Below are 288,358 nucleotides of genomic sequence, written 5' to 3' on the forward strand. Positions count from 1 at the left end.
TTGGTTGTTATTATAGGTGTGCTCTATATCTCAGCAATGTGTCATTCTAGGACAGGTTTCAAGCTGGTCAAGTGCCTCTATGCACTTCATTAGTTTAGTTATTCTCTGTATTGTCTTCATCTCACATGTCATTACACTGAGTTTCAGCAAACCTTAAGCTTGATGCAGACTACTGCTTAACAATTATCCACCTCACATCATAACCGATTAAGGTGCCTCTTCATATTAATATTATGTCATTGTTAATATTATCCTCTTTGTCTTATATAACAGCAATAGCATAATATTTTATCAGTGTGTACCACTATACTACTCCTGAGCCAATTTGTTAGTTAGGATCATCTTATTCAGCAAACAGATAATTTAGAATTCATCCAATCTGCGGTCACATTTGTTCTCTCTGTTGCATGGCGGACCAGGCAGTTCTATTATAATATATTTTATTTTATTTTGTATCCATCAAGGGCTTCAGATGACCTGCAGAATCATCCTTTTCCCAGGGTGGAGACAGTTACCTTTTCACACACTGTCCTTGGCTGAACAGTGACACAGCCTTAATATACCTTATTTATTTTATTAAAATATTTTCGTGTGAATTATTTGCTTTATATTCATTTTATACATGCTGGGCATGGTCATCATGCCAACTGTGTTTCATTGTTAATCTCACTTTACAGGTTGTTATCCTTGCTATTATTAATTTCAAATACTCTAAAGATCATTTCTACTGTAATTTTCCCTTTGTTTATCTTTATTTCGTACTTTTTATATTTATATCTACTCAGTGGGGTCTGTTTTCAACCCTTTTAAACTACTTCAAACTACTTTGATCTCTAGTTTTCACCTAATAAGGGATTATTATGTTCTTCCTGAATGGGTGATGGTTTACTAAAAGGATTGTGGGAACTGCACAGTGTCTCGTCTTCTGGTTTTACTAAACTGGCAGTTGGATTCTGTTCTCCCGACTGTTTATATTTTGTTTTCTTAAATCTCTCAGTTTACAGACACTGTTTTTGTCCGGCGTCTGGACTTTTCTTTTCTCACCACTGCTCGTCAGCAGGAGTGAGTTTTAATTTCACTTGCTTGATTACCCATCTTATTTATGTATTTACTTATTTTTGTTTAAGTAATATATACACAATACAGCTGCTATCACCTTCGCTGGTATTAGAGACGAGAGTGGTTGCTCACACGCCCTTCTACTTTCGGACTATTTCCAAAAGCGGTGTGAACTTTACGAGACGGAACTCGACCGTTCTCTCAACTCACCAGCACGTCAGTGAACAGCAGTAAAAGAAAAACACAGTAGGAGCAGCTCAGTCTCTTATCGGACCGTGAAAATTCAGCTTGCTCCGTTAGTTACAACAATACACACGCATACATTCACATTCACACTTATTCGCGCGATCGGAACCCTTATAATAAAGGGGAGCTGCCAGTCTTTCTGTAGACGAGCTACTTATTCCCTTGACCCAGCTGGGGGAGCTACCCAGAGCTCCAAACCTAACCCACAAGAGTGGGGAGCTTCCAGTCGACGAGCTCCAAGCTACCAGCCGACGAGCTACTTTAAACCCACAGAAGTGGGGAGCTTCCAGTCGCGACGAGCTACTTTCGCTATTTTAAATTCCCTGAATTTAAAATACGTTTTTACGCAAGATTGTGTCAGTGTGTCTGTATCTACCTGGTCAGTGTCGCCGGGTCTGGTCCACCTCGATCGGGCCCCACCACCGTGGGTCGCTTTCTAAGAACGTTGGCCAAGACTCGAATTTAACGCCCTTGGTCTTTGACCACACACCTAGTGTGTGGGCTGTCGACAGACGAACAACGTGGACTGGTCACGGAGATGGGACACGATGGAGGCGCTCCGGCTCCGAAGGACCAAGAAATGTTGGGGGAAAACTCTGTAAAAGACCCAGGAGAAATAAAGACACAATGAGACAAAGTTACTTTCTTTATCAAACGTGTACACGGGTGAGCTGCTAAGGACAACTCACACCATGCACAGTGGCTTGGTAATTTTTATAGGCACAGAGCACAGAGACAGTGAGAACAGGATAACAAATAATAAACAGATAAAATAAAACAACTCCATATATGGTGCTAGTCTCGTCAGCAGAGAGCTAGGGAAGATAAAACAATCTAAAACAATATGTCCCAGAAACAAGATGTGTTTGCTGGGAAAGTCTAAAAAGATAATTCTAAACTAATCTAACCATAGGGAGAGGGCAGACAAAAGGCATCTTTGTACATTTAAAAGAAGGTAAAGAAACATAGAATCATTTTTCCTGTAACAACATGTAAGAATAAAAACCTCCAGCTGTGTTATGTTCTTACCTTGGATTGATGATTTCAGATCTGCCAGCTGCCAGCTAGAGTAAAAATGAACACAGGGAGGCTCTCAAGCAACACACACACACACACACGCTGCCCAAACCACTGTCACTCACAGCTGTGGCAAAATGGGGAAGTGGAAGGGGCGTGGCTGTTTGGGATGGCAGATTGTGGTCGTGTCCAAATTCATGGGCTGCATCCTCCTGAGGACCCGGCCTTCACGGTCTACGTGGGCCGGGTCCTCAGAAGGTCGGGTAGGCCGGAAGTAAACGGCCTAGCCTTCAGATTAGCGTCACCGCTGTCTCGGTGGAGTTTAATAAACTTGGCCGTCTGCTCCTTGCTATCTAAAATATAATAGGACATTGGCTTAAATTCTCGACTGTCTCATACTTATGTTTAATCAGTTTTCTGTTTGACGTTTAGTCAGCTGTGTGAAAACCAAGGAGGAACCCACCCGGGGGATTAATAAAGTTTTATTTTATCTAATCTAATAACTAATCTCAGCCAAACCGATTTACTCACGAACAAACAAAACACTGAAAAAAGCCCAACAATAACATTTTTAGGTTGTCTAAGTGACTTATATATTACGTTTAACCCGAGTAGCGAAAGTCCGCGGTGATCTGAAAATGATGTGCCGGGAGTTGTGCCGTTCTCGGCCGCATCAGTAACCCTCGAGCTCCCGGCTTGCTATCGAGCTGGTGGGTAGCAGACGCCTCCGAAAACGTCGAAGCACTTTGGCAAATATGCGATATCTTGATGAAACGAGCAGATATTTGATGTTTACACAGCTACTTTCTCGCCTGAAAATATGTTAAAAGTTTATTTTGTGACCCAGAAAGATTAGTATGAGTAATTTTAAAACTTAGTAGCGGCCGCCATTGTTGGAAACTGGAGTTTGGCTGGGCCGCGCTATGAATTCTGGGATATGGTGGGCCATGAAGGACACACCCGACCCATCCTTCAAATTCGGGGAAAAGGAGGACGCATCTGTCGGCCGCATTCGGAGGAGTCTATGAATTTGGACAGCCTTCGGCGCGTTGCTGTGACGTAATTGGTCTACAAATGCGGCCTCAGGAGGATGTAGCCCATGAATTTGGACACGACATATATGCCGTGGCTGACGAGCTGCAACACACCTCAGCTGTGGCTCATGAGGCAGACCTGGAACACAGGAAGGGGAGAAAAAAAAGAGGGAGAGGCACTAGAGGTCAGCGACCGTAACACGGTATTCCTATTTTTTTCAGTTCTAATAATCAAGACAAAGACAACTCAGAGACAATGTTTATCTTGAATTACACTTCATGAAAATGCAGTTTCAAGCCCTATTGTTGTAATTGTGAAAGCATACAATACAATAGTCTAACTAACCTGTTGTTATCAAAGAAAAGTGTTCTCAAGTTCATCTCCCTGTTGGAGCTCAGTCTGGGTGGAGTTCTTTTTTTCTCCTCGTCTTTCTTCATGTTGTGCATTTTCTATGGTTTCGGTTCGTATCTTAAATGCCCCATGGGGATAGAAAAAAGTCTTTTTGACTTTGAAAATAGGGAAACCAACATGAGGAAATGAGACCTAGTTTAATTTTCCCAGTGAGATAATATCAAACAAATCACAAACTTTGTAATCAGTACAATCGGAGTCGAGCATTTCTGATTTGTTGCTTTTTTGTGAAAGGAGCCCCAGTATAAAGTGTTGTGGAGGAAGAGTTTAGGTAGGACGTCTACATTGTGTTTATCGTTGAAGAAGATAACATCACAGGAATTACTTATCATGAACCTAAGGATAGGATGCACAAAACTAAGAGTCAGGATTTTGAATGAATTAAAACTCTCTGAGTCTTTGGTAAATTAAGAAACCAGAGTGGAAGCTGTTGCCTCTCCTCCTCCTCGCCCTGTAGTTTGAGGCTTCTGAGACTTAGGCTACATCCACACGTACAGTGGGGCAAAAAAGTATTTAGTCAGCCACCGATTGTGCAAGTTCCCCCACCTAAAATGATGACAGAGGTCAGTAATTTGCACCAGAGGTACACTTCAACTGTGAGAGACAGAATGTGAAAAAAAAATCCATGAATCCACATGGTAGGATTTGTAAAGAATTTATTCGTAAATTAGGGTGGAAAATAAGTATTTGGTCACCTCAAACAAGGAAAATCTCTGGCTCTCACAGACCTGTAACGTCTTCTGTAAGAAGCTTTTCTGTCCCCCACTCGTTACCTGTATGAATGGCACCTGTTTGAACTCATCATCTGTATAAAAGACACCTGTCCACAGCCTCAAACAGTCAGACTCCAAACTCCGCCATGGCCAAGACCAAAGAGCTTTCGAAGGACACCAGGAAAAGTATTGTAGACCTGCACCAGACTGGGAAGAGTGAATCTACAATAGGCAAGCAGCTTGGTGTGAAAAAATCAACTGTGGGAGCAATCATCAGAAAATGGAAGACATACAAGACCACTGATAATCTCCCTCGATCTGGGGCTCCACGCAAGATCTCATCCCGTGGGGTCAAAATGATCATGAGAACGGTGAGCAAAGATCCCAGAACCACACGGGGGGACCTGGTGAATGACCTGCAGAGAGCTGGGACCAAAGTAACAAAGGTCACCATCAGTAACACACTACAACGGCAGGGAATCACATCCCGCAGTGCCAGACGTGTTCCGCTGCTGAAGCCAGTGCATGTCCAGGCCCGTCTGAAGTTTGCCAGAGAGCACATGGATGATACAGCAGAGGATTGGGAGAATGTCATGTGGTCAGATGAAACCAAAGTAGAACTTTATGGTATAAACTCAACTCGTCGTGTTTGGAGGAAGAAGAATACTGAGTTGCATCCCAAGAACACCATACCTACTGTGAAGCATGGGGGTGGAAACATCATGCTATGGGGCTGTTTTTCTGCCAAGGGGACAGTACGACTGATCCGTGTTAAGGACAGAATGAATGGGGCCATGTATCGTGAGATTTTGAGCCAAAACCTCCTTCCATCAGTGAGAACTTTGAAGATGAAACGAGGCTGGGTCTTCCAACATGACAATGATCCAAAACACACCGCCCGGGCAACAAAGGAGTGGCTCCGTAAGAAGCATTTGAAAGTCCTGGAGTGGCCTAGCCAGTCTCCAGACCTCAACCCCATAGAAAATCTGTGGCGGGAGTTGAAAGTCCGTGTTGCTCGGCGACAGCCCCAAAACATCACTGCTCTCGAGAAGATCTGCATGGAGGAATGGGCCAAAATACCAGCTACTGTGTGTGCAAACCTGGTAAAGACCTATAGTAAACGTTTGACCTCTGTTATTGCCAACAAAGGTTATGTTACAAAGTATTGAGTTGTATTTTTGTTATTGACCAAATACTTATTTTCCAGCCTGATTTACGAATAAATTCTTTACAAATCCTACCATGTGGATTCATGGATTTTTTTTTCACATTCTGTCTCTCACAGTTGAAGTGTACCTCTGGTGCAAATTACTGACCTCTGTCATCATTTTAGGTGGGGGAACTTGCACAATCGGTGGCTGACTAAATACTTTTTTGCCCCACTATACACGGGTATTTTTGATAACGGAGATTTTCCGTTTTCGTTTTAAAAAATAATCCCGTCCACACGTAAACGCAGAAATGAAGGAAAATGCTGCTAGGAACATGCCAAAGCAACAGGTGGCAATATATTCCTAACCGTGTTGGCCAATCAGAAGTCTAGAAGCCTCGTGGGAAATAGTAAACAAGGATGGGGCATAGAAGCAGAACTGAGTCGTATGTGTGGAGGGACAGTAACTGTGTGTGTATATATGTAAGCATTTAAACACTGCAGAGAGTACAATTAACAGTAATAGTATTGTAGAAATTCATTTCACCGAAACAATAACGTGGCGCACAGTGTGACGTCAAAAAAGGCGCACACCTTTGACGCTGCGTTTTCTCAGTTTTCTCAGTTTTTCTCGTCCACACGTAAATGCAAAAACGGAGTTTTCAAAAATATCCACCCTGGCCAGAGTTTTTAAAAATCTCAGTTTTCAGTGACCGAAAACAGCGTTTACGTGTGGGCGAAAGGTGCAAACGCATAGAAAAATCTGCGTTTTCAAAAATACCCGGGTACGTGTGGACGTAGCCTTAGTAGGACTCCTGTGTGATGATTGATTTTAACTAAAGTATAAACCTAGATAATGTGTAACCAGGTTTCCGTAAGGCAAGATAAATCAGTATGTTGATCAGTTATTAAATCATATGATATCAGGAACTTAGAAGAAAGTGACCTAATGTTTAATAATCTATATTTAACTGATCTACTGTTTGGTGTATTTCAGGATGATATTTGTAACTCTTCCCTTTAATTATTATTATCATTTTCTTTTTACAATTTCATTACTATACTTAGTTTGTTTTTTGTCAGTCTTTTGGGTTTTAGGGAGATGACAGGAGGAGGGAAGCTGCAGAGAGGCACGTGAGACTGCACCTCTGCTTCCTGGTCCCAACTTTGAATAGTCACATTGTGGGAGGTTAATAATTTCTAAAATGAGAGCTGCACCATTCAATGTATAGCATAGGTGTTATCTTTCCTAACAAGACCAGGACTTCCCTGTCTGTCAGTTATCTTAAAAGACCTCATTGGGTCGTTTTTTTGTTTTCTCTTGGAAATAGTCTACATAGCTAGAATGATGAGGATGTACACATCCGGGACAGGGAGGAACGCTGGTTTGAACACGGAGTCAAGGAAGCCATTTACGTGAAAGGGGAAAGTCCATCTCTGAATCGAGGAGTGGACCTAAGGGTACATCTTTCGCCATCTTACAATGCTGTGATTGCAGCCATTCCCCAACTCTCTGTGAATGGTACTCATGGCCATTGATCAATGGTCTTTGATCAGTGGTTGTTGATCAATGTTCATGAGACTTTGCACAAATATTTTGAAGGAACTGACCTCCCAGTCCATTGTTCCTTCACTGGGCTGGTTTCAGTCATTATGCAAATGTACTGTTTATAAGATTGGGGAAACCTGCAGTCAGCTGAGACTGAAGAAGTCACTTGGATGAATGATGAAACGTTTCTCCCACTGAAAACGTTACATCCAGATGAACAGAATCAACTTTTGGAGATTTGAAAAAACATGTTGTTGTAAGGTTTTGAGCTAAATGTGGAAAAATGTTGCTGTTAATTTCAACATGTTTCACTTTACAAAAGGCACCCCATACACAATCCTTCAAAAAATATTAGACTCCACGATATTATTTATTAATAATCTTGCTTTTATAAGGCTTTTCAAATGATCCAGTTGTGCAGCAGTGTTTTTAAAATATCTTCAGGGTAATTTGGGAAAAAAATTAATAAATAACAAATAACAGGTGTAAATAACATTATTTTTCTTATGAAAAATAAAACACTCCATGAATACAGATACATTTTCAGCAGATTATTTTAAATGAGTGGGGGCTATGTTTTGTTTGGTTGGGTTGACTCTCTCCTGTTGTGTCTGGCGAGCAACTCAGAGCACCATCATACCAGTATAAATATTTCAAAAGGATGCCAGTCACGGTGGATAATAAAACAGGCCTTGGGACCCTGGTGGTGGTCTTGTTGTCTTGTTTGCTTTGAATAACAAATGGCCAATGAAGGTGCTGTGGTTGTTGTTATTATCATAAATCCAGGTGTTTGCACGGAGCCTCATGTACACCTGGTCTCCTGCAGCCAGCTGCAGAGTCATGCCATTGGTGGCTGTCTCATGGCGATTTCCAGCAGCATGGTTGTACACTGTCACCATCTGCTCTCCATTCTTCATCAGACGCAGCCCCATTGGTCTAGATGATATATTATGACCAGAGAAGCTGAAGTAATAAACTCCTCTGACCGGAGCAGTGAAAATACCTGGAGATGATGGACACAGTTACAACTTATAAGGCATTAAGAAGAGCAGTGGTAGTGAAATGCAGTACAAATACTGCAAAACTAACAAATAAACCCATGTGTACAAATACATATAATTATGGTAAGTTTACCCGTTGCAGGGTTGAAAGAGCCTGAGTTAAAGTAGACATTCCTGTAGAGCAGTGTGATCTCTGTATTGAATGGTCCAATATTTCCAACATTACTGATGGATGCACCAAATGCCACTCGACTGCCTTGTGGTGTAGCGTGAAAATAAGACATTATTAAAATGGAAAACATGGAATTAATGAAATAGCTGTGCAGTATGATCTTACCTTGGATCTCTGACCTCAGATTCGCCAACTTTTTCTCAAACTGCTTCTCAGTGTCCTTCAGCTTGGCCTCCAGTTCTTTTAACATTAAAGCAAGTTGGATGTAGTTTTTCTCATTCCCTGCTGAACAAGCTGCATTGATGACAGGACTCTCAGTTGGATTGGCTTCTCCTGCTTGGCCGTCCAGCTGACTTACCTCAGCCACACACAGGTAGAACAGGGAGACGGTTAACACAGTCAGTAAGGTCTTCATCATTTCACTCGTTCTGTTTCTCGGGATATGCTGTCAGTGCCTCTCCCTACAAGGCATTATATAGCATACACTAAAAGGAAGTAACCTTGTTTATTTTCTGAAAACAAAAAAACACATCATCATCTTTGTCATATCTTTTACTGTGTTGTATCAAAGGTTATTTTTTATTAGGCTTTTACAAGTAAACAACAGGCTTTCCTTACACAAGTTCGCAATCAGGATGTGCATATCAGCAAATCACTAAGCTTACTGACAAGCTAGACAACATTTAATTGTTTTTCTTAAATCATTATAACAGATGTTGGTGTCACTTACATTTACAGCCATATAGACACCACCACATAGTATTAACACATTGTAATGTTTGGAAACTGGCCTTTTATGTACAGTGTTAAAACTTTATGCCACAGCTGCTCTATTAACAGTTTTGGTTATTACAGAAATTGTTTTTATGTTTCTGTAAAGATTAATCCACCAGTGTGCACAAGCTCTTTAATCAAAATGACTTTTTTTAGTATTAAAATATATTCTTGTTTGCCATGCATGAATTTCCAATTTTATTATTTTACAAAAAAAAGCAGCAAATTCAGCATCCTAATGAAAAATAATAATTTTCTTCACTGTTTTCAGTGAAGAAAATTATTATTTTTGCTTTTTGCTTGATTGAATTCTGACTCTGAGACGTCCAGTGGGCTTAAATATGGGTAGAAAAACATGCATTCAATCATTTTTAGGTTTGTATGGGAGTTATAAAATAGTTGCTTTCTTATTGTAATGACAGGTGGTCTATATCTGTTAATACTGTATGTATTACTGTTTATTTACAGTATCACACACATTAATGAGTGCATCTGAGGCGAACAGGGGCTCAGCTCCTTTTTAAAGACATTGGAAATCTTATTACATGAAATGGATGAACTTCTCTCCCTACTGAACCACAGCCAACCTGTGCTGTGTTTTGTGTCATGACTAATAAGGACGTACTTCAGAATATGAACAGCAGGCAAACGTGAACAAGTCATGAGTAATGTTGAAGAATATAATACACTGAGGGTCTTTTTCGTAAAGTATCAAACAGTTTCCACGTGATTGGTCTGCCAAATGAAAGATGTGAAAGGACAGCGAGATAAAACAGTGATACCGAAATGTTTTCATGACGGCATCAACAAATAGTAAAACATGACCTGTGCAGATCAGATTATTGATTAACTGCCTCATGTCCCACTGAGTAGTTAATTTTTATTTTCCTTTTTGCCTGACTGCTTGCAGAAGTCTGATTGTGTACAAGTGTGGATGAGTCACTCTGGTCTTGGAGGGAACAGTGAAGAAAAGGCCTCACATTTCCAGGGACTGAAATAGACTAAATGCTCTGTGTCTCTCACACTGAGTACTGAGTGGGAGGACATAGCAGACACAGAGGTGCTCTCAGCTCCCCCACATTCATCCAGCACGTCTTATCTCCATTTTCGGTCCATTTCATATTGCCAGTGATGCATGAATGTTTCAGCTAATCACGGTGACTTCAGTGCTGAATATTTATTTCTTTTAAATCTATATCAATAAATATTTACAGATGCGTCAAATGAGGCTTTAGACTCTTACAGTTTGAAACGAGGATGTGAAGGTGAATACTGAAGCTGTGTCCAGTATGTCCACAAGAGGGCAGCCCTGTATAGCCGAGAAAGAGCTGAGAAACCCTAGAAAAGTCAGTTCAAATAAAACGTTTCATGTAGGTATTCTTATGCTTAACACTGCAGAAGTTACAAAGGAGTGATTACAGCTCAGCAAGGGATGAAAGTAAGATGGAGACTTCAGTTTATCACAGAATCATTTGAAAAGGTTTGAAAGTTAAATGGCGTGCACTGACAAATCTGTTGTTCAAAAGTGTCTGTTGTTGGGGCTCATTTCTGCAGGAAAACAAAACGAGACGGCAAAGAGAGCTGAGGTTCAGAGGCTGTCGGATCGGTGCGCAGACAACAACCTGGACCTTAATATCACCAAGACAAAAGAGCTGGTAGTCGACTTCAAAAGGAGGAAGTCTGAGCTGCAGCCTGCCAGAATCAACGGGGAGTGTGTGGAAAGGGTGTCCAGCTTCAAGTTCCTGGATGTGCACATAGACACAGACCTCCAATGGAGCACCTCGGCGGTTTTCAAGAAGGCCCAACAGTGTCTCCATTTTCTGAGACTCCTCAGAAAAATGGACCTGAAGAAGGAGCTGCTGATTGTCTTCTACCTTTACTCCATTGAAAGTGTGCTGACATACTGCATCTGTGCGTGGTTCTCCAGCTGCACCACGGCACACATAAAGAGACTTCAGAGGGTTATCAATATAGCCCAGAAGGTCACTGGACATCCTCTTCCCTCCCTGAAGGACCTGTACAGCAGTTGCTGTCTCAAGAGGGCACACAGCATCCTACAGGACTGTACACACACAGGACACCGGGCGTTTAAGCTGCTGCCATCTGGCAGGAGATTCAGGCTGCTCAGGTCGCGGACAAACAGACTCAAGGACAGCTTTTACAACAGGACAATAGACCTAATCAATGCTGACCTGATTGGCTACCTCCCTGGACTTTTTAATAACAATTACAACAACAACAATAATAATAACAATGTGCAATAAAAACATGCACTCATTCTTTTTATTTTTTTATTAAGTTAAGTAACTGTGTTGTGTTGTGTTGTGTTGTGTTGTGTTGTGCATAGTGCAGACACAGGACAGTTTCCAATTTCGTTGTACTATTGTACTTGGTATGACTGTAATGACAATAAAGAGTTATTGCTTATCTCTTAAGGACTCCATGTTATTTTTCAAAAGAAAAAAAAGACTTCCTCAGTTTAATGTCTTGTACTGAGAGAAACAGACTCTGTACTTAAGCTGAGATCCCACCATGAGTACACTTTGCATGGCATCCTGTGAGACATCTCCTTCTCTAGCATCTATTGAGATATCGTGATCACCACTCTATGAGTAATGGCGATCCTCCTTTGAGCAGAATTTAAAACAAAAACAAAGCCAGAAGTTAATTTTAGTTTTTTAGTACTGAAATACCTCAAAATGATATATTTGACTATTTTTTGTCATTGCTGTGATTCAGAAGTAATATTTAACTCTAAATTTTAAATCTATGATGTTCAGTGCCTATTTTAAACAAGGCTAAAGTCAATTAATGAGGTCTGTGAGTGCAGACATTACACCAACCTGTTATTCAAAGTTTCTGTTTGCAAGAGGCAGCCAATGAGAGGACAGCTGGCCTAATGGGGATGTTTTGAATCCAGAGAAGCTCAAAAAGCTATTCTGCATTTCAGTCTATAAATTCAATATGCTTTGTTTATTAGTTTTGACAGATTGTTATACTGAATAAAAATATTAATAATAATGTAATAGCATTATTCTACAGGGGTCCTTCAGGGCTCTTTACTTGGTCCACTACTATTTACATTAGTAACTTTAGATCTGTGACATCTTGTCTGATAAGTTTACAGCAAAGCTATCTCATTGTTGCTGGAAACTTGCCACAGGCAAACAGTCAAAGCAAAAGCCATTCTCTGTGCATTTTTTTACTTTGATAACTTCATACACACTTATCTTGGCTCAGGATCCTTCAAAAAATATTATATTAGAGGATATTATTTGAATTTATAAGCCTTTTCAAACTATCCAGATATACAGCGATGCTTTATGAATAAATAACATAACGTAGTAAATAAAATTAGGGACTGCATAAAAAATGAAACACTCCATGAATACAGATACATCTTAAGCAGATCCTTTCAAATAGGGCAGTTTATTCTCTTCTGTTGTGTCTAGCGGGTGACTCAGAGCAGCATTATACCAGTCTAAATATTTTAAAAGGACAGCAGTCATGGCAGCTAATAAAGCAAGCCTCTGGACCCTGATTGTATTCTTACAGACCTGTTTTGCTTTAGCGTGTGCAACGGCATGTGCAGAAGCAAGTTTCCTTACCTGTTTCTTCCTTTTAATTCATTCTCCCCCAGAAGGGAGGAACAATTTAGTCAGTTCTGTTAGTTTGTCTGTCCTGCAGTCTAACGTCCACAGTTTTCAGCATATCATGTTCAAATTTTGTGTGATGGTAGACACCAATAACAGCCTGACCTCATTTACTTTTAGTGAAATGTGGGTCCAGGTCACACCAAATGTACCCACAGTTTTTTATGGATCATCTTCAAACTTCACCAAAATATACTAGACCTTGGGGGGGGCATGAGTACCTAGGTTGGCTAAGCATTTGACATTGATCTTCATTGTTAGCCCCCAAAAGTCAAAGTTAATCTTGAAAAACAACAAACCATATCAAATATAATATCTCAAATGAAAGGACATAAAGAGAGCTGTAAAACACACTTTATTTTTTCAATATGACGCAGTATGACGTCACAATGATGCCATAAAATTTAGCAAAATCACAAACTCCATGAAAACATCGTAAAATTTCAGGTTTTTCCAGATTATAGAAGCCAAGGATTATAGCCAATCATAGGGGTAAAGATAAAGCATTACATACTAAAACTGTGTATTTTTTAAGGTCATAGGTCAAAGGTCAGGTGTTGTTATGAAAATAGGCTGATATCAGCATGTTGTAATAAAACATTAAAAGTTATATCACCCTTGCCCTGTGGGAGGAGTTGTGCTCTCTGAGTGCTGTTGTTGCTGATGCTTTTGTGTGTTTTATGTTTCCCTTTGCACATACACTATATTGCTCTCTGTAAATAAAGTATGTGTAAAGTTAAAACAAAGCACCTTTGCATTCTTTGACAGCAGGTTAAGTCATTTGCATGTGACTGATAATCGTAATCCATTTAGTGGGTCTGCTTGCTCTGGAATCGTTGCCTCACCGCCTGCGGAAGTCTGATTGTGTACAAGCGTGGATGAGTCACTCTGGTCTTGGAGGGAACAGTGAAGAAAAGGCCTCACATTTCTGGGGACTGAAATAGACTAAATGCTCTGTGTCTGCCTCTCGCACTGCACACTGAGTGGGAGGACATAGCAGACGCAGAGGTGCTCTCAGCTCCCCCACATTCATCCAGCACACCTTATCTCCATTTTCAGCCCCTGAAGGCATCCTCATATGTGGCAGCTTCCGGATGACTGATGCACGTGTCTATTGGTTAGTGTGTGTGTGTGTGTGTGTGTGTGTGTGTGTGTGATATGTTTTATGTTGTTTTTCTTGTTTTCTTGATGAGAGTATGATGATGAGTATTTTTCATTACTTCAACCTCTTCAGCTTTGATAAGCAGACATTAACGGGATTTTTGTTTTGTTTTTTGTCGGTGTTTGTCGGTGTTTTTTTTTTTTTTTACATGGACCTTGCAGTTCCACAAGAGGGCAGTCACATACAGTTAACTGCAAAAGAGAAGGCAGTGATAGAGAAGCCTCGCATATATTGTATTGCAGTGTAGATACTTGTTCTTGTGACTGTTACGACTATAAAACACATCTAGCAGCACTCTAAACACTCTGTCTACCGTTTGGGATCCATAAATTCCATCCTTCCTTATACTTAGGACACCATGGCTATGAGACCCAAATGCTGTGGAATATGACTGGTCAAAATGTTTTAACCTGAAGCCAAAAATGTCAACCTCGTGGTGGCCCTGAAACAAAAATCAGAGTAAAGTTAGTCATTCTCCAAAGTCAGTAGGATTCATGACCTTAAACAGTCTCAGTCCAACAAATAGATGTTGATGTTTTTCAGAAATTTCCCAGATACAGGACAAAAATAGCACATGTTGTATGTTATACAGCTCAGAAGAAGAATGACCCTCCTTTATGGCTTGCCTACAAGCAGAAGCAGCTTTGAACGCCCAGTCTTTTTGCAGCACTGTAATGTGTGAGACCCCCTATTTAATCTGACAAGCCAATCACAACTTCTGAACTGCATGAGACCAGAATTATCATTGTACATAAATTTAGCACATTTCACTGTCCCTAGCCACATTTTAAAGCTATGATGAGAGGGCAGGGAGGTCTGCATAGTGTCAGGCTGAATATGGTAATTAGGATGTGTGGGTGCCTGGCTGTGACTGATGTGGCTCAGGTACAGCTCAGAATATGGTTCCTTACATGGTGAAGTCTTGGCTCAAGTCCTCACCATGTAAGAAAACAAGACGACTATCACCTAAACTGAAGATTGTCTGCTTCTCCATCCTCTATAAGCCAGACCCGTGTTTATTTGTAGCATCTCCTGCAGGCTTTGTGTTTAAATGAGTGAGCTGCCATTTCTTTTGAATAGTTTTCTCTTGTTTATCCTGACTAAAGAGGCAAGTTGTTGTATTTTGGTCTGTTTATTTTGATTAAGTAATCTCGGTTTGGATTTCTGGAGAAGTATAAAGAAAGTCATAAAAAGTTGCACTGTGGATCTAAGTAAAACACCTGATAGTGATAAAGGAGGAAATGGGGTACTGCATGAGGAAGTCAGGACTGGCACAGAAGTGCCTGCGGGGGGAGCAGGGCATCAAGAGAGTGGTGAGGTGTGCAGTAGGAAAGACAGGTGGGTTCAAGTTGGAGTAAGTTGAGGAATCAGCTCTGATCCCTTTCTTGTTTGGAGTGGTGATGGACTGTTTAACAGAGGAGGTCAGGCAGGAGTCTCTTTAGACGTCATTTGCAGATGACATTGTGATGTGAAGAGAGCCTGGAGAGGTGGAGGTATGCTCTGGAGAGAAGAGGAATGAAAGTCAATAGAAGCGAGAGAGAATACTTGTGAGTGAATGAGGGAGAGCCTCTACTTCTCTCATTCTAACAATAGCAATGCAAAGAGTAGAGGGTCAACCATCAAAAGCAGCGAAGGGAGTGCAGGCAGGGTGGAGACGAAGTGTCGGGTTAACATAAGATAGCAGCAAGAGTGAAAGAGAAGGTTTAAAAATGGTAGCGAGACTCGCTGCGATGCATGGTTTGGAGACGATGGCCCTGACAAAACACAAGAGCTGGAGAGAGATGGCGCTGGAGAGAGCAGAGTGGAAGATGTTAAGGTTTTTGTTTTTCGAGCAGGATGGTCAGAATTAGAAATAAATGTGTCAGAAGGACACTTCAGGCTGAGCCATTTAGACAGGAAGTTAGAGCAGCTTGGACATGTGCAGAGGCGGGACATAAGATGCAGAATATGGAGCTGCCAGGCAGGAGGAAAAGAGGAAGACCACTGAAGGAGGACATGTCGAGGGTTGGTATGACAGAAGAGGATGCTCGAGCGCTACGGAGGCAAATGATCTGCTGTGGCAAACCCTAATGAGAACAACCAAAAAAAAAAAGACAGATTTTTTCCGGCCTTGGCTCTCCACCACATTAATTTATACTCCTGTATTTGTGAAACTGATGAATAATAAATACAAGACCTATTCACTTTATCAATTTGCTCTTTTGGCTGCTTGGGGATTTGGGGAAGATGGATGTGTTTCATGTTGTTCCTCAGCCCTCCTACAGGGGCCTAACGAGGTTTATTAAATGAGGGGTGTCTAATCTAAAAAAAGAGTTTTCAGGAGAAAAAAAAGTGAATTTTAAAAACAAAAAATCAGGTTACATGAAAACATCTCTAATAATAATAAAATACATGAATTCAAGGTTTTTCAAGTCATATAAAAAAAGAGAGAAGTCTAGCAAGTAATCTAATGATAGAGTCCTGAATAATAAATACGGTTTTGTATGGTTTTGCTTAACAGATATCCAGTGTTGGGAGTGACGGAATACATGTACCGCCGTTACGTGATTAAAATACAAAATATGAGTAACTGTATTCCGTTAAAAGGTGGTATTCAGAATACAGTTACTTTGCTGAAGTAAAGGGATTACATGGCGGTCTTCTCCTGTTTCATATGTTAGGCTATGCCATCTCTATTTTTGGTAATTCCACGCTGGTGGAAACCCAAACAAAACACGCATTAAGAGGCTCAAATGCCTGTGTCTCAATCTCGCCTCTCATAATGACGTGAAGAATTTATTTTTTAAAAATGATTTAATATGAAGGCTATAGGCAGAGTGTTACAGGCATAGCCCTAAAGAATGTAGCCTCATGGGCAGTGTAGTCCATGCTGCAGAGAGAATGGACTGCCATAACCGTTATGTGTCTGTGAGCGAGGGAGGGAGAAAAAGTGGAAAAGTACGAGCTGTCAACGAGCAGAAACGGGAGCTGGAAGCATGTAAATATAATAATAACCACTGCAGCCAAAAAGAGTGCCTGACGAGCCCAGTTGTAAGTAACCTATTAAGACTCGACTGTACACTGTGTTCGTGTTTTCCCCCGAAACAATAAGTTTCGCTGGAGCAGCCTTTCAACGCCTCTCTCTGTCTCTCACTAGCAAACTTGACCCAGACAACAAAGTAAAGCTAGTTTTCGGCTACGAGCCCGACACAGAACCGACGCATTAGCCAGAGGTCACTTTACTACGGTTCGGAGCCGCGGACCTGTTTTATATACGCGCCGAATACTTTTCTATACGAGATGACTGCAAAAAGTGCAGCCTTACCTAATGTCCACCTACTGTTACTCATTTTATATTAAGATTTAAAAATCTAGTTGGTATTATGGCGAGTAACCTTCAGTAATAGTAATAAATCACACAGCAATAGTACATTCATGTAGTTGTAAAAAAGCATGATAATATATTAAGTAATCCAAAGTATTCAGAATACATTACTCTCATTGAGTAACGTGACGGAATATGTTACAAAATACATTTTGGGGCATGTATTCTGTAATCTGTAGTGGAATACATTTTAAAAGTAACCTTCCCAACACTGCAGATATCTCTGTGGCCACAACTGGGAAATTACATTTTATTGGCCTCGTGTGCTTCCTTCCTATGTTACTCTATTATATTAGAAAATCATGGCGTGTTCAAATGCAGTGCGGCACAAATAATGGCAGTAAGCTTGGTGTCTTTCCAAGCTTCAATAATTCTTGAATATTAGCTGATATCATTAGAAACCATAAGCGTGGGTCATAAAAAACATTACATTTGTATCTGTAAAAAATACTGAGTGCCTTTAGTGGTGCAGATAGTTCTCGAAACATGATAGCCATGCTTTTTTGGGTTTGGCATCCCCTGAATGTACCTTTGGACACTTCTAGAGCTAACTCATTATCACCTTACCAACATTGCACTAGTAACAATAGCAGGGTCCATTACTCTTACCTTCATGTGAAGTTGCCTCTTGATAAGACAGTGTAATATGTGTGTTCACCATGATCAAACTCATACCTGTCTGTCATCCTTTGCTTTGAAGGACTTTAAGTACCGGAGTAGACTAGGTGGGCCAGGTCTTGTTCGCGGCTGCAGCTTGAATTGGCTGTACATGTAACAGATGTATCAGGAAGATATTTCTGACGGGCAGACAGAAATATCCCCGTGGCTTTGTTCGGCTCGCCTCACAGACTAGCGGGTTTCTCTCACCGCGGCCAAGAGCTCAAACAAAAGCTGTCTTTGTCCTTTAATTTGTCGGTCAGTCTAAGAATAAAGTTGACATCACAGGCATGGCTCAGAGTTATGTTTCTGACCCCCTCTCCCCTCTTGTCTCCTCTTGATACTGTTTGTGTGCTTGTCTGATCTTCCAAGCACACATGTTCTTGTTTGATAGGCAACATCTATGGAAATTGTGTCAGGGTATTAGTCTCTATCGCAACGTTAGCCTTTGGCATGCCAAAAACTCTTCAGCAAACAAATACGGATATCTTCTGTTGTCCCGCATGAGCGCCATTGCAATGTACTTACATGGAGATGTAAGTACACCATACGCCTAAATATATTGAAAGAGATTTGCGAGCAAAAGAAAGCATCCAATCGGCCTGTGTGACACAAGTCTGATCTAAACATGTATCTGAAGGCAGCCTGCAGTGAGATCCCTGTGCCCAGGCAAAGAGGGGGGCCGAGGCTGGATCGCTGCTCCAGTTCCATCCAGCAGAGGCAGGGGGCAGGAACCCGGGTGCACTTCTCGAGCCTCAACAGCTGTCCTGCAGGAGCTCTTGAAGACCACAGACCTCAAGAGCAGCGCACCTTAGAGGATCTTCTTCATGTACAAAATCATTTGTTCCAGGCATCTCCCCAACCTTGTGCCAGCATGGTCTACAGGTAGGATTCTGTTCTTTAGAAGGTGCATGAAAAAAAATCCCCCTCTGTACTGTTCGTGCTGCATGTGAGAAATTTTAAGCAAGTTTCATGCATCAAATTTGGATTATGTTCATTCTGCATTAAGGTGCAGCTTAAGTAAGCGTGACTTGACTGTCACCAACCAGCGGCCTGTTTTTCGCTTCACTTCAATGTGTATGATCGCTAAAACACTGGAAGTGAGGATTAAAGTTTAATTCTTCTCAGCGGGGTCTCTGCCTGCTAAATACTTCTCATCACTTTGTGGTAATAAGACTCTCACATAGCCCAGCGACTTTTAGCTCTAATTCCTGCTCCTTAAGTAGACCTAATATTTTAGTTACATGAGGCTACAATCAGAAAAACCGCTGTGCCCTCAGTGAATCCGCAAGTTGCAGTAGCATGAAAAGATTGAAAAATAATGCGAATAAGAAATGAAGAAAGCCTGACATTTGAGCTGATTGTTTTTAATAATCAGTTATATCATTAAATGGAGCAACATTTTTTTAGAATGTATGTCTTGTTTCTGAAATGTTTTGGGGGGTTTTTAATGGTTTTTTGTAAGCTCGCCAAATACAAAGCCAAAATACAAATTTGATTAGTATAAAAAGGAAGAGGCTGTGAGAGGGAGCAGATCTTTTTGTGCACAGAGAGGACATTACTCTGTGAGATTTAGATTTAAAAGTGTATTCATGTACCACGGTAACAGGAAAATATTTGCCTCCTCTGGAAAGATTTAGGTGAATGAACGCATGAGACTCTGGAAATCTGTAAAATTAAAAATAAATTCTGTACATTTTATTTATGCAGAAACGTGGTGGCCTCTTCCCTCTTCTCTTCTGCTGGTTGTAGCTTGTATTTTCAGATTAGAGACTCTAGAGCGGGGGTGTCAAACTCAATTGCACAGGGGGCCAAAACTCAAGGCACACTTTAGGTCGTGGGCCAAACAAGATAAACATTTATTGAACACACTAAAACAATGTTTTTTAAACATAAATATGAATAAAAATAGACAGGAATATTATTCCAGATTAAATAAACTTAAAAATAATCAACTTTAACTTTAACCACGGATGAAGATGGCCAGCTGTGCAATGTCCATCATATCTACACTTTCATCCACAGCAAGAGAGTGTGCAATAAAGTTCTTGCTTCTTTCACACAACTGTGTTCTTAAATCAGTGGCCATCTCACAAACCCGATCAGCAATCGTATTTCTCCTCAGGCTCATATTTGCCAAACTCTGCATTTTGTCTGGACACAAGACGTCGCACACCTTCATCATGCAGCTCTTCAGAGTGGTAACGGGCTGATTTGGCTATCTCCTCTGCTACAATAAAACTTGCTTTCACACCAGCTTCACTTTGTGATTTTGCTCTGGTGAAAAACATCTGCTGAAATGTCAGATTCTTCTTTAGCTCTTCTACTTTCTGTAGTTTCTGCTCTGCGTTTAGGTTTTTCAGCTTATCCTGATGTTTTGTCTGTAGTGCCGTCTTAAATTAAATTCCTTAATTACAGCCGCATTAGCTCCACTAATAAGACACCCCGTGTGTCTTATTTACCAATATCTGTAAACATATATTCAGTCACCCACTGGCGCTGAAAGGCTCTGCTTTCAGAATCAACTTTTCTCTCCACCATTGTGAGCGGCTAGCTTCGCCATAACAGAAGTTTGACTTGATTGACACGGGAATGTTCCCAGTTAGCCTAGCGTTCAGCAAGGAGGCTGCAGCGCTGCATTATGGGATCTGTTGTTTGTATATTATTAGCACCTCATATCGCCGGGCCATGCATAACAATAATAATAAATCTATATAAAATGATCTCGCGGCCCGGATATAAATGTACGCCGAGCCGGATGTGGCCCGCGGGCCTTGACTTTGACACATGTGCTCTAGAGGTTTTTTATTTTCTCAGCCAAAGCAAAGAAATTCGATATGTAGCTGTCAAACTGTGCAGTGTTGAGCATTTCATTAGGTATACCTTGCTAGTACTGGGTTGGACCCTTTTTTGCCTTCAGAGCTGCCTTAATTCTTCGAACTATTGATTCAGCAAAGTGTTAGAAATATTCTTCAGAGATGTCGAGCTATATTGATATGATAGCAAAACACAGTTGGTGCAGATTTGTCAGCTGCACATCCATGATGTAAATCTCCTGTTGTACCACATCCCAAAGGTCCATCCATCCGTCTTCTTCTGCTTATCTGGGGCTGGATCGTCGGGGCAGCAGGCTAAGCAGAAAAGCCCAGACCTCCCTCTCCCCAGCCACCTCCTCTAGCTTGTCCGGGGGAACACCAAGGCTTTCCCAGTGCACCCAAGAGATATAATCTCTCCAGCATGTGTCGTGTAATCTCTCTCCGGGGCCTCCTCCCGGTGGAACATGCCAGGTACACCTCACCCAGGAGGCATCCATATCAGATGCCTGAACCACCTCAGCTGGTTCCTTTCAATGTGGAGGAGCAGCAGCTCTACTCTGAGTCCCTCCCGGATGGCCAAAATTCTCACCCTTAAGAGGAAGCTAATTTCCGCCGCTTGTATACGCGATCTCATTCTTTTGGTCACTACCCACAGCTTGTGACCATGGGTGAGGGTAAGGACGTAGATCGACCAGTAAATCGAGAGCTTCGCTTTTACTCTCAGCTCTCTCTTCACCACAATGGACCCCGTACATCGTTCTCGTCACTGCAGCCGTAGCACCAATCCGATCTCACACTCCCTTTTCCCATCACTCGTGAACAAGAGCCCGAGATCCCAAAGGTGCTCTAATTAATTGAGATCTGGTGACTGTGATGGCCACTTGACTGCAGTGAATTCAATGAGATTTTCAGGAAACCTCACCATTGCATTACCAGTAGCCTAAATAACAAAGCAGCTTTTAATGCTGTTTATGCCAAATTCTAACCCTACCATCTGAATGTTTCGGCAGAGATCGAATCTCATCGGACCATGCGATGATTTACCAGTATACATACTATTGTCCAATTTCGGTGAGTCTGTGTGATTTGTAGCCTGAGTTTCCTGTTATTAGTCACCTGGTGTGATCTTCTACTGCTGTAGCCCATCTGCTTTAAGTTTGGATTGGTTGTGCTTTCAGAGATTTTGCAGACCTTGGTTGTAATGAGTGGTTGTTTGAATTATTACTGGCTTTCTATCAGCTCAAAGCAGTCTGGTCTTTGCCTCTTACTTCTGGCATCAACAGGGCATTTTTCCCTCACTGAATGTTTTCTTTTTTCAGACCATTCTCTGTAAACCCTAGAGACGAATCCCAGTAAATCACCAGTTTGTGAGACCATCAGCAACCACGCTACATTCATAGTCTCTTAAATCACCTTTCTCCGCCATTCTGATGCTCAGTTTGAACTCCATCATTTCATCTTGACCATGTCTACAGGCTTAAATGCACTGAGTTGCTGCCCCATGATTGTCTGCTTAGATATTCTCTCTAAAGAGCAGTCGAACAAGGGTACCTAATGAAGTGGCCAGTGAAGGTAGATCCTTCTGCTTGTGGGCAAATACCACGCTAATTAGTAAGCTTTTGAGGTTTTAGTAGGTGGACTTTTTTCACAGACAGACCCAAGCTAGGTGTTTCCTTTATTTCCGCTCTGGTCTCAGGCTCTAACTCCAGCATCAATGTGCATACTTGAGCTTGGTCTTCTAATCTAAAACTTGCCACGAAACTCTTCATTTAGCTCCAAACCTTTCTTGTCCTGACCTCATTTCTAATAACACACAGGCAAATGAAAGTTGGTTCTACATTGCACAAAAGTCCATAACTCAATTAAAATGGTGTATTTTTAATATTTTACTGCAAACAAACAATTTAAATCTGTTAATATCCTTAGTGGGGTTTTAGCATTTCCTTTGCAGTGCCTCAAATACTGGCAGAGCTAAGCACAAATCCACTAAACAGTGTATGAGGGTGAATAGCCTACAGGTAGCTTCCTCTTTTTTAGTCATTAGTCACTGAGGTTGCACATGGTGTTTTTCATAAAACCACTGTTCCTATGAGGCCATCCATATTCAAAAGGTAAAGAATTCATCACAGGAGAACTATTTTCCAGAACATTTTTAATGTGAAACAAGAGAAACCTATAGGGGTTGATGGGTATGGCTGTCTGATAAACTAATGACCTCCATCTCTCAAACACCAACACACATGCACACAAATGGTGACACTATAGCCCAAAGCCAGATCCTTGTTTACAAAAGCCTTTGGTCTTTGAAATGCAGGTGCAGGCTTAGATTTTGGCAGGCACCAGAGCAAGACATGCTACATGTGAGAAATGGCAAATTCTCAGAAAAGATCAACTGTTCAGCAGGTCACTGAATTTTTAACTTCAGAGAGCCTTGAGAAGCCACTTAAAGTTATTCTTCGGCGCGCGAAGCCATTCATGCATTTATGAAATTCCAGTGTTTCAAGGACAATATCAGTTCTGCTTAGCGTTTATTAAAGGGTTAGAGTCAGGGTCAGGGTCCGTTGATTGGCGGACAGAGGCGGTTTCTCACAGCTTAAATACAGTTTTGTGTTTTTCCCGAAGTCGCAAAAGTATGACGTCAAAACATTCTGATTGGTCACTTGCAATGTTGATCCTGGAACAACATGTACTACTTACTATTACTTACTATTTCTAATGTGAGAAATAAGAAGAAAGAAAGGACACTAGAAGCCTATTTCTAGATTTATGGATCTTCCAGTAAAGCAAATGTTGTTGTACCAATTTTAAGATAACAACCGACATTTTGACTTGTGGATTGCAAAAAATCCTGCTTTTTCAGTGGCTAAAACAAGCTTGCATTCATTTTTAACATCAGAATTAAAAAATGCTGATTGTCAGGAAATGTCATGAAAGTTTCCAGAGCCACTCTTATGTTTTCACTTCCAGCAGATCCCTTTATTTTCTCCCAGGGCTTTTCCAGACTAAAAATAGTCATTAGTCATCCACTTGCCAGCTCATTTAGGATAAGCTGTTACCCTGGAAAAATGTTGTTTCATAAAAACTCCCGTGTCTGCTTACATTCTGCAGGTACGCAAACCTTTCATCTATATTGAATCTACTATGAACCCTTGAGTGCTCCAGCATTAAAACAAATGCACCTGCATTTCCTCCCTGTTATTATTCAGTATTCGACAATGCGGACGTATGCTCGCTTGGTATGCAAATAAGGTCATGAGGCATCTGTGGGGGCTGACATAATAAAGTTGTCAGCATTCATCCACGTCACCATATAAAGAGTGGATCCAAATGGAGATGAAGCTGTGGCAGAAGCTGGCCAACCAGTGGTAATGACGATATTAATTAAAGATGTCACAATGCTAAGAGTTAAATAATGCTGATTGTATAGCAATGACTGTAATGGCAGTAATGACGATGAGGCGATCATATGAGCGACGGGGGTTTGATTCTGCAGGCGACGGATGGTTGTAGTCATAAGCATGACCTTGCCTTTTGCAGCCACTCGTGTCCGATTCAGACTGAAGCTTCCTCATCAGTATTTCATGCATGCTTGCTGGCCTGCAGTGGAATTTATGGGGCTTAATAGCTGTGACCATTATCTCTACACAGAGTAGTACCACCCTATTAGGGCAGATTAAACAACCAATGCTCCCTCTGAGGTGTTGTGCGCACAATGCATCATAATGACTTGCACTCTGTAGCCTGCAGCACAGGGAAAGGGACTCTGGACTTGGACTGAGGAAGAGCACTGTTTAAAGGGGCTATTTGGAGGGAAGAGATGAGGGGAGAGGAGGAGAAAAAGAGAGGGAAAATATGTAAGCAAAAAGAGGAATGAGCGAAAAAATACTACCTAGGGAAAGATGTAATTGAGCAGAGAGAGGTGGTACTGCTGCAGCGATGACATCACTGATTCCTTGGAAAGGTTTTCCCCTCGTTCTGCCTCATTTCCTCAACAGGAGGTTACGGCTGATAAGGACGGTTATCAGACACTTAGTAGCCTTTTGAACTGGAGAATAAAATGCCAGACACAAAAATCTATCAATCAGAGTGTTTACAGGGCTATAATTAATAATGAGAATCTAATGCGCTCGAGGATTTTTCTCTGTATGGCAGCTATAGCAAGGGAGAAAATGACTTTTAAATGCACGACGTTGCAGAGAGACGGGCGGACAGATGTTCCACGCTGCTGGAAATCCAGGGTTATGTTACTGTAAAGGGATTCAGCCTCCTCAGTGCAGCGTTACGGTTGCTCGCCTCAACACGAGAACTCATTTTATAGGGGTTTGCATCTTAGCAACAACGTTTTAGAGCTCTTATTATAGGTTCTTACCAGAGCAATTAGAGACGAGCAGTTTGCCTCAGGGTAACGGCGTTATCGACCGCTGGGGATTCCAGCCGAGACTGTAACAGTTCTAGTTGACGCTTTTGACTGACACACTTTTTAAATGGGCTCAACGGGGAGGAAACTGGAGCCCGGAGGTGCCGGTGACATTAGAGGGATGCTTGTGACTTAGTAACCTCTCCAGAGCACCGAGGAAAAACACGATCAAGCCAACGCCAAGTTCGCTGGCAGGCAAAGAGGCCGTGGAAGATGCAGAAGTAGCAGCACACCAGAGCTGATGCCGCCGTTTCTCAAGGGTTGCCTGGTTTAAAGGCGATCTCTGTCAGTTTAACACTTCATTATCAGTTCACTTGTCATAGGGAAGCAAGATTTGTGTAATGCTTTCTGAGGCTCCACAGCCTGTAAGAAATAGACTCGATGATGTCTTTAGAGTTATCCCCTTGGACTCTGAGAATAACTCGAGGCAGGAATTTGAGAAATGCATGTCAGAGTTGCACCTATAATAATAACTTTTCTATACATTAAAGAAGTGTACGTATCCATATGATTCAGTATTACATTCATCTATGCATACATAATTCTTTGCACACATTTGGTAGGAACTACAGTAAAAATATATACAGTAATTAAAGCGATTAAGGAAAAGATTGCCCATAGAAAGTTTTCAGCAACTGCGTGAAATAAACTACTGATTCAACCCACATGATGGGCTTAGGAAGGTTCCACAGTTTAGGAGTTACAGCCTCAGAAGTGTGGTCACCGCGTGAAAAGAGTTCAAAGACCCTGATTAGATGATCAGAGAGGCTGAGTGCTAGAATAAGGTCTCAGCAGGTCCTGTGTGTAAGCAGGGAGACTGGCCATTGCAGAAATTCCAAGTCCTACATTTTTGTTTTAATTCTTAACCCACATCAGTGTATTGCTCGTGTTTTGGTGTAGAGGCTTTTTAACATTGTAGGAGTTTGAAACTCCAGCCCTGCTGGTATTTGTTTTCTTATAATTCTATTAACTTAAAAAGACAGAGTAAAAATCTTACAACTGCAGTCTTCAGCGTTCCCGTGAACCGCACATCAAACACATTTCTGCACACTGAATAATACAGAACAAAATATACTTTTCTCAGATTGCATAAAAATCTCACATCCCACACTCAGAAAATCCACCTCCCAAATGCTCCCACTGACCCATTAACTGCTCTGGACAATAAACACGAGATCCCACAGATTTTTACACGTGTCTGTTCTTAACAACTCTAATCACAAAGAACTAAATAAGGCAGTTCTGGCCTCAGGGTTTAGGGATGTTCAATGAACCGTGAAGTCCTGCATTGTTACATTAGTGCTCAGCGAGGGAAGAAAGTAAGATGCTGCACCGCTTGAACACATGGTGTATGCTTCATTTGACTCTTACAAGACTCTCAAGCATAGCTCGAAATTTGTGATATGCTTGTAGATCGTAGAGTGGAAGTGAGTGCGTATGTATGCAAGCGGGGCAATCACTGCAACGGCAAACATAAGACAGCGAGGGAAGCAAGTGAAATGTTTTACTAGACATGCACAGTTAAGCAAAGCATGCCTGTTGTATCTATCATTCACCCTAAAGTGGATTTTCTTCAACTAATTAAAGTCGCAGCAACTCAGTCTTCTTGATTCCCATTCAGAATCTACCTCTCTCTCTCTCTCCCTCTCTCTCTCCGATTGTGTGGCGCCATAGTGAAAAACACTGCAGTTCTGAGCCAGTCAGTGAGAGCCAGGAGCCTATACACACAGTCTCTCTTCCTCATTCAGTTACTGGCTCACTCTCTCTACTCTAATCACGCGCTGCTCCTCGCCTCCTCACTGCATCTGTCCTCTTCTCCCTGAAGTGAGAAACCATGCATCCTCCTTTCTCCTCCTCCTCCTCCTCCTCTCTGCTCGTCCATTGCTGTTCCAGGGTCCCTTTATCACACAGAGTCCACTTGCTGCAAAGCCGGGGACCATAAAAGCTCTGCTACTTGCTCGAGGACTTTGGAGACGGGACAAGGCTGTTTGCCAGGTCTGAGGACATCTGTGGGAAATGCCGCTTCAGCTGGGATGCAGATCTTTCTGGGACCCCCGCTCAGCACGTAACAGCGCTTGATCGCTCTCAAAGTTCCAGGAGAAGGAGCATCAATCAAGACTCTCATCCAGCTCCGTCCTTGTTTCTCACAGAGCGCCGGCAACTCGCTGCGTGTAAGAGCACTTGTGTAAATGAAGATTTGGTTCACGTGTGGAAGCAAATGCCAGAAATGCTTGTGCATGTGCAGCATTAATTCGCGAGCATTTGCGTTTCTGTGAAAGCATGACCTTATTTTTAAGATGTGTGACAGGAGTGAGACACTGTCTGTGAGCGTGTGTGTGTGTGTGTGTGTGCGTGCGGGTGAGCATGCGTGTGTGTGTGTGTGTTGCTGAGCACCCGATGTGGTGGTGCAGTGTTACTCTCCTCACACCAGGTGTTTGACTAGAAGGCTTAGCTGTGATTGGAGAGCAAGGTGGACTCCAGAGACACCCACAAGTCCTGGTCGCCTGACAAAACCTTGAGCACACTAACAAAAACATAAATTAAAGAATTAAAAAAATGAAGGGTTAAAGGCTGAGTAACCAGAAAAGAAGAGCCAAAAGTTGAGGTGGAATGGAAGATATAGACAGAGAGATGAGGGAACAGCGCAGAGAGAAAGAGATAAATGTGACAGAAATGTAAGAAAAAAACTTGTGCTCATTCTTTGCCTCGCCATGACAAAGCAGCTCAGACATGTGAGGAGGAGGCGTTACTGAAGAACTGAAACTGAAGAAAGCAGCACAAGGAGAAATTACAAAGAGGTCTCACAGGTTTTTTTGTCAGATCAGTCTTTTTTCTGGTTTTAGCAGTATATTTTTTTTCTCCTTTAGTCAAGTGCTCATCTTAAACAGACAGCTCTACAAGCAACTCATTCATGTCCTTCTCCCTCCATCTCCATCCTCTCCCATCTTTTCAGGTGGAGCCAGACCAGCTCAGGATCTCAGCGCCTCACACACACACACACACACTGACCGGGACCGCCGCTGATATGCCTGAGCTTCACGTAGCATAACTTTGAGAAAATTCTCTGAAAAGAGATGGAATAAAGCCGTGCATCACTTCCTACTGCCATCTCCATATGAGAATCAGCGGCCGGAATTGGCACGGACCTTTGATTTTCAACTTCACATAAGCTTAGTTCTGCAGACTAGAAATAAAAAAGACTCTTAAGCACTTTAAGGACTAAAACAGAGCAGCTCTAGCGGCCTTTGCCTCGAGCCATGCAGGTGTCCTTTGCATGTACAGATCACGGGCTCAAGGCCCCTCGAAATGGCGAGCACAGCAAGCAGAACGCAACGAGCCCCAACACAGCCAGCCAGGCACGTGCCCGGTTCCGCACAGTGGCCCTAATAGCTCGCAGCCTGGGGTCCTTCACCCACCGCTACCACCACAACCTCAAGGAGTCGACGGCAAAGCTCACCGGCATGAAGTACCGGTACGTAAACTTGAGGAGATGAAGGCTGTGTGGAGAGAAGAGAGTGAGGAAGAAAGAGGAGCTCTGCTTATAGTTAGTTTACTCCTCTCCCCTCTTTTCCCAGTTTCCCAGTGTGTGGTGTGAAAAGCTCTCATAATTTTCACTGTGAGGAAAAAGAAACGAATTTGAAAGAAAACACAAGATAATAAGGTGGAAAAAAGAGAAGAAGGGAAAAAATGAAGATATGTGAGCGGTGACAGGTGATGAGTGGGATGTTGTGTGTGTGTGTCAAGAAAGAAAGACAGAAAAGTACAGACATGGGTTTTTTTTTCCAAGTATGCAAATTTATTGGCATCCTTAATTCCACAGTTATTAGCGCAGCAATCTACGATCTAGGACAGTTTATGCTGTTGGCTTTGCTTTGAGCTCCAGACGTGAACATGTGAATTTAAGTGGCTGCAAGTGTAATTTGAAAAGAGTGAGAGAGAAGACGGTTTAATGTAGCAGTCACTGATAAAAACGCTTTAAGATTAGGACCTTTAGTCAGACTTGAACGTTATATTAAAAGCATATTTATAACGTTGATTTTAAACGCTGACCAGATTTGACCTCTTTCTGGCACAGTTCAAATGCTGACGTTCATTACTGGTGCCCATATAGGGGACACATTCTGAAGAATTATTACTTATCATATATGATACGACCAAAAACTATGCACAGAAAACCCTGCTGACACAAAGACATCACCATACTAATATAATGAAAATTAGATGATTTGTAAAAACATAACCAGCATGCAAATCATCACACCGGTGATCTCGGCGCAGAGAAATCCTAATAGTAGAACTGTTATGAAGTTGCAGGCACTTGTGCACAAGAATTTATGCTGAAAAAAAAGAAACACAACAGGATACGTCACGATAAATTGGAGTATGAGGCCTCTAGTATAAAAAGAAGACAAAGAAGCAGTATTGATAGTGGTGGGAGAAGCAAAAGCCAAACTAATGTGCATGAAAATATTCTAAAATAGGTGTCTGGCATTATGGTAAAGTGCACTCAGTATAGTCAGATAAACAGACTATTCAGTGCATCTAAATCACATCCAGTTTTTGTAATTAAAGTCTGGCTTTAATACTTTGTCAATGCCACGCGGAGCTCTCAATAAGTGGCCGCAACCTTACAGTACATTCTGGAAAGTGTGACAGTAGCTGAGCAGTGACGGGCGGTAGAGCTCTCCATGTGCGTCTGTGTGGGAGTTGTAACAAGGCTGGGCCAAGTAAACAATGCGCTCTTATCTCAGCGAGTGGGCTCTTAACCCAGACCACGGGAGCACAATCGTAGCTTTCACCTCACACCGTTAACTCGCTGGAGAGGGTGACATCACCGTTCGCAGTGTCGAGATCAAGAGAGACGGAGAGGATGGTGAAAGACAAGAAAGAATGGAAAAACAAAAAGACGCAGAATGAAGAAGAATTAGGAGGCTGAATGAAAAAGCAAATTAGGGCACGCAGGTCAGTTCAGACAAAAAGAGGGAATTAGCAGATTCTGGGCAGATTGGCTGCTGAGCAGCTAACTGTGATAAGTGTCTGCTTGTCATACAATCTCATCTCGTTTCCATAACAACATCGTAATGGCCATTTTCAATCTGCTCTCGGTGCTAAACAAGTCTTCATTGTGAGAACTGGGTTCCCCGTTTACATCATTTTTATTTATTTATTTAATCCCCCCCTATTATGCGGGTAAATTGATTTTGAAATTGTGCCGCACTTTTCAAAGTTCTCAAAATCTGATTATCACTGTAGCTTTTTGTGAAAACAGCTGGAGTGCTTTCATAGTGAAGCTTGCTCCAAGCCCTCAGCAAATCCCCTGTTTTCACCACAGAGAAACAAATATTGGATGAAAACTCTTATCAGTCACGTCCCCTCTTTGCTCCCTGTTTGTCTGATATTTTCTGCTCCTCCATCTTTCAGGCTGCCTTTCTCCTTCCAAACATTCGACCCAAAGCTGTTCAGTTAGAAACTCGTATTGCTTCGGACGCCATCTGACAGGGAATCTCTTTCTCTTGAAGTGAAGCCAAGTCCAAGTACTAAATCTGTGTACAACAAATTCTTTGAAGTTTTTCTCTGTGTGATAACAAATCACACTGAGACTTTGTGCGATTGTGGGTGTATGCGTTCACGCATTGCATTATATATCCTTGAGTGTATGGGCATTTGATGCCATTGAGGCTCCACACTGGGAACATCTGAAGGCGTATAGCAAGTGAAAGCAGGAGAAGTAGTGCACAGAGCAAGCAGGCATAAACTAATAATACCACCACCCCCAGCATTTTAGTTGTTATGGTAATCCAAATATAGTGGAGTTCTAATTGTAGGGTCCCTGGTTGCAACCTTTCAGTGCTGCCTAATCTCTTCCTCCTCTTAAAATAATACGCAAAGCCACAAAAAGCGTATAAAACTGGCCCAAAATTTGGGGATGTAACAAAATGTGACGTCAGCTTCACAAGTTGTGCACATTATATCTGGTCGCTGGTAGGGAGCCCCTGGTTGCTGGGATTGTAGTACATAACGGTCATTAGGCAGCGAGGCCTTTTGACAGTTCAGGAGGTTTGGGGAAGGTTCCGCTTGGTTGGTTCGGAGCTGCGCTGCAGATGGGCATGCAAAAAAAAAAAACCCTTCTGTTGGTTTCTTTGGATGCAAGCTTATCAGCGGGCAGCAGAGAGAGAGGCCTCCTGTGCTGTGCATACATCTGCATGTTGACAGCGTGAGTAATGCACGAGGCAGCCGTACAAAAGAAGGTTTTTTTGTTGTTTTTTTCTTGTGCACACAGAATAGCCAGAAAATGTGGTTCATACTGGTCATTTTAAGGTACTCTCGCTTTGTTTTGTTGCACTCTCACATGAGGGGATGAAAAATTTGGAAGAAAACTGTAAGAGAGTTTCCTCCCATTTGTCCAAGTGCTGCAAACTGAGTGATTCTGATTCTTTCCGTCTAGTGTGCCTCGAGCCTTTTGAGGCCCTCGATTCAATAAGCCGACAGGCGATCAGACCTTACAGAAAAAACAAATAGGGTTAAATTAGGTTTGTTAAAAAGGACCATTTCTCCAGGGGCACCTTAATCATTAACATCTAAGGAGTATGGACGTCGTTTGTTCAGGTCGTATCAGGGTGAAGCTTAAAAATCTGTGATGGCTCATATTTTATTTTGTAGTCACAGAGCCAGCAGGGGCTGTCTTGTTGCCATATTTCAATCTGCTCAGTCAAGGACTATGGACTATGGACTCCCACAGTCCATAGACATGCAGGTTAGGTTAACTGGCAGTTCTCAACTGGCCACAGATAATAGGTCAATTGAGTGTTTTAAGTTTATAGAATAAAGTGCTGTGAATGCACTGTTAATATGTAATTTGTAGTAAAGAGGTTTGAATGGTCGGTAAAACTAGAAAAGCAGTATATTAATGTGAGTACAAGATCTCGAGTGCTTGGAAGGAGGGAACTGGACTCATCCAAGAGGCTTCTTCAGTTCTCAAACAACTGAAGTAGAGCGCAAGGTTTCTGCCCCTAGTAGAACCATCCCTTTGGAGGTGTTCCTCCTATTAATCACGTGAGTCATCACGTGACCCAAAGTGTGAAAAAAGGCGTTTGTCATTAACAGCATGGGGGCCGATACATAGCCTCACCCCACTATCATGAGAGCTATTGAGGTCACGTGTGTGAATCTGAGGCTGACTGCATGTATGCCTGATTTAGACTTCTGTGTGACGCTCCGTAGAGTCTACGTAATCGACATAAGTGCCTGACGTTGTCGCCGGCATTTGTGCAGGTATATGGGATATAGCAAATATCAAAAATTAAAACTCATATTGGCATATCAATACTTAATTTCTTTCTTTTTTAATTTGTCAGAAGGTTCAACAAACATTCGTTTAAAAAAACAAAACAGAATTTAATTCACAGTTCAGGCTTTAAAGGTTAATTACCCTGTGGTCGTGCCCTGATGTGTTGCATGCTGTGCTAGCCAACAGAGCCCAATAAACTTTTTTCCCTCCTGCTCTTTGTTATGATCAGTTTTTGTCAAAGACAAATATATTTTTCCCTCACATTTTTCCACTTCTTTGTACGTTCCTTCACATCCATCTAGAAATTTGCTAACATTTCTGAGCCCTTATAGTGATGCTATGATTGTTATTTCCTATACAGAGATAATGATCGTTATTTTCTGATTGATATATTCGAAAACTACAGTGGAAAAAGTAGCCAGATATGCACAGGATTCTTTCTTTCTCGAGTTTTGACACTCACTGCTGGAGCCCATTGCGAACTAAATCTTTACCTTGTTCCTAACCACATCAACACTTGAAAGAAAACACATATCCACAACAAAATGACTGAAATTTTTACAAAACTTAACAACAACAATGTATTCACAAATAATATCTCTATGCAACATTTCCTGCATTTTTACCACAAGTTGTTGGAGCATAAAGTGCAGTTTTCTGTCATTACGGATCCACAAAATACCCTTGCTTGCTTTGTTACCTCCTCCTGTGTGCATACGACCGTGAACCTTGATGATCTGTGTGTGATGTGCGCAGGTGCATTTGCGCCTTGCATGCCTTCACACACGTCTGCACTCACGCAGCCGATCGTGCTGCTTTTGCACTTGGCAGTTTGTTTTCACTCTCCGACTTGTTCTTTTTCGCTACAAATCAAAAGTCTTCATCGACCTTCAGCGAAAACAAACACTTCATGTTGCAACACCACTTACTCCAGTGCTTGTCTCAACCGTTTTGCAATGATGTGTAGATTTAATAATGTGAGCCAGGGTGTTGCACAACAAGAGCCCTGTAGCATGGAGCTCCACTCTGCCCAAAGACCAAACAAGCCCCCGAGGATAAGTACCACACAATCTCTCAGTTAAAAAAGCTAGGGAGTTTGCAGGGACTCGCTGCATTTTAATTAAAGGTCACAGCCGAGATGGCTTTCTGTAAGCACAGTGATTTTATTAAAGTGTTGCCTTGCAATGAAAACAATATTATCCTTTTCTCCTTAATAGCCTCTGTAATCACAAAGGGGAAGCAAAAACAGAAAGAAAGCACTGCTGCATGTGTCTAAATGCAGCACGTGCACACTGCAGCAATGCTCGCTGGCAGAGCCGAGCACATCTTCACTCTCGCCCAAAAAAACCCACCTATTAATCTCACAAAATGCTTTGAGATCAAAATATTTACACGTCTACGTTCAAATTTAAGCAAAGAAAAGAAAGCTTGCATGCAGCATGTGCTGTATTGAAACCACAGCCAGCCAGGTTTTTCTAGTTATCATGCTAGTTATCATATAATTCCCATGTTGCCTAACTCTCTAAAATCCACACCATACTGAATCAACCACTTCAGATCTGCCCACATGTTTTTCAATACAGGGTCAACAGCTTCAGTCATGTGCCCCTTCCTAAAATAGCTACTTTGTGTGAGATCCTCTACCCATCAGTCACTTGAGAGGCGTTTAAATTAACGAATAACAATCAAATGTAACAATGCAGGCTTCTAAAATCCCGTTTGTGTGAGTCTGATTGCAAGGCACGGAAAACGGAAAGAACCAACGCAATGTCGACACTGTCGGCCCTGTGGAAAAAACGAAGCAGGAAGTCGTGTCCAGACTCTGGCCTCTTTATTACGCACACAATCGCAAACTCACACACGAGCACACACACCACACAAGCCCCTGTAGGGAGCTGGCTGTCATTTCCCATTTCCCATTCTGTGTCATATAGAATGCGTTATCTGTAGAGGGCGTTTGATCTGCTTAGACTCGGGGCTTGGACTTGCAACTGCAAGCTCGAGTCTGTTGCTCGTGTCTCTTTTTGTCTCCTCGTAGCTCCCCGTCTCCTTATCTTCATTCATCACCTTCATCAGCGTTTTTTTTTTTCTTCCATGCAACTCTGCTGCATTTTTTTCCCTCCACACTTAATCTATTCACTTTTCGCCCCAAGCAAAAAGTGCATGATTTTATTTCCCTTGTTGTCCCGTTCACACAGAGTGTGGTTTTGATATATCCAGCATATGACCCGACTTTCTCCCCTGTGCAGAATTTTACAGATGGCACAGAAAGCAGTGGAAGCCGTGGAAATGGGTGTTGTCTAATCCCCATCAAGGTTGGCTCGCGTGGGCTTGCTTATTCTGCATTAATCCCCTGCCAGTGAGGAAGTTTATCCATTTACCCAAAACCTTGACAGTGTTTGTTGACAGTTATTGATTTGAACAATCCAATGTTGTTAAGAAAAAATGTATGTGACTTGAGAACCAAATGAGTGTTTCACTCTTCTACAGTAGGAGGCCATTCCTCAAAATGCTTCAGCTCAATAAAAAGCATAATATATCACACATTTGTTGATATATTTTTTCTTTGGCTAGAGATCTACTAAGAATAGAAAGGGCTACATACAGTAGGAGCTCACCGGATGCTCATAAGTGGTGACAGGTTTGTGTTGAGGGGGCGTCATCATATGACTCATTTGTCATTTTACTTCAAGGCTTCTTTTGGGGACCAATCAAGCATGAGGGGCCACTCTCGCTGCCTCGCAAATTTGTTTATGTGCAACTTGTGTTCAGACAAGCTGCTCTCTCTTTTACATGTTTATGTTACCATCTACTAGATTATATGTAAAATACAAAGCTGTATATTGTCTATTTTTAGTTTGCAAAGGCCATGCTGTAAATCTCCTGAGTCATTAGGCTCTTTGGAAGGTGCTGGCATCTACATCTGAGGCATGGACAGTTCTATTTCTGCTCTGTAGCAGGTTGTGTGGTTAATAAACCGTGTTTTCCAGCGCGCTGCTGCTGCTGCTGCTGCTTCCTGACGTCTTGACCACAACACTGCTAACTAGAAAGCAGTAGCAAGGCAGCTTCTCCAGCTGATGAACATCAGTTTTTATTTTCTTTTGTTTGTTTGTTTGTTTGTTTGTGGGGGTTTTTTACCTTCTGATTAAGGCGGACTGTGTGAATTCGAAGTAGCACGCAAATGTTTCACATTGAGCTGCTGGAGGAACTCCAGATATGAAGTTAGCGTTTTGTTCAAGGACAGCCAGCTTTATTTGGGAATGGAATGTGCCTGCCAGCTTGTTTATAGTGGGGAGAGTATGCACGAATGATTCACTGCAAACATGAAAACATCATAAACGAAGATCCAAGGCAGATGCAGCCACAATTTGAAGCAGGTCCAAGCATTAGGTTGACACTTTAGCCAGAATTAATGGCAATAAACGCACCAATGCACATTCCTTAACATCAAGTGAGGTTTGTCCTCGATTGCCCCCCCCCCCCCCCCCCCCCTTCCCCAGGCCGACCAAACACACACAGAGTGAGTTAGTAACACACTTCTAAGCCACAGTCCAGCCCTTCCCCCACACTTTCGTGGATCATAGATCCCACTCCATAATACATCAGAGAGATGGAGGATCCAATATGCAAACTCCTCCACCATGTGAGAAATAAGAATGCATCCCACGATTTGTGACAGCAGTGAGATCTGTCTCCTGTCAAGCAGTTATGGCACATAAATTACTCAATACATCACTGAATTCACATATCGTCTTGTATACATGTAAACACTTTCATTTATATGTTTTACCCTTTGATCTTGGCAGCCGGGTCGAACTACTGACTCGATGACTGATGCTTCGCCATGCTGGACACCTAATTGAATTGGCTAAGGGCGCAGTTAGACAGCGCAGGCTCGAATTAGCCCGCCTTCATCTAGACAGGCACAGGCCATTAGTTGTCAGGCACAAGAAAACGACTGCTGGCATTTTTTACAGCCTCATTTGTTGTAATGAGTAAATGCCTGCAAAACAAGAACAGAAGGCACAATCCCCAGACCATAATTGGAGGTACTTTCTGTTCCTATTTTCACTTTTTCCCCCATCTCAGAATAAAGTGGTTTTGTGTATGTGCCCTTGATAATTCTGTCAAAAGACAATGACTCAATTTCACGACCTTCATGTAATTTCCCTTTGCAGGGTTTTCAATCCCCTTGTCACAGTTTTCTTTCACCAGCAGTGTACATCCATCACAGTGTGCAGAGACACCTGTGGCGTCTGGGGCGGAGAACATTCTGCTCTTGCAGTCGTCGTCTGCGTTAAGCAATTAAATGCTCGCACCACATGAGTTCCCCTCACAGTTGGACTTGAAATGGTGCAGATTATAAAACTAAATGTGAAGTGCTGAGTTGAGACTCTGAGTGAAGTGTGGTAAGAAGCCTGATGTCTTAGTTTATCTTCCATGCTGATAATGAGAGTTGAAAGTGCCTTATTACAGTGCTAGAAATCAGCTGGATGTAATAGAACTGTTATCGAGGAGAAACTTTATTAGATACACCTTGGTAGTTTTGTGTTGAACCGGCTTTTGCCTTCAGAATTGTCTTAATTCTTTGTGGTATACTGTAGATGGAACAAGGTGCTGGAAACAATCCTCGGACATTTTGGTCCATGTTGACATGATAGCGTCACACAGTTTCTGCAGATTTGTCAGCTGGACATCCATGACGTGAATCCCCAGTTCTACTAAAACTTAAAGGTGCCTTTTTGGATTAAGGCCATCTGAGCACAGTAAACTCCTTGTCAAGTTTTTAAAAAGCAGTCTGAGATAATGTGGTGTCTGAGATAATGAACCAACCATCAAAAGATGGGTACACTGTGGTCATAAAGAGATGGATATGGTTAGCAACAATGCTCAGGGAGGCTGTTTATACTAAGGGGTCCAAAGTGTGCCAAGAAAATGTCCCCAACACACCAGGTGGTACACACCAGCAGCCTGAACAGCTGATAGAAAGCAGGATGGATCCATGCTTTCATGTTGTTTACAGCAAATACCATCTGAATGACACATCGGAAATTGAGACTCATCAGACCGGGCACTGTTTTTCTAATCTTCTGTTGTCTAGTTTTGATGAGCCCATGAAAACTCTCACCTCCGTTTCCTGTTCAGAGCTGACAGAAGTGAGTCAGCTAAGAACCTCTGCTGCTGTAGCTCATCTGTTCAATGTGTCATGCATTCAGAGGTACCTACCCTTGCATACATATCAGTTCAAATGCGTTTGGCCATTGTCCTAAGACCTGATCATTGATGCATTTTCAGCTGGAGAACTTCTGCTTATTGGGTATTTTCTCTCTTTCAGACCATTCTCTGTAAACTCTAGAGATGGTTGTGTGCGAAAATCTCAACAGATCAGAACTAAGTCACGAACAAGTGCCTTAAATCAGATTTCTGCTCAGTTTGAACTTCAGCAGGTTGTATTGACTATGCCTAAATGCGCCGCCATGACTGGCTGATAAGATAATATCAATAATTATCAGATGAGAAGGTGAACTTAAGGAAGTGGCTGGTGAGCGTATTACTGGGTCACATACAACTGTACAAGGTTCATAGGTGCTAGATTACTTAAGACAAAAGAAGGGTCACATTAGGCCGCTTTAGGGAATGCAGATATGTCAGCCTCACTGTTTTAAAGCGAACAAAGACGCCTCCACTTCTAGAAAATAAAAGAAAAGTAAAAGGCCGGAGGTCTTAGAGGACTAAGGTGCCCCCTGAAATCTTGCAAAAGAAGACACTGTGTTTCAAATTAGAGGGGAGATGCAAAGGGCAACACTTGTCAAAAAGTGTCACAGTGAAAACAATATTTTTTTTATTTATCAGTGAAATACATTTCACGGTCCTTGAGGGCCTCCCTGTTCCTTCAGAGAACTGAAGCTCTGTATTGAGTAAATAAATCAACTGTCCTCCGACTGTAATCTCTCAATTATGATTCATGATCACCTGAGATAAAGGTGATTATCAGTTTAGGCGAATCTCCTCTTGATCCAGCATAACACACCACACCCTGCATTCTCAAATTCCTGCTCTATACTCTAAGTGCCCTAATTGCTGCATGTTATTTCATTTCAGCCTCTCGCCATGATTTGGAAGCCACACTGATTCTGTCCTTGTTTATGCAGAAATTTTTGGTTCATGAACTACAGGGGCACAGTCGACTGATGACATTTTAAGTCTAAATAAATAGTTTTCTTAATCGTGTTATTTCTTCATAGGAACCTGGGGAAATCTGGGCTGCGTGTCTCCTGTCTGGGGCTCGGTGAGTACAACTAATTAGCATTAGTAAATAATAAAAATCATACGAATCAAAGTGTCAAGTCGCCGCCTCCGTGTGCCTCGGCGTGTAGAGAGAGAACATAAGAGCTAAGCTGAAGGGGACAGGTATTTTTTCTTTCTTTTTATTTAATTCATTCATATAGTTTCACCCGTTTCTAAACCTCATGCATCTTTTATATGTACGGAAAGTCACGAGAGACAACAGAAAGCTGTTTGCAGAGCATTTTTCCTGTTAATATTTAATCAATAGCACTGGTTTCAGCAAACAAGTTGCTCAATTATCACATATATCCAACACACACCACAGGGTAAATACTCTCATTATGACTCATCTTGATAGGACTGTGTTCGTGCGTTAATGCCTATTGTGTGTGGGACAAGTTCCTTGAAAGGGGGACAAAGCGAAGGAGCGGTGCTGCCCAGGCCCAGCAGACAAACTGTAAATGATTACGTTAATCATAGTGATTTTTTACTTGTAGATTAAGCCACACCACAGCGAGCAGGAGGGAGGAGTAGTGAAGAGAATGAACATTCATCAGCTAAAGGGAATTCGTTTCCCTTCTTTATATCGGCAAGCCTGAGCTACACAGCAGTGCCCTTGAGCAAAACATTGATTCCTCCCTGCACCAGTTTTCTGCAGAGGAAAGGAACCAAAATAATATAATTTCACTGTGAGGATGAAAACACGTCATTTTAGCTTTTTTATTAGGATCAGTGGAAGTTTTGGAAATATAGTTATTCACTCTCTGGAGGGTTAGACGCTGAATCTAAGGGGCCTGTTATCTTAGTTTAGCACAACCACTGGCTTCATATAAGAGCTGAGCTTAGCCAGCTTGTGTTGTATTCAAAGACATACAACTGAGATGTTTTGGGGTTTTTTGCTTATTTGTTTGTTTTAAACTCGCTAGGAAAGTTATGGCTGATGTCATAGATCAGTTGGGAGGTAATGCCATTTTCTCATAGACTTCTATACAATTGGACACACTTTTTCAGCAACTAGGGGTTTTGGCTGCTGTTTGGCTGTTAGATTAACTGTAGGTCTAAGTATTGACGTCGCTGTCCTGTACCAGAGTACATCCATCTTTTATATAGGCTCTGTGAGTACAACAGGAAACAAGGAGAATATTTAAAGTATACAGAGCATTTCAGGTCTGGGCACAGTCCCCTTTTAGATGTTCTTTCCAGTGTTTGTGCAAAGCTACATTGACCAATAGCTGGTGACACCTTCACTATACTGTAAAGACACGGGTGATAATAACCCTCTCCTCAAACTCTTGGCAACAAAATGTTTTTCCTTAATGTGTTGGATACAGGCGGTCAGACTGGGCTAATCACATTTTTATGCAGCAATGTAATGCATTACCGTGCTAAATATAGTAGTCACACTGCAGTTATAATTATGTTGTTAGTTTACAATGGCTCTTCAATTATCTGCACAAATGGTGAATAGAAAGAAAAATAATTTTTCTTCCAGCACTACAATCAGCTGACTTTTTTCGTGTACAGGGAGGAGGACAAAGGGGAACTTCTGAGAAGTGATGATATGAACATTATTATTTTTTATTTCAGAAAAGGACAAGAGGATGATGATTAAAATGCAAACTGCATTCAGGATAGAAACAACTCCATTATTATTGCTAATGCTTAATGAAGTCAGCTAATGCTAATGGTACTGCGGTTGTGTCTTTTTGCAGAGGTATTTGCCTACAAAGAGGGATGAATGGTTAACAACTGGGGTGGAATAGGGAAGGGAATGATAGCAGAGCTCACCAGGAATCGAAGAACTGCAAAAAAAAACCATTAAAGATTAAAAAAAAAATCACTTCACTTCACCTCTTTCAATGTTAGAACTTCACTCCTGTCTGTGGCTAGCTGACAGAGCAACGCGCTAATCTACACAGACAGCATGCTAATGCAAAGCTAGCGAAGAACCATGCGTAGTATAAAAGATAGACGTAGCTACCGTGATGTCACTGCTGAGTCCAAAAACTGTACGGAAAATGTTTACAAAGGTCAAGACAGAAAGCTGTTTCGCATCAGCGTCTGAAGGACCAGAAGTCATTTTGCAACAAGATCTATTGCCATCTGGTGGCCTTCAGATAGCATGCAGGTTTAAGGTATTTCTAAACCGGCCTTAATTCAACCAGAAGCTATGTCTATGTTTTATATTTTATATTTTGTGTTAAATACTACAAGAAAGATATATAAATAAAATAAAAAAGTTTGTCGGATTCTAGTCCAAAGTTAACACTGTTACCTGGTAAGGCTACATGAAGTACGAAATACTGTAATAAATTACTTTTTCTGGTAGTAATTAAGTATGTAATGCGTTAAAAAAGGAAAAAGAAACAACAAATCATGCGTAATACATTACTTTCTTGAGTAAAGACCACTGGTTACAGATTCAGCTGCATTATTTCTTACATTACATTCATTTATTTTATCACCTTTCCTCTATAGAAAGGAGCACTGGTAATTTATTATTTGTCTCAATACAGAGTGTCTGAATAACTTAGTTTTGCAGCTGTGTTTTTAAAACTAACCTGCACGTAACAATTTAATTGATTTTTTTCTTCTTTTTGGTCCGTGCCAGTTTTAAAAAAAATCAGGCTGAGCCAACACCAGCCTGGTGTTATACTTCTGACGCATTTGGCTACAGATTTTACACCAGCTTTTCAATTATTTCTTATTAGTGGGCGATAGTGACAAGCTTTATGTGACAGGAGCAGGCAAGAGAAAACTGAGACAACAGATAAATTCTAACAATAGCTGTCTTCATCCTATACTAAAGAAGGACAGAGACTCTAAGGGTGTCTGTCTACAGTATAGACAAGACTACTGCACATCAGTGCAGTCCACAGATGTTTAATAGATTGCATACTAGATTTCACAAGCAGGGTGTGGATTATTCAGTTTTCATTGGTATAAAAGAAGCCTTTGTTCCCACTTCAGGAATCTGCTTCAGGTCAGCAAAACCAAGAATTTTATGCTTAAATAAAGTTTGGGGAATTGTTCTCAGTTCATCAGCCTTAATACAACATCTGCTATATATTAATAAATGTTTATGTTAAATGCTGTAAAAAAAAAGTATTTGCCCCCATTTTGATTTGTCACACTTAAATGTTTCAGATAATCAAAATCATCATTTATTCCAAAGATTGATGGTTTCATTTATTAAGGGGAAAATAGCTATCCAAATCCACCTGGCCCAGTGGGAAAAACTGATTACCACCCAAACCTAATAACTGGTTGTGTCACTCTTGGCAGCAAGAACTGCAGTCAAGCATTTGTGATTACTGACAATGAGTCTTTCTCATTTCTGTGGAGGAACTGTGAAAGACTGTGGAGCAGAATTGTTTTAATTCAGCCTCACTGGAGGGTTTTCAAGCATGAACAGATTGTTCAAGGTCATGCCAAAGCATCTCACTCCGTCCTCTGACGTCCTCTGTCTGGAAATGGGACACTTCAAAACCTTCATAATCTTATTTCTTAGACATTCAGAGGTGGACTTGCGTGTGTGATTACTGCTCAACCCAAGCAAGCTTGAGCTTCCAGACACAAAGTGATGGCCGGACATTCTCCTTCAGGATTTTCTGGTAGAGGAGGACAGAATTTATTCTGTTTCTGTTTCCATCATTTAATGCAAGTTGTCCAGCTCCTGAAGAAGCAAAGAAGCCCCAGACTGTCAAACTATGACCAACATATTTGACTGTTGGCAGGATTTGTTTTGTATGAAATGATGTATAAATTTTATGCATATGTAATGGGGATTTAACCTTTCAAAAATGTTCAGTTTTTATCTCATCAGTCCACAGATTATTTTCCTAAAAGTCTTAGGTGTCATCAAGTTGTTTTCACAAATGTGAGATGAGCCTTTGTGTCTTTTTTGATTAGCAGCAGTTTTCTCTTACTGCTGATCAAAAAAGGAGGACATTTCTGCACAGTCCCTCTCTTGTTTGAGACAAGTGAGGCCTGCAGTTCTTTTTGTTCCTTTTTGACCTCCTGGATGAGTCGGTCTGGCCTCTGCTGGGAAGGTTCACCACTGTTCCAGATTTTCTACATTTGAGGATAATGGCTCTCGCTGTGGTTCACTGAGTCCCAAAGCCTTGGAAATGTCATAGTAACCCTTTCCAGACCAATAGATGTCAGTGAAGTGTTTATCGACTGTTTTTTGACGTGTTGTTTTTTGAGACTTTTTGCTGACTTCACTTTGTCAGTCAGGTTCTATTTAAGTGATTTCTTGATCCAACAGGTGCCACAGTAATCAGCTCTGTGATACGGCAAGTGAAAATGAACTCAGCTTTTGAAAAACATGTGGTTAATCAAAGTTATTTCATGCTTTAACAAAGGTGGGGACATTTATTTTTTACACTTTGCCCTTAAATAAATGAAATCATAACTTAATAGCTCAGTAGGTAGAGTGGTGGCCCCATGATCGGAAGGTCGGGGGTTCAACTCCACTGAACGGCTACCCTGAGGTACCCCTGAGCAAGGTACCGTCCCTACACACTGCTCCCCGGGCGTTGCATTGGTGGCTGCCCACTGCTTCACTGGGTGAATGGGTTAAATGCAGAGGAACTATTTCCCTATGGGGACTAACACATACACATTACATTACATTAATTGCATTTTGTATTTATCATTATATTTGTTTAATGATCTGAAACATTTCAGTGTGAAAATTACAGTGTGAAAACAAGAAACGTGCAAATACTTTTTCATGGCACTGTAAGACAGAAAGGGCAGGCTTTGGTCAATCTAAAGATACAAATACTTGAATACGTGGCTTCTACTTATTAACTTGTTGCATTACATCGGTTACCTTGCTTATGTTAAGTGGAAAAAATCATGCTTAGATCAGGCTGTGGTATGACTCATTTCATTTACAAGTTTGAAAGCAACTATGTGCGCGCAATATCATAATGAGCACACAGGTAGTTCAGTACAAAATACTTTTGTTTTTTTACAGTGTAAATCATCTATTAAAGTGTGCGTGTTTTTGTGTGCTTGCGTGGTGTGCTTTTAACATGCCCTGTGTGCACCAACCTTTTGCAGAAACTAATCAGAAAAAGAAATATCCAGACAAATAATCACACATGAGTCCAAGTTGACTTTTCCTGTGAAAGTTTTTACTCTATGCTTCAGGAGATATGCAGGTTTGCAGTGGATGGATGGATAGATAGGTCTGCCGTTTAATGCAAACACACACAGGAACTCCCCCCAAACCCTACAACACCTCAAGGATCCCACCTAAAAACACAGTGCATTACACGACAATGCTTGTCGCTCTCCTTTAAACTGTTTTTAAACTGCAAATCTGTACACATGGCATAATGGAGTCATTTCTCTTTTAATCTGTAGTGACATTTGTCTGTGACGGCCTTAGGGCAGAAAGCATTTTGTCATGTCTCCATGCCAAAAATGTCAAATTATTAATTAGAAGACACTATGAGTGACTTTTACATGCAAAAGGTCGTCTATGTTGTTGTTTGTTACAAATATTTTACGATGACTTTCCCCCCACAGGAACATGGGTAACATTTGGAGGTCAGATCTCTGACGAGGTAAGACTTCATGTCAGATCCATCAATCAGCTGACACACTTCCTTTTCTCAGATTAGACATATAACTTGATCATTTTTCTATTAAACATTATATCCGTTCCCAATCTGCAGCATTTTCCTTTTTAAAGAATACAGAAAAAGATATTTGGGGTATTTAGAGTAGTTAAATCAGTAGCATCAGAGTAGCTTCGGCTACATTGTTTATTTACTCCTTAAATATGCAGTATTATTCATGCTCTATTTTAGACTCAGCTAGACCCAAATACAACAAGTAAGACCAAAAAACAATTTGTGGCCCCAATGGGAGTAATTTAGTGTAACTGGATATAAAATGGTGTGGGTGTGAGACCACAGTTATCATTCTGGTATCAATTTCCCAATATCACGGCAAGCTGCTACAGTAAGTCCCTCGTGGCTCTACCAAAGCCAAGTAATCAGATCCTATTTCTCTCACAGGATAAGCAAAAGACCTCTCCCAGTGTCCTGCTCTGGCCTTAGATGGGAGAAAATACTGAAGTGGGGACATCTTATCATTGCTTATAAAACACAAGGGCTAAGAGAGGCACAAACAAAACAAAATAAGAGCTTGGTACAGGCAGAGGAGGTCCTCACGACTAAACTGGCCTTTCAAACATCATCCTCTGAATAAAGAGCAAGAAGTAGGTCAAAAAGTGTGGGAAATACACTGCGCAGTAAACAGCTTTAATCAACAAGCAGACTGTACAGTTTCCTGGAGGATGTGCATTTCAACAGTAAACAGACGTACACTCCTTTCTTCAGGGAATTTCCCGCCTTTTTAAAGTGTAATTTGGTTATTATTTATAGAAGTGCCTTATGCCACACTGAGCTTCATGAGGAAACTTTTCTTGCCTGTGTCAGGTGGCAGAGCAGCTGATGACTATCGCCTACGAGAGCGGGGTCAACCTCTTCGACACAGCCGAGGTCTACTCTGGGGGGAAGTGAGTGATGTCTCCCATTTGTAATCACACTACTACTTTTGGTCCTGTTAGCTTTTTTCTTCCACAGGACAAAAGATGTTAACAAGGTTTAGGCCCTGACCAGGAATAATGCACCTGAGGAAGCCAAAAATGAAAGGTAGCTGTGACTCTAAAGTGATTTACATAATCTTATTCAACACTGGAGGCTCCGCATTATGTTCACAGCTCAATTTACCTCGCCTGGGCATCGTCTGTGTGAATAATGCGGAGCACAGTGGAGTTTTACGGGGATGAATATTCATTTTAAAGGTCGCTGGTGAAATTCAGGCGCACAGTACAGGAGGCATTTACCCATTATCTTGGGCTCCTTCTGATTTTTAATCAGGCATTCATGGTGCAGATTTGTGGCAGATAACACACTTACAATGCTGCAAGAGAACTGGAAGTCTGGGATCTAATCATATTATCTCTTGTGTTTTTCTTTACAGAGCAGAGATAATCCTGGGAAACATCATCAAGAAAAAGTGCTGGAGGTAAAGTGTTGTGTCTCAACAAAGCGAAAAGAATCCAAGAATGTGTTTTTGATTGCATATGCACTGTATCGCTGAACATACAGCATGCCAAAACGCAAACATCTCACAAACAGGTGTGTGTATATTAAGCACATGCCATTTAAAATTCACAGGCTTTAAATTGCTGCTATATGAGCATTCGCTCTTGTGAAAGGGTTTTCCACAAGATTTCGGAGCTTCGTTCCAGGGATTTTCAACCATTCAAGAGCATCAGAGTTAACAGGCACTGACATGGGTGATAACACCTGATTCACAGCTGGCACTTCAGTTTATCACAAAGGTCCCTCCACGTGGGAAACTGTCCTTGCATATGGAGCACTTACTTTTTGAAATATAAAAGAATTAAACAAAACTGTTGGCACCTAAAGCAGTCCCCATGCATCCTCATGGACTATAGCTTCAAGATGAGTCATTTCACCATCACTTGTCATTTTGAATCCAGATTTTACTGCGAAATTCCACGCTCATCGGCTACCGATTTGTCAGTCACAAGCTGGTAGCTAATGAGTGCCAAAATTTAGAGAATAAACTTGATGCAACCGAGACCATAAAGTCAGCGGCAGCGTTACAGAGGTCCTGGCAGAGCTCCGTTTTCCCGTAGACTTTCTACTGAGGTTTTGCAGACACAGCTTGTTGGCCATTTTGGACTTTTATGCTGAGAGTGCAGGATTAAATGACTAAGGCCCCAGTCACATAGGCCTAGAAGCCTTGAGACTGGTGAGTAACCATCTGGCAACCACCTGTCATGTGGGAAAAATTTGAATTCCCCAATTGGTTGCAAAAGGAAGCTGATGGCAGCTGGTGGGAAAATGACTGCTAAAGCCCCAGTCACACAGGTCTAGGGACCAGTCAATGGCCCCAATTTTTCCCTTGTGTCCCACCTCCCTGTAATTGCCTTGGTCACTAACAGCTGCAGTCATCTACAGTTTGGATGGAAGTGACGGCCAAATACTGTCTAGCTAGTCTCTCAGCATAAAAGAGTGACACAAACAGGAAAAGTTTCATTTTTTGACACATGTTGGCTGCAGCTCTGGGCAACAATTTTTACTAAGAAGGCAAACCTTCTCCATTTCTGGAGGATTTGTTCTACCACTTGGCTAGTAATTAGCGAGATGTTTTCATAGATAAACATGAAAACATAAGCATCCTTACTGCTACTGTAAATGTCCTGATATTATCCCAGTATAAGCATGTTTTGAGGTTTAGCATTTAATACCTAAATCTGCTAAAATATACCGATGAGCAAGTGTTGTTAACTTTGTAGGAACCTATAGTTGCAAACCAAAATAGTGCAAAAAGATTAGGTAGAAAGTAATTGTTATTATTTTCTTCCTTATTCCTTCAGTTGAATTGCAGCCCCTCAGTTCTATCCTGGGACCCTTGTTGTAAATGATTTCAAACATGCTTTTAGTGGAGGTAGGCATGGTTAGCGAACCACATGAAGCAGCCTAATAATTCTGGTGTACAAAATGCACAAAATGTTTGTGTTTATCTGTTTTCAAGCTTTGTGTATTGGTGACATTAGTTAGTTCAATGTTGAGAACATGCATCCATGCCTCCCACGTTAAGTGGAAAATTTTCAAGCAACATTAATTCACTTGATATATTATATAAATCAATTCATTAAATGAAAGTGTAAACTTGACAAATTTGCTCATGTCAAATCAAAACAGATGCTGGTGAGCGTGAACTGTAGGTCCACCACAGAAAACATATATTCCGCTCTGCTGCATGCACTGCCGAGAGAAAACCCAGTTATGCGCGTCACCCCTTTTAACTGCTCACGCCAGCTCTCTGCCCGACCTCACCTCAGCTGTGGACCTGTTTAAATTATTGATCATTCAAGCATGGCGGGTGGGTTATAGTGAGGGAGCTGTCTTGCTAGAATTCAAAGAAAAAAAGAGTCACCCTGTGGTCATTATACTCTATGACTTACTCGATGTTTGAAGTGCAGTGTAGGATGGAAGGCAGCTGACATAAATATAGTTGATTGCACTGATTTGTACACATAGGCAGATTTCATCATGCTCACATGCAGGTATGGTCATATACATATCATCTTTTTGAGAACACCTTTTTTTAATGGTCTTTTGATGCGTCTGACGGTCTTCCTGCAGGAGATCCAGTCTGGTGATCACCACAAAGCTGTACTGGGGAGGAAAGTAAGTATGTGTTCATACATATTTATCCATGTGTCCAGCAGGTGGGTTTTCTTTCTCAGACAGTCAGGCCATCTCACATACACGAGCCTATTCTTTAAAACGTTGCCTCCAGCTGCAGCGAGCGTGACACAGATGACACAGAGCGCAAGGACACAGATGTGGAGGACAAAATGACAGCATGTCTCAACCCCTTTTCCTTACTCTTCTAGCCACCCTCAGCTTTCTTGCCAAACTGCCCAAAGTCATAGCTGCTTCTGCTGTCACGCTAAAATATTCTCAGTCTGCATTAGTAGCCATCTGTATCTAAAAGTCTTCTGGCCATGGGTACATCCACGTACTGTTTGACTATTCTTACACGGCTAAGAACACTAGAGCCAAGCCTCAATTGTGTAAATTTAATTAAAACTCATCCTCTCTGAATTCTGTCAAGGTATTTCAAATCTCTCCAACACAGATGGATTTAAAGAACAACTGCTTAACCCCCAGCTGAGTGAGCTACGAGACTGTCTCACAGCTCGCTTGTCAAACATCAGTTCACCCCAGGATGCCTGGATATTTGCAAGATTCATATTTCCTCTCTATGGCGTTTCTTCAGTCTTTTGCACAAAAAGTAACAATAACATGGAGGAAGGATGGCATGCATTGTGTTTGAAGTGCGTTTATATCCCATAAGCACTCTGGAAAAACCATAGGAAACAGGGAGGAAGAAAACGAAAGTGTGAAATGAAGCAAGGCGAGAAGTAAGGCAAGTCGCGGGCATCTGAACAAAAACAAACACGCTGGAGCAGAAACAGACGAGAGGAACAAAGTGGAAAAGGAAAATGCAGGGGTGGGGAAAATCTTTAAGTGCCTGAGTAAACACAAGTGAGCCTACAGACAAGTCATTGGAAAGCAGTTAGCGCCACTGTTACCAGTGTCATTTCCAAATGAACCAGCAGCTGTTTTTAGCAAAACAACTCCCAGAAATGATGTGTGGGCTACACTACACACTTAGCAATGCATGTCTGACAATTTATCAACCAGCTGAACATAGTGACCCATTTAATATCTATATTCCTAAACTGGGGCAGCACGGTGGTGTGGTAGTTAGTGCCACTGCACTCACAGCAAGACGGTCTTCTGTGTATAGTGTGTGCATCTTCTCTCCATGTGTGCGTGGGATCTCTCCAGGCACTCTGGCTTCCTCTCACAGTCCAAAGACAAGCATGTTAGCTTCATTGGTGACTCTAAACTGGCAGTCTCTATGGGTTAGCCCTGCAATAGCTTAGCAACCTGTCCAAGGAGTAATTCGCCAACCAAACTATGACAGCTGGGATAGGCAAAAGCCCAACGGCTACTCTGAATAAGATATGTGGAGGAAGATGGATGGATCCTTAAAAATTCCAAACAATAAGTAAAAATACACAGTAAGAATATAAAGTTGAGTTTAAGCAAATGTAAAAATGCTACAGTTGTCTTAAGGGAACATGTACATATGCATCAAAAGTGCAGATTGTCTCCTTTCAGAATTGTACTAATTCTAAAATACTGATACATCCACGTGAAAGGAGCTTTATGTTATCCCGACTCACTGCAAAACTTGCAGAGCAATAGGTGGCTGCAGTGTCATAACACTGTATCACACAGTGTTATGATGCAGTCTAAAGTTGAAAATGGAATAAGTGTTGCATAAACTACAAGTACTGCTATATAAATATAATACTGAGTAGTGCTGCAGTCAAAGAAAATCATAGACTGAAATCAGACAAACGAGGGAAAAACTCTGCATGCTATCTCTAAATTACTTTGTGCGCTGATTGCAATTTACCTGCTGGCCTTATTGGTCTAAACAAGTCCTAAATAGGCACAGAAAAATCAGGCATTTGCTTCTGTGCTCAGTGAGAAGCCATGAGAAAAATCAGAGGTGATCAGGGCAGACACTGCAAACAAACTGCAAAGTTTGTTCTGGAGCTGCTTCAATTCGCGAGAGCTGTGAAGTAATGAAGAGTATGCGCTGACACCCCTGACATGTACTTCTTTCCCTCCTGTTGCAGAGCGGAGACAGAGAGAGGCCTCAACAGAAAACACATCATTGAAGGTAACAAGTCAATTTCCTTCCCTCTGCTTTGTCCTTCACATCACCCCACCAGTCGGAGCCCCGCTGCACTCCTCTAATCTCCCTCTTTTATCTCTTTTCTTCATCCCTCTTTGTTCCAGCCTCCGTCGCTTCTCGCCTTTTTGATATGAACACAGCTGAATTTGAAAGCCGTACTAACCAGTGGTGCATTAGGCACTCGCAGATGTATCGTCTTCTTGTAATACCTCCACAGGTGTCTGTCTAGGAAACTGTTGCATCATTTAATAGTGCTGTCCAGACTGTCTCCCCTGTCAGCCCCTTTAAAAAGAGCTAGGGCCTTGATGAGACTCATAACAATAAACTTTAGCTCTCATACTCTTGGCTCGATCCACCCCGCTTCCCAAACAATTTGCCATCCGATTCACAGCGCAATGCACCTCCTGCAGTGACTCAGCTCTCTGCCACATTATTAACATTCACTGCAGCTGCAGAAACTCTCCCCCAAACGAGAAACGGGGAATGCGCTAAGAAAGGGTTGGAAGAGAAGGACAGAGAGTACAAAAGAGAAAATGGGGTGAAAGCCAACATCAGAGAGGGGAAGCATAAGCGGTATTAGCAAAGATGAATCCATTTGGCTGTCCATGTAATTGTAAGAGAAAGGTGCAGCATCCCTGCCATAAGTGGAGAGGAACATTTCATCAAAGTCTAATAAACTGACTGAGCGAAACATCTGCTGCCATCATCTTCCTCACTACAGGCTGCCACAGCAGGCCTGCCATTTGACTGGACTGAAGTGATGTTCAGGGGTGTATATGATAGGGTGTAAAAACCTAATGATCAGCGAAAGAGAGAGCCGCAGAACATTTTCTTGCATCAATGTGACGATGCAAGAAAAATCAAGGTCTCTTTAGAGTCATCCTCACAGGAAAAAGACAGCTTCAGCATTTTATAAGGCTCTTTCACAGAAAACACAATTGAAGGCATTCTTCTATCCCAGATGCCAATACAGTAGCTTTGTTGTTCCACATCTTTTTTCCCGATCCAAAAATAGACTCCTTTCACAGCCAGTGAACTCCTGCTAATCCACGAGACAGCAGAAACCTCTCGTGATGACGGTGCAGGCTCAGATTAGGATCCGTGTAATGGGTGTTTCTGGGATTGTGGGAGTGCAAACGACAGAAGAAGGAATAAGTGACTGTGATGGTAGGAGGGAGAGTATAACTCTCAGCTGGGATTAGTGGGTGATGATGAAGCCTGTGGTACTAATCTGCCACGCACACACGCGCTTACTCAAAAGCGCGAGAGTGTCTTTTGCCTCGACTCCCTGTTACTCTCCTGTCGTCTTGTGCGACAGTCTCTTGTGTGCGCTTTTCTTCTTTCATCTGGTCTTCTGTGTGTGTGCGTGAGTGGAGGCCGATCTGCTCGCAATACTTTGTTGCCGTCACTTATCCTCTCCTCAGCATACAGTGTTACTCCTCTAACAAATACTGAGTGCGACCTTTCCTCTGATCCCTCGTCTTTCTGATCAGGCTCTAGGCTTTGAATTGTTTGGTTCCTCCACCAGCTGCCAGCAGCATTTATTTATGTAACAATAAGAAAGGATTGCACAGGTGTTTTTTTTTTTTATCTAAGAGAAGGTGCCTGCGAGCTTGGTTTGACAGTGATTAACTCTGAAAATAGTTCTGAACCTTATAAATTACAATTTTGAATCAAAACTGATTCCTGTTTGTGCAGTGGAAATGGTGGCAGGTGCATAAAACTTACAGCTGAGTAGTTGTGACAGTAATTAAATTAGAAAATATGTATTGATTACAGCTATTCCTGTGAAGTGAGCAATGTGTTCTATACATCTTTTATATGCATGTTTGATTTTTAGAAATCAGAGTAAAGTGCTAAGTAAAGCTATCAAACTTTGTGAGTGAACAGCATTGGCATCTTCATTCACTGTCACGCTGAAAATATAGCCACTGCCAATCAGATGCCAGATGATATTGCACTGTGGATAAAAATCACAGTGCTGTCAGTTTTGGTAAGTTTTACAAAATGAAGTGAAATGAATTCCCAAACCATGACTGAGCTTCTAGCGTGTTTTACAGATGCCTGTAAACACTCACTGTTACACCTCTATCCTGATGTCCTCCATACAAAGTGATGATGGTTTGAACAGAAAGTTTGGATACACTCTGGATTTACTCCATAAGACCTGTTGCTACTGATTTTCAGATATATCATAGCCTTTTCTCCCCATTTCCCATCTTGGCAGCCACTCTTCCACTGAGTCTATTTCTGACCGGACATGACTTTCAGATACTGTTCATCTGCTGTACAGTTTAATACATAATACAGTTTTATGTCTGTGAAACTGTTATCTTTGGCATTTTTTTCTAGATTAAACTAAAGGAATTGGAATGTGTATTCATAATATGTATTTTTGCAGTAGGCTGCTAGAACCAAAGTGCCAGAAGATATAGTTTAAAATAATTCATGTGTTACATGTAGACACCATACTAATTCATCTTTTGAGTTAGGTCCCCCTTTTAATGCCTGTCAGCTAGTCTGCGTTAGTTCCATGTTTGTGTGTTCATGTCTTTTGTTTGGATCTTTAATCTTTTCTTGTTTTGGGTTCTGGTTGGACTTTGTCATTCTTTGGGTTCTGGATTCTGCTTAGACTTATTTCTGACTACCTGTGTCCTGCATTTGGACCCACATCTCTTAATTACCAGCCTGTTAAGCCCTGAAGTATAACGAATCAGCATTTTCATTTATAAAAATTTTCTTTCAAACATCATCTTTTCTTATTTTATTAAAACAAAAGGGCAACAAAAACATCCAAAGGTTTAACTATGTGAATCTTGACACTACAATGTGCCACTAAGATTATTGATATAAATTATGGCTTATTCCAATCATCTGTTTAGCACTCATGCTCACACTGTCAATATTTACTGGAACATACAGAGTACTACCATAGCTAATTATTATATTACTGCAACTGGAGCTGACTTCTGCTGCAGCAAGTCAGGATGACGGCCATGACGAAAGCAAATTAACAAAACTAAAAACGAAAACTGAGCCGTGTCCTTTGTCTTTAAATGGCCACAAAGCCTCCTCGAGCTGGATCAAAGCTGCAGCAGGCCAGATGCAGCTGGAAGGCTCTGAGTCACATGTGGCCAACTGTCACTTTGTCATGTTTACGAACATGTTGAGCTCAAACCCCCCAGGAGCCACTTCACTTTATTATTATTGTTTTTGTCTTTTACCTGACATAACTGTGACTTTTGAATGCATTTGAATATCCCTTGTTCTTTTGAAGCTGGCACCCCTACCAGCTAAGCATGTCGCTGTCGCGGTGTTGGCTAAAAAGTGAAACTAAAAAATGATCTCTCTTTTCTGCAGATGTAGGTCACACTCTATGTATCCTTGCACATGCCCATTTATTTCACCATTATAAGAAGGACACCCAGGACTCATGGTTCCTATTAACTGTCTTCTTTTATTAGAACCCAAACCTCTCTCTCTAAACCTGGCTTATGTCTTCTCACTCTAGGTTTAAAGGGCTCCCTCCAGAGGATGCAACTCGAGTATGTGGATGTGGTCTTTGCCAACCGGACAGACACCAATACCCCCATGGAGGGTAAGTGATTGCCAACCCAGACTTCATGGGGCTGTTGGGGGGGAGTTGAGCCAGCGACAATACATGTTGTTCTGTAACATGAGAGGGTGAGAAATTCTGATGAAGCCGCTGCCCGTACTGGACCGGCGGCCTTTGGCTTTGACCAAAAGGGGGGTTTGTTTTTGCGGTCAGGTTTATGTGTTTTTCCTCTGACATATCCCCGAACATATTACAAGTAATATGACAATCTTTCCTCGTCTCTCTTCCCTCTATTTTAGTCCACCAGTCTCCCTCTATTTCTCTTCTGTCTCAGCGGGATCGCTAGCTTCCACAGGGTCTCCAAACTGCACCCGCTCCCAGCCCTCCCTGCTCTTCAGAAGCAGGATTATCCGGCCCCTATGGGGGAAGCTGGTGTATTTTTGGGTTGGTCTCACTAGATACAAGCCCTACTGAGTGCTATTTTTCTTTAACGCTCTTGCGCTTCCTTTCCCACACATCTACCTTATGTTACCACCATTTATTTCTTTTAGACACTTCCAGTTTCTTACTCTATTATCTCTCCCTTGCCATGTGGGCATCACAGATACTTGAGCCCCTTTTCTGTCTTTCCACACAAACTCTCAAACCACAGGTAGTATTTGAGTGAAAGGATGGAGGCGCACTGATCTCACTGAAATATTTTCCATTCTTTCCTCTTTACCCCCCTCCTCCTTCCCCCTTCGCTTCCACCCGTGGGAGCCAACAGACTGTGGGAGGCCTGTCTGTCATAGCGATCGTTCCAGGGTCCTTGCTGTCACTGGTACCAGTGGCTGGTGACTAGCAGGCAGACCCAGCAGCCTTCTCTATCAAACCTTTTAGTCTTTTGCCCCCTGCAGATGAAGTCTCTTCAGCTCATGTCAAGAACTGTGATCTGATTGAGAGTCTGACAAGATGATAGGAAGTGAACAGAGAGAGAGACGTCAGCTGAAAAATATATCCTGACAAATGTAAAGCAGGCAGGCTTTTATCACCTCTGCAGCACATTTGGCCCATTAGTCAGCGTGAGAAATTGGTCTTGTTTGCTTCATAATTTAATACAAAGGAGCATGGCTACTAGGGCTGCCACGATTAGTCGACTAGTCACGATTACGTCGACTATCAAAATCGTCGACGACTAATTTAATAGTCGACGCGTCGTTTGAAGCTTTGTAAGATCCCAAAAGACGCAGGAATGAGTAGCAGGATTTAAGAGTGTAATAACGGACTGAAACAGAAGATGGCAGCACTGCATGTACAAGGATGCCAGCTGCCGTTAAACCCCGAAGAAGAAGCTGTGTCCCAGAATTCATAGCGCGGCCCTGCTCAGTTTCCAACAATGGCGGCAGCTAGTTAGTTTTAATGTTACTCTTATTATTCTTTCTGGGTCACAAAATACACGTTTAACATATTTTTAGGCGAGAATGTAGCTGTGGAAACCTGAAATATCTGCTCAGTTTATCAAGACACCGCATATTTTCAAAAGCGCCCCGACGTTTTCGGAGACGTCTGTTACCCACTAGCTCGATAGCTAGCCGGGGGCAAGGTCACTAGAGCTGTGAGAACACCGGACTCCCGGCAAATCGTTTTCAAACCCACCGCCGTCTTTCGCTACTCAGGTTAAACATGATATATGAGTCACTTAGATAACTTAAAAATGTTATTGTTTGGCTTTTTTAGTATTTTATTTGTTCCTGAGTAAATCGGTTTGGCTGAGATTAAAGTTATAGTTTTTACACAGCTGAATAAACGTCAAGCAGACAGCTGATTATCAGAAGTGTGAGATGCTCCAGAATTTACTCCGGTGTCCTGTTATATTTTAGATAGCAAGGAGTTTATTAAACTTCACCGAAACAATCTGCAAATTTCATTAAAATTTAATAAACTATCATCTTTTCTTTATTTTTAGTTAGCACATACCTTAAACACTTAAAGCTGTAAGCTAATGCTAGTTATATAAGAGCAGATGCTGCTGGTGCAATAAGCTGTACGTTTTACGTCCAATGGATCTGATTAGTCGACTAATCGCAAAAATAATCGGTGACTAGTCGACTATCAAAATAATCGTTTGTGGCAGCCCTAATGGCTACCCTTCTAAATCATTGTTAGGGTATCAGTCATCCTTAAAAACTTGAGAGTGAGGGAGCGAGGATGAACCTCGTGCATGAAGGGACTGTTTAGCAGATCTCCCCGTGACTGACACTCCAACATCATGCTGCTAAAGCCTTAACTGCGTTAACAGCAAAAACACCAAACAGCAAAACAGCACTGTAGTTTCAAATATGCCACTGAACAGGTGAATCTGCATCCATCTGCGTTTGCATTTGTTTTTGTGACTTTAACTGCTTCCGACTTTGTGTGAGACAGCTTGCGTCCCCGTGGGGACCAAAAAAGTGATGTCATGGCTGCAGAGTCTGCCTTTGTTATAATCATTGCTTTTCTTCTTCCATCGAGTCATGCTTTTCTGCACCCGTGTCATCTCCCTGCTTGTTCTTTTGTCTTTTTCTTTCTTTCTTTTTGGCTCGTATCCAGTCCAACAGCAGGGACAGACCAAGTGCGTGCTGCAAATATACAACTTCTTCCTTCACGGAAGACTCTGTCTCCCCTTTCTCTGACTGCTCTTTACTAGAGCAGCTGTCAAAGTGATGAGACGCTATGTGAGTTTTTCTCCAGCTGAATATGACAAGAAGGTTCTCGAAGGAGGGGCGTGTGTGCCACAGTCAATTCATTGAATGAATAGGTACAAGGGTAGCTCGCAGAATAACTCGCCCAAATCCAGCCGCAACATTGGTACCCAGTCACTCAGAATCACATTTGATTTGAGAGAGGAGTGAAGCCATTCAATAAGCTGAATATGAAAATACCCCAGACCAATTGAATAAAGAACAGAATGCAGAGGCAGACAGACAGAGGAGCGAAGAAGACATGGCATCAGTAAAATGATTTTATATCAGTCCTTCCAGCCGAGTTTTATTCTCTAGCAAATGAAATGAAACCGCCACAGCACACTGAACATGAACCCCTTAGCTAGCAATGCAAAGTGCCAGGACATCACCTCTCTCTCCTCACCTGTTCATTACAGAAGAAGAGCATGGAAAATGATCTCACCTACTCAGCATTGCTAAACGTATCTTTATTATTTCTTTCCCCACGCTTTTTTTCCACAGTCGTATAACTTAGAACGGGTCTCATCTGTCACTGACAATCTCCTGTGATGTGACATATTTCCATAAATGAGCAATATTTTTAGTTGTATTCTACGTCCCCGCTGTTAGACGCCTCACTATAAAGAAACTCTCTGAAATGACATCCTCAGAGATACCTGCCCAGACAAATATGGATATCAGTGGGAGTTGGAGGCTTTCTTACACCCTCTGTGCTGCACTGTGATACCTGCCGGCTGAAGCTGGCCAATGTTCCAGACCTTGGGGTGTGTTGCTGACTAACTCTGGCTAGCAGCCAAGCAGTTTTTAAGTTTGATATGTTTCTGTACTAATGAGAGTGCTTTGAGATGCGTTACTTGGATTTTGTTAGCTTTGCGCAGAGCCTGTTTCTATATCCCTTTTCCTCTGTTCTTTGCGTGCTAGGCTAATTGGCTTCTGCATATTTGTGCAAATGCAATCTCGGCATCTAAATTGTACACTGATGTCATACATTCATTTTTTCACGTGTGCGCTCTTCATTGCGTGTTTTTGCCCACAGCTTGACCCACATCACCCTCCGGGAAAACACTGCGGTGTGTTTTTTTTTTTTTTTTGTGAGTGGGGTGTCAATGGTGTTTGCAGCACATCTCACCTGAGCACAGGATCAGTGTGGCATCTGCTGTTGGAGCTGATGACTCATCGAGCCCTTGTGGCAAGAAACTTTATGTTAAGACTTGAACGTTTCAATGAATCAAGGTGTCATCTTTTTTTTTCCCCTCCCGGCATTGAGATGGATTATACGTGTATTTGCAAACTGTTATTAACTGTGTGTGCCTCTGAGGTTGCTACATGGTTCGCAGCATTTTTTTTTTCCTTCTATCTTTACATCCCTCCAAATCCCTCCCTCCCTTCCTCCCTCCATCCCCTTTGGAGCAGATGTACTGTTATTCCTCTACCCTCCCACCTGCTTCACCCACATGCACACTTGCTCTCTGTCTCTCACAAAGCTACATTTCGGTCTAGAGAGAGAAAACTACTGATGAAAAGGAATCGCTCTTTTTTTAATCACACTCTGCGCTCTCATCTCCTCACCCTCATATCCAGCCTTTCTGCTTCACATTTTGCATGCAGCATTGTACTAAGGTGGCAGATGGTTTATTAATTCCTTTACAGACTGAAAATAATCTCATGAATTACTTGATCACACTGCCTTTGGTTTCTTTAGTAATTAGAAAGTTTGCGTGTAGCATTTAACGCACACACATTCAGAATAATAGCTGTTTCTCTTCATGCGTTAGATATCCTTTGAGAAAGTACTTCGCAGGGGTTTTTATTAAAAACTATTTAACTCTTCCACTTTTTCAAAAAACGCTACTTTCCTGCCACATCCTGAGGCACAAATACACAAACCACTGAAGGCCGCTGCTGCTGACTTCAGCCCCTTCAGTATTTTTGCTGTGGTTTCCTCCACGGCACAGGCAGCTGAGTCTTTTAACCCTGCAGCCTTTGGCCTCATTAAGTAGTGTGACCCCAGCAAACAATATCTGCTCACACATGGGTTTAAAAGAAGAGGCTGGACACTTCAAGGATCCACTTATCTTTTTCATTGTCCTGCAGTTTTACCAAAGTTTTAAAGCTCTTGGAATCTTCTTTGAACCTGCAAGTCTTCTCATAATTGTGTTATTACCTGATGAGAGAAAAAAACTGAATTTAGTATTGCTGTAATATAATTTCTATGTTATAATGTGAAAATAATGCAAGTTAAGCTGTTGAGACAACCTCTCAAATTTCTAGCATGACTCCATTCACTGTTCAGTTATTGATGATGCACATATCTGCTCTTTAATGTTTGCAGAGATAGTCAGAGCAATGACACATGTGATCAACCAGGGGATGGCCATGTACTGGGGGACATCACGGTGGTCTGCCATGGAGATCATGGTGAGTGACAGGAAAAGGTATTTACCTTTCCAGGACAGAGTATTTATTTTAAAAATGAATAGGCGTAATAGGTTGTTATGCACTCACTGGTCACTTCGATAGTTACACCTTGCTGGGTTAAAACCCCTTTTGTCTTCAAACCTGCCTTCATGGGTGGAATCCAGTGGTTATTTGAGTTACTGTTGACTTCTTTGAAGTAGTCTGACTAGTCCTCTGAGCTCTGGCATCAATAAGGCATTTTTCACACAGAGATCTGCTGCTCACTGGATGCTTTCTCTTTTTGACCTACTCTGTAAAACGTACAGATGGCTGTGTGGGAAAAATCCCAGTAGATTAGAAGTTTCTGAAAAACTCCACCATGCCATGCTCAAAGAAAGTTAAATCACCTCTCTTCTTTATTGTGATGCTCAGTTTGAACTTCAGCTGGTAAGCTAAACAGATCTATATGCTTAATATATTACATTGCTGCCATGTGATTTGGCCGATCAGATATTTGGAGTTAAACAGGTGTATCTAATGAATTGGCCAGTGAGAGTACATCAGGTTCTTTTTAATCCTTGTTATGATTTTTTACCATGAATACAATGAAAAAATCAGACAGAGACATGCAGTGCTCTCTATAAACTTTACTTGCATCACTTTTATGTTTTATATATTTTAGAATATTTTTTTTATTTAAATTTGATTTCATTAATTAATTTATTTACTTGTTTCAATTTCAATGTCCAGTTTAGTTTTGTTTCAGTTCATTTCCAGAGTGGTTTGATTTGTATTGCGTTAAAAATCCGTAGTGTTATCTTGTGGTAACCTCAGTTTTCTTAATCATTAAAAAATGTAAAGAGTGTTTTATCAGGGGCAAAAATTTCCCATTCAAAATAGATATTACAATTTAAATGAATCACTCATTGAAGGTAGTTTTTAAATTAGCTGAAGTCTAAATAAAGAGATGTACCATTTACAATGACTAAAACTATGAAAATATCCTTTATATTTAAAAAAAGAAAATCTTTTAGATAGTTTTGTGAGTACATAACATTGTTTCAGCTATTATCGTTTATAATTTATTTCTGCTAACTTCACACTTTAGTTGTAGCTTTTTGTTTAGTTTTACTGCAGTAACCCTGGTTAGGATGTGCTTGGCTAAAAAGAAAAAATATATAGTGTTGAAACTGACTGACCACTGACTCTGATGATCAGCCTCACATGTGATGTTTTGCATTGTATAAACAAATGTGAACAGAGTTCAGTGACTAAAGTGTCTAAATTTTGTTGTTGTTGCTGAAGCTGTCAGCGCTGTGAAAGATGTGCAGTTTCCTTGTGCTATACAAAGAACAGCGGAGCGATAAAAGTCATTAAATACAAAGAGTCAGTCTTACACATTACCTTATCACTTTCTGCCATCCTCATCATTCTGTCCGCTCCACATTTAGGAAGCGTATTCTGTGGCCAGGCAGTTCAATCTCATCCCACCAGTGTGTGAACAGGCAGAGTATCATTTCTTCCAGAGGGAAAAAGTGGAAACTCATCTTCCAGAGCTCTACCATAAGATAGGTAGGTCTTAAGGAAATTTTTCTGAATATCAAATTTGCCTAATTTGCTTGTTGCTTAATTGTGACTGTGATCTTGCAGGTGTGGGTGTGGTCTCTTGGTCACCTTTGGCCTGCGGGATCATCACAGGAAAGTACGAGAATGGTATCCCAGAATCCTCCAGGGCCTCGATGAAGGTACAGGTTAAATTTGACCTCTGTGGTGCTACATATTTGAACTGATATTGGGGACAATGTCAGTTCAAACTAAACAAACTAAAAGTAGATATGATCATTTCCATTTCACAGTGAGACAGTGTATTTGAGACAGGCCATGTTTAGCTTATCAAAACTAAATAACAGCCAGAATTCTCACAGATGGGAGAATTAAAGATGAAATGAGCCCAAGATTCTCAATTACTCTGAGAACAAAGTTGTCAGGTGGCATCGATGAGAAGTGAAATTCACTTTGTCTATTTAAAGTGGATTATTTAATGGATGCAAACTGCATTTCGTTGCCCTGTACCTGTGCATGTGCAATGACAATAAAGTTGAATTCTATTATTCTATTCTAATTCTAGTCTAAAGATAGATCATTTGCTGCCATCCAGTTCTTTATAGCATTAATGCGGTCCTTAAGGATAATAATTTGGTTACACTCTGGTGTTTAAATGGCATGTACAGGTAGCTATCATCTGCATAACAGACTTCAGAATCACTCAGGATGTTTCCAAGTGGAAGTATATACAAGGCAAAAAAGATAGGCCCCAGGAGTGAACCTTGGGTAGACCGCAAGATAAAGTAGCAAAAGACTGCACAGCACTCAAAGGAGGATACCAGAGGGGAGGTGGGAAGGGGTGCACGTTAGGTTGAGAAAAGAAAAGTGCAGAAGCACCTTATGGTCTCCATAGCAATCAGGATGTTTTTAATTTTTTAATGTTATTTTTTAATTATTATTAATTAATATATTTTGTATTTATGATTAATGAACTTTTTTTAATAGAGTGAATGTTTTATTTGTTTAATGTTTATTTGTGTGTGGGAGCAGTCAACCACATAATGTACGAAATTCCTGCAGGATTAATAAAGTTTCATTAATTGAGGACACAAAATTAGCGGAAGCAACTGAGAGAGACAGAAAGGGAACAAATCCAGACCTGATCTAGAGATGTTAAGTGAAGTTATACATCAGGATACTATGATCAGCTGTGTCAAAGGCAACAGAAAAATCCAGCAATACAAGAACTGAATAATCATCTGCCTATCTTTGCATGTAAATCTAACACATCTGCTTTCACTGCTCCTGTAGCCATACCAGTGGTTGAGAGAGAAAATCGTGAGTGAGGAAGGGAGAAAACAGCAAGCCAAACTAAAAGAGCTGGCTCATATTGCGGAGAAGCTTGGATGCACTTTGCCACAGCTAGCCATAGGTAACAGATAGCGTCTATTTGTCAAAGCAAATATATGTCTTTGGAAGTTCTTTCTCCTTTGATACCTCATTGCAAGTCTGAGATTTCTCCTTTCTCTGATCTTCAGCCTGGTGCCTGAGGAACGAGGGAGTGAGCTCAGTGCTTCTGGGGTCCTCCAGTCCAAGCCAGCTCACAGAGAACCTGGGAGCCATTCAGGTACAACATCATGTCAGTGTAATCTCTTCATTAGCTGGTCTTGAGGCACTGCGTTATCATGAAGTACTTTTCCTATGTCATGTTCATTTTAGGTGATTCCAAAGATGACAGCAGGCATCGCCTCAGAGTTGGATCATATACTAGGCAACCGTCCACATAGTAAAAGAGACTACCACCATTAGGATGGACATGTTTTAGTGAACTATGCTCCCAAAGCTTATCAAAGCTCACTTTTCACAGCCATGGCACCACAGGGTGTGCCCAAGATGCTTGCGTGTGCGTATGACTATGTATGTGTGTGCGTGTGTGTGTGTTTGTGTGACTATGTAATGTGTTATGCTTTGCTCCTTCAACCAGTACTCATTAGCGTAAAGTGAGCTACTTGACAAAGCATGCATGCTACAGCTAAAGTAGCCAGCCACTGGAGTAAACAAAACAAAGACAAAGGATCCAGTGAGATAATTGCTAGTGTGAAAACTTCTTCCACTCTTACAAACATTGCAGGAGGTGCTGAACCACAAATTCAGAAGAAGCAAAACATTATTTAATTTCAACATACTGTTTGTTGAAATTACTCTCAGTGTAGGTGAAACAAAAACTTAGAGGAATATGCTACCCCATAAGCATCGCATAAAGCTCAGTAAGTACACCAACTGCAAAGCAAAAGAGGATATGTATCAAAATGTGTGCATTACAGAAGTCAAATGTACTAGATGTGTTTTGGAGTGCAAAAAAAATTGGGCCTGGTGTCAGCAAACTGGATGAACAGTCGTGGTTGCAGCTGGAGCTGGTCCGTCATCATGATAAACTGTTTCAGTACTGAATGAACTGAAATTCTGCTCACAGCATTTTTCGCTAATACCATGAGAGCTAATTCTAACAAAAACATGTTTCAAAACATCTGTACAGACTGTTATATATAAATATATATCCTTAATAAGCAGCTATGTCAGAATGAGATTTCTGCCTCTTTATATTTTTTTTTATTTTTTATTTTGGTCAGTTTCACTTATGCAAAAGCACCTCAGAGGGTACTTTCCTACTGCGTCCCTTTGACCCCTTTCAGTTTGTTCTCTGCTGGACTTCCTGTCAGTAGTGATCATGTCCGATTTGTTCAACTTTGTTTTTGTTGTGACTAAAACATTTGTCTATTCTAAGGGGGTGCTTGTGAATTGAACAAACGAAAAGCCATGTAGCTAGTGAAGAGAAAAAATAAATAAAATGAAAAAATGACACCATATGGACCCCTGCAGTAACTGCACCTGGAACTTGCTGAATTTTTGCCCAACTTCTCCCAGATGCCAGCTTTATGTAATGGGATTATCTTTGTTATGTTTGTTCAGACATGTACTTTGGTGTTGTTCATCAGATACATGAAAATAAAAAAAGTTAATCATTCTGATGTGATACGTTTTAAATGTATATAATTATTTTTCTATTGATGTTATGGATGCCTTAGGTTTTTTTGAACAAATGTGAATACATCAAATATTGTTCCCTTACTTAGAATATAAACTGCAATTTAAACAAAATATTCTCATGCTTCTGCTGTTTTGTTTGTTTTGTTTTAGTTATTTATGTATTTATTTGCCCTTAGCGTAAATTTAGATTTTCTCGCTTTATATTAAAATAATGATAATATTTTCCCTCTAGAAATTGCATGAGCTTTAATTTACTCATTCATTTACAGTATTTTATTTCTTTTATTTTATTTGTCATGCTAATGCGATTTTCCTGTTTCCAGAGGAGGGAAGCCATTCTTCGATTCTGTGTGTGTTTGTGTGCGATTACGCGGAAACAACATGTGTGTGTGTGTGTGTGTATATATATATATATATATATATATATATATATATATATATATATATATATATATATATATAATTTATTTATTAATCCCTCGGGTGGGTTCCTCTGGGAAATTCGGTTTCCAAAAAAGCACAGCACGGACAGAGTTATAGAATATTATATATATATAAATACAAAGACATATATAGATAAATTATACAAAGGGGATAAATAGGAATAAAATAAAAATAAAAATACAAGTGAATTGCACATTTCAAGTACGGAGTCTATTGCACCGTTGATTATTAACAAAAAGTATTGCACAAAAGGTAATTGCACAGTGAAGTGAAGAGGCACTACAGCTTAGTTGTTCCCCCCTCCTTTGTCCTCCTGTCTCCCCTCCCTCTCCCCTCCAGAGAGGAGTTAAACAGTCTGATGGCGTGTGGGACAAAGGAGTTTTTAAGTCTGTTGGTTCTTGTCTTTGGGAGAAGCAACCTGTCACTGAACAGACTCTTCTGGTTGTTTATGGCCGTGTGCAGAGGATGCCCAGCATTGTCCATAATGTCCAGCAGTTTCTTTAGTGTGCTTTTCTCTACCACTGTCACCAGAGTGTCCAGCTTCATGCCGACCACAGAGCTAGCCTTCCTGATCAGTTTTTCCAGCCTGGATGAGTCCTTCTTTCTATATATATATATACATAGAGAGAGAGAGAGAGAGATATATCTATATGTGTATATGTATGTGTGTGTGTGAGAGAGAGAGACCGTTTACGTGAAGCCCTTTATTTCGGTTAATCACACTCCACTTGAATGCAGCAGTAATTATTTTTGCGTGACTGTGCTGCCATGGTAACAAAGGCGGGCTGTTCCGGGTTAATTATCCAATGAACTTTTCCTGGTTCGTAGCTGGACGTTTGATTGGCTCCAGAAGACGTCCTGAAATCATCTACTCCACTGACGCTTGAAGCCCGCGGTTTACAAAAGACATTGTTGCATTGAGCGAAATAATATCACGTTAATAAAATGTACTTTTAACCGAGGCTGACTTGCTTAGATGCTGACGTCGACTCCGGGTATAGCCTAAAACGTCGGTAATTTAACACAAATCAGAACTGACCGTGCAGCAGTGAAATTGTTAGCAGCGCTAACAATTTCATTGCTAACTTGCAGTAGCAAGTTAGCAAATGGCTAGTTAGCCACAGTGCGCAGTGCAGGTAACGTTACCTTGTCAACTGGCATTAACTCAAACAGCCGTGCCTAACAACTAGGAAACGAGCTGAGGTGAGTCTTGAATGCTGCAGTATCTGAGCAGCATAGATATTATCAATAAATCATGTCCTGTTGCATAAACTGCAAAGTTAGCCTATGATATTAAGCTGTAATTGCTACAACCACTAATTCTCTGTCATTTATACTTGAGTCAGCTATTCTCAACGCGAGCTACAAAACAGCAACAATGTCGCTGTCAACTGAGAATCGTTTTGCGGCTTCGGGAAGTGTCGTTGTTAAAGGACAAACTATTTGTGTGGTTCCCGACTTCTCGTCTGGTCACCTGGAAGATGACTTTGACCTGAACAGGTCTTACCCGTGTACTCGCAGACCTCTGTACAAGGAGAGGCTTTTAGCCTTTCAGCGTCGTTATGATCCGGCTTCCCTGACAGGTAAATTTCAGCAGTGTTGATTACAACCAACAGAAATGCTGCGCTAATAAATTCATCTCAAGTCAGTTTTGATATGACGCCCCCACCCCCATCACTGACGGTTTTGATTGGCTTGTGTTCTTAAACTAAGGGGAATAAATTGTATTTAAATCAGCTTATAACACCACTTTTTCCTACAGGTGATCATTTTGACATTGGATCTTCTGTGGCCACAAAAAACCGCCAGATGTGTAGTTTGCTTCCATCTTCTCAAGCTGGTTCCTTGCCACACTTGTCTACTATGTCAGAGAGAGAGGAGATGCTCTTCAGTCAGCTAATGTCTGGTGACTTTGGCCTGCCGGGGTATCCCTCTGCCTTCAACCCAAACAAAGTCATTCTAACTGTCAACCATAAAACTAAAAAGGTACTGTGTTGTTGACTTAATGTGGAGGGAGGTTGCTTTGCAGCACAGGATAACCAGCATTTCAACTGTATGAATTGCTTACTTTATTAATTATTTATTTATTTTAATTTCAGGTTTTGTCAGCAAATGAACAAGCCTGCAAGCTGTTTGAGTGCGCAACTGAAGAGCTCATTGGAAAAAAGCTGCCCTCCCTCTTAAAGAAAACCAGTCAGGTCCTGGAAGAAGCACTGGAAGAGGATTTTCCACTAGTTGATGGGACTGTTGCAGCAGCGTCTGGAAAAGTGGTATGAAATTACTTAAAACAGCATGAGCCATTGAGTCAGATTTCTTTAATCTACACCATAGATTTATTCATTTCATTTGTTTTGGGTTTTTTTTTTTTCTTTGTTTGTTTGTGTTTTGGCAGGTGGATGCCCTGACTTTATCTGGAGAAATGCCAGTGTCTGTGTACACCTACAGACAATCACAGAATGAAGAGCACCTCCTTCTCGTGATGGAAAATGTAGAAAGGATGTCTTCCTTTTTGTCCTTCTCAAGAGATGTAAGTACACCCTTATTTAGCATTCTTTTACAAATGTAAAGTAATGCCTAGCCATAGACGTGTACATTTGTCACTTTCAGGGCAGAATCCTAACCTGTGATTTGGCATTTGCCCATCTCCATGGATACCATCATCCCGAGGAGTTAAAAGGAGTTTTTGTGAAGGAGCTAATCCCCTCTTTACAAATCCCCCTCCGCAGTCATGCACTGCCCAAAGTAAGCACACTTTTCAACTGTTCTGCTCAGCTAAGGAAAACTCGGGATTTTAACCTCTGCTTCCGAGACCCTTTTTATCAATGTGCTGCTCTGACATTTTGGCAGAATGGATAAGAAGAAAATTATATCCCTTTTTAAATATTTCTGTAGTACAATTTTTTTTCTATCTGCTTTCAGATGCTGAGGGTTCAGCGAGTGTGTGGTAGAAGCAGAGAAGGTGCAGCAGTCCCGCTGTGTGTTAAACTTCAAGGGGCGGTGCAGTGTGGGAAACCCCAACACCAGCTTAATGGGACTGGCTACATATACCTCAATGACAGCCTTGAAATGTCATCCTCATCAGGTAGTTGGCTTAAATTGTAGGACAAAGCTATGACCAATAGATTAAAAACACACTCACTGTTGTGCACCCAGTGGGTGTGTGGGTTATGCACCCACACACTGTGTTGTGCTGTACACTCCAATTAACATTTAAACTTCTTGCAGTCCAATAGAGGTGTAGGTTTTACATTTTGGGGCTTTTCCTGGACAATTTAAAGTTGGAAATGTACTAATATGGCCCTTACAGATCAGATGTGGTGCTTGCATTGACAGCTTTCAGGCAGCTTTAATGTTAGTGGCCTTTTTCATGCCGTGTCTGTGTCCACTATAGTGAACACCTGTTGTTTAGTATCCTCAAGTCTGATGTTTGTGTTTTAAGGCAATAAATTCACTAATACCCCCCCACCCCATGTCATCTGCTTTTATATATCACTTATGCTTTCTTTAACTAATTGTGCACTTTGAACGTACGCTTGGACTTTCACAGACGTCAATGTGGACAGCACTGTCAGCCCAGCCCTAGAATACTCTGGAACAGTTTGGGTGTTTGCTCCTGTCAGCGGTCTCCTTCTGCTCCACACTGATGGTTCTATCATCAGCATCCACAGCCACCTGGCCCTCAGTCTGTTTGGCTACAGCAAGGACGAGCTGCTGGGGAAGGTCAGCCAATGTAACCACTGAACGTGGATGTTTGGACTGAGGACCATCCAATCCTCATAGATATTGCTGTTTTGTTATCTATAGAACATCACTTTCCTGATGCCCGGTTTCTATGGGTGGATGTCGGACTCGGACAGAAAGACCAGATCCTTCTCTGATTCTCATGCAAAGGCCTCTAAAAGTCCTGCAGCATCCAGGATATCAGGAAAATATGGTGAGTGTTGGAATATGTAAGGTACTTATTTTTACCTGTCATGCAGTATTATTTGTTTGCACTGTGCATCACTTAATAGTTTCTTATTTCAATTTTAGACCCATCCTCACTAGTGGCAGGAGACATGGCCATGGTGCACCGAGCAGCTCTGGAAAGGACTTCAGCAGGGAGAGGCAGGATCTTCACTGGCACCAGCATGATGCTGGATAAACAGGGCAGCGCTCTGTCTGCCCTCTCCCCTCCTGCAGTCACCTCAACACGTGTGGTTACGTAAGTACGCGGGCACATTAAAATCGTCCAGCTCACAGGCTCCGTGATTTTAATGTGTATCAATGATTTTATCTGGTAAGTCATATCCGAGGCTTTTAGTAGCCTTGGATATGATGGTGATTAATTCTGACAGGAGGTTTTATGCCAGCAGATATTCAAATTCACTGTAGACTTTAAACAGAGTGGGTTTGTGTACTCTGAAATGCTGGACAGACAAAAGCTGCTGTTGCGACAATCAGGTGCCTTAAAGCCGCAGGCTGCATGTATATTTAATGTGCTTTGCAGTAAATCTGGAAGCACTCCAACTCACTGGTCAAGCCTGATGGTCTCACTGTGTCTCCAACTACTCAATAGACACTGAAACACTAATTACATTTTCCCCAGTTAGATCAGCTGTGACTGCTCATCGTTTCTGTCCTTTCTGCTGTTATTGTTTTCCCCCCTAAAACTTGTATCTGAATTGGACTCGTAAAGCTTTTGTGACTGGAATGTTTTCCCCAAATTTCACAGTCATGATTGATTCATGAATGATTGTGATGCTGGAATATCTCAGTGTGGGTTAAGTGTGTTAAAAGGCCTCTCGTTTGCCATCTGTTGGACAAATAATGTCACAGCATGCCTGGTATTTAAAAAATAAATTTAAAAAAAGTAGAGATTTCTAATATAGTGCCTCTTATTTAGAATTTGAAGAAATAGTAATGCATCGTTAAGTTGTTCCAACTGAATATTATTGTTTACCAACCTTTTATACAAAATATGTATTTCAGTACTGAGCTTTTATTTAAGCTAAGCATTTACAATTTACAGCATGCAGATAGAAACTTGCATAAGTCCTAAATCTTCAGCCTGTGGGGGAAATAAACAGGCAAAGACTTATTCACTCACTAAAAATGTAACTGCAGAGACAAATTAGCTGGGAGTTAAGGCATTCGTTCTTGTATATGCTATTACCAGTGCTTGTAAGGTGAAGTGCTTTGTGTTTTACACTTGCACCAACCCCAAAAAACAAGACATCCACAGCATAGATTGCAGTTTTGCATATACATTTTTGATTTCCTAGGAGAGACTTCAGATACGTTTTCAGTAAATATTTTGCCACTGGAGTTTGCCTGTAGCTTTCTTGTGTTGGCATGGAAAGAAAAGAATTGGATTGAAACAGCCCGTCTTTCCTCAGGGCCAATAACACTGCAGAGCTGATGGAAGAAGCAGCTCAGGTAGCACCATGCTGTAGTCAGATAGACAGTGTGGATACTACTCAGGCACTCCTCAAGACATTTACCTGGGTGGAACTTCCAGATGACGACGCCTGCCGCTCTGTTCCCACTGAACCATCGCACCAAAAGAGAGAACAGCAGCCGGGCAGTGAAGTTCAGAAAAAAGATGAACCCGCCCCTGAGAATATCCCAGGTGTGACGTAGCTCTGCTGATGTTTTCTTTACATAAATGGAGCTCCGCTATAAATACAATGTACAATGAATGTTTTTCTTGTTCTGTAGACTGTCCTGCTGGGAATGAACATGCTGTTGATAAGATTAACGACAAACCTCCTGATGTAGGAAAAGATCCCCGTTCATCTGCCTCTGTGCTTGAGGAATCTAGCTTTGAAGTAATCTCAATGGAGAGCCGGTGAGGAGAGATATTTTTCAGTTATGTGGGTAAGATGAGGCCCTGAAAGCCTCTGACGTGCCTGGTTGAAACTTCAAAGAATCTAAAGATGCTAATGAGAATGTCAGCGCTCGCAGTTACGTATATCATACTTTAAAATATTGCACAATGGCAGGAAGAAACAGACGAGTTTCAGCCTGTAGCTTAGAAATGCTGTCTCATTCATATTTTTGGCGTCTTTAGTGGGTCGGCACCTTTTTCAATTGTATAAGCCTTTTCAATTGAGTATGCTTCCTTTTTGTTTAGTTAGACTTCAAAGAAAACTGGAAACATTCATTTCACATATCATTTGCTATACTAACACCTGGATGTGTTTCTCTGTGTTTTTAATACAGTATTTGATTCCACTGTCAAACTTTTATTCATTTCTTTCCTTATTTCAGCTTTAGACGTTTCCTTCCTTTATGAATATATTTTTCATGTATTCATGTAACAATGTTTTGGTTTTTCTAATTTAATTTCCTAGGTCTTCTTCTGGCTTCTGTGAACACGGTGGTTCTGATCCAGCCCAAGCAGTGGACTCAGCCAGTATCTTTCTGGACCTAAACAGCAATGGTGATCTAGTTAGCCGGGCCCTAGCGGAGCTAGACCTGGGCGGTAATGTAGAGCTGCTCAGTGGTGGAGGAGGCAACAATGACGCCCCACACTCTGTGGCATCATGCGATACAGCTGAGCTCCTGCGGACTCCCTCCCCATGCATGGTGCTGTCTGACCAGGAAGTGGAGCCCAGTGAGCCTGGGGACGTTGCTGCTGTGGAGGCCAGAAACAAATCACCTGAAAAACTTGAAAAGCATAAGGATGAGCAGGTTCACTGGGAAGCTGTCTCTGCAATTCATCAAGGAAAGGGCCAAGAGGGCTGTGAACAAGTGAATACTGGGATTCAGTCACTAGCAGATATGCCTGCCACATCTACTCCCAAGAAACAGAAGGTGTATGGACACAACCAGTCCTCAGAAACCACATGTATAGTGGAGGGGCAATTTGAAGGAAGTGGATACCACAGAGACGGCACAAGAATAGGTTGGTGTTAAACTGTTTACTGTACTTTAGATTCCTCCTAAAAATCAAATGCAAAGCAACAAGTATTTTTCTCTGCTTGTGTGCAGATGTGCTGTGTGATGTGTGCGGGACAAACCTCCCAGACGGAAGCTCCATTTTCTGCATGTGGATGTGCAGACTCAGCCAGCAGGGGGCGATGTCACAAACGGATCAATCACTGCACGACCAAACAGCAGGCAGTCTAGGAGAGGTCAGTGGCTGTAATGATCTTAAGTCTAGGTCAATAAAGCATGGATTTTATCTTATTTATATTTTAATGTAAACTTCATTAGAGGCGGTTGTGTTTGTAACTTGGTGATCATTTACTCGTTTCTTCATGAAGAGGATTGGTGAGGCCAGTCAGGGGGAAGCATTGCGCTCCACCATGGACCTCGAGCAGTCTAAAGCCTGTGATGGACAGTTTGAAGAAGAGTACAAGCCGATCAAAGCTGTTGGTAAAGGAGCCTTTGGATTTGTCTGGAAGGCAGAAAGGCGCTGCGATGGGCAAGAAGTAAGAAAAATATTTGGTGGGGGGGGGGGGTTGTTGTTTGTATATGTAGTTTTTTTTGTTTTGTTTTTTGCAGAAGATGACTTTATGACCTACTTTAAAAACCTACAGGTGATTGTGAAGTTCATCAGCAAGGCCAGAATAGTGAGCGACTGCTGGGTAGACGACCCAATGTTAGGGCGAGTGAGCCAGGAGATCGCCATACTGACCCGAGTGACGCACCATAACATCGTTAAGGTCGCCGTGCGGTTTGCATCACATGACCCTGTCGCAAAAGTTTCCAAAATAATGTGTTTTAATCATGAACTGTGTTGCTTCACATCATACACCTGTGTTGGTGTCACTAGGTGCTGGAGGTGTTTGAGAATGGGAGTTACTTTCAGATGGTGATGGAGAAACACGGAGATGGTTTGGACCTTTTTGAGTTTATAGACATGCAGCCGAGGCTCGATGAGCCCCTTGCCAGCTACATATTCAGACAGGTATACGCACAGCCAGAAAAATACAACCGTGTCAGGCGAGTGGGCTCATAAATGTGACATGAAGTATTGATTTGTTCTTTGTTAAAATGCAGCGTCTGTCTCTTCGCAGATTGTGGCAGCTGTCTTCTATCTGAGGACCAAGAACATCCTTCACAGGGACATAAAAGATGAGAACATCATAATTGACACATGTTTTCACATTCGACTGATAGACTTCGGCTCTGCTGCTATAATGACTCCTGGGAAGCTCTTTTATCATTTCTGTGGCACCCTTGAGTACTGCTCCCCAGAGGTGCTACAGGGAAATCCGTGAGTATACACTATCTGTTAATTCTTTTTCCTCTTTTTTTTTTTTTTAATGTATTTTATTAAATAGCATCCTTCTGTTTAAAGAAGTCACTTAAATTATTGAATCTGAATGCAGAGTCTAGTTAAGAGTTATTTTTACAGTCCTAGATTACATTTATGACCCATTGAACTCATGAATTGAGCTCTAGAGTATACAATTTTGAGAATATGCCATCAGCACTGAATTAACTTGCTAATAATTGTAGGCTTCTCTCATAAGTGGGCTTCTTTTTGTAGCTATGAGGGTCCAGAGCTGGAGATGTGGTCTCTGGGGGTTTTGCTCTATACGTTGCTTTTCAGCGAGAATCCCTTCTGTGACGTGGGTGAGATCCTGGATGCCAAACTAAATCCCCCGTATCATCTCTCTCCAGGTACACAGCAGCTGGTTGTGATTTCACAAAATATGATCCTTTGAGTTTATAGAGACAATTTTGTCCAGTCAGATTCTGAAGTTTTTCTGTGTATTCTCTCAGAGCTGGATGATGTATTACACGGGCTGCTTGACCCTAACCCAACTCACAGAATGGACTTAGACCAGCTGCTGCTGCAGTCCTGGATCAGTCAGCCCATTTCTCTATCAGAGTACACCTGGGCAGAGGTGGTTCCTGAAAATCTGAGCTGCTGTGAGTACTCTTAAATGGTACTGTTGGACTAGTAGATGTCAGACTTTTTCTGATATTCCACACCTCAGGAGGTGGAAACAGTTTATCCCGTACACCTCTTAATACTCATCACTCTGCAACAATAAAATAAGTGCATAAGCATCAGGCCACTTTGATATTTTTTTTCCCCTTGAAATGTAATACAAATTCAACTTAGTTTAACTTCATATTTTTCCTTTTCCACCTGCACCACAGTTTGAGAACCTCGTTGACAATCATTAGCTATGTTTTAATGTACTGGGGCCTCTGATCTTTTTATCAGGTTTACCGCAGCACCAAGAATCCAGTCCTAAGGCGTACATCGGGCAGAGCTCATTTTCAGGCGGTGGGGATGACACTCTGCCTGAGGATGACGAGGAGGAAGATGAGGACGAGAGGTTGGAGATCGCAGCCCTGAAATCGGAGCTGCATAAGTACCTCGTTGAGGATTAAAGACTCTGCTTAAACAAAGTGAAGCCTTCATGCGAACTGTCAAATCAACTTTTTTTTTATCTGGAGTCACTGAACAAAGATATAAATGTTGAAGAAAAATGAAGTGTGTCTCAGTGATGGGACGCTGCTGTCGGGACTAAATATGAGACAAACAGACTTCTGACTTAATCATGGGTCGGTCACACTGTGCTTGTTTCTGTGTTCAGGATGTAATGTTTTATTTATCTTTTTGCAGTTTGAGGAAAAATTAAAGCAGCAAAAAAAAAAAATTGTGACAGTTTAAAGTATCACCCAGCTTTACTACAAAAACACACAACTATAAGCTGTTACCTCAGAGAAATCACACAAACTCATTAAAGTTAAAGAAACTCTTGATCCGGCTTTTTTTTTTTTTTTTTTTTTTAAATAATGGGCAATTTATATTCATAGTTTTATTCTTGTATATTTTAATTAAAAGTGTAAGAATATCTGATATTTATCTATTTATTTTTATACATCAATAAATGTATTGCCACAAGCATGTTCTCTTCAGTCAGGTAACTGCTACTTAAATTTATATCCAAAACACTAAATGACTGCAGTACTTGTTGGGGACACATTTATTAGGTTCCCAGCTGGTGTTAAAGCTGCCAGATTAACAGCTGCTGTTATTTACAGGCTGCCACTTCCTTCACAGACTTTCACGTTATTTCAAAGTAGAGAGGAGGGTGGTACTGCAAATATTTCATCATGAGTACCTTACACTAGCTACAGACTGTCAGCTATCCCAATAAAGTTGAAGATTTATTTTCACTGTGAAGTGAAGATAGGACTTCCTGAAAAGTCCTTATAATAACACTGAACCATTTAAAAAGCCCAGACTTTACTTTTTTATGTATCCTGATTGCATTCACCATGCTGATTCTCATCTGAAAACATGTTTTGGAATTAAAAATGATTAACTCATGACGTTGATAACATGAATTGAGCACTATATCGTTACTCAGGGCAGGAAAGCACTGCCAAAAAGTGCCCGAAAGTCTCTATTTAGACTGTTGACTCTATGATTGTTGAAATACAATCTGTCAAATATGTCAATCACGAATTGTGTCAAGCAACTTTGAGGCACAATGCACAAGCTGCAATTAGATCCTGGTAAAGTGACGTTTGAAGGTGTCATTGAGTTTAAAAACATGTTTCCAAAAAGCACTGAATTTATTAGTACAGTCACGCAGAGCCATAAGGATAAAACAAGTAATTTCTTTATTTTATATATAAACCCTAATGACTGCGGTCTATAAACAGATAGAAACAAAGATATTAGACGCTTAAAAAACCCCATCGAGAATCACTTTTTGGCACAACACAGGCAATTTAATTAAGAAAATGTCTGTCTTATAAGATTTCTAAATCATGATCACACCATCATATTTGACTAGCCGAATATATACCAAAGACTGTAGAAAAAACTGTTTTCTACAGTCTTTGATATACATACACACGTAGCGGAACCTTTGTACTCTTTAAGTTGGAAGACGGAAATATTTCGATAACGGAGAAGCATGGGGACCCGTGTTGCTGTGAATCAGGTGAAGTATAAATACAAACTATTACGATTTAGTATCTTTTTCCTCGAAGTAGAAATAATTAGAGGTGCAACACTTTTAACTGAATGGACCCATCAGTAAAAAAAAAAAAAAGGAAAGAAAAGAAAAGACTGACATTTATAACCTTCACGTCTGCTAACTTGAGCTAATGATAACGGTGGAGTTTGTTAGCATATTTTCTGCCCCCTCTACCGCTGCTGTCTGTGAGGGTTTTAAAGGCGTGTATTTTTCCACAGGTACTACGGTTGGCTGTGAGAAATGCCACCATATCTACACTGTGTCCGCGTCAGTTTGGGAGATACTACCCCCAGTCCAGATGGTATTGTTCCTTCACCAACCAGGCAACGCAGCACAGTCAAGACTTGAATCCTCCGAGTGGGATCCCGGTCACTGAGCTGTCCCTGCGCTCTTTCATTGATATGGGCTTCACAGAGAGTCAGGCAGAGCAGATATACGAGTCTCTGGCCAATGTCAGAAAAGGAGATTCTGCCAAACACATCCTACCAACCCTCACAGCTCTGTTTGTCTTGGGTCTCAACCCGTCGAGTGTGAAGAAGTGCCTGGAGAAATGTCCTGAACTTTACACCATCAAAGAGGCACAGCTGCAGCAGCGCATAAGCAACCTGCGGAAAATAGGCTTAGTTGAAGGTAAGGTGTTGCCTTTGCGCAGTTTATTTCTACATTAGATCAGGCATAAAATTACTGAAAATATATGAAACCCGCATTTTACTCTATTTCTCCGTAGGCAGTCTTCAGAGGGTGGTGGCCCATTACCCCAGGATCCTGACTGTGCCTTCGAAAAGAGTAAAAAATGTGGTGATGTTTCTCAAAGAGAAGTGCCTGTTTACTTCCCAGCAGGTCACAGACATCATCAGAGATTGTCCAGCAGTGGTGCTGGAGAACTTGGATCAGCTGGAGTACAAGTTTCAGGTGAGCAAGTGAATTGCGTTTGCTGCTTTTTGTTAGGTTTTGGTTTGGATTGTCAAACAGACCTGTCCAAACAGACCTTATACTTGGGTTCTGTGTATTCAAATGTGTAACAAACAACGGTTACCATATTATTACATAAAAGATGCAAATGTGAATTCCTAGATGTTTTGAATAAGTTATCAAAGATGATGAGCACAGTGGGCTCAGTAGCTCCATTCCAGTAATAATAGACTGAATGTTATTTGTATATAAATATATATTTTTTTTTTCAGATCTGCATTTTATAATCCTGTGAGCACTTCTGCAGGTCTCTTTGTACAGTGCAGAGTGGGACAGTGTGCATCTGCATTGCACTTTCCCATATGAAAGCATACCGTCCTTAAGATCAGCTCAGAGTTTCGGAATAGGAGTATCTCCTGTGTCCACACTTTTATATGTTGTCCACTTAAAGCTGTTGTCAAACTGTGTACTAACTGTGTTGACCGGCACATTTTACCTCCTCTCTCCACAGTACGTCTACTTCAGAATGGGTGTCAAACAGGCGGAGATGGTGAAGTGCCGACTGTTTCGTTACAGTCTGGATGAGATCCGCTGTCGACACACTTTCTTGGAGCGACGGGGCCTCTATGAAACCCCGGACAAGAAAGGACAGACGACGATCATCAACCCCAATCTGGACAGCGTCCTTAATGTTGATCAGGACACCTTCCTTGCGCACGTCGCCCAGACATCAGCGGAGGAGTACGACGTGTTTAAAAGACTGGCAGCCAGGGAGTGGCAGGAAGGGGAGCTGCAGCAAGGCAGGACCGAACCTGATAGTGACGATGAAGATGAAGAGGATGATGACGACGATGACGATGATAGAGAAGCAAAAAGTGGATATGGGAAAAGGAGAAAGAAGTGACTGCTTGTTGAACCAGTCTTTGTTTTTTGCTTTTTAGGGAAGTTCCCTAGATTATTATCTAAACCACCCATGGGAACACAGTGAGAGCCTTTTGCTGGGGTTTATGTTAGTGGTTTCATCATGTAAGACGTGAGGACGTTGGTGTGAGACTGTGGGTCAGGTCTAACTTTGGGTGAGGAAAAATGTGTCACTAATATTTTTGACTTTCCTTCATTGATGGCATAAATTAAATGAATTTCAGAAGCTTGACTTGTGAGTCCTATTGAAAACAGGAGATGACTGCCAATCCCTTTAAGTGAGTTTTCGAATAAAGTCAAATAAATTCTTGAAAACCAATCCGATTTACTGGGCAGAAAACGCTATAAAAGCTACGGTGTGGGGAGCTCCACCTCGTTACTACGTGACAGCTGAGTGTTTGTAGCTCTCTGCAGCCCCTATACTATCTCTCTGAGTCAACAAAGGGTACATTCAGAAAGAGCCGTCCAGTGAGATGAGTGCTGCAGAGCACCGTTTTATTTATTTGAGCATTAACGGATGCACGCCACAGGCAGTTTTTTCCATTTTTGAGCCTCAGGTAAGATCACTCACCTTTTGTTCAATCGATAATTTGTCAATAAATATGTTTATGTAGTCATTTCTGGGTTTTGTTTTGCTCTTTTTGTTTAGTGTATACAAATTTTGGTTGGGAACGTGGTTATCACGGTTGTGGTGTTCAGCTTAGTTATTTATTTTTTGCTGAGTGAAATCATGATGTTGCACCTGATTTGTGAGATTGTACATGAAGAGAAGTTGATGTTCAGGGTCCATTGTTGAATATTCGTTCATATTCGAATTCTGCCAACAAGCTTCTGGCCGCTCATTTTAATTGTTAAGTAGACTAAAACAATTAGACTGGACTGTAAAATAAAAATGGCATGTTTAAAAAGCTGGAGCATTAAAGTGTTAGACATTACTGTTTTTTTTGTTTGTTTTTGTTTTTCCAGCCTGCAGCCCAACAAGGTTATCACTGTATCAAACACACACAGAGATATTATTCATGTAGAGATCACATTTGCTCTTTGCTGCTTGTGTGAAAATTTGCACGTTGCAGCTTTTATGCAAATGCATAAATATAGACTCGAACCATATTTGCATGTAGTTACAGTTGATTTATACAGTTTCTTACCTGCTCATCCAGTTCAAATTCGCTGGGTGGATTAGAGTGGAGGTGTATCCCACCTGTATTAAATGTAGTGCGCTGTGGACATTGATTTATGGTGTTTTTCTTTCACAGGACTTGGCTGGAGAAAGTAGGGACTGTGATCATAAAACACCCCTGTGTCGCCATCTGCACTTCCTCCGTGACTCACAGGTACAATGACATCACCGATACCAATTTCAAACATCACGCAGGAGTGGGTGGAGGTCCTGGAGAAATGGCACCTGGATTTGTTTTTGATCCCCACAATAGTCATCACTCTTGCCACCTTGCTGGCCAGCCCTGTTCTCCTGGTAAGCATTTTCCTATCCCGTGCCCTCCGCCAGGAGACGCGTTACCTGCTACTGGCCAACATCCTGGTGGCCGACCTGTTTTTGGTCCTCCTCAACTTGGCCACGTTGATTTGTAACGCCTTGAGAGCACCGATGCAATGGTTGGGTTGTGAGCTGGTCACAACTCTCACTGTCACCAGCTACTGCTGTGCCATTTACACGGTCACTCTCATGGTGGTCGACACCTATGCTGCTGTTCGCTGGCCTCTCCGTTACCGTGACGTTATTCCACCTTCCCGTACCTACTGCATACTGGTGGGGGTGTGGGTGTTAGCAGCCATATACCCTTTCACAGTGATGATCAAGACGCAGGTAGCGAGTGGGAACTTCCATGAAAAGCTACCCGTGTGTCTGGTCCTCATCTCCCTTGGATTCATTCAAGCCAGGAACATGACTGGGATCTACATCTACTTCTTCGTAGCTGCACTCATGTGTTCACTGCTCATTTCTTACTGCTACATTCGCCTCTACATGATAACGAGGACACAGGGAATCTGGCATAACCGCTTCTCCAGGGCCAGGGTCACCCTGCTGGCCCACGGGGTTCTGCTCCTGCTCTACTTTGCCCCCGGCTTCCTTTTTACCATAGAGCTCGTTCTAATAGACAGGAAAGACATACCTCAGGATGTTCGCGTGTGGGTCTCCACAGTCAATATGTGTGTTTTTATGTTGCTGCCCAGGGTATTTGCTCCTTACCTGTATGGGATCAGGTACAGAGAGATCTCAGACACAGTAATGCTGCTGCTGCTGCACCAGCACAGGAGACTCAGCCAGGCCACAGCTGCGTAAAGAAAGACCTGCTGTGTTTTTGAACAACTTCTAAAGGGTCAGAGTTTTATCTACATGATCTGTAAAAATGCCAAGAATCAAACTGTCATAGAGAAACGCTGCATTTTATTTTATAGTTTAGTCTGTAGGAGTTAGATTTCACCGAATCCAGAACTTAGACTCTGTGTTCCAGCTACATTAATAATGCAATATCGCCAATGTTTTATTTGTATAAAGCACTTGGATTTCTTTCTACTTTCTCTGTTTGTGTCAGGGGTTGAGAACTGTGTTGCTGCTCTGTGGATCTCGGTCAGAAGATGCTGAACTTCCCTGCTTTCATATTTATGTAACACACGATCCCGGGCCTCGGTTTTATGACTAAAGTAATAAAGCACTAAACTGTATTAGTTTTTTTAAAGCCTTGTTTGTCTAAAGCTGGATATCTACAATGATCCGACATGGCGAGAAGGGTGATGGATAGTGGTGAGTCGAGCATCCTGGCAGCAGGCGGCTGTAACCAGTTCAGCAACTTAACAGCAGAGGGACACATTCGTCCCTTCGTCTTGTAAAGCACAACAGGATAGTAGATGTGTTCTTTCCTCATGGCCTGGATCCCTGCACTCTAAACAACCTCACACTGCCTTTCTACATAAGCCTCTGGACCACCTCTACCCCAAAGAACACTCTACTCTACTTAATCTTATTTGCCCATTTACATGGAACTGATTACACAGTGCTAAGTACAAATCTCTAATGACCTGATTTCCACAGAAATCATTGCCATTCAACGTGGTCTGATAAGACTACATTGCTTTTCATCCTGATGAACTCACACAAAAAGTCCCTGAGGGGAGGGGGAGGGGGTTACCCAAGCTATTGTATTGCTGCCTTATTTAAAGTGTTGAAAATAACTGGTTGACTTATAATTTGTCAAACATAATTGGCATGACACAACATAGAAACGGCAATCAGATTTGGACAAAGTCACTTTTATTTATACTCAACCAGATAAAATATCTCACTGAATTTAAGAATCTCGTTCTCACGAGAAAGCTGAGCAATAGGGTGTTAGAAATTACAACAAATTCAGCAATTCAATTAAAAATATTTGTACTAGAGAAAAGAGCTGGACTGATTTTAATGTAGAACACGGTACAATAACTTCGTCCTTCCTCAACTACATTTACACCAGCTGTGCCAAAATCACCACTAAATATATCCAGTGTCTCTTTAAAGCTTTCAGCCTCTAAATAATATATATATTATATTTGCAGGATACTGTGTGTATCAATATAAATAAGGTTACTATACATAAAAAACACATGACACCATCCAACAAGTGCTTCATCCTGTAGATGCTCCTGTTTATTTGTGGGGAATAACACCTATTTCTAGTCTTTTGACCATGGGAGGGAGACTTGTAAGTGTGAAAGGTACTGATGATAGTACTACTACACTATAGTGTAGAATACCGATATCACTGTATGCCTTTACAACCTTATCTTTTTTGATGTTTTTATTTGAATCTGTGTAAAGTATTTGCATATGTTTGGATAAAGTGTGCTTCAGGGGAACAGTAGCTCGCTTTTTGTGTAAATAGTAGGCACATGGTTCATATGGATTTGCACCAATGATAGCACACTTGGTTCTTCAAGGAAACCGGCTGGAAGCTCTGGGAAATATTTTGCAGCAGGCAAAAGGAAGTTGTGACATTCTTAATTCCGGCCAAGCTCCTCCTTCCTCACCTAAAAAAAAAGTCTGTTATGCTGCTTTTCGTGTTTTTTCACGTGTTCATGTTGTTTATACGGTTTTTCTGCATGTCCTTTATGGGTATCACTGTGCATTATATAACTGTGTAAATCCGCTTTCATATAGGTGTGTTTTACATAGCAAACATTTATTTAATGACGTTAGCGTCCTACACACTCGCGCGCCCTCTACATGTCCGTATAAACAGCGCTTAAAAACTGCTGTTATTTCCGTGTTTTTTTCGATCGCCATCACGTCTTGACAGCAACTTTTTTTCCTCGGTAAAAGTTTGTTTGCAAACAAAGGGAGGCCACGTGGAGGACTCGAAGCATTTGGTAATTGTAGTTTTCTCCTTCTTCAACGCCCAATAACAAACAATAATCCGAACTACACAACCCATAATGCTCCGCGGCAGAGGGATGGCTATTTTTTTCCCTGGCAAATATATAAGGGTCTGTGTTTACAGTTAGCTAGTTAGAAAGTCTTTGTTTTTGTCATCGTCGCGATTCAACATGTCCCGGCTGGATATCAGCCTGCTTTATTTTTTATAACCATTCGACCATAACTACTCGGAAATACATAGTCAAACTTTTTTTAGGATACAGATTTACTGTTCTACAAATTTGTTTACCCACTGGAGAGAGAGGAGGAAGCTTCATCTGGAACTTTCTGCATAAGGTATTAATTTCTACATTTTACTAAGTAAACATTTGTGGTTGTTAACTTTAGACTTATTTCTATTGTTATTACTTGATTTATTTTTGCTTGAGTCTGTTGTGCTATATAGAGTAAAATAACAGCCCAACATAAAAAATAAAAAAAAAATTAAGTAGGTAACGGTGGGCACGAGGCAAGTTTCTTTTGTCTTACTAATCGAAGCACATAAAGTATTTTCTACCTGTTTAGCTATTTAACCGCACACCTAAATATACAAGTAGATATATTTCTTACCGAGTTGAACCTTATTAATATTAAATTAACATAAAATAAACACATAATTCAGCATCTGTTACTATTTTAAATATCAAAAAACAAACTGAGTATTGTTGCAGCCATTTTTCTATGTAAATTTAGCTTAATTTCAGTACTAACAAACGATGTATGAGTGCATATTGTAAAAACTGTGGTGTTGTTGTTGTTGTTTTTTAATATCTGCATCGTATTATGCATCTTATTATGTATTGATCACAAAGGATATCTGCGTCAGATACCTCTGGCTAAACCTGTCCTTTAATCTGGATGACGAGGTGCTGCCGCAGCTGCCTGTGGGGAACAAGCTAACGCACGTGAATGGGTTGAGTTGTTGTTAAAAATAGCCAGAGATAAATTACCTCACCGGAGCAAAAGCCAGGCATGCTCCCGGCTTTTAAAAATACAGCACGGCAATAGATTTAAAATAAAAATAAATCCTTTCTTGATCAGATATTCTCAAGAACTTTATGAACTTTATTTATACCTTGACCTAAAGATGCCGTCTACCTTTCAGTGTGTAACAAAACATAATTACTGGGACTCACTTGGTTGCTTTGTCTTTTCTTCTCAAAGAGGTTACTGCCAAAAATAATTTTAAAAAAGAAACTAGTATCCTTGACTTTGCACTTGTTCAAAGAAAAGCATCCCTGCCCCCACGCCTTCAAACCTGACTGACGTGTAGACCGTTCCAACCGTTGCTCAGCCTCTTTCCCGCCTGTGTCTCTTTGTTTCCCATCTTCCGTGTCATGCACTCCGCGCTCCAGGGCACAACTGCTTCGCAGACAAGGTGCAATACTGATTTGCGTTCTGCTGACATTGACTTCCTTGGAAATTCTTTTCTTAAAGTGTGACGTAAGACTTTGTTTTTGCCCCACTGGCTTAAGAACTGTGCTTGTGAGGGACTTGCGTGATCTCCCCTACTTCCAAACACATGCTTTGTGGTTTTACTCTGTGAGGGCTTTGTTTGTTTGGTGACTGATCTCAGTTCATACTGTAGTAATCTAATTGGGCTTCTTGTTATATATTCACCACCCTTTTTCGAGTATCCCCTGCTGCGATTTCCTAAAGAATAACATGATAATAATAATATTTTTACATTACTTGCTCTCCATCCTCAGATATCTTTTAAAGTATAAAACAGACCTATATTGAAGGTGGCAGCCATGGTATTGATGCTGGGCAGGAGGTTGAACAGGGAGGACTCTGGGATCAGAGACTCGCCAGCTGTCAAACGCAAGGTGCAGTCAAAGAAAAGATACACAAATAACTAACATTTGTTCCCAAATCTTTTGTGGCATCTTATCAAACCACACGTCTTTTTGTCTCCCAAGGTGTTTGAGGTTGAATCTAAAAATATAGCCAACCAGGATGTTCTGGACTTCTGCTCCGGATCCTCACACTCAGAGGGCATTCTGCAGGTGTTCAATGAGTTTCGCGACTGCCGCCTTTTCACCGACGTGGTCATCAGTGTGCAGGGCCGTGAGTTTCCCTGCCACCGCGCTGTGCTATCTGCCTGCTCTTCCTACTTCAGAGCCATGTTCTGCAATGATCACCGCGAGAGCCGTGAGATGCTTGTTGAAATTAACGGCATCCTAGCCGAGGCGATGGACTCATTTCTCAACTACGTTTACACCGGCCGTGCCAAAATCACCACTGAAAATGTCCAGTTTCTCTTTGAAACCGCCAGCCTTTTCCAGATCACCACACTCCGTGATGCCTGCGCTAAGTTCCTAGAGGATCAGCTGGACCCGTGCAACTGTCTGGGCATCCAGCGCTTTGCAGAGGCGCATTCTCTGAAGCAGCTGGCCAGCCGCTGTCACAGTTACGCCTTGGCCAACTTCTCAGAGGTGGCTCTGCACGAGGAGTTCCTCGACCTGCGTAAAGAAGAGTTGGAAGAGTACATTAACAGTGATGAACTTTCTGTCTGTAAGGAAGAGTTTGTGTTTGAGGCAGTGATGCGCTGGGTGTACCACAGCGTGGAGGCCAGGAAGCCCATTCTGAAGGCTCTCCTCCACCATGTCCGCCTGCCCCTTCTGCACCCCAGCTACTTTGTTCAGACCGTGGAGGGAGACCAGCTCATCCAAACTGCCCCAGAGTGCTACCACCTTCTCCACGAGGCCAGGCGTTACCACGTGCTCGGAAATGAAATGATGTCACCCAGAACTCGTCCACGAAGGTAACTAAAATGTTGATTCCCAGGTATGAGGAAGGTGACTTGTGTGTGTGACAGTTGCATGAGTGATAAATGAACTGTCTTTTCTGCCAGCCTTTTTGAATTATGTTTCAAACAACGATGAAAGATGTCACCGTGATAGAAAACACATCTTTTTAAGCAGTTAGCCAATCTTTTATCCCACATTGCATAACTAGATTTTACGATATGCACGTGAACTCAGTGCTCCTGCCCGTGTTGTTGTGTGTGTTTCAGTGTGAAAAACACAGGGAGTGCTAGTGTGTTGAAAAGACAAGTGTGTCACTGAGTCAGCTGGGTTTTGTAGTCCTATTTTAAAATGGAAATGATAATGAGGGAGGCCGAGCATGTTCCTGTACAGACTTGATGTAAAGGAAAGAAAAAATTATGTGATGCAAGACATGGTAATCATGAAATGTTGAGTCTTGTTGTCGTATCACCAGTCTAACTCACCTCACCAGTGTGTTTGGGTTCTCTTTGTCCTCACCTGTTAACTTTGTACCTATTTACCAAGCAGCCCGTATGCCGTATGTGTTTACTTTTGTACACCTGCATGTTAAAGTCTCTGATAAAGGGCAAAAGCAGGTGCTGACTAAAAAAGCAGGCCATATGGTAGACTGTACTGTCTCCTTTGTTGTTAGACCTGCCTAAAAAAAAAAGAGGGAGCAATTGTAGTTGTCGGTTATAAGGCGTTGTGTATTTCAAGTGTATTGTTAGTTGTTAGACGCATCTGGACTTCTCCTCCCCCGGGAAGCCTCCAGAAAGAAACTGATCACATCCACACAGCTTAGACACAAAGCTAAAGTGCTCCGGGGCCAGACTTTCTCTTAGTACTTGAACCAGCCCTGGAACTGTGCATTTTTCTGACAACGTGTAAACAAGCCATGAAAGAAACTGCAAATACGCCTACTTCTCAACACGGTACAGCCCAATATCTGACATATGAATGGTAGAATGGTAGAACAAGAAAAGAGGCTGTAGTTAATTAGCTCTCCCATAGGAAATGTAGTCATGTCCAGGGCATGTGTTAAACAGCCAAAGAGGAAAGCTTTGTGATCATGGAAATTCAGCTTAAGCTTAGCCTCGAGTGTGTTTTTGTTGTGCCCGAGATTGATGCATTCATTGTAAGCTGAACTTTGCCTTGAAGATAAATGAAGGTAAATCCTGTTGAAACCTTTTATGTCCCTGCCCTCCAGGTGTTGACATGTGTGTTTATATATATATTCATACCCTTTTAATTAGACACCATGTCTGCAATGTTCATTCCTCCTTGCTGGCCTTTTTATTTAAACTTCTTTTTTTGTTTGTTTTTATCATTTCTGCACTTTCATTTGTACTTAATCTGTCATTTCTATGGCTCTCCCCCTCCCTCTGCTCTTTATTTTAAAGGTCCACTGGGTACTCAGAGGTGATTGTGGTGGTGGGTGGCTGTGAGCGGGTAGGGGGCTTCAACCTGCCCTACAACGAATGCTACGATCCAGTCACAGGAGAATGGAAATCACTGGCAAAACTGCCCGAGTTCACCAAGTCAGAGTACGCCGTCTGCGCACTTCGCAACGACATCCTGGTGTCAGGTAAGATCCAGCCCACATGCTACACTTTATTTGCATGGCTTTATCGAAGCCTAAACACAGACAAATTTTAAATACCATCTATCCAAGTTTAAGTTACTGCTTTCTTGACCTGAAACTACTCAGGAACTAATTGTTGAATGTGTTGTTTTCTCTTTTTTATTACTTTTCAATGTATTATTTTTGCTAGTGGACATTTAGAATTCAGGTAAGTAATATTTTAGTGCTGGGTACACATCAGATACAGTCGGTTTGTGCTTGACTTGCCATCTAATCTCTCAGCGGAGAGGCAGGAAAGGCCACGGTGACTGTTTGCCCTGTGTTATTTTTAAGGCCTCAGCCCATTCGAGTTGAAGGAAAATATGAGCGCAACATCTGGAGGCACTCTGCAGGCTCAGTGCTATGAGACACCCTCACTGGCTGTTTCTGTCCTTCTTTCTCTTCCTACTGACCACTTCCCAAGGTCACCAAATTGACACTAACTCTCCAGGTTTCTCTGAATCTTCTTCATATAAGGATGAAAAAGTCTGTTTCCATAGTTTTTTCTGCAAGAAGCTTTACAGTAAATGTTAATCTGAGGTATAGCCTTCATGGGCGCTTGGCAAGACTGCTGCATTTTTCAAACTGCTGCCAAGTGTGTTGCAAGTCTCCTTTGGTGAAAATACATCCTACATTAAATAAGATGTTTTTCTCATTTATTTTAACTGGTGAGGTCAGAGTAAAGGTATTTGCCAATGTCAAAACATTACTTTACATTTATGCTGTGTGCTAGACTTATATCTGTATAGTTTACTTGAGAGCCTGGAGGTTAACATGTTTTTTTCTTTTTTGTGTTTTTTTTTCTTCCTAAGAAAAAGTATTAACAAGAGCTCTGATGTGCCTGCTAGGCCTTCTCATGCTCAAACATGCTTTATATGAGCTGCACTGCAGTAATGGATAAAAACATTGCTAGAGAAGAGGGGGAAATATAGAAAGAAAGACACAGAGAGAGAAAAAAAGAAAGCTCTCCCCTTTAGCAAAGAGTGCAGTGCTGTCCCACGCCAAGTCCTCACGTGTGTGCTATCACTCAGCCTCCAAACAGCATGAAAACGTCAACATAGCCCTCCCTCCCCCGTGCCTGTCCCACAGAAGTACATGCACAACACTGCTTTATAGCCTGTTGCGATCTTTATTGACATACTTTCTGTCTTTTGTGTGTGTTGATACATTAAATCCCTCCTCCTCAACTTTTATTTGTCTCAGTCACATTCCTGCACATACCACCATTCTGCCTGCCCTTTTTCATGCACTGTCGCAATACCTTCCAGGGCCTCCAGTATGTAGCACAGCTGCAGTTATTTCTGGTCTTAAATAGGATATGGGTATAGAAAGTGTCCCTGGCTTCTCCGTCCTTGGACTTGAACTCTGGCCAGTACTGACCTACTTAGGTCAATAACACTCCAATAAGCCTCCTACTGTATTATCAGCTAGTGAGCAGTAACACATGTTCATGCCACATACATGTGGCATACATGGATTGTATCTCATTGTCACAAGTTGCTTTTTCATGACTGGTATTCTAAGACATACTCTAAGAAATGCTTATTGGTATTTCAAAGACATGCAAATGTCACACAAATCATGTCTGGGACCTCCCAAAGTCATGGATTCTTGTGCTTTAAAAACAGTGATTAGCAGTGGCCCTCCCCATCTGCACCGGGAAGACATTACCTACCGGCATTTTTAAAGAGGAAAGACCCTATTCCAAAGAAACACTGCTTTTATGACTAGCTTTTCAAATGTACATGTCTGTCTTTGAAGGGATAAAGTCTCCATCATTGCAAATCTTTCAACAGCAGGTCTTCAGGAGCAGCACACTGTCTGGATTTTTTTCTTCCTGCAGACTGATTGAGCTGATACATGCTGCAACTAGCTTCTTTGGCTTCTTCTTAAATGATTGAACATTAATTACAGACAGACCTGCAGAAGACCCCTTTCCACCTTTGTTCCACTTTATCGTTGCTCCACACAACCACTGATCTGTGTGCTGTACAAAGTAAACAACCTTCTGAGCACTGCTGACACGCGATACATAACAGGTTGTTGGATAAAAGTCAGCAACCTGTTTCCTAGACCTGCTTTTTTTCCAGAATTGATAACATTACCTTTTTCTCTTCCAACTTTACTGTTGACACATATATATATATATACCGGTATATATATTTTGGTAGTTTATTAAATATTTAGGGGAGATTCTTTCTTTTTTCCTGCTGTCTATGTTTGGCAGCGGGGAGGCAAGAAGGGGCACAAGTTTGGGCTTGCTTGAAATGTGGCTGGGTCATGTCATTACATGGTCAAATGACGCCTTCTTCTCCACAATGTCACAGATGACAGATAGAGGATACGCTGCAGTAGTAGTAGATTGTTAGCAGACAAAGATCCTTTCATGCGTGTTTGCTTTGAAGGTAAATACAAACAAAAAATCTCTGGAACATAATTGCATGGGTATGTGTGCGTGTGTGTCAGAGTCAGATAAGACTTACAACACTGACCTAGTTAGGCGATAAGTTATTACTTAACACCCAAAGTGTGCTGCTCATCAAGAGTAGCGTTTTAAAGTTTTTATATAGGATCAACCACATTGTTAGACTAATAGTGAATAGAGTTATAAAATGTAGAGCACTCAAAGCTGAACTCAGAGCTGTCTTAACTGTATTCATGAGAGCTGTTTTCATTTTGTTGTTTTTTTAGGTGGTCGTATAAACAGCAGGGATGTGTGGATGTATAACTCCCAGCTCAACCTGTGGATCAGAGTGGCTTCTCTTAACAAAGGTCGCTGGAGGCACAAGATGGGTGTGCTACTGGGCAAGGTAAGGAGGGACATAATGCCTCTTGATGTCTGACTCGACTTAAGTTTCAGCATCAGGTTTTACCCAGTGACAGCACCACAGCAACACCGCAAGTTAGTTCATGATAGAGTGTGACGTGTCTGCTACTTGCAATTTTTCATATCAATTTCCTTTTGTTTTTTAAATGTCTTGTAGAAATTGTGAACGCTCTCTTAATGACATTTTCGTAACTTTTTCTATAACAGGTGACAGAACAGCTGTTGTTGTTGTTTTTTTCCAGGATGTCGTATCTGTCTGTCTCCAACATTTCATAGCTATTGAATCTTGGCTACATAGGAACTAACCAGCAACTATGCTTCACAGGAAAAATGCGATGTGTGTTTACAGAAACTTGAGTAATGGGTTCATCCGAGAAGAATAAAGAGAATGCGTAGCATCATCATTATCTTCCTTACTTCCTCACATAGTTTCTAAGATCAAGTCTTAGATAGGGGCTGACATTTACATGTCTACACGAATCTGTGGAATCTTTTCCGCGGAAGTTTTCAATTGCTGTCGAATTTGCATATTCAACGTAGGTCTCATTCCACACTATTCCGGGTCAAGTGATAGTTTTAGAAATTCCTAAAGGCATTGTATACTTAGGGATGATTGACATTAAGCATCTGGCCTTAAACCTGATTCAGTCAATAATTCTAAGAAAAAATTACAATAATTGTTATTGCAGTTCCATTTGATTATAGCCTGATTTTTGCTGTCACACATCCATGTGTTGCCTGAGGGTTTGTAAACAGCTGTTGCCAACTTGTCTCACAAACCCTGATACGCAGGAGCCTATTCAACAGACAAAAGTTTGTTTTCATTTTTAAAAGAACCACAAGCTACTGTTTAGAGCTGACTAAACAGTAGCTTCAGCTACTGAAAGTCTGTAGCTGATTCAGTCATTTCATATACTTTACACATGTTATTTTGAAGATGTTATAGACATTCATAATCAAAATGTCTTGAAATGTAAGATTTCTTTGTCTCAGAGAGGTTTTTCATAGCTAGCACAGCCTGGCCACATAGGAATATTTATAGAGAAAAGTGTAGCTTACAGTCAAGCAATCAGTGCTGCACAATGTGCTACAGCATAACGCTCCATTACATCGGTGTCAATCCAGCATGTGTACTTTGAAAGTTGAAGTTCAGTAAAGTTTGTGTGCATGTGATGACGTGTGATTGCAAAGATTTGAGCGCTGTAAAAAAACAATGTGTCACTCGCTCAGTGTATTTACCGTTTCTTATTTCCTTGTTCCAAAGGATTTTTAATATATTTGAGATAAAGTACAAAAGAGCAAACACCTACATATTTAGGAATTTCTGGAATCTGTTCCATGGAGCTTTTTGACTACTTTAAAATGACGTGGTTCAGTCATATGTCTCATTTTAGTTTTGCGGCTATGGTTTTCCATCGAGGCTTGAAGGAAATAGTTAAGAAGTCGTAAGGGTGTTTGGCATTAGATATCTATCTTTAAACCTGATGAAGTCACACACACTAAGTCATCTGTTTTTGTTTTTTTTGGCGATAGGCTGCTTTCTGCTGTCACATATCTGTGTTAACTGAAGGTTTGGTGTCATCTCACAAATCTTCGTATACAATCCTGTTAATACCTTCCACGTTGAAAGTAACTCAACTGTCAAAAAATATTTTGAATGATCTTTTACAGATATTTTCTTTTTAGTACAGCTATACATAGATTCAAGAGCTCCAAATGAGTTTGTAAAGACGCATTGGGTCCATACTATAATCTTCATCACACAAATATACTGTACAGTCAAGTCTGTCTTCATTACAGACGGAACTTGATAAGTGCTTCTGCTTTAGAGCCGTTACCAGTCCATTAAACTTGTATGTCTCCAAATTTATTCAGTGTCTTTTATCAGCGTTGGCATGTTCTCCTGACAGCTGCACATTCCAAAATAGGAATTACCGCAGTGGACCCAGGAGTCGCACGCATGCCTTAGCTCTGTGCATTGTGTTCAAATTCAGACTTGTGTAGGCGGACTGTTTTCCACACAGAGAATTGATCACTAAGAGAATCGAAAAAGAATTGAACCTCTAGTTGGACGAAATTTCTGAACTGTAGACATTTGTTGTTGATGTCGTCTAAAGAAGGACAGTTGTTTTGGTTCATGCATGCACATAAGTTCATGTTCAGGCCAATACATCACTCATATGCACTTTAGTGACAAATGATTACTCACTATTACAAACATCAAGTTAATGGACACGACTACAAGTATTCTTGGAAAGCTTTGAAATAGCGCTTTATTTACTCTTTCACAGGGGATGTGACTCAGGGACTTCTTATCGTTGGTAGGTCTGTAGTGCAAACATCCTTTTCTTATTTTTGGGACGTTTCTTTGATCTACACTGGATTTTACACGACACTCAAAATATTTTGTTGCCTTGCCACAGCAAACCACATATGTGCATTTGGTGTACGTGCTGCTGTTCTACAACAGTGTGGTATTTAGTTGGTGGTCATGGTGTGGCTTTAAGAGTCAGTAATTAACTACAAAGTGAACCATGCACACATGTGTGGTGAAAACATGACTGATATTGGTACATTAAAGGAAACCACGGTTAATGGTAAGAGTCTGTAGCTGGCTGGGCACTCCCATGCAAAACCTGTTGAATGAAAAAAGATCAACTTTTATACCAAAGTACAAGTTTTGCAACTCAAAACTGGACAAAAAAATGTAAGCGTATCTAAAACCATAGACACACGAATTACTCTGTGATGTATTCTCTTTTATCCTCTGCTTGTCGATGGTCTGTCAAGTAATTATAGAAAAATGCTTCTTAAAGCTTTAAAAGTTTTTATCCTTTTGATCGCTTTAGTAGCCGTCCTCCTAACTGAAGGTAAATAAACGTCTGTCAGAGATAAGACCTCTATTTATCATTTTTCAAATTACCTGAATGTATATTTATAGTACTATTTATATTATCATTTTACCTCAGAATCGTTTGGCATGTAGATCTGGAAGGTTTTTCCAGTTTGTGCCTTTTTTGTTTTGGTCTCATTCCAGGTTCTTATCTGGCTTTTTATCTCTGAGACATTTTGCCCCTTGACAATGTATCTTTCTGTTTGTTGATTTCCTCAGAATTCAGTTCCCCTCCCCCTGAGTTTATACCCTCTCATTTCCTCATTCAGCTTGTAATTTCCCCTTTTGGTGAAAAAGCACTGATGTGGCAGTTGCAAGTTTAGAATAACAAAGTACAAGCGTCTATAATGCAGGACCAGGTATAATCCTACTACACTTAAAGTTGATAAATGAATGTAAGGTTTGCTGAAGTGTAAACATCTAGAGGATAGCTGATTATCACGGGGATGGCGGTATAAGATCACACAGACACACACGTGTACACTTCTCAGTGTCCTGCAGTCTGATACGTCCTGTTGGACTGGTCTAGTTTCCATAGATATAATCTAAAATAGGTCACCACTTGTTTTCCTGTCCCTGTTATGGTGGCACATGGTGACGGCTGTTCACATCTATTATATGTTTCACGCTCTCTCTGTCAGTCTCTCTCTCAGACACACTCACACTCTTTCGCTCTTTCTATTAATACGCTCGTGTTTTTGTCCCCCTGCTGCAGTTGTTCTGTGTTTCTCTTGCTTTAACTACATCTTACCTTAGCACATGTTAAGGAAGCTGTTAATCATTTAACCAGTGGCTCAGCACTTAAATATGGTCATAAAACTAGCATGCATGTTCAGTGAATTACAATTGTGTCTGCAGATTTATGGATTTTGTTTAGCTCAGCATATTTTTATGACAGCTGCATACTTTAGGTCAGTATTCATTGGCTGTCTGCGCTGCCATTATGTCCTAGTATTGACAGACTTTCATGGTGTATCAAAAGCTGATGTCTTATTAAAAGAGTGCAAATACAGTGATCCAGTGCCCCACCCCCACTCCTTTCCACCACCTTCTTTAAACAATCTTGTGTCTGGATATCTTCAATGGCTCTTTAAAGCGCCAGCCCACCAGAATTACATAAGGAAGAACAAGATGCTTTACATTTGTTGTTGCTATTACTGTGGGCGCCTTAAAGGTGTGTATCTAGCTTTACATGTGACTGGATTGAAATTGTTGTTAATACAAATAGAAAGGAGGAAAAAAACAGCTCAACAAAACCAGTAGTTTAACAAAATCCTTTGTAAACAACTCCTTGCACTTGATTATATGTATCTCTCAGTAGCCTGTTTTCTTCTTTATCGCTCTTTGCTTCTCTCGCGTCTCTCACTTTTAGGAAAAAACAACCCACATTTACAGTTTATCAGCTGTATCAACATTAATTATTAAAAATAAACAAATTGCAGTTGGCGTGCATGCCCACGGTCTTATTCAGTGAGTTACAATGTGGCAGCTCAGTTATGTGATTTCTGTCACTGAAAATACACGAATGCAGAGACAATACTACTCTGTAACCGCACGACTTATAAACAAGAATAGGGATTGTCAGTTTTTCAGTTGGAAAAACAATAGTGCTATTCAGCATTAGCTAGGCGTTTAATGCTAATAACCATGTGTCCCATCAGCTTCCGTCTTTTTGTTCCTCTTCTTTTCCTCCATCTTTCTTTGTTCCTGTCTCTCCTGTTTTCCTCTTTTTCTTGTCTGTACTTATTTATGTTTCCTATTTTGCAGAGAGGCAGGAACAGCCTGAAGGTTTTCTCTTGCATAACACCGCACTTGTAACCAGCAATGCTCCTCACTGTTTTCTTGACACGTGAGCCCTTTACAGAGGATGTTATTAGCATAACTGAAAAATACATCTGTGTCTTTCACAAAGTTGCTGTAGCATTTGTAGGGTCTGTCTCATGTCAACACAGTATCCCCAATTCTGTTGCTGTAGTTTGGAATATAGTTTATGCATAGTGATTGCCAGATTTGCTTCATCAGGCAGAATGAGAGTGTGGAAATTCAGGCTGTAACAAGTATGCTGTCAAGTTCAGACGTTCGTAGTTATGAAGATTTATGTTTAAAGGTTAACAGATGAACTGGGCTTTGCAGTAAGGAACTGATCATTGTGCCTATTCAGAAGAAGTACGTCAGCAACACTCTGCTCCTGATGAACTGGTTTTCTAAAGCTGACATAGAGGCTGTTGTTCATGTTCATAAAGTAGTGAATTTGAATGCAAACATCTTTTTGCTGTGAATAATTTTGTTTCTCTATGCTTGAAATTTCTCTTACTTTTAATTTTGGCCCCTCATCTGACCCTCATACATTTGTGTGTCTGTCCGCAGGTTTATGTTGTGGGTGGTTATGATGGACAGAGCCGCCTGAGCAGTGTGGAGTGTTATGACTCCTTCTCTAACCGCTGGACAGAAGTGGCTCCCATGAAAGAAGCGGTCAGCTCTCCAGCTGTGGCCAGCTGTGCTGGAAAGCTCTTTGTTATCGGAGGAGGGCCTGACGATGAAACCTGTTCAGACAAGGTGATAAATGGTTTTTCAGCACCCACACACTCAAGCACATAGTGCTCTTTTTTTTTCTTTTTCTTTTTTTGCCTGTCCCGTTTGGTTCTTTTGCCATCAGAATTGTTGTCTAAAGGCAAAGAAAGATGCCCAACGGATTTACTTTACCAAATGGACCATCCCAGCCTTGCTGTATTGGTCTATTTGATTCACCTTTGCTTTTATTGTTTATTTTATTTTCATTTGCTGAACATGGGACAGACTTGACTGGGGAAAAGAAAAGGGAGAAAGACAGAGGGAAAGAAAAAGAGCGGGTAAGAGGGACGGTGATAAAGGGCAAAAACCAACAAAACAAACAGACTAAGCTGCTCTCAGATAACTTGTTTTCATAATTACAGGTGTGCAATGGAAGTTTAAAATTCTGCTTTGTTTTGCTTTTTTTCAAGCTCCTTTACGTCACACAACATAAAACATAATATGTAAAGGCCTCATAGTTCTCGGTCGCTGCATGATTTGTATAAAGATCAGATTTCCCCTTTTTCCTGAATTGAGTTAAAGGGAAGGCTTAAATAACAATCATTTCTTACCAAGTATTTTAGCTTTCGTAAAGCTGGAGTACAAACACTCACTGATGGTTTTGCATAGTAGTAACAGGTACATCCTGTTTATTCAGGTTGGTCCTGATTTACCTTGTTTCACTTTGTTAATTGTATCCAGGCTTTGTTCTCCATGGAATGCATTAATTGTACTGTATTTCAGGTTTTATTTCATAGCATTTACTCATAGGAGTAAAGCTATAACAGCTTAACATGCTGACATATTCAGAAATGTTACAGTAGGAGAAAAATACAGTGGCACGTGATGACGGACCATTTTACCATGATAAACTTTCTGTGAAATGAATGCTAGGTAACAATAGCGATAACTTACTTAAGGATTAGGTCATTTGTCATCTGTCACGCTACCATGTAAAACAGATCGCCTCAGAATTTGGACTTAACAAGTACCTTGGAATAGTTTCAGTATGTTTTGAATGACAGGCCACATTGTTGGTAGTAAACAGGAAGACACTGGCTTTCTTAGGAATCCAAAGTTCCAACGAAGCAGTTTTTTTACGTCCGTGAAATAGCTGGCATATTTGTTTATGTCTATGCAGAGTAGAAAAAACACATTCATGTGCAGAGGGGCAGCCTGATAAGACTAAGAGCCCATGCTGACTCCAGATTTTTGATCTGCTCATCTCTTGGGTCTGCTAACAGGGTCATTTAGATTGGTCCCAAAGGTCCTAATCTGTCTCAGCGAGACTCTGTGCTCAATGGAAGTCCTTAGAGACCAAACTTTTGGGGGGAGGCTATTTTAAAGATAAGTGGGTGAGAGAATGTTTGGATTGTATGCAAAACCACACAGAGATGCACTTAATGTCAGCCCACAGAAGAGTCAGTAACCACCGAATGGGCTTTACATATTTTTGTTGTTACTGCTTTTGACAGCTGTTTTTCCACTGCATGGTATAGATTTTTCTAAGATAAAGAAAGATAAAGTTTCTTTCATCTTTGTAAAACACCACTATGTTCAAACGTATGTTACAGGTTCAGTGCTATGATCCAGAGACAGACTCCTGGTTGCTACGTGCCAGCATCCCCATTGCCAAGCGGTGTATCTCAGCAGTATCTCTCAACAATCTGATCTATGTGTGCGGCGGTCTCACGAAGTCCATTTACTGCTACGACCCTGGAGAGGACTACTGGATGCATGTGGCTCAGACCTTCAACAAACAGGTTACTATCAAACACAGACGCTGAGTGCCCGAATCCACAAACTGACTTTAGCCATAAGAATATGAAGAGTTCTATACTTTGACGATGTACCCTTTAATTTCTGTCTTTCTTTAACTGTAGGAGAGCTGTGGCATGTCAGTGTGTAACGGAAAGATCTACATCCTCGGCGGCAGGGGGGAAAATGGCGAAGCCACAGACACCGTCCTGTGTTACGACCCAGCAACAGGCATCATGACGGGAGCATCCTCTATGCCTCGAGCCATCTCCTACCACGGCTGCGTAACCATCCATCGTTACAATGACAAATACTTCAAGTCATGACCAGGAACAGGATCGCACACACAGACACTCTCTCAACATGAGAGCAAACATTAAAGAACTCTCCAAGTACTCATACACGTACAAAGACAAAAACTAACCACACCCCGTTTTTTTTGTTTTTTTAATAAGAGGCACATTTAATAGTTCTAACCACAGCATCAGTGAGCTAATTTATTTCCTCACAGCATCATGTAGCAAGACTCGTTGCGGTGCTGTGAATCTTTTGTTGTCTTAATAGCCTTTCTGTGGAAATCCTTAGAAGCTGATAACACTAATGGCTTCTCTGCAACCAGAGATAAAGTGGAACCAGATCAGCATGAGAGATGTGCTTTGGTGAAAATCAGTCTTAAATTACACTGTAGATCTCTGAAAACAAAGCGAAACAAAAGCGTGGTTGCTTTTTCATTTACCGAAGAGTTTCAATTGAAATATGAGCTTCGAGATTCATTCTTGACCTTGAGATGAGATTAAACTACAAGCTCACTTACTCACCTTTTCACATAGCGTTCTATGAATAGATTGACACGTGTTAAAATATTTGATTTTGAGGCGTGCTCAAAAAAGTCATTAAGTGAAAACAAAGGGTGGTGCTCCCAATTACATTATTGAGTTTTTGCTAGCACTCATTTATCATACCTACAGACCATCAATATAAAAAATGTAACTTCCCAGCACTCTGCTTTCATTCCTGTGCAAAGTATAACCTCAAGATTTAGGTCGCTGATGATTAATGAGAGTTCTGATGAGCAAAAAAACAACACTGAAAATATCCGCCGAGAGCCAACAGTTGTCTCTGGAGAAAAAAAAATATATCCAAAAATACTGATCTGAGTGATCAGGTCAGATTACTCACCTCGCCCCCCTGCACTCATGCAGTTTGTCTCATACAGTAAAGTTATGCCAAGCTCTGGCAAAGAACATAATAACGAACTGTGCTCTGTTGTTTTTTTTTTTACCACTTCTCCAATACTGAAAATGACCTGATAGAAATGTGGTAGGCAGTCAGCCAGCTGCTCTCCCACAGTATCATCTGTCATAAATACGAAGCTCTTTCACTCCTCAACCCAGAGCCGAGTTAAGAGAAGAGGTAAAGAGCAGAAGCTGTGAAAACATTGGACTCTAGCCACTGTTGGCTCTTCCCTTGTGTTTCCTTTTTTTCCCATCTCATCACCACTCACCATTAAGTTCCACTTCCCATATGTGTGTTTCTCTTCCTGCGCTCCAGCTGTGTCATCACCTCACTTTTTACAGTCAGCCATGCTATTGCCTTCTAAGCTGTATTTTTTGCTCCTTTTTAATTATTATTATTTCACTCATTATTGCCTTTTTTTGGTAAGTTATATTTGCCCGTGCCTATTTTTTTATAATTGGATGTTTATTGTATGATAAGTAGTTATGTCGACGTTAGTCCATCGGTGTACTGGGCTTGTGGGGTGGTTTTGTAGATGTGAGAAGCCTTTTGTGGATCAAACTCATAGACTGCTCTGAATAAATGGTGTGCATGTCTGGTGTGTATGTGTGTGTGCGTGTGTGTGTATGTGCGTGCACGTGTCTGTGTGTGTAAGGTTATTGTGTGACTTTTACTGCTTGGTCTGGATGCTTTGGGAGCCACGCAGGTTTATCACAGAGTTGTCGTGCAATGCTGCCACATCTCACCTGTACACTTACATGTAAAGATGTAACTCGGGGTAACCATAGATACCTCCAGGTGTGTATGCGCGTATGTGTGTTGAATGGTCAGCTAAGGTGGCGGGTGCAGCAGTGCTGGCCCTCACACAGTTTAAGAGTCTTGAATGATGAGGATTTTGGATGGTGTGGCTCTTGGTCAGTAAAAGTCACCTTTTAATACAATTGGTGTTGATAGATTGCTGTGAATATACAGTTAACTTTGTTTTCTTTGTTTAACCTATATTTAAATGTATCTTTGTATTCTTGTTTGCATAATATGTTCTCTTGAGAGCCCCGATTGTGCACTTTGACAGAATCCTGTTAAATGTAGAACTTTATGACAATGATTTCTTTTTTTACTGTATCAGTAAATGTTCTTTGCTTTCATGTGACGTATAGAAAAGAGATTGAAAAGGGCCTGTCAGCTCCTCCTGTTGACCACTGCCTCCTACGCTGAAAAAAACAGCAAATATTGCTGCAAAGGAAGCAGCGTCGTCATGACAATTTCAGTTGTCAAATTTTAGAGATTTGTGAATTTGGCACTCAGCACCATTACCTAATATCCTTTAAGAACAGCTCTGGTCATGCTTCACCTGTCAGGTATGATAACAAAAATATGTAGGGGGAAGTTGTTGGTTTTTTTACATAAACATTCTTCACATTCCTCCAAATGGAGGTCAGGTTAAGGAGCAATACAGGTGGAAAAATGAAGCACCTCCTGATTCACCTGCTTGCAGAAGTCAGGAGGAGTGACGGGTTCAGTTGAGGGGCAGGAAAGCGGAAAGGCTGAAGCATGGGAGTGATAAAGTGAGAATCTGAGTGTGTGTGCGTCTGTGATTTCACTGAGTATTTACTCTTAAGTAGGGCACAAACTGTCATGTTGTGCTGATTTATTGATTTTCATTAATGTCTTTCATGTATTATTGACTTTTGATAAGAATATCCATCATTTTGTTTTTTTTGTGTGTGTACTGTTTTGGGTTTTTTTTTTAATCTTTTGCTTGTTGTGGTGAGTTGTGGGATTGCGTGATGCTGAGAACATAAAAAGGACGTGCAGCAGATTACACCCCAAAAAACTGAGGGTTACAACTTGCTCACCAGAGTTAAATGTTAACACAGATAAGAGCCACATTTGAGATCCTGAAGTCAGTCTTGTTGGAAAAGCACCACCTGTGCCTTGCCTTGATATCAAGAGATGTAACCTCTTAAGTGCTGCCCTAGGTGCCTTAGCGAAAGATTAATGAGTGAGCAATTACATCAGATAATTGTGATATACACTGCTATTATTGTGTGCATGATGTGTGATACTTTAACAACACTTTTCTTGTGCTCTTCGTTTTAAAAAAAATCTTTCAATTTTTGTAAACTGCAGTATGTTGAAATGTAATGGTTGAGTTGTTTATGAGAAACATCAATAAAGTTTTTCTTAATGTATCAACGCTTTGCTCTCACTCATTGTTAACAAGTGAAAGTCTACAAGAAAACAACGATGCACCTGTTCAGATGCTCATTAATGCAAATTCCCGCTGTGATAGCCTCAGTGTCCTGCTCTTAGCTGACAGGAGTGGCACCTGGTGTGGTCTTCTGCTGCTGTAGCCCATCTACTTCCAGGTTGGGCGTGTTCATTCAGAGATGCTCTTCTGCACAGGTGTTGTTTTGACTTACTGTTACCTTCCCAGCATCTTCAAGCTTTATGGCCATTGCCCTCTGACATCAACAAGGCCTTTTTGCTCAGAGAGATGCCGCTCACTGGATATTTTTGTTTTTTGGAGCTTTCTCTGTAAGCACCAGAGATGGCTGTGTGGGAGAATCTCAGTAGATCAGCAGTTTCTGAACTACTTATTCCTTTCTTGAACTTCAGCGGATCATTCATGGCAAAACACAGTGACTTGCTGCCATGTTAGGCTGATTAGATATTTGTGTTACGTAATGAGCAGCTGAACAGGCGTACCCGAGAAAGTGGCCACTAAGTAAATTCTCACACATGTTCATTGTGGATCATTTTCATGCCAGCAATGGAGGTAAAACTCCTCCAAGAGAAGATGTCCTGATATTTATGTTCCCTTCTCAAACAAAATGTAAAGTTTTCACTGAAATCAGAAGGCTGAAATGAAAAGCAATTCTTGTGGTCAGTGCAGCATGCAGTCAATGTGCCCCGAGAAGTTGTGTATTTTCTCAATCAAGCGATCGTGAGCACATCCGTTTTCACAACAGACTGGCCATAAAAAGAATGGAAACAAAGTGATTTATGTATTTCATCGAAACCACAACTATTGTCCCACAAATATCCATGAAGATGTCACAAAAGAAGAGATGCGCCATGTGGGTTTTGTTGCAAGTTGTAACAATCTGCTCCACAGAGCTGTGGACACTGTATTCACCAAGGGATGAGTCAATCATGCTGGTGAAGTTTTAATGAGTCATTGTGGTGAACAAGGGGACAGTGTTTAAAAGCAGCCGCACTTTTTAAAGTAGGATTGAGCAACCCATGCTTCATTATCAGGCCCTTTTTATTTAAGTCTCATGTGATTTATATTCTCCATATTATGCTTTGGTTTAATGAAAACCACAAAGAATCCTCTCAGAGATTGTTACCGTCTCGCTACATTTACCCCAAACATTATGGGAAAAATTGAAGACATGCCTTACCCATACATCTGTGTTCTGATATATGCAAAGAGCTCATCAGGGACATGCATTCTCAGACGGGATAATACTATACAGTTCATTAATCAGCTGTGATTATAAGATTTTTGGCTCTGGCAGCATGTTGTCACGTCAGTTATCCAGCTGAGTGGCAGCTAACATAAATTACTGAGGATGCCAACTCTGTGGTATAGTTGCAGGTCTGATCTGGTTTGAGTAAAATGCTTGGTTTAACTCCATGTACCAACGTGAGCAACACAGACCTACCTGAAAGTGAGACCATACGAAGGGATGAAGGGATACAACAATGAAGCTGGAACCGCTCACAGCCCACCTGCTCACCCACTGAGCTAAAGTGACACCCATATTAATTGAATGTTGACTGGAAAATACTGCAACTAGAGGCACATTTACACATTCACATGTGCACATCTCAAGGTCTCTCTTGGAAATGAGATTTTTAATCTCAATGAGATTTTTACCTGGATCAATAAAGGACTAATAAAAAAAATTCCAGGTCTCCAAAAAACCCCAATTTCAAAATACATTAAAAGCTGAAAGGTGTGTTTTGTACTGTTAATTAATGTACTTAGAATATGTAAATTGATGATCTGATGGGGGTTAATCTATAAATCATGACACTCCGCTGCCACATAACATAAGGTTAAAGTATCAGTATCGAGTATCATGTCGGTATTGACAATACTAGTGCTGTTTTTACTTGGTATCGGATCCACAGAAAATTTAACAGGATGTTGTTTGATCTTCTTCTCTGCTTCATTAAAAGGAAATGTGTACGTGATAGGACAATTCATTGCAAGAGCACAGCAAAATAATGTTGTATAACCCTGACAAGGTTATCTGTTTAATTGCCTTTATGATCACATGTTTACTGTGGAACTGATGTCTGATGAAGTGTGAAGCTCCGCTAAAGCTAAATAAGATGAACTGATCCCCTTCTTGTCTGGTGTTATTTGCCTTCTAATTAGTGGCATGCAGCCTGACAGCAGTTACAAGCTTAAACATGTTAGACTAATAGTGCCTATGATAGTTCAAATATAGCTTGCTCATACAAAGGGTTACTCAACCCTGTAATGCAATACCTCCAAAGAGTTCCACTGAATCAGACACTAAAAAACAAAACAAAAAAAACTTCCTGCAATGATAACACTGGAGTAAAATCCCCATAAAGTTCTTTAGAATAGACCATGATGGCTAGTTGTAATGAGGTTTGACAGGGTGGCATGCATGCCATCTTCACCAACATCTTGTCAGAGTAGTTAGTTTACTAAGGGCTTGTAAGACGGGTTACGCTTTTGATCATGACAATAAAACATCCTTTCCAGGGAAGCAGTCTTCTGAAAGGTGACAATACCTATCATTCCACGCCTCGTTTTCAATCCATTTGGTAGAACAGCGGTCCCTTGTGGCTGTTTGGCTAAACTGCAAGGCTAACTATCCACTATTTAGTTAGCTTACTTGTAGAGCTCGAGATTTAGCAATTCCCTAAACACGAGTGTGGTCTGAATATACTAAAAACGCAACGGATATGCTCACGTTGAATTAAAAAAACACACGCCTTTCAAAGAAACGTTGCTCCACATCACAGAGTACTCCAGAAAATTTGCATTTTGTACAGCCTGAACCGGTATGTATGTACAACTGTGTGCTAACGTTAGCTAAATTAGCAAGGTTAGCGGTTGCTAACGTCAGAGTGCTGCTGGCTGTATGGACGATATGTATATGTTTATTTATGATAGCGGTGGTGAGACACACTAAAATGCGATGTGCATTCGTGCTAAATGAATCTTAGACAATCGGTCGACGCTTGAAATAGCGTGGTAGGCAGTGGACATCCTGCTAACCCATGTTGGCATACCTGTTTGGCTAATCAGTACTGAGGTTAGCTGTGGGCATTGCTGTCAATTATCTATAGCTTCCCTGCTATGCAGCTAATCCTGTGCTAAGTGCAGAGCAAATCATGTACATCAGAGCATATAAGTGATTAGCTACACGTTTTCTAATTATACCCTTCTTTACAGGAAGCCATGTCGGGAATTAAAAGGAAGATAGAGGGCAATGATCCCGACTATGAGGACGTTTCTCTGGTCCAAAACAGTAAGAGAAACAAGGCGGCTGAACATAGTGGTAAGTTCATGCTCTGAACCCTGAGCCAGTACACCTGCTTTGCTTGTTGTGGTCAAAATTAGCTATCAGCTTTGTCCTGGTCTTGGAGATAAGTTCATTCCCTATTCCCTATTTTATCCAGCTCGAGAAGCAACAGTTCAGAAGATTGAAACCATCATCAAGGAGCAATTTTCTTTGGAGATGAAGAACAAAGAGCATGAGATAGATGTGATAAGTCAGGTATCCGGTGATACTTTCTTTTAAATCTGTTTTACTCTACTTTACTTGTTACTGCATAAAAACTTAACATGGACAATAACTTACAGGTCTTCTTCACGTTTAAGTGTAATACACAGCATGCCGGCTAACTGTTCTTTGCTTTGCAGCGTCTTAATGAAGCCAGGAGGATGATGGACAAGCTCAGGGCATGCATAGTAGCTAATTACTATGCCAGTGCTGGACTGACAAAGCTCTCAGAGGTAAATTCCCATTCATTTGCACACAGAGTTGGATGATACAGCCTCAAAATTGTAGTGCAATAGTAGTAGTACACGGTAAGTCAAATGTAGGCACACAAGTAGCCTAGGTATTGTTTCCCCTGGGAAGTAAAAATATAAAATAACACTTTAACTGAACAATTGTTACACTTAACTATGTAAATCTGAAAAATCTTTTCCACCTAAGATGTTGTTTCTTAGGTAGAGCTTTCTCCCCCCCTCTTCCTGTCATCTGGAGTGCACCTCCTGTGTGAATCAGTGATGCTTGGTGGAGTCTTTTGTTGACATTTAGGTTGCACATCACCAGCTCTTAGTGTCGCCTCCTGTGTAGCCTGGTTGTACTTTATGGTGTTTATTTGCCTCAAGTGGTGAAACACATTTGTGGCTTCCATCTTCAGCTGGAACAGTTTCCTTGCATATTTTGCAAAATATTGTCTTTTTGTTCAAGGTTGTTGAAGTAGCTCCATTTTTAGGTACTAAATTGGCTCCTGAACTGTTACATGCACTATGGATTATAAACACAGGGCATAAAACTTTATAGTGGTGTTATTGCAGACGGTAATAGCCAGCTGTCTGCTACTCTATGTGGTGGTACAATATAGAAACATTGACCTAAATTTTCTTCTATGTCCCATAGCATACCTCCAAGAGCGACCCTGCTGTGCTGAACCATCCAGCCATCCGACGCTTCCTGGAGTCTCCTTCCCGTTCTTCTTCCCCTCTCAACCAGGGCTCTGAGACTCAATCGTTGGTTCAATCAGAGTCCGAGTCTCTCTCACAGCAAGGAGATGGTGCTGAGAGGAATGGAGAAGGATCTTGGAGAGAGGACAGCAGCAGGCAGGAGCGCAGACCCGGACGCAACACAGGCAAAGTAAGTTCACCTGGCAGAAATTGTGGAGTTCTTGACTGTTTGATGATCGGTTAATAAAAGCATTGCCGTTGTTGTTGCCGTAGGACACATTCGGTGTACCATCGTCTGCAGGCGCAGAGCAGAGAGTGACCTACCACTCTACTGGGGACGATGCATCTAGACTTTATGTGAAGAAGACAATCGTAGTAGGAAATGTATCCAAGTACGTAACCAAATTAAAAAATGTCTGTCATTTCTTTGGTGACTAATTACATTGTAACACACTTTTCAGATTAGAACTCAGAATTGAAAAGAAAGTGTTGTTGAAATAGATACTCTTCACGTGGGAAGCCTGGTGTTTTGTCTTAGAATTTCAGAAACACACAATTTTGAGTAGGGCTGAACGATTATGGAAAATAATCTAATTGCGATTTTTTGCCCCAATATTGCGATTGCGATGCGATATGCGATTATTTTTTAAGGTCTTTGTCTTCTGTATTATTAAACAAAGACAAGCAATACATCATATAGTATGGCCAATACTATATTACATTAATTTTAAACTGTTCTTTCCTGGAAGACAGACCTCTGTTATGATGACATGAGGTGATGCATGAATTGATGACTGACATTTTTATTTAACTTCTTCAATCACAACAGTATATTTGAACATACACAATAGTTTATTTTTAGCTTACAAACATCTGAGCATAAAGTGCTGACAAGGAACCCTGGTGTAAACATTAAAATGAAAGTCAGTGCAATGTGCAGATTGCAGAAATATACATAAAAAAAATCAGTGGCTTTACCACACTCAGTTTTTCGACATCTGTGAACTACTAGACAGTCATTCAATTAAAAAATAATATTAAATAAATAAAACTAATAAATAAAAAATACACACATCTTACTGATCTCTGCAGTCAGTAACATTACACATAAAGTGCAAACATAATAGCAATTGTATAAACACACACACAAACACGCCTTTAAAATTTAAAGGCGTGAAATTGGACGGTCTAGTTCTGATTAGCTAATCAGAAGGCTAGTTCTGATTAGCGTCACCGCTGTCTCGGTGGAGTTTAATAAACTCGGCCGTCTGCTTCTTGCTATCTAAAATATAACCAGACACTGGCGTAAATTCTCGACTGTTTCATACTTCTGTTTAATAAGTTTTCTGTTTGACGTTTAGTCAGCTGTGTGAAAACCAAGGAGGAACCCACCCGGGGGATTAATAAAGTTTTATTTTATCTAATCTAATAACTTTAATCTCAGCCAAACCGATTTACTCACGAACAAACAAAACACTGAAAAAAGCCCAACAATAACATTTTTAGGTTGTCTAAGTGACTTATATATTACGTTTAACCCGAGCAGCGAAACTCCGCGGTGATCTGAAAATGATGTGCCGGGAGTTGTGCCGTTCTCGGCCGCATCAGTAACCCTCGAGCTCCCGGCTAGCTGTCGAGCTGGTGGGTAGCAGACGCCTCTGAAAACGTCGAAGCACTTTTGCAAATATGGGATATCTTGATAAACCGAGCAGATATTTGATGTTTACACAACTACTTTCTCGCCTGAAAATATGTTAAAAGTTTATTTTGTGACCCAGAAAGATTAGTATGAGTAATTTTAAAACTTAGTAGCGGCCGCCATTGCTGGAAACTGGAGTTTGGCTGGGCCGCGCTATGAATTCTGGGATATGGTAGTAATTTGGACAGCCTTCGGCACGTCGCTGTGACGTAATCGGTCTACAAATGCGGCCTCAGGAGGATGCAGCCCATGAATTTGGACATGTCCAGAGTATAATCGCAGCCTTTGCGGTTAGAAAATTGCACTTGATCATGTCGCGATATTATCGCAAATGCGATATATCGTTCAGCCCTAATTTTGAGAATAAATGAAATGTAAAAATTTTTAATAAGAAAGTCACTTAAGCTTCGGGCAGGTATTATAGAAAAGGCTGCCTACCTGCATTCAGTGTTGTCTATTTTTTTTATTTTTAATCAGTCTTGGAGGAAAACACAAACTGCGATGGACTTGCTTATAAACTACTGCATGTCTCTTATTTTGAAAGTTCAGTTATCATTCATATATCACTCAGTTATACCACAAATCGGCCATCTTGAACCGCAGCTGGTTTAGGGTTCATGTGCAGGATCAGAAATTAAGTAGAAAGAGAGCTGATTTTATTCATTATTGGCTAAACATTAGAAGAACTGTGGCAGTCGGGGTTGGTTTTTCTTATTTTATTTAGTCAGCTGAATTTTTCTCATGCATGATTGTGCACTGAAGAGATGAGCCACAAATCAGTTTTCCTGCAAGTGTGGTCTTGAAGAAGATTGAGAATACATTTTACCTAATTTATTTTGCCCCTGGGTGGACAGTTTTCCGTTCCTCAAGACTGCACAGGTAAAATTACACTCAGTTAATAATACGTTGGGATCCCACCTGCCATGATACTCATGAGCATGTTGACCCCAGACCCCATATAAATAGATACTCACTTTTTAATTGTACATTACGTAACGTTTTAGCTCTTATGGGTCAGACCACACCTGCTGTTGAACTTGGCCTTCATTTTCATGTTAGCCACACACCTGTAGAGTTTCGTGACTGCATTTTGTATAGTAATGAGGCTTTTATTTTGACAAATGGGTGCCTACCATTCGTCAAAGGTGAGGTTTTTTTTGTTCCAGCATAACAGACAGACTCGAGCGGAAAAGGGTGCCAGCGATACTCATCATCAATGAAGCGCATATTAAGTTTAGAAAACTTTGAGATATTTTTTTAGCACACTTAATATTTTAGTACAGGTTTATTAATCAGAAAGGATTTGATCAGATGAGATTTTAAGTTCCTCCAGGCTTCCAACCGGTGTTTGATTTAAGACGGAAACTTTATGACAGAAAATTATTAAAGCGGTGTTGAAATTAGTCATGTAGCACCTCCTTGTCTGTCTCCTCTTTCCAAATACTTTGTAAAGATTTAAAGAAAAAAACACCCCTTCATTTTCAGTCTCACTTTACCTTCCTGCTCTTCATCTTGGGTGGTGTTTAACTCTTCTGTAAACCATCTATGCATTACCTCAATCCAATGTTTTCACTACCTCTGAGATTTTTCTTCTTTGTTTATTATTCTCAGGTACATTCCACCTGATAAGCGGGAAGAGAATGACCAGTCTACTCATAAGTGGATGGTGTACGTCAGAGGCTCAAGGAGAGAACCTAGCATCGACCACTTTGTCAAGAAAGTTTGGTTTTTCCTGCATCCCAGCTACAAACCCAACGACCTCGTGGAAGTCAGGTTTGTGCCAGTTTTAATGAAATGTGTTTTCAAATGTTTTTTAAGCAGTCATGCAGTTTCATGTACTAATGTTGCAGAATAAAAGAAGTTAGAAAGAATTTAATTAAAGAGAAGAAGGAAGACAAAAAGAAAGATTTGTTCTTGCAGTGTTTCGTAGCTCTTAGATAAAATATTTACTTCTAACTTTGTCGTGATAAATAAGTCCTTTGATCCACCTTTTTCCAAGCATCACTTGCCAAAACTGCAAGAATTATACAAACAATATTACATAATAATTCTCAGCTCGGTGAAAATCCTTTAGATCAACTTTTAGCAAACACTGCCCCCTCGTGTAGGTTTGATGATGCAGCGCATTCAACCCCTATCAGTCTCATCGCTTTGTAGAAAATCAATATTTGTCTTACCAAGCAGTAATCACTTCAGCAAAATCTTACAGCTTTTAAGAAAATTAAAAGATGACAAATTTGTTATGCAGATTGTACACACATCATTAGGCAACGTCATTTGCTGCACAGCGAGTCAGCCAGAACTCAACGTCAACAAGACTAATAGCAGGCACACCTAAGTGGTCCAGACTTGCCTTAGCCTAAAGCAGTTAGGTGTATAGATGAGCATCACACACTTAATTTAGCAATCATTCACAAGCAACAGAGGTTAGGTAGCCTTGAAATATGCACTTCAAATGTCTAATTGTTGGCATTACCCTCTAAAAATGGCTCAGGATTTAAGGTTGCCTGCAGCTTCTGAATAAATGATCTCTCTCATCAGTCAGCAGTCCTTATCCTCAGCTGTAGCTTCCCAGCTGTTTGAACTGACAAAGTGCTCACGTTGCTGTTGCAGCAGCTCACAAGCTCCCCCCACGTAACTCAAACCTTCACTCCCAGTGAGCCCTACGCTGATGCTCTCTGCTGACTCCCAGCACAGCCTGACTGTAGATGAAGGGATGAAGTGAAGTGGAAAAAAACACCTGCTTCACTTATAGGTTGCGCTTGAATACACACATGATACGCAGGCACATGCACATGCCCTTGCAGTCAGATCAATGTCTGTTATGTTGGGATGAGAATGTCAAGCTTCAAAGGAGGAGAACATGTGAGTTTTTCAAGTCATTGATTTTTAGGAGATTCTTAACTCGGTCCAGGCTAGAAAACAGATTGGTTTTTAAATAAAGGCATAGTGATTCATCTTTACTATATATTTTTTTCATCCTGACTTATATTTGAATTTTAACAGTGTTGCATAAGGCAGTTCAAATGTGTCTGTTCTCAGTGAGCCTCCCTTTCATTTAACGCGCCGCGGTTGGGGTGAGTTTCCTGTGAGGATCCAGATCCATTTTAAAGACCCTCGCAACAAACGTATTGACATCATCCACCAGCTAAAGGTCAGAATACTTTACAGACCACATCATCATTCACTTTACTTTTCTCGTTAGATGAGGACTCTTTGTCTTTCCTTGTGCCAATTTTCAGAGCCTATTGTAGACAAGCCAGTGGGTCTGACTTCTACTGCTGAATTTCACATGTGTGTAAAGTGTACAGGATTTAGGCAGGAAACTTAAAAGGATTACATACATTCACGTCAGTATTTTATTTTTTGACAAATACACAATATTTGCAGATTTTGCCTCTGGACACCACCACAGTGTATTTAAATTCAGTCAGTGTGTGATTGAAGTGCAGACTATCAGCTTTAACTCAAGGGGATTTCCAAAGATATTGCATTAGCAGTTTAGGAAATAGTCATTTTTGTCCACAGTCCCTCAAAAAGAGGAAGACTCTGAAAGAACTGGACAACTGACTGACAAGCAGCAGAAAGCAACAATAAAACAAACCAATCAGAAAGATGGCAAAAATTCCCAAATCTATAATTTAAAGGTGGTGAACTGATTTGCATGTTGACATCATTGTTACATGATAACAATATAACATAAGAAAGTAAAACTCTTGAGGAGGTAGGTGTATCATTTTCAGCATCTAAAATCAAGACATGCATGTAGGGTTTACAACAAGCTGAAAACCAGTTGTTATACTCAGGAAAAAGAAGTGCAGAGTAGACTCCGCTAGAAAAAAATTCAAAGAGCCTGCACTGTTCTGTAAACAGTTCTGTGGATGAAATGAAAAATATGGAGAAGGAGAGCAACAACTCATGATCTGAAGCATACCAAATGACCTGCTGATAGAAGTAACAGGATGCATTCTGTGTGCAGGGCTGTGCTCTCTGCTCACATTCAGACAAATACTGCAGAACTCACCAGACAGCATTTTGCAGAGTAAATAGATAATGACCCAAAAGAGCAAGCAGCGCAAGTTTCTCAAGGCAAAGAAAACGTATTACTTTTAATGGCCAAGTTGGTCACTTGATCTCAACCCAACGATGCTTAATTTACAGTTATTAAATACAAAACTGAAGGCAGAGAGACCAACAAACAAGCAGCAGCTGAAGGTTTGTGCCGTAAAGGCCTTGGACTTCCTAAACAGTTCAATCAAGTCTTTTGATAAATCCCTTGAATACATCAATTAAAACGTTAACTGGGTCAACGGGTTTTATTTGCTGAGCTTCTACCAGTTTTATTAAATATTTTTTCATTTTAATAGCTGAGTGCTTCAGCAAGTTTTCTCCTGTTATGGCTTGCTTTTTTTGCCCCACTGAAAAGCACCTGTCTAGTATCTTTTTTTCAGTCTGCATTACAATCACGTTCGCCTTTTTAAACTAAAGAACTTTCATTGCTTTTAGAAATGCATAGTGATATAGTCCAGTTTGATTTCAGAGTAATTAGATGTTGACATTTCTTAAACAAATAAGTAATCATAGTATATTGCACTAAAATGTGTTTATACAGTTCAGTAACTCTGCTGCATAACTTTGCTGTCTATATCCTTTCTTCTGTTTTCCTACAGCTCGACCGAACATACACTGGACTGCAGACGCTCGGGGTAGAAACAGTGAGTTAGAAATGTTCACTTTGTTTCTTGCTATGACTTTTTTTCCCTTCAGAGCTTCACTCTGACGTTGATTTATATTTGTTCCAGGTGGTTGATGTGGAGCTTCACAGGGATTCTCTTGGGGAAGACTACATCCCTCAGCCTTCTTCCTCCAAGGTGACTCACAGAGCAGCCAGCCCCACTTTGACTGCCTCTCTGGCCCAGACTTATGGACGCTGTAGTTCTCCTGTGTCACATGACTCCAGTGTAGACAAAGGTACACCAGCAGATTATTTTTGCACATTTAAAATAATAGGGATCATGTACCTGAGGGTGTGTATATACTGGACTGCTTAACAGAAAAGTAGGATTGTTTATTTTCTCTCCATAAAACTAAACCAGAATAAACCAGTTTTCAGTGGTTTCTTGGCCTTACAATCATTTTATGTCAGCTTATTATCAAAACCAGATGATGTTCAATAAAAATTGTTCTTCCATCTGCAGTTTTCATAAAGACAGAGTCGGGGAGGCCTGCAGGTGTTCATAGCGCAGGCCTTGCTGCTGGTGAACACACTCCAACACGGCCCAAGGCCGGTGACAGAGTCACTCTGGGTTCCCATGGCAACTCTGCCTTCCAGCCTATCACAGCAAGCTGCAAGATTGTTCCCCAAGGACAACCACCCAGTCCTGCTGAGTCTCCTGGGAAATCATTCCAACCAATCACAATGAGCTGTAAAATAGTTTCAGGTACGTGTCTCCACCCACTGTCCTTGTAAAATTGTCATATTGTTTCTAAAGAATCCAATTCATCATAAATAAGATGGTCTAAGTTTACACAATAAAGATGCCCTGTGATTATAACTTCTTTATTTCAGGTTTTGTTGAGGTGAAATTTGTAAATCACTAAGAAGTGTTGACAGCAAACGCCTCACTGACATTGAAGTTGGATGACATTATTTTTCCATTTGCTTGTAATTTCAACATATTGTTTCCCAGCACTGACACTGATTCTCAGCTTAGTGAAGTTGGTATGAATACATTCATTGTTAGGAAGATGCAGTACTGCTCAGTAGGGGTTGACAAAAGCTTCTTTTGTGTTCCCACAGGCGCATATTTCTTGCATTAGCCAAACAAAGTACATAAAAATAGAAAAACGCCATTATGTTTTAATTCAGATTTGGAAAACTGCTGATTATAGTTTCGAATGTCTGTAAAGGCAACTGTAAACAAAACACAGAGAATGGAAACAGTGGCAAAAAGGTCATGTGACATGAATTTTATCTTTCGATAACATATTTCAGAGCCCCTTTTAAAAATGAGAAAAAATAAGTTTCATAAAAAATTAAGTCCAAGAGAATTACTCATACAATAACTGCCCTACTTCCTCCCCCACAGGGTCACCCATCTCCACACCCAGCCACTCCCCGCTGCCCCGCACACCCACGACCTCCACCCCTGTCCATTGCAAGCAGAGCTCATCCTCTGTGCTCAACAATCCTTATATCATTGTTGACAAACCGGGCCAGGTTATCGGCATGGCTTCCTCATCCGCTGCCTCCACAGGTACACTTCTCCTACTCAGTGTTAAAGTGCTGCTTGAAATCGGAAGTGGACCTGGAGCAAAATTGAGAAGCGGTGTCTGAGCCGCCCACATGGGATATAAAAATGGCTGTGAAAAATCCACTTTATAGCAGGACAGACGATGAACAGTGCCCTTCAGACTTCTCTGTTCTCTTTGTTTCTCTCTTTGCACTTTTTTCCCTCTTTAATCCCTTTAAAGTCTACTTTCTAACATTATGTATTCCCTCTTTGCTGTTTTCTTTCTCCCTACCTGCACTCCTAAATTATGACGTGTGGTGAGCCAGCAGGATGGTTGCTAAAGGAGAGGTTACCATGGTAACTGAGTCAGTGTGTTTCATGGCCAGATTAGGGGGCTATTCGAGAAGACCCTGCACTCCAAACAGTTTTTTCCTCTCTATGTGATGTGTGTGTGTAAGTCCCCATAAAAAGATGAGTTTTATTGCCATCTGAGCATTTTGCGCATCATCAAGCAATCATCTTGCATGATGATAGTCATTGTGTTTACTTCCTCTCAGCACCAGCATCAGGTCATATTCCACTTAGGAGCTCTTTCCTGTAGATTGCTGTCTCACACCCACTCAGCCACTCCTACACTTCCTTCACAAATGCACTGCTCACCCAGATTCGGCAACAAGGTTAGAGTGTTCTTAAATTATGTTTTATCAGAGTGGATGAGATAGATGTGGGTGTTTTGGCTGATTCACCAGTCCTGCAGTAAAACAGATTTTAATGCAGTGAGTAAGGAACAAAACTCTGGTGGGGCTCAGCTCTGCGAGTCAGTCAACCCTGAGAGGAAACAGTCACCTGGCACCACAGTGGCCTCGATATCTCTCGAAAAGCTGACAGGAAGGGTGGTGAATCCTCACCCTCATCTGTGCTGTGACTTATTGTGTTTGTATGTTTGTTAATTATTCCACAGGAAGCCCATCCACTAAACAGTCTGCCACTCAGGGCACTCGCTCCCCAGCACCTAAAGTTCACACTGGCACCTTCCTGTCCTCAGGGATGAAGGTGAGTTGGTAGAGCCTTACTGGGTTACAACCTTAAACGTGACAAACATTATCCATTTTTACTGCCCTGTCCTCTAACTATGAAGACAGTCCTTGTATTATTTGTGTTTAAAGCAACATTAACAAAGCAGTGTGATATTAATAGTAAGCCAGGGTGCTATCTTCAGCAGCTGTGAGTGCCTTGGCAGCTATTTAAATAGGACATAGTTCTGAGGATGGGGGAGGGGGAGCTTTGCAGAGAGAATTGCACAGTTCTTTTTCACGCAAAATGTGTCATTAGCTTGCTTTAATGTCATCCTACTCGCACATGCTAATGATCCCTTTATTGTCCACAATGAGCGAAATATGATCTGGCCTAAAATTCCTGTTTTATCACATTGGAGCTCTGATTGGTTCAGATTCTTTAGTTTTCTCTGTTGTAAACTACAGACATCTGCTCTCACACTGAAAGGCACCCCAGATGAGGACATATGGGGAATATCAAAACATGGACCCGATGAATAAATGATGATGCTGATTTTACGAAATCTGTTTTAAGTAACATCTTTTCTTGCAGCACTGCAGCCTGCTGAAAAAAGAATAATCAGATCTTTCTTTACAGTCAGAGTGCATCGTATTAATCATTTATGTGATGTTTTCTTTTAACCAGACAATGTAATTGGTAACTGATATATAGCAGCTGCATTATGAACCCGCTGTGGTTTCAAAGCAGTGCGGAGTTGTGTTTCGAGTCCCTCTCTCCATGTTTCCCGTGCAGGTTATTATCAAGCAAGAGCCAGGGGAAGTTTCAACACAGCAACAGCCGATGGTTTCCACAGTAACCAGTCAGCAACAGCAAGCTAGCGCTACAGCAGGACACCAGTTTGTCGCAGTGAAGGGGGGTCACATGATCTCCATGTCGGCCCAGAAACAGACTGGTGGAGGGACAGGGGCCACTAGTAGCAAGGTCAGTTGTCACCCAGACAAACCTGCACAGACGCAAACCTGCAATGATAAGTACGTATGTGTGTGGCCACAGTCATTTAAAAAAAATAGTTTCTTCTCTTTCTTCTAGATGTTGGGTATTCCTGTTAGCTCAGGGCTTCAGTCTTCAGTCAAACAGGTTGCTATCAGCAGTGGACAAATTCTGGTTGCCAAGGGCAACCCTTCTGTCTCCAAGGTGATGAGTGGAAAGCAGGTTTTGGCTCAGGGAGTTGCTAAAGCCATCGTCAGTGGAGCCAGTGGCATTTCTGGACACCAGGGTACCAAGGCGGCTGGTGGTTCAGGTGGCAAGAGTGGAGGTCAGAGATTAAATACACTCGCACACACACATAAAAGAACAGTTTCATTTTATAGCAGCCCAAGTTGTTGTTACAATTTCAAATCCCATCCTGGCTGTTAGTAGAATTACATGATCTTTGATCCCCAATTTAAAACCACAGTATGAAATACCCCCCGAATGACAGAATGGTTGCCCCATGCACTCAAACACAACATTACATTACATCGTAACCTAGTTGATTTCTGTATAACAGTGCCTGCTGTATCAAAAACGAATGATGCTACAATAGTGAAAAGTATTGTCATGTTTTCACTGTGACAAGTTTGGTATTAAAGGATTCTGGTGACATGCCAACTCCATCCATTCATCCATTTTCTTAACTGCTTATTCAGTTCAGGGTCACTGGGGTGCTGCAGCCTTTCTCAGCTGTCATAGGGAGAAAGGGAGTTATTCAAGTTGGACAGGTCGGCAGTCTGTCACAGGGATAACACAGAGACACAGACAAGCATTCACACTCTGTTCTGCTCTGGGTTTAACTTTGACTCTGAGGTGGGGGAACACTTCAATGGGGTCATCAATGTTTGTTTGTTTTTTGTTTAGTTTTTTTTGGTTGTGTGTTTTTTCTTTTTCCTTTTTTTAATAGTTGAATTACATTTAGAAACAATGTGTCTCTACCCTATATTAATATCATCTTCTTTATTTAAAATGTTTGCAGTTTTAGAGCTGAGTGAGTAATCATTATTATTTCTTTTATTCTGTGTTTGTTCCTAGTGATGGCTACACTTCAGCTGCCAGCCAACAACTTAGCCAATCTGGCCAATTTGCCACCAGGTACCAAACTCTACCTGACCACCAACAGCAAGAACCCCTCGGGGAAAGGAAAGCTGCTCCTCATCCCACAGGGAGCAATCCTCCGGGCCTCCAGTGGAAGTGAGACATGTTGCGTCCTATATTATTAAATATATATAATAATAATCGTAAATAATATTTTTATACAGCCACTGTTTAAAAAACCCATATCAGTTTCCATTGACATGGTATTGCTCCTTTTGTGTCAGTGTTTTAGTCACATGCTTTTCTCAATCCTATTCATGTTTATTAAGACCAAGCAAAGGGTTTGTTTGTTTAAACTGCTTGTAGTCAATCTTTGTTGGATGTGTCACCATGTTTTAATAGAACTCTGTGACAGTGTATCTTTGTAGCAGCAAAATGGAAAATGCAGGTTAGCGTTGTCATGTTTTATATTGCAAGGACCTGCAAGATTATAGTGTATTTCATGAATTAATGTAGAATAATTATTCTAAGTTTAATATCCCAAAGTATAGCTTTACCACTTAAATATGGTTTCCAGGACAGTCTCTGTGGATTACAGTATGTGGGTATTTAATATGCAAGAAAACCTGCAACATGTGAAGCTGCACAACATTTTCTAGCAGGTGTATAATGTCATAAATTACTAGGTGTTAGAAATAGGCATTTGCCTGGAGCGGGTAGCTTACTCAACAGTGTTGATAGAAACTGAAAACAATGCTTGATTTTGTTGGCAGCTCAGTATTTGGGGTCAGCATCCCAGGCAAAAACCTTTCACTGCGACATTTTCATCCATGCCTCCAAGTTGTAGACATCTGTATTAAAAAATATTTTGGCTTCCAGCTCGTCATAAAGTTTGGAAAAAGAAATCCACTTCTGAAGTGACTCTACAACTTGAGGCATGTTAGTGCCAGTTACTGCTGCTGGACAGTGAGTCAGTTACAGTCATCTGTTTTTCTGCTTAAAGACATTTGGATTTTCACAGCAGTAAGCCAACATTGCACTGCCCTGCTCTGCTTCACAATCGTGCCTTTGCCCTTCTTTGAAATGGCAGCACTGATACTCTGGATTTTTCATATGAAATGAGACTGATCTATGTGGATTTCTGTAATTTAGGTCAGCAGTCCCAGAACAGCTCATCAGCGGTCTCTGGGGGCTCTCACAACTCCTCCTCCTCTTCCTCTTCAAGCAATCTACCTTCCAACCTCTCCTACACATCTTATATCCTTAAACAGACCCCACAGGTGGGTAGACCCACTTTTTCCTTTACTAACGACAAATGCAGTCACACACTGGCACAACATAATTTGTGGCTCTGTATGTATCTCATCTTTGCTTATTAGAGTGTTCATATTTGACTGACCTGTTCTTAATTAGAGTGTGTGTGTGCGCGCGTGTGTGTGTGTGTGTGTGTGTGTGCACGCGCAGAGGTTTCAAATTTCCACATAGACACTGGGTCCTGCTTTCCTAATAATGATCATTCTTCAAGAGCCATCTTTTTTTTCTGTAAAATTTCATGTCAGTCTCTCTTATGAGCCAAAGAGCCGGCGCACTCCCACATTCTAATTAGGACCTAGAGGATCAATTGACCTAGAGGGCTAATTGAATTTTCCGTAGCTATTATGTTATAAAAAATTAAAATGTAATGGAAGCATTGTACTGCTTAAAATAGTCATACTGTGCACATCATGTAACCTTGTACTGTATGTAATTTAAAGTCTAATATTGGTGATATATTAAGCCTGGCTGATCCTGTGTGGGTTTACTAGGCTGACCTGAAACCAGTTTTTATGGCCTTTGAATACAATAAGTCTGTAAGATTTTAGACAAAGACAAATTTTGTTTTTAGTAGTTACACCACTGTAGTGACTGATTTTGTGTGCCTGTTTGTATCCAGTAACTGAACACTTTGTTGGTTGAAATAGGTGACTGGCCTGTTTACTGAAGAATATCCCTGGTCTTTGCCTCGAGAAATTCTTGAGTTGCTTTTGCATTATGTTTTGCCGTATATGCATGAACTGTCAAAGAATTACAGCCGTTCACCACTAAAAAGGTGCTCAAAAGTAACTGGACTGACAGAATCAGCATCACGTTTACTGCAAAGTTTGTACACAAACAAGGAATTTCTCTTGGTGTCATGGTTCAAATACAGAGGTACAGAGAGAGAGGCTAACAGATAGTTTTATGGCCAGATGATGCCTAGTTAATGTCCTTAGTTATTTCATGATGAATTAAACATATAAAATTTGTGGAGTTGAGTCCAGGCAATGAAATTGTATTGGACTGTGTCAGAAAACACCTGAAAGAGCCCGCCTACTTCTGGGGGGAAAACTTGAGACCAATGTGAACCAGACTCATGGGTAGTAAGTCAAAAAATATAGGAATTTGCAAAACAGATGGCCGGTGCTCCACAGAGAAAATGGATAATGACCTAAAGAATACTGCAAAAGCAACCTAAGAGTATCTCAAGGCAACGAAGAATAAATATTTATTATTTATAGAACAAGCTTTTCAGTTATTTAATTTAAAACTAAAGGTAAAAAGATGGCTGCAGTAAATGTCCAGGTGTTCTAGACTTCTGACTGCAAAAAATGTCATCCAGTCATTGAAAACAAGCGTTACACTGGAACATATTTTAATTTTCAGCATTTGAATGTGGTGCACTTTGTATAAAAATGCCTGTAAATCCTAAACAGTTAAAGCGGGACTTTTAAGCTCCTTGAATTAAAGCTGATAATCTGTACAGTCACACACTGATTTAAAATCCACAGTGCTGGCGTACAGAGGCAAAATTAAACAAAAATCATTGTCCAAAAACTCTTGGACCTGACTGTGTGTCATTAGAGCTGCACTTTAGTCATTCTTGTTCTGTTTTCTCAGGGTACGTTTCTGGTCGGTCAGCCCGCACAAGGTTCGGGGAAGCAGGGGAGTTCCGGTTCGGCAGGTCATGCTGCATCATCTCCTGCAACTGCTAGCCAGCAGGCTATTAGAGTGACAGCCGGACAGAAGGCAGCCATCTTGGCTCAGGTCAGTGTGGAGAGTTTACTGTAAGCTGTTCAGTGTGTAACACAAATGCTGCTGTAGTTACTACTGCTTCTGTGTTTCTTAGTTGTTTCTTTGACAGTCTGATTTCGACACAGGCTTGTCTTTTGGGTCTTCCAGTTCTGTGATAGTAGGACTCGTGTGGGGTTTGCCAGCTCTTTTGTTCCTGCTCTGCAGTCATTTTCCTCTTTAATATTCTTAATGAAATATTCATTCTTCTTCTCTTCTTTATTTTTACGCATTGCTGTATGTTACTTCACTGATTGCCTCCCTCATTTGACCACTAAATTATGACCGTCCTGCCAAATCTCAGATTTTGTGGTGGAAATGCTTTTGTATTTTCTTTGACAATGAAATATCTTCAGAGGTCTTTTCTTTTTCATTTGGAAGTATATGGATTAGTGTTGTGCTGGGAATATAATTTCATAACACAGTTCACGATCTGTCATCCACACACTGAAAGTTGTATTTTGCACATTGTTAGAGGGGCATGCTCATTTCACGATAGTGTATTAGAGAAGTATAATTGTTACTAGAAATGTCACTGCATACTCAGCGTTTAAACAATGCTGCCCTTGCAACAGAAATATGGCCCACTCAGCTAAATTTCTTTTTCAGTTTTATAAATGTACAACACCATGTAATTGTAGTTATCAAGCAAGGTGTTATCCAGCAGGACTGCAGTAGTTCTATAAAATAGACGGTTATATGAAGCCTGTGTCAGAATAAACTGGCATAACAGGACTCGGCCAGAGGATAACCACATCTTTGTACAGGATAAGAAGGCTGTTGTTGCTAGCTCTGCTAACATTAGCCACACTCCACAAACGAATTTGACCACCTAAGTAACGTTATACAGGCTGCAAGCTATGTGCGGATCATGTCTCTCCACGTATTACTTCAGCATTACATTAGTCTAATTTGTGCTAGACTCAGTTTAAGTCGTTGCATCGCCTTAATTCTCCAAAGTAAAACTTTCTAAACTGTCTAAAGATGTAAAACCAACGTGTGATAGATGCACACTGGCCCCGGGCTCATGGCACATTCTTACTGGCAATAAAATTTGCAGTTTTATTGGAGTTTAATCTTTAAAACACTGTCAGACAATTTTTGAAATGACCATTCAACCAGATCTATTTGTTACCATATTTAGTCTTGTGTGAGAGTGTTAGGCTCAAAATAACAACTTATGTAACATTGTTGTCAGCTGTACTATTTACTATTTTTTTATTGTTTGGACTAGAGTTAAACTATTTTATCCACGTGCCAGTTTGTTTTAATGTGACGTCTTTTTTAAAATCTGTGTCTGTGTTGGCTGTGTTTTGAAAATTGATATTTATTTAAATTATATTTTATATTTTTGAAAATTAATTAAATGAAAATGTTATCAAGCTTTTTACAATTTTCTTAAATACCAACAGGGACCATCTGTACAGATCGTGTCGCCCTCTTTAATCAATGTAAATTAATCACCAATGACATATGTGGTTATTATCCTAGGCTGATTTTAAGGTGCTTAAGAGAAAACATAATTTGTGCTTGACACAGACTTTTTTCTGTTTAAGGTATTGCGCCATCTTAATTTTAATTTTAAGTTAAAGTTTATATAACATCTCCAGACATAGATCCAACACAGATCCAACAAGAAACAGTATAAACGGTGGATGTAGCTACCAAGTGGTCATCCTCTGGTTTTTGAAGTTTTGTTTGGAAGAAACAAGATCAGCATTTTCACTTGGTTTCATCTTGGTTTAAAAAAAAAAAAGTGATGAGGAGGGGCAGGTCCAATTGATGTCATAAGCCAATGAACATACCTAAAGAAATAATGCTCTTTTTCAAAACATAGTTTGATCAAGACTTTTTTTATTCATTGTAAACTGTAACTGAGTCCATAAACTCATCAAGAAAGTGGTTAGAGGTCAAGACAGAAGGCCATAGACTTCTGTAGCTCCAGAGGTGTTTCTGCAACCACAGCTATCGCCATCTGGTGGCTTTTAGATACACTGCAGGTTGAATGTACTTCCTCACTGGCTTAATTTTTCCAACTGCGAAGCCACGTCCATGTTTTATGCTGTTCATGGTTATTAGATCTGGTATTACATCTTAACTCTGAAACACAGATTGGAAAACAAAAAAATATTATTCAAAGATGGCACTCAAACACTACATATGAGTGTAGTTAGTTTTCCATTGGTTCCACTCACAATTTAAATGAGCTGCAACAGTGAAAGACCTGTCCAGGGTGCTGCTGGTGCAAGCACCTGATTCTCCCATGTGCTGCTGAGCTGGAGGTGGACAAGTCCCCTCATGCATTTTAATCAGTCTCACTTTATATAACATTATCATAGCAGTTTCATTTCTTAGTGTTTACCCAAGTGAAAACTGACTTCAGAGTTTTAGTCAGACTGGTGTAGTGTTAGTTATTTTACAGGGTTTTTTTCTGATTTAAAAAATGGCTTCCATTTTCATTTTCATATGAAATGGTCTATAAATACAATAATTACATTGTTGTATTACATTGGTGTGCTGCTCCTGAACAGTGCAAAACTCAATAATATCATTGGTAACAAATGTAAAAGTGATTCCTTACTATTTACTGGCAACATGGCTACTGTGGAAATAAAGAAAAAAGTCTATGTGTGTATGTTTGTCAGAGTTTAAATCTTTTTTCTTTTGATAGATTGTGAGTTTTCACCTCATGCCTCCTTGACAACTTCAGCATGCTGCACGTGGGCTGCTGCTGCTGATGTTCTAAGTGGGTAATTGCTCGTCCTCTAATTGACAGGTGGTGGGCAGCTCCCAGGGTGCACAGGTGAAGTTGCCTGACGGCTCAGTTAAAACAGTAACGGCAGCGGGAGCAGGCCACTTGTCCAAGCCGGGCACCACCACGTTAAGGATGACAGGTGGAGTCATCACCGCTGCTAGCTCCACGCCTGGCTCTGTCAGCAGTGCGAGCCAACAACAGGCGAGTTTCACAGCTTTTATTTACATCCCTTTTATTCTGCATGGCAGATGTCCCTATGTAAGAGTCACATTAAACCAAAGAGCTGTAAGCATTTCTTTTATGGTTGCAAGCTAGTTATGCTGTTTTTAATTACGCTGGATTTCATACCCACGTACAGATGAGGACACAATTATTAGCCTCCCTTTGAAAATGTATTTATTTTTCTAACACAGCTGGAAGGAATTTTTAACATCCTAGTTTTATTTTTTGGATGCTTACATTATTTTATTTTGTGCACAGAAAGAAAATTATTTCACCGAAAATTAAAAATGACCAGGGTCAAAATTCTCAGCCACACTGATGCTAATGGTCAGTTGTGACTGGATAACAGCCTGCAGTCACTTGTTTTAGCTTTGAAATCCAAACTCAAGTCCTCCTGAGCAATCCCAGCCCATTCCTCTTTGATGAATCTCTCAAGATCCTCCAGATTTGGTGGTCTGCTTGGTCTTCAGTTAGCCCCACGCATTGGAGTGGGCAGGCGAGCGGTGGCATGAACAACCATCTCTGTGAACACGATAATTTGAGAATGAGGGAACATAGGATTTTCAAATTAATACCATTGATCCATCTGCTAAAAGTCTGACGAGTTTGAAAAATGTTGATCTTGACTTCAAGGTTTCTGAAAATCTTGTAAACACAGTAATTCGAGGCAGGTGACAGCTAAGATTTTCAAACTTATACCAGCAATAGTTCTTATCTGCTGGGAGACTGAGGTTTAGCACTGGTGGCTTCTGGTATTTTTCTTGGTCTGCAAACTCGCAGTCCATTCCTGTGCAGGGTTCTGATGATTGTCCCACAATTCACGACTTGGCGAAGTCATTCACTAGTGTCCTGGCAGCTCTCACTAGTGTCCTACCTCTGCCAGGCTTGTTCTGTACTGTGAGGCTCTCTGAATTTACTGATGATACTTCTCCATCTCTTGCCTTGTGAGCACCAGTAATTCTTTTTTGCAAGTCTAAACTGATTTCTTTTGGGGTTTTTTGTTGTATTTTGGCATGATGCTTTCTCAGGTGAAGCTCAAACTCTTGCTTAAGTTTTTATATTGTGTGTAAACTGGAAGAAAGTCCTCATTTTTAACTTGCTTTTACAAGCTTTGAGCATTAAAGCACATCATTGCACATTTGTGGTTTGTGCTTTGGCTCAATTTAAAAGATCAGTTTTTGGGGGGTGTTAATATTGATCCTGGTATTTCTGCTATTCAGAGCAAATAGAAATAATTGATGCGTTCTAAAGGAAACCTTGCTATGTCCAAAAAGCATTTAGGAAAATTTAATTCCCCTATGGAATTAAAATCCATGGAGGAATTAAAATTTTTCAATTCAATAGGGGAGCTAAAGCTTTTATGCTCATCTTTAAATCTGGTATTATAGATACTAGAAGCACCCTGATTTTGCAAGAAATAACACATTTTTGTATAAGTGGAATTGGAAAAAAAGGCAGTAGAGATACACAGAAAACAAATGATCCAGCCTGAGTGCAGTGGCTCGCATGTGTAGGCACACTGCTGTGTATATTCATAAGCATCGGTCTGAGTTAGGATGATTACATCTTTAGAGTCAGTAGCTAGGCATCATAAAACAGAGAAATTGCAACACATAAAAAGATTTACTCGGAGCTCCAACAAACAAGCCAAAGAGGCGGAACTTCTCTTTCTGAGGACTCTCTGTGAGGAAAAATGGACTCTTTTGTTTCTGAGATTCCATAAAACCAGTGACCTGATCAGCACAGCTCATTCTGAGAGCTGCGTGGCACTAGAAAACAAACATCAGCAGAAAAAAGAATACACCAACTCTCCTCCAGGCACAGCCACAGCAATCTTCTCTCACATATACACTACAGTGTTTTTGCAAATGGACTTGGACTGTGATATTTTTCATATTTATGAACACGTTCGCTGTCGTGCAGCTCCAGATAAGGTGAAATGCTGCTGTATATGTTTTTATACCTCACTTTATTAGCTATTTTGAAAGAAGGGATTTGTAAATAAGTGTGTTGTTTAATGAAACCATGGTCTGCCATCCATTGTGAAAACAGCTTGGACACTTGAGCTTTTGCTCACTTTGGTTAGCTCATTATCAGAAACGTTAAAGGACATAAAAGAGTCTGTGTTTGCTTATTTCCTGCGTGACACGTGTGTTTCCGTGTGTCCATGCAGGCCCTCGATGGTGGGAAGTCTGCTTCTCAGCATCACTCACTCCTGATGGCAGCCAACCAAGCAGCAGTAATCAACGCAGCAAAGAACACCAGCGCCGCTGGTGGGGGCAGCAGCTTGTCGAAGGCAGCAGTGGCCTCCTTGGTGAAGGGTGCTGGAAACCCTGCTGCGATCGCAAAGACTGCTGGAGGTTCAGCTGGTGCTGTAGTAACAGGTGCAAAGGGGATCACCAATATGCCTGTCATCAGCATGTCCAAAGGTGTGAGTACTGTTGTGGGTGTGCCCAAAATCAGCAGCAGCGGCGCATCCCTGGTTTCTGCAACTTCGTTAGTCAGTGGAGTGGCAGCCGCCGGAGGAAAAACTGGTGCTGCTCTCTCGGGTAGGCAGAAATAAGCCTGTTTCTGCATTAACTGTCAGGTTAAATGTTAATGCATTACTCGAATAAACAGAGCACCTATGTTTTTGTTTTGTAAAGGTATGCTGAAGATCCATTCTGGAGGTTCCAGCTCCCAGCAGACTGTCTTAACCATTCCTGCCAACCAGCTCAAGCAGCTGGGAGTTGGAAGTGGGTCCGGCGGACTGCAGACCATCTTCATGCCTGTGGGGAAAGGTGAAATAAACCCTCAACAAAACAGTGAATTCTAGATTAATAAACTGGGTCCTCCATGATAACACAAGATACTGCACAAACAAAGGTTGCTTTGTTGGAGTCTCACTTATTTTTAATAAGTTTCTGAGGGTAAATCTTAAAATATACAAAAAATATGCAAAATATGTTTTTCCTCATATGATTTACAGTGTGAGAACAGTTACTTTACGCTCTAAACTGAGTTTATGTTCCTTCGTTTAAAGATGGCAGAATGATTTATTTACAACACGCAGGAAAACAGATTTTCATTATTTCACAGTTTTCCTAAGTGCAGCTTCTGGAAGACCTGTCATCCTACCCTCTCATTTTTTCATCCACTCGTTAAGCCCGTGTACCTAATGGCCCACAATCCATTCCTGTGTGTTTTACTCTGTTTGTAGTCGTGTCAAAGGGCCCAGTCTCCAGTACTCCTTCCTCCTCCTCCTCCTCTTCCACCACCCCTGGAGCACCTGGAGCTGGAGCCTCCCCAAGTCCTGCCAGCCAGGCCTCCCCCTCCCTTGCCCTGCCTCTGGTACAAGGTGAGGGGTCCATCCTCACTCCACCTGCTCTCCTCTTCTTTTCCACTGTACTCCCAAACTCCTCTTTCTTTGCGTATAAATTTATTTATTTTGCTTAGAAGCACATTAGGCTGTAACTAGTAAACTCAGATCCCATCCCTGTAGTCTCATCTCATCATTTTCTTTTATCTCCCAATTTAAAATATATAGTATGCATACTAATAAAGCAGCCGTCTCTAACACTTGCTTTCTTCCACAGTGAAGACGGAGCCAGGTGCTGGCACAGCTGTCACAGCTGGTCCATCACCCCCGGTGACTACTCCTGCCCCCGCTTCTTCTGTCCACGTTGCCTCTGCAGCTACCACAGTCAAACAGGAACAAGGGGCAGAAAACTCATCGCACGACCTCATCAAGTAAGGGCAGGGACCTGTTACAATCACATACAGTGAGTGTATACATGAAAGCTTCTTGGCACCTGACAGCTGTGATTGTCTTCTCCTCAGCACTGAGCATATAGAAACCATGATGCAGCTGCTGACAGCTGTGGTGAAGAAATTCCCTCTAATTGTGCCAGATAAGAGTAAGTGAGCTCGCCTTTCATTTGATGTATGTAAAGGAAAAGTTTACATCAAAAAAGGAAAAGCTGTCTAAAAATTTGACACACTGGTGTATTTCTGTTTCTTTCTATAGCCGAAGACTCACATCCGTTTTGTGCCTCGTCGTCAGAACAGTATTATTCCTGGAATATTGGCAAGCGCAGAGCATCAGAGGTGACCTTTTGTTTTGTGTTTGCTTTTGATGATAAAAATTTAAATTCACAGAAGTGCAGTATCTGGGCTTTCAATCAGAAAGCCTCATTAGAGTCAAAGTGCTGATGAACCAGCAGAGATGTACATGTTTTGTTTTTGGAGCTGTGCAGGCTTGGAGTATATTCAGGTTTTTTCTTGAAATTATGCAAATGTGTTAAAGTTTTTCTCTCTCTCTCTTTTTTTAAGCTTTCAAGCTGTCTTTCAAATAAAGAACGCAGGCTTTTTTCTTTTCTCTGTATGGATTTCCTCAGATGAAAGTTTTATTTAATCCCATCTGGGGTGACAGCACTCACTTACTAGCGTTTGCTCTCCAGGTTCCAGCTTGAGGGCGTCTGTGAGTGATAATTTGCAGTGTCTGCAGTTTTGGTGCCTGTGTAATCTCTCTTCATGCAGCATCCCGACTCAGAGAGTTTTCTGCTTGCCTCATGTCTTTCTGTTAGGTCACATATATATCGCTGCCTCTTGTCTCCTGTCATATCTTCATCAGTAGCTCATACAGGCCAACCCATATTGTAGCAGTCTGTTCTCTTTTTCTATTGCTATAAAAAAGGATCCCAGACAAGCCAAGGCATAGTTATTTATATCTACAGGTCACTAATTTACACAGAGGACAGGGGACTCATCACACATCATTACACATTATGAGGACAGGGAACGATTAAGTGGTGTCTACGGGCTGGAGAAAAACTGATTCTGCACAGCAAATCTGTGTGTTTGCTAATGAAATGAAAATCCTATATGCACATCATCCCACCTCAGCAACAATCTGGTAACACTTCAAGGGACTTCCAGGCCCAGCATGACTAACCATCTGGTAAAATGAAAGGAACGAGAGCCATAACTTTAATTTCAGTGTTCATCAGGACGGGAGGAAAACGAACTGCATCTACACACGTTACTCAAGATTCGTCCACTATATTGGTTGTGATCTAATCACCTGTTGCTAGGAAAATATGTATTCATAGGTAGCAGATTGCCACAGTTGCCTGTAGTTTTTACCCCATCACCCTTAAACGGTTGATGGGTATTGCCGTCACCCTGCCAGCCAGTCAGGCAACATGGACGCTTACGTTGTGAATGCAATAACTCGAGAACAGAGCGATGTTGAAGTTTCAAATTGATACCATTGATGTCTCTACTAAAAATCCCTGGCAAGTTTGAGTCTCAGTAACATCTACGTCAAGGTAGATGTTCTATTCAACAATATGTTGGCAACCAAAGCAATCACAAGGAGGTTTTTAACCAGCTGGTTGGGAATATACCTTTTCATCCTAGCAACAGGTGGTTGCCAGGGGTCTGTAGACCTGCCTGATCGGGGTTTTAGCAGTCACTTTCCCTGCAAATGGAGCGTTGACTCGTGCCTTATTCACTTGATCCTACAGTGTCACATGCCCAGAATGGCAGCCAAGTTAATGCCACTTGCGTTCACATGTGGGAAAGACCTCAATAGAATAAAATAATAACATCAGATTTCAAAAGACGCTCAGAAAGTCATTTCTTTGCCCAGTTTAAGGATTAATAAGCTTCCCCGTGTTAGACTTCCCGCTAGCCTGCTGCTTCATTAAGGCGTCAGAACAGTGAGCTGGCACGATCAATGTCTATTACTCATCCCACCGGAGCATCGAGCAAAAAGCATGCTAATTGCATTTGTTCACACTGCTTTATAAGCGTTTTTTGGATGCAGTAGGCTGAAAGGAACCAAAAGGACACTTGCCTGTATGTTTATTAGGATAAGGAATATAAAGTATATGTGTGCCATCACACAGTCAAAACTCTTAGTAACCCCAGCTGTGTGTGCGCAGCAACATGACCTGTTTGTGGCTGTACAGCTTGTGATTGATTGATTTCTATTCTCTCTCATCATCTCTCTGGTTTTGGCCTGTGTGCAGCTTCAGCGAGCCGTAGCGGTGAAGCGGGTCGTCCAGGACGTGTTGGATCGCTCGCCCCGTCTCCAGGCCCTCACCCCGCCAAAGACCAGAGAGGTGGTTCAGTGGTGTCGACAGAGGGGTTACACGCCGCCTGACCCCGAACCCCCACAACCCAAGAACGATGACGAGTCCATCGAGGACATTCTCACTCAAATCGATAATGAGCCTGGTGAGTTTGTGCCTGTGTGGACTTGGTCTACATCTTCTACAGGAAGATCGTTTCACTCGGTCTTGTTAAAGCTCCAAGCGGATCAATATTTTCGCCTCAGTGTTGCATGTGTGGGTGTACTCTTTCTGCACCTACCAGTGGATCCAGTAATGCGTCTGCAGACCAGTTGTGTGCGAGGGCGGCCAGTGTTCAGCCTCAGTGCTTTTGTTCAGTTGCATTGTTTAATTTGCTGGGAACTCTTATTAATTCCATCTTTTTGTCTCTAAAGGATGGGTGATGAGGCCGTTTAGCTCACTGAGCCAAACAACATGATAATCGGTGTTTGTGTTCTACTTGTCTCTGTCTGTGCAAACGTCTTCATTTGTAATTGTTGCGTTGTTGAACTGCTAAAATGAGCAAAGATCTCACAAAAACCCTCCTTCACATGTCTAAGTTTTGCTTTACACCACACAGCCGCGTATCAAGAATCTGTAACCTGAGAGATGCACCGAAGCAGTCGCCGTTTCTGCTGATGCTGCGGCTTGTGAAATGATGTGTTAAATGAAGGGTACGTGTAAATGTTCCCGCAGAGTGCCCGTCGACCCTGAGTAGCAGCGAGGAGCTGGTGCTGCGTCTTGAGCAGATGCAAGCTCTGCTCAAGACTGAGCCAGAGGAGGCGGATGACGAAATAGTCGACATCATCACGGTGACTCCTCCCTGCCACAAGCTAAAGGTCAAAGAGGAGGAACAGGAGGCTGACCCGGAGCCCAAATTCTTCCTGGGCGCCAGCCTGTCCGATCAGTTTGTCAGTGAAGCAGCTCAGCAGGTTGGGACTCTCTCTGGGTTTGGTTTTGTTTTTTCCCCTAAGAAATGTGGAAAAAATGAAAAAATTCAATCAGTGATTTCTGATTCCTCTCCAGCTTTTAGCAGCTAACAGGAGGGCACACCACTTTCCCCCTTTTTTTATAAGATGAACACTGCCTCTTTCAGATCGGGGTAACCTTCCAGCCGGTGGAGGTGGAGAAGAATGTGTTCGCTCCAGTAATCGAAGCCATGATTCTAAAGGTTGTTCACTGTACACAAAACAGTAACTCATGAAAAATGTCAAGAAACACTTGACAAACAGTCTGAATATGAATCCTGAATGCTTGTTTCACTTAATCACATTGTGTGTGTGTGTGTGTGTGTGTGTGTGTGTGTGTGTGTGTGTGTGTGTGTGTGTGTGTGTGTGTGTGTGTGTGTGTGTGTGTGTGTGTGTGTGTGTGTGTGTGTGTGTGTGTACGCTGTAGGCTACAGAACAGTTTGCAAGTGACATCCTGAGAGAAGCGCTGGCTGGGGCCTACGCCAAATCCCCTCCAAACAGGTCAGCCTTTTTTTCCTCTTTCCTCTCTAGCATGCGACCTGCCTTAAAGCTCCAGTTTTCACTTTATTTTTTATATTTGGGCCTTTTGCAGCCAACTGAGTTAAAATAAAAAACAAAGAGTGAAGTAAAAAAAAACAACTTTTTTTTTCTTTTGATGTTTTCTAAACAAATGTTAATATAAAAGCCTGGTGGTAGCTTGTATCTTTTTTTTCACCCTTTATCACAAAAATAGCTAAAACTGTGTGTTAGATGGTGCTAGAGTGGATGGATGCTCTGTTTTTTCAGTAAAAAAACAAAACTGTGAGTCACCTTTTACCAGAGGGCGATACATTTTAAAATGAAAACATGTCTGCATGCTCACTAAACGCCACAAACCAAGGGCTGTCCCAAACTGAAAGATACCTCAGGGTGGTGTTTCTGTTCCTCTTGAAGCCATTTCTTGGTTGCATTTGTGTTTGCAGGGCACCAAGAGAGATCACAGCCATGAACATCCACCAGGCTGTCAGCAGCATCCCCACCTGCGACTTCCTCACTAATACACACATGGGTTACCTGGCTAAGGACAACTGAGGCCTCCTCTACTTGACATCGACTGGTTGCTGACAATGAGACAAATCGACCGTGTTCGTGATCACACTCGGTCCCGTTGGCTCAGGTTGCACAGCAGTAATAATGTACTGTATTCATTAAGTTGACCATTGAAGGGCTCAGTTTGCTGCTCGAGCAGCTGCGTAGCAGCAAAGTAACAAATGTTTCTAATACTCTGTAACATCTTAGTGCCGGTGCATTGAAGCTTCGTGGGGCTCGTGTTATTGGATTTAGAGAAGCGATTGTGCTCTTGCTTACCTCAAGAAAAGATTATTTTAATGATGAAGTGTTTTCTGCCAGACAGCTAGCTAGTCACTGGGAAAATGAAGCCTGAGTGACTTGCAGGGTTAAATAATAAGATCAGACAGCTGTCCCATCTCCAGTGTACTGCATCTCGCCATCACAATCACTGAATTTTTGGAACTGGCTGAGTCTTTTAGCTCAGGTGAACCACAAATTTAGCTGTTCGGAAACACACTGAGTATTTTTCTATCATTTGGGCAGAGCATACACAGCAGTTCTGCTGAAAGTGGCATGGCAACCAGCATTCAGCTTTTGATGTGTTTCACGGTTACCTGGCAGAGGTAACGTCGAGCCTTGCAAGACAAACAAGCACGCAGGAAGTGTTTTCTAAGGCCCTTCAGATGGGCTAATAGATTCATCTTTTATAGTCTGAAATTAAAGGTGGATTATGCCACAGAGACACCGATGAACTAATATGATGCAGGAGACGGTGTAGTGTGAGAATCATTGTGATTTAGAGAAACTCGCTGTTAGTATTTATCTTCTGTTCATGAACCAGCCCTGGCAGCACGCTGAAGTGTTTTTAAGCATTGTGTGTAACAGCTGTGTTGTATCTTATCATGTAATGTATAGTGTATATGACCAGTATATGAAGTATGGTGTTTTCAGACACTGTTTATTTTTCTATCAAATCTCAGCACCTGCGATCAATTACACCCCGACAGTAGTGAGTGTGTGCGTTTGGATGTGTTTGCTGTAGTCCCCACAGAGGTCAGTGAAGTTGATGTGTGTGTCTGTGTGCGTGTTGTGCTGTTGTTTCTGTTTAATGTGCTGCTTTGTATTACGTTCATGTGTGAGAATGAGTGGATGTGTGTCGGGCTGAGTGACTCTGATGCCTGTTAAACCAAATCGTATTAGTGTAGAAGACACCTAAACATTGTATTTTCAATTTCAGTGCAAACCAAAAATATAATCAATATTCTTGTAATGAATTTTAAAAACAATTCTTGCAAACCTGGCTCGTCTTTATTTATTTTTCTTGTCTTTTTTATGTTTTTGATAAATGCAATCATACATGAACAGTGTGCTGAACCCAGGTTAGTGACACAGGTGCCTGTTACAGGCTACTTATCAAGTAAACAGCTAGTTTCTCAAATTACACACCTCTGCAAGTTTTTAAATGGTTATTAGTGAGACTAATGTAAATATGCTCAGTGTTTGTCTGGACTGTCCACAATAATATTATTTTAAAGGACTGATTTGACTCTTTTTATATACACTCTTAAAAGCCACTTTATTAGGTTCATTCTGGGTTTTACCAACTTTTTCAACGAGGTGCTGGAAACATTCCTCTGAGATTTTGGGCCATATTGACACGACAACATCACATAGTTACTGCAGGTTTGTCGGCTGTACATCCATGATGTGAATCTCCTGTTCCACCACATGTCAGAGCTGCTCTATTGGTTTGAGATGTGGTGACTGTGGAGGTCATTGAGTACAGTGAACTTCCTCGTTGAGTGTCAAACCATGTTGAGCCCACGTGATCTGTAACTTCAGTTTTCTATTCTTTGCTGACACAAGTGACACTCGGTGTGGTCTTCTGCTGCTGCCGCCCATCTACTCCAGAGTTGGATGAGTTGTACATTAGGAGATGCTCTTCTGCATACCCTAGTTGTAGTGGCTGCTTCAAGCAGTCTTGCGTTTTTCTTCTGACCTTTGACATCAAGAAGGTATTCTCATCCAGAGAACTACAGCTCACTGCATGTTTTTTCTTTTTTGGTCCAGGCTCTATAAACCCCAGAGATGGTTGTGTGGGAAAATTTCAGATCGGCAGTGTCTAAAAATACTCTTGCCAGCCTGTCTGGCACCAGCAGCATCACTAATTTTAAGTACCTTTCTTCCTTATTCTGATGCTCGATTTGAAGCTGCTCTCAGGAGGTCACCTTGAACATGTCTGCATGACTAATATGCAATGAGTGGCTGCCAAGTGATTGGCTGATTAGATATTTGAACTAACAAGCAGTTGAAAAGCTATACCTAATAAAGTGACCAGTGAGTGTAACTGCTCACTTTCTTGCTGTGAATTAGAAGTTGGGTTCAGTTCACCAGAGAGATTAACTGGCTCTTAACTGCAATCAAGAGTGAAAAGGGTAAACATGACTAACAGGGCAATGGGTGGAAGAAATACAACTGAGGAGGCATCTGAAAGTAACAACCTAGCTAATGATCTTTTATTGTCATTTATCTTACATTACTCATTTGCTCTTTTTCTTTAACAACAGATTTACAAAAAAATTGAGACCAACTAATACTTTTTCCAAACTGACAAACCAAATAGATGCTGAGGAAATAAATTATTTTCAAGCAGATTTCTAGCAACACCAAAGGGCAACACAGTAGTCTACGCGGGTAAAGGTCACTTCATCACTGGTGCACACTGTTTGTTTGTTTTTTTTTATGTTCAGTGAAAGGACCAATCAGCAGGCACACACACACACAAATTCACACACCAACACACAGAGCAGCCAGTTTCTTGTGCGTTTATGCAAAAACATCCAAAAAAAAAAAATCAACTTCATTACATGCGTGTTCATTTCCATTGCAACAGGGGCAGGAAGGAGTGTGGGGGATGGGGGGAGGAAAGAGCTGTCTAACTATCTCCATTTGGGATGCTGAGTCCGTGGCTCCACAGCCTTCCCAACAATACATTCCCTTGCATAGATTCTTGTGTTGTGGAATGAAGTGAGGACATTTCCCGTGTCGACTCCTCAAAGCAGAATGGCAGCAGGCGTCAGATGTTGAAGACCCTCGAAGATCCGCTTTGAAAGACAGCAGAAGGGTTTGGAGGGAGTTTGGTCCTCACCAGATGTTCCTGCAAGACAGATAAAGAGTGACGGGTGTAACAGCAGTCTTCTAAAGTGGTCAGGGAAATGGGAGCGAGTGCAGCAGCTGTGATGCTCACGCCACACCCGTGAAATGAGAGGACACTGGACGGACTAAGCTGTCAAATAACATCAGGTCTTGCTGTCAGAGTGCTAGCAGTGTGGGCTGGGTTGCTTTTTCCCCTCTTTAGTGCTGATCTGTTCTGCTGATGACAGCTTCCCCCATTCCTCCCAAAAAAAGAAAATAAAATCTGGCCAGACTTTTAATCTGGGCTTCAGTGAATAAAACATGGAGACATTGACCACACTCTGTTCTCTCTAGCAATTAATAGATCTGCCCGTTATAGCGGGCCCAGACTTCTTCAGTTTCTACTTGCATATCTAGCTGAAGTGTGGCAGCTTTTTGTCGGCCAATCAGAGCACAAAATCTTTGGAGAGTCCTTCAGACTGTGGTCCCAGCTCCACTGTGAGTCTGACTATACAGCCTTGTGGGTGGCAGGGAAGGCAACACTTTTTGTTTAGCAAGTTGGATTGTTGTGTGACTGTTTTCAACCCCCAACACAATCTCTCTCTCTCTCTCTCTCACACACACACACACACACACACTGTCTTCTCTGCTCTGTGCAGCAGCCAGGTCTGCCTCTCTCCTAAATTAGATTGGTGCCAAACGAGACTGCAACCCAATGCAACATTGCACTTTAACAGATAATCCATCACACACTGCTCCCCTCCCCCCACATCTCCATCACTTATCTATCACACAGTGCATTATCCCCCACCCCCCGGTCTGAGTCTCTTCCCCCTCATTCCTTTTTTTGCCTTTCCCCTGGTTTTAGTACAATCCTCACTTCTCTATATAAACAGTGCCAAGTTGGCACCGGACACTTCCTCTGTAGTCCTGAGCAGCGTGGGAACGAGGATGACATCCAAGTGAAAGAATAGGGGGAGACAGCTTGGCAAAAATGAGGGAGGAAAGAGAAAAATAACACATGTAGAACTGTAGAAACTTAGGGCTGACTTATGGGGGCGAAGCAGGGAAATGAATGGGGTAACGCTGACTGATCAGAAAACCATCTACAACTCCGACACACAACAACTTCAGATCGCTTTCCGAGCCTGTTAGAGGAGGTGGAAAAATCAGATTCCAATGCAGGGATTTGCCATCCCCCCTGCCAAATGAGTAAATGGAGGTAACCGGAAATTTTAGGTTAGATTTTCCCAGCAGGCCATTTAATCCGCTTCATGCATTTTAAAGCCATTGACTCGACTGTGCATCTCTCTTCCTGCCATAGAAGAACGCAGCACTCTTAATACACTGTAGTCGCAAGTTATGAAGGGTTGCCAATGACCTGCAAGGGAGAGAAATCTCAGGAGGCTGCTCGCTGCCTGTGAGCTAAATGTGAAATAACCAAGGATTTGTCACAAGCGCTCCTGCCGTGGTTTTCACTCTGCGCACTGGTGGTTTTGTCTTGCTTATCCCTGACACACACTGCAGATTATACAAGCCATCCTCACAAATCTGTTTGCCTTGCGATGCAGTTGCCAGGAATGATTGCTTCCACAAACACACACACATACACACGCTGCTGCAAACTAACGGGGTGTCAGGTTTAACTGAGGTTCATTCTCTCACCTCGATGCCTCCTCTCCCCGGGATGCGTTAAATTGGGTTTGCAAGTTCAGTGAGTTCAAGATGAACGCAGCGCTCTCGTCTTTAAAAAAAGAAAAAAGCATTGCTGTTTTGTTTTTTTACGTCATGAAATCTGAGCCAGCTTTTGTCTTTCGAGACGGATTTGATCTGTTATAGGTGAGGGGAGGGGGCACAAATAGATTTAAACAGTAATGAGAGTTTTATGGCTGCCCACCTTCTTTTTCATCAGGAGCAGATTACCATCAAGTTAACCGTTACATCTTTTAATGAGCTGCCGGTCTGCCTGCTGAATGAAGATGGTTGATGGTAATGCTGATCATAAAACACCAGATATGGACAAATACCAGCTGAATACTATGACCCAGTATAATGTGTACTGGAGTGGGATGTGTAATGCTTGGTCAGACACCTCTGCAGGGGGTTAGTGAGTCAATAAATGAGTCGGCAATGAATGGGCCATCGGTAACCGGGGTGGATTATCTAATGCCGCCAGGCTGGGCTTGTGTCACACTGACAGATTGTGGTATGCCAGACAAAGTGCATGCAACGCTGAAAGACGGCACAATAAGAATGTACAGGAAATATCTACTGCACTCTTTCTGAAGCTTGGCCCACTGGCAGCAGCACATCTCTTCTTAATGTGCCCTGAACTCTCACTCCAACTGGGCCAGTGTTATTATTAGAGTCTGTGTCCTGCCATTAACATCCCATCCCTTCAACCTCCATTAGCATCACACAGCAAAACCGAGGTATGCTGCAGCTTAACGGACCAAGCTTTGTTCAGAAAGTGATGCAAATAACTGCAAAGTCGTATCGTTCTGCTCTCGTGCACGAATTGTTTTTTTTTTTTAACCGAGTCTCTCAAACAGTTGCTAAAGTGAGAGCCACGTGTTCGTTTCACCAGAAGAGCACGTGTGCCAGATCTCCCTGAAAACCAGTCGGCTTAAGATGTTACTGGGGCAGCTGTTGTAACACAGATGAAGATCTGACCGGGTCCAGCCCACAGCTGCCCAGATCTCCAGTGGCAGATGGCACTGAGTGTTGAGGGCGGAGGAGAAGGATGGCACTAAACTTCTGGAGATTCCCCAAAAACTGTCTCCCTAAGTATCAGCTGACAGCTGACCTGAGAGAGCATGCAGGCAGCAGACTCAGTACTTTTATGTCAGATATGCACCAGTTTTATTATAGTTATTATTATTTTTAGAGAAACTAATGAAGAAGTATGATACTTTAGAAATTATATAATGGAAGCATAGTGCTGCCTGTAACACATGCAGTAGAGTAGCATCACAGAATAAGTCTTGAACCACACCACTTAACCTTAGAATTCAGGTGTTTTCAGTCACATGGCCGCACCTGTGCACCTCGGCACGCATTTGGGCTTCGCAGACATTTGTGAAAGAATGTCTCGTTCTAAAGAGCGCACTGAATTTGAGCATGGTGGAGTAATAGGACACCACCGCTGCAACAAATCAGTACTTCTCTACTAGATATTCCACCATCAGGTGTGAGTGATATTGTTGCAAAGTGGACGCATTTAGCAACCACAGCAACCCAGAGACAAAGTTTCAGATCGTGTGAAGTGCATATAGGGCTGCTGACTCAACAGCTGCAGAGCTCCAAACCTTCTCTTGCATTAACATCGGCACAAAAAACTGCACACTGGGAAATTCATTGCATTGGTTTTCACGGATAAGCAGCTCCTGTATGTGTAATGTGTAGTAACCCCAGTACTTTTGTTCATATACTATGTATGACCCAAAAAGTTTAATATTCAGTGTAACTCAAACATACTTTCTATACATAGCAATATAGAATATCAGTCAACAAATAAATATCAAATTTTCTCCCTAAAAATCTGCATTGTGCAGGCCTTATATGACCCTTGCTGAGCGTCACCTTATTATTTAGCTGTGAGTTATTCTGTATGGTTGTTGCTCAGGCAAAGCCCTATAAATCTGCAATCTGAGAGCATATGGTTATACTTGTATGTATATAATGTATATGATATCACTGGAGTTCCATTGGCTATCTAAAGAAGCACTGTGCTGTGTCATAAAGAGAAATAACCGCTTTTAATAACAGCAAAGATTAAAGAATCACACGTTTCATTGCAGCTATGATCAGCACTGATTTCTAGACAGATGTCAGTCAGTTAGCTGACTGAAATGGACTGCAGTTCAGAGAATTACACATGTAATTTGTTGTCCTCATCAACCCAGTTTTATTCAGGCCACAGTAGAGAGTGTAGCACCAGCACTGTTACCTAACACGGTACATGGCCTGTTTTAAACAGCTGGGTCACTTTGAGCCTCTCAGGGACAGAATGCTGTATCACTTTTCTGTGATGCCCCAACAGCAACAGGCCGCCGGGGAGATGAGTGAAGATGACTTTCAGGATGAGCGAGCCTGGATTTAAACGTGCAGCTCTAACAATGAACTGTGTGTGGTTTTCTTTAAACTTTAGACATAAAACATGGCTCCTTGAACTCAATGATTATGCGCCTACCTCTCCTTTGATTGTTCCACTGAGCTCAGTCCTCTCAGGCAGGATGCTCTGCTGGAGGCTGGATGGACTCTGCAATCTGTAGGCTTGAAGGGCAGTGGGGGCAGGCTGGGGGACAGCGGCAGGTTGGATGTTGGAGGCAGCGGATGGGATCACGTGTTCTCCTTGATGCAGACCTATGGACCTGCCAACCTCCCCCCTGTAGGCAGCCTGGTAGCTGGTTTCACGTGGGACGTGAGTGGCTTCTGTCCCAGGGCTGGAGTACTGAGCTGGGGGGGGTTTCCTCGCACTTTTGGCCGGTCGCACCCCCGCCCAAGGCCTGTACTCTTGCCTGGAGGTAGAGAAGTGTATTAGTAGAGTGACAAAGCTGGAGGGGGACGTCTGGAGCATGAAGTAATAACAAAGATTAAATTAATGGAGAAATTAGACAAAATAATGTGCTAGTAATCTTGAATTGGGCTTAATATATTCCATTCTTTAACAGCTGATGCAGCAAACTGCAGAATAAGAGTCCTGATGAAACATGTGGGCGTTTATCAGTATCTTGGCTGTAATGTATGAATTCAATTCCCAAAGTGTATATACTAACTCTGCCTCGGGGTCTAAATGAACCAGAGGTCATGAAAAGTATCTGAGGGGGTTATATGTTTGTTTTTTCATCTTTGAAATGTATTCACATGAATCAACCTTTTTAAAAAAATTCCATTTTAAAGGATTAAAAGCTAGAAAAGGTTGAAAAACACAGACCTCCACATACAGGGGATACAGTGCCAGCACAAATCCTACACCATACTTGCGCTGTACCATATACGAATATGAAACGTGTGAGAGAATTATTTAATGAGCCCTCGTCTCCACGCATGCTTGTTGGCTCGACCTTGGAAGTCGCTGAACTAGTAATAAATTAAAGTCTAATTAAGCATCAAAGCAGGCATGAGCACATCAGCGGCACACCCGCTGTGAACAGCGCTCGGTGCTGAAACAAGGTGAGAGAGGATCTCAGACCTGTAGGAGCTGGTTTTGCTCTCCTCCATCACCTGCTGCTCCCCCCATCTCTGCCCCTTGCCCCTCTCCTCTCTCCCCCCCCGGCTCTCCCCAGGCTGACCCTGGACGTGGTAAGTATTCACCGGGCTGTCCGACACACAGTCTGCCCTGCTCCCCTCGTTATTAATCCACGGGAAATTCTCCTTCCTGGGGATGGGCCATGGTTTGAAATCCTGCTTGTACTGCGTAACACTGGGGAAAGGTACTCCCGGGGGGTGGTAGTCTTCCCGGGGCTTGTAGCTGGGCTCCTTCCGTGACCTGAAAGATCCTCGGGTCCCAGTGCCATCCGCGGGCGCATGAGGGGAGCCTTTGGCACGCGTGTCCGGAGTTGGTGTGTAGTTATTGCCGGGTGCGCGCTCCGAAGCGGATACCTGCTTGGTGACGGACCGCACCTCCTGCTCGGCGATGTCCGAGTAGTTCTGGATGGTGAGCGGGACGGAGAGGTCCGATTTGTCGAACTGATTCCAGAAACGAGCCAGGCAGCAGACTCTGCTGATGCACGGCCAAGCCATACTCCCTCTAACTGCCGGAGAGGAGAACAGAAGAAGAAAGGGGGAGAAAAAGAAACAAAAAGACCTGAAAAAGAAGAGAAAAGCGATCAGAGGTTACATTCAGAGTGTCGCCCTCCCTCTTCGCTCGTTTCTGTAAAGCTAAGAGTGTATAGCGTCCAGGAGTCCATGTCACCCAGCAGAGGAGTGCCAACAGAGATGAACCGGTCTGTCGGGGACCGTCATTGAATATTCCTCTCACGTGGTCTGTGATAGTGCCTCCACTATGCAGAGGAATCTGTGGCAAATTATTCTCCGCATCTCCACAAGACGGATCCCGGCGTTTGCGCGGGTCTGACTGGACTGGACATGGTTATCTGTCTCCACTTCCTCACACGACTCCACTTCTCCAGAGAAAAGCTTGAGAATTGGCTGTTTTGCGGCTTCTCCCGTTACAAATCACTAAAATAATCGTACCTTGTTCACCGTGAGGTTACATAATGATGCAGCTTCGGTGTACGCTGCTCCACAGTGAGACTACACTGTTTACAATGATTTCTTGATGTTGTTATTTTAAGTCACGCATACACAAGTCCAACGAGCCCAGCTGGGAAATGTGAGGATGAGTGGATGGACTATTTTTTCAGATGTTTCTCAAAATGTCTCACAGTAAGTTCAGTTTAACCATGTGTTGCGTCAACCTGCTTCATAACCACTGAAGGGGAGCTAATCAAGTCACTAAATAAGACTTTCAAATGCATTTAAAGTGCACATAAAACAGCATTTACTTTTCTTTGCTGCCTGCAGACATTATAATGTAATATAAAGGAGACAAACGGGCCACAGAAGACAGTAGTAACATCAGTAACATCACGTTCCTGGTAAAAAACAAAAATATTAATGACGGTTGAGGTTTCAGGGTCCTGTGGAGACCCCTCTGTTCACAGCTACACAAGGACTCCGTAACATTAACAATGCCTGCGTGTACATTCTGGACTGGGTCATATAAATGGGACACACAAGTTAAAGTGATAATGACATGACTCTGTTGGCAATTATATATAATTGCAGGAGAACAAGGTGTAGTTCACTGTGAATCAATCAATCAATCAATCAATCAATCAATCAATCAATCAATCAATCAATCAATCAATCAACCTAACAATTTAAACATGTAACAGAATTTTTTGATCACAAAGTTTTCCTGTTCATTAAATCAATAAAATGACATAAATTGACTGAGTTAACACGTCTCCAGTAAAATAACATGAAAAAAATTCACAACTATACAGCACTTATTTAATATATAATATTATTAAATACATTTTATTCTAATTTGTAAATACATATTAAAAATGAATACAATGAGTAAAAATAAGCTGTAAAGTAATAGGTTGTGTAATTTTACATATTTGTTTGTTCATTAACTGACATGTTGCAAATTGAAGTACTGTATCAGTGTGTTAATGCTGTATTACAGAAATACTATAAGATTATTTTTAAAAGTAAAACTCATATTTTAACAAGTATAACTCTGCAAAGGCTCATATCCATTAAATATACGATTTTATGTGAAAACATATCCTAACAATCAAAGTTCAGGTGATACCATTTGTAACGGGACACTGTAAATGCAATAACATTTTCTGGGAATCCATTAAATTTAAATGAGTGATCCTTTTAAGGTAAAGATAATAGTAAAGATATCAGAAATGTTTCTATAAAGTTACACCTAAAAATGTAAAAAGTATTTTTTTTATCATCACAAAACAATAATAAATTATAAATTATAAACCCAATTACTAGTTTTGCAATAGTATTAGCACTTTTTTTGGTTGATATATCATTTTATTACATATGGATTAAATTTCCAAAATGTTTTAGATAGAATTACATAATAAAACCCGACTAATAACAGTATACTTTTCTGTAAGTTTAAGTGTTTTACACACTTTTTATTTAACATAAAGCATACAAAAATTCACAGGATCTCTTGTAAATTAAAGCTACAAAACTATATTTTAAATAAATGTTTCTGCATTTTAGAATATGGTAAATTTGTAGTATTTAACAGTCTTGTTCAGTATGTTTAATATAATATATTATATGTTATAATATATAATATAATACATATGGGACCACTATGGCTTTATGGTGAAATGATGTAGGCAGGAGCAGGTGTACATTTAACCAGAGTGGGTTCTGTTCCACTCATGCAGGACCCTTCATCTTAGTGGGCAGCATACTACATGTGCCTTTTCCACAGTCAGCCTGGATTGCAGGTTAGTACATTAGTATGTGGCACTTAGAAAATGTGAGCCCACACAAATTTGTAATATTTTTGTGGGCTCACAGTTGACTGTTTCTGACCATTTGGCTGGAGCACTATTTAGCGCTAAAGCAAGAATTTATGTAATTTCCTCCTAAAGTCAAGTGCAAGTTGCACCATTAGCCTTATTATAGAGCTGCCTGAAGCTGATGGTGTCCACAATACATATAAGACTGGTGTTAATAATCCCATGGATTGTTTCAAATGATCAGTTTGGCTTTTTCACTATGAGAAAAAAAAATGCCACTACACCCTTAATATGATGACTGTCTTTTATTTAAAAAAGAAAGAAAGAATTACATTAGTATAAAATAACTGTATTTGAAGTTATATTAGACGTTCAGAGACTGTGAGGGTTTACTCTGTTCATTTATGAATATTTGTCCATAATGGCAAAGTGGCAATAACAGTGAAAATCCTTTTCGATACTTCAGGGGTCGGCAACTCTAGGCATGCGTGCCACAGTTTGCACGCGAAGGGTTAACTGATGGCACGACCATAGCTGGACTGGCCATCCTGGGCATTTGCTCGGTGGCCCGGTGACTTTTTTTTTTCTTTGTAACGGTATAAACAATGAAAGGTGGCGGATTGGCCAGATGTTGGTCGGTGTGTAAAAATAACTCAGTTGTTTGGTGGTGGCTAGATTCAGTAAAATTAGCAAGTGGCGGAGGACAGCAGGTGGATGAGAGAAAGGGGAGGCAGGAGGAGGAGAGCCCTGAGGCCGGTCCGAGTGTCAGGTGAACTGCTCTTCAGGTAAGACGTTATGACCTGCAGTCTATCTGGGTCAGATATAAACCAAGTTTAGGTACTGCGGTCAAGTGTTTAACTGCAGTTTATTTTCGTTGTGCTGACTTTTTACAGTCAGTTACAATAATTGGTACTGCGTGCTAGCTAGCATGATGGAGTTTCTATACAGCTGGGTGGGTGCTGTGATGTTACTGATGTTGAACTTTATTTAATTCACAAGGTTAGTTAGTAGAGTTGCCAACCATCCCGTAAAAAGACGGAATCGTCCCGCATTCAGAGAAAATATTAAGCGTTTGGTGTTGAAAAGGGACAGTTTGTCCCGGACTTCAGCTAGAATAGAAAAAGACACAAAGCTGGATTTATTCTGTCTTTAAGCTGCACAGCTGCATCTTCTTCTCTCATTCTCCCCCCTCTCTCTCCTGTTTCTTCTTCAATCATGAACCTGATCAATGATCAGCTGATCGGCTTTTCTCTCTTGTTTGTTTATCGCCCACTTTGCGCCAGAAAGAGGAAACCAGCACATGTCACGTTAAACAACAGCTGCACGTTTAAGCTTGATCAGCTGTTGTTAGAATGTATTTAATATTACTTTGTAGTATCAGCTGATGTTTGCTGGAGCCACAGCTGTAAAGCTGCTGGTCATGATATCGGTTTGGTTATCTGGTGAGAGGGAAACATGAAGATGAAACCAGGAGATGTCCTTACTGAATCATCAGAGCTGAACAGGTGATGGAGAAACAGGTTTACCTTTTAGGTGACATGAATGAGTTGAAGGGAAGTTATGAACTGTTTCTGAGAGACAAATAACACCAGGATCCTTTTCTAAGTAGCTGACAGCTGGTAACTGTGCAGGGGCGGGTCTAGCAAAGTGTTGCCAGGGGCCCAGGTAGGGCATTAACAGGGAGAGGTGGGCACAAAGAAATACTTTCTTATTCTCATTTAAAATGTCTAGCTGTTATTAAATAATTATCTGAAGCTTACAACCAAAGTTTTTATCTGACGTAAAATGTATAGAAATCATACATATAACATTGAAGCAGCTGGAATCCATAGCTGCGCGTGTTCATGGAGCTTGCATTGTCACCTGCTGGACATCACTACCTGACAAGTTTAACTGTCTTCAGAACATTGCAGAGGCCTTATTGACAGTATTTGGCTCTACATATCTGTGTGAGCAGGTTTTCTCTCACATGAGTGTCCTCAGGTAGCCGTCTGAATGCTGGACACTTGGAGATCTGTGTCTCTGAGTGGGAGACCAGAGATCAGAGTGTATTAACAAACATGCCATATTGGCCCAGTTTATTTTTCTATTCATTGTTGTGAGGAGACAGTCAATAGCATTTGCATTTTCTGTTGTACAGTTCATTTGCTGATATGGAGTTCTTGTTATGGATAAAAAATGTCTTTTTTTTGTTTCAAAATAGCTGATAACTATTCGCTGATAGCTGCCGACATCTGCGAACAAATATAATTCTATAAAGTGGTTCTATGTAGTGTGTAACCGTTGATACAGAGTGTTATTACATTTATTGCTAATGCAATCATATGGCACACTGACTTCTGAGGAAATTTTAAATGGCACTGCTCATCAGAAAGGTTGCCTACCCCCTGTTCTAGTATCTACGGGACTACAGTTGTTTAGAGTTTAGTAATTATAAAATACAAATAAGCATAAAATTAACTGAATGGGAAGTGCTGCACTCACAGCATAAGAATTTCCCTTTTTCAGCTGTTCACAGATAAAAATGAGACCTCAGGTTTGCCCACAACAGTTTAAGAACCACTCCAGTGAGTCTGAGACAGCAAAAGAAGCTCTTGATTATGAGGATGCGGGCCATGAATTTGTTCAGGTATAGATGCCACAGACTTTACAGTGTAATTTTAAGCAAATCACCAAAACAGAGACTGAAATTGAATGAGCAGGGTTATTGGGTTTCTTTCAGCAGGTAGTAAGAAGCAAAACGTTTAAGACAGCAGTATTATACTACCATCTGCAGGGGAAAGTACAACATTACATCTGCATAATGATGTAGTAGGTGAGAGGAGCAAGGAAGACTACCGGTAATCAGAATTTCCCCAAAATAACTAAAACCTAATTTCTGTTTTCTCTGTAATTACATTAAAGGCGTATGCCTTGATGTGTACCATGATTTGGTAATCAGGGTGGAATAAATAACAACAAAAAGAAGACAAATGTCACATTGTTCAGCATTCTTCCTGTTTGAAATTATTCATTTCCAGGGAAACTGTTTTGATACAAGTGCAATTTAATGATTAAAACTTTCTTGCAGATGCAATCTTTTCTCTTTGTTTTCTTTTTGGTGGGTGCGGTTAGCTGTTTGACCAACACAGACAGTGTTCACGGGCAGAGCTGATAAACAAAAGAGCTGTGACTGGGCATTATTCTTCAGTACAAATGTATTCAGCTGAGCTAACTGAGAACAGAAAGCACATAATGTAATAAGAAATGTAGCACAAAATATGAATTTGGTTTCCATCCCTGACCTTGCTTTGTGTGTCCTGTGAGGAACTTCTCTATAAATTATTGCAGTTTTGTTAATGTGATCATTTTTTGTTTAAAAGCCACCTCATCATGAAACACTAGAATTGTTTTTTATAGTTCAACATATGAGGGTTGATAAGTAATCATCATTTAATCATCATCACTCATCATCATTCAAATTAAAGTTTGAAGCGGGAAAGGAACCAAATCACTTTTGGACTCATTTTATGCTGTGCGCACACATTTTCTCTTCCTTTAGTAGTTGGTTTAATTATAGAAACCAAGACTATAGAACAAATACCAAGTAGGTCTATGCATTCTTCTTTTTCTTAATTTGAAGAACAGTTTTAACAAACCGATGACTGTATAAAAAGTTTTTCTACATTTATTGTAACAAACGCAGATCGCTTGAATGCACCGTGGCGATTTGACAGATTTTACAAAGAGTACGTGAAAGCAACACGACTCTAGACACCGCACTGTTGAATTGTATCGCTCCGCCTCCTTTAAAGCGTTGACTCGTAAGAAATAGAAAAACTCAGAGACAACATTTTTCTGTTCAAGCGAATGAACGAATTATCAAATGAGGGAAGTTTAAGACGGGGCTCACTCTACTTTCTGTAGTACCAAGCTTTATTTTGATAGAAACGTGAGAGTGAAAGTGAGCTCACTCGGTCCTACGACTGTTGTTTCTGATAACACGTGGATTCATTCCCACCCAGGAAACGGCCTTTTTAAAATTTTTTTTACAAAGCTGCTGAAGTTAACGACAAAACGAGGGGAAAAAATAAGAAGGTAGGTAAATGACTATCGTATTTTGTGCAATCTTTTGTTGTCAACTACATGAACAAACTGAACTGGCTGCGAGAGGTAGTCCGCCGCATCCACGCATGCGCTCTATCTACAGTCGCTGAATAGGTGGCGAGGGAAGTTTAAGAGTTTGTCACAACATTGAAGTAGCGTCTGTTTGTTGTGTTTATTTGGCGTTGTTTCACTACAGTGTTGCTGTCTGCCAGGTCTATGCACGACCCTGCCAAAAAGTGACTGCAAGTGTTTGTATATGTTATTTTTAATGTCTAATAAACTTGTTTACATTAGTAAATAGGCTGTAGTAAACAGGATTTATGAAGGTGTAATATATAAAATTAAAAAAAAAACAACAACTATTTTTCAGGTATCGTTTTGACTCTGATTTGTGTTCTGCATTATAATCAGTCCCGTTTTTTCCGAGTTAAAATATTTTTCAAAATATGTAATTCATGAGATTTTGACAGATTACAGGTCAACAAATCAGTCACAACAGTTTGAATACAAGTGTTGTGCCAAAAAGCGATTTCCTGTATTTGCCAAATGATTGTGGGAATTTAAACTTTTGTAAATTACTTGTTTGCCTATAATGTGTCAAAAAAAATATGTCAAACTCAAAAAGTAATGAAATAATTAAAGAAAAAACCTCCAGTAGCTTTTTTTTCTCTCATAAAGATGAGTCACAGTAAAAACAAATCAATTTATTTTACAGTAACCTGGGCAGTCTTAACATTTTGTATTATTTTATGTATTTTATTAGCTGATTAATTTCGCAGCCAATCATTTGGTCTGTAAATTGACAGAAAAAAACCCATGACAATGCTGAAACCACAATGAAATGGAAAAAGCACAGTGAAATGCATCACTGCACTGTAGCAAAAACAGATTTAGCGACACAAAAAAGAAGTCTCGTTATAGTCTGACACAGTGTTATGCTACATATTTTTGTCATGCTCCAGAGAATATGGACTACCTGCCAGAAAACAACTCCAGGTACAAAGACGTCGCCTACTGGGATGAAAGATACACGATGGAGCAGTGCTATGACTGGTTGGGGGGTTTCTCCAAATTCCAGCACATTCTGGAAAGATTTGTAAAGAAAGAGGACTCTATATTGATACTGGGTAGGTAGTTTTCTCTATTTTTTGTATTATTTTTTACTTTTAACGTGTCCATTTGTTCGTTATTACCTCAATATGGTGTACATAGAGAAAGAAAAATGCCACATGAAATTTTTTTGTGGGAAGCGGAGCGATCGTCCTGGAGAATTAGAGGTCGGAAATCCTGATCTGAATGGCAGATCTGTGTCACATGTCGGGCCTCATCTCTCGCCCCCGCTTCTTGTCACCTCTCCGCTGTGTGCTGTCACATAAAGGGACAAATCCCTGCCAGCGTTTCTCATCAGGACTGTCGCATATCACCCTCACGGTTGTCATTACTGCCATTATAATCACTGTTATTAATTAAATCCAGCCAGGCAGCTGTTTGCATAGAAATGGAAGCGGCCTGAGTACTCTGACATGAAAAGTATTAATGCAGTTAACATGTGGCTGCATGAGAGGAAGAGAGTTTTTAAATCGGGTCCTTTACTTGGAGCTCAGTATTAACTGAAAATGGCCAATTTTCTTTAAACATCAACAACCATGATAAAACCCAGTACATCAGAAAACTGGCAAATCGTGCGGCGTCTGGGACATTTATTTTAGACAAAAAAAATCTCCAGTGTTTATAAAACGTTATATCATCACGCTGGTGTCTGTTACTGTGACTCATTTGTTATGTTGACAGAATCCTCGAAAACAATATAAACGAGCACAAACCTTCTTCTAATGGAGTAGATGATCTGATTTGATTTGCATACATTTGCATATTATTGTGCTGTGGTTCCTCACATTTACACCAAAATGTGAGAATCAAAAACGATCTAAATACACATGCTAAATGAGGATTTTCTTCCACCTGCCTTATGTCGTGTGGTGACGCAAAACCTCTGGGGTGTCCTGTGCTGTCCTCAACACCAATGCCAGCCTGTATTGCATTGTTACAGGAAATCACTGTCATTCACTTAAGAGAGGGTTGGTTTTAATGTTGTGGCTGTTAGGTATATATATATATATATATATATATATTAGGGGTGCAACGATACTCGTATCGATATTGAACCGTTCGATACAGTGCTTTCGGTTCAGTACGCATATGTATCGAACAATACAAAATAAATTTTTAATTTATTTTATCAACTTTCCTTCTGACGATGCGCTCGGTGGATCTGCGCTCGACAGTGCAGCCTGGGCGGAGTAGTCGAACGCAGATTCACTGAGCGCAGGGCAAGCTAGCGAGACAGAAGTTAAGCTCTCCTTGCAACATGGACCTCCCCCACTCTCATTCAGATCTGGCGTTTGGAACTATTTTGGTTTTCATGTAACGTATGACCCTGAAGGTAAGCGCGTCATGGACTAAAGTAAAACAGTATGTTGGATGTGCCACGCAATGCTCAATTACATGGGTGGGAGCTAGTGTGTTAGCACAGTTAGCTTGTTAACGTGTTGGCCGTCCAGCCCCATGCATAGGCGATCTGCGGTAGCTCGTTAATGGAGATTTGCCGTGTTGTGGCGTTAACGTCATTTCAACGAGATTTACGCTGACAGCACTAGTGGGAACACAACAAATATGACTGCACATTTACACCGACATCATCCTAGTGCAAAGACAAGTGGAAGCAGACAAAAACAACAAGCAGGCATGCTACAAACTTTACCCGAGTCATTTAGACAGCCGTTAGCACATGATTCTCCTTATGGGGACCTGATATGTTTAATATGCTGCTGAGAATATAGCCCAGAAGAAGCGTGTAGTATAGCTTTTATTTTGAAAAGAGCCATTTCTCTGTAATAAACTCTCTTTTCCAAAGATGAGTGATTCCTCAATCAGATATAGGGCTTGCAAAATCACTAGCCCGACGTACCGTGGCTAGCGATTTTTCCAGTCGGGCTACCAAAATCTATCTCTGCCCTGCCCGTCGGCCTATCGTGGGAAGGAAAAATATATGTCAATGCTTTTGCATTCTTTCGGAAATGTAGCTGGGTAATTATGTCATTGGCATCGGTGAGCCACTGTCAATATGTGACATATTGAAATCGCGTTTGAATTTGCGCTTGTTTTTTGCTTTCACTTTGCAATCGCGCGAACTGTGTATAGAGAGCGACAACACTGATTGGTGAGTGATGATAATTTGCGCACCAATTCCTCGACATCGTCTTATCAATCGTTAGCTTACTATGCAAACATGACAAGTGAAATCTCCCGCAGCAAGCTTAAACATGTGAGAGGTTGATCGCGCAGAGAATCGCTGAGCAAAAGTTATGTGAGTGCGTGTGTAAAAGCAGCAGGATATATATTGTAGCGGGTCAGGGCTGTTCGGGGTTCTGTTTGTACAGTTATGTTTTGTTTATGTTGCCATAGTGACGGGTGACGCCCTCTCGTTGCGACGGTGTGTCTTTCCGGGGTCAGAGGCGCCCTGTGTGTTGTTGTTGTTGTTGCTGTGCTGTTGGCGTTGAGCAGTTAGCTAGCGGCAGTGACAGGCAGTGTTCTTCTGCAGATGTCAATAAACGGCTGTGCTCCCTGGCTAGCTCACGGGAAGCAAGACCAAACGATACCTCCGTCTCCTCCTTGTCTGAGCTCGCCACATTGGTGTCAGAAGTGGGATGATGGTGGCACCCCATGTTCTGACCCGAGTGACTTTTCTCCCGCCGGTCGTGACCGGCCGGTGCGCCAAAAGAAGGCACCTGGACATTTGCAGGACTTTGTGTGGGATAATGGGGTCGTCGGGGACGACTGACCCCTTAGGTGGGGGCTATGTAGCGGGTCAGGGCTGTTCGGGGGTTCTGTTTGTACAGTTATGTTTTGTTTATGTTGCCATAGTGACGGCGCCCTCTCGCTGCGACGGTGTGTCCTTCCGGGGTCAGAGGGCGCCCTGTGTGTTGTTGTTGTTGTTGGGCGATCGTGGCTCAAGAGTTGGGAGTTCGCCTTGTAATCGGAAGGTTGCCGGTTCGAGCCCTGGCTTGGACAGTCTCGGTCGTTGTGTCCTTGGGCAAGACACTTCACCCGTTGCCTACTGGTGGTGGTCAGAGGGCCCGGTGGCGCCAGTGTCCGGCAGCCTCGCCTCTGTCAGTGCGCCCCAGGGCGGCTGTGGCTACAATGTAGCTTGCCATCACCAGTGTGTGAATGTGTGTGTGAATGGGTGGATGACTGGATATGTAAAGCGCTTTGGGGTCCTTAGGGACTAGTAAAGCGCTATATAAATACAGGCCTTTTACCATTTGTTGCTGTGCTGTTTCCGCGCTGAGCAGTTAGCTAGCGGCAGTGTTCTTCTGCAGTCAAAGTTTTGAGATGCTAGCCTGAAATTATGACTTGTGGATGAAAAAAAATGTTTTGTTTTTCTCAGTGGTGGAAGCAAGCTTCCATAATGAACTGAGTGCTAAATTTCAGTACTTGGACTCTTTGGTAAAAGGAAACAGGAGTAACCATCCTTCCTTTGTAAAGATATTTAGTATTTCGTATTATTTAGTGGCGAATAATCCTATCAGGTTGTGTTTAAAAACATTGCTGCAGGTCATACTAAATACTCATCTGAATAAGGTGGATTTTATGCTTTATTTTTAAGAGAAGCAATACTTGATTGTGTGGTTGGTGTGTTAAATGGATTTTGTTGGAGTAGCATTTTTGTAAGTGCCCACAAGATGTCACTGTTGTATCAAGATGAATCTACACCCCCACACCACCTGCAATACAGTTTTGTTTATGGTCCTGCTGCTCTGTCACATAAACATTTGAATAGCGAACACTGTGTTCTGGTTGTTCAGCATACACTTAAGTCAGCATAAAGAATGTGGCTGGAGAACCACTTAGCATCTGGCTATTAGAACAATTATGGTAGTGCTTTCTTGATGTTATGATATTTATTTGAAGCCAGAGAAATAATTTATGTTTGTATATATTATTTGCCCTTTTTACTGACTGAGAATACAGCTGTACGCTTTTAGTTGATGCACTAATGAATCTCTCTTACAAAGAAAGATTTTGGACAGTGTAAATACTGCAGATGAGTTTTGTTTGTTGTCTATCACCAGAATTAGTTTTAGTTAAAGTCCATCAAGCTGAAATTGCACCTTTAAAGTTGTTTGTTATCAGGCTGTTATTACTTCTGAGAGGCACAGAGGGCTGCTGTAAGCCTGGGTGATGCATGCACAGTGTGTTAGAGGGGTTTGTTGAATGTGTGTCAGGGAGAGACAGGAGCTTTCTGTTGTGTTTTCGGCGGAGCCAAACCTCCTAAAGTTGGGTACTCATTTCTCAGCAAAAGGCTTTGTAGTTTAATGGCCCCTTATTCAGATAAATTTGTTAGGCACGGAGGTTTTAGGTTGGATGCTGATGGCCTGTCGCCCTGCTAGTTAGACACTTCTTTTCTTTTTTTAAGCTATAAGTTAGAACTATAGTATTCAGCCTCATTTTGTTGGTGTGTGTCACAGCACCACCTACAGCAGAGGCGTGAGTGGGCTCTGAGGCTCTAGAGTCTGAGATATAAAATAGGTACTCTTTCCTCTTCTGCATTACACTGCACCAGGTAACACATTCTTCGTGCTGATTTAAACCCAAAGGAGAGCCATTATATCGCTTGGGAGCTCTCATGTCTCCGTGTCTGTTCTCTCGGTCTCATGCATTTTTATGACCCAGCATGTGTAGCGTCTTCTTCAACAGCACACGTGCACAGATGCTTAGCTATACAGGGAAGCCCTCATGTGTGGTAAAGATCTCTTAAATGCTCATACTGCACCGGCCACACTCATTTGTAAAGGCACTAAACCCATAGAGATTATCGGCTTCTGTAAAATGACACAAAAACCAGCGCATAACTTGATGTAGAGGAGGGCAGACTTAAAGAGAGATTCAAAATGCCGCTGTGGTTTTTGTGTGTTAATGAGTGAACAAAGGGAAATGGAAGGAAGGTAAATAACTAATCAGATTGGGGCCACTCATCTGTCTCAGATGGAGAGGTGATTTCCATTAAGATAGTCTGTACAGCACGGGGAGAGAAAGAGAAGAGGCATACAGAGGGAGATGCATGAGAGAGCTCTCGAACATTTTGCTGCATCCTGTTTGGCAGTTTTAATGTCTTTGTCCTTCAATTATCTTAAAAAAAAATGTATTTCACAGTATTTCATATTTATCTGTAGACTGTCTTATCACACCTTGTTGGAAATCTCTCTTTCTCTGTTTACCTGTTTGCTCCTTCTGTAGTTCTTTCACACGTCGCTTCGAAAGGCAGGCTTCCCAGCATCCTCTTTTCTTTTCCCACCTTCTTGGTAACCATAATTCTGCCTTTTGACATTAGTCGAGTTTGTAATAATCTCATGTTCAGCAGTTCCTCTCATCTGAAAGTAAATGAATTAATATCAACCTGTGTAGTCAGACACTGGTGTGAGAATGTGGTCTACACTACATAAAAAGACATTTCGGGCCACGCCTCTTACTCTTTGAACTCTGATGTCTTGATGCCTGCGCAATCATCCAGGTAATAGCTGTGCAATCTGTGGTGTTTTACTTTTCTACTTAAAAATGTAAGTCTGGTAATATTGTGCATGATGCAGTAAAAAGACAAAAACCTTACCTTGCCGATAAACGTTGGTCAGGTGTGGTGGCATGAACCACAGTTAAGGATGTTTCTGCTTCATCTCATCCTCTTCTAGGCAACTGTCCCAACTCTGGATACCTAACAGTGAGCCGGCTAAACAATAACAACAACTCGTTATAAGCTAACATTAGCCAATGCTAGGGTAGAGTATCCTTAAAATCACACTTCTCTTCTGATAAACAGTTTGAATATATTCTCTTATCTTATGAGAGTTTCTGACTTAAGTTTCCAAGTCCGAAAAAAAGAAAGAAAACAGAATTGGATTGACTGCAATCTACTGACACCTAGTGGTGACATTTTACAAACTGTACCTTTATGAAAACGTTTTTCCTTTCTATCCTTCCGATCATATGCTTTTCTAACATTTTTCTTTCGAGGTGTCATGAACATTTATGTCCTCTAACAGTGTAGATACTGTTTTCCCGCTTTACATAAGAATACTCAAAATACAGTATTGATCCCGTAGTCCCTCATGATCAACAAGGCGGTAAGATCATTTACAATCACACATCCTGCTTGGATGCTGCATTGCCTACTTCAGACACCCACTTCAAGCACATTGACATTGTGTGTTGCTTCTGCTTTAAAATAATACAAGAGTTCAAAAACATCTCTATAAGGATGACCCCCAAGTAATAATGTACTTGCTGTGAAAGCACCGATATTGAAGCATGCTGGATTATGAATAGGGCTACAGTTATGAAATGCTCCTGCGGGGAAAAAACAGAAAAACTAAACTGAACCACAGGTTCAGTAATTGTTATTTTTAAAGTCGTGTGTGGCCTCGTAATGTGTTATCGCTGCAGTCGACTGGCCTGGGGTGGTCTGTGTTACAGCGCTGCATCAAGCAGTCCCCGACCCCCCCGACTGACCAGTGTGTCACTTAGCAATAATACGAAGCAATGATCAGCTCACACACGCTCCACTTCACACACGGCTCCCTCTTTTACTGCCTGCTCCAGGCTGCTGCCAGTGATGTAATGACCCCACATCTCCTAGTGGTCAGTGTGCTCATGGCTCCTTCCCCAAGGCGAGAGATGATGATGTAATGGCTCTTTCATCCTCAGTGTGAGTGTGTGTGTGTGTATAGTTTAGATGTGTTTGTGGTAGTATCCCAAGAGTATCCATGCACCTACACAGAGGGCATGACATGCGATCTCCCCTCAGACTAAAAGCTGCCTCCGAGGGTCCGAAGGTGTACTTACATACTGAAGGCATGCATGTGTTTAAACATCAGAAGAATGTTAAAATGAAGTGTAGCAGGAGGAAAGCTTTGATGAAAACTTTACTTTTGTAGAATAACACACATACACACACACACACAACAAAAGATCTGCAGATTTTTGCTTTTACTATAATAAATGATCAATTGTTTCAACCAATTCTTAAGCAGATATGCTTATCACACACACACTCAAGCTTCTTGGTAGTTAGCTATTGTTGTTCTCAGTTGTATTTCATAGTAAACTACATATCTTTGTGTATTGAAGTGATAATGAAACAGCAAAGTTCTTCAAGAGGTCATCTTTGGGTTTTTGACATGTATACCACAAAACTAATCAATAGAAGTTTTGATCATTTATTATTAAATTTTTTCTTGCAAAGGTTTTTTTAAACCTTCTGACTTACTCTTTGTTTATTATCTGCACCTTACCTCATGTTTCATCTCCCTATATGCTCAGTGTTGCACCCCTTTTTTTAGCCCATCCACTGACATCACTGCTCTATCATTTTTGGGTGCTTTTAGTTCCCAGGGGTGATGTAAGGGGTGTTTACTGACAAAGGAAGTATTGTAAGATTACCCGTGTGACTGTACAGTCAGCTGTTGAGTGACTATCTCTGGCCCCCTGCTTTGACTACAGAGACGCTATGTCTTTATATACAGAACATTACTACACACAATGCAACCTCTTATAGTCTCCTTTCTCTTCTCATATTTTGTTCTACACCAGTGATTCTCAAAGTGTGGGCCCCATGGTGGGCCGCAAAGGTACTGCAGGTGGGCAGCAGTAATAACATACTAAAGTTACCCTCAAGTATGTACTGTTACATATTGATATACATTTATTTGTCTAGATAAAATGTACATCAAAACCGATGATAGGAGGTGGTGAGTTTGTGATGTTATGACTCTGACTTAAATTTACAGCTCATATTCACACTGCAAATATGACTGGGTACCATTAGCAAACACTATTACTTACACTATTTTGTCTTCATTGTCTCACATCACCTTTCTCTACCTACCGTCACCTCACTTGTACTTTCTCTTCCCACCGATGTGCCTGTTTTCCAGTGTTTGCTGTTAGGATGGTCACACATTTGTCAGTCCAGTTCTACATATGGGTGCATGATTTGACTTGCTCATTCCGTGATTTTACTGAGGTGGTGGAAATTAGTCCAAAACCTGTAACCCCTTTGTGCACTATGGATGGGAACATTGTCATCCTGACAGTCAGACACTACGATTAGGATAGACATGTTTCGTTATAGAATAAAGGTGATGTCTAAGATCAGGAGTGACCTACCTCAAAGTTAACAGATGGATGCAAACCATACACAACTGAGCAATGCCAACCTGATATCCTCAGTGTGTAACCCCTGCAGTCCTGTGAAACAATCAGTAAATCTGCTGTTGAAAATACATTCTTCTGTATGGTACCCACACATTCAGAGCTATAAAGTTATAGGTTTTCAGGATTAGATGTCAGTGATTGGAAGCTCCTTACAACGATACAGTTGGCACACGTGCATGCCAAGATTTAAAATGTTCTCTAAGGCCTGATGAAAAAAAGGTTTGTGGAGATTTCTGGCAAATGATCCAAAAAGAAGTTAAAATCATTTTAAAGAAATTTCAAACAACTGCCAATTTGTCCATTACTGAAGGAAAACCATCCTGTAAGGTGACCATCTGATGTAAAAAGAAATCCTGAGCCAACATTATTTCATCGCAGGATATGCAGGTAACTCTGTCTGTTGTTGAGCACATGCAACTAAATTAAGATGCTTGCATATTTGACCATCATAGAAAACATGGGAAAACGCCTTTTATGCCACGTTAGAGTTTTGTGTTTGAGCTATGGTAACAGTCTTCATATTTGGCTCAGATCAAAGATTCTGAAGAAGGTTTTCAGGAGAGTCTTTGATACTTCATTACCATGCTACCTCAGGAACTGGGCAGTCAGTCTTTCTTTGAATTCTGCATCCTGTCTGATCCCAACCCAATGTGATGCCATCTTCTAAGAGTTGAATATCAACTAGAAGTCGACATTTCATCATGTTATTGGTCAACTTAGGTCTAGCAGATGCACTATATTGCCAAAGGTATTTACTCACACATTCAAATCATTGAATTAAGGTGTTCCAATCACTTTCATGGTCACATGTGTATAAAATCAAGCACCTAGGCATGCGGACTGCTTCTACAAACATTTGTGGATGAATTCCAGCATGTTACTGTGCAACAAATGCAGTCATGAAATTTTCATGAAATTTTCATGAAATTGAAGGCCACACTTCATGTGGCCTTCAGATTAGCTCAAAAACAGTGCACAGAGAGCTTCATATAACAGGTTTCTATGTCCGAGCAGCTGCATCCAAGCCTTACATCACCAAGCACATTGCAGAGTGTTTGATGCAGTGGTGAAAAGCACGCCACTGGACTCAAGAGCAGTGGTGTTCTCTGGAGTGACGTATCACGCTTCTCCTTCTGGCAGTCCAATGGATGTGTCTGTGTTTAGCGGTTGCCAGGACAACGGTTCTGGCAGTGTGAAGTTTGGTGCGGGGGGATTGTGGTGTGGGGTTGTTTTTCAGGGGTTGGGCCCAACTTAGTTCCAGTGAAAGGAACTCCAAATGTTTCAGCATATCAAGGCATTTTGGACAATTTCATGCTCTCAGCTTTGTGGTAACAGTTTGGGAATGGTCCCTTCCTGTTCCAACATGACTGCACCATGTCTGGTCCAAAAAGACACAGACGAGCAAGTTTGGTGTGAAAGAACTTGACCGGCCTGCACAGAGTCCTGACCTTAAACCTACTGAATACCTTTAGGATGAATTAAAGCGCAGCCTGGGAGTCTTCTCTTCCAACATCAGTGTCTGACCTCACAAACACACTTCTTGAAGAATGGTCAAAAAAGTCGATAAACACACTTCCGAAGCTTGTGGAAAAGCCTCCCCAGAAAAGTTGAAGATGTTGCAACTGCAAACGGTGCACCCACATAATAATAAACCATATGGATTTAGGACGTGACGTCACTCAAATATATATGTGGATGAAGGCAGACGAGCAAATATTTTTGGATATGTAGTGTAGGTAAAAGGAAAGGCATTTATTTCTATGGGTATCAACTTATTTTTTCAAATAACTTTATACAGAACCTGTGAGATGTAGGAGCATGTGGAGTAGGCAGCAGGATGTAATTTCAGCAGTAGCAGCGACGCCTTTAGTGAAGGTAATCATAATTTTTCTTCCTGTTGTATTAAAAACAGGCACACATTCAAATGAACAGACTGAAAATGCTGATGGGATGGAAAATCACTGGCATCACAGGGAGTGTGTGGTAGAGTAAGATCTGTGAAGTCAGGAGTTACTGTATGTCTTAGCAGCTGTCAGGAGATTCAGCTCATATCAGATACGCTTGTGCTCACAAGAGGTTCAACCCTCATTTCTCACTTCTTGCAGTTTTTGTATTGTTTGCCTGTTTTTTGGCAGCTGCTCACTTTTCCACTCGTCCTTCTTTCCTTTTTTTATTATTTCCTACCCTTTCTTTTCTCTTATCGCACCGTTTTTAAAAAAAAATGTTTATTTATAAGATTTTAAGTTCAAAGTTACATAACGTCACACCAGACAAAGGACATAATATTCAAAAACAATAACATTTAAGCACAGAAAAAAAAAGAAAAAACAGAAACCAAACAAAAAAATAAAAGAAATAAAAAAAGAAATAAATAAAAAAAGAAAATACATCAGTTAGCCAGTACAAATCAAAAGTTCAAAAGAAACACCATTGTCCAAAGAAGATGATCTTCTGTGTGAGTTTAGACAGGGCAACAGAGAGTTCACCAAGACCAGAAGATGTGGGAAACATGTCCAGGAAGGAATCAGGGTCCAGCAGAAGTGCAGTTTCACACAAACGCAAAGTGCAGTCAAACGGGTTAAAGTTTATGTTGAATTCCCATTAATATGATTGAGAAAAGTGCCCCAGATTTCGACAAACTTAAAATGTGTGTCAGCCAAATGATAACAAACCTCTTCATTATACAAACAAGCAATCATCTCACGTAGCCAAACCCTGAACAATGGAGGAGATGGTGATTTCCAGGCTCTAAGAATAAGTCTTCTAGCTACAATCATGCCAAACATTAAGGCTTTCTGAGGAGGACGTCTGAGTGCCAATGAGGTTAGGGAGCAGCCTAGCACTGCAAGTACACCACCCGGCTCTAATTTTAAGTCATAAATCCGGTTATATATATTAAATATCTCTGCCCAGAAACTCCGGAGTGTGGGGCAAGATCAGAAAAGGTGACCAAGGGTTCCAACCATTGCTTTGCATCTGTCACACAAAGACGGAATAGACAGAAAAATGCTGCATAGCTTTGTTTTAGAAAAATGCAAACGATGAAGGACCTTGAACTGTATAAGTTGTAGTCTGGCATTAACAGAGCATTCTTTAATCTTCTTCAACCCATTGGCCCACAAAGCATCCGATATTTCCACTTCCAAGTCCTTAACCCAAGCATCCTTGATGTGGTTAGTAGGTGGTATAAGTGTAAAAAGTGTAGTAAATTGGCTGATTAGGTGTTTGGAAGTGGGATTTTTAATCAAATAATCATAAAAGTCACTATGAGCAGGGGGCTTATCCAGATGGGTAAAAGAGTGTTTAACAAAATTCCTAATTTGTAAGTATCTAAATAAATGAGCAGAGGGGAGCATAAATTTTGATTGCAGCTGAGCAAATGAAGCAAAACAATTGTAGATGTAGATTGGACCGTTTTTACATAGACGAGCACATGCGTGTGTGCACACAGCTCCCCCCCACTGTTGGAATAACAACAGCCGCAGAACTGTGAGGAACAGCTAGCTTTCAGAGCAATAACAAAACCCAGAGACAAGCCTCGACCATTTCACGCCTGCCCGTCCTTTTTATTGTTTGCAACCCTTCCTTCCTGTGGCATCTGAAGGTGGTGCTTGCCTGAGACGATAGGCTTGTATCAGCTCAGTCCACCCTGTCCCTTCCTGTCCTTACCTTAGGTTGTATTATCTGCATTTCATGTAATTATTAGTGACCTGATTCTGTGTTGAATGTTTAGTCCCAGAGGCACAGACAAGCTCTGATAAGTTTCATGTTAGTTGGAGCTGCTGAGCAAAGGCAGCAAAGGTTATTTTGTCTGCAGCGTCCTCTGGCCTCGCGCACACAAACACCACTGCAATGTTTTTCTTTAGATCAGCTGAAACATCTTCAGCAGATACAAAAACTGCAGAAGTAGAGGAGCATTCTCTGTGAATGGAAGGTGGTTTGAATGAATGACTGAATGAAAGAACGAAGGGGGAACAGAGGAGGTGAAGGCGAGTGTAGCTTGAGGCGTATAGATTCTTACCCCATCCTCTCTGCTCTCCCACTATCTTCCTCTGCTACCGAACCCTCCCCTCCTCTCTGCTTCTGCATTGGCTGTTTTCAGTTTTCAGGGAGCCCTCGCCATGCAGCAGTCAGTAAGTCAGTAGGGGCAACCCTCCCTCCAATCCACCCTTTCCCCTCCCTTCTTTTTGCTGCTGTAAGGAGTGGTGCTGTTTATGAATGAGCCTCGGAGCCGCAGAGTGTGAATGAAAAATAAGAGAGTGAGCAAGCAGATAGCGGTGCATGTTGAATGAAATGCAGCAAAAGCAAGGGTTAGGAAAATGAAGGAAAGATGCTGAATGAGAATGAGAGGAGTGGGGAGCAGTGAGGAGGTGCTGCGTTGGTGGTAGTAGATGATAGAAATGAAAAGAAGTGAATAGATATCGGAGTGATAGTTGTGCTGTAATTTTGTGTTCCGAAGCTGTCATTGTCCAGCCTCACAGGTATGCAGATCAGGGATGGTGCTAGGATGGAAGACACCTGAAAAAGGGGCTCCTTTGCCTGCGAGCCAATGGGAATCCTCACTACCAAGCAAACACATACATACACACACAAACACACACACACACACATACGCCAGCCTCTCTGCAAGCTGGTTCTCTGTGCTTTGAATAATAACGGGGTTACCCGGGTAACCAGGCAAGGATGATCGATGTGCCTGTGCCTGATAAACAGAGCACAGAGGGAGTCGCTTGTGCGTCTGTCTTTGTGTGCTGCAGATTTTCTTATGTCGCAGCGGCAGTTTTTTGGTTCTGGGAGGATACGAAGATTTTTTTATTATGAAATCAACGCCGCCCAATGATATTTTGTGTGTGTGTGTGTGTGTGGGAACAGCTCACAGGATGTATGTTTAAAGGTAGTGTGTTTACTGATGTTTAGCACTAAACATCCTTTGTGAGAAATGTGCGGTCACTCCCACAGACCATCCGTGGGGGTGATCACACACAGCGTCCATCCACTATCCTGACTCATTCACTTACTGTAATAATATGGCTGCTTGAAGTGGAGAGATTTCAAGGCTGTTACTCATGCACATAGAGTGCAAATTATACAGCAAACTAATGAGTCTACTTGATTCAGTCAAATGTGAACTGCATGCAAATATGATTTTACGAGTGCTGCTGTTATGAGCCACGGTCAGCCGGTCTGTTGGGGACGGAGGGTGTAAAAGATGTAAATGTGGTGAAGGTATAAAAGGAAAAGAAAGTGATACGCTCTTTTGGGGTCATATAGCAGAGGTAGTAGTAGTGATGAGGTACTAAAAAGGAACAATTTTTTACTATTTTAGTGCTCTGTTTGTGGCACAAAACCATGTTAGCATTGGTGCCACAGCCACACAATTGAACCAGGAACCTTTTGCTTGCAAAGCGAATTAGTTAACCACTATATTATAGAAGGCACTAACATTTGCATGTGTCAATAATGGTAATACATTGTGATACATCACTAGTTACAAATACCTAAATAATGTTTAGGTAATAAGACAAACACAGATTGTATATTTAGAAAAAGTAGATGTGGTCAAAGTGATGTTGGTGAACATGTTTTGCAGTCGGGTTGGAGACACAAAGCGTATGATCATGACCGCACGGAAGCTGAGATTCCCAATTTTTACACTGGGAGATGCTCCAGCAGCTGGACAAGGTGAGACTTTCTGGAGAAAACAAACTCTGTGATCCCTTTTTCTTACTGCTTAGACTTTGAGCGAATACTGCAGGGAGTCTACAGCAACCATAATGAGCCCTCTTCACAGACACTTGATACTTGATTTTCACTCATCAGTCCTCTGGCCTTGATGTGTTTGAAGTTATGTGATCAACGGCACAAAAATTATATTACTGCTTAAAGTATAATAAATAATAAAGCTTCTAATGTGAACAACGCTTTGAAGCTGACGTTTAGTTGCTAGCGGACATTCCAAGCTCTTGTTGCCTAGGTAACCCTTAAATTTGTTTGCTGGTATTTTGTAATCACTCAAGTCACTCGCCTTAAAATTGACAAAAGTTGACAAAGGTGGGGACAGAGTCACTAAAAGTTGCTGATTGTCATTGACTTTCTGTGGCATCTGGTTGCCACATCACTGTGTAAATGCAGGTTAATACAGTTTAAGTGGGTGAGTTATTTGTAAAAAATCACCTGTACAGTTTAAGGTGGAAATATAGCAGTCAAACCATTTTTTTTGTTCCAGGTTTTAAACATTTCCACATTGAAGTCAAAGTAAAGATTTTTGCAGCCACCCTCAAGTGGCCATTCAGGGAACTGCAGTTGCAGCTGTTGGGAATTATAATATACAAAGATGCTGTGTCTGTACTTTTTGCACGTTAAATAAGTAAAGATTTGGTGGCACAATACAATGAGTAATTCGGTCTCTACAGATGACAAACAGTCCTGTATTATTTACCTCTTTTTTTGCTGTCTAATCATGCAGGTAGATTTGCTTTACATGCACAAGCTTTGAGATGTATGTTTTAAGAAGTGCCACCACACAAAAACAATGACAGTGAATAGATTGTTTTTGTGGGGTTGCAGCATTGAAGGAATTGCATGATTTCAGCAGCACCTCTGCTATCTGGAAACAGTGTCCTCAATAAGCTGAGCAAACAGCAGGCTCCTGCAAACACACTCTCTATCTAATTGGTAGTTTTCCACTAAAAACCGTTCCCCACAAGGTCGATGGATTATCCAGAGTAATGGGCGTGCTTATTATAGATGGTTTGCTGTTACAGGAGATTGTTCAAAATGTTATTTTCGGTGCTGTTAAAGCAAAATTCTGTGTAATGCAGAGAGACACACATATGGCAGTTTTAATTCAGCTGCAGCCCTGTATGAGTGCCTGCAGATGTTCTTTGAAGCATTAGTGGATGGTGCTGCGTATTTCTAGGGGTGAATGTGTAAATTAAAGTGCAGGCTTTAATGTGAATTTAAAGAGATGGGCACATTTGCTGGTTTTATAACAAGCTCAAAACTGGAGAAGAATTTATATAAATACAGGTGACTGGGCTTCAAAAACACCTTACCTCTTTCTGCACTGCTCACTCCTGCATTGCTTAAGCCTTTTGTCCTTCCTCCCTCCCTCCCCTCTTGCTCATTTCTTCCTGTCCTCCCTGTCCCCACTCTGCCTCCCCCAACCTGAGCAGAGGAGGAGGAGGAGGTGGAAGGTAGAGTGACTGCTGAGAGGTGTATCTGCAGCTAGAGTCACCTCTCAAGAGCTGATGTGTCATGCCGGAGCTGGCTGTGCGTTGTGCACAAAGACATGATGACCTCACAGAAGGGTCATCTGAGTGCGTTCGTTGTCGTACTGCTCTTTTGTCATGAATACCACGAGGCAAACTTCCCTTGCTGTGACAATCGCTATATGTTGCAGCACAAAGCGTCACTTCTCTGTGACCTTGTACGCTTACATCTGTGATTACAATGACGGCCTCTGTCTGGAGAACTCAGCACTGAATATTAAAGCAATGGCTTGGACTTGTAGGCACTGATGAAGACTTAGCAGTGCTCATTTTGGGCGTAACAAATGACAAAATGTACAATGCAGATGCGCAGGAGACATTAGAAATGGCACTCAGTGCTGTTCTTGTGGCTGAAAAGCATTAAAATGACTCACTTTAATGGTCACACACATTATTTTTCACTCAAGATAAGCTCTTTGGTGAAGTTAAATGAGGATGTGCTTGGATGTAATAACTCAGGCATATTCAGATGTGGTGATGCAGCACAAAGATCGCAGTTACAGCTGAGTACACTGTCTCCAGCAACCCAGGCTTGGTTTTGAAGTGTTATATCACACAGCCACTGCAGTGACAGCACTACTTACAATGTTACTGCAACAATATTATAAGGCACAAACTTACGTGTATATCCACTGCATGCTCTGAAACCACAAGCATGCATTTAATGGCACTGTTTCTTAGTACAAAAGCTGTACAGATGGAGGAGTAAAACTGATAAGGGTGTTTTGTCTCTGTCACCAAAGGAAGACAGAAAAAAAAGCATTTTGAGAATTTGATTTTGTTACTCGCTGAGAGATGCGCTCATCACTGTGTCTGTGTGAGTCTCGGTGTCACCATTATCCTATCATGACATAGCTCCGAGCAGGGAAAGCCCTATCTGCTAGGTAATAGCACTGCTTTTGCGTCACTGCTGTCCCTCTGGCTGTCACTGGTGACGCACTGCCACTGTGAGCCTGCTGCCGTAATGTTACCGAATTCAATCACCTGTGAGTGGGTGTGCTTTTGGCTACGTGTCTCTGAATTAAAGGACACTTCACAGAGATATTGGCAATGAACTTTATGTTGTTGGGTAATGTGCTCTTAAAGAAACATAAATGTTAAAGAATAATTGATGTGCTTTACAGCACTGTGAGGCCATAAAGCAACCTGATGTCTGTTAAATAGCATTTAGTAGAGCCAGCTAGACCATAGACGTAAGCATTAGTAATAACATACTCCAAGTCTATCTAATGATTTATTGGAATAAAACTAACAAAAAGCGTTACAACTGAGAGATTCTTACAAGTGTGGTGTGCAACACAGAAAATCAGTTAAAGATTTAAAATAATCATGTCATATTTGACCTCTGACCTCTCCTTCAAGGCCAGTAAATTGATCTGAAGGTCAATGTGATAATATTATACAGAGCTATTACTGCCGTTGTTTACATTGACAACATATAAATATATAGGGAATGATATATGGGACGTTACTTTGGACATCTGACCTCTTCTTCAAGGTCAAATAAGTTCAAACATTCATAAAGTCTCTTTTGTCTTTAAAGCTATGCTTAATTTGTGCTGCCGTTGTTTGTATTGGTACTATTTAGGAAATAATACAAGTATATGCGGATTCTAAGGGTGGTTTCACACCTGCTGTGTTTACTCCGTTTAAATTGAACTCAGGTTCCTTTTCCCCTATGTGCAGTGTGTTTGTGCAGGTGTGTGAACCGCACCTAAACGACCATACCAAGACCCTTTGGAGGAGGTGGTCTCAGTGTGGTTCCACACGAACTACAGAGCGTTTTTTAAAGTTGTGAACATGATCTGACCCCGATTCAAACCCGACTACTGGATCTGCGTTACATCTTTGACCTAAAAAAATTGTTCTGTAGCCACGTATGCTCTGTATTCTCAGTGTGGGACAGTACTATATATGTGCAAAGATCTATACGGGCTAGCAGCTAGCTGCAAAGTTTACAAACTCATCAACTGATTCAGACCAGAGTAAAAGAACTATAGGTGTGAAAACGCCCTAAATGTCACATTATAGTTTTCATCCAAATATCGTGTCATATTTGACCTCTGACCTCAGTTTTACCTTTCACATCTGCCTTATTTTTAAGTTGAACAAAGCAAACAAAATTAATATATACAAAAAAAACCAATGCTACTAGTACAACAGGCACTGGGAAAAAAGTGGACACTTTTCAATGTTTTTAACATTTGTTTTCACTTCAGCTCTTTTTATGCTATAGCTTCTCCTCTTCTGCTGGCTGATGGACCAACAACAGCACAAGCGAGAGCAGTTTTACCACATATAGTTAAGACTGTCCCCATCTGACAACAGATAGTCTCTGCAGGTAAATGGGCAGTCCGTAGCTGCTACCATTGCAGGACCAACGTTTCCACATTAACCTCTCACTCCTTCCCTCTAGCATGTCAGCCTATAAGACCAGAACCGGTGCTATATTTTCCACATATGTCTCCAAATCCCCTCGTCATCCTTGTCCGTAAGACCATTAGTGCAACTAAGTCTGTAAATACAGCATTTTTGTTCTCATGTGCTTGTGTGTGTGTCGAACAGGATTTTTAGGAGACTGCTGGCGTTCTGCGATGCAGTCCTCAGCAATCTTACATAATGCTGCTTGTAATGCTGCAAGCACAGACTTAACAGACCTGCACCTCCACCTCTGCATCCTCATGTCAGCCTACATGTCTGTCTGTCTCTCTCTGCCCCTCTGTCCTCCTAGTTTGTGTGATGTGCCTGAATATCCATCAGTATATCTTTTTGTCTGCTAACATTTTTGCCTCTCTGTCATCGTGCGTCCACGAGTCTGTTTGTCATTTGCTAATTCTCAGTCTGCCTTGTTCGTAGACTCGGTGCCAGTCTTCTATCTGTGCTTTTCTTTTCTTTTTTCTCTAAATCTCTCCTCTCCATCTCTTACTTCTGACATACCATGCATAACGGAGTTACTTTAGCTTGGTCGTGATGTTCTTATGTAACTCTCCGTTCGCCTTTGCGGTCTCACTCGTCTCAGATGCACACATAACCGTGCTCTCTCTCACACACACACAAAAGATGGATGATTCTAGATAAAAAAGAAAATTGCCGGTTTTATTCACTTAAAATTGAGATTGCAGTTTCCTCTTAGTGTTTAGTGAAAGTTTTTCTGGGTAATTTCTCATGGCCCTTATAACTCGACCAATTGTTTTTAAGTCTTCAAATTGTTGTTTACGGGGGGGAACTACAGTTTCTCATCAACAGCAGAGTTTTCTTGATTGTTCTGTCTCTTTCTAACACATGCTAGTTCTGTTTCTGTTGCCTCTGACTGTGCACAGGTTATCACACTGTGTAATGAAGGATCGTCAGGGAGCAGATCTAACCTTCTCCTTCAGATGCTGCAGGATGAGGTTACATTGAGGTGTGAAGCATAATTGGCATTTGGATACTTAACTTTTAGCTCTGAAATGCTGTATAAATACATTATAAACCCTATGACCACTCTTTCTGCTGTCACCATAGTGACACACTATGGAGAGTCTGAGAGAAATGTGAGACCTGCTTTATTAAAAACAGCCGCTCCTTATTTGTCTATGTTTATCTGGGTATGACTTCAGTGTGGTGGGTCTGGAAGTATCGAATAAGTTGTCACAGCCTGGTGAACAAATTCACCTTCACAATGAATTCTTATCACAAGTAACGTCTGTGACCACGCCTACACTTATGTAACTCGATTTCTGATTTTCAGTGAATGTCTTGTTCTCACAGTCGACTGCGTCATGTGTAGGATCTACTTGGTTCTTTTTTTTCTGTTAATGAAATTGTTAGAATGAATCTGAAGTTCACATACAGGTCAGATACGTGATGATAATAATAATAATACTAATAGTAATAATGATAATTTTCAGCTCCTCTGAAACGATCCAGTTAATAATTTTACATGAGATATTATGTAGTCGTGGAGATCTGATTATTCCACGCAATAATGTGACCTGTGACCTGCACCATGCTGAATTCCTCTCAAGGACGCGTGCTCTCGGTACCTTTTCTCTGCACTGGCTGTATATATTACTGTGGCTCTCAGTGTTTCGATGAACTGACCAGAAAGTAAATGCGGCTGTTTGTTGAGACAAGTTAAAGAGCAGAGGGAGAGCGAAATGAGATATGTGTGGCGAGAGATTGAATTGATTAATGGTGCAAGCCACTCAGTGTGTGGACTCTGGCCACCTGCACCCTCTGGTCAATCAATGCACATGACTGACTTCAACGAGCCTGAATCTGAGGCGCTCTTTGTGCTGCTCGGCTTGAAGCTTGATGTTTCTGGCACACAAATTGCTTTTAAACCCTTTTCGTTAGAAATGTTCATGCTACTCTTTCTGTCTGAATACTTCAATATCATATTCAGGGATTGAGCTCTTTGCATATTGACATGAGTACTAATTCGGATCATCTTACATATCAGCAGTTTGCTAATGAAATGTTTGGTAACATTACAATATATCTACAGGCTGTGCTATAAAACAATGGCTGAAAACAAATAGCTTTGATGATGTTTATTACACTAATTTCTGTTCCCCCTCTGCTTTATGGAGCTTTGAATTTCAGTTCACTGTTCAGCTGTACAGGCTGTATGTTTGTTGCTTTAGTGCACTCTTACCACTCAAATGACATAATTTTAATCTACAGAATTAAAAAAGCTACCATCAAACTGCAGATAAATATAGTAAGCAGCTAGAACATGAGGAAAAAACCCACAGCTCCATATGAAAGCAACTAAAGTTTCATAACATCAGCCTGTCTGGTTATATGTCACTCTTGTTTTCCTCTTGTTTTCGTAGCCACCTCATGGAAAAATGAGTTCCTTTCAAAGGGAAAACATGTTTCCTACCCTAGCTTAAATTAATAATGAAGATAATAATTACTTGCAGTCCGGTATAATGCATAAAGATTGAAGACTTGGACTCATGGCTCATCTCTATAATTGGATGCCAGAGAGAGACAAATGACACCTAAACAAAAGAATAAATAATTAAACACAAACTGAGCTAGAAATATTGACATTTCCATGTTAGAGTGGAACATAATAATCAAAGGGGTGAGGGTAAAGTGTCACACTGCTTGCTATGTTCAAATTACAATGTACCCTCTCTTATTGTGTTCCATAGCGTTAACTAGAAATAGAAATGCTCAGAGGAATCTCGCACATCGTTAAAGCTTGGCGTCTGTGCTGCGTCTGTAAGTCACGTGGTTTACTTTGGCTCGGTCTAAGTGCTAAAAACTGTAGTGATGAGTGAGCATGTGTTTTAATAGTGCGGCAGATAACTGGAGCAATCGTTCAAATTATATACAACACGAATGTGTGTGTTTGTTCTACTGAAAACAATGAATTTAAAAGTATCATTAGCCATTTGAAGTCTGAAGTGAACACTGTTTTCAAAGATGGTTTAAACACAAAACATCGGATAGATGCAATGAGCTATTTATTATGATGATGTATGAATACTTAAGAAACTTTAAAGGTCTTTACCTGTTTTATGGACATGAAATTGATAAGTATGTTCATCTACATTAAACATGTCAACTGCCGCATTACACAAATATGGTCATTGGGGTGGCTGTAGCTCAGGAGGTAGGTAGCAGGTCATCTACTGATCAGAAGGTTAGTGGTTTGATCCCTGGCTCCTCCAGTCTGCATGCCAAGTATCCTTGAACAAGATACTAACCCCAAATTGCTCTCCGATACATTCATCAGAGTATGAATGTGTATGAATGGTAGTTAGAAAGCACTAAGAAACTTAGAAGACAGTGCTTGTGTGAATGGGTGTGATTGGGTGAATGTGGCATGTTGTATAGAGCGCTTTGAGTACTCCGGGAGTGTAGAAAAGCGCTATATAAGAATCAGTCCATTTACCATTTTCATCCAGTGAAACTCCTATACAGATTGAGGGATCATCCTGTTATCACCCATGAAATGCACAAGTAAATTTGGACATTAAAGAGAAATTTCTCCTGTCAAATCTGTGGAGGACCTTCTCCTCTTGCTTCAGCTCTTTCATGCTAGCACATTCAGGGTCGCCTGTCTGTGGAAGAAAGAGCTTGTGTTTCTACTCCTACTCTTAGATGGGGCATTTTGGGATTAAGTAAATGGAGGAGAATCGAATCAACCACCTTTATATGTAAGTTGAGCAACAGCTGTCGAGGCTGTGTGGCTGGCAAAGATGGACCCAAAAGCAAGACTCAGAAACAGGAGGGGTAAACTGAAAGGTACAAAGTACAAAATAACGTGAGCCAAAAACAAGGAAAACTGAACTTTGAATCAAAAGGGAAAACACACAGCAAGGGAGGACACAACAATGAGGGAGGACATGGCAATGAGTAAGGGGAAGACTGAGAGAACAGATGCACAGGGGATAATGGGGGAACAGCCGACAGGTGGGAGGACAGCTGACATTTTTATCAGATAACTAGACAGAGGAAGTAGAACTACATACAAAACACAAGAGACAGGATGCCACCAAAATAAAATGGCACACACTGACCTGGACAAAGATACATGAACATTACACATAAAAAAAGTCAAAATACGGGGACAAGATGGGCTAAACACCGAAACAGGACTAGGACACATAAGGGAACTAACATAATAAAATGAGAAACCTTGAACTCGAAATATAGATAATGAAACTCAGAAGCACCAGGTATTACTGAACTCAGAACATGATAGTATAGAGCATGTACTTAGTCATCACTGAAATCCAACAGATAGCACCAATAGTCCACAACAAATGAAACACCAGGTCGAAGACCCAAGAGCATGACAGGCCCTTAAACAGATGGGGTGTACTGTGGACAGGCAGCTGCTGGAAGATATAAGTGATGGGTAAGCAGTGGGAAATGCCAGGAGTCCATCCTGAAGATATGGCGTGACAAAAGTGCTACCTCTGAAGTGCCACCACGTTGGCAAAGTAGTATGAAATGTATATAAATCTGAGGAATTTCACTCCTAAAGTGGATCAAGTATAACTGACTTTATCTTAAAAAATAAAAATAATCTCTTGCTAGCAGTGGTGGCAATCATGAATATGGCTAATGCAGTCTGTCGTGAGAGTGTACTTTTTACTTTGTGCTGCACTATAACGGGTCCCCCATTTGGGGAGATTAACTAGCCCTATTAGCTGTGTGTATATATTGTCCACATTAGCTTATATAGGCAATCAGAGAGCAAATAGTCTGCAGACATAGATTGCAATTCCCTTTTTTTTCATACCCGAGTCTTGAAATACCATTTGCTTTTGCTCACACAATACAAAGAAAGAGACACTTCTGATTAGTGAAGTGAGACTGAGAGCAACAAACCCATGAGATTTGAGTCCACTTATCTTTTTAATGCAACATTGTTTGTCAAGACAATCCTTACCATCCCCACAGTGTTAAATCATGTTGGAGTCAGCGAGAGTACCAAGAGACAAACCCAAATCACCACTGCAGAGTCAATTGCTCTGCCTGTTGCCATGGCTACCTACTCCCCAAGATAATATTTATTTAAAAACACATTGTTACGCATTAATTTGACTGTTCGGCTGTAATTAAAAAAGGTGCTGTTTCTGTGTGTGAGCCTGATGAGTTGGACAACCAACAAGGACCATATCTGTGTCACATACATGTTGGTATTTCTGTGTAGAATGTGACTGAGAAAATAATTACGTGCAGTAGCAACCTCTCACTCGCAAAGTAACACACTTTAAAGCATGACCTGTTGAATAGTTATGACCAGGGGTCTGCAACCTTTAAGAGCCAAAGAGCCATTTGGACCCAGTTTCCACGCAAAAGAAAACACTGGGAGCCGCAAATACTTTTTGACATCTAAAATGAAGATAACACTGTATATATTGTTTTTTACCTTTATGCTTTGTGTGAACAACTAAAGAGTGTTGCTTATGAAATCCATGAGGTGCTACAGAGAAAATTACATTTTATTTATGTAATGAACACATTTTGAAATATAACAAAAAGGAAAGACACCCAGCTGAAAAAAAATGATCCATGTAGCAAAGAAAAACTGTTGTGTACTGCCACCCTTATATTGCCTTTGGGCTTTTGGAGCGTAGCAGAGCCTTGACCTGAATTTTAAGAAATAATTGGAAAAAAGCACTATGCTACTAAAAAACTGCAAAATAAATATTTGCAAAATTCTGCATAAATATCTATATATTTTATCATATATATTTATTTTACATGGTAAATGTATGCGGCGGGGCGTGGTCTGCAGTGCCGCTGCACGGGAGGCGTACACACCTGAGCGGCACCCGCAATCACGCCTCACTGCCCTAAAGTCTGTGCTCTCTTTGCTGTTGTGTTGTCGGGCTGTGAGCTGAAAAGCCGGCTGTATGCGTACAGCAACCGTGTGTGAAAAGTGGTCAATAAAGAGATGCCGAAAAGCATGCTCATGAAAACATCATCAGGTCTGCCGTGATATGTTTACAATGGGACTTCTGCTCCTGAACTTCTGCGCACAGTGAAGTCACTTTCATCTTTACGCAGGACTGTAAGCAGTCATCTGTGCGGCGTGAGCGGTGTTTGTTTTTAACATAGTTCGCGGTGGAGCTGCTGACATAATGTGGATCCGAAGATCCATAATTGGCCTACCTTGGGTTCAAAGTCTCAGTAAATGCACAGCGTTTCAGTGGGTACACCGGCTTCCGCGAGTGTGACTCTTATTTTGAGCGACGAAAAATAATAAAATATAATTTTATTTTTATATTTCAATATCACAATAATCTTCCAATTTAGAACTACAAGTTTAAAAAGAACTTAAAACAGAAAAAATACACTTCAGCTAAATACTTGTAATTTATTTTCCCAAACCACACGGAGCCGCAGTATAAGGACTAAAGAGCCGCATGCGGCTCCGGAGCCGCAGGTTGCCGACCCCTGGTTATGACCATACATATTAAATCAATATTCATTCTCTTAAACGAGACCTGAAACTAGCAAACTATCATCCTGTTGGAACACCCAATTGTGTTTTAACCTTTTGTTGTTCATTTGAGGTGAAGTTGATGAATTTGGAGTTAGTCCTCTTTTTTCAGTATTTCATCCAGTTTGTACAGTGTACCAGTACCACTGAGAGCAAAACAACAGTGCTCTTAGGTTTGAAAATCTCATCTTTACTCCTCCAAACATGTGTCATAGCTCAAACTTTGTCTCAACTCATCATTTGAAGGCATTTGGCTTGTCCATGTGGGTGACTGTAAATGTAAAATTGGACAGTGACACTGGTTTTCCAGCAGTTTCATGACAGGCCTGGCCCTTAGTGGTTCCTGGGCTGTTCCTGAACATGCTAACCAACTTCATCTCATCTGAGGCATACAGTTTGGGTCTTATTCCAGACCTGAGTAAAGTGGTGACACATTCGAATAACTTGTACTTATGAAAAACAGTTTGAAGTGATGATCTTGGAATCTGTGATTGCTTAGAAATGGCTTCAAGAGTCCTTAAGCCTGTAATTTTCTTTGATCTTCGCTGATCTTCCCTTGGGCTTTCTTGTTGTTCTGAGCATTGGACAATCCAGTGTGTGTTGTCAAACAATCATTTCATACAGGCAAAGAGAAACTAACACTTGCAGTCAAGTGTGCTCACTAATGAGGTTTTAATAGAACCCGGAGGTGTCAAGTTAAAAGACATTGTAGAACCTTCAGCAGATTTCTGTGAGTATATGCATATACATGCATACATTTTAACCTGTATGAAGACTTCTGACCCTGTGTGACCCAATTCTTTTTTTCTAAAGTCAGTAAACATGTATGTTGTTCAATCATTCACAGAAAGCATTAAAAGCCTAAAATTACCATCATATTCAGGTTCATGGTGAGTGTATGTAAACTGTAGACACTCTTAGACTTGGAGGAATGGTTTAATGCACTTCCACACTGACTTTACTTTTCACATATGGAGGCTAGGTCCATTTTTATATGCAGTCTGTGTAAAGGTTATACTAATAACATAGTGTCACTTATATGTTTAGTTAGTAGTTAGCTGGGCGTGTTATATCATTATCATTAGAGGTCTAATTGCTTGCAAATAAACACTCTGTTTAACGCATCCTTTGAACATTTGTACATCTGCTTTTAATGCAACTACATATACACTTCTCCAACATATGAAGAAATGCAAAGGTTAGCAGGCCTGTTTTGGCTAATTAAAATGCTATGCTAAGATTGCATGGCCACTAGTAAGAGGGAGGAGCTTTGCATCAGTTATTGGGTTCATGAAAAAAGGTTAAAAATGCAGGATGGAAAGAAGGAAAAGGATGAAGGAAGAAAGATTGGGAGAAAGGAGAGTTGAACTGCAGATTTTCATAAATCCCCTTGTTGGGAGTCTTTCCAGACCGCATGTTCCCATGCAGATTAAATCCAACACACACACACAGACTACACATATTCAAACTGTGCCACCTCAACCAGGCCAACGGTGCTGTGTTATGCCATAGGCTGTCTCAGTGTGTCTCTCATGGTGGTTTGTCCAGATCTGACTCCGAGGTTTCCTCAGTCCCAGGAACAGGACAGAGCTCTTGGCTTAAAGAGCCCACGTCCCATTTGCCTGTGATGCTTTACACTTGGAGGATAAATGTGTTTCCTGTCACAGTTGCTGCCTGTGAAGCTGATTAGTGCTCAGCCCTTGACTATTTCCTGACGGGAGAATCTGAGAGTTTTGTACCACACACATTTACATTTTTAAAACATTGTCACATCCACTGCAGCATCTCTTTTCCCTCCCGTCTACTTGTCTGGAGTCATTTGCTTTAAATCTTTTCCTTACTTTCACTAAAGCTATTAGTAAAATGTCTTCTGTCTCACAATCTCCCTTATTCCTTACTCTTTAAACAGCCTTTTGACTCTTGTCTCTACCTCTGTCTTTCTCCTTTTCAGTCTGTCCTTCTTAGCTCCTTTATTTCTTTTAAACATCTCATCACGACTCATGGCAACTGCTCTTGAGTGTGACACCTCTGTTTCTTTCTTTCTCCTGTGCATGCTGTGTGTTCTGGTCTGTGTCTATGCCTGTCTGCATGTATCTGTCTCTCTGCCTTTACCTTTGGCACACCGTCTTTTTCCTTTTTATCCCCTGCACCCTCCTCTCCTCAAGAGTCTGTAGCCCAGGTTACATAATACATATTAGATAGAGGTGGAGAGAGGACTGGTGGAAGTATAAAAGTGGAGGGGATGGAGGAGGGGAGGAAGATACTGTGCTTCTCTACTGCTGAGCCTGATGTGGTCATTTGTCTGAGCAATTGATGCGACACAGTCTGGGTCTTAATTTTTTCTGGCCAGTGATCAGCTGGTGTTCGGTTTTTGTTTGACCGTGGGCTTTGTGGGTGTACGGACTTTATTCGCTTTTGTTTAGATTTCTCATTTCGCTTTTCAAATTAACCCTGCCCCACCCCCACACCCCTGCTTTACATGGCATGTATTTGTAAATCAGCCTTTGCTGCCGGTCCAGCTCATTTTCATCTTCAGGAGCTGACATCTGGTCTGCCTGTCCTCTCCTCCCCCTTTCCTCCTCCCTCTCTCTCTGTCTCTCATCCCCTCTTCATCTCATCTCTATCGTGATTACTCTTTGCCTCGCTGACCTGCAATGATGTAACTACATTTTGGAAGCAGACTTTTACCCTTGCCAAGCATTATATTGCGCCATCTTTCTGAGTACTCACCCCTCTCAGTCTCTAACCACCAACTCTTTCCACTCGGGCCATTTTTTCAGGTTTTAATCTCGTTCCCAGAGCATTTCCCAGCAGTGATTTGATATGAATGAGGAAAATGAGGTTGAAGGGGGAAGAGAATTTAGAAAAGTTCCCAGATGATTTAGTGTTTCAACTGTATGACAGCAAGAAACACTCCAGTTTAGTCATGAGTAAAGGGATGGTTAATTGCACCCAGCAGTTTCCTGCACCAGCCTTTAGGCATGGAACACCATCTCCACTGCTGTCACATATTGTGAAATTATTTAGGAGCCACTTTCCCAAATATGAATTCTCCAAATCTTAAACTCTAAGCTTTAGAATTAGTGTTAGGCTGTGCTGGCTTCCACTTTTCCATCAGGTGGTGATAGTTAGCTTGTTTAGCATGCATGCCTGCTATTTTTTGCTTCTATCCAACCAACAGACGTCAATAAGCAGAACACCTTTATCAAGAGGCTGCTTTAGACAGAGCGACCTGGCTATATTGGGCACTACCACACAAACATGTCAGCTGTCTATTACTGATATTTTAATAAGAGAAAAGAAGGACTCCAACAAGGCTTGTTGGCTTACAGATCTGCCCCATCTTGCATAAAGCTATTCAAATCAGATGAAGTAGGAGTATAGCTTTACACTATTTAGCAAGGAGCAAGGACAGTTGTCCAACAAGATGAAATATTGTAACCTGCTTTCAGTTTCTATATGGATGATCTCTCTAAAACATCAAACAAGACTACTGGATGTATGATGGGGAAAGACTTATTATTATCTGATGCATGCTGACAATTTAGTTGTTATGTCTCCTTATTGAGGGTTTGTAGACAGATGACAACTAACCACTTGATGTTAACTTGATGTTAATTTTCGATGCATAAAAACCCTACATTGGTGACAATGTGGAGTTAATAAGGCCTCAGTCACACAGGCTAGAGACCGGTCAGCCGTTGGTCATGTGGGGAAAAAAGTGACCGGTTGGGAGATGCCTCGCAAACTAGCATGGAAGAGCCTAACTTGTCTCCAAACACTGGCCAAATAGTTTCTGTTATGAAAATGTGAAAAGCACGATGCAAACTTGGCTTCAGACTAAAAGTTTGACCTTTGTGATGTACTGGCTACAATCTTGAGGCTTAACTTTTAATTTAATGGAAAAGCTTCTCCTTCTCCAGTTTGTGTTGCACTTTATGCAATGTTAAGATAAGATAAGATAAGATAACCTTTATTAGTCCCACACGTGGGAAATTTGTTTTGTCACAGCAGGAAGTGGACAGTGCAAAAGTTATGAGGCAAAAATTAGAATACAATAAGAATAAATACAGTACACAAATGTTCACAATCGCCTGGCTTAGTGAGTATTAACTCTTTGCGACCAATTTTACCAACTGTTTAGCAAAGTGTGCATGAAGAAGCCTCATTGATTTCCACTTGCAGCAACTGCCCAGTTATGGTTAAGTCATGGTTTGCAGTATGATACTAAATTTATCTTGCTATGTGACGGTGATCACTTCCACAAGGGAGGAATGGAAGCCAAATTTTCCTTCATTATGTTTAGGAGACCAAGTCTCTTTATCAGGAATTGTCTCTGTGATGATTCATAAATGTAGTGCCATGCAAAATCTATGCAAAAGCAAGTATGCTAGCTACAAATACTTTTTTTTAGGTTGCTTGAAAAAATGAAATGATCTATGATTTTTGCCACCTTTGTCCCCATGGTCATTGTTGTGTATTCAAATTAACATCACAAATGAATTTAGAGTTGTATTGGTGACGACATCAATAAATCCATAATGTTTGGGGTTGTCTTTACTTTACCTCTTTTAGGTCACACTCATTCACAGTTTTGCTGAACTTTTCATTAACTCACTCAGAGGTGCTTACATTTCCCAGCTACCCATATCCCATATTCCCAGGTTGATCTGATATCCTCGTGTTGGTGTTGTTCCCAGATCATCATACTAAATGTTGTTCCAGGATCAACATTGCAAGTGACCAATCAGAATGTTGTGACGTCATACTTTTGCGACTTTGGGAAAAACCGGCGTAAAACAAAAAACTGTACTAAAGCTGCGGGAAACCGCCTCTGTCTGCCGATCAACGGACCCTGACCCTAAACCTAACCCTAACCGTAACCCTTTAATAAACAGTAAGCAGAATTGATATTGTCCTTGCAACATTGGAATTTCATAAATGCACGAATGGCTTGGCGCGCAAAAGAATAACGTCACAACAATGTGATTGGTCACTTGTAATGTTGAACCTGGAACAACATTTTCATGATGGTCTGGGAACAACACCAACACGAGGATATCAGATCATCCATATTCCCATATCCCCCTGAGAGGCGATAGCTTCACCGTAGATCATCCTCCTGGGCTAGAAATAAGGACAGCTCAGTCAGAGGACTCCAGTGTGGTAACCTCCAGTAGCAAGACATCACCATCTGATACCAACATGCTGGCTCAGACTCCTACGAAGCTTTGAATGTGATTGTCACTGACTCCCTGACAAAAAAAAGTTATGTCCAGGCTGATCCGCTGTTCATCCACAAATACCGATTTTAATCTGCATTCAGCATTATTGTTTCTTTTTTTATGGGTTTTCTCATGGGCATTTTGTGTATTTTGTGTGCATCTTGTGTAATATTAGTATTACTGCTTATTGAGGACGGGAGGGGCTGCTTAGATGCTCTGCTTTTAGGAGGACAGGTTATTATAAAGTAAAGCTTTTTAATCTTTTTAATCTCTAAGACACATGCTCCTCTCTCTCTCTCTCTCTCTCTCTCTCTCTCTCTCTCTCTCTCAGAATACCTTTAATTTAATCTGTTTTATGAAAAAATCCTCCTCTGTTTTTTAATATTAGCAAGACATTCTAATTTATTATGAAGTGAAAATATTTATGTAATGATGAGCAAACAGTGGCAAACAAACTCGAAACGAGGCAAAGCCTTCGAGGCAGTCAGCTCGAGTTTCACTGCATCACGCTCACATAACATGACTCCTGCTCCTCCTGTCTTATACTGAACTCACAATTTGTAATTTGCTGCCGAAAGCAGTGCAGTGCCAGCAATGTACAGACTCTAATCTAACTTTTGTTTTAATTCATTACACTCAGGGCTTTTTAAATGCAAAGCAACAGACAGACAGTGATACCAAGGTGTATTCAGTGTGTATACATGTCCATAATAATGTTGCTGCTATATTATTACTACATCCTAAACATCTCCATCACAACAATACAAGATTGTAATAAATCAGTCCAGGCAGTATACATTGACCCTAGGGAGAGGAAATGGGACACAATTTCACCTGGTGTTTGTTTGTTGCATGGCTTCCTGCCACTCCAGCCTCCTCCCCCAGTGACAAACATGCTTGTGAGGTTAATGGGTCACCATAAAATTCACCATAGGTGTAGCTGTGAGCGTGAATTGCTGTGCATCTCTCTGCATCTCGTCCAGCTCAGTTTATCCCTGATAGGCAAATATAAGAAGATGAACAGAGAGATACTGCATGCATTGGTTTTGTATTGTGTTACCCTTGCTTGATTAGTGAGCCAGTCGCTAGCTTCTACAACTGTCATTTGTTCTCTCTCATAACAACAACAGGAGCTGTCTAAGAAGATCGCTGACACAAACACTATCTGTAAGCAGATAGTATATATACTAAGCACACTGACCACTTGCAGCATAAAATGAAATTAGGTATCTTAATGTTAATGCTGATAACTTTTTAAATTCTTTTCCCTTTGGACGCCTGCTAGACAAATAATTCATACAAACTATAGATTACCGTGACAGTCTGCTAGCTACCAAAGCACAATGCACAATCGCAATCGTCTTTGTGACCAATTTCACGCTACAGACTGCCAGCAACCACTCACAACCAGTTGGAGATGACTGGTGTTTTCCACATGGCTGCCAACAACTCTTTAGGCCTGCGTTACTGGTGTCTTAGTTTCATTGGTGATTCCTGATTGGCTGTAGGCGTAGGCCTCTGTTTCTCAGTGTTAGCCCTGCAACAGGTTGGCAACCTGTCCAGCATGTACCACACTTTTTACTCTATGACAGCCAGGATAGGATTAAGCCCCCACAATGAATTGGATAAGTGGAAGATGGATGGATATATTTATTTATGTGCTGTTTAACATTTTTTTACTGTATTTCTTGTACTTCATGATTTCATATCAGTTATTTTTTGTAGTTTTGGCGTCAGCCCATCCGTCAGCACAGCATCAGTGTTGAAAACATTGAAACTCTCTTGTAACCTACTCTCTGCTGTGTGTTTGTGTGTGGCAGACAGAGTGTGTGTGTGTCATTGGTAGCAGTTCAAGACTGGTGCCAGATTCAGCGCTTAGTCTGGCACTGCCTTGTCAAACAGAGCATGTGTGTGTTGAGACTTGGGACCTGTGCTGGCTTTCTCATCAAGTATGCAGTTGGAGTCAACGCTGCAGCAGAGATGCCTAATAGAGAAAACCAGGGGGGAGAAGAGAGAGTTGGAGAAAGACTCCAGAATACGTCATACCACCCTCTCGCTTCCATCCCCTGCTCTCTCCTCTTTTTATCCTTGCACTTGTCAATTACGCCTTTTCACACTTTTCTATCTAAGCCTGCTCCTCTTCTACATCTCTTCCCTTTCAATCTTTACCCCACCCACTAAATTCCTCCGCTCTTATCCTCATTCATACCCCCAGCCATTCATATCCCTCACTCTCTCATTTCCACTAAAATGAATGTCATTCATAACTATCTCTCGATCCACTGCAGCCTGGAAAGAGCTGTTCAGCAGCCGTCCAGCTATCTGTGACACTCACAGCTCCTCTTGGAGTTCCTGTTCCCCATGCCCATATAAGTACTTCCTCAAGGCTAAGTTAGTGACATCACAACGTTGGCCTGTCATGAGCAGTTTTAGTAAAAGGTCACAGATATTTCTTCAGGGAGATTTTCTGTCATTTGTCCTGTGCGCTATGTATCGTAATGCGCTCTCCAGTCGGGAGATACCAGTGAAATTGATATTGTTTCAAACAAAGTCGGACTTCTCATCGTGTCCTCGTTCTCACCTCCTCCACTTCAAGTTCTTACTTTTCTCATGGACGAAGAACACTCAGTATCTGCCAAACAGGAAGTGGTCATGATTCAGTGAGAACAGATTATCCTGTGTGTTGTGTTGTTTTTGTACGCGTTTGTGTGTGTATCATGTTGTACAGTCCAATTCATGTTTATCGTAGCCACTTGTAGCACTGTCTTGTTTCACCCATCTTCTAATATTCAGAGCTTGAGTTAAATAAATATGGACAGATCTGAATCGCAAAATGATAAATAACAGTTTCCTCATGAAGTATCAGCCAAGCAGCTGGAAGATTTGATGAATCGGTGTGTGTGCGCGTGTGTCTGTCAGAGAGTGATGGAGAGTAGCAATGACGCATTGGCATATTGCATGTAGCAGCAGACCAGAGGAGGGGACGAAGCATCCAGTATTAATTACCATCTTCATCCACCAACCTGTCTCAGAGGCTGACTCATTCTTCATTAGCAACTTCATTGCTGTCAGCTGCTCATTGGTGTCTGCGAACCACACTATCATACCAGAACACACTGCAGTAACCATTCTGGGTAATGCTAAATGCAGCCTAGAGATTTGAAAGGATGGAACTGATGCTAAACAAAGACATTCTTTACGAACCAAAAAGTGATTTTAATGCCGTGTCATGTTTTTTCTTTACGGCGTCACCACTGTAATACCAAGGCTGAGAATAAGGCTAAGAATACTAGTTTGAATTTGCCTTTTTAAGTAGACATCCAGTGTTCCTGATACACTTAGGACCAGTTGGGTGTAACACACTGTCGTAACACATTACGGTTCTAATTTCAGTAATCAGTGAAGTTTTCTTTGGGTTTGTTTTCAGCTTTGCATTAATAATCCACCCAGTCTAGGCACGTAGCTGCCCCGCCCTGATCCCGGTTCTGCTGAAGGTTTCATTCTTTTAAGAGGTTTTTCTTTCCCATCGACACCTAGTGCTTCCTCATATGGGATCATCTGATCATTGGGAATTTCTCTTACACTGTAGGGTCTTCACCTTACAGTATAAAGTGCCGTTATATAACTGTTGTAGTTATTTGGTGTATAAATAAAACTGAGTTGAAAGTATTATTCAGAATTTCATTAAACTTGCACACAGTGGTCACCTAATAAGTCTTCACCGGTATTGTGCAGACGGTCCGGGTCACACTTGTCTTTGCACGTACTATAACCTGTGAATTGCACCCTGTGATGGATCATAAGCTGGAAGAGTTACGTTACTAGCTACGTTACTTTTCTGGAGCCTCATCTTGAGCTCAGCTGCTTAGGAGGCTCCCTGGAAGCCCAACTCTGCAGATATGTCAACCATATATCAGTGCAATCATCAACTTAGAGCCGAATGATTTAGAGATTTCTAGAAGGGCCTTTGACTTGAATCTCATATTCAGATCAGGCTGTGACACTGTGACACTGCAGGGAGACATGCTATTTCCTCCTGCAGCAATCAATATGCTTGGTCAGCCATAAAGCTCCCACGGTGGACTGAAACCTGATCCATACTGCATAATCGCACCAAGGTCAAGCAAGAGAGCCATTTACATATAGACGCAGACACCTTGAACTGACAAACTTGCGTGCCAACCGGGCAGATAATTAACCAGTCAAGTCAAGTTTCGGGCCAGTATGAGTATGTGTAAGTGCAGTTTTGTGTGACAATGGTTTTTGCAGTGGTGTGCGTGTGTGCATACATGCCTGTGTGTTTAAACCTGTGAATACCTGTGCTTTTTTGCCGTTTCATTTTCTCACAGACGCGGCCTTGGTAGGTGGCTAATTGAAAAAGCCTACGCTGCTGTTACCTTTTCTTTCCCCTCACACATAATGTCTGCGCGCATGTCTGTGTGTGTATTTGTTATCTTTGTGTTTCCTGTTCACAGCATGTGCCAGACTATTTACCAACTTCACTGGTTTTGGCCTCATTTAAATAAGATTTTTTTTTTTCAAAATGTCATTGAAACGTTTATCTTGTGTCTGTGTTCTCTGTGCTGTACTTCCCTATTTTATAAGTGTGTGCTGTAGGTCACAGTACAGGTGAGCTGGACTAATCTCAGATTAAAGAGGATGAAAAAATTGAGTCCTGCAAACTTGATCCCACACACACACACATGCACACCCTCAATTTCTTGCTGAATCACGACCTTCCAGTCTGCTGCAACGCCACTGACTGACAGATTAAAACACTGCCACTCAAGCAGCACAGCTGGGGACACACACAGGCTGAGGCTCTAGTGTAGCCTGATGGAAAAATAAATATTGATATATGTGCAACTGCAATTTAGGTGCACATAAAACCGTCTTGCTTGAATACTTAGTAAAAACAAACCAGATAGTCACCTGTGTTTAAAAAAAAAAAAAAAAAAAAAAAGTCTAGTATTTGGTTGTATGATTTAGAAAAAATCTATACAAAATATACAAAAATGGTAATGAAATTATATTTGTTAATTAGGTAATTCAATTCATCCATCCATTCTCCTCTGTTCATCCAATTCACAGTCACAAGGGGGCTGGAGCCTATCCCAGCTGGCATAAGGCAAGAGGCGGGGGTACACCCTGGACAGGTTACCAGCCTGTCACAGGGCTAGTAGTATTTTATATTCACAATTAACCTAATCCCACCAAGTGCATTATCTTTGGACAGTAGGATGAAGCTGGATTACCCAGAGAACAGCAATGCAAACTCACATCAGTCTTTATCATTGCTAGTACCTGATTGGACCCTGGTTTGCCTCCAGAATGGCCTGAATTATTTATCCTCAGAGATTTTTGTCCATATTGACATGACAGCTACAGCAGCTCCTTATTACAGTTCTGTTGGCTCGAATGTCTTTGTTTGTAGCTACTATCTAGCTGATTGAGTCACTGCGGAAATCTTATTTCTCTCTCCTTCTTGTTCCTCTCATATTTCCTCCGACAGACTTTTCAGTGCTGTTGTTTTGAGTGTTTTATTTCATAATTTGTTTCTGTTTTGTTTTATACCTGCTTCAATTCTGTTGCAAAGACATTGGGAGTTGCTATGATTCCCCATGGCAGCAAAACAGTTCTCTTGAACCAGGCTAACTCAGTGCTTAAGGTGGCAATAACCCTGAAAGACTTAAACAGACAGGAAATGTGGCCACATTAAGGTTACTTTTCTACCACTCATATCAAAATCACTGCAGTGTCTTTTCTCCCCAGAGCAATAGAAAACCCACAGCGTGGGTCCGCAAAAAATATTGGGTGCTGCATCGATGCCATCCATGGTAGGAAAGACCCGGATCTATTGGAGATGTGATGAGACACGTCCTTTCCCTTCAGAGGACATCCAGAGATCTGAATTTGTCACGCAGCTGTGTTTGTGACAGAGGATGCCATGATGTGATGAAGAGCGTGCTGTGATATGCTGCAGTATGTGGGCTGTTGATGGATCTTATGAAAGTTTCTTTTTTCATTACTTTATTTTGCAGCCACTTCAGTGGGATGAAAACTGGTAGTCAGAGAGAAGTGGACACAATAGACCCGCCGCATGAATAGTAAATTGTCATCGTAGTTATTGATCTACTCGCTTAATTGTGCCATCGTTTATTATGTTGAGGAAGGATCGGCTGTAGTTGTTGTCATTGTTGTCAGCTGATCTGCAGTGATACACCTGACTCATCCTGTGTGTTTGCCCCCCACCCCCCCCCCCCCCCCCCCCCGCTGGCTCTTGAGTTACACAGCGAGGGGAGATCACATTGCATGATTTGGGCTCACATCGTCTCTCTGTCTCACTCTTTTACTCCCACTTTTAGTCTCCCCTAGTGCCGTCTTCTCGCCCACTTTGTCTGACAGCTGCCCACCCTTTACTGTTAGTGCTCTCTCCATTGTTCTTGATCTCCAAACTTTCACCAGCACAGTTGGTTTTTTGGCTCTTATGTGACCCCGTTAAGCACGGAGAGGATTTTTAAATGTAGCCAGTAGAGCTGCAGCTTCCACCAATGAGTGTTTTTCTTGCGCAGGGTTTGGAGTGTAAAGCACTCGCACCTCCAGTTTAAAAAAATAATAATTTAAAAGTGCTTGTTGAAAATGCTTGACTCTTGGTATTGTATGAATTCTGGCAATAAGGCATAAATAGTAATATAAAGATGGAGGTGGGCGGCTATCGATAACTGTTAGTTCTGGCGAAATGAAGCGAGAAAAGATGGCTCTCCCTCCTCTTGTTGCCATTTACTAAGCTCCCCTTTCTGGTGCCTGTTGGTGGTTTTGGATCAGATAGAAGCTTTAGGCGACATGCCACAACAGAGAGGCAGATTCATACAGTGGAGTCCTTCCAAAAGTCCTCCATCACTCATACACACAGGCACATAGACACATGCAGCCATGCACACACACGCACTCACACTCCATCAAACAGTCACACTATCACGGGCACACACTTAATTATTCAGTCGCTAATTATCTTGTATGCCCGGTTACATAACTGAAGTTGCTTTTGTGAGTGGAGCGAAGAAGACACTCGTGAGGAGAACTTGCCGGAAGAGCCGAGCTTTTGAGAGAATTTTATCTGGCTGCTGATGCAACTTTTCTGAAGCATCTGAAACTGCTTGGAAAAAAAGTAATTTCAGTGAAGAATATCTAAATCTGGGGTTGCTGCAGAGATGGTGTCAGAGATGCCAAATGCAACACACACACACGCTGAACCACACAACTGTTTTCAGATTTCCACCTGATGACTTATTTGGCTGTGTGATCGTAAGAACACTGGGTTTGTACTTAGTTTGACATACTGAGACGAGCCTGGTTAGTTCACCCAGTTGTTGTTTTCTCTCCTTTGCTCATCCTCCCGCCTTCATCTCACACTTTCTTTAACATCTTGCTTTATCCATTTTCTCAACCCCCTCTTCTTCCCTTTTTCCTGCCACGTTTCTGTTCTGTTGCTCTTTCATGTTTTCCTTTTTATTGTGACCTGTTTTTCAGACGTCTCTTTTATCGCTGCCTATCCTTTAATTTTATTACTCCACATGTCCCCAGTGTCCTCATCTATTGTTGGCTGAAATTCTGTCCACCTTTATTTCACCTGTTTTCGCTGTTAATCTTCTCCAGTCTCATACTGTCTCGAATTGCAGCTGAACAAGCTTTAACAATCTGATGCTGTTGGCAACTGTCCTCTTACCTGTCAGTAAAATATAAATGGACCGGTGCTCAGTGAGGCCGCTTTTGTGCTCTAACTGAGCACACAAAGCACATTTTAACTGCAGGGCACATTCACCCATTCACACATACAGCACTTTTTTCTATGCCTTTAAGCGCTTTCCAACTATCACACACACTCAAACTCAAACTGATCGACAGAGCTGGAGAAATTTGTGTTTCAGCATCTTGCCCATGGAATCAAGCCACCAACCTTCATGGTTAGTAGATGGACGACTTTACAGCCACATCCATCATGACATCACCTATTTTGTGGGCTACATTTTTGTGCCTTGATTTTGACATTTGGACTGGTACCATCTTGGTGTTTTGAAGCCTGAAGTGATCGTATCTAAATAAGAAGGTAGAGTACCAAGTTATAAGCTAGCTAGATTGGTAAGGAAGGTGCGTATAATAACTGTAGTCCTGGACAGATATTATGAAAGAAGAAATTGGCTAAAGAGACCATAACTGTGTTTTTATGTGTTTCATTTCTTCTGTAAAAATAGATATATTCATTCAGTTCAGTTCAATTCAGTATTATTTGTACAGCCAATAATCAACAATGGACGATATGTGCGTGCATGCGCAGACTTTTTGATGGGCAGAGCAATGTAATCATGCACAGACTGATTTGCACGTTTACAACACAGAAGAAGTCCAAACATGAACGAACTACTCCCCCCCCCCCAAAAAAAAAAAAAAATTAGGGCTGTCAGCGTTAACGCGGTCATCACAATTAATGCGATTACAATTTTTACCACGCTCAATCCATCTGGAGCGCAGAATGAACAAACTTGGTACAAACTGCCCGAAATGCATTGACCGAGCCATTTCAGGGATTTTGAGTCAGTCTGCGCTTCAGATGGGTTAATTGTTAATCGCGTTAGTCGTGATGACGGCGCATTAACGCTGACAGCACTAAAAAAAACCAATGAAGTCGCCAATTTGGGATTTCTTTGGCTTTAAACTAGATGAAAGAGGTAAACCAAAGGATGTAACCAAAGTGGTGTGCCGCTTGTGTAGACGTATAGTGCGAGCAAAGTACTCAAACACGACTAACTTGCATGAGCACGTACGTGTCCACCATCTGGCTGAGTATGCTAGGCTATCACCAGCTTCTGCAGCTCCATCAACAAGCATTTGGGTGCACTCTGAGGAGGGTGCCTTTGCTCGCAGATGAAAGAGGGTGCTGTTAAAACAGCGCTATTATTATTATTATTTTCTGTTGAGTGTTTCTATTAGCACCATCGTTATTAGCAATCTTACTCATGAGCAAATAAATAAATAAATCGCCCTTGCAAAAACGATCGCCCATGGGCTTAGCCTTTCGGCGATAGTCGATATATTCGTCTAATTGCCCAACCCTAATAGAGAGCCTTTAGGGTAGTTTCACAAAAACATTTAGGTGCTGTATAAATCTGTCAGGTGGCAGGGAAATCCCTGATCTATTGGAGATTTGAGGAAAGAGGTGTTTTTCACTCGAGAGGATGCAGAGATTTGACCACAGATCTCACTACTTACCCACAAATAATACCAGTCACTCCCAGGGTTGTGGTTAGCACAGAAGATAACTGAAATACAACCCAAGTCTTTCTGGGCACCACCTCTCTTTGCACTCCTCTGTCAGGAACTGTAGATTTAAGGGAGCCCCCACACTGGATCTTTGCACCAAGCACACTACAGTACACAGGACAGACCAGCCTCTATAAAACTTTATGCACTTCACACTTTTATCTTTAATACTACTACTCTTAGAATATATACTTTTAACTTTTTGAAGGACTTGTAGACATTATATTTTAGAAAGCTGTTGAAGCTGTCTTAAGGGCACTAAAAAATCTTTGGTCTTGTGTCATCTGCAGCTACCTAAAAACTCTATAAAAGCTACAGAAATAAAAGATTAATCTCTCCACATATTTGTGTTTGAGTTTGTGTAAAAATGCTTCATCATATTGGCCTAAGCAGTCATGCATCAGTGAAGAGATAAGAGTAGGTGCTAACTTGGGCTATAGGGAAGATAACAAGAGATAATTGGTTAAAACAAGGTCCCATGTGACTGTCCAAGTTCATTAGTGTTTCAGTGCACACAGAAACCCACACACACGTGCCGGCTTCTCGTGACCCGATACGACCGCTCAGTGAAAGTTAATCACCAATTATGCGCACAATTGTTAAATTTACAGTTGACTACCTAAGGGAAAGTTCTTCTCTGCTTCCATTTCTCGAGTTTCATTAAACTAGGCTAACGTATAACATGTTGCTTTTGAGTTGCAGCTGAGCTTTGTGAAGTGTCACCGTGGTTTCAGTTTACCTCAGGCTAGCCCACAGCCTGGGCGTGCGGGGGCGGCGGAGCTCGGTGTTGTTGCTCGAGCGCATGCGAACATCACCTTCTATCAGCACTGGCCACAGTCGCCTTAATGTGTCCAAACCAATCTGGGATATGAATGAATAGTATGCATGCCTCTGACATCATGGAGTTTCCACTGCTGTGCTCGGCTCACCTCAGAGATAGCAGCTTTGATATTTCACACCACTGGCTCGCTTGCAGGGGTTCCCCACCCACCACCCCTCCTTACCATAGATGGACTCTGGAGAGATGCTGTTTTTGTGGATGGCAGTAATCTTAAAGCTCAAAGGTCAAATACCCAACTGCCTGTAAACAAGTTACATATACATTACATATATATATTATAAAAGAGCCATATATTTTTGTTTTAAAACAGGCTCTAAATTTGAGTCTGAATCCATGTTGTTGCAGCATTTGCATTGGGAAAAAATTCTTTTGAGACTTTTTGTAATCAACAAGGTTTAGATTTACCAGTGCACGTTCTGCTGTAACAGCATTATGTGCAGGTTTGCGATAAATGAGGTGCACACCTGTGTAGAAACCTGTGGAAAATAACAGAACTGTTGCCAGGTGTTAATCATGCTTGTAGTCTGGTTCAGAAATGTTATTCCTGGCACTTTTTTCATTTTTGGAAAGCCAACTGTGTACAAGCAGAGGAATTCAGTGTTATTCCAGTGGATTACCTCTGAGGTTTCCTTTCCTGTGGTGTATCTCCACAGCTGTCCAAGTCGCGTGTTATGTTGTTTATTGAATATCAAAGGCTTTGTGAAGTCAAACAGGTGACCTGATACCATTGTTGTCTGATAGAAGGAACCACCTCCATGTTTGGGCAACATTTCTCTCAGTGCTGGCAGCTCGTTTACTTCCTGTCTTATTTTTAAAAAAAAAAAACACACACAAACTTGTTTGTGTTGGATTACAGTTTATAAATGGATGCAGAAAAGCAAACAGTGGATGCACTTGAAGCAACAAACTGTTTATATATGTTGCAAACAGATGACTGTTGTACGCCACTGTTTGTTTTTGTATTTTGGATGGAATGGCATGAAACATTTTAAGTGCGGGAGGACTCAGATTTTCCATCACACACATGCACACACAGGAGGAGGTGAAATGACACCTCTAACTTTAGTCTCCCAGCCCGCCACTCTGAATAATCCAGTTAGGATGTACTCTCTGGCTATCAGGAGGTTTTAGCTGCCTCACTTCCAGCCAGAGGAAAAACAGACTTCAGGCTGCAGACTGACCTAAACTGGCCTGATGTCCTAAATGAACCTTTGTCACATAAACACACATAGTACATGCACTCGCTAACCCCACCAACATCCTAATCTACTATTTCTTAACATTTTCAGGCTTGCCACCCACATCAAGAGAGCCATCATACTTTTTTTTTTAATGAATGATTCTGCAGTAAGAAGGATTTGAGATGTTTTGTGAAATAAAGTTCTGCAATGTGTTCTTTTAATATTTGCATTTATTAATATGAGAATCAACAGCCTGAACTCTAGTTCAAGCCCGTAACTTTAAATGGTTTATTTACAGCCTCCCTACACACGGAATATAATAAAGTGGCAGTAATCCAGTCAGATTTCTCTTCTTTGGCTGTGTGTCTGCAGGCAGATCGAAGAGTCTGTGTGTTTGTGTAAAGGTCGGAGGTTGCAGGGGGTACCGGCTGATGTCACGGACCCAAAAAGAAAGTAGTGTCTTTGATGACAGCCTGGTAACTATAAATGTCGTGACAACCCGTAGGAATGAGCCGTCATGTGACACCCCATCTTTGGAGCCAAGTGCATGGAAAAAGAAAACATGCACACACGGCTTTGCCTTTGGGGAGACCCCTTTGGAAACAATGTCTGGCTTGCTTGAGGATTTGAGAGGGTGAGCAGAAGTGATTTGATCTACTCAGTAAAACACCAAATGCGGGCATGAAGCGAGGCTTTGTTTTTACTGCATAGTTATTGTGAAATTAGCCGTAATGTTTCCCAAATGTTGAAGCCACTTTTGTTTGTGCCTTCTCCGGCTATGTTTTTTTTATCAGGTTGCTTTTCTTCATGTAGTCTGTTTTCCAAAGTTGTTGCCTGTTGCTCTTGGCAGAGGCAAAGGGAGATTAAACTTATCTAAAATAACCTGTTGAGGCTGCGTAATTCAACTCTGGCACCTCCTCTCTTATTCCAGTCATCCATAAAGAAAGTGTTCAACTATTTGACTCTGACCAGCGGTGTTGACATATTTTCCTCCCTCGTCCTGAAGCCAACTTCTCGGGGAGAGCCATCAGGGACTACATGGTTCCAGCTCTCTGATATCTGGAACACACACTCTCACGTCTTTCCCTGTGAATGCACACTGATCACAGGTCAGGTCTTTGGCAGTAGTTTCCAATCAGGGGTGCAAGTACTTCAGGGCTACTAAGGCAATAGTCAGGCAGCAAGAATAGCTCAACTGGTAGAATGAATTTATTATTAGTACTGAGAAAACTGACTAAAACAGAACAAGCCTTGCAAGAACAAGCTTCTGGACTTTCACTGGGCCATTATATTGACAACACTGATTATTTTCTTTTTTTGCCATTCTGTTGTAGATTTGCTCCTGTTGCATGACCCAGTTTTGACTGAGCTGTCCCAGCTGTCAGACAGACAGCGTCACATTAGACTCTAGAATACTTTGGTATACAGAGGTCTTTATGGGCAACAACTCAATGATTTCAAGGTGCAGTGGCTGCAAATTGTCACCCCTCCACCACTTGGTTTTAGGCGTTTGTGCTGAAATGCTTGTGCTCCACTTTGGTCCAAAGGTCATTGTTCCAGAAATCTTGTGGTTTTGTTCAGACCCAACTTTGTAAACCTGTCTTGTTCTTTTTAGACAGAAGAGGCTTTCTATCCGGGACCCTTCCAAACAAGCCATATTTGTTCAGTCTTTTTCTAATTGTGTTGTTACAAACGTTAACATGCTAACTGAGAGCTCCACGGAGTGAGATGTAGCTTTTGTTTTCTCAGTTTCTCTGAACATTTCACGATCTGACCTTGGGACGAATTTGGTGGGACGTCCTCTCCTGGGAACACTCGCAGCTGTCTTGAATGTTTCCCACTTGCGAATAGTGTTTCTCACTTTATAACCCTTCCCATATTGATGGGCAGCAACAGTTGCTACTCCAAGTTTATTGCTGACGTCTTTCATCCTTGGCATTGTGTTAACACTTACCTGAGTGCAGCCGGTGCTTTCACAGGCTGATGGACAATTAACCAAGTACCCACTTAATTCCTGTGGAAGCAGTACTGATGTAGTTATTTTTTCACCCATTGCTTCGGCGTTAAACAAATAATGCCATGATGTAATATGTCATGTGATTTTGTAGTGTTGAAATTTTATTTGCCTAATTTTAGGGCCTACTTATATCCTGATATTCAAAACCTAAATTGAAAGAGCGTGGACTTTATTACTAAGCAGCAGGACAAGTCTTCTGTTAAAACTTTTAACTAATCACAACTGAATCATAGTAAGCTGAAAGTTGTCCAAACCCAAACATTTGATCATTTTTTAGTCCATCTTACAGCGCTGAGGGGGACATGAGATGAAAAAGTTTGGGTACTGCTGATTTATATGAGTTTAGCACTTTATTTGGTGCAGGAATTTTCTTTCATTCCTGGGATTTAATGTAATTCAGTATAATATTCTTGCTATTTCAATTCTGACTTTATTGCCTTGGGTTTCACATCTTCTGTCTTCATGTTGTTTGTGGCTGTCAGTGTGTGAAAATGAATTCCAGCTACAAATATACAACATCTGCACATGTACTGCACACATACACACCGAAATAAATGGCAAATGTGTTTTTAGTGTGAGGCTGCAGACACTTGCACACACACTCAGACACACATGGGGTTTTTTCAGGCTGGTAATTAGTAGAAGCAGTAAGGTGATAACAAGCGCCAGCCACACGTTTGCAACCGAGGTGTCGATGCCAACATGCTGCTGGATATCACAGCCCCGCACTTTATCACACTTTCCTCCCTCCCCAGACGGATAACTCTTAAATACAGATGCATGCTCATGCGTGCTTTAAAAAGTGCAAGAAAATATGATCATGCTTGACACATCTTCAGCTTTACAGCAAACAGAACATGTGCATCAACATGGTGTATGTCCCCCACAAGTCCTCCTCCTACTCTTTTCTTTCCCTCCTTTCCTATCATCTCCACCCACTGCTCCTCCTCCGACTGCATGATTTGAGTCATATGATTCAAAAAGGTGAGAATCTACATTCAGCAGATTATTTTCATCTTGTTACCCTTACATTTCTTTTGTCCTCTTTCTTTGGATGCTCTGGTTTCGTGCACGTGGTGCTTGGTGACAAAGTTGAAACCTTGTAGCTGGCGATGATCTCATGAGTCTGACATCACTTCAGCATAAGCTGCACCCTCTGAACGCACATTTACATGACCGCCCTGAAGTGTGAGGTTTCATACTAAATAAGTTTGATGAAACAGAGACTTTGTGTGTGTCTCTTGTGCGGTGCCCTGGAAGGCTTTATGTAATTACATCATGCTATAGTGATCATGTGATTGTATAACTGCAACTTGAAAAATATATGGGTCATTTGAAACATCGGATTCAGACTTATCCTTTTATGTTCCCTTCTCCCCCGTGCCATCATCTCTCCCCTCCTGACCTTTCATCTCTTGTATGTGTCTTGCACTTTTCACTTGGCACTGGCTCACTTTGTTTTATTGCTCTTCCACAGGTTGCGGAAACAGCAGTATGAGTGGTGACATGTACAGCGCTGGCTATCATACTATTGCCAACATAGATTATTCATCTGTGTGCATCAGGACAATGAGCGCCAGGTACAGTCACTGCCCAGGTATGACATGGCATCAGATGGACGTGCGTCAGCTCTCCTTCCCGGATTCCTCCTTTGATGTCATACTAGAGAAGGCCACCCTGGATGCCATCATGGTGAATGAGAAAACGCCTTGGGAGGTTTCATCTCAAACTGCTTGTTCCATTCACCAAGCACTCACAGAGGTATTTTTGAAAAACTTTTCCTTCCAGAGGTTCGATATTTTGTGGGTTGAGGTTCTCTTGTTACGTCGGATTACTCACCAAAAATGTTTCTGCTTTCTGTTTGTGGGAACCTGAGAGTTTTTGTGAAAGCACATTTGTTTTCCCACCTGGTGCCTACTGAGAACTAGGGCTGCCACGATTTGTCGACTAGTCACGATTACGTCGACTATCAAAATCGTCGACGACTGATTTAATAGTCGACGCGTCGTTTGAAGCTTTGTACGATCACAAAAGACGCAGGAATAAGTGGCAGGATTTAAGAGTGTAATAACGGACTGAAACAGAAGATGGCAGCATTGCATGTACAAGGATGTCAGCTACCGTTAAACCCCGAAGAAGAAGAAGAAGCAGCTGTGTCCCAGAATTCATAGCGCGGCCCAGCGCAGTTTCCAACAATGGCGGCAGCTGGTTAGTTTTAATGTTACTCTTATTATTCTTTCTGGGTCACAAAATAAACGTTTAACATATTTTCAGGCGAGAATGTAGCTGTGTAAACCTCAAATATCTGCTCAGTTTATCAGGACACCACATATTTTCAAAAGCGCTCCGACGTTTTCGGAGACGTCTGTTACCCACTAGCTCGTTAGCGAGCCGGGGGCTAGGTCACTAGCGCCGTGAGAACACCGGACTCCCCGCAAATCGTTTTCAAACCCACCGCCGTCTTTCGCTACTCAGGTTAAATATATATAAGTCACTTAGATAACTTAAAATGTTATTGTTTGGCTTTTTTTTTAGTATTTTATTTGTTCCTGAGTAAATCAGTTTGTCTGAGATTAAAGTTATAGTTTTTACACAGCTGAATAAACGTCAAGCAGACAGCTGATTATCAGAAGTGTGAGATGCTCCAGAATATACTCCAGTGTCCTGTTATATTTTAGATAGCAAGGAGTTTATTAAACTTCACCGAAACAATCCACAAATTTCATTAAAATTTAATAAACTATCATCTTGTCTTTATTTTTAGTTAGCACATACCTTAAACACTTAAAGCTGTAAGCTAATGATAGTTATATAAGAGCAGATGCTGCTGGTGCAATAAGCTGTAGTTTTGCGTCCAATGGATGATGATCTGATTAGTCGACTAATCGCAAAAATAATCGGTGACTAGTCGACTATCAAAATAATCGTTTGTGGCAGCCCTACTGAGAACTCACTACCACTCACCACTGCAGCACTAGTTTATGGTACAGTCCAACCATCACGTGGTAATTTGCTTTCAGTTACAGCAGGTTTTTTTCAAACTTTAGAAAACATGATAACAGGAACAAAACAAGGATCTGTAAATGAAAACCATCAACATACTCAGATTTTTCAGATAATTTACAGATTTATTTACAGTTGTAAACAATAACCCATCAGCCTTTTACTGCTGATGGGTTATTGATGGGTGCAATTCAAACCAGAGACGCAAATCCCTTTTGAGGTTAAGTCAGGAAGGGCATCCTGGTTTAAAACTGCCAAATCAGACACATGGAGCTACCCACAGTGGTAATCAATTGTGACAAGGAAGCAGCATTCATTCATTCATTCATTCATTCATTCATTCGAAATATCATGGTTTCAGAAAAATCATCAATTTGAAACAATGTATGTTTTCTGTAAGTTAATTAAGGTCAAAATATTATCATTAGTAGTATTAATGTTGACATTTGTAGCTGATGCATGGCAAAGTTAAAAAATCAAATGTAAATACGTCTAAACTGTATATTTGTCCGTTTTTACAGAGCTGTCCTTTGCCTGTTTTGCAGGCCACTAGTGTCGCTACACACCTATGATGGTTTGAGAGCTGTTTTACGGCGAGCAGCAGTACGGTTTATTTGTAAATGACTTTCTGACAGTGAAATTAGTGGCACTTTACATTTCCACTCCACAGCCCATCAGCGTAGTGGCAAGAAGCTGAGTGCCCTTCAGCTGCTCGCCTAAGCACTAACTGCCACTGTGTCAATGTGACAATGACAATGTTTTGGTCATTTGCTGTGCTTGACCTTCGCATATTAAGACAAGAGAGCTCCACTATTAACTGAAGTAGGAAACTTGTGATTTCTGAATGGGGAAGAATTACTCATGATGTACTTACTGAGCATTTGAAGAACGGCTAAGTAAGGTATAATTCATTATTTATGTTAAAATGACAGGTGTATAGAGTCTTACGTCTAACACACAGCCTATAATTACAGTAAATGTTACAGTGGAAAAGGTCACAGAGTGTGACTCATTTTAATGGAAGCAGCTTGAGAGCACTAAGTAAAAGTGATGTTAATGCAGATTTGAAACATTTGCATTTTCTTGTGCAAAACCTTAAAATTACACACAAATCAACAATTTATAAATGAAAGTAGTATGAAGCTTTTCCGGTGACTATTACCATTAATATTTGCAGTTAATATCAGGGTCATACGTAGGCTGCTGATTTGAATTAAGCAACAATAAACGATAACTATTTTGACCGACATTAAAGTCATGTAGATTTACGTTTTGTAAACTATGATTATTTTACTGGACATAAATCAAATATCTAAGATTAAATGTAAACTCAAGAGTGACTCAGAATGAACTATATTACTGTCTGTAGGTGTGAATATTAAAAAACCAAGTGAGACAACATGGACGCAGGTGACCTCATCACACAGCCACAACCCTTCATGCTCGCTGTTATACCTCCTGAACGATAGCTGCAGCTGCTCAGACAATGCCTCCACATTGCACTGGTACAAAAGGTGAAAGCGTCAAAACCAGAAGCAAAGAAATTGCTTTTTCCCCTGACATATCATTAAAATAGCTGTAGAAACCAACACAGTTGAACAATCGTGTCTTCCACTCTGTTCCAACGGCGCGGCACACCGGGTTTACAAAACCCGAGAGGTGCACAGCATCCAGTAATGGCGGCTTGTAAAAGCGGCTGTGATGTCAGTTTCATCTCAGCTTTGTCGTACAGTGCCGTTTGCATCAGTGATGCTCTACTGTAAAACAATTCAACAACTCCAAAAGTAGCCAAACATTCGAGAGCTTTGCCATGTTGTGTTATGTGATTACTTGCAGCCCGAGTTACAATATGTGCTTAAATGAATTCATTTGAACTTGAAGTTTTTCTCCTAATCATCCATCCTAATAGTTACAGCAACAAGTGAGTGAAGTGCTTTAAATGATACACCAAGAAGAAATGTTATTAGATTAGAAGTATTTAAATGTCAGTTTTTTCAAGTTATCCCAATTTTTAATGCTTAAAGCTTAACCGAGGACAACCCTGACTTGTGAAGTAAACAAGGATATAGACAGTGCTGTCTGTGGGCCCAGTTTGTAGGGACGGTGACTTGGGTGTTTTCCTCTAACAGAAGGAAGTATTAAAGAAGGATCAGTGAGTGTGATTGGTGGACAGATGGGAGGATTTGAATTCCCTTCTAGAGGAGTGAAGCTGAACTCATGAAGACGCCTGTTTAAAAGCCATTTCAATAAGAAGCTCAAGTTCCCAAGCACCCTTTCTCCTTTAATTTTTCTCAGCTGCCTCATGCTCGTGGCTATCCCTCTGCTTCATGTTGGTTTACATGTATCTTTATGAACTTCTCTGTGATCACAAGTACACAGCAGTGTTTTTGTCTTCAGCACTAGTGTACGTTTGCCGTCTCACTCTGGCTTTTATGGGCACAGACAGTCACGATTCTTGTTTATGTGTGAGCGTGTGTTTAGCAGGAATGTGGGTGGCGGCTTCAGAGCCTACTTTCAATTCTTACAGAAAGCATTTTCACAAAGCGGAAAAAGGGGACAGACGGAGGGAGACGCGAGCGAGAAAGAAAGGTGAGAAAGAAAAGAGGGAAGGTGAGAAAATGGTGAGCATAGGAGAGAGTGATGAAAATGAAGGAGATCCCTGAAGAAACTTTTGTTGAAATCACAGAAGAAAAGAAGAATTGGTGGTGGGGAGGGTGGGGGGAGTGGATGACAGCAGAGGAGAAAGGAATTGAGAGAGGGAGAAAAAGAGAAGGAGTGGGAGACAGAAACCAAGACTGACAGAAAGCTAATGAGCAGTGCGCCAGTGTGAGACGGATGAGAAGAAGGTAGCAAAGGAGAGGGAGAAGCTGAGGGGAGGGGAGGAAGAACAGTGCAGAACACTTTAATCTAAAGCCTGCTTTGAAAGAGATTCCCAAAGATTAATCGTGTTGAGTTAAAAAATAAAGAAATATACCAGAGAAAATTGGTGAATCATGTCACTTTACACCAGCGGACTGTTATTTCTCATCAGTATGAGAACAGATCGTATAAACACAAGGCTGAGTGTACAAAAGTTGAGGCAAAGTGCATATTTTGTTAATTATTTCAATAGTTTCTGTGTAACATCCAGAAAACTGGTCATGGACAGCCATCAGCCTCGTCGTGTGTGTGCTTGCACTTTGCGTGAGACCTAGCCCTGGCCAAACATTGATAAGCCAGACACAAGACTGTGCGACACGGAGTTATTAAATTCAGTTTTATTTACATTTTATCTACGAAATCACAGCAAAAGTTGCCTCATTGTGCTTTATATTGTAATTTAAAGACCCTACAGTAATACAAATAAAAATGGGACCTCCTTCGGGCAAGAGCTTTGGCGACAGTAGGAAGGAAAAACTCCTTTTTAACAGGAAGAAAACTCAGTGAGAAGGAGGCTCAGGGAGGAGTGGCCATCTGCCGTGACCAGTCAGGGGTGAGAGGAGTAAGTTTGGCGCTGTTAGCTCACTGGCCAGCTTAGATAAATTTTTAGCTACTCATCGTAGTAAATAGCTGGTTAGCCAATTCTGCTTCTTACTCAGTGTTGACACTGAGAAAGTCCTGTTTAAAGCATGTGCATGACTTCATATTTTTAGTAATTAATGCACTCAATTTCTAAGCAGTGCTATTTAGTTCTGCTTAGAGGTCCATTACACTCGCTGTATTGGTTGTTTCATGCAAACAGTGGCATCTCAACAGCTCTGTACTGTTCATACCAGGGATGAGTACTCGCTATTCTCGTAAATAAAAGATGTCGCCACTTAGATAAAACTTCCACATCACCAGAAGCAAAACTATCATATATTTCTTTCGAAGTTCTTTCCAGAAAGCCTCGTCTTTTCAGTCTATATGATCTCTGAATCTCTGAACTTCTCTGCAGTTATCATTAAAATGGCAGTAAAAACTGACATGATCGTACGCTCATGTAATTGACTTGGCTGTGGGGGCAGCAACAGCACCCTGTGTGACGTTATAAGCCAAAAACATGAAAGCGTACTGTAGCTTGCACCAGGGGATTTGATGTCAGTTTTGAAGTGCAGTGTGAGTATAGTGGGCCCATTGTTGTTGGCGTTAAAGGAAAACAAAGAAGAGGTTTAGCTGCAAGTGCATGTTGGTGAGCATGAAGATCACATCCTTTGGATTTTCATGGAAAATTTGTCCCAAATAGTTTTTATGTTTTGTTTTTGTGTTTTTAAGTCAGTGCATATCCTGTTAGAAGATTAGTGGAGGTTACATTAAAATGGTTTCAAAAAGCTTTATGCAACAAAAAGAATCCCTGAAGGTCAAAAAATACCTGAAAGCCTTGCAGAGAGATTAAATACATTAATATTCTGTAATTGAATGTCCAGTTACATTTTAACATTAAAATATATAACTCTTCTACTGGTACATGTAGAATTTGACTCTTTTACCAAAATCAGAGATCAACTCTTCACGTTAGAAATTGGCCATCCATCCATTAATGTTCCTAACGACTCATCCAGCCAGAGTAACGGGTTATAGGCAGTTTATCTTAGCTGACAGGCTGCCCGTGTGTCATGAGGCTAAGGTGGAGACTCCGTCAACCTTTCATGGTCACATAAGTACCTAATGTCAAGTTAATCTCACACACTTGTCTGTGGACTATGGGAGGAAACCCCAACGAAAAGGTCCAAGCTAAGAACTGTATTGCTCACCACTGTATCACCATGCTGCCCATTTGGGATTGTCAGCTGATCACAATTAAAGATAATCTTGGAGTTTAACACTGTTTGAGATACCTCAGGTAAAGGGAACATTAAAAGCCAAGGTTTAGTTTGGATGTTAAAAAAAGAACCTATCAAAAATAACTGCCCATTATCCAAAGGCCGTAACAAAAAACAGCACAAACACTACATTACTGCAAATGACATGCAAAAATATTTAGTTGACATGAGAATCACTCTTTCTCTGTGCAGCTGAATAGTCAAAGGTGACAGAAGAAACACTGCATGTCAAAAGAAATGAGTTTAAAATGCATATTAGTATATTAATAAACAATTTCTCAAATCAAAGCTGAAACCTGCCCTTTTCATGCAATATTAATTATTTTATGTGAAATTGAAAATAACGATGCATAAGAAGCCTTAAGCCTTGGAGAAATCTGTGAAATCAGTTCCACCAGAAATCCCAGTCAGCAACACTTTCCCACACAGTTATCCGATGTAGGACACACGTACTGTATATAAAGCCATGACACAATACACGTAATAACAATAGAGTTTTATTTTTATTGCCATCATGGTGACACACAAACACAGTAGAAGCTGCAGTTCACTGAAGTGTGAAATTTATTTCACAAGCTGACACGCTCTGTGAATCACTCTGTTGCTATGGAGACTCTTTCATTAGATATCATCTCAGACTAACACTTTTAATTGCTAACCTTTAGTCCTGTTTAAAGAGGTAAAGACTAGTCCTTGGTTTCAATCAGTGAGGCAAGTTTACTTTAAGACATCTGTTTTGTAGCTGTCTTAAATGCAGTTTGTTTGCTCAAGGCACTGAAGCGGAGATTATGCAATGTCCAGAAGTTTACTCAAGTGCAGCTGAAAATTTGGTAATTCATGAGTTTGTTAATTCTGCACAGAATTGCACACAATAGTGCAAGAGATTTAACCAAAGTGTTTTAGCTTGTGGTTGATTTCAGTTTACAGGTTTAACCAGTCATCTTAAGTATGGATAGGTTTGTATTTGATGTCTAATTATATATGTTCAAAATGAATCATTTACACTTAACCCTTTATAGCCGGTTGGAGCGGGCACGCTCCGTTTTGCATAACTATTTTTAAATCCCGGTAGCACTGCAACCACATAAGCTAGCGCAATAATTGTTTTTGCATATGAAACCGGAGGAGTTGTACTTATCTTATGCCATCAGCTTGTCCTAAGTCACAGTTTCCTGCAAAAGCACTTGCAGCAACAAAAACATAATATTCCAGAAACATGCTTTGCCGATCCGATCAGCTGTTAGTAACACTTCCTACGTCCATCAGCGCGAACTATCGCATGTCCGCCATGTCCTGCCCAAACCAGAAGTGACGTCATTTTACCATCAGGGCCTTATGAGCCTATACTGGAGTTTTTAAAAGTTATGTTTGACTTTATGACTTTCTGTGTCGTTTCTGGGATGCTTAGGACTCAAATTGCACTGCTGGAAATAGTTTATTTTGATGTATATGCTGCTGTTTTTTTTGCAAATTTGCATTATAATATTTATTTTCGTTTTTCCTGCAGTATATAAAAATTGGTGTATTTCAAAAATAAAACTATGAAGACACTTAAAATAAATTTCCTTTGGTGGGAAATTATTTTGTGCAACTTTTTTGTATTTACAGTTTGAGGGATAAGCCTCTTAAATTTCTCTAACTAGAAATACAGTGGGGCAAAAAAGTATTTAGTCAGCCACCGATTGTGCAAGTTCCCCCACCTAAAATGATGACAGAGGTCAGTAATTTGCACCAGAGGTACACTTCAACTGTGAGAGACAGAATGTGAAAAAAAAATCCATGAATTCACATGGTAGGATTTGTAAAGAATTTATTCGTAAATTAGGGTGGAAAATAAGTATTTGGTCACCTCAAACAAGGAAAATCTCTGGCTCTCACAGACCTGTAACGTCTTCTGTAAGAAGCTTTTCTGTCCCCCACTCGTTACCTGTATGAATGGCACCTGTTTGAACTCATCATCTGTATAAAAGACACCTGTCCACAGCCTCAAACAGTCAGACTCCAAACTCCGCCATGGCCAAGACCAAAGAGCTTTCGATGGACACCAGGAAAAGTATTGTAGACCTGCACCAGACTGGGAAGAGTGAATCTACAATAGGCAAGCAGCTTGGTGTGAAAAAATCAACTGTGGGAGCAATCATCAGAAAATGGAAGACATACAAGACCACTGATAATCTCCCTCGATCTGGGGCTCCACGCAAGATCTCATCCCGTGGGGTCAAAATGATCATGAGAACGGTGAGCAAAGATCCCAGAACCACACAGGGGGACCTGGTGAATGACCTGCAGAGAGCTGGGACCAAAGTAACAAAGGTCACCATCAGTAACACACTACAACGGCAGGGAATCAAATCCCGCAGTGCCAGACGTGTTCCGCTGCTGAAGCCAGTGCATGTCCAGGCCCGTCTGAAGTTTGCCAGAGAGCACATGGATGATACAGCAGAGGATTGGGAGAATGTCATGTGGTCAGATGAAACCAAAGTAGAACTTTTTGGTATAAACTCAACTCGTCGTGTTTGGAGGAAGAAGAATACTGAGTTGCATCCCAAGAACACCATACCTACTGTGAAGCATGGGGGTGGAAACATCATGCTATGGGGCTGTTTTTCTGCCAAGGGGACAGGACGACTGATCCGTGTTAAGGACAGAATGAATGGGGCCATGTATCGTGAGATTTTGAGCCAAAACCTCCTTCCATCAGTGAGAACTTTGAAGATGAAACGAGGCTGGGTCTTCCAACATGACAATGATCCAAAACACACCGCCCGGGCAACAAAGGAGTGGCTCCGTAAGAAGCATTTGAAAGTCCTGGAGTGGCCTAGCCAGTCTCCAGACCTCAACCCCATAGAAAATCTGTGGTGGGAGTTGAAAGTCCGTGTTGCTCGGCGACAGCCCCAAAACATCACTGCTCTCGAGAAGATCTGCATGGAGGAATGGGCCAAAATACCAGCTACTGTGTGTGCAAACCTGGTAAAGACCTATAGTAAACGTTTGACCTCTGTTATTGCCAACAAAGGTTATGTTACAAAGTATTGAGTTGTATTTTTGTTATTGACCAAATACTTATTTTCCACCCTGATTTACGAATAAATTCTTTACAAATCCTACCATGTGGATTCATGGATTTTTTTTCACATTCTGTCTCTCACAGTTGAAGTGTACCTCTGGTGCAAATTACTGACCTTTGTCTTCATTTTAGGTGGGGGAACTTGCACAATCGGTGGCTGACTAAATACTTTTTTGCCCCACTGTATATGTTAAAAAAACAAAAAAAAATTCTAATTTTTTGTAGTTTATTGCACTTTTTTGCAATTTATGTAATTACTATGCATTTAATGCAGACATTAAAATTTGGGCTATACTGGTTGTATTGATGTATATCAACTTGAAATGCTGCCAAAAATGGCACTACAGCATGTAAAAATATAATATAAGCTCTGGTGTACTTGGTTCTATGGTAGGTCTTAAAGGGTTAATGGTATCATAAGTAATTTTTTAGGTAATTTAATGGAAAAAGAAGGTTGTCCTCATAAGTATACATTGATTAATGTGTAAAAAGTGATGTATTTTCATAAACGTAAGAATATGCAGGAGCAGGCACCGGTTTGTGGAAGGCGCCATGTTCACTCGCCATCTTTAAAGTGGCCAACATGGACGTTGCTGTTCCGCCACAAACTTTGAAATTTTGACTTTATTCTCAAAATGAACAATAATATATTTTATTCTTAATGCTGCCCTAATACACCTTCATAGTGAGTACTTTATACTTTCATTTTAAAAAAAATTACAACATTTGCACAATAAAAACGAATGCTAAATGTTTCAAATGGATATATTTTGGACAACGATTCTAACGATTCTACATGTTTCGATGTATACTGTGCATGTGTTGCATGCTCAGTCTGCCTGGTATTGAAGCTGTCACAGATGTAAGTTAACAGTTATAACAGAAATGTGTCCTTCAAAGACTAGTGTGGGCCCTCGCTTATGACAGTAAGTGTTATGGAAAATTCCAGTCATTTCAGAAATGTAGTATCCAGTATGGTGGTTTACTGTGTTATAATTACCTAGACCGCAACACAAGTCTTAACTGAGCATTTGTTGTTAGCTCTTTCTGGCCTCGGCATCTTCACAGTCTCTTCCATCAGTCAAAGAAGTGTGAGTGATATGGTCAGAGCTTTTTCATTGTTGTGCTGCATTATGCGGTGCGTAGGTGTATGGCAAGAGTTAATGACAACTTTATTCAGCTCATCTCACACAGTCGGATGTGGTGTATCTCACATCTGTAGACCCAATTGTTTTAGTATGCAATTAATAATTTTATAAATACGTGTAGCACTTCTCATCTGCTTTTTTTCAGCTTGTTTCTAATCCTCCTTAGTCCGTCTACAAGTCTCTCTCTTAAACTGACAGGAGACGCCTCCTTTTCTTCTTGGTAATCTTACATAATCTAGTAGATTCCTGCATTTTTCATTGCACTTAGCCAGTGTGACAGCACTGATGGTTCACACTGTACACTGGGAAGGAGAGTTCTAAGAAACATGAACCTACATGGGAAACAACTAAATGACCTGTTAAATAGTAATCAAATTACAGTTACTAAGCAAACAATTGCCATTAGCCTCATTACATAAATTGATTTACAGGAAATGTTTGATGATAAGATTATCTTAAAAAAAAAAAATCAAACATCTGCAATCTGATTTTTACTGCACTACAAACTTCATAAAGTAAGTTTAAAAAGAACAAAGAACAAAAATTAATGATTACAATATCCACTAATATTCAGTTAAAAGGAAATAATGCACAGAGAGTGAGCTGCTATGTGGGAGGTTTGTGATCTTCAGAGTGCTTTTTGTTAGGTCAATGTATAGGACTGTAGGCCAAAGTTCATTTTTATTACATGATATTTAGTTTAAACTTTACTTAGGCGGCTCCAGAAAGTAGTTAAGTAACCTAATGTGTCATTTACAAAACAATGTAGTAAGTCATGCAAATTTTTTTTAGAATACGCATATACTTATCCTCATGGACTGTATGTATGGTAGAGCTACCATTGGTTTTGTGATCAAACCAATGGTAGCTCGAGGATTATTACTGTGCCCATCTCAATCCTTTGTTCCAGATTAAAGTGACAACATTTAGATGAAAATTTGGAGTGCTAAGCTATCAGCTACTGCGAGCACGCTTGCTTAGCAAGTCACATGGAGTGTAGAAAGCTTGTTAAAATTAACTTTAAAATCTTCTCTGGCTGCTCCCTTTAGGTGTCGCCACAGCTAATAACACAGTAGTCCTCTGTGTTTCTTCTGTCACTAAATCCATGAACCTCTGAGGTCTTCCTGTTTTCCTCCTGTTTGGTAGCTCCATCGTCAACATCCTGAGTCAACTGTCCCTGCTCCTCCCATGTCCAAACTCAACCTTCCTTTCTAACCACTCAACCTGAGCTGTCCCTCTCATTTCTAATCTTGTCCATTCTTGTCACCCTCAGTGAAAATCTTAGCGTCTTCAGCTTTGTCCCCTCCAGCTCAGCCTCCCGTCTTTGTGTCAGTGCTGCCGTCTCCAAACCATACATCATAGCAGGTCTCGCTACCATCTTGTAAACCTTTCCTTTCAATGATGTGTGTTCATTTCTGCTCTGAACCTCACCAGTTTGTAGGAACTGATGTTTGAGGAGTTTGAGGAGGACCCTAAGGTTGCTTCTTTCATACCTTCCTTTCTAAAATCTGCATATTTTAGCCAAATAGACAATTTTCTTCTACTGGTTTAATGTGGTGGAAAACCTTGCTGTGTGCTCATTATGGCAGACAGGCTGCTGTCATGACATCATCATAAGCTGGCTTAATGCAGAGAGAGAGAGAGAGAGAGAGAGAGAGAGAGAGAGAGAGAGAGAGAGACATGTTCATTGACATTGATTGGTTGTTTCTGGCTCCCGCTGTGGACAGTTCTCCCCAGCTCCATTACCAGGAAGCTTGGACGGCTGCCGGGAAAACAACCCCAAAGGAACATTCGTGTTAGAGCGCACATACAACACACACAGACACACAGGAGCTTTATTCCTCAGTTTTATGTGCATAAATAATGCTGAATGCTCATTGTGTGCGTGCGTCTTTCAGTGCATGTGTTTCGATGTCGACATGTTTTCATTTCAGTTTGAACCTTTTGTGCCAGAGTAAAGTGGATTACACCAATCCACTTTACTCTTTGTCTCTTTCACACTTTGTGTATACCCTCCTGTATTTGTGTGAAAGGCAAAGCTTTAAAACAGACCAGAATGAAGTGCATGAACTGACTTTGGAAACTCAGATTTTAGCATAAATGTAAATATCAGTCCTACAAAGTCATTTTTATATGTGATTTCTGTTGTGCTTGTATCTTGAGTGTTTATTCACAACAAATAAGAAATTACAGTGAATCTAAACTTAGGTTTATCGTTCCTGTGTGTTCACCTTTAAATAAGTTATGACTACAGAGGGGGTTAATGAATTTTGAGCTTGGCTTCTAAGAATTTTTAACTGCTTTTCACTTCATGCAGCATCTTCACCTCACATAATATCGCTCTCTTCTGTCCTTTCAGCTCTCACTCTTACCTGATGCTAATTATTTTGGACTCTGCAGGTCTGTAAAGGTTTGGGAAGTAAAATTCAAAGCTGTGGTGATCAACGACTCACCATGACTCAGTATATTTTAAAAAATGGATTAATGTTGATAGTTAAAGTATATATTAAGTAAGTCACTGCTTGTATGTCTGTGTTTGTCTCACAACCCTCATGAGTCCCTTTCTCCGCCATCTTTTTTACACGTGTGCACACATGCGTGGTGTTTGTATATGCATTTCAGAAGTGCCCGTGCATCCCAAGCTGCAGCTTTGTGCATGTGCATGCTTGCCTGCTTGTGTGTTTTTGCGTCACTGAAAGTGGACGCTGTGTTCTTTGCATGACTGTGTGTTACTGTGTGTTCATTTTTGTCCAAGTTCTTGATGCACACCTATAACGTTTGCCCCTCCTCCATGTGTGATCAAGTCTTTTGGCCCAATGAGCCCTCTGTTCTCCAGTTCTAACAGACTGAAAGTAGAGCAGTGGAGCACACGTGAGGGAGTGGGAGCGTGGGTGATTGCAATTCTGTTTGCGCATGTGTAGAGATTTGAGCACAGGATCAAAGACAGGGAATGCATATGGATGTGCTTTTTATTTATTTATTTATTTATTTATTTATTTATTTTTTATGTTAAGTTGCATTCTGTGTGTGCTTGAGCCACTCTAAAGATTAACAGAATATCTGTGTGCATGTATTTTCATACATATGCATGCACATGTGTGTGTCAGTGTGTGTGTGTGTGGGTATGTGTGAAGGGATGGACCGCTGAGCCGGGGCCTCCTGGCTCTCTAGAGATTTTCACCAGCTCTTGATGATTTGTTGCACGTGTTCGGTCAACATACACTGGCCACTCACAATAGCAGATGGCCTGCCATGCACACAGAAATTCACCAAGAATATCACATAAACGCAGTATAGAATACATCGGTTCTTTGCCATAATCAGTGTATGTCATTTACATTTATTAGATGTGTGTGTGTATGTTGGTGTTTTTTTAAAATAAGATCTGGGATTTCAAGTCATTATAATACCAGTCTGCTTAATTTAGGAGCATATATATATATACATATACATATTTACTCATTACGTCCTTTTTTTTCTGTCCTGATTTCACCTCAAATCGTGTCCCCATTGTGCGGTTTGTACTCGCTCTTTCTATCTGCAGATGCTCTTGTTAATCCAGCGTTATGGTTTTTACCAGCTGTGACTTGGGAAACCCCCGGAGCCAGGTGCAATCCCTGTGCTCCCTTTTGCACATATAGTCTTTCTTCTCTTTTACTTGGCTAAACTCATGAGACTGTTTCAGGTTTAGGTTTTCCATGCCTGTCCATGTGGAGCCTGTTTAATGGTGTGCTGACATGGTATGAACAAAAGGTTGTAAAAATACTTGTAAAATACTTGGCTTAAAGCGTGATGAGCCGTTAATTTGCTTTTTACAGTTGAAGAAGCTGTTGTATTGTATTGTAGCGATTGTATGGCTAACACTAGAGATTATAAGCTAACTAGTACAGTAAAATCATCAATATTAATATTCTTAAAATATAGTAGCTAACTAAACTTGAATACAATCTTGACAGTTATTTTCTGAAAGAACGATTAGCAGTTAAACTGTCAGCTGACAAAGCTGTCACCTAAAAGCAATAAACAGGGTAACTAACTGATAAGTTAGCATAATCAAAAGAAGAGCTATGAGTACCTGCTATGACTAATGACAGAGGCATAAAAAACAACTATAACTGAGACACGATGAGCTGAAAGTATAGAAACAATATTGCTAAGGCCTCGGACACACAGGCCTAGAGGCTGGTCGGTGACCCCCTGGCAACCTCCAATCACTAGGGAAATATGTAGAGTGGTTGCTCGCTGTCACAAGGTGAAATTAGTCACAAAATAGGTGCTGCACCAAAAATCCTTGTGATTGCTTTTATGACAGATTCTTTTGGATGCAGATTGCCCCAGTTGCTCGCAGGTTGCATGCAAGATGCCATCGTGTCTGCAAATATTTGCCAACTACTTGATGAGCGATAGTTAAGCTGAAAAACACAAACCGGAAAAGAAGAATTTTCACCTTTAGATTAAAAGTTGTATTGCTGCAGTCAACATGTTTCAATATGTTCAAGTTTTACTCTGAAGGCAAAGGTGCATTACACTTTCACATCTTCCCTTCCATTCAGGGGGCAGTTGGCAGGTGTTTGCAAATAGGGCTGCCATGATTAGTCGACTAGTCACGATTACGTCAACTATCAAAATCGTCGACAACTAATTTAATAGTCGACGCGTTGTTTGAAGCTTTGTAAGATCCCAAAAGACGCAGGAATAAGTAGCAGGATTTAAGAGTGTAATAATGGACTGAAACAGAAGATGGCAGCACTGCATGTACAAGGATGCCAGCTGCCGTTAAACCCCGAAGAAGAAGAGGCTGTGTCCCAGAATTCATAGTGCGACCCATCGCGGCCCAGCTCAGTTTCCAACAATGGCGGCAGCTGGTTAGTTTTAATGTTACTCTTATTATTCTTTCTGGGTCACAAAATAAACGTTTAACATATTTAAACCATATGTAAACCTCAAATATCTGCTCAGTTTATCAAGACATCACATATTTTCAAAAGTGCGCCGACGTTTTCTGAGACGTCTGTTACCCACCAGCTCGATAGCTAGCCGGGGGCTAGGTCACTAGAGCCCGTGAGAACATCGGACTCCCGGCAAATCGTTTTCAAACCCACCGCTGTCTTTCGCTACTCAGGTTAAACATGATATATAAGTTGTATTGGATAACTTAAAAATGTTATTGTTTGGCGTTTTTCAGTATTTTATTTGTTCCTGAGTAAATCGGTTTGGCTGAGATTAAAGTTATAGTTTTTGTGTGTGAGATATTCGAGAATATACTCCTGTGTCCCGTTATATTTTAGATAGCAAGGAGCAGACGGCTGCGTTTATTAAACTCCACCGAAACAATCTGCAAATTTCATTTAAATTTGATAAACTATCATCTTGTCTTTATTTTTAGTTAGCACATGCCTTAAACACTTAAAGCTGTAAGCTAATGATAGTTATATAAGAGCAGATGCTGCTGGTGCAATAAGCTGTACGTTTTACGTTCAATAGATGCATGATCTGATTAGTCGACTAATCGCAAAAATAATCGGTGACTAGTCGACTATCAAAATAATCGTTTGTGGCAGCCCTATCTACCACGCAAACTACCGGTGACTACAGCAATTACAATGCTAGCAACCAAAACAACTGCAAGGATTTTTTGTTTTGCAGCACCATAAACCTCTTTGTCACCAATTAACTATCAACTATCAAGCACAAACAATCAGCTAGTGTTAGTGCTAGAGGGTTGGCCTGCATAACCGGAGCTTTACGAAGGTTTATAGTCAAGCTGACCAAGAATTGTACAACATCAAACGGAAAAGGTGATGAGCACTATTTTAATGCTAACATGTCATACATTAATGCACCATACATACAAACACTGCATATACAATTGACTCTGTTTGGTAGATATTCTAATCTTTAGAAGTGTGTGTCTCTGTGTAAGAAGAGAGATCTTGTAATATGAAGGTATTTTACGTAATATGTGAACAGTTTTGAGGGCGTTAAAATTTAAAGAGTATTGAACAACAACATGTTGTGACAGAACTAAAGCTCAGCGTCCGTGAAATGGCTGTGACAGTTTGGTCAAACATCTCATTAATGGCAGCAAATATATTGAGGATGTGTAATCAAAAATGTTTTAAACACTCTAATAAAGTCAGTAAAACCTGATAGAAAATGCTAAACACAAAACATCTGAACCGCAGTGAGGAACAAGCCCAAATCACGTAAACATGCAACATGTGCAGCTGCTGTTACACACACACACACACACACACACACACACACACACACACACAGAATGTCCTGCCCAGCTCACTGTTGCCTAGACAACCAGTATCGACTACAGAGCATGTTTCTATGGAAACAACGGATGCCTAAAGGATGAAGATCATTAATTGGAATAAGCGAATATAGGAGAGAGCGAAGAGGAAGACTGGGGACAAGGGACAGGAAAGAGTCAGAGCAGGATAATGAGAAAGTGAGGCTTGGTAGATGTGTGGTCAGAAACCCGAAAGACAATCACATGCACTTGGAAAAAAAACATTTTAGTTACTGTTTTTAACTCTGCTTTCATTTGGTCTTTTTTCATCTTTCTGCTAGGACTGTGCATTTGTTTGCTTATCTGTGATAAGCATAACCAAGTAGTGAGTAAAAAGGCGAGGGAGGTGGGATCCATATTTAAAATGGATGAGTGAAAAATCAATGTAGGCCACAGTAAAGTGGAGTGGAGAACAGCCCATGAAGGTTAGTAGAGTACAATAATCTCCCAGTGTGAGAGTTGTTTTTCATTCCTGAGCCTGTTATACTGTACTTTACTGTTCACGTACACCACATGTGAGTTTATGTCCACCCCTGTCAGCACTACTTCACTACATTCCTGCGTCCTGTAAACTCTTCAGGCTCCTCAAGTCAGTGTCTGGAAGATTCTTCAGTAAGGGTGGGCTCTTCCTCTTATTCCAACTGCCTCTTTTATTCTTCCAGCACAGTGTGTTAGAAGGCAGTGCAGTCAGTACAGACGCTTTTATCACATTAAAGACTCAGAGAAACAGAGAAAAGTAAATAAATCAACAAAATGCTTTGTTTATACAGTTTTATTCAAACTTATTGCAGAAATTTGGGAGATCAAAAGTGTCTCGTGTCCAAAATGATAACAAAACATTTTTCTGACCTAAGAGGGCTGACAACCGATGTGGATTTTGTTTTCTTGAAAAAACAAATGTGTGTGTGGATCTGGGCTATTTGATATGCGAGAGATGTGAGAGAAGGCGTGTGTTTGCATGTGTTGGCATGTGTTCATTTACGTGTTTGCAGAAGCATGCATCTGTGTATGTGTATCTGACTTGTTTCTGGATTGATCGAACCGAGCCAACTGTGAACCCCTCCTCCCCACCCCACTTCCACAGAGCAGATCAATCCTGCCATCGGTTGTGTCGCTTTCTCTCGTCTCCTTTTTTTCCCGTGTCTGCTGCTCGAACCTTTTACTGACCACTGAAAGCCAGTTTGGGTTGATGGCTCAGCCTTGTGATCTGTTTGTTTTCGCATTCCAGTCCCATGGCGGACACACAGATCACAGCTTCTCTCTGCTCAGAGTCCAAACAACATTAAGCTGGTTCCATTTCGAGTGGCCAAAACGACCACCTCACTCTCTAGCCGATGCACCAAAGCAGACAGCGAAGGCAACAGCCTGTTGCTGCTTAAAAGACTAGATGAAAGAGGGGGAGGGCATCGATTTGAACACTTGATGTTCGACCATTTTGCCAGAAATACACACGTTTCCTGAGGTGGAGATATAAAACTCCATCAAAGTCCAGCCTTATCTATGCAGCACTTTTAGCTTGGCTTTTGCTAATCGTCTAGTTCCTACTGCTTCTAATATAAAATGTTGTCAGATATCCAGGTGTCCTATTTCTGCAGTAAAAAATAATTTCCTGTAGGACTTTGCGTGGTGGTGGTGGAGGAGGTGGAGTTAATTTTAATTCAGATGTTGCTCGAGGGTTGAAGGATCAGTTTCAGTAGGTGTTAAACATTTACTGAGAGAAAAAAACAACATAAAGAAAGTTTCAGAAGTTTAAGTATTGAAGGAAACTAAAGAAGCAGAAACCTTTTAATCCTGACCAAACAGCTGAGTATGTGATATGATGCTCTGCCTCCCTGCCCAGATTCTGTAACACAGACTTTGTGATTAACTCGTACTGTCGAGAATAAATGTTCTTCAAAGAGTTTATCTATAACCACACGAGGCACTGCTGCTTTCACAGGTTGACGAGTAAACTAATGCTGGTAAAAGTGTCCAAACTAAAATGTCCCATTGATTTGACAAAAAAATCCAGGGGACAAGACACACTTCTTAATAGGACATATGCAAAATTTTATGCAAAGCTTTCAAAAAAAAAGTCCAGAGGTCAGTGTGTTTGTAGGCATTGCTTGAGGGGCAAGCAAATTTCACTCTCTAGAAAACGACTTGATGGCAGTTCAGGGTAAGAAATGTGGCGATGTGAATATGGACTCGCAGGTGTGTAGCACAGATTAATGTGAGCGATGGATGCTTGAAGTCCCTGAAATATTTGAATGGCCAGTCTCTCTGCAGTGAGCGAACTGCTTCTCATACACAAGGGAGATGATGTTCTCTAAAACAGTCTGGATCAGGTGAAGAGTTTCAAAGATATTGAAGCTTAAATATGGAGAAAAAATAATAATGTCATCCCATGTCAGTGTGATATTCCACAGCTATGACAATCTGTTTAAAAAAAAACAAGTTTCTGTTAATACTACATCCAAAATGTGATGGCCTTCTCTCTCTCTTTTTTTCCTAATATGAACTTTTGAAATGCTTTTCTGCTGCAAATCCAGCTCAAATCCAAATCTGTGCCTCTCAGGAACCCAGAGCAACTCATAGTGCTGCTGTTTTCTCCCCCAAGCTTACTATTAATTTTTACAATCTATCTTGCTGTTATGCAATTGAATTTATTCATGATTATTTGTTGACGGGCCTCATATCGCTTCAAAGAATCCAACAGTTTTAAGTTGAGGAGGACTTTGAGTTAGGCAGGATAATACCTGGCATGTTCTTCCCAAAAGATATGATTTAAAATGACTTGTGTGGCTCGAGCTGAGAAACAACAAATATAAGATGCATGATAACCTTATTAACCTATTGACCAATCGCAGTCCTGTTTTATTTGTTTTTTTACTTCATTCTGTCATTAAGTTTCTAGCTGGCAGCTGAGAGTTTTCCAGCTGCAGTGGGTTTTAATGTATCAACTTTATGTTAGACCTCCATCAAAAGACTGTTTCTGTTTTCCATCAAGTGCATAATCTTGTATGGGTGATAAACTAACAACCCAGAGGTCAACAGATTCCCTCTGAAACCAATCAACGCTAAGCATCTGTTAGCTCATGTTGACAGTAATTCCTTTAATGTCTACAGTGTCAGCTATGCCCGTGTCACCAGCTTATGATGAGCATGGAAGGGTTTTTTTTCTATATCTTTGCATGCGACTACAGTGACTGTGCATCAAAGGAATATAAGCAGTAATAGAAAACCTTATAGAAGACCTTAAATTGTCTTAGAAATGAACTTTTAAAGCAAGATCGGAATATTGTGTATGAACAAACAGAAGTTAATAAAGCTTACGAAGGATTTTTAAGAACATTTAACACATTACTTGATAAAAACTGCCCAGTAATTGAAATCAATAGGAAACACAATTATGCAGGAAGACCATGGATGACAAAAGGACTACAAAATGCCAGCAAAAAAAAGAATACCCTATATCGAGAATTCATAAAAAAGAGAACAATAGAAAGTGAAATGAAGTATAAAACTTACAAAAATAAATTAACTAATATAATGAGATCCTGTAAAAGAGAGTATTACATTAAAAGGTTAGAACACAATCAAGATAACACAAGAGATATATGGAATGTATTAAACAGAATAATCAAAAATGAATCAAGGAATAATGATTATCCTGGGTACTTTATAGAAGGGACAAGAAGTATTAATAACATGGAGGAGATAGTAAATGGCTTTAATGAATTCTTCGTAAACATAGGGCCAAAACTGGCAGAAGAAATAAAGGTTGATGGAATAGAAAGGGACACTGGTGAAAATATTGAAAGGAATAGTAGCTCAATGTTTTTAAGAGCAGTGGAAGAGAAAGAGATTTATGACATAGTTAGAGGACTTAAGAACAAAACCAGTACAGACTGGAATGATATTGATATGGTAACGGTAAAGACAGTTATTGATGGTATCGTAAAACCATTAAAATATATATTCAACTTGTCGTTTCAAAAAGGAGTTTTTCCACAAAAAATGAAAGTTGCTAAAGTTATTCCCATTTACAAAACCGGTGAAAGACATCATTTTACAAACTATAGACCAGTGTCAATACTCTCCCAGTTCTCTAAGATACTGGAAAAACTCTTCATAAAAAGATTTGACAGTTTTGTGGAAAAATATGAATTAATGACAGTCAGTATGGGTTCAGAAACAACAGATCAACAGCTTTGGCACTGATAGATTTAATGGAAAAGATAACGGAATGTATGGATAATAAGAGGTATGCACTCGGAGTTTTCTTAGATCTAAAGAAGGCGTTTGATACTGTTAATCATGAAATTCTATTAAAAAAACTGGAAAAGTACGGGTTTAGGGGAGTGGTTTTGGAATGGTTAAAAAGCTATGTAGGGAATAGGCAACAATATGTACAAATAAATGAATATAAATCTAATTTGATGGATATAGCTTGTGGAGTACCTCAAGGTTCAGTACTGGGTCCAAAAATGTTTATTATGTACTTAAATGATATCTGCAGAGTATCGGAGATTTTAAAGTTTGTAATATTTGCAGATGACACAAATATACTGTGTTCAGGTGTGGAGTTGCCACAGGTTTTGGAAATGATCACACAGGAATTAACGATATTAAAGAAGTGGTTTGATATAAATAAATTATCATTGAATCTAGATAAAACCAAATTTATGTTGTTTGGAAACCAAAAGAAAACATCGAAGTAGAAATATGTGTTGACAATGTATATTTAGAAAGAGTAAATGAAATAAAATTTCTTGGGGTGATCATTGACCACAAGCTCTGTTGGAAGCCACACATTACTTATGTTCGGGGGAAATTGGCACGGGGCATTGCCGTCCTGGGGAAAGCAAAGCATATGTTGGATCAGAAAGCACTGCACATTTTATACTGTGCTTTACTACTGCCATATATGAGCTACTGTGTAGAGGTCTGGGGAAACACATACAAAAGTAACACACAAACAATAACTATAATACAGAAAAGGGCCATTAGATTAATAAATAATGTAGGGTACAGGGACCATACAAATGCACTCTTTGTCAAAATGCAAGCTATCAAATTCCAAGACTTGGTGAAGCTTAAAACAGCGCAAATAATGTATAAAGTAAGAAATAAACTGCTTCCCAAAGAAATCTGTAAATTGTTCATAGAAAGAGAAGGTGGGTATAACTTAAGAGGGAGATGGAATTTAAAAATACAAAGTGCTAGAACAACTTTAAGAACTATGTCAATCTCAATTGCAGGAGTTAAATTATGGAACAGTCTAACAGAAGAAATAAAAGACAGTCAAAACATAAAACAGTTTAAAGTAAAATATAAAAACCTAATTTTAAATAAGTATAAGAATGAAGAAAACGGGGTTAACCCAGGACGGTAATGTTGCTGGAAATGGTGTTGCGGTTCTTTTTTGTTTTTTTTGTTTTGTTTTGGTTGTTGTTTTTCCATAACTTGTGTATCTGCAAATATACACATTCTGTATTTTTCATATGAAAGAAACTATACTGTGGTGGGGCTTGCTAATTTCTTGTTTTGATTTATGTATGTTATGTTTTGTTTTACTTCATATGTTTCATATGTTTCATATGTTGTTTGTTTAATTTAAGACAAAAAAAATTAAATGAATGAGAGGTAAAACTTGAGGGGGTAGGGACAAATAAGTAAATACTTCAGCCTACTCCTTTTCAAACAAATAATGGAATGATATTTTGTAATGATTGTGAAGGCACATGTTTGAAACGTTTGAAATAAAAATGAACTGAACTGAACTGAAAACTATGTGTTTTTTAAGGACGTGTTTTTGTGTGTGTAGACAGAACTCCTCGTGAGTACGTCGCTGATTTCTCATCTCCTGGCCCTGCTAATCTCGCTTTAAGTTGACCTTCTGCAGGAGTTTAAGCTAACGGCGGCTCAGCTCCTTTACAGATACTACGTAGTTCACATCACCACATCCATAAGCACTCTCCCCCCCCCCCCCCCTTTTTTTCTTTCTTTTAAAGGTGCAGAGGAGCCTGAATTTATATAACCCCTCTCCTTTTCTATCTTACAGCTCATCCAAGTATATGACTGTAAATCATATTTTCATTTCACCTTATGAAGATAAACCCATCAGCTTTTGTCCTCGGCTCTCTTTAATCTCATCTGTCTTCTTCTCGTCTGTCCTTTCCCCCCATCCCCCTCGTCTTTGCTGCATGGCAGATGCCCTCTGCAAGCTGCCAGATGTGCAGGGATCCCTCTGCTGAACAGCTGGTCACTACTATGAAGGACAGACACACGCACACACAAGTAAACCTGTTTTGACACACACAGATGTAACTCTGTGCCCTTCAGAATCACAGCTCCAGATGAGCTGACCAACTTCTTGGCCGTATGTGCTCACATGTCTTTTGCACGGAGAGGAAGCTCAGATCCGAGCGGATTATCTTTCCTCCTCTTTGCCGTGCTGCACTAAACCGCTTCACGGCAGTCTCCAGAAAATTATACGTTTATTTAACTGACACCTCCCATGCTAGCAGAAGTGTGACCTGTGACTGTGACTTATACATCGGCAGCACGGTAGCTTCCAACAGCTTGTCAGCCACCTCTTGACAGACGCTGAATTTCACACATACAGTATACGTGAAAAAGATGTCACGGTTTTTGGTGCGTGTCAGTGAAGTGAAGAAAAAAAATTAAATCAAAGTGCAGGAAGTGTTCTGATGTCTGCCATTACTCTTTGATAAAAAGGATGTGGTTGAGGAAATGTTGGGCAGCCGAAAAGTGTTTGCAATTAAATGTAGTGGTCTATTTATGCTCTAAATGTTTTAAATGATGATGTGTTACTTCATCTTTTACTAATCTTACAAAAGCCTGGTTTACACTTGCACCTCATAAGATTACATCACATTTATTGTGTTATCAAAAGTTGATAAAGAGATTCTTTTTATTCAGAATAATTTGCAACTAACTGAAAATGTAGATCCCAAATAGATCATAAACATAAACTTGTACAGATATTAGGCCTATATCTAGATCGATAAATGGGCGAATATGGCAGTTTTCTGTAAACGGGTAACAGATGCGTTCAGTCCTACTCAAGTTCTTGGGTGCTGCCTCATGGGGGAGTTTGTGGCGTTGGGCTTCTCATTGGACAGATGAGAAGTTGTGTAATACTCCCAATCAGTTAATTAAATCACCTCCTTCAGTACCACCACACTGAAATTATTTTAAACCTTTTATCCAGTCTTCTACAGAAAAAACTGCATTGCCTCAGGCAATTGTGACGATGCATAAAGCACAGTTTGCCTCATCTTTTTTTCCTCTGGGTTTGGTTATCAGATATTCTTTCTGCTCGCGTCGTGTGGCCTTGTCTCCTTTTTTTTCATACCTGCTCAAAACCTTGTTCTTTTCTGCCTTGCAGGAATCGTCAGTTATGGCTGAGTCATACTGAGGTGATTATATAATATAAGATCAAAGGTGAATCTGTGGACCTCACTGGCCACTTTGTTAGGTGCACCTTGGTAGTAAGGAGTTATGCCCTCTTTAGAGCCTACAAGGTGCTGGAAACATTACTTGGGGATTTTGGTCCATGTTGATATGATAGCATCACACAGTTACTGCAGATTCGCCAGCTTTACATACATGATGTATGTGTTCAATCTCATCCCAAAGGTGCTGCATTGGATTGGGATCTGTTGATTTTGGAGGCCATCTGAGTGCAGTGAACTCTTTATCTTGTTCAAGAAGCCAGTTTATATTTGCTGGAGAAGCTCAATAATCAGGTAGTCTATGGTGTTTAAACGATCCTCATTTGGTGTCCAAAGTGTGCCAGGAAAATATCCCCCACACCATTACATCACCAGCAGCAGCTCAAATTGTTGATGCAAGGCAGGATGGATCCGTGCTTTCATGTTGTTTATTCCACATTCAGACCCTACCATCTGAATGTGGCAGCAGCAACTGAGACTCATCAGATTGGGCAGTGTTTTTCCAACCTTCTGTTGTCCAGTTTTGTTTTTTTTGTCTTTGTTTCCTGTTCATAGCTGACAGGAATGGCAACTGGTGTGGTCTTCTGCTGCTACTGTAGCCCCTCTGCTTCAAGGATCAGTGTTGTGCATTCATAGATGCCCTTTTTTTTGCCCCTGTCTAAATCACGGACTAACAGTATCCCACAGTTGTTTATGTTTTTAAACCCATTTTGCACAGAGAGGCATTTTTAAAAAAAATGGCCCACTGGTTCAACAGAAGAGAGATCTGAGAGCTGAACGCTCTACCTCCCATTTTACTTTTAAATATCTTAGGAACCACAAGGAAGCCAGCAGTGTAAGAGTGAAGAGCTCTATTGCGATGATACGGTACTTAAAGATCTGATCAGGCCTGATTATTCAAGACCTTGTATGTGAGGAGAAGGATTTTGAATTCAGTTCAACTAATAAGCTGTGCCTCATTTCGCTTTATCTGTACAAAATGACAAATCAGGTGACTCTTTGAGCACTTGTTGCATCCCAACTTGTTTGGAAGTGAAACATCACACAAAAGAAAGAATCCAGAATCCAAAATGTGAAATTTGCCAATTTTTCAGGTTCTGCATATAATTAATAATGTAACTATAGTTTCAGAAGCCATGTGCTTTATTATTAGGTTAAAAAAATCAAATTAGTTTCATCGTTGTCTTCGTGTTTCCAGTTTCAAATGGTGATGCTTTCACTGGACAAACACAGAAACCCTGAAGCACAGTTATTGGATCCTAACATTTGTATGTCTCACTTAAAACATGAATGTTATAAATCTTCAGCAATTAAAAAAAAACAAAACCCATCACGCACGCTTTTACGGTCTCTCCATGCTGCAGCTGTGTGTGTATAAAGTTAATTATTCATTTTCTGTTTGCATATCTTTGCTATCAGCTTTGTTGATATTCCAGGCACTTTGTGTGTGTTTGTGTAACAGCCGTATTGTCGAAAGTCTGACTGAAGTTTTTGGTGCAGTTTGTCAAAGCGATTCACTGAATAAGCCTCAGACTTCATGAATAAGAGGCAATCTGCATGTGTGAGTGCGCATGAATCCATCTGTCCTATAGTGCTGCCTGCCAGTTGCTGCCCATATTGTCTGTCACTGACTGTAGTACACAACACGCTCCAAGGCTCTTTATGTGACAGTGAAATAAACTAACCCGGCGGGATGTGGTCCAGCTTCAGCTGTGGGAAAGATTAGAGAGCTAGATGGAGATGAGGGGTGGATGGTGCGTGCGTGAGGAGATGTTACGGGAAATCAAATGTAGTTCAACGGTAGTATGGTGTGTAATTTCTGGGAAACAGGCTTCCGCGTGGACATCTGCAAATTAGTGCATTAGGCTTGGATTTACCTGGCGGCAGCTTGTTCTGTCTCTTTGTTTTTTCTCAGTAGCAAACAAATGATGCTGTTTGCATCTCTCCTGTATTACTCTTCTTGCTCGTCAGGCTATGTCAAACGGCCTTCAGCATGATTTATGCAAGCCCCTGTTGTGATTTGACACCTCATCCTCGCTTAAAAACAAGCATGTAAGCAAACAAACTCACTGTGTTGACCTTGAAGCATCAGAAGTACAAGACCGACGCTTTCGGTAAGCTAATTGTGATTCTCACCTGAACCCAACGCAACGCTCGGATGTCGTCATAGACAAATGAGTCGAGGTCAAAATGTTCTTAACTCTTGTGTTTGGTTGTAGTCACAGCCATCTCAGTCGTTATGTAATGTTTGCTGTGCACGGCCGTCAGTGAGATGAATGCCAATGAAGCTTCTCTCTTCTTCTCCACAGTAGCATCGTGTTTATTAAACCAACTTCACTTTATAAGCTAAGCAGAGGACAAGGTTTTGAATTATGGGGTGAAGCTCAGCTCACAGTCGGGTTGTGCCAGAGCTCAGGAAGCTCTTCAGATGTAAGATTGTGCCGAATTCGATGCTCTTCACTTTATTTTCTTCCCTTTTCCTCTCTCTCCCGGTTTCTGCCTCCTTCCTTTCCATCCTCACCTCCCTCACTCTGCCCCTTGTTCACCCGACTCCTGATTCTGTTCCAGGGCCTGTTTCCATAGCAACAGGTTACCATGGAAACTAGGTGACAGTGCTGCGCATCCCATCCTGCTATCGCCAGGCGAGAGGTGTTCGAAGTTCTTTTTCCTTTCTCCTTTTCTTGTCAAGATGAAAAGACGAAACTTTTCTCTGATGCTTTTTTCTTTAAATGAACTCGTGCATCTTTTCTCCTGCCGTGACCCGGAAGTTGTCTCCCTCTTTTTTGCTACGGTGAAGGATCTTCCAATTCCTTAATTGCGTCTCAAGTAGTCGAGGAGAGGGAAGGCTTTTGGAGGTGGTTAGAAATAATGAAACACGGGTGTGTTCTACACAAAAATCTTTAGTTTCTGTAGAGAATTTCTAAACTACCTTTTGTAGGTTCATCTACTGTTTAAATTTCTTGTATAGGTTTATATAAAGAGGAATTTTATATATATTAAGAGCTCTTGTTCAGCTGCTCATTAATGCAAATATCTAATCAGTTGATCAGACAGCAGAAGCTCAGTGCAGTTAAAATTCGATTTTTACAATTAAATTACACTTGAACCTTCCTCTTATCTCTTCCTGGCATCCCCTCTCCACTCCACACTGAGACAAGGGGGGAAACATATGAGTGAAGGAAGCAAGGAGACATGTTAGCTCACTGAAAATCATCCTCGGTTTGGTTTTAACTTGATGAGGAAACTGTAACCGTTAATACAAGTATGTCCTGTGTCCATTCACCACACACATCCATGCGCTTTAAATCAGCGTTCACAGTGTATTGCCGTGTATCGTTTTAAACACTCATATTAACTTTCTCAGTATGTTAACGTGTTAAAGATTGGACTTCAAATCAGAAGGATTGCCATGACTACTGCAACATGACTAGTTTTACTTTTAAAGGATCGAAGCTGTGTCCATCAGGCTTGCCTGACCTGTGAAGCGTCTATAGAGCCATGCTTACATTTTACAGATGCACTTGTTCTGTGATATTTTCATTCACTCCCCCCTCCTCTGACTCTCCACGCCATCTGAAGAAATGTTGACTTTTATGTTCCTCGGGATTGTGTACAGAGAGATATCCAAGGGCTTGAAATAACTGTACCACTTGACAAATGATGCAATTATACAGAAACAGCAAAAAAGTGGACTTGGCTTTTATGTTGTTTCAAATTTAGAAATAGACGAGAAGAAAGAGATAACAGCAGAGTGCTCAGGAGCTGCTCACATGTAAAGGAGGGGAGGGGGGTGGTGGTGGTGGTGGGGCATGTTTTGCTGTCTTATATTTTCAGAGCAGACCCGTTGGGACTAGTGTATGTGTTCTTACTCGTACTGTATGGATGTGAAAATGTAGGTTTTGTTTTGGACACAGCTCGGCAGTGTAAGCAGTGTCCTTTTCTATTGTGGCTTTTGTTTGCTGCCAGATTGTCGCTCCAGTTCTTAATTATGAAAAACAACACCCTGGAGCCACGTTAAATTTTCACAAAACAATCAGAGCTCAATCAGATGGAGGGAGATGGAAAGACAGAGAGAGGGACTGAAAGAGGACTGACGGATAAGGAGAGAGCAAACAAACAGAAGGCACGACAGAGTGACGGAGCGACCCTGTTAAGCCTGCTGCTGAGGTGATATCAGACCCTGCCACTACCAGTAAATGCAATTTTATGCTGCTGCATTTAGATGTAGTACACGCTGCCATGCACAAATGAGTCAGTGGCTGAGAATATTTAAGCCACACACAAAAAAAACCTTGCATACTGAATAGTACCATAGCTGTGTGGCATAAAAGGGAAGCTTTTTGTCCCCTCTCTAATGCTGTAGCTGACCTGGTTTGCAGCACGTGACTAGAGGCTGCTGTAGCAGTCTACAAACTGCCTGCAGGATTGAATGATGGCACAAAAATAGCACCCGAATAATAGCAACAGTTCACCAGTACATGTGCAAGTCAGTACACTATTGAGTATCTGTTGAATTGGATGTGACATTTTAAGGTTGGGTGAAACAGCTCACAGCACTGAGCGTTTGGTTGCTTGCTGTGTGTGTGTGGGGTCTTTTTTTTTAACTGGGTGGGCTAAAAACAGCAAAAGGGAACGAGGTGTATTTTATTTTTCAAGGTTTTTTTTTGTTTTTGTTTTTTTAGCACACATATAAAATATATATCTTTGTAGGCTTTGATGTGTAGTGCTACTCGCTACAGCTTTGATGCCAGTGGCAAGATGCAAAGGGATTTGTTAAGTCCCCTTTGGGATTAGCTCTGGGAATGGCACTCTGATGTTGTTTGTCATCACAATCCATAGAAATCAAGTTAACATGCAACTGTGAAATTATGCAGTCAATGAAACTCGAGGCACATTTCACGATGTCCTGCTCCTGTCAGCTGATTTTCACTTAGTTTTGATACATATCTTGTTAATGCTGATGTATGTGTATATATTAGACTGCAGTTGCTCATTAGGCAAACGAAGCCATGCCATTTATTTACCTTCTTGAACAGCATACATTTACTGGTGAGTTATTCTCTGGATTTTAGTTTTAAGCCACATACTGATATTATCAACACTAACTTGAGACTAAAGAACAAAAGGTAAAGTGGTAAAGTAAAAGGAATTTAGGGATTAACAAAAAACAGTGCACAGTGTGCCATCAAAACCCAGTGACCTAACAAAATCCAAAGGTCTACAAAAGAAAATCCAAACAATGAAAATCATCAGGTGAAACCCAAGGGAAGACACAGGAACAAGGGGGCAGGTGAGGCAATGACCCAACAAAGACTGAGGGAAAACATGCAGCCTGTATAGGAACTAGGAAAGGGCTAATAAGGCAAACGGCACAGGCCAGACTGCATTAGTTAAAAGTAGATTATTTCCATCTGCGGTCATTACTGATGATTGGTGGCCCTGTTATGACGTCTCTGGCCTCAGCTCTTTGAGGTTGGTGGGCCTCTGATGGTGCTTTGTCTCATCTTATCTTTTATTACTGTTCTTTACAGTCTATTGCTGTTTCACATCACAGCTGGTTGAACCTAAACATCTTCAGGTCCTCCTTGCAAAGTCTTTCCAGTGCTTTTTGGGGTGCTCTCGTGACCTCGTTCCCTGTGCCAGATCTCGGACTAGCAGCTGGTTTGGGAATCTGTCATAATCCATCCAACAGACATGACCCAGCCGGCGTAATCGGTTGGTCCTAGCCACGGTGTCAATGTTGGCGAACCCATCTGCAGTAATTTATATTTATCAACTGTTCTGGGACCTTCCTGCCCTTTCACATTCATACAGTGAAAGCCAGAGACTGGGAGAGCAAAAGCAAAACATCCAGACAGAGCAGAGAAGACGTGACAACAATAACAAAGTCAAGCAGAGCATGGACTGGGGTGTATGTGGATTGCAAAGCGGCTTGCAGCAATATGTACAGGTTAAGGCAGCCTCAGTGCTGTGCCATATATGAGATTTACCCGTTGTGCATACAGAAGGCCATCAGCTTACCCATCAGCTGTAGTCAGCTGGCACTGATTTGATCAGTTTCTCTGCTGGGATTGCAATATGGGTTGACCTCTTCTTGAACTAATGCTGTGCTTGATGATCAGGTATAGTACAACAACAGCCAGGAACATATGGACAAAGTAAAAATTAAGGATCATGTCAGAAATGATTGTACAACAACAACTTTGGTGCAAAGTTGTATCCATGCTGCCTGAATTTTAGCCTACATCCAAACATCTGTCTTGAGATCTCAGATGCAGCTTCAGTGTCAAATGCCTCTCAGGCAAAGGCTCATCAGTGGAGTGCAGCATTTCACCACAAAACCGCAATATTTCATAATGAGCTGCAGTTAAAGCTGTGACTCCCGTCCTATTTTAACTTTATTGAAACTCGAGGTAAAATAAGTATAGTGAACACAGCCGTAATAAGCCGTCAGCTGCGCTGCACAGAAAGGCTTTTTAGCAGAATAGAAATTCAGGTCACATCTCAGCAGTTTGCTTTGACTTTCCAACAGCACACACCCGCTTTCCAGTTGAAGGGTATGAAATATGAGTCATTGCGCTATGTGCATGATTAGATAATGATTATTACCTCAAGTTTCTGTTTTATGTCATTTTACTCGCTCTCTTCAAACCTGAACACCGGGAGGTGTTAACGACTGAATGTTTTGATATGTATCGCACACAAATTGATTTACACCTTGTGTTCATGATTCAGTTTGGTTTTTAATGCAATATTATGTCTGTATATGATTATGGCTGAAATATGGGTCATCACTGTCTTTCAGTAACTATTTCTAATTCTATTGCAGGCATTTGATAGTCACCTAAATGCCAAGGCAGGGCTGTTCAAGCTTTCAAAACGAATCATTTTTGGCATTTTGCACTTACCTGGCAACCACAGTGAGACAGTAATGTCTGGAGAGTTTGGCTCCATATGGGTTAGAAATGAGTCAGGATTTGAGCCACGCTTTGTCAGGTAAAAGCACCAAACCATCACTTCAAATTCTCCAGTCACAGTTGAGTTGCCTCCAAGACCACATTAATTGCTATATGTTGAAAGGTTATCATGTCGTTGCTCACCCCAGCTTTAAGGTTTACCAAAGTGACTGTCTATACTTCTATATAAACTAGTTTGTTTACATGTCTGAGGCTGTAATGTGCTGACAGATAGCATGTGGGTATCTGTCAGAGAATTTCCCAGCACTTCAGTATCTGAAAACTAATAATTAAAAATCTGGTGACTGCTAGTCGTTATTTTTCACCATACGCTGTCATATCTGATGCTGCTGTACAACAGTTGGGGAATTCCTCTGGCTGTTACACTTGGATTAAAGCCTCATTGTCAGTGACTCAGTCCCACTCCACTCACTTCAACATCAGCTCCTACAGCGACTGCCACTCTACTCACTGTGGGAGTCCAGTCCAACGACATGGAAGGAGAAAACACAAGCAACAGCCAGCAGTCAGTCAATCATCACGGGTTTGCCACTCCACCCTGCTAAGTGCTTCACCTATACTTCACACATCGCTCAACTGCTCTTGGCAGGATGCGGTATTAATAACAATCCCATGTGTCTTTACTGACACCAAAGGTTGTGTTTTGAAAGCAGCTGCCCAGACTGCTGTGCTATATGCTTTGGCATTGCCAACAGTGCCATCAGTCTGAGTTGTCACAGTGATGCCAACTCTCCTTTGGAGCCATTTACCCTCCAGTAAATGTTGTTTGCCTCAGGGCAGGCTGTTCCCAGACTCCCTCATTGGCCACTTGCCGGGTACATTATATCTCACTTCAGCAGTGTTGTTTTAGGGATAGGACCTTTTACTTGTTACATCTATTACGTGGTGCTGTTTGTATTGTAAAGACTCTTTAGCTCCCAACATATTATTTTTCAGTGTTTTGGTCAGATTCAGGAAAATCCGAGCAAGGACATCATCAAGAGCATACAGCCTTTCCAGTATATCCAGTGTTTTTTACTTTCTGAGGGACTCGGGAGTACAGCCACTACAACTCCAAAACAGCAAAGTTGAGGTAGTTCGGGCATCTGACGAGGATGCTTCATAGACACCTTCTGTGTGTCTGGGAGCTATTTCTGGCATGTCCTATTAAGAGGAGGCCTCTGGGCCGACCCAGGACTCTCTGCTGAGATTATGTCTCTCAGCTGGTTTAGGACCGACTCTGTGTTCCCCCCTGGAAGAGCTGGAACGGGTGGCCGGGGTGAGGGAAGTCCAGGCTTCTCTGCTCAGACTTCTGCCCCCATGACAATAGAAAACGGATGGATGTTACTTTTACTTCACTGTCTCCAAATATCAATAAGAAAATAACAGTTTCTGATTCATAAACTACAAATAAACATCATCCCAAATCCTCCAGTAAAAACTGGACTACGAGAGGAAAAAACAGCCTCACATGCCCAGGGGTGTGGCCTGGTGAAATTTACCCCCTTAGCGATGCTGGCGACTTCTCCTTTTTTGGCCTGTGGCAGTAATGCTTTGAGCATCAATCACCAGTTTCTTATAAACCTAATGCAGTTCTTATCAGAGGTTTAATCCTACATGTGTGTATTTATCTTTTTGCATCGCTAATAAACCACAATAATTTAAAGAACAGATGAAGTTTGATATCATCAAGTTAAAAATTCATAGAAAATACACAAAGGCAAGATAAAGAAATTCAGTTTTTTTTTAAATCTTGCATGTTAATGTAGAAGTTTTGAAGTTGTAAGAAACATAAAAGGGTAAGAAGAAGGAGAAGAGTTTGGACTTTAGCCTGGTTTTGCATGCTGAGTCACACAGCAACAGCAAAATCTATGACAGAAACTAGAACAGAAAGAAATTCTCTGGACTCCTTATACCAGTAAAACAATAAGAGGTTATGTTATCTGGTCCCAACACAACTGAACTAATGAAAAAAGTGAAGGAGATTTTGGTCACTACTACAGTGTGGACACGGTTCAGTGAATAAGCCTAATCAGGAAATGAGAAAATGCATGTGTTATGGGATTATAGGGGCATTATTGTCAGACTCTTCTACGGTACACTTAAAAAGAGGCAGTTACAGTTACACATACAGTACGCAGCTATTAATTCTGCAGCAGGATCACGTATTTGATACTCGAATGTCAGACTACGTAAAAAGACAGGAGGATCGCTACCTACACTTCAGCACTTAAATCTCATCCTCTTTCCCTTTGTGGTCTACAATCCCAGCCACCACTTTTTGCTTCTCCCTCTCTGTAGTCATCACTGCATTAATGCGTTTGCAGTTACTCCTCTCCATCCTCACATACCGAACATTCACACAACACTGAGCTCGAACCTGTCGCCAGTTCCTCCCTGCAGCTATGACTGCCTGGCTGTGAAGGCTCTAACGCTTGGCCTGTGTTCTTGCTGTATAATGAGACAGTCAGGGAATAGTTAAAGAACAGTTTTATGCTTTAGAACTTAATGAGGCTCCGCCTGGTTTTGTATGAACAGCTGATACGTCACAAAAGAAATAAAAGCAGTTATTTTTTATGGTGGGTCCAGGGAGATCTGGAAGGTAATTGCAATGTTTTCTAGATCTTTATCCAAGAATTTAGATGGAGAATATTCTCTCATAGTGTCCGTAGTGCTGAGTGTGAACCATTCGTTGAATGAGAACCACACTGAGACTAGGGTTCGTAAGGGTTTGGGTCTATTTCCTTGCTTTCCAGTCTTTTTGTGCTGTTTGGAATTCCTCTAAATGTCAATTTCTGAAAGATAGTAGATTTGCCTGATGGTAATGCTTCCAGTGAAAATTTCAGGGCCGAGCTTGCCATCAGTGAGCCCTGAGTAACATTTGAACAGGATTAGTTCACAAAATATTGTTGTGTATCACTCTCTCCATCCTGTTAACCCAGATTGACTTCATGCTGACCAATAAAAAGGTTGCAGTCTGCAGATGTTGACACTAATTGGCTCCTTCTGTCTTCTGACGTCAACAGAGACAGAGCTCCCAGCCTTGATGCGTTAATTGGTTAGCAGCATTTGGAGCTCAAAACCTTTTGAAGCTCGAGGCCCAGAAAAATGTTTAAATGACATCACAGACCCAGAAAACCCAACACAAATTTTAAAGTGGTTAAGACCTCAATCTCTCTGCTCCTAATTTTCAATTTATATTCCAAATATAATAAATAATATGCAGTCTGGACCTTTATTTAGACAGTTCAACTGTGCTTCAAGGAGTTACATGTTTTGATCAAATAAAAAGTTCCAGCTTTAATGCTTTTATTTGATGTTTACATCAATACAGACAAAACTTTGAGGAAGATTAAGTCCTTCTGTTACACTGTGCCCAAAGTTTAGGGGTTGAAAGTAATTGGGATGATACAATTTTGGAATGTTTTGTGGAAAATCCCTTGCAGTTCCTGAAGTCATGTCTGAAAATGAGTCAGTATTGACCTTTCACTCGACACACAATTTTAACCTCTGTCTCAGGCCCCAGTCACACAGGCCTAAAGACTGGTTGGTGGTCCCTTGACAACCACTGGTTGTTAAGGAAAAATAAGTATTCCCTGAGTGCTTACTTGCAGTGAAATTGGTCATAAAAAAAATTTCCTTGCAAATGCTTTGGTTGCCAGCAAATTGCCACAGCCGCCCATAGTTTGGATGGAAGATGCCAGCTTACCTGCAAACACTCACCAATGTCACTCTGAGCAGTAGTGAAAAAAGCGAGTGCTTCAAAGTTTCACCCTTAAAAATGGGTTGGTTGGTGCAACTTTTACTTTGAAGGCAACCATTCTCCATTTCCAGTTTGCACTTTTTGAAGTTTTACACACTTAGGCAGACTGTTTGTCTTTGCACCTTTCCTGCAAAGTACTGGTGACAAGTAGCAATTTGCCAGCAAGCCAAAGCAATCCCAATATCCCAACTGGTGTAGCCAACAACCTTTAGCAACCACTTGCCAACCAGTCAGGGAATAAATGTTTTGGTTTTTTTTAGCAAAAACGACTGAGGGCTGAGGTGAAAGTCCTCTGCTTAACCACATCTTACTTCTGGCTTGGATTTCTTTTGTGTAGTTCATACTACTCACCAATCTTATGCGAAAAATTAGTGATCGTCGTGGTATCCCATCGTACTACACCCCCTACACCCCTGAGAACCAAGCATAGAGGAGGTGCGGGATATGCTGAAGGATTATTATAGATTTATTTATTTATTTTTGTCCAGTAATGCCAAAAGCATGCTGCATGCCTGTGGTTTAAAAATGGCTTTTTCTCCCACACACTAATTTCTATGTCCATGCAAACCTAGTCAAATTAAAGCTGAGGGATTTTGATGTAGTATCTATTATCATGCCTACATGCTGGTGACAGCATTATGTTTTTTGTCTCATCTTTCAAAGTCTTCACTACATACAGATCTGGATAGATATAGATGCGATGAAGAACAACTAATGTGTATTTACCCAAAATACCCAAAGTGTGGACATCCAAGTACCGTTGATCATTACTCAGGATTAATATTTTAATGCAAAAATATTATACATTTTTATAGATAGCTGGGAGATGACCATAAACTGCATCTTTGACAGATGATGTTACATTGTTTCTGTCACCAGTCTCTTTCCTCTAAGCACAACTGCTGTAGCTGGAAGAAACTTAAGTACAGGAGCTGTGAGGAGGTGGTGGTGACAAAAATTTGCATCGATTTTTTGCTTAAGTAACTCTGAGCATAAGCTGCAGTTGTTATGTTATGATCTATTTGTTATGTAATTGAAGGTAATGAGGTAAGCAGACTGGCTTTCTTGCACCTAAACTTTAAGAATAAATTGGCTGCAGTTGTTTAGATTATATATTTTTTTCACGTTGTTATGGAAACTGCCTGCCTACGCCTGCTATAGTCCTGTGCTGTAAAGGAGTTTCTGCCTCTACTTCTCTCTACCAGAGCGGTATCTGTCCAGCACATGCATACATCAAATGGGCCATCACTGCAAGAGAGATGCTCTGCAGGATGCACCATCTCTGTTGCAGTTTCATGTTCTGCTTTCTGCTTTTGTGGCACTCAAAGAAAAACCAGTCCTGTAACAGTAAATGGTCTAGTTTGCTCTAATTGACCAGTTACTCTGATTTCTCTGTTACTTTGATTTCTCTAACAGACAGCAGTATAATCGAATGAAAGAGGGTTGAACCTTTGCAGACATTCTGAGAGCAGAGTTTACAAAATGAACCTGTAAATGGCTATATTCAGAAAATAAAATTAAGAAGCAGAAACGTGATCCTTAATGGGATACAGCAATCCAAAATACAGCCAGTTGGTTGTTGTGCTGGCCAAACAGTCTGTGCAAATATAGCAGACGTATATAAAGTTGAAGAAGATGGATGGATGGATGGATGGATGTTATTTGGTTGTAAAAAATAAACCCTCCATATTTTACTGAGGAACATGCTACGATTCCTGCTGTTCACAAATTTTACCCCATTTTACGTCAAGTTCAATTAGTTTAAAGGAGGAGGGATACAGTTCTGATGTTCAACTATCTACAGACATTATAAAAGAGAAAATTCTGTTGTGCAAAATAAAAGCAGCAGAGGAGGAGAGGCATTTCTTGGATGCACTAGCTGTGTAGTAAAGTCACCAAGACATTATACTTGCTAGCTGGACCGTACATGTTGATTTGTTCTTCATGAGTGAAGCGCACAACCAAAGTGTTTTTTCCTCATGATGCCTTCACTGTGGGCAGTCTTGATTCGCAACATCATTTGTCTGTGCAAATACTGTTCTGTCTGGTGCTGCTGACCTGGAGCAGAAGCAGCTTTGTTATTTGTTTTAATAAAGCTACAGTCACGGTCAGTTGTCCCAAAGACAAGGACCAGACCTATGACCACACACAGTTAGCTGCTGTCTTCAAAACCACTGCGATCTATCAAGACAGTGATGACACGGCAATAAGATGGAGAGTCTGCTATCAGCCAAGCTGGCAGTTACATATAATCTGTCACTGATAACACAGTAGTCAGCTGTCCTAAATCACTGAATATCACAAATGCTGCCAACTGCTAGAAATAAATGATCATGTTATGTATTATAGTAATTGATTTGTATTAATATTTATTTAATACAAATTAAATGAATAGTAAACAGACTCCAGCCAGCATCTCATGGATTTCTTCAAGAAATAGTGATCGCAGTAGTTCCAGACTTACAGGCGCTTACATAAAAATCTTGCATTTATACAGTGTAGGGATATAGCCACAGTGCAACCAGTTGGCAACCACCTGAGTTGAACCCCCCATTGCAAACAGATGTGTTGTAGGTGTGCGGTGCTCATCAGTGCAGATTAACTTTGATCAAATCAATAAGATGGTGTGACTGACCCATAAAGAACACTCAGGCGCTGTGCTTCTTAACGCTGTATCTTATGTTTATTGGGGTTAGGATAGCTAAACGAAGCAAAAGAGAGTCTAAATGTAGGGAACAGAGGAGCCTTTCCCGAGCTACATCATCAGACACGATCATGTGTTTAGGAACTGACTCAGTCCAAATGGGTTCTGCACATCACTGATGGTCCTCTGTTAGACTTTGTGTGTCCCAACAGAGAAGCATTTGGGTTAAAGTTCAACTCTTCTTTTCTAGCTGTCATCGTAGCTGAACAAACCTTTCTAAAAAAGAACAAATGCAGCTGTTGTTAAGAAATGCCACCTCATGTGTTGAAAACGGCCCTAATCATACACCAACTTCTTAAACTGTCACTCAGTCATCTGATCTAAGTTCCTCAGTTGCTATTATTGTGTCTTGTAATATTTAGCAGCTTTCCTGTGCTACTGGCCCACTGAATGGACTGGACTGTGTTAGTGTGCTACGGGGACCTCCACCGGGCTGTCCTGTCCGCCTTCCAAGTCCCACGAGAGACCCCTTCAGCAGCCAGACACACTGGCCCATTTTACTTCCTTTTCAGCCTCCTTCTTTCTCTGCCTCACTTGCGGTTTCTGCTTTCTTCTTCAGCTACTGCCAGGTGCCTTATCCCTGGCTTGCCATTAAAAGGGAGAGGAAGAACTATTGATGGAGCTGTTTCTGTTTTGGCTCTTGGTTATTCAGAATATATGTCAGCGTGCATTGACGTTTACATTTCCTTCTGGCAACGTAAGGCTTAAAAGGAACGGTTAAAGCAGCAAAAACATTAGCTGCCGTGCAAATGGCATTAAAATTAAAATGTGTTGTGAGATTTAGCGAATAAGAAAACAGAGATGTAGAGGGTGTGAAAAGGAGTGAACCACAAAAACGAGGGGAACACCCTCCCTCCTCTTGTTCTGCCGTCTTCTAAACGTGTCACTGTACCAGGCGCTCACGTTTTGCTCCAGTTTCTCTGCAGTTCTTATTTCCCCGAAGCTTTACAATTTTTTTTCCAACTGTTCTGAAAGGCAGATGAGTTTATTAATCACACATTCGCTGACTCTGTGCCTTCCTATCCAAGTTTTTCTCAAAGTCTGCATCATTTATTTCATCATACCGAGCCAAGAATAGCAAACATCGCTTAATTAATTGAGCATTTTTGACCGCAGCAATGTTCTGCTGTGTATCTGCTATAAGCAGCGACCTCGCATGAGGCGTTTTTTGAGGAAGCTTTACGAAAATGAAACACAAAGCAAACGTTAATGCAGGCACACAAACGCAAGGGGAAAAGTGCATGAAAGGCAGCGCAGGGATGCTGGGAGCATAACAGTGGGCGGGTGTGGTTGTCTGATGAGTGTCTCCGTCTTTTTCCACCGGTGTGAAAAGTAGTTCAGTAATTAAAGCAAACCTCTGTCTGGTCCCCAGTGGAGAAGGGAAGGCAGGAAGGGTGAGGAGGCAGCAAGAGCTAAAGAAGAAATGGGAGATAAAAGCCCGAGATGGTTGTAGTGGATGAAAAGGAGAAGACACAGATGTTTTAATTTTAGCTCAGTGTGCCACGAGGAGAGAACGTGGCGTCCGAATTTGAAGATGCTGATTAATTAGACACGGGTCCACGCATTCACGGACACACACACACACACACACACTAATGCTAATATCACGTCTCACAGCACGGATACGCCATTCAAATTTAGCCCGAAGACGAGTTTCCCTCATTTTTCAGCTTTCTTCAACATTGAAGAAGCCCTTTGTAAATGCATCAGCAGTGACCCAGTTCAGAGCTGCAGTTAGTATCAGATAATAGTGACTCCTTGTCTTTTATTGAACTCCTGCATACACCTAAAGTCAGTGCACTAATAAGGCTGTCGAGAAAACCTTCTGACACACAAGTGTGCTCGCCAGAGTGATTAAAAAAAAAATGAAAGCCTTACATCTCAGATAAGTTTTTCTGTTTATTTCCACAGTAAATATTCAGTGTGCTTTTGCGCCGTTGGAGCTGTTTTCTCATATCAGGGCTGCTCGTTATCTGGACTTTTTTCACTTTCTCTCCTTGCCTAATGAAGGCGTGAGTTTCCCGTCGCCACCGCCTGGTGTTTTTGTTTTGAGAGGTGTCCCGCTTTGACCTACATATGTTACTGTGACCAGCACAAAACTTTCATCTCCATGGCAACACAAGGTATGAGAGGGAGAGATGCGCCTATTTGAAAGGCGTGCTCTTGTTGTTGTTGTTGTCGTCGTCTTGCCACTGTAGCTCGAGCCTCCGCGAGCCCGCCGCACAACCTGCACTCAGGTTTGTGAAAGGTGTTGAGTCATTTTGGAATCGGCGCAGCTCTTTGGCAGCGCATCACGAGCTGGAAGTACACACGCACATGTAGTCGAGCACAAACAAGCAGTTTTGTCCCAGCAAGCTAAAGGGGGTGTGTGGATGTGGAGGGAGAGAGCGGAAAAGAGGAGAAGGTTTCTGATGTATAATTTATCTGTGTAGTCAACGGGTGGAGGAGGCGATGCGGGGTGAGGAGGAGAGGAAAATTCAGGGGAGGATGGGTGGGTGGGTGAAAAGGAGGAAGGCGGAGATGAGGATGGGGAGAGGGAATCCAACATTGTCACGTTTTCCTCTGTTATCTATTGTTGCTCCAAGTACTGTAAGTTTCCCGGTGGGAATAAGGGGCTGTGCAAACGTTAAAGGCGTAATCAAATTTCTGCTTGTTTATTGTGTCGTTTTTGTTCTTGTCATGTGCGCCAGTTCAACTCAGATAGAGCTGGACCTTCAGTCGCTGATATTTTCTGTTGTAGACAGAGTTTAAAGTTGCGCGTGCACATAAAACGAAGCTTCTTCGGGGCAGATGGTTCCTCATAGCAGCTGCACATTTGGCTCTTTAGAAGCAGGAGAGAAAGGGATGGATAAAACAGTGGATGGAGGGATGGAGGAAACAAAGCAGGCTGTTGCACCCCTGAAGGGAAGAGCAGATTTGCTTTGTTAGGAGACCCACATTGAGTAAGCCCCCCCCCCCCCCCCCACACACACACACACACACACTTATTTTCTCTCCTGTCCTTCTTTTCCTCCACGCTTCTCTCACCCACGCCCTCTTCGTTTCTTCAAGACGTTTACACGTTTTTGCCATCCACATGCTTGGCTGCAGGCTTCGGGTGAGGTGAAATGGAAAGGAAGAGAGGCGGTAGATTTCAAATGCACATTCCTTAAGGGAGGGGGCTGCAGAGCTACATGATCCCAGTAAACAAGATGGGAGGGAAATTATGAAATATGATGTGAAAATATGACCTAAATAAAAACTGCACCTCCTCCCTGCTTTTTTTTAAATATGTTCGCCCCACTTCAAGTGTGTTTGTGTGTGTGTGTGTGTGGTTGGCGTGCAAGTGAATGTGCGGGTGTGTGTATGTGTTAACGGTACGTCTAAGGGAGACAGTAGGCTGTGGTCCATCCAGGTCTGTTGTCCAGAGATAGCGCTCTGTTGTTGTCTCTACCCACTGATCAGCTCTGCCTCACCCACAGTGAAGTGGGTGCACACACACTCAGGCACGCACAAAGCGCCACCTCCACCTCTGCCTGCCCCTCACAGTCCCACCCCCTTACTTCAGCTTCTACCCTCAGCTTGGAACAGATGGCGGCTTTTTTTAACTTAACAAGCATTTTGAGATGAACACGTTAATTGACACTCAGTTTCTTTATTCAGCACGCTCTCCTTCATTTTCAAAATCTGGCCTCCTACTTTATCCACGGTGCAACAAAGTATAACTTTTTTGTTGTTGGTGAATTTAAAGGTTGAAAGAAGAAAAAAGATAGGAATATAATACAGGTGTTATCAAATGACAGAAGTATAAGTTGTACATATTCCTGTTTGCATGGTGTTAAATGAAATTTCACTTGTAGATTCCTTACTTTCACAGCAACCCTTAAACATTCTAAATTTCATCTCTCACATTTTATAGCTTCCATATTGAGTCCACAGTTTTAATTTCTAATAGCAAGGAAAAACCTGAGAAATGGAGGTAGCATAGGATGAACTCCTCCCCCTTTCAGCTTCTTTTTATGTATGTAAACTCCTATGAAAGCAATCAGTATATTTCTAACGACGTATGAAAATGATCACAGCAGTATCTTATATGCACTGTTGTTTCAGTCATTTTTAGTTGTTTTTTCCCTCACAGACATACAGTTGTATACATTAATAAAGTTCATCAGCTTTAAATTATTTGGATGCCATGTCAATCCTACAGTCACCAGAACCATCTAAGCCCCCCTTTTTCTGCCGAAATCCATCATGGCATTGATTAAATAAGGTGCTGGAAAAATTCCTCAGAGCTTTTGGTCCATGTTGGACATTTTCAATAAAATCTAGAGGTGGGAAAATCCCACTTGATCAGCAGTTTCTGAAACACTCAGACCAGCCTGTCCGGCACTAACAACCAGGCCATGGTCAAAGTCACTGGAATCACTTTTGTTCCCCATTCTCAGTTGGAATTTCAACAGATCTTCGTGACAGTGCATTGAGTTGCTGAGATGTCATTGGCTGATTAGATATTTGCATTAACAAGCAGTTGAACAGATGTACCGAACAATCTGTCTGGTGAGTGTACATTTAAATTGCAAATGTAACGCCAAAGACAGCAGGATAGCCTCACACCAAGAAAGTTCTGAGTTTGAATTCACCACCTGGCCGGGGCCTTTCTGTGTGGCATTTCTATGTTCTCGCTGTGCCTGCATGGGTTCTCTACAGGTACAGTCCAAAGACATGCACGTTAGTTATCTGGTTAATTTGGTTGTAGGTGTGAATGGTTTGTCTTTCGGTGTTAGCCCTGTAATGGCATTTCAACCTGTCCAGGGTGTACCCCACCTCTTGCCCTGTGACAGCCGAGCTAATGGATGGATGGAAGCCATCTACACTCACTAAATGATTTGGGAATTGCCAATTTCTGTGTTGGTTCGTAATTTTTAACAATTGTTTTTAATTGAAATGTTTACTAGAACTGATAAAATGAAAACATGAACAGCTATCAGAAAGAGATTGTTGTTGATGCACAAGAACAAGAAAGGATGAAGGTTGAAGTGTGTCTGGAAAACAAGGTCATTCTGTGAAGTCGTCCTCTCGCATGCAACCCACAGTAGCTTGTAATTTGTGGTATTTTGCATCAGCTGCATTATGCAAGGGTGCTGCCTGAGTATAGAGACAGGACACAGGACAATTGCTGGCTAGCTGTGACCCACTGTTATAGTACTGGCACAAATTAATATTATAATAAATCTTCATTTGTGCAGACGTTTGCTTCCTTGCCTGCACCTCCGTTGAGTAATATCTAGAGAAGTTCAGGGCTCATGAGCAACTTAACATTTCCATCTCAGATGAACCCAGATTATGCAACTTAAAGATCTTGCAGAGTGAAATCACAGTTATGACCACCTGTCACCCTGTCCTCATCTGACCACCAGAGACCATCAGTTATCTCATATACAGTATCTTTAGGCGAGTCTGAGCTTAGCGAGGAGAGACAATGGAGATAACCGAGGATATTGCAGCCCAGTGAGGACAGAAAGACAAAGCAGTGAATAGGAGAAATTCAGAGTACGCACCTGGAGAAAGAAAGACTGCTGAGTGAATAAAATGTCATTCTTCTTGGCTCCACAGCTTATCTTCTCTCTGACTAATGTGGAAAGGTCAGGCAGGGACTTAGACTGACATATACAAAGTTAATATTTCAAAGGTTTAAATAAGTTGATCTGTTTCTTCCAGTACCTAGATTCTTCAGGTTATATGTACCAGACTAATTCTTGTAGTTATCCAGAAAAAGGTTGACTGGTAGTTCTCATATATATTTATTATATTTGTTCTTTTTTATTAAGAACATCTTTGTTACGTGCCCTATTACTCTCATGCAAGATAATTATAAGACTTAATCTCATAAGCAAAATATAGTAGTATGCAGTTTTAATGCATACAATACATATAAAACAAATAGTTTTTCTATTTGTTGTCGGTTGTATTTGAGTGTACACACTGGCATGCATGATTTGCATAGCAAATCTTAAGAAAACAGTGATGCAATCAGCCAAAATGTTGACGTACAGAGGGAACTTTAGCAGTCTGCAGTGTTTCTTTCTGTTTCAACCACTCTGACTGACAATTTTTGAACAAGATATTTTATTTGGGGGAAGAAACTTAACTACTGTCTGCAGATACAGCTTACATGGCGGCTTGACAATCTGTTGAGATTTTAGCAGACAGGTAACACAGAATTATATTTTTCCTGCTCTAAAGCCCTCAGTGATGTCGTGGTCATAAGGCAGTTTTATTAGAGATGCCATGTTCAATCAAACCTTCTTCCACACTTATAAAATCTAAAATATGACCACTTTTTAGATTCAGTCCCCTTAAAATATTTAAGTTTCCAGAACTCTCTCACTGGCTCTTGACATTTTTTAATTGACTAAAACAAAACCTGCATTTTATTCTCAAATCTTAGATGTTAGTTTGGCTGCATGTCATTTAATTTCAGTTATTATTAAATAGCACCAATTCACAACAACAGCTTTATATTGGAAGGTAAAAACCCTACAAAATTTAAAGAAACAACAACAATTACACAACCACCTGTGAGCAAGCACTTGGTAGGAAAAACTCAATTTTAACAGGAAAACAGTCTCCAGTAGAACCAGACTCAGGGACAGGCAGCCATCTGCTGCTACTGGTTGGAGTGAAGGGGAAGAGAAGAGAGCATAGAGAGACAAGATAAAAGACACACTATGAGAGAAAGAGGATGAATTTAATATTTACTAATGATTAAATACAGTAGTTATGCATAACCAGACAGACAGGTAAAAGACCCGAGTGAAGAAGAAATGCTCATTGCATCATGGGAAACCCCAAAGTAAATACCTAATAAAATAGTTAAGTTACCATGTTTGTAAGATTTTTAGGACCAAGTAAAGACCTCAGTTTTATTTTAATTTAGACGTAGTAAATTAGATTTCATCCAGGCCTTTACATATTAGAATAGAGCTTTTCAAATAAAGAACCAAATGGGTCTTTGGTTGACTAATAGGCTAGGGTGAAAGATTGCAGTCACTCCTACCCCTCGACCTGTGCTTTGAGGATTCTGACAGTTTATAGCCCTTTTCCACTTGTACCTACTCGGGTCGGCTCGGCAAGGCTCTACTTGGTTTTTAGGGTTTTAGATGGTAGTACCTGGTACCAAGTACTTTTTTAGTACCTATTCAGCTGGGATCCCAAGTTGTCTGAGGCGATCCGAAAATGTGATGTAAACGGACTGCATACCACCAACTGGCTACTCAGTGGCATTGCTCAATGAGTCATGAGAGCATCTCCTTCGCCAAAATCAAAACTGCCATTTTTGAAACCCGGCAACAAGGGAAATCACTATACAAAAAACAACAATGTGGTCCCTGAATATGACAAAAAAGCCATGAACCAAGCAGCCGGTGTACCATTGTCTCATTGTGGTTCTTTGTTGTGGCGTTTGTGTTGCATACAAATGATGTCACGGGACTTTTGGCTGCTAAACGTACGGTCGTGGCTATAACGACCTTACGCACATTAGGTGGTACTTGATTGTGATGGAAAACGGCCGTCGAGCCGAGTTGGTACTAGTGGAAATGGGCTATTAGTATGACTTTGAGGTGGCAATTCACTTAAACTAACATATTCATCCTGTACAGTTTCTGTATAGCAGAATAAATCAACATGTTAATCAATTATTAAATCATTTACTAACAGGGAATCAGAAGAGAGAGGCCTAATGTTAATAGAAGTCCTTTTTGAAGTTCATTGTACTTATAGGGTCAGTTTGGTTCATCAGTAAGCTTAACAAGACTACCTGGCCACAGTAAACTGTGCAAAATTGATCTTAATGGTGTTGCCAGAAATGTAAGCAGGTAATAGCTAACAAATTGTGTATGAATGTTGCAGGGATGCTAATTTTAGATTAGCACAATAAACTATGTGAATATGGAAAAGAGCTCCTTAAATATAAAATTTAGGTTAATCCCATTTTAGACAAAGCTGCAAAGACACTGGAGACAATGAAATGCATTTTAGCTCAAAACTTCCATCAGGACTGCCATAGCCAAAAGAAGATTATTTCCATCTGCTCTTATTTATATTTGGCACCGTGGCTCTGTCCTGATACCGCTCCACGCTTCAATGCCAATACGTGGAAAGCTTGCAGCGGGAAGAGCAAGAACAAGGAATCAGTTAAAAGCTGGTTTAAGTCAGGTTGAGCAGGGGTGCAGGTGGGTTACTCAGCAGCTTACAGATGACCAGATGTGAGTGGACTTAAGCAGCCTAAACATTGTTTTCTTCCTAGATTTATAAATTAGATGCATGGAAAGTATCAGCTGAGCCTTCAGCTGCATTGGGATCAACTGATATGCCAGGATTGTGGTGAAGTTTAACTTCATGGCCTGCGTGAACTGACGCTGTGCTCCATTTTCTTCTCTATGAACTCCCTCTAGGGAATGATAACAAAGAGATAAATTACCCAAAGGTGTCAGTGGGAGTACCTGGGAAATCTCATGGGAAACTTAACTCCGGATCTCATATTTCCTCTTTATACATTCAAGACACGTCAGGTGACTTGGACACAAGCTTCAACTGCCACGCTAAATAATTCAGAACAGGCTATGACCTGTTGGTGTGTGTGGGGGGGTAGGTGTGTGTGGGTCCATGCGTGTCATTGTGTGTTTGTGTATCTCAGCTGTGTTTTCAGGTGTGTTTGTGTATTTTGGGGCAGCACTTCAGTAGTGTGTGAAAATGAATACTACCACAGTGGTTTCCCCTGTCCTCTTGGAGGAACCCTGTGTCCTACTTGGGATCAGCTTACAGATGTTTGACAAAGAGTGGACGGACTGAAAAGAGCCTCCGTGTTTTTCTGACTGCATTGTCATATAAATCCCAGTTTATCCATCTGTTAATTCCAATATGTGACTCCTTGTGTTTGTTGCTTTTTTCTCCACTTGTCCTGAAGAAATGAGATTCTGTTTTTGTGTGTGTGATTAACATCATGTCAGAGCTGCTGCCATGCACGAGCTGATTTACATATAGACTTTATATAAATATGACTCAATTCACTCAGAGCATCATCCTCCTCCTCATGAGGATTTTCAGTGTATGCATTCATACAGGCCCATGCTGAGTGTGAGAATCTGGGTTAGTAATGTATCTTGTAAACACAAAGGGTAATTTGATGTATGACTAATGTATTACATTGTGTAAAATGACCTGAAACATCAGATAATTTATTGCCATCCTCTAACTGCCAGCCTCACTGTCAAACAGTGGGTATTACAGTAGTTATAGCTGACTCGTTTGCTGTAGTTCAGTGTCTTCTTGGGCTGCAGTGACATCAGTCACCTGTGACATAAGATTCTGGAGTTACACTCCAAAGGCACAGAGTGCAGCCATACATCTCAATGTCATGAATAATGTCTGAAGTGATGAAGTCAGGAGGATGTTAACTCGCACTGCAGTTCAGTGAAATGCGAGTCGCACTTTGGCGTAAAGTTAAATGTGACAGCCAAGGGACTTTCTGAGAAAACTGTACAGTATTAAAGGAACATTTATATGATACACAGGAAGTTTCCTTTGGCAACAGTTACTTCCAAGCATCAGCTAGGTCAGTGCGGGTAGTTCTGTTTGAAAGAGCAGCAAAAGCTCGAGAGGTGGAGGTGGCAAAAATCACAAGTTGCTTCAATAAATGTCAATTGTTTTTGATAAGTTGTACTCCATGGATTCTACCCATTTCTACAATATATTACCAAAAGTATTCACTCACCCATTCAAACCATTGATTTCAGGGTTCCAATCACGCCTATGGACACAGGTCTGTAAAATCAAGCACCTAGGCATGCAGATTGCTTTCACAAACATTTGTGAATGAATGGGTCGCTCTCTCAGGAGCTCAGTGAATTCCAGTTATGAAAATTTCTTGCTACTAATTATTCCACAGTCAAATGTTAGTGGTAATGTAACAAAGAGGAATGACAGCGTCTCAACCATGAATTGGAAGGCCACATGAAATCACAGAGCAGGGTCAGTGGATGCTGAGGCTCACGGTGCGCAGGTGTCATCAACTTTCTGCAGACGTCCAAACTCCGTGCGGACTCCAGATTAGCTCAAGAACAGTTCATAACGAGCTTCATGGAAGGGGTTTCCATGGTCGAGCAACTGCAACGGTACTTGTGTGACTGCATTGTGACAGGAGTAAAGTTTGGTGGAGGGGAGATTATGGTGTGGGGTTGTTTTGCAGGAGTTGGGCTCGGTCCCTTAGTTCTAGTAAAAGGAACTCTTAATACTTCAGCATACCAAGACACTTTGGACTATTTCACACTCTTAACTTTGTGGGAACAGTTTGGTAATGGCCCCTTCCTGTTCCAACATCTCTGTACACCAGTCCACAAAGCAATGTCCCAAAAGACATGGATGAGCGAGTTTGGAGTGGAAGAACTTGACTGGCCTGCACAGAGTCCTGACCTAAACCTGAAAGAACAGCTTTGGGATGAATTAGAGCGGAGACTGTGAGCCAAGCCTTCTCGTCCAACATCAGTCTGACATCACAAATGCCCTTCGGGAAGGATGGTCAGAAATTCCCATAAACACTCATAAACCTTGTTTATATCACAATAAACCACATGGATTAAAATGGGATATCACTCAGGTTCATAAGTGTGCGAAGGCAAACGAGCAAATACTTTTGGCAGCATAGCATATTTGAGGTGCTCTTTGGAAGGGATATATATAGGCTTGAATATCAAAAACTCCAAGATACTCGTTTCAAAATAAAATTAAAATGTCTTTATTTTCACAACAAGGTTATGTAAAAACTCCAACGCAGTTTGGCACACAGGCCCACATCAGGGAATAAAATAGAGTCCATGAATCAACTAAATATTTTCTATTAATATTTCACCAAAAAGGGCCTTCCATGCGGTGTGTTCTACTAATAGCAAGCTTCCACCTAAGGGTGAAGCCAGTGAAGCCCCACCAACAGGAGATGTCTTCAAAGAGCCCAGATAGATAATAACATCAAGTCAAACATTCATCCAAATTCATTTCATGTCAAACTATAAGAACACAGTAAAACATTTACTGGGACCATTTGTGTTCTTGATAAATGTTTTGAAGAGAAACATGATTGAAACCAGTCATGTTTGTGTCCTAAGTGGAAACAGCTGTGAGCTAACATGTTCACCATTCCTACTGTGTAGACGGGGGGAAGGCAGCAGTGTTGTGTTTGCCATCTTGTTTTCATTTTTTATTTCTTGCTTCAGTTAACTCAGCTTTGAGAAACACTGAAGTCTGGATCCTGCGCTTCCCGACTGGCTGACAGTTATTTCAGCCTAGCTTAGTTTAGCTTTGTCAGGAAGACAACTAGTGCAGTTGCTTTTACCCAAAATGTTGTAAATCTGAACATAAAAAGGTTTCAGTTTTAAATACGTTTATCTTGTGTCCCTCATCTGGAACATCTTCTTCACTTTCTTGTTTCTTTGCCTTACATGACATATTTTATCCCATATCCAACATCCCCTCCACTCTTCCTCTCATTTTTCCTCTGCGTCACAGTGAAAAGTGAATAATTCATATATAGGCTGCATGCTGGTGGAGATGAATCATGTGAAAAGAGCAGGATACACGTGCTCCTCTGAGAGCAACTCTCAAAAGACCCCAGCAGTATATGAGGATTGGCTCCACACTCTGTCACAGTACTGTACAGACCTCAGCCACTCCATCCCAGCTTGCATGACAGTCACACGTGAGCTCAACACCAGCTTCTCTGCCCTCAGGACCCGGGCAAGAAGCCACCCAGAAAGACCACGAAGTAGCTTCTCTCTGCATTGTCTTTTCAGTAGATGTCTGTGTGTTCAGGCAGATATCATAACCTGTTTATCTAATAGTTGTTTTCATTCTCAAAATGAATTTAGGACAAACTCAGATCATTTTTAGGTCAAATTAAAAATCGGGACCAACAGGTTAGGTCCAAAGCTTTTTTTCTCCAATGGGCCGCATATTTCTGGGGATGCCCAGGCCTGTTTTGGAGCAATCTTTCTTGGGCTTATAGGAGAACACAGTTGACGCACACATGCACATGTACCATTAACACGAAGTCTCACAGCTAGATCTGTAAACACTGACAGTATTCAATCACACTTCACACCAGGGATGTCAACCTCATTTTACATTGTGGGCCACATTCAGACTACTTTAACCTTAAGTGTCCTGAACCAGCGACGCGTGATATTGTGTAAAATTACAGACTGTCAGACTGTCCCATCATTATAAAATATACAATTTATTTAATTAAACTTTTTATGCAAATCCCCTGTAAAAACAGCAAATAGTGAAAAATAGGAACTTTCTGTCACTTAATTGTTTCTTACTTAATTGAGGGGGGTTCTTTATCAATAGAAAAAGCTTTAAAGGTCATGAAAATATCCCCTCCTTCACATTTTCCAGAGCACCCCCCCACCCCCGGCTGAATCATCAGTAACAGTGTTGTTTTGAGTTTAAGAGACAAATTACTGAACTATCTTCTGATGTCATATCAGATAATAGATTTAAGAAAGCTGCTGCAGACTTGTAATATTTCTCCTGCAATCTGTTATTCACCCTGTTGACATGTTTGATTTATGGAACACAGAAAAAAAGCTCAGTTTGTGTCTACACAGAGTTCTGCGAGTTGTGTCTCTTTACTCCCACACACACTTATGTCTCTGGAGAAACTCTCTGCTAATGTCTAACTAAATGTGCGTGTGTGTCTTTATACTCCTGCTTGCCTGAGCTCTGCCTCTTGTGAAACTTGCCGTGTCCTGATGCACACGTGTATCCCTCGTAAAGGATAAACACGGTGGTATGGTGAGAGAATCAAAGTAGCAATTATTCATATGCAGGGACCCTCTAAGTTTTCATCCTGTCACACTGTGTTATCAGACCGCGTGACTAAGCTGCAGCCACTGTAGACTGAGAAGCTCAGTGCTTAAAGTCTGCTCTGTCAGTTTGAGATAATTTGGTATTTGACAGATGTAACAGATGGGTGACATGTTAGGGGAAAAGCTTAACCTTTCACTCCTACAGTGTGATCAGCTGGCTCTATAGTGTCCCTTCAGAGGTAATGGTCACTGCACATCAATACAAAGTTGTTCTGAATGGTCACTTTTATCCTGCGATGCAACACTTCTGTCCTGATCACAGTGGCCTCTGTCTAAATGACACTATCCTCCACCCACAGGGGTTGAGGTGGTTTGATGAGGATGAAAATGATGTAAATCGTGCACTTTGAACTTCACAGTCACTGATCGTTAACCTAGCCAAACACATATGGGAGGTTTTGGACTCCCAAGACTCACATCAGCCCAGTAGAGTCGAAAAGACTTGGAAAATCTCTAGCAGCGTGTGGTTGACAAACTTTACCGAGACACTTCTTTTTTTCTTTTGTGCCTGTCAGTGTAATTAAAATTCAAGGTGTATAACAAAGAAGCAGCAGCCACAGAGAGATGTTATGACTCAGATTTGAATTCACTTTAGAAGATTGCTTCTCCCACACCGTTACTTTGAGAGAGAAAAAAAGATTATCTCAGGTTTTATTTTCCAAGCTCCAGCCTTCTTTTATAATAACATTGTACCCATCATAGTAATGATGATCACTCAGTCAGATGCATACTTTCTAAACAAAAAACGAGGGTTTGTTTAGAAAGTCTAGCTTTGCAGAAAATGCATGTAATTGTCTTAGCAAGCCTACGCAGAGATGGGCATTATGCAACCACCAAGTCGCTGAGAGGCTTACAGAGTAAAACACCTTGTGCGCATTAAAGCAACCTGATTGGCTGATCCATCCAATAGTTTTTCTTTAAATCACAGAGACATGAATCTTTGAGAAAGTTATTTTTTAAATTCACAGGAATATTTCACTAGAATGCACTCAAGACACCATCAAAGGTCTAGTACACTTAGTGCAGCCTAAAGCAGTGCTCTTAAAGCGTTCTCCTCAATAGCGTTCCTGCTGCAGAGTACCTTGTCTTATCAACCAACTAACTAGATATCGGTCCACATTATGCCACGCTGAGCCCAAAGCAGCTGACTTCCTGTGAGGACTATGATTGAATCCTTGGAAGCTGTTCCTTTGCCTTTGCCTAAAGGTTTAAAGCATGTACCAGATAATTGAAACGTCCACTTTAAATATTATCATTATCTTTGTTGCATATCACTGTCCTGTCCCTGCCTTCCCATTGCACCTGCCTCTTGGCTAAAAACTAAATAATCCCACAAAATAAAATAATTCCAAGTTTTTCTATTTACATAAATCATGAAGATTCATTGCCCAGCATCATCAAATACTTATTAGTCAGGTGGTAGTGACCGTGTTGAAAATTATGATTATGATGTGTGTCTTGGTGGTAATGTAGGATGTGCTTGTTTGTCCCAATAAGGTTCTCCTGCTTTTTCTTTGCCTTCTTAGATCAGCCGCTGCCTGAAGCCTGGAGGTCGGTTTGTCTCCGTTACCTTCGCCCAGCCTTTTTTCAGGAAACGGCTCTATGCCCGTACGGAATATAAATGGTCCATCAAACATCAAAGTTATGGAGAAGGCTTTGAATATTTTGTGTATGTCATGACCAAAGGGGAGAAGCTCAGCCCGGAAGATGCAGCTCTGGAGAAAAAGCTGCTGCGGGATACAGAATCTCCACCAACCAGGATTACTACAATAACAAATGATGATAAGGAAGACTTCCTGGCTAATATTGACCTGTAGGGTGACTCTGATATGTAGGATTGCCTTTATAAGTAATCTTTATATTGTGATTTTTTTGCAACGGGAAACTGTTAACCAAATTTCTGGCCTTACTGTTTTTATGTATTTATTAAGAATTTGTAAGGAGTAACTATTTTATACTGTTTGATGTACTAGATATTAGTTTTAAAGTCAAATTTTATCAAGATACCGATATATATTTGGATAAATGTTCTGCAAATGTAATTAAGATGTTGTAAAGATAAGAGAACTGCTGTATAAATGGTAATTGAAATCCATATTTTATCTAAAAGTTTGAGACAAAATCCTGCGTCTGACCAGATGTATTCACAATAGATTAGATTAGATTAGATTAGATTAGATTAGATTAGATAGAACTTTATTAATCCCTCGGGTGGGTTCCTCTGGGAAATTCGATTTCCAAAAAAGCACAGCACCGACAGAAGTTACAGAGTTACAGAATATTATATATATATATATATATATATATATATATATATACACACACACACACACACACACACATATATAAATACAGAGACAATATAAATAAAATATACGAAGGGGATAAATAGAATAAATAGGAATAAAAATAGGAATAAAAATAAAAATACAAGTGAATTGCACATTTCAAGTATTGTTTAATAGTTTAATAGTTTAATAGACAAACTTGTGCCTTTTGTCGTTTTGAAAACATGATTAACAAATGTTACTCTTAATAAATTTCTCATTTGCAAAGAAAAAAAATGGCTAACTGATCTGTTGTCTCAATTCTTCACGGCTCAGATTCAACAAGGTGCTGGAAACATTCGTCAAATCCCATCTCAGAGTTGCTCTGTTGGATTGAGATCTGATGACTGTGGAGGCCACAGCAGCACCATCACCACCCTGAACTGTTAACAGAAGGCAGGATGGATTCATGCTTTCATGATGTTTACACCAAATTCTGACCCCACCATTCAAATGTCACAGTTGAAATCGAGGCTCATCAAACCAGGCAAAGTTTTCCAGTCTCTTATTTTCTAGTTATATTAAGACTTTTTGAACAACTGGCACCCAGTGTGGTCTTCTGCTGCTATAGCCCATGTGCTTCAGAGATGCTCTTCTGCATACCTTGGTTGTAATGAGTGCTTCTTTGAGTTGTTGTTCCTGTCAGCTTGAAGCAGTCTGGCTATTCTTCTCTGACCTCTTGCATCAACGAGGCATTTTGACCCACAGAACTGCCGCTTACTGGAAACTTTCTCTTTCCCGGATCATCCTCCCCTATGTGGGAAAATCCCAGAAGAATATTGAGTTGTCTGATATTTCAAAAATGCATCACATTCCCCAAAGAGGCAAAAAAAACTTGGCCTAATCTCTTTATGAGTTCAAACTTGCCTTCTCGTACATACAAGAAAAGAGTGGGAAAATCTTGTAATTTCCCAGATTCGGGGAGATTAAAGCTAGGACACGAATGATTTGGAGCTCTCACTTTTGCACCATTAAGTGTGATTTCTATCAAGAGTAAGTTTGCCTTTATTCCAAAGATTTGGACATTATGAGAGAGAGACAAGACAGTTGGACGCAGAGGAAACGCAAAGACAGTTTTATTGTCCTTTAGGTGATAAAATTTGATTAAAAATGTGTAAAAAATATAGATAATATGATCCAGTGATGACTTAACTGCTGTGCACACAGGTAGACTCACTGAATGTCTCTCACTGTCTTAGACCATATAGAAAGAAAATAATAGAAACAAATGTCTCTCAGTGAACAGCGATGATTGATAACCACCTTCACCTTTTCTCATAATTACAACATCAGGAACTTGTAATTACGAGAAAATTGTTATACTTGTAACAGAGCTGGCTTTCCTGTCATTATGAGATACAGAAGACACACTCGAATTATGTAAGATAAGACTTCCTATTTGAATGTGGAGAATGCGCTTCCACAGGAAACCAAGTAACCGTCCTGCCTCTGAGGCGGACTTTTGTTCATTTTTAACATGTTTATTGCTGCGTCAATTAGTGTAATTATGACATCATCAAGAAGGATTTGTTCATAGGTTAACTGTGACTCATGGTGCGACTTCTTTCTGTGTTAATATGTTCCGTCTGTGCTGCTACTACACCAGCTTCGGCTCTTCTTCAGTTCGTAATTGAAACTTTTATCATTTATAAACCAATTTCACATCCCAGTGTCATGCCTGTCTCGACAATATATCAGGATAGTTCAGCGATCTCTGCATTCTGGAGTGCAGTACTAGTCTGCCAATGTTATGCAGATTGCAAGACAAGCTGGCATGTCTAGACGTAGTGCATACCAACAGCAGCAACAGCCTGCATGTAAAGTAACTATTAGAGTCTATCAATATGTCAGTCACAGTCTCCCCTTTCTGTTGGGGTTGTTTGCATGAGCCCCGTCCCGTGTCTGCTTTAGATTCCAGACAATCACTGCTAATGGAGATATGCATATTTGACACACCTTTGTGCACATACAAATGTACATACAAGTAATAGCTTGCCCTGCATGCGATTTGTTGAGGATACATGAGATGAAGTGCAGGTCCTATGATCTCTGCTGCTTAAATATAGACAGGAGAGAGAGGGGAGCGAGAGCACCAGGCGTGCAGACAGACAGGAAGGCTGGTGACTGGAGGGGGGGGACCACATTAATAAAGTAGAAATCATTTATTTTTAATTCTCCACTGAGATCTAATTACTGCCTATTTTTAAAACGTGGAGGAAAAAAGAGGTGTGTGATTTTTTTTTCTATGCCTTTGTGTTCAATCTGTTTTTTGTTGTTGTTGAGTATCACCAGTTTATTATTATTGTTGTTGTTTTTAATAAACCGTAGCTTTGGTTTCTGAGTTTGAGGTTACAAAACAGCCTCACCTCAAGCTTTGCTTCACAGCTTCTCTGGAGCTTTTCATCTTGTCATTCCCGAGGAAAGAGTTCCCCCGCTTGTTGATGAATTAACTGATTCATGATTGTTTCAAGTGTTGTTTCCTTGAATGTAATCACTCTTAACAAAATAAATAACATAAAAAATTTGTGCCATGGTTTTGATTTTTCCTTTCGAAACTTGTCTTCTTTTTGGTTGTTCTTTTCCCCTCAGGTTTCTTAGATGGGGTCTCCTGTCATTGCTGTTTGTGTCTCTGCCTTGTTTTGTTTGTCACTTTCTTTATGCATGTTCAGCTCTTTTGCATTTACTTGTTGCCTTCCTTGTTGTCTTCCTTGGCCTCATTGGTTTCTCCTCTGCCTTGTTTCCCTGGTATTTTTCCTTTTCCGAGTCTATCCTGTTTTCCCACTTGTGGGCTAACCTGTACAACACAGCAAGTTCAACATATCCAGGATATAAAAGAATTCATGTTAGCAGCTTAAGACGAGTCAGAAACATGGACAGGTCTACTGGCAGCAGAGCAGCAAAATTTGTAAAGGAAGAGCAAACTATAAGAAAAATCAGAAGAATTAAAAAATATCATGCAAGTATTAAAAAAACCACTAAAACAAGGTGTGGGTGATAGAAAAGCACTACGTGCACTGTGTAAGTTTTATCGTAATATGAAAAAAAGCAATAGTTGAATTTTATTTTAAGCTTTTGTTGCACTGCACAGAAATATTGGTTTTTATTAACTTTTGAACAACAGGGAGAACTGGGAGTTATTGATGACTATAGAGGTCTTATGCAGGATTGATGGTACCCTGTTTGGCATAGAAAGTATAAATGATGGGGGTAGTAACCAAAGTCCCATTCAGACCACCAGACTTTTCCTTCATGGTGTTTTGAAATGTAAGAGGGCTGAATCTCACTTTGAAACCAAACTCTTAAACTTTTATTGGCTTGACAACAATTTGCTAGTACCAAGTTGCTTGCCCATGAGTATACCCAGTTGAGGTCAATTTTAAGTCATGTCTGCACATTCAGAATCAAGATATGCATCATCATAACTACATTTTATCATCTGAAAAGGGTCCACCTCACAAAAGAAGTGAGAATACAAAGGAAAGAGTCAGCACAAGTGTCTACATGTCATCCTCTTCCTTCTTAACATAAGCCTTATTTTCTGAACTGACGTCAGGGCTGTAACTCACAAATAGGTGCACAAACACTTATTGTTAGCAGATTAGACATACGACCCTTCTGTTTCTGAACAGCTGATGACAAAGCCGGCTAAATAATAGCTGGTTATAAGCTAACATTGTAGCAGCTAACGTTAGGCTCAAGTGTCCTAAAAATCACACTTTGTCTTTGATAACAGTTGGATTCCATTCCAAGTGTCTGAGGCCAACAATGTTCAAACCACTTCAAAGACCTTTTCACTAAAGCTGGCTAACTGTAGCTAACAGAGGCTAACTGCAGCTAACAGAGGCTAGCAGCTAATGGCGGTAAAAACCTCAGTGCTTGCCAACAGAAAACTTCAGGATATCTTTAACAGCCACCATAACTAGGATTATCTAATTGAATTGGGAAAGGCAAGAAAGTAGAATTCAGCAGTCTCCAGTCTACTGGTGGTGAGATTTAACACACTGTAACTTTAACAGTCCCAGGAGTGATAAAAAGCCGTGGTTGCGTGCACTTCCACCATCGACACTCTGTGGACTGATTTTTTAAAAGTTTTTGGAAGGTTTACATCGTGTTACATCTGTGCAACCAATGCAGCATTTCATAAAACATCATACCAACAGCCAAGCATGGTGGTGGCAGTGTGATGCTCTGGGGCTGCTTTGCTGCTTCAGCAGGACTCCAGCCATGAATTCTGCTCTCTTCCAGAAAATCCTGAAGGAAAATGTCTGGCAACCAGTTCATAAAGGTCAAGCTCACTTGGGTTATGCCAGGAAACACAACAGCAAGCTCTGAATGACTCAAAAACGCGGAGTTAAATAAGAGTGAGATACTTTGGCGTGACCTTAAACTGTCTGTTTATGCTTGAAAACCCTCCAATTTGGCTGAATTAAGCAATTCTCCAAAGAACAATGAAGACTTTAGCCAGTCACTGCAAACATTTGATTGAAACTCTTGCAGCCAAGGGTGGCACAAACAGTTACTAGGTTTGCAGGGGAATTGCTTTTTTGCAACAGAGCAAAGTAGGTTTGGATAACCTTTTTACATTATTAATAAATGAAATCATCCTTTAAAAACTGCATTTTGTATTTAATCGGGTTATCTAAGTCCAATATTAACATTTCTTTGATCTGAGAAATGTGAGTGTGCAAATATCTATATATCTATATATCATATGGTATCATTTTTTAGAAGTTAAAGTGGGTGTAACATTACCACCCTTGTGCTTTCTGTTACTTTTGGCTTTCCCATTACAACAAATACTTGCATACACTTAAAAATCTGGGTAAACCCCACTGGATAGTTGTCTGACCACTATCTGGTTTCCATGGTGACAAATGGCTGTAATGCCCTTGCTCTGTGAGCAGCAAAGTTCAGGTACGGCCTGGCACCTGTTCAATGTGCATAGCAAGAGGGTGCTTATGTAATTCTTAAATGGCAGCGGGTTTGATATTGACCACAGAGGCTGCTGTGGGGGCAGCAGCCAGCCACTCTGCAGCTCTGGGACATAACATTTGATGGATTCAGCACTCTGTGTGTGTGGAGGTTGGGTATGTCCCTGTTCATGGAGTTATATTTTCTGCTCTCTTGTCCCCTGCAGCATGATGCCATCTTCCCCACTTCTTTCTCCTTTGGGTTCAGTTTTCTTACTTTAGTTTGCTTCCCGTCCGTATACGAATAACTTCCTCCATCCTTAAATTTAATTTTCAGCTCTGTGAGTTGGAATGACTGATGTGCAGTAGCACAGACCCCGACAGTGAGATTTAAATCGACTGGGCTAGTATTATATAACCACAGAGTGAGGCAGAGGCCGTACACAGAAGAGGTTTAAAGATAAACATAAAAATATTCCTTCTGAAAAGTTTTTGTTTCTCACCCTGAGAAATCCAGGTGTCTCAAGCTGTGATTAAGTGAGTGCTGAGTATTTATATGTGTGTGTGTGTGTGTGTGTGTGTGTGTGTGTGTGTGTGTGTGTGTGTGTGTGTGTGTGTGTGTGTGTGTAAGAAAATGGAGCCGGACTTTTCTCTCCTGCTGCTAATTGTCCTCTATGCTCTGTTGCCCAAGGGCAGCAACAACACTAATCTACTGCACACTCAATGCCTCTCTGAATCTCTCATGTCTGTCTCTTCCACCGCCCTGTCCTCTCTGGAAGCGTCATTTGGCTCTCAATGGTTTGGTGTGTGGGTGTTGTGTGGGAGATCATGCAAGTCAAACAGTCTACAGCATGCTTTAACACAACATATCTGGATTTTTTCTGCCACATTTTTGTTTAAGCAGAATCACAACACAACTTTGCTGCCTGCTTGTGTCCCAGGTAAGTTTTATTGGAACATCTCTGAACTCTGAAGTAGATTATTTACATCAGCAGAAGATCACACTGGGTGTCACACCTGTAAGCAACAAACAGGAAACTGAGGCTACAATTCACCTCGCTCATCAAAAGTGGGAAGCAGAAGGTAAAAACATTACCTGGTTTGATGAGTCTCGATTTCTGCTACGACACTCAGGTGGTTGGATCAAAATTTGGTGTAAACAATTTAAAAGCCTGGATCCATCCTGCCCTATATCAAAACTTCAAGCTGCTTGTGGAGGTTTAATATTGCAGAGGATGTTTTCTTGGCACAGTTTGGGCCCTTAGTACCAACTAGGAATCCTTTAAATGCCACAGCCTGTCTGAATATTGCTGCTGATCATGCTCATCCCTTCATGGCTACATTTTCTGATGCCTTTTACCAACAGGATAACAAACGATGTCACAAAACTCAAAGCATCACAAACTATTTTTTGGTGATGGCCGTGACCTCACTATACTGAAATGTTACACAGTTATCATGCAGTTTCACTGGTCAGGCCCTCTCAAGATCAAAGTGGATCAAAGTTGGAGATACAGCGATACTTATCGGTCAAGCCTGCTGTTGATTCTTCATAAGGCATATATCATACATCATCAGAGGAACAACAGCAGGAATGTTTAGCAATGATGGCTCATTTCCACTGTGTCCCACTGTGTTGACCAGCCTGCAGATGAGCAGGACCTCCCTAAGTGGCATCCATCCATCATCGTCTGTGTTCTCCGTACTGTGACAGGCCAAGATGTCTGCTGTGAAAAAGACCTTTCTGTTCCAGAGTGAAGAGACAAAAAGCCAGTGCCAGGAAAGACTCAAAAATAAAACTTCCTTTAAAATGATATTATAATTGATAATAACATTGGTCCAAATTTACCAGTTTAATCGCATTGAGAACAACTCTTTAAAAAGCCTTAAAACACATGATGACTTTGCAGTTGTTTCTGGTTTTTCTGCTTTTCCTAATATAGAAATAGCTTACACACTCAGCAGCGCCTGTAAACTTTCTTGCAGATTAGCTTGCTAATGGTAATACTAGCTCAGCTAGCCCCCCTCCTGAGTTATGGGACCCTCACCTTGTAGGTCATAGCGGTATGTGTGTGTCAACTTTAACCTTTGCAGCTACATACCGTGGTTGCGTGCACACTGAACTTCCTTGCATAAGTAGGTGGTCTTTCTTGCATTTCAGGGACACTCCCTTTTGGTTTTTAACTCTAGTTGAAGTGGCTTAAATCACTGGGGTTTTTTTCAGATTAGTTTTTTCTGGCATTCAGGGTGTTCAGTGTTATCCTAATGAATAAAGTATTTTCCTTTCACTTACACACAGTGTAGCCACTGGCTTCAGACTAGCTGCGGTAGCTGCATTAAAAGCAGCGTAGTCTAAGAGGAAATGACGCTGCTGCTTTCAACAGCACGTCTCGTGGGAGGGCATAATGGTATGGTATCTTGTGTGGCAGAATTATGTAACAGGAGGAGAAATATTAATGTATGCCCACTCAGGATGTTGGGGAAAGTGGCGTTTGTGTGCTTAAGGGATGACAACAGAGGGTCTGACGGCAATAACATCGACAGTGCTCATTCTGCATGTTTGTGGGGCTCGTGTTTGCATCCTAGCACAGAATGCCACGTCTCTCGTGACCCTAGCATTGCCTGCACTCCCAGGCTACCTTCTACATCAGCCTGAGTTACATCTGCGAGTCCAGCCAGCAGTCATGTGACCTCTGACCTTCAGAGTTGTAAAATGATGACTGGATGGAACTGAATGAGTGTGTCATCAGAGGGCAGTAGCTCACAGGTTCACTGAAATGTTAAAGAAACGTCTTATGCTGCAGTTTAAAGAGAACCTATTATGACTTTTGTTTTTATTCACATACAGTGCTGTGCAAAAGTCTTTAGCCCTTATTTCTTTATATTGTGTCAGGAAAATGCAGTTTTTTGAACTGTGTGCAAACATAGATGAAAATACAGTATATTAGGAAAAAACTGACTTTTTTCAACTCTAACAAGCTTGAAATTCAGTATTTTGTATGACCACCTTTAGTCTTCAGCAAAGCCTGACCTTTCTCAGCCAATATTTCTTGTACTATAGTTTCTTTAAGAAGTCTTCAGGAATAGCTCTCCAAGCTCTTTAAAAGACATTCAAGGTTCTTCTTGGCTGTTTTTCCACATTCTCTGTCAAGATGATCTCACACTCTTTCAATACCTTTGAGTTCCAGGCTGTGGGAAGGCCAATCCTTAACACATGAGCCAAGGTTTTAAAAAAGTTGTGGTTCATTACCATCACCAGGACCAAGGTGTGAAATCCCTGCCGCACCACAGCCTACTACCATTTAAGCTATTGAGGTCACCTGAGTCAAGGTGTGAGTGGGGGTTGAAAATGCCTGGAAAAGGATAGCCCCAAGGGGACAGCCCTAAATACCTGTGACTATGATCCAAAGAAGCTTCTTGGACGAGAGGCAAAATGTCTTCACGTACCTAAAGAAGTCCATCTGCCTTGTTTTGAAACACGCTGGGCTACCATGACCTGGATGACACCAAGCTAATGGAAACTACTGAATCTCAAAGTTTTCTTGGGAGATAATACAAGATGATTGTAATCAAAGAATATATTACTCAGTGAAATAGTCAGTTTTGTGTTTTTAATAGTTAGGGAGGTGTTTCATGTTAGGAGAATCTACATATCTAAATTAAATTTCTATAGATTGATGCATAATCTGTTCAATTCCTGAACATGAACATATTTGATAATTATCCTGAACAACAGAATCTGAACAGCCACTGCAGCGCCATTGATAGTCTGACTTTTAAACGATTCACATGTACAGAGACATGCTGATGACAGGGTAAGAGGCATGAAGCTTAATATCAGCCCATATATGTCAGTCTGGTTCCGGCCTGCCAGGACTGCCCATTACTGTGAGATGTGTAATTGTCCACGGCCTCAGTCAGCCACACACACACGCACACATAGACCAACTACAACAACAACATAATCAATAGCACTATTTGTTCATTCTGCACAGTGCTGATGTTGTGAGGACAGTCAATAATGTCGCTGATGGGAACGTGGATGGTTACACTCGTGACGCTTTGTCGACGCTCGTATATTCTTCTTTTAGGATGGAGTGCAATTAAAATAAAAATGCATGTGTTGTTGTTGTCATAACATGTAGCTGTTTATAGATCCGTCCTGGTACTCGATGTTTGAAACTGATGAAATGTATTATTGAGCTTGCATGATTTCCAGAAATAGAAGCTGGAGTGTGATTGGCTCTGTGTTCAGTTTGTTGTGGAGAGCTGATATTACCTGACCATGTTTCCCCGAAAAGATAAGCAATGTTGCTGGCACAGGATTCATTAGCAGCTCTTCCTGAAACATAAAAACAAACAAACAAACAACAAAACTATGATTCCCAAACAAGAATCACTGTTAAAATGAGGCTTTCTATAGGGAAAAGCTGTGGAGTGACTCCCAAGAGGTTCATTCTGTTCATCTGGACGTAGCGTTTTTCAATTGGAGAAATGTTCTCACTTTCAGCAAAATATGCTCAGCAAACAATTTATCAGAAGGTTGCCATGAATGGGTGCAGGAGCCCAACCAACTAAAAAGGAGTGCTAGGAAGTCCAAAGAGCAACAGTTCTTGAGGATTTAGAAGGTCTCAACAGGTGAAATCATTGGTCTGTATAGTCTAAAGAGCTTGAAGAAAAGCGACTGGACTTCTTTAATCTTTGTGAAGGCGTTTCACCTCTCATCCGAGAGGCTTCTTCAGTTCTAAAGTTTCAGTTCTTTTGTTTAGTATCTTCACGAAACTCAAAGAAGTCCAGTCAACCTTCTTTCCAAGCTCACTGATCCCTGTGTTATAGTATGTACGGCTGGTAAATAGCATAGACCACAAGCTTATTGTAGTGGCTGACTAGTAATGGACCAGTTAACCGATGATAACTGAGAGGTGGCAAAGTGATAGTTTAAATGTAGTTCACCTGACAGGACAATGGGGGCACATTGGATGAAGAAAAATAAATAAAAATGCTGCAACCAGTATTTTAAGACCATGACACTTATGATACCTGTGCGTCAGAGTTGGGAAATTAAAGAGAGCTTGAACATGTGATAGACTAATCAAGAGCTACTGTATGAGGGACACTGCCAGACTTTGATAGATGATCATGTAGCCAGTTGTAGCTCCCTAGGGGTTTTGGATTTAACGGATTCACTAGTGTAGGCCGGCACAAGAGCTGTTTTACAGCTCAGCAGCTGGATCACTGTTTCGCTCTTTAATCGAGGATCAGTATTTACTGTCACAAAGGTGATGGCTACCGATTGCACAAAAGCCTTTCGATTCCCAGTGCTGCAACGGTGTGCGTCGCATGGTGCGCCCTTTGTTTCGTTTATGTGTTGTTGTTGATTTTTTTGCCTTCTGCAGTGCGATTCACAGAAGCAGTCCAAGTTTGTTTGTTATTCTGCTCGCACACACACACACACACACACACACACACACACACACACACACACACACACACACACACACACACACACACACACACAGAGAGAGTGTCTTGGGATAAAAGCCATATCAACGAATCGCATTAACATTTTCTTTCACCATTTATTAATTCACCAAATACAGTGAAAATGGCATCATAATATACAATGACTCATTCTTAGAATGTCATGACATTTTTGTTGCTTTTTTGCTTCATAAAACGATGTTTCATTATTGAAAATATTAAGGTTTCATGCACAACAAACCATATCCAGTTTCTTTAAAATAATGGTACAAAATGAACAAAAAAAATCAAAAAAAGAAAAGAAAAAGAAAAACAGAACAAAACAAAAACGGTAATGTCCAAAAATCGATCATATAACAACATGTTATTTGAGGATACTCGTAAACAGTGCAATATACTCTAAAACTGCCATTTTCTAACAAATTCATCAACGAAGCTCAAGTCACAGTATACGATTTCTTAATAATAGTTTAACATTGATGTGTGCAAAAACCCCAGACACATTCAGTTAGTCTTTAAAAAATGTGCGACATCTGATATAGAATGAGACCAGTCCAACTCCCCCCAAAAAGTCCTCGCTTTGCCTCTCTGAAGGCCAGTCTCATTCTGTATATCCTCTCCGTAATACAAATATTCCTGTTGATGAATTCTAAGACGATAGACTAGCATATAATTTAAATAACAAATATTTAGATATAAAAATACAAATATGACTTTCGTTAAAAAGAAGCGTGCCAGGGTAAGAGTGGTGGCACCTGCGTTGGCACCGGAGTGAAAGTTCATGCAAATAGATGGAGAGAATCTTTAAAGTCATCGAAGACGAAACACAAATATTTGCAAAATCTAAACAACCAAATTATAGAGAGCAAATGTTTTTTCCCATCAATTTCATGACTGTTATTTAAAACATTACTATAATGTCCGTGTTCCTGCTGGCCTCTGTAGATATCTGAGCATTTGGAAATGCAAAGAAAAGATTAATTTTTAAAGAGATATGTGCAGGTGTAAATCGGCTACATGAAGGTGTCAGCCTGCACCTTTCACCACTGATGGGTGATGCAAGAAGAAGAATGTAGCCTTGTTTTTTTCAATTAATCTGCAGCCTATTGTTGTTTAAGTGCCAAAACAGAAAATATTCACATTGCACCCTCCTATATATATCTATATATGTATTTATATATATATTTGTTTGTTTTTTTCTTACATACAACGTGTCTCCTCTATTTAGCAGACTGTAGAGTTTTGGTTGGTCTGTTTTCAAAAAGCATTAGCAGCAACAGGAATGCATTGGACCGGTGCTGAAAGGACAGCTCCCTTGAATGCACCGTCGCCGATTGAATCAACAAAGCAGAGCCTAAAGGAGGGAGGGAAGGTATTGGAGGGGGGGAGGGGGATGTCTCGGAGCTTAGCCTACCTACTGTACAACTTATTGAAATGGGGCTGGGATTTAGCTTCAGCCTCTAGTTGCAGTATTTTTGATGCTTACAGCGCTTTAGGGGGGGAAAGGAGGAAAAAATAGAGATGGTCGTGAATTAATGACAAGTTCATCCATCATTAAAGTCAGCAGAGGTTGAGATACAGAGCGGGGCCCGCCATCTCAACATCCTGCTGCGCAGCTGTAGTTAAAATCGGGATTCGTTTGGAGAATTGCCAGCAATCCCATGATAAATCTTGGTCTTTTATTTTTTTCCTCCCCAGAGTCTCTCTGTCTCTCTCTTTCTCTCTCTCATCTTATTCTTCCTTCCTCTTCCCTTCATCTCTTCTCTTCAGCCTTCTCCGTTCCCTTTTCTCTGCCTCTTTTTTCCTCTCCATTTCATTTCATCACCCCATCCTCGCTTCGTGCCGTCGTGATTTTTTTCCTCCCCGCACAATCCTCGAACATGCACAGCCGACAAGTGCTTCAAATCGGTGATCAAAATTAAAAAAGTCTGCAAGGCATCGGTCACGTTTAAACGCCGGGCGAAGACTTGTCTGTCATCCCCTTCAGGACTTCATCTATTCGGTCGTCCTCGATGACCACTGTGGAGGAGAAAAAGAGGAAGAGGTTGTTTACTCAGAGCCACAATCAGAAGTCACGATTTATTTTGGGGGGTATTGCGCACTAAATAAAAGTAAGTTTGGGCAAATGTGGCCCTTGTGCGCTTGCACGGTGAATTATTATTACTATCGCAAATCCCCAATCCCCGCACACACGCACTCGGTGAAAACAACTCATTCTCGAGCCATTTCTTTATTATTATTATTAATATTATTTAATCCCTTCGTTTAAACCCTACACTTGAGTCGATTGCATCACGGGGTGTGTCCTTGCATGAATATTATCGCTGGTGCGTGAATGTAAACAGTCTGGATGTCGTTCACGACCAGTGACACTTGTGAGAAAAACAACAACTGCGGTGCATTTTGCATCGAGCTGCTGGTAATCACGGAAGATTCTGGAAACGACAGTAATGTGGGAACTTAATTCCAAAGTCACTTAAAGCGCCATTCATACAGCTAGCTCATTTTTGCGCAGCGTATATAATTCTGCCATTCTTTGTAAATGTCAAGCGTCTGAATTCGTTTTTACCTCTTTTGGCTCTGCCGATCTGCCCGAGCTTTGGGGGTCTTTTTGCCTGCGACGCTGCGAAAAAGGCGCTTGTGTCCTGCAGTCCGCAGCTAAAGGACATCTGGCTGACCTCGCTGTCCGCCCCGTAGCCGCTCATTTTCCCCTCGTTGTATGGCAGCACCTCAGACATCGTGGAACGACAGTGAAGAAGGGTCACCAGCTTCGGGAAGTTCTTTAATTTTTAAATCAAGCAAAAAAAGTTGTTGAAATTCTTCCCCGGTGGTGCCAGTACAGTTCCGTCTGAGAGCGCCGTCTCCTGCTGCGATCCTCGGTCTGCGTGGATGAGGGGAGCCGGTGCGTGAGGTCCGGGTGCTTTTGTGGTCTCTCTGTGGTCTCTGGATGTGTTGCAGCGGCAGCAGAGGAACCGAGCGTGACTGTGTGTGCGTATCTGTGTGTGCGTGTGAGAAAGAGAGAGAGATGTGTTCGCCTGTGTTGCTGGCTGATGTCTGGCGAGGGAAGTGGGAGATCCCGGGATCATAAAGGAAACCCAGGCAGAACGGTGAAGTCATCCATCCGGGTTTGAAGCTGCGAGAGTGTGGCTGTGTGTAAATGTGTGTGAGCGTGGGGACTCCGAGGGGTAGAGGAGCAAGACTGACATCAACAGGCGAGAGACGAAACTGCTAGATACTGACACAGCCTCGTGAGGCTTCGAGAAGTGGACTTTTCCTAAGGATGTCTATTCATCCTGTAGACTCAGGAAAGCGCTTAATGTGGCACGTTATAGTCTGCATTTCCCTTCCATAGGTTACCTTTTTTATTGTGATGCTTTTCGAAGGGGAATAAGTACTTTTTAATTTCAATTAATTTTATTTGTATGTACTTTATTAGTATAACCGTTTTATGTTTATTTATTTGGCAGGAACGATGGACAATGTATACCCTGTGCCAGATGCAGCTAGAAGATGTAAGATTTAGCTTGGTGGAGGCTTGCAATGCAATGTTCGACTGACAAAAATAAAATAATAAAAAACACTTTTTATACATAAAAACTTTAATAGAAATGACCCCCCCCCCTTTTTTTGATGTTAGTGCTAACAGTAACAGTTTTTATTCCATTCAAAATTCAGACTTTTCCACAAACTTGAGGGATGTTTGCTTCTTTTTACTACTCTCTGCCAACAAAATGAAATGAAGGTGTTACCCAGCAGATGCTCTCCAGATGCTGTTGGATGGTGGATAAAAATCTGACTGAACTTTTCTTTATTCAGAATTTCATCAGTTTTGACAAGATCCCCAAGACCACTGGCTACAAATGGAAAATGCAGCCCTAAACCATGACAGCACCTTCACCGTGTTTTACAGAAGGCTAAAGACACGCACTGTTTAACTTCTGGACTTTCTTTGTGCCACTGATGTGATGATTTGTGATGATTTCAACCAAAAAGTTCAAATTAGGATTCATCACTCCATAAGATCTGTTGCCAGTGAATTTCAGTCCAGTTCTTGTGTAATTTGTCATACCTGTCATGGTCCGGGTGAGTACGGGGTTTTTCCACTCTGCTGGGCTCCACCTTCAAGCAGAGACTCCAATCAGCTTCCACACCTGGTTCCAATCAAGTCACCAGCATATAAGACCAGCATTCACAACAGACCTCTGCCAGATCTTCTGCTAACTCACGTTAGTGCTAGGCCGCCAAGCCCTTGTGAGAGCCCTACTGCTTTTCTCCTCACCGTGTTTTCTTTGTCATAGGACCCACCTGGCAGTCGCACTTCCCAAGCTAAACTACTCACATCTCCACCTGGACGCTGGTTCTGTCATCTGGTTGCTTCCTTTCCATCATTGGACTACACCTGCCTGCCTCCCTGCCAAGTCCCTCACTCCAAGTATATTCTGGATCCTCTCTGGACACTAAACACAAGGAAACCCTTGGACACCCCCTCCTCACATGACACTTTACCCTGCGTAAGCCCTAACCACCATAGTCTAATCCTTCAGCTGTGTTTCACTAGACTGCCACTGACTACTTGTCTCCTCTCATTATAGTGACTGCGTACCTCCATCCAAGCCGTGTCTGCATTTGAGTCCACACCCACAGCCTGGCCATCTCGGCCCTAACAATACCTCAGTCTTTTCTCCTTGCTTCCCTCCCTCATATACTGTTTATCTGCTTTGGTCCTCAGCATGAGTCAGTGTTCAGTGGCTTAACAAATAGAACAACATCCTTTGAAAGTGTTTAGCTACAAGCGCTGGACTGAAAATGAGTGAAAAAGTAACCAATTTTCTAAGAAAAACTTTGAAAGACTGTCACAAAGCTTAGAGAAGTAAGTCTGTCTTCTTGGAAGTGAAACAAGTGCTAACCATACATTGCTTTATTCTGTGCACTTACCTCACATCCATGGCTAATCTACCACCTAGTCTAACATGCATGTATTTGTACAGTTGGAGGGAGCCGACATACCCAAAAGAAATCCATACAGACACAAGGAGAACATGCAAATGCCACACAGAAAACCCAAGCCAGGGATCAAACCAGGAAACGTCTCACTGCACCACTGTGGCGTCCAAGCTTACACAACCCTGTACTCCCAGGCAGTCTCTCATCCAAGCATCAACCAGTCTCGACCCTGCTCAGTGTCCAAGATCAGATCAGAGATCAGGCATGCTCAGGATGCTGTGGTCATAAACCAATTATTCCACTGTGCTTTATTCTACTGCAATAATTTATCTGCTGTGCTAGGACACATTGGCAACTGTGCTAAACTTGGTCTGTACAATCATACGGTTTTAAATATATCTAAATTACAGTGAGAGCGCTCTAACAGCTCCGGGCACAGGTCTCAAAAACTAGAACAAGCCAATTAGATTATGGCGAATTACACTGGACCACTATTTTTCATTGTCTGAGCATATTGACGACATCATTAGAAAAGTCACAGCTGTGGCCAGAAAATTAATTTTTTTGTGTCACTTTGTGAGTTATGAGAAATGTCGCGGTGCTCCAACAGCCTGTGTTTAGTTCAGTACAGGGCAGACGTAGTGTTAGGACATCTCAGCAGCAACACTGAAATGTTCTTTTTTTGTGGAACTTAACTATTGTTTACTCAGTTTATTAATACGGCAATAATGTCAGGTCAGTTTCGATCAAATACATACAAATGTCACATGTTTGTCAAAGAAATTTGCAGATAATTTTTGGTTTAATCTATTTTAAAAGCTGTAGTAATAAGATCTGTATAACCTTACACCTACAGAAAAGATTTTCCACTTTCCCACACTGCCTTCTCCGAGCCAATCAGCCCCCATCTTGCCTACTTTAAATCTCAGCACTCCTCTGTCATTCTGCCTTTCAGACTCTCATTGGTGCAAGCCACCTGCTCCCCACATCTGCCTCACCCCGGTCACTCAGAGCCCCATCCAAGCCTCCATCTTGGTCCAGTCCTAATTCCTGTCACCCCTCTGCTCTGACGGGCCATTGGAGTATAATCACGTTCAGTTCTTCCAAATAACCTCGCCTGATTGAACTGGCAGTTTGCCAGGAGAAAATAAAAGAATGACTCAATTCAGCACCATGGACAGAGACAATATAGTTTAACATTTAAAAAAGGTTTTAAATAGCGTTATTGTTTTTCCCTGCTGCATATGCTACGCCTCTCTGTCCTCAGAGCATATGGTATCTTAGATAGAGCTACAACAGTGATCTGACAGAAGGATTATTTTTGCACCAAACCTGTTTCAGCAACTCGGGCCAGCTGACCTATCTATAAAGAGCCAATAACCTTTCATCTTTTTTAGCAGCCTGTCTGCATAACTGACCAGTTTGAGGTGCCAGCTGACAGTCTTGAGGTGAGTGGTGCTGGCGAGGCACCTTTGGGGATAAGACGTGGAATGACCACAGAGTGAAAATTAGCTCAGAGCGTCTGGCAGGACCACATAACCACGTGCAAAATATATTACTGAGCTCTGAGAACATTTCTTTATACTAATGAAACGTGCAGCCAAGCTCTTTGGAGCCAGATTCAATCCAAACAGTCGTCTTTCACTGATGGCAAAAAAAGCTGATGGGAAAAAGTTGCAAGAAGACATACAGTGCAGCATGTATATCTGCAAGTAATTATCCTCAAATATGTGATTGTGATTTTTCTCTCGCGCTCTGTGAATAAGGACGTGAATCAGAGATCATAAATCTGCCGCTCAGTCGCGATGTAATTCCTCAGGGATGACTCACAAAACTCCTCCTGCCCAATAAACTGCAGCCTCCAGCTGTCAACAGGCAGAGTTGTTGATTCACGGGTTCAAGCGAGGGCCAGGGATTTCACATGATGTCATCCGTTGGCGACAGATTTGGAGGGAAAATCTGGCCTGCTAACCCACATAGTACCAGGTGATGCTTCATGTTCTCAATTTAGGGCAGGAACATGCATATGTTTTACAAACTGTCACGCTTCCCTTTATTGCTTTCCCCCCTTATTGATGCACTGCCTTGTACGCACCATTAAACCCTTCTCAGTTATGTTCAGAAATTCTTCATTTGAATTGTCTCCGTTTAACGCAATTGATGTTTGTCCGTGGTGTGATGTCTCCTCCCCCTGCCCCGTTCTTTCCGTCTTCTCAGGCTTGTTAGGAGGCAGCGGTTGTCAATGACTTGGCTCACTCAGTCAGTCTCATCTCTGACAAGTGTGCCCACCCTTAAGAAGCACTGCTCCAAATTACAAATGAATCACCGTGCTGAGTCACTCACCCCCTCCCCATCTTTCCTCTTGAGGAGACCGAGCTCTGCTGAACTTGCACACGCACACACACACACACACACACACACACACACACACACACACACACACACACACACACACACACACACACACACACACACAGTTTGTTCACTAGGAACACTAGCTGAGGAAAAACAGCAATAACAAGCCTAGAGCTGAGAGCCAGGATCAATTCAGCCCTTAGGATTTGTGTTTGTGTGCGTGTGTGTGTGTGTGTGTGTGTGTGTGTGTGTGTACTCGCGTCCTAGCTGGGGACAAATTGTTCCCATCATGTAAAGCACTACATTTAAGGTGTAAGACTTTGTGTGAGGTCAGGATGGACAACAGCTGTGATCTTTATGAGCTTTAGAGTAGATTAAAATAAAAGAAATAATATAAGTCAATGAAAGTGAAGTGATGGAAATATGACTGCCTGCATGTGTGTGAGGGAGCAGGTGCATCTTTCAGGAAAGCTTAAAATGTAGCTTCGAGGACCAGCAGAAAGAAAAGCCATACACACACCATCTGCACTTGCTGACCGAAGGAAAGCGCTGCGTGTCTCTGCACTCCTCATCATGAAGATTAATGCTGTTTGTTTTCCTGCATAAATATGCTCCAGTAGATTGCAGGAACATTGGCAGGGCTCCTGCCCTTGGATCAGCGAGTACACAACTGAAACAGAAAGGTTCACAGCTGTCGAGTGCAGCACGCTGGAGCCACAGATGCCACGCTGCACTGCTTGCCGCCACCACACCTCATCTACATCAGAGGTGAAAGCTTAATCACAAGTCTATGTTTCGTGTTGTTTATGTTACTGTGTGTTGTTTCATAATCATTACTTCATCTAATGTTGACTGTGTGCCCCCTTACTAATCTAGCACACCCTTACTACTCTCAACAACGTCATTTCTGATCTTAACAGTTTTAAAATTATTTTCATGTTCAAGAAAACAGTTTGAGATGATTTGAGCTTTGTGATGTGGTGTGTTATCCTGCTGGATGCAGTCATTAGAAGATGGGTACACTGTGGTCATAACGAGATGAACGTGGCCAGCACCGATACTACGATTAAATGATGCTCAGCTGGAACTAAGGGGCCCAAAGCGTACTAAGAAAATATTCCCCCAAACATTACACACATTACATCACCGCTAGCATCCTCAACCTTTGATACAAGGCAGGTATAATGCTTTCATGTTGTTTACGCCAAATTCTGACCCTGCCATCCAAATTTAGCAGCAGAAAGTGAGGCTCACCACAAGACTGGAAAAGATCTCCTGATAGTCTATGTGAATAGTAGCCTCAGTTTCCAGTTCTTAGCTGACAGGCGCGCCACCTGGTGTGTGGTCTTCTCACGCTGTAGCCGATCTGCATTAAGTGTGAAAATTATGTTGTGCGCTCAGAGATGCTCCTCTTCTCAGTTGGTTGTGTGGGAAAATTCCAGTAGTTCAGCATTTTTCTTCCCATTCTGATGCTCAGTTTGAACTTCACCAGGTCATCTTGACCATGTCTACATACCTAAATGCATTTAGTTCCTGCCATGTGATTGGCTGGTTGCATTAACAAGCAGCTGATCATGTGACAGAACAGTAAATGGCTTTATAATGTTTAATTTGCTGCGGTATTTATATTCGATTGTACTGTAATGACCAGCAGGACACTCACAGAAATATTTATTAAACCTGAGGAAAATGCAACTACAAAGTTAGCATAAAAAACCCCAAAGAAAATGGGAATGCAGTACTTTACTCTTATGTGAGTGAGTTCGGTAAAACCAGTGTTAAATACCCTAACTCTTTAATCTTTGGACTGAAGGAAGAACAACACTCGGTGTTTAATGCTCAATCAACAATCTCTTTATTCCATAGAACACTTTGAGCATTACGTCCGGATGGGAGATTTGCACAGGAGGGTGTCCGGCAAAATCTTGCAGTGTCTGACCGTTTCTCACATTCTTATAGCTTTGGCCCCCCTCCAAACTAAGGATTCACATTCTTGACCTTGACTTCCTGTGCAGTATAGTTGTTCTTTCTACAATCAGAAAAGCAAGGCCATGATTCTCTGCAATCAATCAGGAGTAGAATGCAACTTAAAACTATATAATGGTTTCACAATCTTTAATCAGAGGTATAATGTGGCCTATAGCCGTATAATGATTCAACAACTCTTTGATTAGAAGTATAATGTAGCATAAGATAGTGTAATAATCTCACACCAGACAGCAAAGTTACACTTTATCCATATCTGTTTTATCAGAGAAGATCAAATGATCTCACTTCAGCTATTTGTTTTTGCTGCAAAATAAGATTGTCAAACATAATGTATCCATAAGACAGTCAGTCTACTATCAGTCTTGATATTGTCTTAAATTGAATGAGGTCAAGTTGGAAATGACATGCATTCTGTTTCTGATAATGTAGCAATCAACTTTGATTAATCATTGAAAACTGCATATCGGTTGATGTCTACAGAGACAGAAATTAACTTGACTCAGTTTTATATTAGGAGGACGCTTTGTCAAGCTGAGTGTTCAGTGTTGGATGTTTTTTGACTGAGTTGATTTATTTAAAAATTTTCAGATGTTATCTCAGGCTGCTGGTGCATGAGATGAGCCCCCTTGTTCATAGTATTCTTAGAGTACTTAATGCATTTTAATCTATATCACTATATCGCTGGGCAAAATATCATGACACTTTTTTTACCCCTCTAAAAACCAGTGTAATCCTCTCAAACTAAAACTTTAAAGTAAACCAGTGTTTTCTATCGGCCCAGTTTGTATTTTCCTATGATACCATCCCTGTCCTCCTCTTCTCAGGGAGAGAGCACTCGGTTTGTTGATGTGAGGAGAAGTTTCGCAGTCACACTACTGTCAGAAAATAGGTCAGTTATCCCACGTTTCACTGCATGCCCAAAGCAGATGGGTGACAGCAGTAATTGGCATCAGGGCCTACAGCATGCTGTGGTGGCTCTCTCTCTCTCCTGAGATACTGCATCTCTACCGTTCCCCTGCTGTCTGTTGGAGTGTCTGTTAAAATCTCGCTGGCACCACTAAAACAGAAATATTTAAAAAAAAAAACAGCCCCCAACCCTACCTGTTCTTATGTGAAGCACGGCCACATAAGGTCATAGTGTATTGGGATTTTTAAAGATCTACCAAAACTTTGGTCTTCAGAGCTGGAGGTTTGCCATTTTACACTCTACTGTGCTAAATGCAGCACTTGTCTCCATCTGCTGCGATCTGAACGCTTTCTGAGAGAAATCCAAAGCATTTCATTGTACAAACGAAGGATGAATGTGAACCACAAAGAAAACCCAACACTGGTATGTTGCATACCACAAACTGCAAGGCTGGTGCTGTATTACCTTGTAAGGTTCTTCACTGTAAATCAAACACAAACACTAATGAATGAACCGAAGATTTGACATGAAGGTGTTAGATGAGAAGTCAGGTGGACACTCTGAGTGAACTCATTACATCTGCTCCTAGGTGGGAGACACATCTGAGCTCCAAATTTGAAAGCAGCTGTGAAGACATTTCCCTCAAGACCACGTATGTCAACTTCATTTGGCTGGATCGTCTGCCCTCTGTGAAAGTCTGAACCAAATTTGACAGAAATCCATTTTTATAGTAAAATAATTTTGGCCAGTAGTGGATCAACAGGACAGATGATTGTTTGATTATATATATTCATGATAGCTGAGATAATGCTGAAAAGGGTTTCACTTGCCTGAACCACCTCCATGTACCACCCTCACCATCGCCACCAACCGACATTAACACCCATGAAGAAGAGCCAATTAGAGAACAATAATATCATCTAAATTGTTTGTCAGCTATCAGAATGGATTAAACAGGATCTTGCAGTGTACAATAATTGCATTTGACTTGGAAAGCCTCTACTAAAATCAGTGTCTCGGGCAGCACCTCAAATGAAGAAAGAGTGACACCTAGTGGTCAAAGCAATGACTGGAAATTAAAAAAAATGATGACTTGTATTGACAGGTGGGTGAGCTCTGCACAACTTGCAGCAAATGAAATTATTTTCATACTATAAATGACAGTTTTCGTATCAACAATTTTGCTCTGAAGTCTTGCTATCCTCTGTTAAACAGATCAGATGTCATTTTTTCTCCCATGCCCTGAGAGGTTGCAGTAATAGTCTGGTCCTGTTGAACCACAGCTGCCATTCTGCTGAGAGATCTTTTTATTTGTCCAGCTTATGACCACTGAAGAAGATTTATTGGATCCACCTGCCCCGTTTCTTCTTTGACCTGAGCCTGATGCTGCACTTTTCATCTTGTACATGCCATCTTCCACCTCAAACACACACACTAGTTAACATTTGTCTTTCTGTGGCAATGCTTGGGGGAAAAAGCAAAAGGTTGGAGGTGGCGTGTCACAGACACTGCTGGTTAGGGGTGACAGAAGTAGTGTGCTTGATGACTCACTATATGAGAGTCTTTTCAGACACCAGGTGCTGTAAAAAAGCATTTATGTTTTTAAAAAACCCAACATGAACCCTACCTAGGGCAGGGCAATATGGCCAAAAATATATATCATGATATACATTTGATAATTTGCAATAACGATATAATTGACATTAGACAAAATACTTTACAACTCCACAACTTTATTAGTGCAAAAATCCCATCGAGGTATTTTCACTTAAACAAGCAGCTGTTTTTTTATGTGCATTAAAGCTATATAAAAATTTAACAGTGCTAATTCCTTGCTGACAGTTTAACCAAAAGGCATTTCCAGTGGAAACTGGCAGACTTATCCTGAGCATAACCATGTATAATATCCATTCGCACCAGAACCTCTCACCATAATATCCTATAATTGGACACAGTTGTAGCGTGATGACTGGCAGGGGGAGATCTCACCCTGTGTTTTTCTGCCTGTGGTAGAGGTGGAACCAGATCAAGTGGCGCCGATTCTTGAACAGCCTCAAGTCAGAGCTGGATTGACCTTCTGTCACCAGGTACTGATGAGCCCGCTGTGGAGAAACATCACTGATGATGTTCATGAATTCCAACCTGACTCTGGTAACCTTAAAACAGCACAGAAAAAATGTCACAATAATAATGTTATGCTGTTATTATTATAATAATAAGATAAACCAGGCGTCGGCAACCCTGGGCACGCGTGGCACAACTGGCACGCGAAAGGTTAACTGATGGCACTACCATAGCTAGACTGGCCATCAGTCAGCCACCAGTCCCAGAGACCACATATCAATGGCTTCATTAAAAGCAATGTCCAGCAAAACCTCTGGGGTCGTGTCTGTCTGGTAGAGAGTAGAATTCAAAAGGGCCAGAGCCTCAATTTAAGAAATATCACTTGACATCTGCAGCATTCATTCTGCTGTGGCTAGTGTGCTGCTCCAGTCTGTTACGGGGGTGGGGGGCATCATCAGAAACAAGGACGCAAGGAAAGGGGACAAACTAGTGAGGAAAGCTGGCTCCACAAATGAAGCCGCCACACATGCACACGCGCGCACACGCGCACAGGACTCAGATCAACACACGATCTGCTCTACGATCTGTGCCACAGTTAATCTCACTGCAGTGCTAATTTGAAAACTCTCACATATTTGGACAATCTATAATCTTCTATAACAAAAACATACAAGTGTTCATTGAAGTAAACACACAGAGCAGTAGTGGATTTTTTTAAATGTGTTCTCTTTATTTTAATTTGTTGCTAACTGCAAGGTTTTTATTTGTAGTTTTTGTAGTAGGAAGCACTACAAAAACTACAAACAAGAAAATTGCAGTTAACAAATGCAGTGCTCTCCACTATGTGAACCCATCACCTGAATTTTTAGATTTTTCAGTTCAAGCCAATTAAATCAAATCCAAAAATTCAACCCCAACAATCAAGTGACCCCCTATGAGCAAGCACTAAGCAACAATGGAAAGGAAAAACTCCCTTTTAACAGGAAGAAACCTTTGACAGAACCTGGCTCAGGGAGGGGCAAGTCTTCTGCCATGACTGGTTGGGGGGGTGAGGGGCAAAATAAAATTGAACATAAAGGAGAGCACAGCATATTTATGACAAGTTGGTGGACTGTGGCTGGAAAACATTATTACTGTTTTTAATAAGTACCTGGTCCACATCCACAATTACAGTAGGGCTGAAGTAGATAATAGCATGATCCCACAGAGAACAGCGGGACATTCACTTCAGCCGAAAAGCTTTGAGATGGACCAGCAAGCTGCAGGAACAACAATGGCCACTATGGCAAAACCTAAACCTGCTTGAAGTAGGTGTTTGGCACCACCATGATACCATGAACCATGGGTCTTAACCTCCTCAGGTTCAGGAGCATTTCTAGTTATTACATTATCTGCCAGTTCCACTTTTGGCTGATGATTTTCCAAAGTTTTGCTGAGTTCTGCAATCTCTTCTCTAATACTTTCATACCCTCTTTTGAGTTCTGTGTTTTCTTCCCTAATATTTTCGTACAGTCCTCTGAGTTCTGCATTCTCTTCTCTAATACTTTCGTACCCTCTTTTGAGTTCTGTGTTTTCTTTCCTAATATTTTTGTACCGTCTTCTGAGTTTTGCAATCTTTTTCCTAAAAGCTGTGTGCTCTTTGCAAATCTCCATCACAACTTCCTGACCCTGCAGCCTGAGTGATCCAATTTCACTATCGCTATTAGAAGATAAATTATTTAATGACTCCATTTCCTAAAACGTTTAAAACAAAGAGTCAAAAGTTAAATACCTTCTCTGAGTTATTTAAATGCAGAAGTATTAGCTTTGTTAAAAACAACTGGCTTTCTGAAAATGCTCCAATGTAAACTGTTAAAGTGTTAAAGGAGCTCCTCTATTTAAAGACTTTTCGACTGTGACATCACTGTGACATCACAATGGTCCTTTGAGAAGATCAAAGGTTCAATGGAGCGCTGGGGATCATCCCGCGCATGCTCAGATCATACACAATGACATCAGAGGAGCGCTGGGGATCATCCCGCGCATGCTCAGATCATACACAATGACATCAGAGGAGCGCTGGGGATCATCCCGCGCATGCTCAGATCATACACAATGACATCAGAGGAGCGCTGGGGATCATTCCGCGCATGCTCAGAACATACAAAATGAAATGAACTTCTTTTTAAATACTTTTCCATCTAACAAAGGTGATTTTTGTAACACCTGTTATATACAGTTCAGTATATAGAGACACGAGACGACGAGGCTCCAGTTCCATACAGTGCAAAAGAACAACAATAAATATAGGAAAAATAAGAATAAGTTTTTGGTGTGTTTAAAAAAGGAGCAAGAAAAAGCAATAACTCTATAAGCAATGTGTGTGCGCGTTACCGTTCTCACCTCCGTACGGGCGGGTACATGCAAAAAAGATTTGTATGTGTAAAAAAGATTTGTGTGTGGACTTAGCCAAAAAAAGTACATGTGAAACTCGAACCGGTGTTGTGCCAAAAAGTGATTGTCTGCCAAAAACTGATTTCCAGTGTTTCTGTGTATTTTTTATGTGTAATATCTTTACGTATGTTCGTAAATAGACTTCGGTGAACAGGGGATACAAAGGGGTTACATAAAGAATTAAAAAATTATCTGTTTTTGAAGTATCTTTACAACTTGTACTTACATTATAACCAATCCGGTCCTTTATCCCCACTTAAAATATTTTTACAGAACTATTGTAATATTTGCTGCCATTTCTGCTGTCCTGTTGGGCAACTTACTCTTACAAAATACATTTTTAATGTTAATGAGATTTTTTTTACTGCATAAATAAAGGTTATATAAAAGTCGCTGCCAAAAACTGATTGCGGCTTGTATCTTGCTACACGAATGTTGTTTGTGGCTCAAGATGACTTTATGTCATCCATAAGGGATGCATTTGACATATGTTTAACATATTATAGCCCAACAAGTTACTTATAGCACTTTAAATATGAGCAATCGCTTTTTGGCAAATACCGGAAATCAGTTTTTGGCAGACAATCACTTTTTGGCACAACACCGGCAACCTTCCGATTACAAGGCGAACTCCCAACTCTTGAACCACGACCGCCCCTGAAATAAATAACAAAATGACCACAATTTGAGCCCATAGATGAGAAGCAAAAAAGAGCCGCCAGGTGCTAAAAATAAACCTTAGACTCAAACGTTAGAACAGGCCTTTCCCCGCAGCACGCCGTTGAATAAATACTCACGAAGAAAACGGCGGCCGTTACAACTTATGTATCGTTTCATGCATCGGTTAAAACACTCAACTCCAGGTACACGATGCCCAGCTGAGTCGAGCTGCCCGAGATTCACAGAATTTACAGAAAATTTATATCGTTATCGGGGCTATAGATGCTTATATTGGGATATGTGATTTTGGTCACATCGCACAGCCCTACTCTGAGGTCATAGCAAATTAGAACAAACATCCTAATGAGTGATTTTGTAGATATACCTTCTATTTATAGAGTTGCTAATTGTTTTTCATTATTGCAGGCCAACCAGCCTATGCAATGGATGGCACAAATCCTGACTGGGTTCCAATGCTACATATGGGGCACTGCGAAATCCCTGCTTCAAACTACACGCTACATAGCATACCATATGCCAATCAGATTAGTTCTTCCATGTGAGGGTGAAGAGGTGACCCTTTTGGATAAGATAGTGAAGGTTTCTGCGTTTTGGTGAATGAGTGAGTGGTAGTAAAACCAGGGAAAAATGCTCTTGTTAAATACTCTTAAAAGTCTTGTGCTGTGTATGTACTTATAAGTTTTCAAAAGAGACAGGAAATTACAGAACGCTAACAGTGGGTGATATTATTTAAACGTTGTCATGATTTTATGTGAACATTTTGTCATTTGTAAACTATACATTGATTCTACATTGTAACTGATGTGATATTCTACAAATTGGTTTTAATTAAAAGGCAAAAATTAGTTTGTTTCTTTATTCAACTTTTTGAACAGTGTTACTTAGTAAGCACATATTCAGTAAATGCAAATTATTTACATGGCAATGCGCTTCAGACACAAATGTAGACCCCCTAAATGAAACATTATGGGTTATTCAGAACAGAACTATGCTTGGAGAAATATTTTCTCATCCGTTGAGACGACTCCTCCACAGTAGCAGGTGGAATTTTTCTTTTCTGAGGATGGCTTCTTTTACCTGTCACTACAGATGGTCTGTTTGTGTTTTGATTGAGAGCCTTTTTCGGGGCAGCTGAAGAGAAGTCTATCTTATGGCCAACCTCTGACTGTATCATGGTCATATTGCCCAGCAAAACCCAGTATGCAGGTTCATCTGTAACAGTCCTTGTGCCATGGATCAACACTGTTGCTATACGTTAAACAGAAGAGGGGTGACATGGCTGCAGGTATCCGGGACTCCGGGCACACAGGTGTAGTGGGTGGTTTCAACCTTCCCTGTGATGCTCACAATGACCCATGCCTGCAATGCTGGTTCATTCAGTGCCGTGCAGCAGAGGTGTGGACTCGAGTCACATGACTTGGACTCGAGTCAGACTCGAGTCATTAATTTTATGACTTTAGACTTGACTTGAAAAAATGTTCTAAGACTTGTGACTTGACTTGGACTTTTACACCAATGACTTGGGACTTGAATTGGACTTGAACCGGTTTACTTGAAAAGACTTGATATTTTACCCCAAATATAAAATTTAACATGCATATATAGAGATTGAAAATGTGACGTCATTCACGGGTAGAACCGCAAAGGATTCTGGGAACTCGTGGCAAGCGGTACTAGCGCACGCAGGCTTTCAATTGAAATCAGTCACACAGCGATAAAAAGAAACACAAAAATGTCAAGAAGCTGTTGTATTATTAACTGCAATAGCCGGTCGCATGACAGCCACGGGAAGCCGACGGGTAAAGAGATCGGTTGTTATCGGATTACGTCGTTGAAGAGAAATTGTTCGAGCCATGTTTCCGAAGTAACAAAGAGGCGACAGATGGCCTGGATTGCAGCCATTCAAAGATCAAATATAACGTCCCAGAACCCTCCAGCTCACAGGTTAGTCTGCTCCAAGCATTTACACGAAGGTCAGAGTTTTTTAGTAGTTAATACGTCATTTTCATAACATAATTGGTGATATAGGTTACAAGCAAGTCTGGCGCTGAACAGAAATTGTCGCGCTATGCTCCTTTATTTATTGTGCATAAATAGTGAATTGTCCTGACACAATATTGCGTTTCGCTTCTGTTATTATGGTACACTGACAAAAACATATACTTTTATTCACAGGATAAAACAGTTGTTTTGTATCACTAATTGCCCAGTACGATTACAGCATACAATATTATTGTCACTGCTACATTTCTGTAACGCGTACCAGAAATTATTTCCACTACTAATTAATTACCCTTGAGCTCAAAGGTTATATTAATAAACTGTTAACGAATGTGTATTTATGACGACAATTTGTGAGACTGGTAAACTTATGATACGTACGATGGTCTTTACTTTCTACACGGTGCATTTCAAGGTCCTGTACCCATCCGTCGGTAAACTGTACCTGGGCTTGTTGCAGTGACCTGAAGTTACTAAACTTCACGAGTGTATGCGCTCACTCCAAGAAGCGTATAATTATAAATATGCATATAAATATGCTACAATGAGATAGCTGACTTCATCTAACTAGCAAATGTTGTCCAGGCTACGTTGGTGATGCAGTTTTTTTTAATGTGTATGATATTTTTGTCATGCGATTTTAAAGCCGGTCCTACAACCGCATCCAAGAATAACATGCAGCTTATCTCAGAACTGTTGGTGAAAATTATTCTTGGAGCTAGGTTTAATTGAGCTGCATTTTAAAGAGGTGCAATTTCACAATTTGTGTATATTTTCTAAGTTCACTATTTTGTCATGTGTTGAGAAAAACACAGATTTTAAAATTACATGGTCTAACATTTACATTTAGCATAACTGCAACATTATTTTTTCGTTTTTTTTTTTTAAAGACTCGAAAGGACTTGAAATTCAAAGTTTCAGACTTGTGACTTGACTCGGACTTTTACACCAGTGACTTGAGACTCGACTCTGACTTGCCTGACATTACTTGAGACTTGACTTGAGACTTGAGGATAAAGACTTGAGACTTACTTGAGACTTGCAAAACAATGACTTGGTCCCACCTCTGCCGTGCAGTACCTGAAACACACACAAAGTTAATTTAAAGACAATACATGTAATTTTTTAAAAATCTTTTTATGTATCCATCTATAGAATGTTGCATGTTATATTCTAAATCTGCCTGTTTTGTTTTTGTTTTTTTTAATCTGCCAGCAAAAAATTAACCTAAATTATGTAATGCAAGGATGTAATCACTTTCAAGAGGGAGAAAGCATAAAGTTAGACTTTAAGTGACAAATATGAATCACTTAATATGACAAGCAGATTCTGCAGGTCATTAATCAATGTATAAAACAAAAAAAAGAATGTATTTTTAGTGACACAGGACATAAACACGGAAGCAAGATGTATAATTAGGATTATTTATAATAAATATAAATTGATGATTGCAATTTCTTTAACCATAGAGAATGACTAAATGCTTCAGGACAATGTCACATCAATGCACTGAACTCACTATGTTATCCATCTAACAGAGCCTCCACATGTTCTCACTGTAATTTCCCCCCCATTAATGAATTGATGCTTGCACTAATCTGAAAGTAGGGGAGGAAATTAAATGCATTTTACTTGCAGTACTCAAGCTGACTTACCTTTGTTTGAATGACGGCGTATTGACTAAATCCTCCTTCTCTTGTGCTGTTTTGTAGCAGTGTACACACCTGAGACTGTCACCTGTCTGTCTGTCCTGCACTCTCTCTCTTTTTCTTTCTCTCTGATTGTGTAATAAAAGTATGAACATGTGTTTATAAGTTACACTTGTGTTTGAATCCTGCAGCTTATCACACATTTGATTTCCATGTGTGACAACTGCAAGTGTCCAGAGTGAGGACAGACTGAGGGACCCACTGCTGCACATCATCTGTGAGGCTTTGCACCCCTGATGATCCACCAGGACAAACTCAGCAGTGTGTGAGGAAGAGGAGGAGGAAGAACCCACAGCAGCTGACAGATGAAGAGAATAGACAGACTGTTCCCTGTTTGTGAAGGACTGCTAGAAAAGTTTAAACTAACTGTCTGTCCTGAATCAATCTTATTAGGTAATGTTCCCATAATTTTATCATTCAAACAGCCTGTTTGCTTTCATTCGTGGCCTGCCATGTACAGATCATTAAAAAAGCTGATATATAAAATCACATATAAAAGCAAGTGGAAACCTACCACAGCGCAAGTTATTAGTAAGTTACTACATCTTTCTTCAAAAATAGATAAACAGACCAAATTTATCCTCCACATGAGATGGTATTATAGTCCGTGTGCAGATGGGTGACTGCACTCCAGAGGAGATCCTACCTTTTATACAAACTGCTGTATACATTCTTTATTGTGCTGGTCTTTAAAATCGATATAAAACACAAACCTGACTTCAGTCTTTCTTTCCCTGCTTTGTCTCAGTCTGGCGTGAACAAGCAGATGCAATCAAGTTTTAATTCACTGCACAGTCTCAGTGTTTCTGGCCACCATCCATTAAGCTGTGCTTGCATGAAGCTCACCATGTTTATTAACAGAGGCGATTGATTGATAGATCATTTATTTCAAGCATATACGTACATACATACAAAATAGAGCATATATACGAAAAGGAAAATACTGTCCTGTAGTACAACCAGTGTTCAAAAAGTAGTGGGAAGAAGTAACACACGTGTTACCACCACCTTCACATATTTATAGCTCAGTCATGTAATTGTACAGCTGCTTCCAAATGTTGTATAACCATGAGAATTTATTACATTGGACTGCATGAAAACCATATCTTTACACATTGATTTTAATTTCTGAATATATTTGTCTTGTCAATGAATTTTAAATTTAAATGTAAAAATTATTTTCGTCCGTTAGTCGAACCTCGGATACAGGAGGAACAATGCGGTTTTCGTCCTGGTTGCGGAACACTGGACCAGCTCTTTATCCTCTCCAGGATATTTGAGGGTGCATGGGAGTTTGCCCAACCAGTCTACATGTGTTTTGTGGACTTGGAGAAGGCATTCGACCGTGTCCCTCGGGGTGTCCTGTGGGAGGTGTTGCGGGAATATGGGGTGTCTGGCCCATTGCTACGGGCCATTCGATCCCTATACAACCGTTGCAAGAGCTTGGTTCGCATTGCCGGCAATAAGTCGGACTCGTTCCCGGTGGGTGATGGGCTCCGCCAGGGCTGCCCTTTGTCTCCGGTTCTGTTCATAATTTTTATGGACAGGATTTCTAGGCGCAGCCAAGTGGCGGAGGGCTTTCGCTTTGGTGGCCTCAGAATCTCATCTCTGATTTTTGCAGATGATGTGATTCTGTTGGCTTCATCGGGTGAGGGCCTCCAGCTCGCACTGGAGCGGTTCGCAGCCGAGTGTGAAGCAGCGGGAATGAGGATCAGCACCTCCAAATCTGAGGCCATGGTTCTCAGCCGGAAAAGGGTGGAGTGCCCACTCCGGGTCGGGGATGAGTTCCTGCCCCAAGTGGAGGAGTTCAAGTATCTCGGGGTCTTGTTCGCGAGTGATGGGAGAAGGGAGCTGGAGATCGACAGACGGATTGGGGCTGCAGCTGCAGTAATGCGGACGCTGCACCGGTCCGTCGTGGTGAAGAGGGAGCTGAGTGTAAAAGCGAAGCTCTCAATTTACCGGTCGATCTACGTCCCTACCCTCACCTATGGCCACGAGCTGTGGGTAGTGACCGAAAGAACGAGATCGCGGATACAAGCGGCAGAAATGAGCTTCCTCCGAAGGGTGGCTGGCCTCTCCCTTAGAGATAGGGTGAGAAGTTCGGCCATCCGGGAGGGGCTCAGAGTAGAGCAGCTGCTGCTCCACATCGAAAGGAGCCAGCTGAGGTGGTTCGGGCATCTGACAAGGATGCCCCCTGGGCACCTCCTGGGTGAGGTGTTCCAGGCATGTCCCACCGGGAGGAGGCCCCAGGGCAGACCCAGGACACGCTGGAGAGATTATATCTCTCGGCTAGCCTGGGAACGCCTTGGTATTCCCCCGGATAAGCTGGAGGAGGTGGCTGGGGAGAGGGAGGTCTGGGCCTCTTTGCTTAGGCTGCTGCCCCCGCGACCCGGCCCCGGACAAAGCGGATGAAGATGGATGGATGGATGGATTTTCAATAAAGACACTAATGTGTTTGTCTTATAGAGGTTTAAGTTGCAGAGAAATGCCGTTAGTGTTTGTTCAATTATTGCAGGACAACCACTGTTTAAGTGAAAAGATAAATGTTATGACATTCAATTTGAATGCACATGTGGTAAAACATATTTTTGTTGTAAATCGAGTGAAAGGGTTTTCTGTACTCATTCATGTGCTTTCTATTATTTTATGCATCGCCTTTCTATGGCCACATAAGCCTCTAATTTTGGAGATTTTTAATCCAAGTTTTTACCCATTATAATTATTTAATTTCCTTTTTCAGTAAATGAATCATTTAAAGTCCAGTTTGTTTCTCAGTATCGTGTATCTGGTTTAGTCACACATGTGGAAATGTTCTTGCGTCTCTCATTATTTTTGTAATAATCAGGAAGTGCAGATTACTGTCACCATTTCCTCTGTCTGATGTGAATCTGCAGTTTATCACCGGAAGGTTTCTCTCACTGTTTGAGCTGTTTTTTTCTTTTTAAGTAAAAGGACACATACATTACACAATTTGATGACCACAGTTGAGTCCATGTTGATTTTTAAATGCACCTCATGTTGTTTGAAGATTGAAGGTTTCCAGCGATTATTTTCTTTGTTGACAGTTAGTTTCCTGATCAGTCGACCTTTTATTTTCTGTTTAACTTAATAAACAATGACAAAAAAAAATGCTTGGAACCAAAGCCTCTGTAATGTTCTCCAGCCGTCTAAAACCAAAAATATTCCCTTTGCTATAATCTGTGGAAAATCACATATCTGACAAACTATCAAATGTTCTGTTCATCAAAACAGCTGATTTAATTCCTGTCAATTACCATGTATTATTAGACTACCGTATTTTCACGACCATAAGGCGCACTGTGCTAAAAGGCGCAGTCTCAGTTATGTGTGCCCTTACTGTATTTAACACACACATAAGGCGCACTGGACCATAGGGCGCATACAAGTACCGTATGCGTATTTAAAAATAAAGCGGGAGCAAACCTGAATTCGGTACCTTACTCACATTTCTATTGCCGGTAATCGTCATCATCAACAACACACAAGCATACAAGTGTGCGTATTTAAAAATAAAGCAGGAGCAAAACAAAGTTTGGTACTCACATTTTTATCATCAATCAAACCCATCGAAGTCCTCATCCTGTGTGTCTGAATTGAACAGCTGCACTAAATCTCCATCAAACATGCCAGGTTCACTGTCTTCACCGTCAGAGTCACTTTCCGTGCCGTGCGGCTCCTCGGAAACGATGCCGGCTTTTGCGAAAGATCGAACAACAGTGCCAGCAGACATGTTAGCCCAAGCATCTACAATCCATTGGCAAATTGTGGCGTAACTCGCCCGGCGCTGCCTTCCACTCTTAGTGAAACTGTGGTCTCCACCGGTCATCCATCGCTCCCAGGCCGCTCGCAGCCTTACTTTGAACGGGCGGTTCACACCCATGTCCAGCGGTTGGAGTTCCTTTGTCAGGCCTCCCGGAATGACAGCAAGCTCACAGTTCATTTGCTTCACTAGTTTTTTCACATCGGCTGTGAGATGGGCACGCATAGAGTCACAGATCAACAGCGATGGTGATGCGTGGAAAAAACCACCTGGTCTCCTTACATACACCTCCCTCAGCCAGTCTTTCATCATTTCCTCATCCATCCAGCCCTTTTCATTTGCCTTAATGATGATTTCTGCTGGAAACTTCTCTTTAGGCAAAGTCTTTCGCTTAAAAATCACCATAGGCGGCAGTTTCTGTCCATTAGCATGGCAGCCAAGCACAACAGTAAAAGAAGACTTTTCATACCCCGTTGTGCGTATCGCTACCGTGCTGGTCCCCTTCTTCTCCACAGTGTGACTCACCGGGATGTCAAAAGTGAGCGGGACCTCGTCCATGTTTGTGATGTGGCTGGGCTGGATGTTTTTGTCGCCGATGTGTTTGCTGCAGTAGGAGCGGAAGATGGCCAGCTTTTCCTTATAATCCGCTGGAAGTTGCTGCGCTACCGTAGTCCTGGTCCGGATGGAAAAATGGCACCGTTTCATAAAACGAAAGCACCAAGACGGACCTCCTTGGAAATGTTCAATGTTCATCTCTTCAGCTAGTGAAACTGCTTTTAGCCGAATGGTGACCATCGAAACGCTTCTCCCGCTCGCTCTTTGCTCGATGATCCACCGCTCGAGTCTTTCCTCCAACTCGAGCCACCTCGCCTTATGTCCGCGGAAACTCAGCTGCGTTTTCTTGACCTGCCGGAGCTTGTTTTCCAGCTTCCTCCATTTGCGAACCATCGATTCGTTAATCTTAAATTCTCTCGCCGCTGCTCGATTTCCATGTTCCTCCGCGTAGCTGATGGCCTTCAGTTTAAACTGTGCTTCGTAAGCGTGTCTCTTTGCCATTTTCAGGGTTGTTAAAACAACGATGTCCTGCATAATGCACATACCTGTTCTTTTATACAGGTATGTGCGATTGTCCCGGTATATACGATCAACGCCCACACTTCACCCTTTAACGTTCTCATGGTGTTCTCTACTACGTCCTCCTTACAACACATAGGGCGCACCGCGCTATAGGGCGCGCCGCACTTTTTGAAGAAAATCTAAGACTTTTAAGTGCGCCTTATGGTCGTGAAAATACGGTAATCTCTAACACAAAAATTATGTTCCTTAGAAACAGGAATGATGGTTACTGTATCGGTTGTTGGAGAATGTAACTTTCCATTATGTTCTGTGATGAAGTCTATGTGGTCAGGTATCTTAGTATAATCCATGATTGTTGAGCCATCTGTTTGGGAATAAAGACTTGTTAACCTTGAGTGCTGCTCTCCGTGTCTGTCTCTGCGCTTGGGTTCACGTTTCGTACCGTCCTCCGTGCCTGCCTCAGTGTCTCCTGCTCTCGTCCCTGGTTGATGGTGTCTCTAGCTTCACATATCCCAGAACAAAATTGCAGTTTGATCCCCGGCGGTCGTGTCGCAGAGTGGGGAGGAATGATTAGACACATCAACGGGTTGGTGGTGTACGGACGCACTCGTGCAGTATTACAGTTCCTCTCTGAACAAAATTAGTTTTGATATTTGTGATTTCCACATGTTACTCTTGATTTTTACCATATTTACTAATATTAACATAGAAAGTTACAAAAATTACTTGCTGAGAAAATAATTTCAGCAAATTCTTGCTGTGCTCCACCCTGATTGCACTAGTTTATTTTAACCAGACTTATGAAGCATGGAGGTTTCAGTTCAAGCTACATTAACGAACTACAACTAAAGGGTTAGGGTAGCTACATTAACTATAGTTAGTTAATGTAGCTAAGTATAACTACAACTAAACTAAAACACAAGCGGTTCATTAAAAGACATGAGTTTTTTGTTTAAACTTTATTATTGCTCAGTAATAAGACAAAAGTATTTATTACCTGAGTACGAGATTCATAAAAATACACCATAGCATTAGTTTAGTTTGTTTATTTTTAGCAAATGCATTTTGCAATTTAGAATAAATCTGCATTCATGTGCAAAATTTAGCATTTCCCAATGAGATTTAGAACATGCAGTGCCCTCACAGAAAGGGCCAAACAATTTCAACAACAGTGAGAGGTTCTGAATCGAGGTGTTTTATATTGTAAGGTAAAAACCTTACAAAATTAAAGCTCCAACCCAAACAATCCCCCACGAGCAAGCACTTGGCAACAGTGGGGAGGAAAAACTCCCTTTCAACAGGAAGAAACCTCCAGCAGAACCAGGCTCAGAGAGGGTCAGCCATCTGCCGCGACCTGTTTGGATGGGGCTGATGCGAGACAGAACCAACACTGTAGGATTTTAAAATTGTTGAAATCTTGTGAATTGTATATATCATAGTCGCTATGATTTCGACTATGATTTTGTAGGGAAACAATGTTTTCAAAAATTGCCCAAAAGAACAACAGTTCCTAATGGTCTTTGAAGAGGATTGTTCAGATGAATTGTTGTTATTCTCCGTATCAACAAAAACCTTAATCCTCTTCTCCTTCATCTTGTTCACTTCAGATATCAACGTTCTTGCTACATTATCTTCAAAGTTTAACTGCCTGAATTCCATGGCAGTCTGTACCATCATTTTAGACTTATATGTCTTCTTTAGACTCTTATAAACGGCTCTAACAAGTTTGCCTAAAGATTTTGGAAGTTGTGCGGGTAGTTTACCCACAGCCATTTCAATGACGTTTTCTAAAATGGCAAAAATGTTGACCTGCTTTGTTGCTGTGCCTGTCTTTAAGGCGATCATGTTGTTCAGCCTAACAAGAAACTGAATTATAAAGTTTCTTTCTTTAGTTTCTTGTGTCCTTTGCCCTGGACTGGGGATCTGTTCTTCAGACGTTTCAGCAGGACTGGTCTGATTTTCCCCAACAACAGAACCCTTTATCCTTTTCTCCTTTACCTTATTGATCTCTGATATTAAAATTCTTGTGACATTTTCTTCAAATATTGACTGACAAAATACAATGAAAAATCGTAGCAAGTCCTTGGAGTTGTACATCTTCTGCAGTCCACGGAAAACAGACTTAACCACCCTGTTTATAGATGTTGGCAGTTCTGCAGGTAATTTCCCTGCAGTTTTTTCTGTGACTGTTTTGATGAGTGAAAACATGTCGATGGGTTTTATGACTAATTTAGTTTTTGTTGTAATGGTGTTTGAAAGCTTTACAACAAACTGAACGATAAAGTTTTTTTCATCCATTTCTCGTCTCTCTGCCCGTGTACGGGTCATAAAGGCGGATTTGAAGAGAACTGTCTGCATCTCCTCTTCAGATATTTCTATGGGCCTGGTTTCCTGTGGACTGTCTGCTTTAAAGGAATCCATTTGAGTTTTTTTCTGTGCTGTTCTCTGATCCCGTTACTAGTGTCTCTAATAACTTTTGTTTCTAATGTCTCTGCAAAGCAAACCCTCGGTGTTGAATTGTGCTATACAAATAAACTTGCCTTGCCTCCGCGCCTATTTATGAGCTGGTAGGACCAGATCAAAGCTGAAAATGTATCACGTGAAACTGACGTCAGCTTTGGAGTGTGATGTCACTGGAGAGGGCGTAGCGACTGTTTTTATGTGTTGTCGTTAGCAACAAGGACGGTAAAACCATCGTGTCCGCTTGTTTATTTCCCTTTCACAATAAAGCTCAAGATCCTGTTGAGACTTTTCAAAATAAACTGAATCACATGAAAGAGTGTTTACGGATGAGTATGGGCACAAATTGTGGTCATAAATATGTTGTACTTGTAAAAAAGATTTGTATGTGTAAAAAAGATTTGTGTGTGGACTTAGCCAAAAAGTACATGTGAAACTCGAGCGTGTATGAACACACTGCAGGGTTGACATCACAATGCAGGGCTGTCATTACTACCTGCATTTACACCTAAAACAGGTCTGTGTGTGACATCACCATGCCACTGTGGCACTACCATAGCTAGACTGGCCATCAGTCAGCTACCAGTCCCAGAGACCACATATCAATGGCTTCATTAAAAGCAATGTCCAGCAAAACCTCTGGGGTCGTGTCTGTCTGGTAGAGAGTAGAATTCAAAAGGGCCAGAGCCTCATTTTAAGAAATATCACTTGACATCTGCAGCATTCATTCTGCTGTGGCTAGTGTGCTGCTCCAGTCTGTTACGGGGGTGGGGAGCATCATCAGAAACAAGGACGCAAGGAAAGGGGACAAACTAGTGAGGAAAGCTGGCTCCACAAATGAAGCCGCCACACATGCACACACGCGCGCACACGCCCACAGGACTCAGATCAACACACGATCTGCTCTACGATCTGTGCCACAGTTAATCTCACTGCAGTGCTAATTTGAAAACTCTCACATATTTGGACAATCTATAATCTTCTATAACAAAAACATACAAGTGTTCATTGAAGTAAACACACAGAGCAGTAGTGGATTTTTTTAAATGTGTTCTCTTTATTTTAATTTGTTGCTAACTGCAAGGTTTTTATTTGTAGTTTTTGTAGTAGGAAGCACTACAAAAACTACAAACAAAAAAATTGCAGTTAACAAATGCAGTGCTCTCCACTATGTGAACCCATCACCTGAATTTTTAGATTTTTCAGTTCAAGCCAATTAAATCAAATCCAAAAATTCAACCCCAACAATCAAGTGACCCCCTATGAGCAAGCACTAAGCAACAATGGAAAGGAAAAACTCCCTTTTAACAGGAAGAAACCTTTGACAGAACCTGGCTCAGGGAGGGGCAAGTCTTCTGCCATGACTGGTTGGGGGGGTGAGGGGCAAAATAAAATTGAACATAAAGGAGAGCACAGCATATTTATGACAAGTTGGTGGACTGTGGCTGGAAAACATTATTAGTGTTTTTAATAAGTACCTGGTCCACATCCACAATTACAGTAGGGCTGAAGTAGATAATAGCATGATCCCACAGAGAACAGCGGGACATTCACTTCAGCCGAAAAGCTTTGAGATGGACCAGCAAGCTGCAGGAACAACAATGGCCACTATGGCAAAACCTAAACCTGCTTGAAGTAGGTGTTTGGCACCACCATGATACCATGAACCATGGGTCTTAACCTCCTCAGGTTCAGGAGCATTTCTAGTTATTACATTATCTGCCAGTTCCACTTTTGGCTGATGATTTTCCAAAGTTTTGCTGAGTTCTGCAATCTCTTCTCTAATACTTTCATACCCTCTTTTGAGTTCTGTGTTTTCTTCCCTAATATTTTCGTACAGTCCTCTGAGTTCTGCATTCTCTTCTCTAATACTTTCGTACCCTCTTTTGAGTTCTGTGTTTTCTTCCCTAATGTTTTTGTACCGTCTTCTGAGTTTTGCAATCTTTTTCCTAAAAGCTGTGTGCTCTTTGCAAATCTCCATCACAACTTCCTGACCCTGCAGCCTGAGTGATCCAATTTCACTATCGCTATTAGAAGATAAATTATTTAATGACTCCATTTCCTAAAACGTTTAAAACAAAGAGTCAAAAGTTAAATACCTTCTCTGAATTATTTAAATGCAGAAGTATTAGCTTTGTTAAAAACAACTGGCTTTCTGAAAATGCTCCAATGTAAACTGTTAAAGTGTTAAAGGAGCTCCTCTATTTAAAGACTTTTCGACTGTGACATCACTGTGACATCACAATGATCCTTTGAGAAGTTCAAAGGTTCAATGGAGCGCTGGGGATCATCCCGCGCATGCTCAGATCATACACAATGACATCAGAGGAGCGCTGGGGATCATCCCGCGCATGCTCAGATCATACACAATGACATCAGAGGAGCGCTGGGGATCATTCCGCGCATGCTCAGAACATACAAAATGAAATGAACTTATTTTTAAATACTTTTCTATCTAACAAAGGTGATTTTTGTAACACCTGTTATATACAGTTCAGTATATAGAGACACGAGACGACGAGGCTCCAGTTCCATACAGTGCAAAAGAACAACAATAAATATAGAATAAATAAATCTCTTTCTCTGTGCGCGTTACCGTTCTCACCTCCGTACGGGCGGGTACATGGACGAGGCAGACGCTTGCTGACTGGTGATGATGGCGGAGGACGAGAGTCCTGAAAAAAAGACAGGATGTCAGAACTGCAGCACACAGGCTGTGTCCCTATTCAGGGTCTGCACGCTTGAAGTACGCGCGCTACGCGTACTACAAGTACGAGAAGTGCGGAAGTGAGAGGCTTGTGAAATGGGACGGTATACGCTTCGTCGCGCTGTTCAGGTTGCCTAGCAACCATGATACTAACCGCGAGACACGTTACATACAGCATTGTATGACAGAAATGAAGGAGAAAAATGTTTTGTTAGTCATTCATTTTTATCATGACATCACTTTGATTAGTTGCGTATCTGAGGCTGAGACCATGGGACTGTAAAACATGATTGTTGGGCTTCATTTCTGTGCTGAACAGTCATTTAAGATTAGTTAGTAAATAACAATTAGTTAGTGTTGTTCATGAGACTAAAGTCATCTCACTGTGGTAATGTAAATATAATATGGCCAATATTATAGTATTGCCAGATTATTTATTTATTTATATATATATATGTATATATATATATATATATATATATATATATATATATATATATATATATACACATATATATGTGTATATATATATATATATATATATAAGAACAAGATCCGGGCCATCAACACGTACGCCCTGCCCGTGATCAGGTACCCTGCTGGGGTAATAGGCTGGCCAAAGGAGGAGATAGAAGCCACTGACATAAAGACAAGAAAGCTCCTTACCATGCATGGAGGGTTTCACCCCAAGTCCAGCACCCTGAGGCTGTACGCTAAGCGGAAGGAAGGGGGCCGGGGACTGGTGAGTGTCAGCACCACAGTCCAGGATGAGACAACGAACATCCAAGAATACATTGGGAAGATGGCCCCAACTGACCGAGTGCTCAGTGAATACCTCAGGCAGCAGAAACCCAAGAAAGAGGAGGGAGACGAGGAACCATCATGGAAGGACAGGCCCCTGCACGGTATGTACCACCGGCAGATAGAGGAGGTGGCTGATATCCAGAAATCCTACCAGTGGCTGGACAAAGCTGGACTGAAAGACAGCACAGAGGCACTAATCATGGCAGCACAAGAACAAGCTCTGAGCACAAGATCCATAGAGGCTGGGGTCTATCACACCAGGCAAGACCCCAGGTGCAGGCTGTGTAAAGATGCCCCAGAGACAATCCAGCACATAACAGCAGGGTGCAAGATGCTAGCAGGCAAGGCATACATGGAACGCCATAACCAAGTGGCCGGCATAGTGTACAGGAACATCTGTGCCGAGTATAACCTGGAAGTCCCGAGGTCAAAATGGGAGATGCCCCCAAGGGTGGTGGAGAATGACCGAGCTAAGATCCTGTGGGACTTCCAGATACAGACGGACAAAATGGTGGTGGCTAACCAACCGGACATAGTGGTGGTAGACAAACAGAAGAAGACGGCCGTAGTGATCGATGTAGCGGTTCCGAATGACAGCAATATCAGGAAGAAGGAACACGAGAAGCTGGAGAAATACCAAGGGCTCAGAGAAGAGCTCGAGAGGATGTGGAGGGTGAAGGTAACGGTGGTCCCCGTGGTAATCGGAGCACTAGGTGCGGTGACTCCCAAGATAGGCGAGTGGCTCCAGCAGATCCCGGGAACAACATCGGAGATCTCTGTCCAGAAGAGCGCAGTCCTGGGAACAGCTAAGATACTGCGCAGGACCCTCAAGCTCCCAGGCCTCTGGTAGAGGACCCGAGCTTGAAGGATAAACCGCCCGCAGGGGCGTGCTGGGTGTTTTATATATATATGTATATATATATATATATATATATATATATATATGTGCCACTCGCCTAGCTTGGGAGTCACCGCACCTAGTGCTCCGATTACCACGGGGACCACCGTTACCTTCACCCTCCACATCCTCTCGAGCTCTTCTCTGAGCCCTTGGTATTTCTCCAGCTTCTCGTGTTCCTTCTTCCTGATATTGCTGTCATTTGGAACCGCTACATCCATCACTACGGCCGTCTTCTTCTGTTTGTCTACCACCACTATGTCCGGTTGGTTAGCCACCACCATTTTGTCCGTCTGTATCTGGAAGTCCCACAGGATCTTAGCTCAGTCATTCTCCACCACCCTTGGGGGCATCTCCCATTTTGACCTCGGGACTTCCAGGTTATACTCGGCACAGATGTTCCTGTACACTATGCCGGCCACTTGGTTATGGCGTTCCATGTATGCCTTGCCTGCTAGCATCTTGCACCCTGCTGTTATGTGCTGGATTGTCTCTGGGGCATCTTTACACAGCCTGCACCTGGGGTCTTGCCTGGTGTGATAGACCCCAGCCTCTATGGATCTTGTGCTCAGAGCTTGTTCTTGTGCTGCCATGATTAGTGCCTCTGTGCTGTCTTTCAGTCCAGCTTTGTCCAGCCACTGGTAGGATTTCTGGATATCAGCCACCTCCTCTATCTGCCGGTGGTACATACCATGCAGGGGCCTGTCCTTCCATGATGGTTCCTCGTCTCCCTCCTCATATTATATATATATATATATATACATATATATATATAGTGGGTGTATATAGTGTATATACATATATCACTGACCACTGACTTTCAGCTTGTTGTGTTTGTGGATATATGACTGACTTTAATTATTAAACATTCGCACATAAATAAGTGACGTCATATTCAGTACTTTTGACAGTTCACTCTTCGGCCGCTCCATCTTATTAGGGAAATTCCATATACATAAATGTAATTTCAAAACTCAGCCCCATCATTTAATTTGTTTTTGATTGAAATTGAATATTACTTAAACTTTCTTAAATTAACTTCCAATAAAAAAGGTTTATCATTGATTGAAATTCATTCAGAAATGTTTAACGAATGAGCTGTCACAACTTTCAAGTACAAAGTTGTTATGAAGTCTGTCACATCCCCCCGCTTTTTTTCTTTTTTCTCCTTTATTTATTTATCGTTCTTATTTCATTGTACTGTATATTGTTACTCTTATTTGCCTTGTATGTCTACTGTACAAACTGAACTGGAATGACTGAGTGTTCGCTTTATAAGTTCAATAAAGTTTGGGGGGAAAAAAACAAAAAACCTCTTCAGCCGCTTCCTTCTGCCGTATTTTGCGGCAAAATTATCCACACGCACCGCCGCGCTATGAATTGTGGGATATATGTACGGTGGCCCCTAGAGACAAAGCACGTACAAACTCCAAAACACGTACTAACTCCAAAACACGTACAAACTCCAAAACACTTGCAAACTCCAAAACACGTACAAACTCCAAAACACTTGCAAACTCCAAAACACTTGCAAACTAAAAAACACATGCAAACTCCAAAACACGTACAAACTCCAAAACACTTGCAAATTCCAAAACACTTGCAAACTAAAAAACACATGCAAACTCCAAAACACGTACAAACTCCAAAACACTTGCAAAATCCAAAACACATGCAAACTCCAAAACACATGCAAACCCCAAAACACTTGCCAACTCCAAAACACATGCAAATTCCAAAACACAACGGAAGTGCTCCAGGACGCTAGGGGCAGTGTTGAGCTCGATTTGCAAAATAAACGGCAAGTTTGTCTGTATGGCACGGTCTAGTCTCCGTTGCGCTTCCCATGATACTAACCGCTGGAAACGTGTCATACAACTTGGTTTGACAGAAATGAGGGAGAACATATTTTGTTCATTTGTTTGTTTCTACAAGAGCTTTGTGTGATTTGATAAGTATCTGAGGCTGAGACCACAGGACAGTAAAACATGATTTTTGGACTTCATTTCTGTACTGAACAGTTATTTCAAGATTAGTTAGTAAATAAGAATTAGCTGATGTTGTTCATGAGACTAAAGTCATATCACTTTGGTAATGTAAATATAATATGGCCAATATTATAGTTATTATATTAATCATTATTAGCTATTACAGCAGTGAACATGAACTCTGTGTCAAATACTGAGCTTCAGTACAGATTCAAGTTGCAGTTATTTATATGTCTTATCACCTTAAATCTTCACTCAAAGACAAGTATCTTTGACAGTGCATATATAGGTGTATCATATATAAGAGACAAATGTTGTTCCTTCAGTATGTTGGCATTACTAAATGTGGCTCATTGCTTACATATATTTATAAAAAGAAAATGTACAAGCTGTGATAACTGTTTCTGATAAAATGAAGAGTAGACTGATATATGAAATATTCCTTTATTGGGTGAGAAAATCAGACCATGTCATAACTGCTTTAAGTCATACAGAATAGATATCAGAGCCTTAAACAGGCTGGCTTCTACTAAATGGGTCAAACTGGGCAGAAAGTATACAAACACATAACATCCTTATAGAATATGATGTAACACTATAGATCAACTTAGCTCAGAATATATAAAGCATATAAACAATTACAGCAATATGATGCAACAAACACAGCAGTGCTACTGATCCAAAATACTCAAAGCTTCATAGAAATGAAACAAACATTAATTTTTAGCTCCATTCTGCTGCTGATACATACTTTAGGTTTCTGAATATTACACTTGTTGCTGCCTTTCATAGTGTGTAACTTGAAGGCCCTGAGTACTTTCTCCCACACTGAAAACACTGGAATGATAAAATTATTTGAACATTACCTAATAAGACTGATTCAGGACAGACGATTAGTTATTTTAAACTTTTCTAGCAGTCCTTCAAAAACAGGGAACAGTCTGTCTATTCTCTCCATCTGTCAGCTGCTGCTGGCTCTTCCTCCTCCTCTTCCTCACACACTGTTGAGTTTGTCCTGGTGGATCATTAGGGGTGCAAAGCCTCACAGATGATGTGCAGCAGTGGGTCCCTCAGTCTGTCCTCACTCTGGACACTTGCAGTTGTCACACATGGAAATCAAATGTGTGATAAGCTGCAGGATTCAAACACAAGTGTAACTTATAAACACATGTTCATACTTTTATTACACAATCAGAGAGAAAGAAAAAGAGAGAGAGTGCAGGACAGACAGACAGGTGGCAGTCTCAGGTGTATACACTGCTACAAAACAGCACAAAAGAAGGAGGATTTAGTGTTTGTGTTATTACGAAACAAGAAGAGTTCCCAGATGGTGCAGTGAACACATGTGTGACTCCTGCGATTAAAGCATCTTTCTTTCAGCTTAACGAGTGAACCGTCAGCTCGTTCAAACACACGTTAAAGTCCGTTTGGCTCGACACCACCGAACAGAGGCAGCAATATAACATAGCTAACATTAACAGTGCAGTGGATCCTGCTTGTGCCGTGATATTCAGGACTGCAAACCGAGCAGCATCACTGACTTTCAGCTTGTTGTGTTTGTGGATATATGACTGACTTTAATTATCCACAAAATCATCACAATCTCTGTAAGATTAAGGTCGACTATATATATATATTTTTTTAAAGTAAAGGCTTTAAAACCAAGTTAATTCTGAAAGTACAGACATCGCTAATGTCACATAACTTTCCCGACATGTGGCCAACAATAATGGTTTAATGTTCTTCATTAAAAAAATATTTGCGCATAAATAAGTGACATAATATTCAGTACTTACTTCTGAAAGTTTACTCTTCCTCCGCTCCGCTTCCACCGTTTTTTTCCGGCAAAATTATCCACACCACCACCGCACTATGAAGTCTGGGATATGTTGGGCCATGAAGGCTACACCGACCCATCCTTAAAATTCAGGGAAATTAAGGACGCATTTGAGGGCCGCATTTCGAGCAGCCTTTGAATTGGGAAAGCCTTCTCTTGTCGCTGTGACGGAATCGGCCTTAAAATGCGGCCTTTAAGGCTGCAAACCGGAGACCCCCAAGATGGCGCTCTGAGCAGTCACGTATCGCTGAGCTCTGCAATATGGAACGCCAGGACTGCCATAATGAATTAATTAAATACACCATTAAATAATTAATTAAATGTGTCAATAATTAATTAAAATGTGAAATACATAAATAATTAATTAAATGTGGCAATAATTAATTAAAATTGGAATTAATTAATTAAATAAATAGTTATGACACATGTAATTAATTAATTATTGACACATTTAATTAATTATTTATGTATTTCACATTTTAATTAATTATTGACACATTTAATTAATTATTTATGTATTTCACATTTTTATTAATTATTGACACATTTAATTAATTATTTATGTATTTCACATTTTTATTAATTATTGACACATTTAATTAATTATTGACACATTTAATTAATTATTTAATGATATATTTATTTATTTCATTTTGGCAGTCCTGGCGCCTGGCTCTCATCATGAAATAATTTTATCTGTCAGCCTCACCCATCAAACTCAGGGGGCGGGGTTAACGCTGATCGAGTCAAAACCATTGCTTTGGCCTGGTGGCCATTGTTTCTAGCACACAACAACCTGCATGTGGAAGCTAACAGAACTGAACTTTGAAAAACCCTGTTTGTGTGTCACCAAATACCGTTTTAATATTTTTTTAGCCGAGAATGTAGTGGTTTAATCTTCATGTGTCTGGTCGGTTTGTCAAGATACAGCCTCTTTGCAAAAGTGCTTCGATGATTTCGGAGATGTCTGCCCAGTCTCACGGCAAAGCGTGGGATAGACCCGCTCGCCTCGCAAGCAATCCCACCGACAAAGCGCAG

At 41.1% G+C, this 288,358-nt stretch overlaps 10 protein-coding genes across 13 annotated transcripts in view; 7 read left to right on the forward strand and 3 right to left on the reverse strand.

The window, feature by feature from the left end:
* The window catches only part of LOC113010797 (uncharacterized), a 15,653-nt gene extending 6,885 nt beyond the window's left edge, over positions 1-8,768 (reverse strand). The window contains exons 1-4 of the mRNA XM_026150007.1: positions 8,519-8,768; positions 8,315-8,437; positions 7,993-8,183; positions 2,335-2,398 (exon numbers count right to left, since the gene is read on the reverse strand). Coding sequence (XP_026005792.1) covers positions 2,335-2,398; positions 7,993-8,183; positions 8,315-8,437; positions 8,519-8,768 — 628 coding nt within the window. The remainder of the gene's footprint in view (positions 1-2,334; positions 2,399-7,992; positions 8,184-8,314; positions 8,438-8,518) is intronic.
* A 9,543-nt stretch (positions 8,769-18,311) lies between these two features.
* Positions 18,312-63,352, forward strand: kcnab1b (potassium voltage-gated channel subfamily A regulatory beta subunit 1b). 3 transcript variants are annotated; one of them, XM_026149089.1, is made up of 15 exons: positions 18,312-18,499; positions 18,604-18,848; positions 38,730-38,773; positions 44,317-44,354; positions 45,234-45,313; positions 45,781-45,825; positions 47,982-48,026; positions 50,060-50,103; positions 53,630-53,716; positions 58,709-58,794; positions 60,225-60,345; positions 60,424-60,518; positions 61,630-61,750; positions 61,857-61,945; positions 62,038-63,352. In XM_026149089.1, the coding sequence occupies exons 1-15, from the start codon at positions 18,341-18,343 to the stop codon at positions 62,125-62,127; spliced, it is 1,389 nt and encodes a 462-aa protein (XP_026004874.1). In that variant the 5' UTR covers positions 18,312-18,340; the 3' UTR covers positions 62,128-63,352. The 3 variants fall into 3 exon arrangements, with proteins under 3 accessions (XP_026004874.1, XP_026004875.1, XP_026004876.1); XM_026149091.1 differs by lacking the exons at positions 18,312-18,499; positions 18,604-18,848 and adding exons at positions 26,875-27,367; positions 28,150-28,668; XM_026149090.1 differs by having other exon boundaries at positions 18,447-18,848.
* Positions 63,353-64,595: 1,243 nt separating this feature from the next.
* On the forward strand, positions 64,596-73,522 carry pask (PAS domain containing serine/threonine kinase). Of its 2 annotated transcripts, XM_026150704.1 has the most exons (21): positions 64,596-65,013; positions 65,157-65,393; positions 65,573-65,796; positions 65,910-66,080; positions 66,203-66,337; positions 66,418-66,552; positions 66,730-66,892; positions 67,358-67,530; positions 67,615-67,744; positions 67,843-68,014; positions 69,189-69,421; positions 69,511-69,640; positions 70,146-70,699; positions 70,786-70,928; positions 71,061-71,228; positions 71,337-71,462; positions 71,573-71,707; positions 71,817-72,016; positions 72,293-72,426; positions 72,529-72,678; positions 72,980-73,522. In XM_026150704.1, the coding sequence occupies exons 2-21, from the start codon at positions 65,189-65,191 to the stop codon at positions 73,147-73,149; spliced, it is 3,651 nt and encodes a 1,216-aa protein (XP_026006489.1). In that variant the 5' UTR covers positions 64,596-65,013; positions 65,157-65,188; the 3' UTR covers positions 73,150-73,522. The 2 variants fall into 2 exon arrangements, with proteins under 2 accessions (XP_026006489.1, XP_026006490.1); XM_026150705.1 differs by lacking the exon at positions 65,157-65,393 and having other exon boundaries at positions 64,598-65,013.
* A 1,114-nt stretch (positions 73,523-74,636) lies between these two features.
* Positions 74,637-77,521, forward strand: mterf4 (mitochondrial transcription termination factor 4). Its single transcript, XM_026149033.1, has 4 exons — positions 74,637-74,717; positions 74,972-75,383; positions 75,481-75,665; positions 76,177-77,521. The coding sequence occupies exons 1-4, from the start codon at positions 74,691-74,693 to the stop codon at positions 76,567-76,569; spliced, it is 1,017 nt and encodes a 338-aa protein (XP_026004818.1). The 5' UTR covers positions 74,637-74,690; the 3' UTR covers positions 76,570-77,521.
* On the forward strand, positions 77,082-79,271 carry LOC113010144 (probable G-protein coupled receptor 148). Its single transcript, XM_026149034.1, has 2 exons — positions 77,082-77,143; positions 77,843-79,271. The coding sequence occupies exon 2, from the start codon at positions 77,926-77,928 to the stop codon at positions 78,886-78,888; it is 963 nt and encodes a 320-aa protein (XP_026004819.1). The 5' UTR covers positions 77,082-77,143; positions 77,843-77,925; the 3' UTR covers positions 78,889-79,271.
* A 1,259-nt stretch (positions 79,272-80,530) lies between these two features.
* klhl24a (kelch-like family member 24a) lies at positions 80,531-98,845 on the forward strand. The gene is made up of 8 exons (XM_026149032.1): positions 80,531-81,294; positions 82,707-82,826; positions 82,920-83,764; positions 85,169-85,353; positions 88,081-88,199; positions 93,477-93,665; positions 95,234-95,422; positions 95,543-98,845. The coding sequence occupies exons 2-8, from the start codon at positions 82,752-82,754 to the stop codon at positions 95,741-95,743; spliced, it is 1,803 nt and encodes a 600-aa protein (XP_026004817.1). The 5' UTR covers positions 80,531-81,294; positions 82,707-82,751; the 3' UTR covers positions 95,744-98,845.
* A 2,613-nt stretch (positions 98,846-101,458) lies between these two features.
* Positions 101,459-129,854, forward strand: yeats2 (YEATS domain containing 2). Its single transcript, XM_026149080.1, has 30 exons — positions 101,459-101,705; positions 102,100-102,205; positions 102,327-102,424; positions 102,571-102,663; positions 103,319-103,552; positions 103,636-103,754; positions 106,673-106,834; positions 108,104-108,215; positions 109,732-109,776; positions 109,864-110,032; positions 110,260-110,502; positions 111,151-111,318; positions 112,256-112,347; positions 113,104-113,292; positions 113,401-113,626; positions 114,379-114,537; positions 115,534-115,661; positions 117,298-117,444; positions 120,245-120,424; positions 122,619-122,994; positions 123,091-123,225; positions 123,645-123,782; positions 124,021-124,174; positions 124,265-124,341; positions 124,452-124,531; positions 126,460-126,667; positions 127,237-127,472; positions 127,637-127,711; positions 127,936-128,009; positions 128,471-129,854. Exons 2-30 carry the CDS (start codon positions 102,106-102,108, stop codon positions 128,577-128,579), a joined length of 4,326 nt encoding a protein of 1,441 aa, XP_026004865.1. The 5' UTR covers positions 101,459-101,705; positions 102,100-102,105; the 3' UTR covers positions 128,580-129,854.
* A 1,192-nt stretch (positions 129,855-131,046) lies between these two features.
* On the reverse strand, positions 131,047-138,033 carry map6d1 (MAP6 domain containing 1). Its single transcript, XM_026149081.1, has 3 exons — positions 136,888-138,033; positions 135,886-136,213; positions 131,047-131,715 (listed from the first exon to the last, which is right to left on the reverse strand). The coding sequence occupies exons 1-3, from the start codon at positions 137,436-137,438 to the stop codon at positions 131,635-131,637; spliced, it is 960 nt and encodes a 319-aa protein (XP_026004866.1). The 5' UTR covers positions 137,439-138,033; the 3' UTR covers positions 131,047-131,634.
* A 5,447-nt stretch (positions 138,034-143,480) lies between these two features.
* ece2a (endothelin converting enzyme 2a) lies at positions 143,481-242,152 on the forward strand. Its single transcript, XM_026148927.1, has 4 exons — positions 143,481-143,788; positions 144,760-144,924; positions 189,354-189,637; positions 241,494-242,152. Exons 2-4 carry the CDS (start codon positions 144,765-144,767, stop codon positions 241,782-241,784), a joined length of 735 nt encoding a protein of 244 aa, XP_026004712.1. The 5' UTR covers positions 143,481-143,788; positions 144,760-144,764; the 3' UTR covers positions 241,785-242,152.
* A 12,285-nt stretch (positions 242,153-254,437) lies between these two features.
* camk2n2a (calcium/calmodulin-dependent protein kinase II inhibitor 2a) lies at positions 254,438-255,839 on the reverse strand. The gene is made up of 2 exons (XM_026150826.1): positions 255,255-255,839; positions 254,438-254,704 (listed from the first exon to the last, which is right to left on the reverse strand). The coding sequence occupies exons 1-2, from the start codon at positions 255,421-255,423 to the stop codon at positions 254,634-254,636; spliced, it is 240 nt and encodes a 79-aa protein (XP_026006611.1). The 5' UTR covers positions 255,424-255,839; the 3' UTR covers positions 254,438-254,633.
* Positions 255,840-288,358: the final 32,519 nt, after the last annotated feature.

The sequence above is a fragment of the Astatotilapia calliptera genome, chromosome 18, assembly GCF_900246225.1.
Source record: "Astatotilapia calliptera chromosome 18, fAstCal1.2, whole genome shotgun sequence".
NCBI lineage: Eukaryota > Metazoa > Chordata > Actinopteri > Cichliformes > Cichlidae > Astatotilapia > Astatotilapia calliptera.

What these genes read in the sequence shown, in the direction of transcription:
- pask (XM_026150704.1), top strand. Translation starts at nt 65,189, where the DNA reads ATGTCGCTGTCAACTGAGAATCGTTTTGCGGCTTCGGGAAGTGTCGTT. An exon ending in GTAATCTCAATGGAGAGCCG is followed by an intron (nt 69,641 to 70,145) that starts GTGAGGAGAGAT and finishes TTAATTTCCTAG; the next exon opens with GTCTTCTTCTGGCTTCTGTG. An exon ending in CGCACCATAACATCGTTAAG is followed by an intron (nt 71,463 to 71,572) that starts GTCGCCGTGCGG and finishes TGGTGTCACTAG; the next exon opens with GTGCTGGAGGTGTTTGAGAA.
- mterf4 (XM_026149033.1), top strand. Translation starts at nt 74,691, where the DNA reads ATGGGGACCCGTGTTGCTGTGAATCAG. An exon ending in CCCGTGTTGCTGTGAATCAG is followed by an intron (nt 74,718 to 74,971) that starts GTGAAGTATAAA and finishes ATTTTTCCACAG; the next exon opens with GTACTACGGTTGGCTGTGAG. An exon ending in GAAAATAGGCTTAGTTGAAG is followed by an intron (nt 75,384 to 75,480) that starts GTAAGGTGTTGC and finishes ATTTCTCCGTAG; the next exon opens with GCAGTCTTCAGAGGGTGGTG.
- kcnab1b (XM_026149089.1), top strand. Translation starts at nt 18,341, where the DNA reads ATGTTCTTGTTTGATAGGCAACATCTATGGAAATTGTGTCAGGGTATT. An exon ending in GAGGTCAGATCTCTGACGAG is followed by an intron (nt 44,355 to 45,233) that starts GTAAGACTTCAT and finishes TGCCTGTGTCAG; the next exon opens with GTGGCAGAGCAGCTGATGAC. An exon ending in GGTCTGCCATGGAGATCATG is followed by an intron (nt 58,795 to 60,224) that starts GTGAGTGACAGG and finishes CTCCACATTTAG; the next exon opens with GAAGCGTATTCTGTGGCCAG.
- map6d1 (XM_026149081.1), bottom strand. Translation starts at nt 137,438, where the DNA reads ATGGCTTGGCCGTGCATCAGCAGAGTCTGCTGCCTGGCTCGTTTCTGG. An exon ending in AGCAAAACCAGCTCCTACAG is followed by an intron (nt 136,214 to 136,887) that starts GTCTGAGATCCT and finishes CTCTACCTCCAG; the next exon opens with GCAAGAGTACAGGCCTTGGG. An exon ending in GTGGAACAATCAAAGGAGAG is followed by an intron (nt 131,716 to 135,885) that starts GTAGGCGCATAA and finishes TCTGTCTTGCAG; the next exon opens with GAACATCTGGTGAGGACCAA.
- yeats2 (XM_026149080.1), top strand. Translation starts at nt 102,106, where the DNA reads ATGTCGGGAATTAAAAGGAAGATAGAGGGCAATGATCCCGACTATGAG. An exon ending in GACTGACAAAGCTCTCAGAG is followed by an intron (nt 102,664 to 103,318) that starts GTAAATTCCCAT and finishes TATGTCCCATAG; the next exon opens with CATACCTCCAAGAGCGACCC. An exon ending in TGCCCTGCCTCTGGTACAAG is followed by an intron (nt 123,783 to 124,020) that starts GTGAGGGGTCCA and finishes TTTCTTCCACAG; the next exon opens with TGAAGACGGAGCCAGGTGCT.
- klhl24a (XM_026149032.1), top strand. Translation starts at nt 82,752, where the DNA reads ATGGTATTGATGCTGGGCAGGAGGTTGAACAGGGAGGACTCTGGGATC. An exon ending in CGCCAGCTGTCAAACGCAAG is followed by an intron (nt 82,827 to 82,919) that starts GTGCAGTCAAAG and finishes TTGTCTCCCAAG; the next exon opens with GTGTTTGAGGTTGAATCTAA. An exon ending in TGGGTGTGCTACTGGGCAAG is followed by an intron (nt 88,200 to 93,476) that starts GTAAGGAGGGAC and finishes GTCTGTCCGCAG; the next exon opens with GTTTATGTTGTGGGTGGTTA.
- camk2n2a (XM_026150826.1), bottom strand. Translation starts at nt 255,423, where the DNA reads ATGTCTGAGGTGCTGCCATACAACGAGGGGAAAATGAGCGGCTACGGG. An exon ending in GATCGGCAGAGCCAAAAGAG is followed by an intron (nt 254,705 to 255,254) that starts GTAAAAACGAAT and finishes TCTCCTCCACAG; the next exon opens with TGGTCATCGAGGACGACCGA.
- ece2a (XM_026148927.1), top strand. Translation starts at nt 144,765, where the DNA reads ATGGACTACCTGCCAGAAAACAACTCCAGGTACAAAGACGTCGCCTAC. An exon ending in GGACTCTATATTGATACTGG is followed by an intron (nt 144,925 to 189,353) that starts GTAGGTAGTTTT and finishes GCTCTTCCACAG; the next exon opens with GTTGCGGAAACAGCAGTATG. An exon ending in TTCACCAAGCACTCACAGAG is followed by an intron (nt 189,638 to 241,493) that starts GTATTTTTGAAA and finishes TTGCCTTCTTAG; the next exon opens with ATCAGCCGCTGCCTGAAGCC.
- LOC113010144 (XM_026149034.1), top strand. Translation starts at nt 77,926, where the DNA reads ATGACATCACCGATACCAATTTCAAACATCACGCAGGAGTGGGTGGAG.